At 40.7% G+C, this 265,967-nt stretch overlaps 2 protein-coding genes and 4 long non-coding RNA genes across 12 annotated transcripts; 2 read left to right on the forward strand and 4 right to left on the reverse strand.

The window, feature by feature from the left end:
* Positions 1-29,959: 29,959 nt before the first annotated feature.
* LOC127535708 (uncharacterized) lies at positions 29,960-32,880 on the reverse strand. The gene is made up of 3 exons (XR_007944569.1): positions 30,910-32,880; positions 30,723-30,826; positions 29,960-30,608 (listed from the first exon to the last, which is right to left on the reverse strand). It is a non-coding gene; the product is annotated as an uncharacterized LOC127535708 (long non-coding RNA).
* A 4,662-nt stretch (positions 32,881-37,542) lies between these two features.
* Positions 37,543-191,579, reverse strand: mid2 (midline 2). 5 transcript variants are annotated; one of them, XM_051954265.1, is made up of 12 exons: positions 191,105-191,578; positions 161,531-161,619; positions 117,173-118,068; positions 90,348-90,413; positions 88,408-88,503; positions 74,141-74,248; positions 67,845-67,993; positions 64,910-65,037; positions 64,447-64,590; positions 58,303-58,464; positions 42,398-42,605; positions 37,543-42,005 (listed from the first exon to the last, which is right to left on the reverse strand). In XM_051954265.1, the coding sequence occupies exons 3-12, from the start codon at positions 118,010-118,012 to the stop codon at positions 41,582-41,584; spliced, it is 2,325 nt and encodes a 774-aa protein (XP_051810225.1). In that variant the 5' UTR covers positions 118,013-118,068; positions 161,531-161,619; positions 191,105-191,578; the 3' UTR covers positions 37,543-41,581. The 5 variants fall into 5 exon arrangements, with proteins under 5 accessions (XP_051810225.1, XP_022044665.1, XP_022044677.1 ...); XM_022188973.2 differs by having other exon boundaries at positions 161,525-161,619; XM_022188985.2 differs by lacking the exon at positions 90,348-90,413 and having other exon boundaries at positions 161,525-161,619; positions 191,105-191,579.
* A 6,108-nt stretch (positions 191,580-197,687) lies between these two features.
* LOC110947651 (uncharacterized) lies at positions 197,688-211,255 on the reverse strand. The gene is made up of 3 exons (XR_002595460.2): positions 210,167-211,255; positions 203,130-203,308; positions 197,688-198,235 (listed from the first exon to the last, which is right to left on the reverse strand). It is a non-coding gene; the product is annotated as an uncharacterized LOC110947651 (long non-coding RNA).
* Positions 211,256-218,071: 6,816 nt separating this feature from the next.
* On the forward strand, positions 218,072-255,062 carry tsc22d3 (TSC22 domain family, member 3). 3 transcript variants are annotated; one of them, XM_022189001.2, is made up of 4 exons: positions 218,072-218,437; positions 218,532-218,887; positions 252,674-252,725; positions 253,370-255,062. In XM_022189001.2, exons 2-4 carry the CDS (start codon positions 218,541-218,543, stop codon positions 253,643-253,645), a joined length of 675 nt encoding a protein of 224 aa, XP_022044693.1. In that variant the 5' UTR covers positions 218,072-218,437; positions 218,532-218,540; the 3' UTR covers positions 253,646-255,062. The 3 variants fall into 3 exon arrangements, with proteins under 3 accessions (XP_022044693.1, XP_051810526.1, XP_022044698.1); XM_051954566.1 differs by lacking the exons at positions 218,072-218,437; positions 218,532-218,887 and adding an exon at positions 247,327-247,614; XM_022189006.2 differs by lacking the exons at positions 218,072-218,437; positions 218,532-218,887 and adding an exon at positions 251,848-252,187.
* Positions 255,063-258,798: 3,736 nt separating this feature from the next.
* On the forward strand, positions 258,799-260,046 carry LOC127535784 (uncharacterized). The gene is made up of 2 exons (XR_007944626.1): positions 258,799-259,147; positions 259,379-260,046. It is a non-coding gene; the product is annotated as an uncharacterized LOC127535784 (long non-coding RNA).
* LOC127535783 (uncharacterized) lies at positions 259,084-262,938 on the reverse strand. The gene is made up of 5 exons (XR_007944625.1): positions 262,657-262,938; positions 260,758-260,843; positions 260,429-260,496; positions 259,676-259,902; positions 259,084-259,557 (listed from the first exon to the last, which is right to left on the reverse strand). It is a non-coding gene; the product is annotated as an uncharacterized LOC127535783 (long non-coding RNA).
* Between the last annotated feature and the right edge of the window lie 3,029 nt (positions 262,939-265,967).

The raw sequence follows: 265,967 nt of genomic DNA on the forward strand, positions 1-265,967 counted from the left end.
GCATTCAATAATTTTTTGCCACATAACGTACAACAGTTTTTCAGAATAAAAGAAACAGTTCATAATTTAAGAGGATTTGGAAACTTTATCATACCAAATGCTAAAAACACTCGTAAACGGTTTTGTGTGTCTGTATGTGGAGTGAAGCTGTGGAATAGCCTGGAAATTCAGCACAAGCAATGCCAAGGTATTCATAGTTTCAAACGACAATTTAAACATAGAGTCTGGTCACAGTATATTGAAAAAGGGTCTTGATTCTTTACCTGTATTATCAAGTGTGTCTTGTTGTTTCCTTACTGTCGTTGGTATATTGTCCATTGTTGACATACATGTGTGTATATATGGATATGTAGATGTATGCATGTATGTATGCTTATGTATGCATTATTCATACAATTACAACTCTAAATCCTGTGCCATACCTTTTGGTATGTATAATTCCTTACCATCGTTGGTATGAAACTGTTGTCGCTATTTAACTGTTGTTGCTATTATCTATGGTTAATCTCACTAAGTTTTAATACTTGTCATGCATTGCCTATTTAATGAATAACTTATGTTTATAGATAACTAGTTTATTTTGAATTCCTTGTCTTTATTTATAGGAAGTGAAAAATTTGAATTTAAGTAAAGGGGACGGGGGTGGGATTAAATAAGTTTTCTTCCTCCCACTCCCTTTCAGGCATCAGATCCTACTGTATGTAACACCTACTGTAGCTTTGTAGCTGCTGTATGGAAATAATTATATCTGTATGCATAAAATGTGATTCTACTGTATATACTTGCCTGAAATGAAATAATAAATACAATACAATACAATACAATACAGTTTTTGGAGTGATCCGGCCCACCAAAAATGTCATAGTTTAGTATGTCATCCAAAAATGGACAAAAAATTTCAAAATATAGAGTGCTGTATGAAAAGGGACAACAAACATCATAGTTTAGTGTGTCGACTGAAAATGGACAAAAAACGTCATAGTTTAGTATGTCGTCTGAAAATGGTAAAAAAGTCATACTTTAGTATGTCGTCCGCAATGGGTAAAAAAGTCATAGTTTAGTATGTCGTCTGAAAATGGACAAAAAAAGTCATAGTTTAGTATGTCGTCTGAAAATGGACAAAAAAAGTCATAGTTTAGTATGTCGTCCGAAAATGGACAAAAACTGTCAGTTTATTATGTCGTCCAAAAATGGACAACAAAGTCATTTTTTTGTCAGAAACTGAGCAAAAACATCATAGTTCAGTTTGTCATCCTAAAATCGACAACAAACGTCATAGTTTAGTATGTCGTCCAAAAATGTTTTCCTCATCTCCAGTCCGGTCCACTTTTGGTCTGATCCAGTACATGTTTTCCTCAACTGAAGTCCGGTCCACTTTTTTGAAGCGATCTGGTACACGTTTTCCTCAACTCCAGTCCTGTCCACTTTTTGGAGAGATCAGGTACACGTTTTCCTCAACTCCAGTCCAGTCCAGTTTTTGGAGTGATCCGGTCCATGATTTCCTCAATTCCAGTCCGGTCCACATTTTGGAGCGATCCGGTCCACGTTTTAATCAACCCCGGTTAGGTCCACATTTTGTGGCGATCCGGTCCACGTTTTCCTCAACTCCAGTCCACTTTTTGGAGCGATCCTGTCCACGTTTTCCTCAATTCCAGTCCACTTTTTCCTCAGCTCCAGTCCAGTCCACTTTTTGGAGCAATCCAGTCAAAGTTTTCCTCAACTTCAGTCGGGTCCACTTTTTGGAGCGATCCGGTCCACATTTTCATAAACTCAAGTCCGGTCCACTTTTTGGAGCGATCCGGTCTGGAAAAAGTCAAAGTTTAGTATGTCGTCCGAAAATGGACCAAAAAAGTCATTTTTTGTCTGAAAATGGACAAAGACATCATAGTTTAGTATGTCGTCCGAAAATGGACAAAAAATGTCAGTTTATTATGTCGTCTGAAAATGGACAAAAAAGTCATTTTTTTGTCAGAAACTGAGCGAAAACATTGTAGTTCAGTATGTCATCCTAAAATGGACAACAAACGTCATAGTTTAGTATGTCGTCCAAAAATGTTTTCCTCAACTCCAGACCGGTTCACTTTTTTTGAGCAATCTGGTCCACGTTTTCAACATTTTGTTTTCTTTCCCAGTGTTGCCAACTTCAAAAGAGAAATTTGGTTGTTTTTGCAAGATTAGCTTTGTCCTGCTCCAAGGACTGAATTTTACCCTGCAGTGTCTTAAGTACAGGCAATTTCCGCCCGAAATTTCTACTGAAGATGTACAAAAAGTAAATTGAATGCTGTTCTTGAACTGTTTGGAGTACATGCATGGTTGGGGTCTCATTTGAAAGCAGACAACCTGAATTTTCACCCAGTGCAGTCAGAATTACTCTAGGTGCTACTGGCACAGAGTATTTCATGTTGGCACACACTGAATTTTTCCCTAATAAAACACCTGAAAATCAGTGTGGCAGCACTGTGAGAGCTTGAAAACACAATATTGCAAAAGCCTGGGGTCTTACATAGTTCAGGTCAAAATTTCAGAGCAGTACTACAAGAAATGAGTGTTTCACACATGTATTTGTACTGCTATGCCCCGGCACTGTCAATTTTGGACACCCTCTGTATACCCTCTGCACAATGGTATATGTTCGTTTTCAGCCCGTTTTCACATTATTTTCACTCCAAAAACTCATAAAGAACTCAAAAAATCACTTCAGATAGGCTTCAGTGCCGATCAGACACACAGATTGAGAGGAACAGAGAGAAGCTGCAGGTGGAGCCCGGAGCAGACGTCTGGGAAGTGACATAACCCCGCTAGCAGAGGCGGGATTTATATTCAAGCCATTCAGCAAGCTCATTGGCTACCAGGCCTGTCAATCTAACATTTCCTCCGACGTGATTTGCTGAGAAGTAAGTCAGTCAGTGATGTAGTCCAAATCTGTCAGTCTCGGCCACGGTTGGCTGTTTCCCCGTGGAAGGCGGACCAGAGTCACTTGATTAGTTGAAGTTCGGTTTGAAGCGGAAGAGAAGCCTTCAGTATCCATTTTGAATGCCGAACGAAGGAAATATAAGCATGTTTGATAAACTTATTTACAAAAATGCTGTGAATATGAAACGCACAGCGCCACCACGCACCGCATGGCCGCGTGGCCGCGCACGGAGCCGATCGATTTCTGGATTTTTTACTTATTTCGAGACATGTTTTGGACAAAGTATTATACTGGATTGTTTTCTCTGGATGGCTAAGCTTGGGTTCTGGCCGGTTTTTGTGGATTATCTTCATTTTTGACCAGGAACGAGCGTCCAAAGAGCGTCCAACGGTGAGCTGTACACCTTTACATGATTTGTTGTTTGTTGGACAAATGTGTTTATATTACCCGCTGTGGTAATCACATCTGAAAGTGGTTTATACTGGCAGATTCATGAGAATCTCAGCTTTCTATGAGTGTATAGTGTTTGTATAATTGCGTTTGCAGTGTCGTTCTATTTTGAAAAATGCTTATGCAGATATCAAAACGGCCCGCCTGTTGGCCGCTGTACGGCAACGGGTTAACTGAGGCACTTTCCCCACGCAGCACAGTTGGCTGACTCTTCAGGTTTTCCACCTGCTGGTCCTTTTCTGAGATTAAGGCACTGTTTTTATGTAGGGCAGCCTTGTCCTTGTCCAACTGCACGGAGGAGGGGGGAAAGGACTGGCTCTGGATGCCGCAACAGAAGAGGAAATGCACAGAGGGTTTCGTGAATCAAAAGATTAGTTATTTAACAAAGAAACATAATAATGGGGTGTGGTAGTAGGGATCAGTAGTGTATGTGGGTGTGTGGTGTTAGTGTAAAATGTGTGGTGCGTGTTGTCAGTGCAAAACAAAACCAAGTTCTACCCAGGGCCGCATGTCTAGCTGGAGGTGTGGATTGGCGCAGCAAGGATAGGCAGAGAGCAGGGGGCCGGGGAAGGCGAAGGCGAGGCGAGGCGAGGCGAGGCGAGGCGAGGAAAGGCAGAGCCGAACGCAGGGGTGCTGCAGAGTGGCAGAGTGGCAGCCATCTCTGGCTCAGTCTCAGGCGAAGGCAAAGGCAAAGGCAAAGGCAAAGGCGAAGGCGAAGGTGAAAGCGCAGGGGAAGGCGAAGGCGCAGGCGAAGCATTATCAGACATTCTCTTACAAGGTTGTGTAAAAAGCAGTCTGTCCTCTGAGCTACTGAGAAATCTTCCTGAGCAAAGTAAATCAGCTCAACAAAAACTAAAGCCTCAGTCAGAAATAACGGGTATCGCAAATTATAAACAACTTTCTTTGTTAACTCAGTCTTTCTGCTTCAACCTCACATAAGAAGGGGAGTTTAACTCATCAGGTGACTGAAAATGAATGGCTTGTGCAGTTCGAGATCCAAAAGTAGGATGTTCCAACTCATGTTTTGCTAAGAATACCAAAAAAACGAAAATCTGGTGCTGTTGTTTTTGCTTGTTTAAGTGCTATGTTAATTCTGGCAACACAAAATCTTTATCAAATGTCATAAACACATCTACCAAACATTTGAAACAAGTATTGGTACCTTAGTGTACACATAGGTGAATTCAGAGTGAGAAATGTAGCTAATTTCTTGAAGGAAACGCTTCAACTTAAGTGATTTGCACCCAGCACAATGAAATATATAATACATTTAACTAAAAGCTCATGTGTCATATAGTACAGTTAGCCCAAGGCACAATGACTTTGGTGTCTGCTTTCGACCTTTAGATGCAAGGTAAACAATGTCTTGACAAACAGATAGAACTTTTAGCCTAACATCATCTGTCAACATAACCCACTCCTGTTGCCTCTTCTGATGCCCCTATAATCCATGCAAGTAGATTATATAGTTCTTCTGGCACAACAGATTGAGCATCAGACACATTTAAATTGTCAGCGGTGGGAGGCCAGGGGCATGTCATACCAGGAGAGTCACTGAGAACCCTCTTTAAGATCAAGCCTGCACTGTACAGTGTCCTTGTGACGTCAGTAGTATTCTGTCCAGATGTTGTGCTAGCCATGTGTTCACTGTCACTTTCAGTTTGGCTTTCATCTTGGCTTACCTCAGTGGACTCAGTAGATGTACCTGACTGTGGAGGTATCTTTTGTAATAGTCTATCAGCTGACAGTGCCTCAACAAAAACAAGTTCACTGATGTTTCTCTTGGCAAGGCAGTGGAAAGTAAGCTACGGGAAGTCACGCGTCAGCCGCCTCTTCAGTAGATCCTGCCTGAAACACAAAAAAATATGGGGAAACCATGTGTAAACTGTTGCAGCCATGTCATATTTACATAATCATCCAATCAAGATTATCTAAGCTTGTCTATTCTGCCAATTTTTCCTGAATAAAATTATCAAATAGGTTTTTGGAACTACAGTTAAACAAACTAAAGACTATGTTGTTTGTCAATGCCTCATTTTGAAATGTACAATGTGTAATAAAATGTTAATGCACTGTAATAACTCATCTGGGGTTGCAGTACTTGTTTCCATAGGCCTTGACAAAACCTTTGTGTACTGTGCGTAACAGGTCCTGTGGTACCGCACCTGGGCCACACGGTCTTTTTCTTTAATGTGCAAAAGCACGCTGCCTTCTGCAACCGGAGAAAGCCACTGTCTAATGCAGGTTCTGTAAGTTTCCCACCGTTTCGGTGTAAAGTCCTGCACGTGTTCTCCCTGGACATCTGTGATATGTATATAGCATCGTTTCAATCATTTTTTAGTAACTTTTGAAGGCGGTTTCCTTGTCTTTCTTTTCTTTTCATCATCTTCGCTGCAAGATACAGTCGACGCCATGTTGTTTTGATCTGATACCAGGGCAACAGGGCTCGGCTGCTATTGGTCCACGTGACCAAAAACCGCTGCACGCACTGCAAATCCTAATCCGCCCATCTAAATATCACTACGCCACAGTAAAAAAAAGACAGACACAAAAACGCTAATTATTAAAAAATGACTGGAAACGGTGAGTAGAAACTTTTTTTGGGTACTAATTAGCAATAGATATATCTTATAAAGCAGAGTTCATGTAGATCCACGTGAGTGGAACAAAATTCACTTTCTAGGCACTTTTTCCATGGTCCCAATACAGCCTACATCTGTCAAGGACAAATAGAGACTCAAAGAGGCTGTCAATATCCTCATAGGCTTTCAGAGGAATTGCTTCTCAGTGAAGAGCAGTGATAAATCATGACAGCCTGTAGAATTTACTTTGAGACACTGTTTTCTGAAAAATGAATCATGTTTAGGTTATTTGTACACTTACTTTTAACATTTTATGTTGATCGTGGAGCACGATGGGAGCTAACAAAGCAGACATTGCTTTTGGTTCTGTGTCTCCACCCACATTGGAAGTGATTTCTTTTGTAATGGACACCAGGAAACAACATGGAGAACATTGCAAAGAATCGTGGCTCTGGGGAAACATGATGGCAGGTGCAGTGAAATAACTGGACTCAACTTGGAAACACGTTTTATCTCAAAACAGGGCAATAGGGCTTCCATGTTACAGCTGCTACTGCTGTTCAGAGGAGTTACATCTGGAGTGATAATCAGAAAGTTTATTCACAGACAGGAAAGGAATTTGACTCTTTTCTCTGTAAACACTTGCAAAACAATTAGCGTTTAGTCTTACAAAGAGGTCATAAACCTTGCCTGTGAAAGAACCACGAACTTAGTATTGATTCTGTTTGTGATCTTTGTGTCCTCATTTGCCTTCATCAGGTCAGTTTCATGTGAGAAAACAGTGCTGGTGTTGTAAACATAGCCTGGGAAAAATCCACTTACCAGAAAGGCCAACAGCGTTTCGGAGCATTCACACAAATCTAGGTCAGCAAGCTCTTCTAATTCAGCAACAAAACCCTACTGAGCTATTACAGTGTGACGGCTTTTTAGTTCATTTAACAGCAAGGATCATTCAAATCCATGTGTTTGCATGTGAATGCATGACAGATGCATGCTCAGATTAAACTGATTTCAAACAGAGTCCTGTGCTTGACCTGAAATGTGAGTCAGCGGCAGGATAATGGGGCAAAAAAAAAAAACTGTCTAAAAAGTCTTAGAATCTAGCTATTTCCTCTGCCGGCATTGGGTTAATGGGAAGGCTCTGATTTTCAGAAACACAAGTTACTGCTGCTCAGCAAGGAAGCCCTGTGTGCTGGAACACAAAGAGAAAATATTGCACCGAAAGGAAGATTCCTTTGTAAAATTCACACTTAATTGACTGTCTCACACTGCTGAGACCATTAGTTGCAGCTGAACTTCAGAAAGCACTTTTGCACAGAACAAAGACTGTGGATTTTGTCCTTCATCTCTAACACTAAGTCACGCTAGACAAGATCAATAACTCTTTCAACATACATAAGGGTGTGTGCAGCTAGAAAGACTGAAGAAATTGGTTTCCCCTTTGTGTGCAACTTTTTTCTATGTGGTTGTGCCAGCGACATCTAAAATATGAATGCTGTGAGGGCGTCTCAAAGGTCCCGTCAGAGTGCGAAGTCTGGAAGGAATTGCAGTGACAGGAGGCGTGAGTTTCCCAGCTGAATAAACTGACAGGGCTGTGTAACATCCCCCAGGAGGCCAACATGCTTTCTGAGCGTGATTTGATACATGGAATAAGTCTACCTGTTGTGGCAAATCCTCACCTGATTAATCCCTCGCTGAGGGACTTAAACCACTGACAGTGTGCGGCCATGACTGGAACATTGTTTGGAAAAGTGAGGAGACATGGAGAGAAACAGCGAACATGTAATGCTTATTCATCCATCAACAACAAAACTGTCAAGGACCCCTTGAAAAAAATTCCACAATCCAGGATCTATTAATATGTGAATATTTTTCATTTCAGAACCAGCTGCTGGATTCAGGAGATCTGTTTAACCAACAAACCCATTCTCTGTTGACTGGGGATTGCAGGTGTCCACATTTACACACTTGTATAAATTGCTTATCTGTCCATGACTGGGCCTTGAGCAAGTTATGTATTCTCAAAATCAGGCTTGGGGTTCTTAACCCTCTGAATCCCAAGCAGTTTTTCTGTGTTTGTTGCTCCTGTCACATTTTTACTCTCTGCTGGCTCATTGATTAACTGCAATATAAAATTCTACACCTCTTACAAGCAGCACAGCCATGGCTAGAAGTAGAGTCAACTCAAAATTGTTGTTTGTGCGGTATAGCAAATTTAAAGTGCTATAAATCATAGAAAAGAAAGTTCAATTTCTGTGCTTATTTGTTTCACAAACTTTGACAACCCTATAGTGAATAAACATGTATGATATATATTTTTAAGTGTCCTAAAATAACCATAACCCAAATCCTACTCACATTTTAAATTTGCATCCATATTTGTCTCCTAATTGCTCTGCATAAACACTGTCTGCAGTTCAATTCAAAAATTCCCAGAATTTTTGTCATGAGACTGTTGGTCACAGCTGAGCTACTAATAGCTTCATGGTTGTGTCATGAAGCTCCAAAGTTTATATTTTTAATAGATTTCAGTTAATGTGTGCATGCTTTTGGCAAGTATGTAAATAAGACATGTATAACAAAGTGGTTCTGATGAAATACCTACATTTTTAGCTTAAATTTGGTTGTAACACATCATTAGTTCTGTCTGAAAGTTGAATATCTGCTGATTCTTTCTGTTTTTATGGTGTAATATTTAAAATCCACTTTTGGGATTCAGATTGTTAAACTGTTCTTTTAGATTCATACAGAGACACTTTACTTCAGCACATGAATGTCAAAACAAGATTTTAGCATCAGACTTTTCACACGTGGAGCTGCATGTTGTATTTGAGCCCGACACTGGGTCTTTGGGTTTCACTGTAAACTTACATATTGAATCACCATTATTCAATCGCCCATGCAGTGTTATTATTATTGGCAAAATGCAGAGTGCAGTTTTGGTTATAAATTATAAACATTTATTTTTTAAAATGTGTCCAAATGGTGTCAGAAAATGCTGCCAGAATCTACAAACTTATTCATTCAGTGTGAAGCTGAATATTATTTGAATACCAATTCAGCTGAAACCCATAAAAAGCATGCACATTCCAGTGCAGTAGGTGGCAGTATGCACCTTAAACTTGCAGTTACATGCAAACTGTGTGCAGAGTAGGGCAACAGCTGCTTTATTACACATGGTGTCTAATTGCAGTGTTTTTTTTTTGTTTTTTTTTTTGCTTCAGATCAATCAATTTCCAACCATGATGGTATAAACCTGTTTGATGCTGGTAGTTTCTCTCTTTCTCATTTCTGTGTGCAGGTGTGATCGTGCTGCCAATACCACCTGCTCGCTCTGAAGAGACCACAGCATCAATTTTTTATTTACACCTCTCAAACAAGGTTCACCTCTGCTTTGACTGGGGAATTTCACAATGAAATTAAATTCCTGTTGTTGTGGATTGTAGATGTGGGGTTTCATGCATCACTAGGAGAACCAGAGGTCTAAATTCACAAGAGAGGCTGAGCATGTAATTAACTATAGCCAAAAACACAGACTCTTAACATGTGAGGCATATAAATAAATCAACACACTATAACTGCGATACCGAGGATACAGTTTTCCTACTCACTCAGCTGAAGTCCTGGTAGTCCAGTCAGTGGAGGAATGATCATTAATCTGCTCTGTAATTACAGCTGAACACTAATTAAAAAGAATCTGACCTGTTGGATATTAGTTTTCTCACAACTAAATACAAAAATATTACACCATAGCTCAAGTATTAGTAGTTCGTTAGAATTCTTCTCCTTGTCAGTCCTTGACTTCTCTCCCTTTTCAGTGCGTCGTTTCTGCAGGTTAGAACAAAACCTCATATTTTTGGCTCAAAGTGCCTGAAGGCCAAATGTGCCTGAAGGAAGAATAAACGAGCAGATTAACAAATTAGAAAAGACTGTGTTATTCAAGCACGTCAGGTCAGATTTAAACCACCGGCCCCCATAGTGTCCAACACCTCGTTGATGGCATATTTATAGGCCGAGTTTATCACTTTGTCAATGCTCAGCAGTTTATTTTCTTTAGCAGAGCGTGGTGTTTAGCATGAACTCAAAGCTTCAGGGAGCAAAAGTCCCTCGAGGAAACAAAGATGACCTTTGCCTGCTGGCTCTCTATAGAACAAATGAGATTGAGCACAGGGGGGGTCACAGTGTGTGTCCAGGCTACAGTCTGACAAGCCACAGTCTCCTTCCAACTTTCTTTTAATCTTCTCCTGCAGCCCTTAACACTGCAGACCTCCCATTTACCTCTACACTCGCTCAGGTTCAAGCTGAACTTACGTATATATTGAAGCACATCGTAAATGCCAGTAGCATCCAAACATGCACAAACACTAAAAATTCTAGATTGGTAATAACCAGTTTTAGGATTTGGAAATGTGTTGCAGGCCAGGGCCACCAGGGCAAAAGTAATTACACAATCTGTTTAGGTGTCATCAGCACATAATTTCTGTGGTCGCTCAAACATGAAGGAGACCTTGGGGTGTGTGTGTGTATTTATGTGTGTGTGTGTGCGCGCGCACACCTAATCAGGCCTTTGTAGGCTGCTGTCAAGGTGTGGAAATGTAATAAGTAATAAGAGATGCTACTCTTACTGTTATTGATTTCAGATGCCCTTGCAAACAATCAGAGTCAACAACAATCTGATCTGCTGGAAGTAGTGATGGTGGAGAGGAGAGAGGAGATTTATTTTAAACCAGGATTTGTTGTCTAAGGAAAGATACATTTCTAAGATCAGAAAAACACACCAGCAGATATGGACAGCTGTGGATCAGCTGTATAGCAAACACAGGATCCACCATGGCAAGTACTAATACAGACAATCATAATAATGAAAGATGAGATCAGCCAAACTAACGTCATATGCTGTCTTTTGCAGTGTTTGCTATTTATAAATCTGCTGTCAGTTGTTTTTATTATTAAAACAAAGATGTAAAAGATTAATTGAGGAAATATCAAAAAATGCGCCTCTTGGTCTGTGTCATTTTGAAGTGTAATGGCAGCAAACAGCCACTTGAAAATGGACCAAAATAAAGATTATAGGTGCGTTTACATGCTGTCTAATGTGCTGTAGATGGACACACTGCAATATTGGACTTTTTTTATGTGAATGTTTGTTCTGTGTCTTGTTTAATAACCCAAGCGGAAGGATAATAGATATACTCATGACGCCTGTTCACGTTCAGATGTACGTGCACATACACTGACAGCGAGGAAATCTAAGGTTTCCAATGAAGCCTTGTGTTATTAACCATAAAAAAGAGAGCATTGACCTAAACCTTTTTATTATTCCTTGATAAATATAAAACATGTACGAAATTTTACAGCAGCAATAACCTCAACAGTAAAGCTCAAACCAAGTGCCAAGAGCATTTGGCTAGAAAATTACTCAAGATGGATCTGTCTGCCTAAAGGTGGTATAAATGTACAGGTCTGCTTTAATGCGAATATTAATAATAATATGTCTTGTAACTGCCGCGCCACTTTAAGGCTTTTGGGGGATAAATCTAATATGAAACATGTGATTTCGCTGCCGGAATGATGAATTTCACTCACAGTTGAAAATTAGCCATGCCAATTTAAAAGTACTACATAAATTTTACCAAGTCCAAGCACAAAGTTGTATTACAGGGAAAAAAAGCTGTAGTGCTCAAAAATGTAGTGGTGAAGGATTTGATTGATTCCTCTCCTTTGGACCAGCAGTGGACCACAAGCAATCTCTTGTTTTATGTGAAAATCAATTTTTAGAGTGAGAGCACAAAATCTTTCAGGATTTATTAGACTGCAATTTTTTAATCACATTTTCTCGCATCAGCTTTATGAATTACTGGCTTTTATGACAATATGTAGTAGAGCTATTCAGAAACTTGTGTCCCAACAAAGACAAGGTGCTGCAGACTAACTCAGTGTTCTCATTGATCTATGACTTTATCTCAAAATGCACATTCACGCTATTTAATAGTTACTAGCTTTGTTTTAATGGAAACAGACATTGGTTAGTGTTTAGAGGTAAAAGTGCATCATGGAATCACTGGACTGAAATTTAATTTGGGACCAAGATCCTCCTTAATTTTAGCTAGCAGGATAACAAAAAACCCCCCAAATGTCTTGATATTCACACCATCGGTCTGCAGTGCCTCATTAAGTCTGGCCCAAAGGGGTCAAACTGAATCTACATGCATCTTACTGCTAAAATGAGCAAGGAATTACAGTCTTACTGTAAGAAAAGAGCCTATAAAGAATGTCTGTGCTCCGTTGGTTCAGCAGTTTTGAACTCTGTGATATTTCTACGTAACCTTTTTATGATTCATTTTGAATTAAGAGGGAAAGCATATGGCGTGGAGGTCTGACATTTAAAAGCTGCTGCAGGTTTCCAGGGCCTGGAAGGCAGCGACCCTTCTTGCTTCTTCCCTCTAACAGCACTGTGCTTTTCCTCATGCTTAAACTGACACCTGCAGACTTAGGCTGAGGGATAACGGTGCAGTGAATCAGACGGCGAAGCACTGTAAAGGCACTGCTCCAAGCCTGCATGACAGCATAAATCAGAAACTCCAGGTAATTATTTCCCCCCCCGCCTCCCCCCTCCATCAGCTCAGGGATCAGTACCCTTGAGGTGGATTCCTGTCTGCCACCCCTCCACCTCCAACATCCTTAACATTTAGCATCCTTCTAGCCCTGACAATTCAAACATCTAATCCCATCGAGGACCCCTCAAGGTTGGTGGAGATGACAGTTTTCTGTAAATCAGAGAGGGGCGTTCTGTGAATATATGGAGAGAGAGAAAAATGAGATTGGGAGAGCGGGAGAGAGACAGACAGAAATAAAAAAAATGGCAAATGAGGAAGAGAGGAGGAGAGGAGGAAAAAAAACTTGTCAAAACAAATCAGGGAAAAGCCTCTACAAGGATCAAACTTCTTTCGGCACTAAGGTCAATAAGTAGGCTTAAGCAGGATTTGAGCTGGAGCCCTAGGTGATCTTAGAGCATCTTAGAAAGTTTAGGAGAACAGCTGCACCATGCTCTGTGCGCCTTTGTGAGTGTGTGTAGCTGTACTTTTGTGTACCTGCATGTGGTGTCTTTTTTTCTTTCCTAAAGCAGGTACAGTATACTTTTCTAGAGGGACACACATCCTTCACATTTTTTCCAGGTCATTTGACAAAACCTGAAAGAAACAGGATGAGGAGATAAATCAGTATGAAATCTGTTCAGTCTAACAGGGATGTTCCCTTTGGCTCAGGGCAGCATCTCTATGAGCATTTCAGTAAACAAGAAGGATAGGAGGACATTCTGTGGTCTGTGGAAAAGTTGTTTCACAGCATCTATGGCTGCTGCCCAGGTGATAACTTTCCTCCTCAGCTCTTCCTCCACTTTGTCTATAGCCAAAACTTGAGGTCCTTTAGAGCTTTGGGCACAGTGTAGCAATATTTCTGCTCACTCTGTGACTCAGTTTAGCCTCCTTTAAAACCATAATTGGACTTCACCATAAAAAACATTTATCATCGCTTTGCCACTAGCACAACATTGCATCTAAATTACTGCTGATAACGATAAGGCCATTTTCTTTTTAGCAACAAATATGTTTTTATATTCCTACATCTGAACCTCTGCTACCCTGTTAAGCTCTTCTGTATTATTAAACAAGAGGATAATTTAACAGTCTTTTCTTATTCGGCCTTCGTGTCATGTCCGTAATCAAAGATAAAAAGAATTGAACTGCAGTTTGTCAAATGTGAAGTGTGGAACAGACAAATAAAACATGATGGTTTTCCTTGAACATTTTTCATGAATGCCGTTTTGGCAGAAAGTCTGTTGACCTTCATGATGATGGTTGATGGTAACACAGCAAGTCGCCCACATTCTGAACCATCACAGATGAACAAAAATCTGAAAATTGTTTTGTTGCTGTCACAAAGTTGTCACTTGTGACTTATAGACGAGGACATAGGGCATTTTATTTGATGGAGAAGCAAAGCCAATTTTTGAGATGTTTTTAAAAATGTTTTTTCAATGTCAGGCTGATTGAGTTTCTTCTTTTCTATTGGTTTGGATGACAAATGCCTGGAAATGTACTTTCAGTATAATAATCAATAGGCACACTGAGACTTTTTTCATCTGAAGTATGTTCATGATAAAATATTCTCTCAGAAGTTTGCTCTCTTCCTGTGAGTTTATCTATGATAGTGTTAATGAACTTGAGTATCTTGGTTATTTGGTTTTCCGCTTAATGCTAGTTAGAGCATTTCAAAAGAAACTGAGATATTGTTGTAGATATACGTACATCCTATTACATTGTCTGACCTACACAGACATGGCTTCAACCAACTGATGTACACACGTGGACAAAATTGTTGGTACCCCTCAGTTAAAGAAGGAAAAACCCACAATTCTCACTGAAATCACTTGAAACTCACAAAAGTAACAATAAATAAAAATTTATTGAAAATTAAATAATCAAAATCAGCCATCACTTTTGAATTGTTGATTAACATAATTATTTAAAAAAACAAACTAATGAAACAGGCCTGGACAAAAATGATGGTACCTCTATAAAAGATTGAAAACTATTTGACCAGAGTGACATGATTAACTCAGGTGTGTCATTTAATTGACATCACAGGTGTTTCCAAACTCATAATCAGTCAGTCTGCCTATTTAAAGGGAGACAAGTAGTCACCCTGCTGTTTGGTGAAAAGGTGTGTACCACACTGAACATGGACAACAGAAAGCGAAGGAGAGAATTGTCCCAGGACATCCGAAAAAAATTATAGACAAACATCTTAAAGGTAAAGGCTATAAGACCATCTCTAAACAGCTTGAAGTTCCTGTGACAACAGTGGCTCATATTATTCAGAAGTTCAAGACCCACGGGACAGTAGCCAACCTCCCTGGACGTGGCCGCAAGAGGAAAATTGATGACAAATTGAAGAGACGGATCGTTCGAATTGTATCCAAAGAGCCCAGAGCAACCTCCAAAGAAATTAAAGGTGAACTCCAAGGCCAAGGTACATCAGTGTCAGATCGCACCATTCGTCGTTGTTTGAGCCAAAGTGGACTTCATGGGAGACGACCAAGGAGGACACCACTGCTGAAAAAAACTCATAAAAAACCCAGACTGGAATTTGCAAAAATGCATGTTGACAAGCCACAAAGCTTCTGGGAGAATGTCCTTTGGACAGATGAGACCAAACTGGAGCTTTTTGGTAAGGCACATCAACTCTATGTTCATAGACTCAAAAACCAAGCATACGAAGAAAAGAACACTGTCCCTACGGTGAAACATGGAGGAGGCTCAGTAATGTTTTGGGGCTGCTTTGCTGCATCTGGCACAGGGTGTCTTGAAAGTGTGCAAGGTACGATGAAATCTGAAGACTATCAAGGCATTCTGGAGAGAAATGTGCTGCCTAGTGTCAGAAAGCTTGGTCTCAGTCGCAGGTCATGGGTCTTCCAACAGGACAGCGATCCAAAACACACAGCCAAAAACACCCAAGAATGACTGAGAGAAAAGCGTTGGACTATTCTAAAGTGGCCTTCTATGAGCCCAGATCTGAATCCCATTGAACATATGTGGAAGGAGCTGAAACATGCCATTTGGAGAAGACACCCATCAAACCTGAGACAACTGGAGCTGTTTGCTCATGAGGAGTGGGCCAAAATACCTGTTGACAGCTGCAGAACGCTCATTGACAAATACAGAAATCGTTTAATTGCAGTGATTGCCTCAAAAGGTTGTGCAACTAAATATTAAGTTATGGGTACCATCATTTTTGTCCAGCCCTATTTCATTAGTTTGTTTTTTTAAATAATTATGTTAATCAACAATTCAAAAGTGATGGCTGATTTTGATTATTTAATTTTCAATAAATTTTTATTTATTGTTACTTTTGTGAGTTTCAAGTGATTTCAGTGAGAATTGTGGGTTTTTCCTTCTTTAACTGAGGGGTACCAACAATTTTGTCCACGTGTGTAATTGGTACTCAAACTGTTGTTTTCTCTAGTCTCACTCTGGTTGTAAGCCTTCAGCACAGGGCAATTGGACTTCTTGTTTTGGTTATTTAAGACGTATCACCTCTTATCCAAGAGTCTTTGTCAGTTCTCAGAGTGGCAAAACACCTTCAAGAACCAGAGAGTGAAGGCCCCTTACCTTCTACGTAACCTTTTAGGATAACATAACTTGTATAATTGAGAATCTAAACCAACAGGCACATTTTATCTCCACTTAAACTCATTGAACTCCGCCATAATGACACCGTCCACTGGTCACAGTGGTATATCGTCATCCACAGCAGGACACCAGTCAAAGCAGAGGACATGTTGAATATTTCCTGTTGTTATTGTTCCTACTGCTGGCAAGACTGTGGACGAGTCAAATCCAGAACTTGACATTGACTGTTAATCAACCTTCATAGCCAAAATCCCTCATTTCAACAGCCATAGTCAAGTTCATTTAAGTTTAGGTTAATAGTTAAAGCAATGTAAGACTAAATTGTTGGTTTGTGCAAACTATAATAGCATTGATCGTGTATATGGGGGCATGCATAACCAGATTTCGTAATTTCTCTGTGCTCAATGTAAATGCAATATGCAGAATACAATCAAAACCACAATACTGGCACAGATCCAAACAGAATCCATGTGAAGTGTTAATCTTGGGGAGATTTCATCATCCAGACAGTCGCATTATGCAAAAGAAAAGTGAAGCAAACAACGTGACCTTTAAAGCCGTCATCTGTGCATATTGTCTGTCCATGACACGGAGTAAACAACTCAATTAGCTTAATATGGGAGCGTGCAGTTACAAATGATGATGAAGACCTGCAGCATCAAAACAAAGTGTAGAATATAAACTGCCGCCGCAGTCTGAGAAAATCACCCCAATTTTTCAACCTCCACCGGGTGTTTTCCTTGTCATGTGTGAAGCACTTGGAGAATGACAGCAGTGCCGGCTGTACGTAAATGGAGGTCGGGTATAGGCCAGTGGAGGAATTATGTTTTTGTACTTGATTGTAAAAACAAAAGCAAGACCAAAAAAGTATCTACATGCCTATTTCCTTCAGGTCGAATATACCTTCAAGGAACTATATTTCATGGTTTAAATAATTTTGTATTTTTAGTCACATTGCCTTCCAGTTAAGGTTTGAATATAACCGTATTTTTTGTTGTGTACCTCCTCTCCCAACCCCATCATCTGGAAGTTACATTTATATGCTACTTTGCTTGTTTTGGAGGAAATGAATGCCTACATATAGCTCTTGCTGATGTAACAACAAGACTAGATGGTCTTTTCATTTCATTCCTATAATCTTTATGAAGCACAACATAATAATATAGGGACTGCAGAGATAACAATAATGTTGCCTTGGGAGACTAAGCCATAAGGATTTGTGTGTCAGTCTATCCGTATTTTTCTGCCTTTAAGCCTTGGAAACGAAGCGATTATTTATATTAATCTCAGTATTTCATTGCTCTTCGCCTACACATTCTAGACTGCTGTTGCACGGCATTTCTAACCATCATCTTCTTTGTAGCCTCTTTTAGTAACACACTTTTTGATATTGTACTGTAAAATATCCTGAATTGCATTAATCGACAGCTCATTGGCGATGCTGTCCGCATCTTCTGGCCTGAGGCAGAATCCATGGTCCAACATTTATGGCTAGAAACAGGCTCTTCCAAGCTGATATGTGCTGGTCAGAAGCAAACAAGAGCAAAGATAGACCAGAGGCAGGGATACACAACATATCCACACACACACACACACACACACACACACACACACACACACACACACACACACACACACACACACACACACACACACACACACACACACACACACACACACACACACACACACGAATACACAAGCTATTACATAGTTTGTGGAGAGAATACTTTGGAAATTGTCTCATAAATTACCCAAATAACACCAGTGAATGCTCAGAACAACGTGAAGTATTTGTATCTTGTAACAAGGCACGGTGGCTGCTTGACTGCATCACAAAGAGTTATTATTAAAATGAGAGCAAACGATTTCTTCTGCATCAAACAAAAGAATAGCTGCTATCGTGAATCTTCAGCCATGCTTGCAGACATCTACAGAGCGCTTCAATAAATCATTATTTGAGGCTTCTGGAGCAAAGTAAACAGTTATGCTCTGAGCAAATGTTGTGCGGTGTCTGTGTTTTCCAGACTCATTTATCAGTTGCATCATTTTTTAAATGTATTTTTTTCTTTTGCCAACACTTGGGTCAAAGCCAAAGATCTTGGACTTTATTGGCAGTTTCTAGCAAAAAACATGCATACAGAGTTGTGTTTACTTTGACTTGCTTTTATTTTATCTGGACGGACCCTAACCATAATCACTACTTGCCTAAATATAACACTAACCCTAATCTTAACCCAAGTCTTCACCCTGTAGGATTTTAAAATTGAAGGATTTACTTTTTCTTCCCAAAAATTAATATAAACATGCAATAAATTTATACATCTATTCTCCTGACTAACCTCAGTGGCTGGAGAATAGATCCTTCCTTATTTTACATAATCATAACTTTTTAATTTTTATAATTTTTTCACAGTGAATAAACATTTTGGAGAATTCTCTCTTTTCCAGAATAAAGGTCATTAATCATCTGAGTGTTTCAGCTGACAAAACAGGTGATTAAACCTGAGAACCTCACACCTCATTCAATATGAAAACGGAAACAGAGGCTATGGGATAAAGCACCAGCTGTGTTGTTATCGATTGTTTATGATGTAAGCACTTAAATCTGCAAAACAGTAAAACACCAGATACAACAGTAGCCTAAATTTTTTTTATTGCACACCTTCAAATTAAAAAACTGCCTTGTATTTCTCTGTGTTGTTGATTTACTCCAGATTTATAACATTTAATTGGAAGATTATTTTCCAAAAGAAGAAGAAGGTTTGAATCAAAATTTTTAGTACTATGTTGTTTAGTCCTAAAATCTGATTATGATTTTCAAAACTATTAGCTAGCAGTAGTAGCTTTTATTCCGCAATTACATTGAAGCAGTTCTTCTTCTCAGAGAATATCATCTTTCTTTCTCCTCCTTCAGTGAAAACTCTACATTTCTCAACTTGTGGATATCAACTCAGAATTCAGGGTCATAATAAGCACACTGCCTTCTGGAATTGGCCGCCTCAGTCGTTGTGTATTTCTCTTAAGTTCATGACATTCTGCAGAAGTCAAAACCAAAACAATCTGCCAACAGATATAAAAATTTGCGCTTGAAATTGCAGTGCAGTAACAGAAAACAAACAGCATTTTGTAAGGCAAGAGAATGCCTCAATATTTGACTTAGTGCACTGAAAAATGTAAGATAAAGAGGTGATGGCATTTTTTCTTGCACATGAATGATGGATTTTGACAGAATCCAGTATAAGAAGCTTTCCTGACTGCAGGTGACAGTTGTTTCACCTTTCAGCTAAATGCCTCCAGGGAACAAGCAGATAAATCCAAAGTACCAGCTGAGTGCCTTTCTTGAGCGACGCATCCAGGATCGGACCATGACCTTGAGGCATTTAGCTGCGAATCCTTTTACAAATGTAAATGTCTGCAGTTGCATTTTAAATGCGATGAATGCAGGCTGTTGTGTGTTGCTGTCTGAGAAACACCTTTCAAATCTGCAGTCTTTCAGATCTGACAGCATCTGAACCTGTTGGTTCAACGTCTGAACGAGCATCTTGGATACTTTTCCACACAGCTGCAACGTCTTACTTTGTCTGACCAACTGACATTTCTGTTTCACTTTCAGCCGGCACAAGTTTGGTCTATATGTTCTCACACTATGAATAGGCATGCACAATGTCACAACAAACTTTGAGATACATACAGTGAGGTGTTTGGGGAAGACTTTTTCCACATTTGAGCGCCACGTTTAGTCCGAAAACTACACATAGACACAGTTCGGTGCCAAAATTGCAAAACACCTCTACTGTTGACTTTGCTTTACAATTTCACATCTACTGCAAAGTGAAACATCCATAAAAATAGAACTTCACTGGTTGAAAAACAGACAGCAACCCATCAATGAGATTCATAAATAATGTCCAAACATTAACTAGAGCTGATGTTAAGTCTGTTGTTTCTATATATTACCCCTGACATGAACACAGTAACTGACACTGTGCACTTTCTTTACCTCTGATAGGCGGTCTGTCACAGAGTCACAGTTTATAAACTCCATTAAATCATTTGTTGCATTGTGGCCAGTATCAAGTTGAATCAAGATGTATATAATTTAATGTTTGTTAAGTAGTAGTATATCAGTACACCAATTTAGTGTTTAGGAAATTAGAAATAAACTAAGTTGTAATGTGAATAATTTGATGAGTTTGCTTTTACTTTGGATTTATTATTGTGGTGGGTACGTCTGCATGACAGGCTGAATCACATCCCATGTCTGAAAGGGGCTTTAAGGAAATGTATAGCTCTGCAGAGACTGAAGCGGTGAATGTGTTACCTGATTGGTACCTGGCTTAGCTAGTAACAGCCAATTATATTTATTCAGTTGTGTTGCACGGAGCTGTTAGTCATCCCTTTGACAACTATGCTCATGCCATGGAGAGCTGACAGACTGTACTTCTCAATTGGAACAACTTGATTAAAGCATAAAATGTGTGTTGCACATCTCTGTTGGTTCGGTGTCACTTAGCTTTAGATAAATCTTCAGCAAAACCAGGACTGTCGATTTCCTGTCAAACTGCGACTGCTCTGTCAGGAGCCTTCAAGCGCTTCGGTAGTGCAGTGCAGGTTACATGTCCTTAACTGTGCCAGTAATAGCTGCACTGGTGGATATTTCTTGGTAATCAACATGGCATTTGTATTAGTGTTGGTAATTATGGTTTCAGCATGCTCAGTATAATGCTGATGTATGTTATTCTGTGCATTTTAAATATATGTGTCCATTTGCAATCTTTTCATTGATTTGCAATGTATCCATTCATCCATTCATTATCTATACATCGCTTCATCCTCATTAGGGTCACGGAGGGGGGGCTGGAGTCTATCCCAGCTGACTGAGGGTGGACAGGTCACCAATCTATCACAAGGCTACACATAGAGACAAACAATCATACTCACACTGACACCTATGGACAATTTAGAATTACCAATTAACCTCAGCATGTTTCTGGACTGTGGGAGGAAGCCGACAACCAGGAGAAACCAGGGAGAACATGCTACCTCTATGCAGAAAGGTCCTGGGAAGGTCGGGACATGAACAAGGGATTTTCTAGCTGCAAGACCAAAGTGCTAACCGCCAAGCCACTGTGCAGCCCTGAATATTTCATATACAAAAAATATCTTGAGTTTAATTTCCCAGTGGGAATTCAGGAAAGTTCTGTTAGCTTATGCAGGGTATTCTGCAGATTACTACAGAGTATTTTATTGAAGCTTGCTTTATGATGCCATTGGCTTGCATAAAAATTGTAGCTCAGTAGAGCTCCTTTATTCTGCAGAACTGTTTCTGACAAATCTAATTGTTTCACAGTTTTCTGCTCACTAAAATCTTGACCCAAGTGTCTCTGACTGAATCTACAATCAGTAAATGATTTGTTATTTTTTGACAGGGAGATGCTTGTTTCCATTCCTCTAACAAACACCCTTAGAGGGGGTGGCAGGTTTACAGGTTGTATTTTGGTGCTTCTGATAACTGGGGTAGAACACCACACTCCTAATCCACCCTTAAGTCACCTACAGACCACAATAATTCAAAATAGGGCATTGTCCCTGGCCACAGACTCATCTCGTTAGATCAGATTTTTGGATCGTTATGTAAACAGGTACGCACATGAATACATGCAATAATAAAGCTGACCTATCTTAGGATAGCCCTGGGAATAGTGCATCAAAAATGACCTCATCCCAAGATAATTTCTCTGTACTGCTAGCAGCACATGACACTCTCATGAATGCAGTACAGTTAATTTTACCTGACTGGTCAGGGATTAGATTGTGTCACATTAATGTGAATTGTTGTCTGCAAAGAGGATTTATTGAAACCAGCATTTTTATACCAAACACACTGACGCTGCTGTTAAGCTGCATGAATGACAGTCTCTTCTGTTACCAGCTTGAATGCTATAATTTGTTTGCAGCTAATTAAAAAAAGAAGGATCATGTAATATATTTCCAATCGTTGTCCTGCCTCTGGATTAGGAAGAATTTTCAAACATGAGTGTAAAGCATGCTGACAAGTTACAGGAGAAAAGTCAAAATGGGGTTAAAGAGTTTGGAGGCAACTGATAGTTTCACACTCATAGATTGTTACCTAAGGAAAATGAAAAATGAAGAACTGGCGAGGAGATGATGGTTTGGCTATGCCTCAGGTGACAGAGCGTGTTATCCACTAATCGGGTTTTGGCGGTTCAGTCCTTGAGTCCACATGTTAAAATGTCCTTGGGCAAAATCTGAACCCCAGATTTTACCCTGCAACCATCTGCATGTGAATGAGAGGTACATTGTAAAGCATTTCGTGTTTAGGTAGAAAAGACCCGTAGAGAGGTGTATGAAAACTAAATTGGACAGCAGTCTTTTCGTCACCATAGAGGAACAATTATTTCCTCCAAACTCAGTTGTAGACATTGCCTCTCTCTTCAGCTTTCATATATGCGTGATCTTCATGCGTCCATACATGAAATTTGTATCCTTGGGGAATCGCCTTTAACCTGATTATTCTTGAAATAGCCTTTGCATTCTGTGGAGACTGACTGATGTGCGTGCCCTCCAGAAGGCTGTGTGGAAATTATGTTTTGCTCAGCTGTGTGGAAAATTTTGCAGTTTGCATTATGTATTGTGTAAATCAGGATAATGAAGGCTATTTTACTGAAGCAATGGCCCCTGTATTGTGTTACTGTCACTTTTCCTTAGGGAATGCATATGTGAAAATGGTCCTTGAATGACAGATGGACATAAACATGAGGCATACTGACCAGCTTAGTCACTCACTCATCATACACTGACTCACTCAGTGGTTAATTTGCTGGAGTGAAAGGACTGAAAATTAATGTTGTTTTGCCTTCCACTTTAGACCAAACACTTATTTTCTTTCCTATATATTCAAAGATTATGGATTAGTTTAGAAGAAAACAAAAGATTAAGGCAGTTTCTAAACTGGAATTCCCTCAGTTATAGTAAAAATTTGACCTCTACAACTGGTTTCCCTACAATACGTTGAGCCAGTAAAAAAATGTAGTTGTCACGCTATGAAAGTCATTAGATCCAACAATAGGTGGATCCCATTAGATGTGGCAATGTCAGCATCTGTGATAGAGACAAACATAACCTACAAGTCTTACAATTTATACACATAAAGAGAAGGGTATTGTTTTGTTAGCTGTTGGCTGATTAGGGGTCTTATTGTCTTGCCCCCCTCACACCTGCCTGTATGCATTTATCTGTACAGCTTTGATTTCACAAAAAATGTAAAACCAAGCACATACCAGTCCTATTTTAGACACAACAGTCCAGGTTTCGTTTTGTTAGTTTTGCTCCAGTGTTTTATTGATTTGTCAGTCAAAGCTCAGATCATCTTGCAGAAATGCTGAAAAGTAAGGCAGAGAAACAGTATATTGCACAGTCCCAGTGAAATAGTTGTATATAATTATGTAGCAATAAAAGTTCAACATAAAATTATGTGCACAAAATACAGCTATAGACTTAATGTGCCCATAGCGCTTGCTCAAACTTCGAATAAGTATTTGATGTGCTGTAATTGGTTCTTTAGTTCATTTGGCATCTACAATGTGGCCAACGGTGTCCACTGTGATGGAGACACTATTAGGCTTCTCTAGCTGACACTTTTCTTACAATGCCATGTGGAGGTCGAGGATTGTGCCTGGGGAGCGACGCACTGGGGTGGTGGTTCCTATTTTCAAAAGGGGGACCGTAGGGTGTGCTCCAATTATTGGTGTATCACACTGTCTAGTCTCCCTTTGAAAATGTATCCCACAGTGTTGGAAAGTAGGCTCCAAACCTTGAATTTAGGATGAACACTGTGGCTTCTGTCCTTGCCATGGAACAACAAACCAGCTCCTTATTCTTGCAAAGTGTCTGAAGAGGTCATGGGAGTTTGACCATCGAGTTCACTTGTGATTTGTGGACTTGCACATCCAGAGGGAGCTTGTAGAAGAGTCACTGGTCCTTTGCATCAAAAGGAGCCAGCTGAGGTGGTACAGGCATCTGATTAGGATGCCTCCCGTGTGCCCTCCTTTGGAGGTTCTCTGGGCATGTCCAACTGGGAAGAGACCCCAGAACTCGCTGGAGGGATTACATATCTTATGTGGCCTTTGAACGCCTCAGGATCCCCCAGAAGGAGCTGAAATATTCCTGGGCAGAGGGACATCAAGAATGACCTGCTTAGCCTGCTGTCACAATGACCCAACTTTGGTTGAGATGAATAGATGGACTGATGGATTTTCAGTGTGTATATTTAGCGTGTCCAGATTAAAGGAAAGCGAGTCTTGCGATGCTGCATGCTATGAGTGTTCCTATTATTTCTGCAGTGTCATACTTTGTCTTGCACCTCCTTCCGCCAGCTGCCGGGGACAATCAGACAAAATTGTCTGCAGAATTCTCAATCAACCATCTGCAATAATAGCTGGAACAAAAGATGATATAAGACCTCCAGAGAGCTGAGCAAAGAGGGCGATGCTCTGACAAAGTGAAGCACACAGTGTAGCAAACTGATGGGATGGAGCTGCTCTTAACAGCCCGACACTGACAGAACAAAACTGAAAAACCTGGGTGAGTGAGAATTAGATAGAGCGTTACCTAAGCCATGTGGGAAACTAGAATAAATTTTACAATGTTTGACTAGTGATGAGGTAGCACTGGGAGTTCTCTTCATGTCAAGATAGATAAAGAGTACACATGGTCAAAACCCATATCTATCACTGCTTACATCCCAGTGCTTACTGTAGATATCAATTCATCTGTCTATATTGACACATATTCATTACGTAATAAGATGCATCAAGATAATTTTGCTGTCAGTCCAAGACATTCCCCCCTATTTTGTCAGAAACATGTGCTGTAGATGACTAATCTAACACGTACAGTTCTGCCAGACCATGAGCTATATTAGATACATGACACAGTTGTATGCCTCACATGGCGACATTTATACTCTGGCTGTGGTGAAATGTCAGCTTACTGAGGAAGGAAGCCAGTTCTCCACCCTGTGGATGTGTTTGCAAGCGGAAAGGACAGCAGATTTAGAACGGATTCAAAGCCAGATTAACCATATGTGACCCACTGACCCTTTCTCCACATTCAGCATGCATTACCCTGTGACATTATATCATGGCAGTGGTACTTTGCATGAAGCTGTCCACAGGCTCTACTCTACATTAATGAGAAATATCTAGTTCTGTTTAACTCAGTCAACAGTCAGAAATGCACCGGGCCGGAAGCATCTTCAAGACCAGGTTCATTATGATTCAGATGGAGAAGTTTAGCTATTTATAGAACATCAAAGGTGGATGGGAGATATTGATGTGAGGCTGTGTGGGGTGCTGCAGCCGGAGGGTAACAAATCATCTCCTCTCTCAGGGATCCTGCTGTTCATGTCTTGGAAGAGAAAAAGAGGATAAAAAGAGCGAGGGCATCCTAGTATCTTAGTCCTAAGAAGGATTATGGTTTTATGAAAATGTTACTCCATTCATCTGCTCTTTGATTCACATCCTGCTGTAATGTGAATAATGCTGGTAGACTTTATATAATATTGTATGTGTATGTATGAATGCTTCTCTTTGCGTATCTTGAGTTTAAATGCAGCCAAGCCTGGAAGAACTCCATATAGTGTATGGAGGAGGCAGATGTCAAACATTTCTGAAGAATACAGCAATAAAATGTCAATTCTTTAATGTTGTCAAAAAAAAAAACTCTGTTAAAACCTTACAGCGACAGAACAAATAGATGAATCTCCATTTAGGAGTTTCAAGTAGAAATACTCCAGTCTCTTATAAAAGCTAGACTGTATCTAGTCAATTTCAAACACAGGTCAAGTATGGTACTATGATAGCAGCAAAAACAGACCTTTGATGTAGACTTTGCAGTGGCAGGAGATAGTAAAAGGTCATTCTAGAACCTGCTTTAAATTGCTTTTATACACTTGGGGAGTCTGAGGCAACATTAACAGACTCTGATGTCAAGTTTCTGTCTACCTCGCGACGTCACGGTTTAGCAGGCTGGACCCGAGCAGAGAGCCACACTACCAAGGCTGGGTGGAAAGAGAATGTGCTTTATTGTTGGGGAGGTGGGTTATGGCAGAGGGTGAGAGGAGTCAGGATGCAGGAGCGGGAAAGCGACTGGTGGAGTGGTGTTTTGGCCGGATGGTTCCTGGAGTCGGGGATTGGAGGAGGCAGGACGTCGGCCTCTGACGATCCGGGGGGCCGAGGTGTCCGTTTGGCTGGCAGAGGCTGACGTCTTTGCCAGTGGTGGTTCAGGAGGCTCCGGGAGGTGACGAGCAGCAGGCTTGCTGCTGTGGGTCTCTGGGTGGTTGGGAGGAAGCCGTCAGGGTTCAGGAAGGGTTCCAGGAGAAAATGGGGTCCAGAAGGGGGGTACCGGTGCCGAAGGGTGCGGGACGGACAGATAAGGTTCTGGACGGAGGGGTGTCCCGGACAGCTGGGTCTAGGTAAAGGCAGGAGAGAAATAGTGTAAAAGTGTCAAAATAAACAGACTTCAAGATGCTAGAGCGAGAACTGACTGTGGAGTCTTGTTCAACAATCTGCAGGGAGTGCAAAGATGAGCCGGTTCTATGCAGTGGAGAGTAATCAGGTCGATGTCCTTCAGCTGTCCGGGACCCGCGGTGAAGGCTGATTACCTGAGTGGAGGCAGGTGTGAGCCTGCACTCCACTCAGGTGTCACACTGGGGAGGAGCAGAGGCAGTGGAGAGGATGGGAGGACCGGGAGGAGACAGAGGGAGAGCCAGGGCAGAGGAACAGATGGGAGACAGAGGGAGGGACAGACAGAGAAACCGAGGGGACAGAGAGAGAGAGGGGAGCATGAGTGGGAGTGGAGCAGGAGTGGGAGAGAGGAGCATGAGAGGGAGAGGAAGAGAGGAGCCAGATGGGAAAGGGGGCTATTGGGATGTCAGGTGGGAAGGACGGGGGTGAGGAGGGAGCCCTGACAAGCGAATGTAACGAATCTTAGACTTAGCAATTGGTCTTCACTAACTCTTGAAGTAAATAATCTGGCCTTTAGCCATTTAAAGTTCTATTATGTCCTACAGTCTAACAAATGGCAAGTTTCTTATTTTTTTAATTTTAATTTGGCCGATACCATGTACATGTTATCGTAGTACTGAAAAAGGAAAATGAAGGAATAAATTTATCAACATTCCTGCAAAATTTGCACAAACTATTATGACACCACTTCACTCCGCACCGCCGTCTCCTCGGCTGTGATATGTACTCTGCTACATGTCTGCAGACAGCGCGAGAGTGGCAACAATGGAGTTGGAGCAGCTCTGGTGGGCAAACTGTGTGATGATTGCCGTTTCTAAAACATCCCAAGTATCTGTCCTGTATTGTGTTCTGTATGACAACAACAGCAACAAACAACAACAGATAAAATAGGTCAACATATTAGTCAGACACTCTTATGTTCAGATGCTACATTGTAATAAATAATCTCATTAAAGTCTGGCTGCAATGGTGCCAGAAAAAATGCTAAAAATATGCTTAAAATGTTTTTTGCAATATCTGTAAAATAATAATATTTTAGTAGTTTCAAATACAGTAAAAACTGTAATTTTAAGGTGACACATTGACCACTTACAACTTACCATTTTGAAAGAACAATTTACTTTTTGTAATTATTCAGATATTGATGTGGACATTGTGAGTAGTTTAAGTTTGGTTTTGTTTTGTTTTAGTCAAAGAAATTACAACCATTTTTGTTCTATGATTTTATTAGATATTTATCTAATTCTTTCAATAGCCTAACATCATATGTTTGAAAATATTTTCATGGTGAAATGTTATCAACAAATGAATCACCATTTGTCAAAACTCTGATTTTGATGTGGATGTTATTTAAAGTTTGATTTTTTTTTTACAGTTAACATGTAAATACTACTTTACTTTAATGTGATTTTACTAGTTCTTTCTGTAACTTATCAAACATATGGAAATTCTGTAAAATACTAGTAAGATGTTAAATGAAACTATTAAAAAGCTTTTACTGCATACTATTTACACATACATATATATTTTGCTATATTATACAGTCATTTTTCAGCGAAACACGATCAGGGGAAAATGCTTTGTACATAGCCAGAATAAATTTCTCTATCTCTGCTGAAGTCTTCCTCCTGCTGTTGCTGCTGTCGGCATCATCTGTTCCATCATAAATAAAGATCAGTGATCCCAGCTCCAGAAGCAGCCGTACATGTCAGGCCATGACACAACCTCCTGCATGATTCATTGATTTAAAACCAGTGTTGCATTGCCTTACATGAAATATATATCACCATTTTACGAAATCTTGCAGATCTGTCATTAGAAAAATCTTACTTTATTGGCCCTGCTATCTGTCCATAGTGTTTATTTTTCATTCCTTACAGCACACCCCTACCAGAGAGCATCTCTAACCCTGACAAGAGAAGACATGGGGTCAAGGACAGTTATTTATATCATGAGCTGTATCCAATTAAGTCAGCATGTCAACCTGAAAGCATCTGCGGCTAATGGGCTTCCATCAGCATGAAAGATGGCTTGATAAATATCAAAGATGAGGGAAGACAAGAGAGGAGACAGCTTGATATTAATGATAATGCAGAGCATCATTTAAATAGTAGTGGCTGCTGGTGCATGAATCAGATATGCATGGATCAAAGAGTCATCATGGTTCACTACACAAAATTATCAAGCTGCTTTTGCTCTTGGTTGGGATCTCTCCACAGAGAAAGAGTTATGTTGTGGGATTTAGATAATCAATCACTCACTTAAACTGCGTTAATGTGCCTAAAGCCTTACAGTTCCAGAAAAGGGCCTTCTTTGTATTGCTTGTAATTGCTTGCTGCAAAAGATGCGCTAACAAAGCTAACTTCTCAGCACTTAACCTCTAAATCAGTCCACATTTGCTCTCCATACCATGGTCACTCAATGGAAATTTATTCTGCAGAAAGAGGTTGTTAACAACTGACTGTGGAGGTCTAACGTTTTCATTTGCTGCTCTGTATAAGCTACTTGAACAAAGGTTATTCCAAAGATCCTCACTATCCTTCTGCAATAATGTACTGGAGCGTATGCACAAATACTGACTTTGCCAATGTTTTTATCTCCAGTCATCCATTTTAAAATATACTGTAAACTGCAACCTCCAGATCCTCTGTAAGACCGACCTGAGTGTATTTTCTTGAATCATTAACCTGTGAAAGTGGCTGTAGGGGATGATGAAGAGCTCCTCTGAGACTCTCTCCTCTCTAGCTTAACCAAAACCTCTTCTTGATTGTTTCATCCAAATAGAAGCACTCAATCTTGAGGACAGCTTGGTCAAAACATTGCACTCGGACTGCAAGTGAGGCTCACCAGTAGGTGTTTCAGATCCACTTTTATGGAACACAGCTGACAAAATAATGGGTAATTGATAGTTGAATCATTTTATACTTCCCAGACACCTCATATAAACCAGTAGAGGCCATTAAACGTAACAGTTAGGTGTATGAAGTCTGGAAAAATGTAATGTTTTGATATTAAGATTTTAAAAAAACGCAGAGAGAGAAGATAAAATATTGACTGTCAAGCCCACTTCGTTAACTGTCATGCTTTTCATTTTTGCACAGCATTCATAACCATAACAGTGCAGGATTAATGTCACATTTTTCACTAAACAATGACTTCTTCATTACAGGCTGCTTTAGATAAAAGAGAGCTATTCATTTAGCCAGCAAGCACTGATTTGTCAGTAATTTTGTCACTTGTTATTCATGATATTTAGACTGTGCTCATAAAAATCTAATTTTAAATTGGACAACATGCAGACCACAGTTGTCTCCTTGGGTCGAAACTTTTAACACTCCCTGCAAACCCCAAAGCCTGCCAAGCCTCATCTGTGACAAGCAAAGTGTCAAAATGGCAACCCTTAAACTTGAATTTAAATTTAGGGAACAGGAAGAAGTCACAGGGAGCCACATCTGGCAAATAAGGTGAGTGAAGAGCAACAGTTGTGTTGTTATGACCAAAAACACATGCATGAGCATCATACTGCAACTGGATGCACAGTGGACAGAGCACCCACATGCCATTGCACCGCTGTTCAGATTGTCTTAACTGTTACCCCATCAGACTTCACATTGAATTTCTGATGCAAAACCATGTGATTGTTGAAGAAACCAAAGAAAATGCTCTTGACTCCTGACTTGAAGCAGTTTGACCGATCTTGGCAACTCTGAGCGCCTCCATTGTAAAACCTGCTCTTTCCTCTCTAAATGGTAGCTGCAGACCCCTCCTCTCATCAGCAATAATGTGGTCTGGCTTACCGGATGTAGATTGTGAGTAGAAGTTTGCCATTGGCTTCACATCTCAGGAGGCTTTCTTCCAGCCCTTCTGCTATGTACCACCTCAATTCTTTTTCTTGATTCCTCTCCTCCTGTCTTGGTCCCTCCTACAAGAGATGTGAGCAAAGGACGCAAGGATGACACGAGGAGTCGAGTTAAAGGTCATTTAACAAAATGAGACATCCTTGTTTTGTTTTAATTTAAAGTCAATTAAATATTACGTGTGGGACTTTGTCACAGCCCTGCGACAGACTGGCAACCTGTCCATGATGTCCCCTGCCTTCGCCCGAGTCAGCTGGGATAGGCTCCAGCACCCCCTGTGACCCTAGTGAGGATAAAGCGGTGTATAGAGAATGGATGGATGGATGGGACTTTGTCACAGTTGTGGAAAGACTTCATCAATCATACATTGGAAATTTACTGTGCATCCTTGCTCATAGCTCCTCCGGCAAGCCTCCTTGATCCTGGATAATCACTTCTGGTCATACAGTTTTAGGAACTGAGACGCCCTTTGTCTCCAGCTGGAGGAGATGAGGAGGCTGAAAGTAGCAAAATAAGAGGAGATTTCTGTGTTATCACTTTCAAAATTCCCTTCACTATGAGACAGAAAAACAATATGTGGGTGATCAACTTACCACAATGAAAATTTAGAATTTTGCAGAAGATCTGCAGTGAGGCAGCACTGCTAGGTTTTAGGGTGAGTTAGACGTTTTACTGACAGTGCTCACCTCCCTGTGTGCAAATGTTCCATCACAAGAATCCCTCCATGAATGTTTTGAGGGGAATGTTGCTGAATCTTGAGGTTTGCTACATCCAAGTAAACTGTGATTGGTTTAAAAAAATACTAACAAGCCAAAGCTTGTGACAGCAAAAGAGAACAGTCTGCCTATGTCAGACTAAGACTTGATAATCCTTAACATAAAAGTCGACTCATCACAGACTGCTGACTGGCACGACGATGTTTTCTTCTCCTCGCCTGGTCGCCGCCTATGAAGAAGTTGCAAATGTGCATCGACCAACTGACACAAAACGTGTGCGACATGTTGATAATGCAGTGTCACATAGTTTCCTTGTGACTCTGCACATGTGTGGCTGTGACACACTCCATGTACGTACACCACAGCACTTTAGATCACTCCTGAATGAAGCTCATGTTATATTGCTGGCTTTTAAAAATACTCCCAGATGACTTGTTGAATTTTGCAAAAGGTGTCTTATATATTCTCTTGATGCTAATGTTGCTTGTAGTATGATCATTAAAAGCAAAAGCACTGTCTCACAGGCAAAAGTAAACATTTAGAAATAAATAATAGTGCAGTTGGGCCCATTATAGTGATAGTATAAGAAGGAAAATTACATATCAGCCTGTTATTTTGTTGTGCTATGAGCCAATTTGATGGCTTACAATGTAGGGCTGCAAGAGTGTTAACCGCAAAAAAGGATAAAAAAAAAAGAAAGAAAGAAAATTAGAACTAATGGTCAAGAAGAGAGAAAATGAACCCATTAACTCCCATCCCACCCACATTTTCTCCACAGATCGTTCATCAGTGTGTCAGTGAGTAACAATATCTCTATGAAACACCCTGTCATCTTCATGTGGAAAGATGGAGGGGAAGAGATTTCTGCTGAGATCTCTCTAAAGCACCTGGACATATCACTCTCTTTCAGCAGGACCATCAAGCCTCCAGGGCTCTCTGAGATGCCACCGGGTCTGTTGATTGATTCCACCCTCAGAGATTAATCTAGATATTGACTATGTGCGGTGGGAGTGCTAGAGTGTGCCTGGGTGTTTGAGTCTGAGCGAGGGAGAGGCTGTGTCTGATAGAGACAGAGCCAGTGGGCTCAGTGATCTACAGCCTGTTTAGACCCTCATTTCCCAGAGTTCATAGCTCTCTTCCATCAACCCACAGGCAGGGAGCCAAGCTTTGCTCTCTCCTCCATGGTGGTCTAATTCATCCTCACTTAGTAAAGGTAAAGGCAGCCTCCGTCTGCCTCAACAGGTCCAGAGGCAACTCATTTTTATCACTTCACTTTGATCTTTGTTCTCTGTTTTTCTCATCTTTGATTTATTGCGTGATGTTGCTTTTTTCTGTTTTTAACGCTTCATGCACTCTGAGGAAAAGGAAAAGGATCATCAGTCTCTAAAGAATTTTCTCAAGCAAAGGTTAAGTGGTTGAAAATGAAGCCAAGAAAAGAAAACAACCTTAGTACGAGACACGTGCAACCACCCACATACAAGCAGGCACGAGTACACACAGAAAACACACTCAGGATTGGGCACACTTGCACTTCTACACACACTGTCAAAGTCTCCCGTTTGAAAGCAGTTCAGTCTCTAATTCAGCCATATTTAAATAAAGTGTCTGCTTTTCTCCTAAGCAGATGGTAATGAAATTAGTCTTTTTTTTTTTGGGGGGGGGGGGGGGGGGTAGTGCTATACTCTGGGCAGGTAATTTAGGTGCAGCTGGAGCAGGTGTGTGATGGTGAAACAGTGCCAGGGGCTTGATGCAGATTTGTAGTTCATTATATCCAGCTGTGCATTTGTAGCTCTGACAGACCCGGACTGCACTGACACATCGCTGACACACACAGATGGCCCTTCACAGCTGACGACAAATCTGGCTGGATTTTGTCAAGGGGGCTAGAATTAAGTGAATGGTAATAGCACATTTTAATACTGGAGAGAAAACGCTGGCTTGCTGGAAAGACAAACGCTGCAGTGATTGGCCCCCCTTGCATTTAGTCTCACCTCTTTTCTACATCGGGCGTTGTGTATCGAAAAGCTGAGGAAGGGATAAAATATGCTAATAGCCTAGTGATTGTGGGTGTGCACTGCTCTGCTAACGACTGTTTGCACAATTTATTAGGTTATTGATGAGTTTGGAGGAAACACTATTAAGCTTAATAATGTGGCAATGGGACACTGTGGGGCAGCAGTGTGTGTGTGCATTTTCTGATTAATGCGCTCTGTTTTCAGTTTGTCTTTAAATATATATATATGTCCCTTTCAAATAAAATATGAATAAATGAATTAATAAAATCTCCACTGTTTATCGAGCTGTCATATTTGCTGTCTTGAATGAGCAATCAAGAGTATATAATTTCATACCAACTATGCCAGAGAAGCTGCAGCAGCAACAAAACCGACATCTGCAACATTAATTTCATACAACTGACTGAGCTTTACAATGAAATAAACTCCAAAAATCACACAGCATAAAGTCCTGTTTAACCACAGGACGGCAGAGAGATACATTTTTTGCATCAAGAAGCAGGCAGTGCTTTGGCCTGTTTGCTGTCATGGCAGGAGCTTAACAGAGAGCTAAAGTCAGTTTCATCTGTGCAGATACTGTGGTCTGTCACAAGGGCTCGAGGGGACTGTAGCTCTACCAAAAGAAGAAAAATGTGGCAGCAAAAGTTGTCTTGTTTGTGTTTTGTTCCTGTCATTCAAGGAATGCATCCGCAGTCCTCCTGCTGCACGTTACTGTGGAGCAGTTCATAAAGGCAGGGCAGTTACTTAAAAAGGAGTCATGTGACAGCTAATGGGGCAAAGAAAATTTAAAGAAGTGTTTCGCTAAAACTCACAACAGAACTCTGAGTTGTAGAGGTATAAACCTGACCTACTGTCTTCTGTTTATTTATTTATTTATTTATTTGGCAGACTAGATGGGAGAACATTACTTTAATCTATTGCCTGCTGGTAATAAAAGTACACATTAGACTTTCACTGTTCTCTAGAGGGAGACAAAACTTGAACTTGCTGTATTTCAAAAGGTGAAAGAAGGCCACATCTCTAATGCTGCGGAAATTTAAGCTCACATGTTGTGAGCAGAAGTTCATAATCAGAATTTCTCTGCTTTCTCTATTGGCATCCCCAGTGGACAAAGCACACAAGCATAGTAGCTTACAATATCAATAATGGTGATAATGATAATAGTTATGATGATAATCAGGCGGTGAATTGATGACATATGTATCAGACAAAACTTGGTCCACAAGTTGTAAAATGTTCCCACCATGAAGTTTTTCAGTCTTTGTAATTAGGGAGTTGTTGTACGCCACATTAGAGGCTTTGGTGACAAATGACTTAACGAGCTACACAGGGAGTCGTAATTATTCTGCAATTAGAAATGTAATTACAGGTTGCTCCAATGGCTTGCTTGCTTGCTAGCTGGCTAGCATTGTGAGGGAGCCCAGGCAGAATGAGCATCGCATTTACCTGCTGGCTAATCTGTCACACATGGAAAGGTAGACGGAGCTCCAATCAAAGGCTCAGCACTTAAACCTGTGGACTGAACTGGATGCTGTTAAGTCACTGAGGCTTGTAATCCATCACCACAAACCCAAACTGGGTTAGAACAGCACAAAAGGCTAACCTAATGTAATATAATGTTCCAAAAGCAGGTCTAAATACTGTGTGTGTACATGTAATACGATTTATGTAAACTTTTAAGGTGGAGTTGGAAGGTCATGATGTTGAGTGCTAATAGGTAGAAAGATGTATTTACTATATGAACTATATAATTATTAGACCTTTAACTAATATTAACAAGTGAGAACATTTTGAAACTTGCAATGAATGAAATTACTACTAACGAACTTATTTTAGTTTTGCTGGATGAACTCTGTCAGTCTGTAGACAATCTTTACATTTCCTCAGGGATATAAGCCACCTTTTAAGAAGGAGTAGCAGTTCAGAATTTGCTGAACAACATTCTCTGGTTTCAGGACTGTGTATTAGGAGATTTGTCATACAGCAGGGTTTATACTCCCCATTCCTGATATTTGTAAAGTCATCAAATGCATACAAAAGCTGAAGGAAAGCAGCTATTCTCATCAATATGAAAGATTAAACCAACTCCAAAACAGGCTGATGCTTAATGTTGGTGTTCATGAACACAGCAGCTGTGTGCAACTTGCAAGTGAAGTTTTTGATCATTTTGAATTCGCTACGTGCCCTAAAGTAATACGAGTTTGGAAATAGAATACAGGTTAAAAGTTACACAGCTGCTGCAGGCAAGGTCAGGAATTAAAATTGGCAAGAAATGCCAACTGTGTGAATGCAGAGGTTAATGGCTTGTAATATCACTGCTCTATCATGAAAAACCTAAGTAGATCTGACTATGAATGTCAATTATATATTACTTTAAATTCGTGTGTTGCTTAGATGTATCCTTTTGGAGTGTAAGACAATTGATTTATGTTTTGGCAACCCTGGTGGTGTTAAATCTTTGCAGCAATGAAGAACAAAATAATAATTCAAACTTCTAAGTAAGCACATGTATTTATCTGATAAGGTAAATAACGACAAGGGTTTAGTGCTTTAATGTGTCTGTTTAGGGAAAATATCCATATGTAAAAGACTGATGTGTCCACTGTGACATAACCCGATGGTTTGTAGAGTATGATTCTGAAGACTCAAATTTGAAATTTGGTGGTCTTCTTGTTTTTTTAAAATTGAATATGATGTGTGAAAGATGAATCTGACTGAGAACTTGAGGACACTATGGCAACCATATGACAGTGACTTGTCAATCACAAGATAGCGATGCAGTAAAGCACACCTTGCTTTATCATTGATTTTACTCTAAAATGACACCATCATTTACAAAATGAGTTGCATACTGTACTGAATTTGACTTAAAAATAGTGACTGAGGTCAGAAACTCTTTTGGAAGATATTTATTGAGGTAACAAATCAAGAAAGGTGTAGGAACACTTTCTCATTGACTTCAATAGTCTTGCTTTTTTTTTGCAACCAGAAGAGTTGCCCCCTGCTGGTCATTAGAAAGAATGCAGGCTTAAATCACTTCTGCATTGGCTTCACTTGTCAGAATTTGATGCTATGTCTATATTTTATGTATCGTGGAAGTTTAAATTGTTAGACAGTGCAATAAAGAGTAATGAAATGTTGACTATTTCAATTTGCTTGTAGCACAAAATACTCTCCAAAGAGACTTTCACTCTATCTGCAGACTGAAACAGTTTTGGTGTGCAGTAGAAGTTACCACGGCAGTAAGTTGGGAGCTAGTATTGTTGGCTGAAAACTGGAGTTAAATCTAAAGACCCCTCGCTAAACATAAATCCTGCTTCATTACATTGGCCTCTGGCTAATTCTGGGTAGTCAAAACAACAACATAAGGGTGTCTTGTGTGTATTCTGTGTCTCTAGAAGCTTGGCACTGACAACAGTACATGCTTCTTTCGTTTCATTTTTGGTCAACCCTATGTCGGAAGATTTTTTTGCTATTGGCAGAAACGAGGATCCCAGGCCCAAAACCCATGCGTGACACCATCATATTATTTTTTGTTTCTACATTTACATTTTTATTTATCATCTTATATGCTAATGAGTATAACCTTTTAAATGTTTCAAGCAATTGAGATTCTCTGGTTCCCTCATGACATTGTTAGAACAGTCCGACTGCGTCATCGGAAAAAAAAAGAAAAATAAGTGAGCATATTGTGCATCGTTTCAGGGTCAGTGCATGAGTGTGCCATGCTTGCAGGCAGTGTTGAGACCCATGCTTTGTAGTGCTATGTAGTAATGAGGAACTTGTGCCAGTGATGACAGATGAGGGCGAAGAGGGTACAACCCCAGTAAATTCACCCTGAGCTCTGGACGACCTGCCAGCCTGGAAACCTTAATGTACAATCATACGATCCAGGGCTCGGCCCCTTTTAAAGCTTTGGGTTGTGTTTTAAATTGGTATACAAAATACACAGCAGAGTTTGGAGTCCTCTGTGAGCTGTCCAAGCACTGTTTGTGTATGATGTACCTCTTTATGCCCTCATAAACCAGATTAACAAGTGCTGGGACATTAAAACACCAGTATATTAAAGAAGTAAGCGCGTTGCCTTTCTTCCTGGGAATTAGATGAGAAAATCAATATCCCTCGCATTTGCATGATAAATATAAAGCCACGGGAGCTATTTCGATCCCTCTTATGGATTCTGTTTTCAACGCCAAGTACAGTTGATTTCCCAACTGTGTCTTCTGCGAGTTGGTGGCAACACAACTGAGGAAGAATCTTGACTCGAGTAGTTTTGGGATCAGACTTTTAATTGGACTTAAATTCACATAAATAACATTGGATCATATATATTTTGTATATTATACAACTTTATATAATATATATTTCCCCCTATGATTTACATTCCTCTCTGGCTAAAATTATCTCAGTTATATCTATGGAAACAGAAAGCATTGCATGAAGGCAAAACTGCTCTTTTTGTGCTGTTCATCAAGGTCCAAATGCCAAAGGAGAGGAGCGCATTTTCTCTTGAGTTGTAAAAAAACAAACAAAAAAAGGAAACAATTTCCCAAGTTACACAAACAGAAAAGCAAAAGGAGAATCTATTGCATTGTCTCTAGGGTATTACACTGCACTACAAGGAGTGGGGTAGCTATTGAAAATCATTCACCGTATATATTTTACTGTATTGACTTGTGACACAAAAAAAAGAGCACTGCAAACGATCTGATATGCGTGGCAATGAAAATGTTGTGTGACTTTTTCTGTCATGTTTTTTTTTCCATTGTAGAAAAAAAAAGAAAAAAAAAGAAGAGAGAATATGTTTGACTCGATAAAAAACCCCATCATGAAGATAAGGAAAGAGTTACGAACCTGTAGCAAGGTCACGTAATCATGCAGTGACCCAGCCAAGCACACTTGCACAGATGAGTTGAGCTTGTCGTTCCAGATCACAAATCAACACTTGGTCGTTCTGAGACTGGGTGGATATGGATGGACATCCGGAAATCAGGTAACATTCAGTAATCTCCCTGACGGAAACCCCCCCCCACAAAAACCAACAAAAAAACATCCTCCTCTTCCTCATTCTGGAGCTCCCACTGTTACCTCTGACCAGTGCATTATCACTGTAATGGATATCTTCATCAAATAATCAAGACTGATGCATCATTCAGTCTCCATAAATGAACACTGCAGGTTGAAAGGTGCACAGATATTGTCAGCCATTGCATGTCAGATCCTCACTGCTTTCCCTCTGCAGAGAGTTTACTTTTTAAAGCTACGAGAAAATGATTGAAATAAGTATGAGTTTGCAGGGGCTTTCCTGCTTTTTTAAGACAATGAAATCGCAGCCTGTCAGAATAGAAATGTTAGATGACAGTTAACATCAAGCACAAACCTGGTGATGAGTTCAGGGAGTGAAAATAGCCACGAGGTGTAAGGATTTCCATGTCAAGACTATGATAATAATCTTTTCTCCCAAACACAGCTTCCAGTGTCACAATCTCTCTGCACTTTTCCTGTGCAACAACTCTTAAATCATCCCAACCTATCACACACGTATTTGATTGTCTGAATCAGTGCCGCTACCTGAATATCAAACCACCGATGCCCACACGAGGCCTTCAAATCCAAACAAAAAGCAAGCAATGGCTCCAGCAACTGCTATTATTTAAATAGTTATGGAGGACAAAATGAGTTTGAGGTCAAGCCTGTTGTAAGAAACTGAAGACAAGATTTGTTAAACAAACTTGAAAGAGTTACTTAAACTACCCAGTGAATGGTGGGATCCTACAATGTATCATGCATTTACCACGACAAGGCCAACCTAAACGGAACATGTGTGGGTGTGTATGTGCATGTGTGTGTGTTAACAAATCACAGAGGAAAACACAATCATGCCATGACGTCGCGACAGACAGCAAAGTTAAGTGTTAACTCCCTCCTTCCTGAAAAAGTCAACAACAGAGTGAACGTCTTAAAACAGTTATTAGTTCATCATCATATCATTGTGATGAAAAATCCCATAAACATCATCATAATCACATCCCTTTTCTAAACAAGATACTTTCGTTATATGCTTTTGAAAAGAGCAATGAGGAGGGAAAGTTGCTGGTTGTGTTCAAAGCACAGAAAAAAAAACCCCCGTTGACTATACAGCAGGGAAGTATTTTTTTTATTGCAAAGATCTTTGAGTGACCAGATAAGACGACTGCAAAGTTTTAACGGTGTTTTATTGCAAGAAACTTTATGTGTTTAATATGATCATCATAATTAGTTTCTGATCATAAATTCATTTGTAAAGATGTGCAGGAAAAAAAGGTGAGCTAACACAACCAGCAGCAGTGGTAATTGTCACTTTCCCTCCCCAGTACAAACCTGCCACTCAGCTCCATCTATTTTAATACTCATAGAGGGGAAATAGTGTTAATTAAAAAGTGCATCATGAATATGTTGCGATTAACAATAAAAGTAAACCATCTTCTTTGTCATAAATAACACCTTTTTTCCTTTAAAATTCAATAAACCTCTTATTATACAAGTCGAGTAGTCACATGATGCAAATCTACCCCTATGATCTTGTTAATACAGCATCTGGGAGCAACGTTAACACTTCCTGACACTCGGAAGCTGTGACCCACCAATGCAAACAGGACCGATGGGTCAACTCTAGGAGGAAGATCAAGGAAAAGGCTTCAGCAACAACCACAGTGACAGCCACTAAGGATACAACACATGAACAGTGGCAGCAGAATATTTGGAATCCACTTTACTGTAATGACCCACAGAAAGTTCACACTGAGCATTCATCTGAATTAGCAAAATGGCAACATCTGGCAAAGCAGACTCAAAGAAGATACATCTAAATTTAAAGAATTAAATCTTACTTTCCTGGCCTGAGGCATAAAAGAGAATCGATACCACTCTTGTGTCTGGACACTGGTTCATTGAGTGTTGCATTGCGTCAGTACACCAGGACCTAGAACTCTAAATACATCAAGTATTTGCAGTTTTGAGGGTGAATGTCACACTAGCATGGCATGTACGCATTATATCGAAGCAATATGCATCATTTTGCTCCCAAAGGTTATGCGGTCAGCTGCATAACTTGTGAAATATAAATTACTTTCACTTAAACTTTCAGTGACACTTGTGTTTCATGCATTGTTTACAGTAAATACACCACACCCTGAGTGGAAAATGTATCAGTCAGTCACAACCTTGCTGCATGAAGCAAAACCAAATCTCTGTCTCAAAGTGTTGAAGTGAGTGTTGGAGGTTGTAAACTTCTTTCATACATGCCTGACAATTCATTTTGTATTACACAAAAGCAGAAAAAATGTTGTTTTTTTTTTTGTTCGTTTGTACAACTCTGAGTGCAAGTATATGGCTAACTTCTGGAGGCTGCATGTTCTAGTGTACACCTGGTACACAAAAGTAGAAAAGATTTATTTGTTCATTTCAGGCCATCACTAGCCTATCCTGGCTCTTGCAGCATCTCAGAATCTTACCAATTTTACTTGTTTGGTCAGTCCATGACAAAAGAGAAATGACGATTTGACACTTTGTGGTCTTATAGGAGGTTTACGTGATGGAGCTGGGAGGTTAAAGTTTTCAGTCTTAATGCATTAAGCTTATGTGGCTGCTGGAGCTAGCTTCATATGCAGTGCACAGACATGAGAATGGTATCGATCTTCTCATTTAACTCGAGATCATTTAAAATGTGTCAGATCTTATTACTTCTCATATCAGTTAAGCTCAATGAAACAGAAATGTGGAAAATTAAAATCAATTTAAACTGTCTGGAGTTGCTGAATTCCAGTTATTTTAATGTCGCAATTCCTCTACATAATGTCGTGTATTTTCTTTTTTTAAAATCGCTTCAAAAATCCATCTCACTGCTCATATGTTGCATTTTGACACTTTATATGGCTGAGATGAGGATTTCCACCTTGCTCTTCTGCCTAGAGTCAAATCAAGAGGACAATAAATGAAAACGGAAGACCTTAAATGGTCCTGAAAACCAGGAGTCCAGCCCTGCCTAATGACTGATCAAAGCTCTCCGTCACTGACTCCGGGGCATCGCATGAATTTTACTGATGTTTGCAGTCAAGAGACCTTGTTCCCATTCACTGATGGACTTGCAAAAAACATTGGATGGCCATAAACTAACAGGACTGACATTTTTCCAGACTGGTATGCATATTTTCAACACTTTCTAAATCCATAAGAAAGTAACCAGTTCACTCGCAATGACTGGAGAAGAGCTCAGTCACGCCGTCGTCACCTTTCAGCTCACCATCGACCTGTCAGTCACCGCACCAGTCAGTGGCAGGTCTTCATCCCGGTCAAGTATGGCGATTCTTGTCGGCACAGGCCCATTTGCTGTTGTTGTTGCTCTTGAAGATCTGAAGCCACACCGTCGACAAAATCGGGGACAGGTAGCCCTGAGAGTATCATGACTGACTTGTTCCAGATCATGAAAGTGGGTACAACTGGCAGAAGGAAGGAGATTTCAAAGGTGTGAATGTGCTGGGAATTCATGGCATCATAAAAGGACAGTGAGTTGTTGTCGTAGTCCAGCAGGACGCCCAGCCGCCTCAGCTGCAGGCTCGCCTCCACCAGCATCTCCTTCCCATCGTGGCGCACCATAAAGTTGTTGTTGCAGCGCGAGAACACCCATGAGGATGAGTTCTTGCCGCTCCATTCGTTTTTGGGGGCTGATTTGTAAGCCACGCCGATGGCATACCTGCAGGGAAGGAACATTTTAGAGCACATTAGTGATCTGAAACCAGTGTCCTCCTTAATGACTTTACTTGCATAGTCAAGCTACCTCATGCTGAGGACACACAAGATAGGCACAGGCCCTTTGGGTCTTTCCTGCACGGAGAGGTCTACTTCACAGCCAATTAGTGAAAAGAATATAATTAGGATAAGAGTATACACTGTGTGTGGTGTGCGTCTGTTGTGTGTGTGTGTGTGTGTGTGTGTGTGTGTGTGTGTGTGTGTGTGTGTGTGTGTGTATGTGTGTGAGGGGAGGTTTGCATAACAGCCTAGATTTAAACTCCCAAAAGAAAGATATTTCAGTTTACCAAGCCTCCTTGCAGGCTTATATAATGCACTCGTGTGCGTGTTTCTTACCATGTGGATGCTCCCAGTAGCACCTCCCAGTAGTGGCACCCGCTGTCAATAAAGACATTACCGGCAGCTCCATAGGAGCCTGTGCCGCTGAAACGCTCGGGGGTGTGGCTCTTCTTCAGCGAGCTCTCGTCCTTCTCCATGGTCAGACAGTCATTGGACAGACGGAGCTTCTTGTGGGCTGTTTTCGGGTCCAACTTGAAGGGTTGACCTGGAGAAATTCATAGTTGTGTACTTTAAAGGATTTATGACTGTTTTTTGTGATCCACAGCAAACCAGCACATTTTCCTGAAAAAAAAGCACTGTAACATGATGCAACATATGTACAAAAGAATTAAGCGTTATTAAAATAGGGGTTTTTGTTATTAGTCAGCACAACCAATGACACTGATGCATTTCTAATTTTTTAAACCAGTTACACTACTTTTATTTTTTTTTTCGAAACTGCTCCGCTTCATTATAACAAATGTGTCTCGCTTCCAATACTACATGACTACTGCATCATGATGTTCAGCCTTTAGTCAATGGTTAGTTGCACTCAGGGCAACATTATTTGAAAATGGCAGCTGCAGTAGGGTCTAACTTGGTTTAGAGTAAAAGCTTCTAAAGACAAAAGGCTCTGTGGTAATGACGTACAAAGTTTTGGCAGAACTAGTGCAATGTATGACCAGCTGAAGAGAAAACACACAGACACACACACACGTGTTATTGTTGATAATGCATCACAAGAAAAGGCAAAACCGGACTAAATGCTTTCTGTTCAGTTGTAGTAAGCTTTTTAAGACAAAAGATTAATCGAAAAGACTGCCAAATAGTAGATAAGATTCACTGATAGAAATATTGTCTTTATCGGCAACCTCAGGATAAAAGTAGAAATGAAGATAAATCACAAAAAACCAAAACAAGTAAAATTGCCTGCATGCTCTTTATAATAATTGCACATCACAACTTTTTTCCCTATTATTTTTCTGCTGTACTATGAGATATTTGCTTCTTTCCTTATTAATGTGTAGGCATTCTGAGAGTCTCCCACTACAGAGAATGGCAGAGTGTAGTCTCTGTGTAAACTTTCAAATTAAAGTTCTGTTTATTTTACTTACTATAGCTGTTGAAATTATGCTCTGTTCTTGCACTTCCTAAATGTTCTCTGTGTAGATGATCTTATTGAACCAAAATATTTATTAGCTGCAGAGCCGCAGGCATTATTGGAAATGTATTCTAAATTTTGAAGAAGCAATAACTGTTTTTGTCAGACTTTTTGGGGCAACAACATAATCTGTAAACACAATTAAAAATACGTTTCCATGATCATTTTAATCTACATTTCCCTGTTCCCACTCCCATTTTTTTTTTTTACAGCCCAGCGTTAGCATCCATGTGCAGTCACCTGACCTGAGATCTGTTTCAGCTGCCGCCAATTTCTGAGGGAATATGTGGCTCGTTTAGCAACTGAATGCTCCACTATGTTCACCAGCAAGTCAGCTATTTAGGGTTCATGGTCATTCAGGGTTGTCAAGTGTAAAAAGGCAGGAGATACAAGATCAAAGGGGTGAAAGAGCTGAGGATAAGAATAAAAATAAGAGCAAGATTTTAACTCGGAGCAGCAGCCGCAAAAGAAGAAAATAAATAGAAAGTGGGGTGAGGAGTGCTCGCAGAGAACTCACAGGCAGAGACAGAAGAGGAGAATGTTTGAAATACAAGGGCGAGAGTCTCAACTTCAAAGCCGCTCACCGCCTTTGGTGAAAACATTTCTTAACAGTGGAGGAAGCCACCCGGCATTTTCCTCTGTGCCTCCAATCACACAGACTTGGAAATTAGCTGAAGGAAATAGCCTTCACTTCCACCGCAGTAGGTAGCGGTTGGGGCTATTCAGTGGAAATGCTGCTATCCGGCTGCAACAATTCAGTTCGCAATGACACCAGTAATTTGGGTGTAATGGGTGGAAAATTGAGAGGGCAAAACTAGGTGAGTGGCAGAGAGAGAGAGGAGCTAAAGAGTGAGGTGGAGAGGAGAAGTTGAGGGGATAATATGAGACTGAAGATTCGGTGAAGGATCCCCTCTCTACCTCCGTTGTGTGTGAGTGCATGTGTGTAGGCTTCACCGAAGTCAGCCACATCCCTTCCAGACCTGACATTTAACTCTGACACCTCTCATCTCATCTCTCAGCCTCCCTGAGCCTCCCATGGCTTAATGAGCGACACAATGAGGACCCTGACTCCTCCTCCCCTCTCTCTATCTGCCCTTCCCTTCATCTCTCTCTTCCCCCATTCTTTCATTCTCATCCCCTCTATCCTCTCTCCACTCTCGCACACTCCCCTCCAATAATCTGCGTGGTGAGTGTGTGTTACCGCGTGCGGATATGAGACGACGAGGCCAATGTGCTGCTGGCAGCCAATTACATTAATGCGCTCTCTTCTTTGAACTGCTTATCGCTGCCAGCGCAGCCATTTCCAAACACTGGGGCTCTGTCATGCCTTTCCAGGGGATGACTCCTGAGAGCCTCGGCCTGGGCCTGAGGTTGGGGAAGGGGAGACACACGTGATGGTAGAGGACAAGCAGACACACACTCAGAGTATCGAATACAGCCTACACAAAAGCAGACATACAGTACAGTAAATTGCCAAGTGGAAATGTTTTGAACCAGCGCCAGGAGGATTCTTGTAAATGGAGAAAGTCAAGCATAGTGAATTTGCATTTGAACTGTGAATCCTTGGTATGTGAGTATAAATGTGCACGTACTGTAACAGAAGCCTGGCAGGCCACTGTCAGTGAAACTGGCAAAATGGCAGGTGTAGGACTAGAAAAACTGCTGTTACAAATTTCCACACATTGTCTGTAGATTATGGTTTACAAATGGTTAACAATGTGTTCATTTTTACTTCTGTCTTAAGGAACCAGAACGAGTCACAAGCTCAAATTTAGTGCAGTTCTACAAGCATTGTGTTTCAATTTTAAGGTACTTTCATTCTACCATAGCGTTTTGATTTTATGGGCTCATTCTTTACTTTTGATATTTTTACCTGCATCTGAATGCAACGAAGTGCGTCTTTACTTTGTGGTGTTTCTACTTTTATTTAAGCAAAAGATCTGAGTCTATCACTGAAGCTCCTTCGTGTTGCAGAGTTGCCATGAAATGAACAGACCTAAAGTCACAGCGAGTGTATTTGCTTGCAGCACTCGGAGAACATGCCAAATTTGATTTCTTCTGGAATGCTACACTGCCAGCCTAAAGGCGTAGAGAAGGGATGTGTGGAGTTATATATTAGGAAGAAGACCAATTCAAAAAAGTGGATGTTTACATCTAAGAAAGTTCAGAAGCCTTTTCAAACAAGCTGTCTCAAGAAACAACACACACATTCAATCTATTCTTGACCAGAAAAACTGTGTTCCCAGATACAGAGCATCTTGTTACAGACATACAGATTGCTGTCAGATTTTATAACACAAACAATAAAAAGCAGGACAGGATACTGGAACAGGATCTCCCATAGGATTTCCTAGCAGTGCCGGTGATTAGTCTTCCTCCACTTTGCAGTAATACATAGAGATATTTCTAACTCACTGCAGAGATAATAAATGTTCTCCATTATACTGCCTCAGAGCTGTGCATTGTTATGGACTTGGAAGTCTTTAATGGAAACTTGTAAAACACAGAAAAGAAAACGTATCAAGGAAAGAAAATGAGAGAAGAGAAACAAAAGAGGCTACTGTTGGGGGAGCATTTATAAAACGTAATTTCATTCCAGCTTCACTCTGTTGGGTCCTTGTTGAAATACGTGCACTGGGACAGCATCTGGGTAATTGACTTTATTTCAATTCAGTCAATTTCACTCAAGCCTCTTTTTTCCTTGCTCACAATTTTTTTTTTTTTTGCTGAGGGATAGATTGAGCTGCCTCTGTAATGAGGGAGATGGAAAAAAGATCCATTCTAGTGCATAACTAAACAATTACTGCAGTAGAAACAGCAGCATTAGAGGCACAGGGCGCTCTCTTGACACAGTAGCTGTCTGAAACAATCTGATATCTTTTCACAGGTTTCTGCACCCCTGTTGAACTTGAAAACATTCCTCTTGATTAAGACGAATACCAGCATTCCACATGGCTTCCAATTGTCTGATTCATATGTAATAGGATTTGTAATCCAGCAGTGATGACTACTTTCATCTGCTGATATACAACTTGGCTGGGGACGCCCAACAGCACGACTCAAGTATGTAAGAGTTCCCCTCATCACATCTCATCTTCCCACCTCTTACGGGGCAATTTTTGGCTCTTTTCACTGAACTTATGCAAAAACTAAAAAAAAAAAAAACATTTCAGAGTACTGAAAGCAAAGACAAACAGTAGTCCTTGATCTTCTCCAGCTTCACCCTTTAATGAACTAGGCAGAGTCTTCAGAGACCAGTGCTAGAAAAATTATTTTCAGTGAGGCTTCTAGGTCTGCTTAGAATTTCACTGTGATTAAGAAGCCATTTTTGGAAAGGAAGTTTCTGTGATGGTTCGTTAGAGTAACAGCATGTGAAAGATTTTTCTTTTTTCCACCCAGAGTAAGTTGGCGCTCTTGGTCTTGTGTGTAAAATGTAATCATTCATTAACTCAACCACACTCTCAGTTCTACAGGTCTTCTCTTCTGTTGTGTCAGTGCACACAAATGCACTGCTTTGCACAAATTGTATAAAAAGAGACTTGAAAGTGTTGATGATCAAATCGAGCCTTTCTTGCTGAGCTTTCTGGTTTTCACATTCAGTCTGTTATCTGTCTTAGCATTTTAACACCCACTTCACTTTCGTAAAAATCCCCCGTCGCCTGCTGGCATTTTCACCTGCTGACTGAATGGGGGTTGGTGCTTTAAGCGAGCAAACATAAAACTAAATTCTTTGTTGTCAAGCCCCAACAACAAAGGACAAAAGTGACACTACTGAGACTGATATTATCGCTCTCTAACTGGCTTACTAGCTGCGGTTTTTCAATGGAAGGCCACCTATCAGATAAAATGTCTAATTAAGAAAATAAAATAACCCTCCTATATGATAACACTACAGAATTGGACATAGCTTTGTCTTGACCGACATCCGCTTTTGATTTTAAAACATATGTCAATAAATCGTGAAATGCGGCAGAACTTTTCTGTTTCTCTACTCGGTTTGCTGGCAAATCCAATCCCACTGTTTTCTAAAGAAAGCTAAAATAATGTACAAATTTGTAGTTTAAATTAAACAGCTGGGCACTCAAGTTTTTTTTAATCAAATGTCATGTAGGAATAAATATTCGTTGGTGTGCGATTTTAAAACTTGGGTTGAAACACATTTTTTGGTCTATTGAGCCAGTGTTTCCATCAGCAAGAAGGTGTAAGTCGGTTTAACTCAACAAAAGTGTGGAATCATAATCATAATAAAGCAACATGCTGCAGAGTTTGACTGTGTGGCTTTTTACAATAATGGAGCTCTATGGCACAGAGGAATCATATACATCATGTTTTGGCAACATGAATATATATTAGCAAAATTGCATTATTGTTGGTTCTGGTAATGCCATGGGATTTCTTAATGCCTGCCTCCAAAGAAGAATAAAAAAAATATATCACCGACCTTCTAAAATTATGTTCATCTTACTCCAATTTAAATTGCTGATAAACAGTGCCGTTCAGGGATTTAGCAACTTAAAGTAAAGTGAAGCTACTTCAAAAATAATGCCACAAATAGTTCGTTTAGCATAATTTCTTACAGGCATTGTGGCTGCTATTTGCTTTCAAACAGAACCAAATCTTCAAGGCACTCACAGATAGTATTTTCAGGCTCTTGGCAGGTAGACTGTTAGTAACGCTGTGGATGTAAGCTGCCACAGTGTCCTCTGTCTCTTCATGTTATCTCAGACTGACTCAACGATGAGATCAGAACACTGTGGGGGGGGCCGAGCATCTGTTACAGGACTATTGTTCCTCTAGCTGCGGAAAACTGTTCTTAGGATTTTGGCTTGATTTTCTGTCGTCTCCTGCTGCAAAATGACTTTGGAACCAATCCTGTGCCTCCCAGAGAGCATTGCATAGTGGATACAAATATGAAGTTCTGAAAACTTCTGCGCTAACTGCAGAGAAATTTCCAATAGATCACTTATTGAGTCTTATTTTGATACCTACAAGAAGTGCTGCTCTACCTATTATTCACATTGATCTCTTTAAAAGCAGGGTTGTCGCTGACATGGAAACATGTCAGAACTACTTTGCTTCTCATGCTTCTTTCCGCTTTTTAAAATATTTCTTTTCGCATTTTTTGCCTTTACTTGACAGGACATGTGGGGAAAGCGCAAAGGCACAGAGATACAAGAAAGGTTGCCACTTGGATTGAACCGAAGACATTTTAAATGCACAGCAAGCACCATATACAGTGATGTCCTCCTGTCCTTCATCGCCTCCTCCCTTGTCTCCTCCCCACCTCTGACTGCTTACTTTAGGGGCTGCATGGTAGCTCGAGGCCTGTCATCAGAGAAGCATGCTAGATAAAGATTATTGCAGGTCCTTTAACGGGAAAAGGGGACATGCAATGTTTTCACTCTGGATTGTAGCTGCTCACTTCATACAGCGACTGAGCAAAAACACACATATATGCACATACACACAAACTCTCTAGAATGTTTGCCCACTTCCTGCTTCATTCATACAATATGGATACCCAGAATAGTTTACCAACAGAATGACGAAGGCTGTGAAGTCAAAGCCCACCAGTTTTTGACTGTCAGCAAAGCAGCTGCCGAAAGGAAGGCCACAAGCATTCAGATTAGCGTTTGTTTGGCCACAAACAATATGCTCACTCAAAATAGAGCCCAGTCTTTACTTTGGAAACAATAGAGCTGTTACATGAAGACGCATTTAAGCCTGGATTTATGTTGTTGATACTCCTCCTTCACACTATCCTGCAGCTTTGTACTACAAAAGGACAAAAGTGGATGCTGATGTTTGAAGGATTTACAACATGGGACAGGTGCAAATGTCAAGCCAGGGTGCTGGAATTGTAAAGGTGCTGGTCATTGTGGAAGCACACGATCACACCTCAGTCCGAGCAGATTATCACCTGTCAGACTGCGTGGAAAATATGTGAATCTGCAAAGGTTTAAACAGCCCTACTGAAATCTACTCTCAGAGCACATGGAGAAAGTGAAAGAATATTTTACATCAAAAGCCTTCACAGAGAGTTTCGACTTAGAAAAAAGGTTGTTCATGGTCTGGGCACAAGTGCTGAATTTGTAGCCGAGGAAATCACTTCTTGTAGTTGACTTCCACCTGCACCGGCAATCAAATCAGACACTCAGAACAGTGCAGCCTGCTTTCTGTGATCAGACCTGACAGTCTGTGGCCTGCAGTGTGGAATACTACTAAGCTCAGAGCGGAGACACTACAGAATCATAAAGACACTGTATGATAACACAGTAAGACCAATCTGCTCAGCCTGGAGGTAGCACTCACTCTAAATCTGAATCTGCTTCTCTGCCCCAAATTAACAGTTTCCTACTTCATCTGCAGCTTTGTTTATTGTTGCTACGAATTCATTATGGAGACAGACATCCAATTAAAAAGCATCAACAGGCCATAGTCTCATAAAGGCTGTCTGAATTAATGTGGGTTCTTGTTCTGTCAGCCACCACTCTAATAAGTTGTGACCGAACTCAGATGCAAGCCTAATTCAATTTCATGCTTACGAATGAATAAAATATAGCGATTTAAACACAAACGTAATGCTAAATATGTGGTCAACCAGCATTTTCAGTGATAAAACCACTGGAGAATTTAATAATATTTTTGTTTTTGCAGAAAACAAATGCATTTAGTTTGCCTTTGATTTTTAAAAATTATCATTACTCGTTGCTTGTTTTAGGACCACTTCTGCACGTTGCGGAAATCTGAATTGTAACCGGACTAGCACAATGGAATTTTGTGCATGTGTGTGGACTGCTGCTAACCCTGGGCTGTACTAATGGCTAAAAAGCAGTGGACTGAGGGCGTTCACGTCTGCAGACACTCAACCCTGCAAAGAGCTATTTGGTGTCCTTTATTCGCTCGACACTCCCCCTTTCTCACTCTCAATCCATCACTTCTCATCCACTTTCATACTCTGTAGGTTGCTCCCTTCGTTTCTGAAGATAGCCGTGTAGAGACCTGGTCACAGTTGGCTTCGAGGTAAATGCAGAAGTGTTGTCATAGCAATAAAAGGGCACACATATGCACACATGCATGTGTGCACACACTCTCTCTCTTCTTAACCGCTTTCTTCTTTGTCATTCTTAATTCATATGTTTTTCAGGAAGCTGCGAGTTACTTCACATGTTGGATATGAGCGTCTAACAGCACAGTGATACCTCCATCCACTACAGCATTAGTGCCACCGTTCACTTTCAGCCACTCAAGAGTTCAACGAGTGGTTTCACTTGGGCGACCTAAAAAGCCTGTGAAAGCTCTAAGACATGATTTTAAATGTTGTCTCAATCAACCCGACTGAATCGCACGAGACACGAACACTCCACCAACTTAACATTGCACTTACAACGGACTGCTTGAAACAAAAAGGATCCAAATCTCTACAGCAACTCCACTGCAAACCTCCAGATATTTTTCAGATCACTCTAATGTTTAAAGTTGGTGAAGTTCTTCCTAAATGTGCCCCTGTACCATGACAAATCTTCATCATACACTTTCATTTTTCATAACTTCTTCAATACCGTGTGTTGTCTGGGCACCGCTTTGATAAGGAGAATGCCTTTAAACTAATTTTCAAGGTCTTGTGGGCTAATATGGCTGTCTCTGCTGAGACCAAAAGGTGCACTATCTCTGGGATGAATTGACAGATGGCATAAAGACTGAAAAAAGGGCACCAGACGAGGAGATCATATGCCATAGCCAGGGGTAACACAGGACAGTGTGCCAAGAGAGGGGTTAGAGAAGGACATAAAGGAGGAACATGGAGGGTTTGAGGCCATGATAAGACATTTCATAAAAGAAAAGACTTAAACTACGCCTCAAGTCCTGGAGAAAACATCAAGCTTGTGTCAAAATCCTTTATTGCACTTGAATTCAAGCAGGTCCCATAAAGCATCTTTTAGTACTGATGATGATACTTGATGTAATATATTACTTCAGACACTTGAATGAACTTGAGCGCATTCAGTGCATTGCATTAGATTGCAAATTTTGTCCTCTGAAGAATTATATTCTGATGAAAGTTATTCTGTTAAAACTCTGAAGACTTACTTAGTTTTAGTTGCATGTTTAGAATTTCCAGTGCAGTAATTTACATTATCAATCCATTTGGCCGTCCATTAGCAGCTTTATTTTAGAGGGTCATGGAGAGCTGGAGACTATCCCAGCGGACATTTTTTAAACCCAGGACAGGTTTCCAGTCCACAACAGGGCTAACACAAAGAGATGATAAACATGCACCGTCAACTCATACCTATGGCCAATCTAGAGTTACTAACTAAACTTCTATGCATGTATTTAGACAATGAGTGGAAGCCTGATCAGGTTCAAAGCCAGAACCTTCCTGCTGTGAAGCAACAGTGCAAAACATTGCACCACTGTGCCACCCTAATTTACTCTATACAGCTGAAAAATCCCCCCCAATACTTTCATGATGCCATGCTGACACAGTTAGCTGCAGTCACATGTATCTTCCACACAGATAGTGCATTATTTTGGATGTACTTAAGAGTTACTCTCTATGAAAAGACAGGATTGTGACGCATGGCTTTCCAGTATCTAGCAGTGCTACATGTCACAGCGTTCTTTGCTTTGCTGCTCTCTGCCTAAAATATGATGAGCTTAGGCTAAAAGCCCGCACAGCCTCTCATCTTTAAAAAAATGAGACAGCTAAACCTTCCAATCGAGTCACAGACAGAAAGAACGAGTTAAAGTGCAAGGCAAGAAACTTGTAGTTCTCAGTTCAAAAGCTTGCTACTAGAGCTGATAGAGCAGCAGAGTCAAGAGGAAGAACCTAATGAGCCTGCCAAAGTGAGATATTTGCGATCACTTTTGTTGTGACCCATTTTTAATACAAAACACTACTCGCCCTCACCAGAATAGACGAGCGAAGCGCTTTAATCTGAATACCAATTCTTTTGACAAAAAAGAGGGAGGAAAACAGTGGGAAGAGAAGAGATGAGGGAATGAATGAGAGACAAAGACACAAGAAGAGTCTGACAAACACACAAGGTACAGGTGCCATAATGAAAACCACAAAACCTCAATTGGGGATAAAAATATTGAGCGTTTTTTTTCGTGTGTTTTGTGTTATTTTGATGGCTTGTCTAAGCCATTACAGCAGAGAGAAATGCCGGTTGCCAATCACAGGCAAAACCTTCCATTGTTGGCTGTGGGTGGACAAGTTTTCCCCCCTGATAGCTCAGGCTGCCAGAGGAGTGATGACAGAGTGGGAGTGGAGGGGAGAGGGACAGGGAGCATTCCCTTTAAGCTTGGCACACACTGGTGCTGCATATATATATATATATATATATATGTATATATACATATATATATATATATATGTATATACACACACACATATGCATTCAACATCGTGCAAAAATATTTATGTAAAAATGCATCTTGAAAAAGCATTTCCTAAGTGACAGAAATGAATACTGTTTAAGGAGGTCATCTGTCACACTGTGATTTCATTGGCCACCCAGATTCTTCCTTGTCTGACCCACAGAAGACCTACCTGGTAAACAACAAAAACAAAAAAAAAGAAAACAAAAAAAACTAACGAAAACAAAAGTTTATAGCATCGATTTATTGGCATATCGGACGGGATTAACATTTGAAAGGATAAAATTCACAAGCTATGCCTTCTTTAACGTCTACTGTACATACATTCACCACATTTCCTTTGCGATGCTTTTGGTGTAACATGAAAGAAAAGCATCCTTGATAAAACAGAAATGTAGCAAAACTTTCAGAATAAGTCAGACCATGTGCTTGTCAGATGTGCTTCTGCATATTATGTGTTGTAAGTAACTAGTTTTGTGCTTGCTTGTCTACATCACTGCTACTTTTATGCATTCATTGTATTTAAAGTGTAAAATAAAAAAAGAAATATAATTTCTTTTAACTGTCTACAATCATTTATGGCAGCATGAGTATTGTTTATGTCCTGCCAATAAAGCTCCATTACACTGTATTGAATGCAGAGATAAACCCAGCAAAAGCGGGTCTTGGCAAAAGTTAAAGGATGAAGGGTTCACTTCAAAGTACCAGATGGCAGCATCACGTACAGTGGAAGAACAGGTGTACTGCTGGAGAGGGGTAGCACTTTCTACAACCCCCTTATCAGCACTAACTATAAAAATACATTAAACGGACGAACAAAAAAGGAACAAAATGTGAAGTATGCCTGTGTGTCCTCTAAGCTTACAGCTACATTCTACTTTAACGTATTTCAGAGGATCACTGCAGATTTCTTGCTTTACTAAACTGATCCGTAACCAGATGAACATCAACTGTGTGACACCAGCGGATTCTAATGTTTAATCAAATTTGAACAAATATAGCATAAAGCACATGAAGCTTGTCCTTTAAACCTGCAATCACTGACTTTTTGTCCACATGATGGGAGCAGTCAAGCTTTGAACAGAACATGAACGTCACATTTTTAACCGATACGTCAAACTTGTTACCACACATGCTGAAAAATGACACATCCATCGGTTACAGGGCAACAATGTCATTCACGAGGAGTTATAAGTGTTATGTCTGGTGATTGTATGTTCAATATTTAGCTCCGTTTCTGTTCTCCAGCAGCTCATGGGAATGAGCGAGTACAGGCGTCACTAACTGGAAAGGAGCTGCAGATTTCACTGATATTTGAGTGATAATTCTCACGATGAGTAACTCCTATCACGCTGTTACATTATTTCCACATGAGCATTTGATACATTTTTGTAATAATTACAGAAAATAGACTGTAGATGATACACCACCACAGTGTTGCTTTTTTCGTCTCACACTGAAAAAAAGCACTGTTAAAAAAAATACTGTTTTTTACTCATCTGTATCCAGACAATGTTTTCTTTTTAAAATGTAGGATAAATTATTGCACTAGCTCTATAGCAGTTATTATACAGGCAACAGCAGTTTAGTTTGTTACATCCAGCTGTATTTCTTTTTTTGTAGGCTTTATCTTATGACTTGAAGCCAAAAATTACAGATCTGATTTTTGTAGATGATGATGGCTTCATATTTAAAAAGAGCAATACAAAAGTTTAAAACTATAAAGATAAAATGTATGCTAAACTATTTGGGCCCCTTGTTGGTAGAACGCCCCACCTGGTCTCTAGTCTTGTCCCTTATATGATGTTCTAACAAGTGGTGAGTGAGGACCAGGGTGGGAGTGATCCCTTGACTGTGACAGTTTCCCACATACCTATTTTAACTGCTGAGTCCATCCAGATTACAGTTAATCCTAAATGCCACACTGAGACTCCTGACAGAAGCTAAGAGGAGTCGGCATATCAAGTCCATTTTAGCTCCACTGCACTACTGCAGCAATTTAAGACTGATTTTAAAATTTTATTGAGCCCCCTCAGGGCACATCCTAAATTAGCTATATCGCTGAGGTTTTAACTCATGATGTGCCACAGCTGAGCCCAGGCAATGTTTTCACAAAGCAGACCGTGGATGATGTGTACAGTCATATCGTCTCCCTTGTACTCTTTTAAAATGTATATCTAAACGCATCATCTTTTTTTAATCATATGTTAGGCGGTGGATTTGTTTAGCATTTTAAGAGCATGTTTTTTTTGAGTTGTGTCTGAACTGAACATGCACCGGCCAGCATCACTCGTTTTATGCAGTTAATTTGTTTATTTGCTCACATCTTGTTCACCTTTACTTACTGTAGCTTATTTCTTTTATTATTTACTGTGAACTGCGGAAAAAGGGAAGCATATCAGAGAAAACTCAGAGTTCAAGACTAGGACAAGATTGTGCAGCAGAAAATCCAACTTGAGGGAGAAACTGGGAGGAAAGAAACCAAAAAAAGAACAGGAAGGTAGAGAGGGTGATGATTAAACATAATCTTTTCAAAGCGAAAAAAAATAACTTAATTGACGTGCACCGCAAAGCAACTTATTTGTTTGTGCTAGGAACCTTAAACGTAGAAATAAGAAGAGAAGATACCAAAAAGACAGCTTCCCCAGTGTGTAGAAATTCACTGAGAAAAAAGAAGTAGGGGTGTGTTCACAGGGGGAAAAAAGCAAAACCAAAACAAAGAGCAAAAAAACAGCAACCGATGAAAGGGGGCAAACAGCCTGCAGTTCTCCAAAAGACGAGTGACAGAGGTGCGGGTGTTTGGTGTGCTGCAGGTTTAATCCCTGCAACATCTGCAGGGGTACAAATGAAAGTGGAGCCGCTGCTGAACTCACTGTAAGCTGACAGGTGTGTAAGAGAGTAAAATACGTAATGACAAGCTCTCTTACGCACTGTGGACTGAATTTTGCTACTAGCACATTTTAAATGAACCATGTGACGCAGACAACTGATAACTTTGGCTATGCTACCAGCCTTTGCTGCTAGCAGAAGGAAGACAGAGGACATCAGTTGTATATGCAAAACGACTTAAATAAAAAGCTCATTTAACATGAGGCCTTATACATACTCACAGAGGGGGTTAAAGCAGGTGTTATCATCAAGCTCAATGTACTGTGGCTTAGAAGCTAGTTAGGTTATTCTCCATAATTAATAACACATAGGGTTTCAGCCTTAATACTGTATGTACTACAGGCTGATGAAGTAGGATTTAATATAATTTATGTAGGGTTTTAATCCCTATCATATAAATGAATCAGGTAAAATAACACTATAAAAACACAATAGGGTCTCATGACCAATATTGACACTTGCTATGGTACTTTTGTAATGTCAATCATAATCTTTTTTAGTGAAAGGTTCTTGACACTTGTCTTAAATGTATCGTGCAAAAAAATGTGCACTTGACATTACTATTTATTCTTGTTCATATTGCATATTTTGGCTCTCCATTCTTTAATTATGCAATCTGTATAATTTGTAACAATTATTAATATTTTTTTAAAATTCTATACAAGTACATCCATCCATCCATCCATCCTCTATAGACCGCTTTATCCTCATTAGGGTTGCGGGGGGCACTGGAGCCCTATACAAGTACAGATATTATTATTATTTTAAAAAAGTGACATGATGAAACAAGATCGAAATAGGCATTCTGCTTGTATCTATGGTGTACGAACATAAGCCCTGTGATACTTAAAGTCCATATAGGCAAGTCTTGTCACTCAGCACCTGCCCCCAGACAATTATTTTAGGCTAATAAGACATTGACATGTGAATGAAAAGGCAGAGAGTCAAAATTGAAATTTAAATCATCACTCTAACATTAACCCATAAGAACCCAGACCCTCCATCCATCCATCTATCAATTCTCTATACACCGCTTTAGCCTCACTAGGGTCACAGGGGGTGCTGGAGCCTATTCCAGCTGACTTGGGCGAAGGCAGGGGACACCCTGGACAGGTCGCCAGTCTGTCACAGGGCTACATTTTCAGACAAACAATCACACTCACATTCACACCTACGGACAATTTAGAGTAACCAATTAACCTCAGCATATTTTTGGACTGTGGGAGGAAGCTGGAGTACCCGGACAAAACCCACGCATGCACAGGGAGAATATGCAAACTCCATACAGAAAAATCCCAGGCCCACGCCGGGATTTGAACCAGGGATCTTCTTGCTACAAGGCGAAAGTGCTAACCAGTACTCCACTGAGCAGCCCAAACCCAGACCCATTTTTCCTTAAAGGACTTAATGAGTTAAGGTCAGACATAAAGCTTTACAAGAACAGACTGGGGCACTCAAAATGCTTGTTGCACTGGTGTCACCGTGGGTTCTTGTGGGTTAAAACCGCATGCATAGAATAACCAGCAGCAACTCGATTGATTTGATTTTTTGCACTTCAACTGTTTTAAAGCCACTTTTTTTAATGGAGAAAGGTGAGACACGTCATAGAGTCGCCATCTTAAGTATTACAAAATTCTTTTAGTCTTCCTTTTAGCATCTCTAATGCGACACTGCAACATTTGTGCCTTCCTAAATTTTAATCCACTATACTTATCTCCCAGTACCCTGTTGATTTCACTAATGCAATATGCATGTGGGGTACACAAAAGGCATTTCCAGACACTGTAACTATAGCTAGGTTATTCAAATTTATTCATACTCAACATATATCTTAACTAGTAACTTTATTCACAGCGGCATTTTGGCAGCTTTTAGTTATTTAGTATCTTGCTTATATATGCCTTTAACTGGAAACTGTTTTTATATCCAATTTATGTTTTTGTCATTTAAGATGCGGCTGTGAAATCAGCAGCTTCTCGATTCTATACATCAGAGGAGGACGACAACCACCTTCCAAGAACATACCTGAAAAGAAATGGTGCAATATGATTCACTTTCATTAACTGCTCATAATCTTAGACTAAAAATATTCAGTGAAGCTCTTATGAAACAGGGAATGAAATGTTTTTGAAGATTTGTGACAGAAATATTTCAAGGACTGCAGGCACTGTCACAGGTTCCTCCTTTGACATACATCTTCTGGACAGAAAATGTAACAAACTGGAAACCCAAAGTAACGTATAAATGTTATTACTGCGAATCAGAATTTAATCTAAATGAGTTCTAAATCTGCTCCATAGCGCTCATTAATAAATCAAAGACAACCCTCTAGGAAAAGCTCTGAGCACTCAGCCTGTAAGTTACGTTGTAAAGCTGCCACAGACAGAAGAAAACTTCGTATTGTATTAAATATCAAAAACAAAATTAACAAGGCTTGTAAATATTCATAGAAAAGCCGGCAGATGTCACATGTGCTTTCACTTACTGTTGGTTTTGAGGCGGGCTGGCTCACTGTTGCGGCTTCCTGCCTGGTTGATAGCCTTGACAAAGAAGATATAACGGGTGCCACTCTGCAAGCCGTGCACCGTGTAGTGGTTCTGCTTGATGTTAGGTACGATCATCCAGCTGTCTGCAGAGTTGTACAAACCTGGCAGAGCCACACAAACAAACACACACATAGCATGAGTAACAAGGTTCTGTGGAGGCTTTCGGGGTAAGCAGAGCTACAGTGCGTCCTGCTGAGAGTCTTTTTTTAGTGATGTTCAAAAGAGGAAAATAAAATCCCCACCACCACCAAATCCAACCAGAGCAGAGCGTTATTTTTCCTTGCAACCTCAAGTGAGTCATCACACAATAAGAAGCTCGGAGACCACACAGCTCTTGATGTTATGCAACATTTATGTGTACATACTGATCCATCCCATTACCTTCCCATCAGGTTTATCATGACAGGCTCCCCTGAGGCAATGCTGTGTGTTCACTAAACTGAAACTGTAAGCCATTACCAACAAGAAACTCTCTGAAGTGAGCGCCTCGGGGCAAAAGAATGTGATCGCCTTCAATGTTCAAATGTATGGAAACATGGGCAATACCAACATGACCCCAGTTAGTGGGGGATTTGAGTCCAAGCAGCTTGCAGTGGAGGGTTAGTAATGCTTGCTCTGCAGTCACCTGCTTCTTAACACAGTCTTTTCAGTCTGTGAAATGCAGCTGACTGTGAAGGATAAAAAGGAAATCCCAGCTCAGGGCCAAGGCCTCTTTGGCCTCTATTGTGTGAAATAATGGGAATGAATTTACACATTTACAACATGGCTGTTTGCACTTTACCTGACCCACTACTCCATCACCACGAGCCTTTTGAGAAGCAAAGTTTTCTGACTTCTAAATCTGAAATACATGTCATTCAACACAGGGTGAGAGGATTGCAATAAAGACGGCAGGGTTATTGTGGAAGGTTGTGGGGAGGACTATTGTTTAGTTGAAACAGATGCTGCAAGACGAGCTAAGTTTGGTTCTACTGCTCTTTTGCTTGATGCGTGAAATAAACACAGTGTGAAATCTTCCACTGCAAGTGCCATGCTGGCTTTTGGACAGAATTTATTCACATTAGGACAGCTGAGGAAATTGATCAATAACTCTTAGCAGCAGATTACAGAGCATCTCCAACCAAAAAAAAGCGCAATAATTTGTTTAAGAGCACAGATGAATATTAATGAGTCATTCCTAACACTTATAGTTAAGCCTTGAGCTTCACTAACGGTATGAGTAGCAGCGCCATGATGCGTCAGCTGGAAACCAGACAGAAACTGTGTTTTATAAGCAAATATTTTAGAGCCAGCTCTGAAAGAGCCACTGATGGCTACACTAGAAAAAAATTCAGAACGCATTCAAATGAAACTTTGCCAAAACAAACAAAGCATCTTGTTTAGTAGGACTACAGCTGAGGTTAATGTTTGCAGACTTGAAAGTAGAATAACAATGCCGAACGTCGTCTCATCGCTCCGCTCCCCTGCAGAATTGCAGGGAAATGAAAACCCTGAAAGGGAGAGAGAGCTCTCAGGGCCATGCTTACCTTGTCCCTTCTAGTGAGGGTGCGTTGTGAATTATTGAGTGAGATGGTAACAGCATGCATAAGTAATAGCAGAGAGTCTGCTTGTAAATATAAATACTTCACGGGACGCAAACAAGGCCTTTAAAAGTGAGGCGGCTTTAAGAATGAATGAGGGGAGGCGACTTAAAGTTGGAGTGAGGGCTACATTTTTACACAAGAAAAACACATGAAGGGGAGTTTCAACACCTTTTAAGATAAGATAGGAAGGGAAAGTGAGTACCGTAAGTGTGACAGAAGCGTCTTTCCACCTTGCATACATGATCCACTTCGTATGCAAATGGACTTTATCTCAGCCTGGACTTACAAATACACAGGCTCTGTCAACAATAAAATCCTATCACCATATTCCTTCACAAAAAAGAAGCAAGACTGTTGTTCTACTGTGACAGCTGTCCCTTGCTGTTTGAAATTTATGCCACCCACCTGTCGTTTTAGCAGCATCCTGTAGAAATTACGGAGGCTACAATGTTACGTGGGCTTTGGAAAAAAAGAGATACAGGGAAAAGATGAAGGAGAAGGACTTCACGCTGCTTTCCACTTTTAAAGCTTTTGATCTTCGTAGCACCTCTCCATTTTTGTTCAATCAAATTAGGTCAGCACACAGCAATATGCTATTCCTACTTTTGCCACTGAAAAGGGGCTTTCTGACACAAGCTGTGCTGCTTTGGAGAGCATTGTGACTTCAAAGTGCGGTGGAGGAGTAAGTGAACGTGCCACTGAGAAAGAGAAAGAAAAGGCAAACAGAGAGGAAATAGATCAGCTTGTGTTATGCATCCAGACATCAAGTGTGTGTTTGTGTGTGTATGCATATGTACCGTAAGTGTGTATTGCTACGACTCAGAAGCAGACAGATGAGAAAGGAACAGCAACACAAAGTATCCTGGGAATGGAAGAGGGTTTGTCTTTGATGATGCAATACAGCGTTAATGGTGACAGCGTCTGTGTGCATGTGTGTAAAAATCTATTCATTTCTGATGGTAAGCAGAGTGTGCGTGCCTCTGTGTGTGTGTGTGTGTGTGTGTGAACATTTCTTAGTACCTCTTGTCTGACTGGTCGTCTGCAGTGCCTGAAACCTAATCATCATTTTATCCCGCATCACCTCTAAGATGGATCCTGCTAATGCTGTAATAAACTCTCTGTCGAGATGCACACAGAGAGATTTTTACCAACCTCTGGGGCTAACTTAACGCTCGCTGTGATCCCGCTCCACACCTGTGATAATCGTATTAATTTTTCACCACAGGCCAGTGTTTAGGAGTACACATTGAAGGCAGGTGGCAGGAGGAGACAGCAGGCAAATATTGCCCGTTTAGCAAAAGGAACCGAAAAATAAAGGTTTGCATGTGGCGGTGGAAGCAGCGGTACAGAGTTTTATTAGTCCACATAGAGATACGCTACAATTATTTGAGCTGAACAGTGCAGAAATACTGATATGTATGGAACCAGTGAGACTGTTTGACAAAGTGGAGGATGCATTTCTTGTTTTCCAAATTCAAATTGTCACATAATTTTGATGTAATTTAAGTTTTTTTTAAAAAAAAAAATTAGCTTTACATTTTGGTGTATATGGTTTCTTTTTACAGTTTTCTTACTAAATAACTATAATGGTTATGTCCAAAGGTATGAAATCCACATACACCTCTTAAAGCTGATTTAATTTGGACCACTGTAAGTGTGGAAACAACACGATAATGGGGGTCCAGGTTAGTCTCACTGGGTCACAACTCCTTGGCATCACATTTAAATGCACTGGATACTCATTCAGTCTCATTTTTCAACATGAAGGGTAGACAAATAGACTGTCAGAGACCTCTCCAGTGTCTGACAAAGACGCTATGAGACGGATGGCAGATGTTCTCTTCCTTGTTCCAGATGGGAGACGTTTTCCAACATATCTTTAATTAATGTTAATGCTCTGAATGATGTTTATTTATGCATTTATTTAGCAAAAAGTGGCTTACAACATGCAACACATTATTACCTCTTTGTGTTACTGCTGAAGTGATTTGTAAGTGTGATTATTGAACAAGAATATATTCTAAAAAATGTTTAAGTCAATGTTAACAACCTCGAAAGAGTGTTAACAAACTCTTTTGAGGCTGTGAACAGCAACAAGAAGGTGTTACAAGCGTCAGTATCATAAACCAACAGTTACCTTGAAGAACAGAATTTGTGAAGTATAACATTTGGTTAGCTAGTAAAATGAGAAACAAATATTTATGAGCATATAACTGGATAATCCAGGATTTTACCTGACAGGTAACAAATGGGTCAATAACATCATTTATCTACAACTTTCAAAGGGCCACAGATACAGTACAAGGCATCTTTACTTGCTCCCAATTTTGGCTTTGTGACAAACCTCACAATTCTTCATGGCATTTGGTTTCACTTGCTGATTCTATTTTTCTGTCGTTTTGCTCAGATGATCCTGCAAAGGCTGGGTTCATGAGACCCCATCGCCTCACTTCTATTCCCCGGGAGAGGGCCGAGGCTGAGGATGTGGCCAGGCGAGAAAAGAAGAGAGAGAAAGGACGGCACTCAAGTGGGAGCATTTAGCCACTTGGAAAGTTAGAGAAAAATACTATGGCAAAAACTCAAGTGGCATGGCAGGCTAAATGGGTTTCTCTCTTTCTCAGTTTCTCCTAGGAATCTCTGAGGACTCTGTGGCAGCACACTGCTGAATATCTGAGTCACTCAGTCTATCATAGCTGTAATGTATCCTGATGTTTCAAATGGCTCGGGCACTTGAGTTGCATGGTTAGATGGAGAAATGTCAGGCTACACAGAGAAGATGAGATGATGAAAGGATCAAAGAGGGGGACGAAAAGAGCAGAGTCACAGGTGTCTGTGTGTGTCTGTGTGTGCGTATACAAACTTAAATGGTGACGATTATGTACATTAATCACATCCTCCTCATATTGGTAAGTGGCAATTTTCACCTCCCCTTTGTCCCCATTATCCACTCTGATTTTCACCTTTTCCCCTGTTTGTCTCCTCCTTCACAGTGGTCTTTTTCCCCCTTTCATTTATACAGTAATAGCCAATCAGCTGTGGTGCTGATTAGAAAAGCCAGAGAGCTGGCAAATACACACAATTCTACTCAAGAATATTGTGCATGTATGTTGTTTTTTTATAACTGTATTGTGAGTTTGTCAATCAGCTATCCAAAACAACATAGTTCTTTCTTAGAAGTTGATGTAATTTACAATCTTTTCAAAAACAAAAGCACAAAAATCCATTTAGCCTCTTTGGCAGCATGTATAAATAAGGAATTTGGAATAAGAAGTTCTGTTCTTAACCTGATGGTGTAGATTTACTAGTCTGCATATACAGCAACATCTAAGTTATGTTAAATCTGAAATCTGCTCTGAAATGTAACCGTTTGCTCCTAGAAACGACTCCAATTTGACAGCTGCTCTGTATGGCACACCTCTGCTAATTACATATGTGACAAGAACAGCACTGAGCGAAACACTTTTATCGTGGTCTCGTTTAGCCAGATTAAGTCTGTCAGATTTTGACAGACTTTGATCTGCTTGTAAATAAAATATCAAACCACAGTGTTTTAACAGCCATAGAATAAAAATTAAATAGCCATAGTTGAAGGACAAATGGGATGGTTTAGATGGCAGCTGTCATTTAAAATTTTTATTTTTTGCATGAATCCGTAGAGTTTTCACAGCATTTATACAAAAATCCGCTCCAAAACCGTAAATCCATCTGAAGCATCCCCTGTGTTACAATATGTACTGTCTGTCCTATTTTTATAATGAGCAGTCTTGATAACTCAGCTCCGTTTCTCTATAAATACGAGCGCCGAGGACAACAAAGAATAAAGCTGGACAAAAAAATCTAGGTTATGCAACACTGTTTGTATAAAATATTGATGATAAGAAGATAAGACTGCGGAATATTAAAAGTATTGTGGTACTTTTTTTCTTTGTCACCGCAGAGAGGTCAGAGAGGATGGTGTGTTTCTTTGTGCTTCTTTTTGGCTTGTGCATGAGTGTGTGGGAATTTGCATTTTGGCGAATACTACAGATAAAACCAACTTCTACCAGGTTCGTGCACATGCGTGTATTGTGTAAAAAAAAAAATCTTTGAAATGACTTAAAGGGTTGTTCAGTTTACATTTGCCAAAGCGTGTTAAAAGCCTAAATGCTGGTAGCTTTGTAGAAGTTTTAGTTATATATCATGGGTGTCAATAAGGTGTGTGCTTTGAAAGTGAGGATCTAAGTCCTTTGTACATTTAAAAACAAACATTTGAGCCAGGTTCCAGTTTCACCACAAACCTAAATCTAGATTAACAGAGCATTTGATCCCCTTTGGCCACACCTTGAATAAATAAGTTGTAGAACTGCTCCTGGCTATTGCTTAAATGCATCCCAAATTGTGTGAACATAAACTTCCTCCTGGCCTCTGCTAACTGCTTGTGATGTACAGTACAGATAATATATTCTGTTTTACCATACCTGTGGATGTGTGTGTAGGTGTGTGTGTTTGCACTTGACTCACTGATGAAATTAGTCTGGCCAGTGTAGATCGTGTACTGCAGCTCATAGGAGGTGACGCTGAACTCGTCCTCTGACGTCCAGTGAACAGTGATGGTGTCATGGGAGGCGGTGCACAGCTCGTCTCTTATGGATGGCGGGTTGGGAGCTACGTGTTTAAGAAGAACAAAAGAACAACGTGAAATAAAATAAGTAAAAATGTAATCTGTAGATAGATAATAGGTCATGTTAAATTTCCCGAAAGTAAATCTTTACAAGTGTTCCAAAAAGCTCCTTACAACTTAGACTATCATTAGACTGGTTGGCTGGTACCAGAACTATTAATTTTCTCTAGTATATTACAACTAAATGGAAGATCTTGTATAGTATTTACATGTCAGCACATACGAAAAAAGATTTACTCTTTCCAAGACAGAACTGTTTTGTTCTGTACATAATTAACTGAACAGACAGTATGCATCACTTACCTGTTAGGTAATCTAGTCCTTCCAGAATCTTCTTCTCTCGCGAGAAGTCAAGAGCAAAGTTGTCGAACGCCTCATTCAAGTTGACATCAGGGATGAGTACCTGGGAGGAGGCCGTCGCCATGGCAACCCTTTTAGAGTGGTCAGGACATTGTGGGGAAGGAAGAAGGAGGGTAGAGATGCATGGTATCGAGGAGGGGCAAAAGGTCACATGAGGTGTTGAATGGAAAAGTGGGGAGAAGCAAGAAAAGGTGCCGAAGAGGTGGATAAAGGTGAGAAGTGGAGGAAGTGAGGTGACAAGAGGGGAGAGGTGGTAGAAGTAATCAGTGACCCAAGAAAAAGTATGCGACAGAAAATATAGAAGAGTAGTAGTGAAAGAACACAAAAAGAAAATGCACAGTTTCCAATAAGGTGTCTGTGCCCCACCCAGTACAGAATGTCTACCTCGGTGTTGTCAAAGCACAGACAAACCAGACACACAGTGACACACTTATTCCATCATCTACAGCTTAGTGGAAACTTGTGCCTACTCCTGCTTTGAGCATCAGTAAGCTGGCAGGGTTACGCTGCAGTGCACAGCGGAGTACAGAGCAGCACGAGTCCTCAAGACGTCTGTTCCTCAGTTAAGAGAAACTAGTCGTCAAAAAAGTGCTCGGCCAGGTGCAGGGACAAAAAAAAGGAAAAAAAAAAGTGGACCCAGGGCCAAATAAAAGATGCTACGCTAGCTGCAGATTTCTGCAAAGGTCTTTGTCTGTAAAAGAGACAGCGCAAAAGCTAGTGGCCTGAAGCAGAGGAATGAATGAGGTAGAAGAAAAACTGCAATGCCGACCCTTTAGTGATAGATGATTTTTCAACCGAGGCCTGACATTGATTGCAGGAGCTACAGACGTTTGATATAACTCTTATTTCACCAACAGCCCCTCAACTGGATTTCACAGAGGCAAAAATCTAATAGAAGGAATCTAATGTAGGGCTGAAGTTTTGATTTCAAAAGTCAAACAAAGTCGAATACATAAAAAATAAGTTCTATTTTGTAGACTGCAGTAAGATGACACAGCTGAATTTAGTGGACACAGAGAGAAAAGCCAGAATAATTTGATTATTAATTGATAAACTGAAGTGTTAAGTAATGTAAATGCTATGTTGCTCTTAATACAACAAATTACGATAGCAAGAGGACGTGGAGACGCATTAAAGCTAGGGTAGGCAGTATTTTGAGGTGTCATTGGACAAAAATTTCACATTAATCTTTCAGTACATTGTAATTCAAATGATCTGAGAGGAACATGGGAGACTTCTGGGGTCATAGCCTGTCATGGCACAATGGAACAAATAGAGGATTTTCTTTCAAAGGAGTAGTCTCTGAAGCCACAAGGATAGGTGTAGTTTAAGCTTAACTACTTTTGTGCAAATGAAACTGTATTTTCAAATTCTCATTTTTTAAAAAATGCTTTAATGCCTTTTTGAAATGCATTCACAATGCAGTATTAAACCTGCATACAGAAAAACAGAAAACAAAAGCTATTATGAGTGGTTTCAAAAATACAACTATGCGCTTTGTTTGACTGAATTCTCATTAAACGTGGATAGCAGTGTTGGGCAAGCTACTTGAAAAGTGTAGTTTAATTCACTAAACTACATCAAATGAAGCATCACTACACTGACAAATGTAGCAAGTTAGGCTACACAACTGGTCAAAAGTAGTTTACCACATCATAAGCTAATTTATTTAACTGTGAAAAACACAGCTAACTAATAATCACCTGCTGACAAGTTGCTAGCTGGTGTGTGGAGACTGCATGATTGGTGTGTGATGCCACTATCATATGAAAGTACCTTCGTTGTTTATTCATTTATGTCCATGCATGGTGGGGGCATCATGTACTGATTTTTAGCTTTATTCCAAACCACAGTCCTGCCTCAGAAATGCTTTCAAAAAATGTAGCTTGTGTGGATGCTACTGTGCTGCATGATCAATAAAACAGCTTTCTTACTGACAAGTTGTTTGACTCAGAAAGCAGCTCTGCTACCATGATGCCTCCAAGAAATGCCGCGAAACTATCAACACCGCTACTGCCAACAGTGGTGGAGGAACATGGACAGGAGTGTGTGTGATCAAAAAGATCTGCAATGGTGCAGTTTCACCATGAACCACAACCTGGAGCGGACAATAAAACATTACATTGTGCGTCAGTCAGCTGTCTGGGATGAGTTAATCTGCACATTAAGTATTATCACTGGTGACAAGATGTTGGTCTGTGGCTACCAAAACAGCACTGTTACTGAAAGCCCACAATCTCCAAGATGGGGGAATGTGTATTAGGACAGCAGTGTACTAGTAGCAAGCTTTTCTCTTTTAACATTCATGTGCCTGATAGCTGAGAATTTGTTTGTCGAGGTCCAGGTGCCAAAGCAAAATTCTACAGTAGAATCCTGGAATGTCAGAGTGACAACATTCAATGCAAATAACCTAAGCTGAGGGGCAATGGCATGCGTGTGCTCTAACTGCACTGTAAGTCTGGTCATAGTGCAACGTTTACGCAGCAGTTACGCAACATCACATCGTCGCACTCGGTCCTCCCTGCTCTCTAGAGTTGGCTCCCTATGACTTCTTCCTCTTCCCTAAAATGAAATTCAAGTTGAAGGATCCCCGTTTTGACACAGTTTAGGAGATTCGGCAGCCATTGCAGATGGTGCTTGACATGCTTACATAACGGGTCTTCCAGGGAATGTTACAGGCATTGCAGAAGCGCTGGGAGTGCTGTATTGTTGCACAAGGAGAATGCTTGGACGGTGATGGCAGCCAAATTGCAATCAGGTATGGTTTTTGATTTTGACAGGCGCTGCCTCAGAACCTTTTGATGACACCTATACCACATTTTCTACCTTAATGTGTGCGTGTGCCGAGGTGCGGATGTCTATACATTACATCACCCACCTTTCTGCTACATTTCTGGCAGTCTGGAGGAAGCGGGCGTGGTCGTTCTCCTTCAAGCTCTGCTCGGCCTGTGTGATGAGGGCACTGGAGCGCTCCAGACATTGGCGACAGTTTGCAATCTGCTGAGCCAACTTCCGCAGTTTCATCACCTTTAAGAAACACAAAGAAAGTACATGCTGCTAAGCAGGACATGAGACACACTTAATTTCCATTCAAATGCTTCGATATGTTTGGATAACTTGTTAAATTTTTCATTTAGTGGTGAGAACACAGACAACAATACCAGCTTAATATTATTTGGTCTAGTAAAAGTTTCACAAATGCAACCAGCACATTCTCCGATTATGCAGGAATTTTTTGCCCAACACTGCCTTTCATTCCAACTTGCAAAACTCAGACAAAAGTAGTTCTCTGGTGTTATTGCTCTTTTGTGTTCATCTTTTGTGGATGAAAATAACCCTCTCTCTGCACAGGGCAACTCAAGTTCTCTCTGCACTGCACAAATTCAGAAAAAAAAAGAACTCCCTCTAAATCCAAATGCATCCTAACTGCAGTCCAATGATTTGAGTATGAGGTGATAATCGTGATGACAGTTGCTAATGTTCAAACATATCCACATTTCCAGAAAATACAATTAAGCTTTGCCAAATTGCTGAAAAACATTCAGTCTGTTTTAGTGACATGATTCCTCCAAGATGAAACCAAAAAGTTGTCATATTATATTGGCAATGGAGGCTTAAGCTTTAATTACTACTGAAGAGCAACACATAAACAGGCAAAAATCCTCCGTGGGAATCTTGGACAGATACTGAATACGCTGGACGCCGATCAATTATTCTAAATTTGCAGACAGCGAGCAGGAGGACGCTACAGTGTGTGTGTGTTTGTGTGTGTGTGTGTGCGGAGTTGTTTAAAGGAAGAACTCTGCATATGGATGTTATTTCATACACAGCCTAGCCAAAAACGCATCCCTTTCTCTCAGTAAATATCCCACATATGCAAGTACTTTACAAATTGTGTCTGACGGTTGAAAACACTCAACAATAAATCTGTACATTCCATCTAGAGACAAAAATCACAGACACGGCGATGTGGATGCGTGAGCAGACAGGAAAACAGAGAGACAGGAAGACTCAAAGAATGCAGCGGAGAGGAGAGAGTGCTGGTCATGAGGCCAGAGTTGAAGGGAGCCCATGGCCTCTTCATTCCCACACTGACCTTATTATCATGTTGCATAACAGAAGGGCAGACATTAATAGCACGGTGCATTATTGTCTAATACAATAACAGTCAGAGCATGAAGTACAGCATTCTGTATGAGTCTGCGTTTGTCTATTCAAGAGCAAAATCTTGACAAAAAGATTCCTGACACTTGGTGTGCATGTTTTAGATGTTTCAGCACAGACAGCTGGAACAAAACTGAAATCCAAGCAGGAAACAGATGATTTAGGACTACAAATGCTCATATTAATTAGCTTCATCTTCATCGCAAATAATAATGCGACTCAAAAGCAAGGACGGTCCGCCAGGTCAGGGTTCAAACATAAGGACAACCACGTTTTTGCAGTGCAGTCCCTTTTCACTGTAATCTGTCAGTGGGTGTGCTGTAATATCATTTCCGAGTGAGCATAAGGAAGCCATTCAGTGCTAATTCGAAACTAATCTATTTATCTTCACTGCGGCTCATATCCTGATTCTGGGAATGAATTTAGTTTGGTGAAACTCATCACAGAACATAACGCAGGCTGCTTGTGAGCCCTGAGACAGTCAACAAAAGGTAAGCTGTAGGAAAAAATACCAGCTTTAGTGTGGAGCGCGTTTCTGCAACAACAATCAAATGAAGCCTGCAAAATTTAAAAAGCAAACGTAAAGTTAGGTCACTTCAGTGTTTGAAAACACCATCATTTCAGTAGCAGATAATGATTAGAGTCTGTACACACATTTCAAATTATCTGTGTACTTGGAGGATTACTCATTTGTATTTTCAGCAGCACATTTTTGGCTCGCAGGGCTTGAAATATGCATAGAATAAGAAAAAAAAACACTGGGTGGCAGTTGGTTGAGAGCTTGCCATGAAAAGCTCTCAAAGAATCAAAACAGTATCTAATGTCCACTCGCTTTCTACTGGTGGAAAAGCTGCGTCGCTTAGAAGCCTCTCTAAGCGGGAGACTTAATGGAGTTTTCAATTGACGTCTCAGCCGCTCTTCCACTAAGTCCACCATAATCTGTTGTTGCTATAAACGACATTTGAGCAGGTTGTTGACGGCAAAGAGAGGAGAGGCGAGATGTGTTTAATGGATAGGCTATTATTTGGCAACATATGCCGCAAACAGCAATTTTAGAGATGATTACTCCTCTCCCTCAGAATAATGGACAATATGGCACGGTCTGTGTGTGTGTGTGTGTGTGTGTGTGTGTGTGTGTGTGTGTGTGTGTGTGTGTGTGTGTGTGTGTGTGTGTGTGTGTGTGTGTGTGTGTGTGTGAGAGAGAGAGAGAATCCCACCTTGTGTGAAGTCTGCCTCATCTAAAGCTGAAATGAAACAGTGTTTAATCATAGCTTAAATATTGTAGAGCCAGCCAATCAGTATTATAATTTGTTCTGTGGCCCTCCTTGGAGCTCAACAGGTTTATGAACTGAGGCTGAAATCTGTCTTCTCTGACCACATTACCTCACACACCTCGTACACAAAGGCGGATGTGAGCACAAAACAATAATTTGGAAGCAAACAAATTACATTATGTAGGAAGTAACTATTATTTATGTTGAGCAAACTAAAATCTCTTGCGTGCTCAGATTTGCTTGTGTGTGCTGTTCCACGTGGCTGCGCAAAATAATCACTTACACTCAGATATACTCGTTTGTTCTCTCTGAACATTTTCACTCATTTGTCTCCATTCCTCCTTTTTGTGTCCGTAAAACACACTCTCTTCATAATTTGCTCGCTAACATCTAGCAGTGGACCAATGGGTGAATAAATGAAAATAAGTTTCTTCAGTTTATGTGGACACTTGCTACTCATACTTTTGCTGTCCTATCTAACCAGCAATCTTCATAGCTGGTTTAACTGGTTTGGCTCTAGAATTGGGCAGGAAAAATTTACTGAAGGAACCTGTGAGGACAACTCGGTTGTGTCAAAAAAAAATATATCCAAAGTTCTAGTTGGTGAAGGTTAGGGAAATGTCATGGAGATGGTTCTATTCAGTTCAGTTCAATTGTGTTTATATAGAGCATATTCACAATGTATGTCATCTTACAGTGCTCAGCGTAGTACAGACCTTATGAAGAACAAAGAGAACAGAAAAATTCACAATGAAAAGTTGCCTTGGGATAACCTATGAGCGACGGTGGGAAGGAACGAAAAAACCCTAGAATAGGGAGGGGGTGGAAAAAAACCTTAGACAGAACCACGCTGAGGGAACACTGTTGGGGTGAAAGTGGGGATGAGGCGGGTAGAGATAGCTGGTTAACGGTTCTCACATCTAACTTATTTTGATTCAGGTAAAAAGAACTCTCGTCCATGTGTGCAGTTTGTAGGAACAATGTTGTGTACGAGAAGTGAACTGAAACAAAATTTTTACTCTTGGTCAGGATCAAAGTTTAGTCTTGAATGGTTTGTTTTTTGATCTGAAAGCAAATGGAACAAAGACATATCCCAATATTAAGCAAGAGTCGATATGTAGATTTGACTTAAACTGAAAAGCTAAGCTAGGCTACTAATAAATCTAGCTGCCTTTGTATGAACTGTTACCTATAAATTATTTGCAAGCATGGAAGCATCTGAGCATGTGAGTTCAGGGATTTTACCCAGATCAGTCAGTCAAAAGCACTTCAAACTGCAGTCTGTTGTCTTTGTATCTTTAGAGAACAAAAATAAAACAATTCCATAGTAATATTCCCAGAATATTTCTTCACAGGCAACTTCCTGTCTCTGTGCAATGGATTTGCAGTCTTTCTTTGTGAGACCAGGTAAATACTGTATACATATACAGGAAGCATAAAGGATTAAGATGGAAAATTACCTGCCGTCAGTCACCACAGTCTGGACATGACTCCTCCAGCACTGAATTCATCTGCATCAGCGCAACCAGTGAGTTACTGTTTGACTGTAAGATTTATTGTTTTGCAGATTTGTTTCTTTCTCCCTCATCCTGGATTAAATTAACCAAATTACAAGTCTGAAATGCCCAAAGTCAAATGCTTTGTATGCCTAACCATCTGTCTTTAATTACACCTTAAGTCAGTCAGAGTATATCAGGTGCAACGTATAAATCGCATCATTACAAGAGACATTTGTTAGGTAAATGTAAAAGACAGGTTGATTTCAGCATTCAAACAAACATCTAATTCAGTAGTTTTTCCTGTGAAAAATAACGTAGCCGTAAGTTTGTAAAACCAAGGTAAAAAAGTCATTTGAGTTTTTAATCCTGAATCCTCTAAAGAAGTTGAAGATGTTTTCCGAATGAGAATGAACGGCAGCCATCAGAGACGTGGAAAACAGGCAGTCATATGATAACACACAAACACGCATCAGGCTGTGGGAATAATGTGTGTTTTGTTTGGGCAGGGACAGATTAAGCGTGACTGCTGAGTCCTCTTCTCCAGATACGCAGCTCGTTAAGAGGAGGTAAAAGCAGAGAGAGAGGGAGGGAGAATGGGAGCGTCTTTCACAGCTCTGCTCTCCAACATTCAGTCTGTATAATCCTGTTATTCTGTTGCAGAGTCACTTCTGAACACTTTCCTCTCTTCAGCAGGAGAGCACATCACGACTTTGTTCAAATGTACAAAATGACTTTTCCTGACAACCTGGCTGCATGAAACATCCCTAACAATCTATCTCTCTATTCTGTCACTCAAACCTCAGTTTTAGCACATCTGTATTTATCTGACTTCCACAAGCTGCATTTCATTCCTCTTTCTTGACCTCTCAAGTGGTCCTCTGGCACTTTCTTTTTACTCCTTTATTTCACTGCAGCTAGACGGCCTTTTACAGAGCCAGACTCTCAGGAGAACAAGCCTTGCTCTTTGTCTCCAATCACTGAGGACACACACTGACACACTTTCTCTGTCTCGCAAACACACCGGCACACGCACCTACTTCGGCCCTCGTGCTCAGAGTTTGGAAATCTTTCATGTTTCGACAAAGCTCTTTCGCTCCACACAAGCACTTAAAACTTCACCTCTGGGAGGACCTTGATGCTCTCGGTGTTCAAGAGGGGACAACCGCCCATATACACACATCATCACGTGTACACACTTCCACACACACAGCTGTCTGTACAGTAAGTCCTCCCGAACTCTCTTTGAAACAGAAACAGGAGGCTCCGAACAGTCTTTTCCAACCATCTCAGATTCTTTCCACACACATTCAGATTGGCAGTCTGCACGCAGGAGAGGCTGTTGCTGCTCTTTCTCCCTCTTTTCCCTCATTTTTGTTATGTTTTCCATCTCTCCTAAAGCCTCCATGTGATGTGTGTTTGGGTAAACAAGTGCACCACTAACTAAGTAGCCCTGCAAATATATTCTGTCCACGACTGCTCTCATACTTATTCTGTTGTGGAAAAACCCTGCAGGACTGTGCAATTTGGGCATTTTGGCTGTTTCAAATGACAATGTGAGTGGTTGAAATACAAGCTGGTGCAAAATGAATCCCAAAATTGACCAGGAATTCAACAATTTCCTTTCTGTTAGAAGCTGCGTTAATAACATTTTTTAATAGAATCGTAGAACAAAATGCTTATGTCTGACATCACATTGACTGTTTGTAATTGACGAAAACACAGAGGATCTATGGAGCTGTTTAGCCATTTTCAGCTTGTTGTTTTGATTTTAGAGTTGATGCTCTGCCGGTTTCTCCTTCATTGCTTTTATCAACACCATTTCTGGCAAAAAATGAGATTTTTTCAGAGAACAGAAATACTGAAAAACCTAAAGCTAACTTCCTCAGCAGACTGACAAAGTTGGCAAGTAGCTGGTATCTAGTAGATCATTTACTCAGGGGTTTAAGACAAAATCTGACTATCTGACTAACATTCATCCGGTGACTATAAACATTACTACACAAGAAGATAATGTTGCTCCATGTCTTCTGGATGTGCAAACAGGCAACTAGTTTTTAAGACTAGCTGCTACTCATTTTCTATTAACTTTTATTTGAGAGTTCTTCAGTCCCTCAATGGCCAAAAATCTGTAATTTTAATTCACTGAAGCATCCGTCTTCTTAATTTCATTAAATATTCTAGACAGTGCTTAAAGGAGACTGAAAAAAGAGTTTAAAGGCATCCTGGGAATACTTTACCTTGGACTCTTTGATCTTCACAGCGATGACCTGCTTTCTCTGGCGGATGATCTCCACCAGCTCATCACACTCTTCCACCAGCTTAGCTTCATGCATGGCTGTGTTCACCTAAAGAGAGAAGCATTAACATGTGCACAGTTAAATTAAAACCCCTCAAAGGCTCCCTTTCAAACCCAAGTGTATGCACACTCACGTACAAATTTGCAAATTTGTCAAAACACATTTAATTACAATAACTGTATTTTACACTTTGTTTTGTCTTAGTGGAAACAATACATCTGCCACACATGTTTTTCCTCCCTTCCTCTATCTGTGAGGAGCTTCGTCAGCCTTTTGGATTTGACAGCAAAGATGATTCATATCATCACATGCAGAGCACGGCATTTATTTTTCCATTTCATTATGCATTCTGCACACGAGGTGGAGATGCCTCTAGCAACATCTGCACCTGGGTTTGGAAAAAAAAAACAGAGATAAGTGATTTCCAACTCATTAATTGTGTCACTGGAAAGACCATAAATCATTAAGCTGCAAAGCACACTGATCCGTGTGGGGAAAAAAACGTTCACATATGCATACAGTTGGTAAACTGCTTGGGCCCCCAGTTAGTGAGCATTGCAGGTAGAGAGAATAGGACAACACATTGTTGAATGTTGGCTGAATTTCATTATTCATTTGTCAAAAATGTTCTGTTCCTTGCTGGAGGGAAAGCCTATCATAGCTCATAAAAATTTGTATGACGGTGCTGGGTTCAAGCCACCGCTAGTTCTTGTATGTAACATGAATGTGTTATTATTCAGGAAAACCCATTATGTGCCAAGAAAATTCTGCATGGCATTCACAGAGTTACGCTTATTTACAAAACATGTTTATTTCACTCCGAGTGAAAAATAGGCTGAGTATTGTTTGAATTCTCAGAGCTTCATTAAAAAGGAACTCAGAAAGAGCCTGTGTAGACAGTCATTAATTCACTGATAGAATATGCTTACACCATGCCAATTTAATAGATTCTGTGATTATTTTAGGACCAAAGTTGCCAAGGCAACTCATCACCCGCTTACCATTTCAGGCTAACACTAAATAAACAGCCAAACTTCAAATATGTGTGGGTGGGGGGGTGTTGCTGTAACACTAAGGGTGTTTGCTGAATTGCAACAATAAACCCTTACTACAAGGTCTGCCAGTTGCAAAAGGCACTTAAAATAACAGCAAAAGTTTTTTTTTTACATTTACAGCAGGGATTCAAATTATTATTTTTTTCGTTTTCATATTGGTCCAACTTCACTGCTGAGCCAGTGAACAGACCAGAAAACCTGAACTGCAATGTGTGCCATCTCGCTAATTTGACCACACTTAGGTTTCATCCTGGGACTGATGGTTTACCTCTGAGTTAGCTGTGTTTACTGTTTCACTACAAAATTTATTTTAAAGGTCCGCAAACACTAAATCAATGCACATTGCACAAGAGAAACCTTATCACTGTTATCTCTGCTTCAAGTGTTGTGCTTTAATTAATATTTCAACGAACAATCCACACTGGTTTGCTGAGCGCTGGTGTACAAATGTAAACAGCCCCAATGTCCCATCCAAGCTGTACTCATACTGTAGCACTGTAAGCATGACTCTTTTGTCTCTGGCAGCCAATTCAGACCATCAGAGAAATTATAGATGCACTCTAGGATACTCTGAAATAAAACATCCCGGCGCAGTCACTGTGGGAAGCTTTCACTCAAACCGGCAACTGTAGAGCTATCCGGAAAAAAAAGCACACAAGAGGCGAGAACTTTCACTAGCACTTCAAACAGAGGCCTACCATGAAGGATGTTCTTAAAGGCCACAAGGATTTTTTTACGGTTTAACTGCTTCCTTGTGTTTGTTGTCATAAAAAAAAAGAAAAGCGGCGGGTGAGTGTTTTCTGCAGTGTGCCGACTGTAGCATGAGCACTCCTCAGCTGGCAACCATTATACAGAAGCACACCAGAGAAAGCGCTGTGAGGAGACATCCTTCACTGTTCTGACTGAGCGCGGAAATCTAAAAGTGATGCAAAGATGACATTTAAATCAAAGCTCACAGCAGAGTTATGGCAATAAAGTGACATCGGTGCAAAGACGCTTGCCTGTGCACGCCGTTTGACACTGAAACTCTTCAAATAGTCATATCTGCCCAACACTGACAGGTAATGCAAAATTTATTTTTGATGATAAAAGAAAGTCTACTTATTTTGGAACTGCAGGAACTTCAGATCATGCTTAATATTAACCATTGTTTCATCATCTGTTAAATCTTAACAGAATTCATTGGGCTTCGTGTATTTAAATATCACATGTGGATTTTGTTTCTACACTGTTAATAAAACGATGCATATATCACTGGAAATACTGCAGCAAAGTGCATTCTCATACAGGCCATAGCTTGGCACTGGTTTTGACTTTCATGCCCAGTGAGTCATCGCTTTTTGATTAATTCCCTGTGCTTAAGTTTTACAGGGTTGTTACTTCTTGACATGCTGGAGACTATGAAACTACTTACACTAACAACCAAGTTCCACTCATCACTCCACAAAGCTCATTACAACATGACAGTCCACTTAAGCCTCATTATTCATATTCGCTCACTCACTCATGTTCACACAAACACACATTTAGCATTCCTATCTCTGCGAGGACACTCATTGCCATAACGCATTCCCAAGCCCCTCACTCTAACCTTGATCACCACAGTTGAAGTCCTCACCCCGGCCTGAACCGAACCTGAACCCTCAACTCAAGCCATAATCTTTAAATAGCACTTTGAAGATGTGTCAGAAACTCACCTTCTAAAAAAAAACGCTGAAGAGCTCCGAAGATCTAAACTCAAATAGTCCTCACAAACACACACACAGACACAACACACAATTCATTCTGCAAAGAGCCATCTTATGACTGCGGGTTAGTAATTAAGCAGGATAAATGCAGCCGTCCAGGATCACTGTGAATCACAGCCGGGCTACTTGGCAGCTTCGAGTTACGGAAACAATCTTCTCCTCTGCTCGCCCCCCACCATCATCCTTCTCTTTTACCTCACTCAAATCATCTACCTGCTCCTGACACTATTATCCACTTCCTGCTACACAAACACTGTCGCCTACTGCACATCTCCCTATTCATTAGACTCCTCTGCAGGTGCACTGATATCACGTTGCCGACTGCACGTAAAAGTATAGATCTATTTCTGGAGTGTGTGAAGCATAACCACAACAAAAAAGGAAACGCTTTCAGTGTCAAAGACCTACCAGCTGCTTCTGCTATAAAGACCGGTTCTTAAAATTAGTGAAAACATTGCCGCCAGAAAGTGCAATAAAGGGATCTTACTTAATAAGTATGATGAACACATTAAGCATACAAACTGGCATCACTTCTGAGATCATAATGAATGAGGTTACAACTAAAACAATCCTATGTATTGTGTTCATCTATTCTAACTTGGTTGGCATTCACCTTACGATAATGCAGCCGATATTTCAACCCATCTTATTCAGCACTTTCTCTCTATTATAAAAAAGATCTCAAGCCCATGTTGGTATCAGCAGTAACTTTACTGCAGATGTAATTAGCAACTGAACAATTTCACAACTTGGTACAATTAATAGCACATAATTCCCTTTTTAACTGTTCAGACAATTCTCTTTCTGACCAAAAAGCTCTCATCGTCTTCACATTGTAAGCCCTCTATTACAAAACACTTGGGAAAGAACCTAATCTGTATGCCTGATCCATCGCTGGCAATCTTCTGCAGACATGTCAGGACATCCAGCAATCATTGCATCCAAGAGGAAAAGATTTTATTACCTATGGCGTCGAGAAATGTAGAGTATGATAAAAGAAAAAAACAACCCCTACCTGTTGTGCTGAAAGACATCGTCTCACACTATTACTAAATGTTCTGGATTCTGCCTCATTTGCCTCCTTTCCTCACATGCCACAAGTCTTTGGCCATCAAAGAACAAAAAAAGGGACAGAGTGTTTCACGTCCCAATTAGAGTTGATGCATTTTTGTTTTTTTCTTTCTTTTTTTTTTGCATGGAGCTAAACTTTGCAACTTGAAGTGAAATTTTCAGTAATTTTGTGTTATGTGTGAAGTAAATTAAGCACCAAGAGATGGAACTCTGCATTTGTAAAATCCATCTACACCATTAAGATCTAAATGTAGCCTAAATATATCAGTCAGACAGCAGAACATAACATCAAAAACATTGCGACAAATTCACATTTGCTTCACCACATCATCTACTTCAGGTTCTGGGATCCCCTGAGCACACATGCTCCCATATATCATTAGTTCAGCTGAGGCAAAATGCCAAGGTTAAATTTATTCAGCCATATTTTTATACTGTAGAAATGAGCACTGCATTACTTACAGGCTAAAATAAAATAAAATAAAATGAATAGCTATGGCATACAGGTATTTTTTCTAGCTTCAAGTGACTTGACAGTCACCTTTAACCATCTGCTCTGTGCTGTTTCAGCAAATAATTACGTGACTGATGTGTGTGGCTGAGCAGAGTGTCAGTCATTCAGATGCTGTCAATCATGCAGAGGTGAGCTATGCTCAGAATGAGTCTTTGCTTTCTAAATTAACCGGATATTGTTATTCAATGTAGTAATTTCTCACTATGCTGTGATTCTGAGAAAATCTGTTGACTCCAGAGAAATGAGCTGTGGGTGTGAGTCTTAATGATGGTGCGACGCTCATTCATTCCTGAAAATGCTATGTGCATTTGTCACAAAGAAAAAACTCTCAGAGCTGCATCACCATAATAGTATCACAAATGCTGGCAAATGCTGCTAAATTACCCGCCCACCCTACCATAACAAATCCTGAGTTATTTTCTTGAACTGCAAATCCTTACAAACTCCTGCCATGTTAACAAGCATTGTTCACACTGAGACGACAACTTCACTTTTAATCTTAGTACAAAAGTTCACCACTTACTAACTGGGGCAGGTGTAGAAATTGATGTACAAGGTGTAAAAAGACATCTTATAGACATACATTTAATCGTAGACCAAAAACACTCTTATTTTGGAGTGTTTATTGGTGAATGCATCATAAAGACTCAAAGTTTTGAAATGTGTGTGTGTATACATATATATATATATATATATATATATATATATATATATATATATATATATATATATACAGTGGGTACGGAAAGTATTCAGACCCATTGAAATTTTTCACTCTCTATGTCATTGCAGCAATTTGCCAAAATCAAAAAGGTTCATTTTATTTCATTTTATTACATTAATGTACACTCAGCACCCCATCTTGACAGAAAAAAACAGAAATGTGGAAATTTTTGCAAATGTATTAAAAAAGAAAAACTGAAATATCACATGGTCAGAAGTATTCAGACCCTGTGCTCAGTATTGAGTAGAAGCACCCTCTTCAGCTAGTACAGCCATGAGTCTTCTTGGAAATGACGCAACAAGTTTTTCACACCTGGATTTGGGGATCCTCTGCCATTCTTCCTTGCAGATCCTCTCCAGTTCTGTCAAGTTGGATGGTGAACGTTGGTGGACAGCCATTGTGAGGTCTCTCCAGAGATGCTCAATTGGGTTTAGGTCAGGGCTCTGGCTGGGCCAGTCAAGAACGGTCACAGAGTTCTGAGTTCTGAAGCCACTCCTTTGTTATTTTAGCTGTGCGCTTAGGGTCATTGTCCTGTTGAAAGGTGAACCTTCGGCCCAGTCTGAGGTCCTGAGCACTCTGGAAGAGGTTTTCCTCCAGGATATCTCTGTACTTGGCCGCATTCATCCTTCCTTCAATTGCAACCAGTCGTCCTGTCCCTGCAGCTGAAAAACACCCCCACAACATGATGCTCCCACCACCATGTTTCACTGTAGGGATTGTATTGGGCAGGTGATGAGCAGTGCCTGGTTTTCTCCACAAATACCGCTCAGAATTAACACCAAAAAGTTCAATCTTGGTCTCATCAGACCAGAGAATCTCATTTCTCATAGTCTGGGAGTCCTTCATGTGTTTTTTGGCAAACTCTATGCGGCCTTTCATGTGTCGGGCCACTCTGCCGTAAAGCCCCGACTGATGGAGGGCTGCAGTGATAGTTGACTTTGTGGAACTTTCTCCTATCTCCCAACTGCATCTCTGGAGTTCAGCCACAGTGATCTTTGCGTTCTTCTTTACCTCTCTCACCAAGGCTCTTCTCACCACCATTGCTCAGTTAGGCTGGACGGCCAGGTCTAGGAAGAGTTGTGGTCGTCCCAAACTTCTTCCATTTGAGGATTATGGAAGCCACTGTGCTCTTAGGAACCTTGAGTGCTGCAGAAATTCTTTTGTAACCTTGGCCAGATCTGTGCCTTGCCACAATTCTGTCTCTGAGCTCTTTGGGCAGTTCCTTCCACCTCATGATTCTCATTTGCTCTGACATGCACTGTGAGCTGTAAGGTCTTATATAGACAGGTGTGTGCCTCTCCTAATCAAGTCCAATCAGTTTAATTAAACACAGCTGGACTCCAGTAAAGAAGCAGAACCATCTCGAGGAGGATCAGAAGAAATGGACAGCATGTGAGTTAAATATGAATGTCGCTGCAAAGGGCCTGAATACTTCTGACCATGTGATATTTTAGTGTTTCTTTTTTAATAAATTTGCAAAAAAATTTCTATATTTCTGTTTTTTTCTATCAAGATGGAGTGTTGAGTGTACATTAATGAGAAATAAAATGTACTTTTTTGATTTTGGCAAATGGCTGCAATGACACAGAGTGAAACATTTCAAGGGGTCTGAATACTTTCCGAACCCACTGTGTGTATATATATATATATATATATATATATATATATACACACATATATATATAAAAGCAAGATGTGACATCTTTTCAGTTGTGCTCTGCCCTCTCTTGGTTCCAAATACAGAGCTTTGCTATCTGAGATAACAGACAACAAAACTGAATGTGACATTTTTTGCATTTTCATTTTTTTATATCAGACCAAATGCTGAACACATCTTTCCTTAAAAGCGAGTCACTCGACTGAGTTTCTGCGTCATGATGACACGATCCCACTGTATAGTGTTTGTCTGGACAAAATTCTGTTTTGTTTTAAGCAAAATCTAACTAAAAGTAACAAAAACTGTCAAGGCAGAGGAAACATAATTACCATATTGGCCCAAATATTAGACCATAAATTACTTTTGACAATTTTTTTGCGATACTGTATTCAGGGACTAGACATCTCTGACTGCACAAGTCAGTTTTTTGTTGAGAAAGTACCAGTATAACACCAGCTTCTACAGAAATAATTAGTGGCATGACTCATGAGGAGCCGTAATTAGGAGTAAGAAAGTCTACAAAGTGTGAGTGTCTGACTTACACATAGGCTACATTAATGTGAGACATACAGCACATTCTGTACTAACTGAGCTAACAGTATGCCATGTTTTACTTGAACAAGAGTACAAGAGTCTGAACACTATGTTAGTATCTCTGTTGACCTTTTAACCAGGATTATTCTGCAATGTGTTGAATCTTTAGAGAATCTTACTCTACAAAGGCTGTTGGAAAAAGGAGGATTGTCTTATACTTGTGTCGCTGTCATCATTGAATTTAAAATTGATTTTAGCATTTTAGCAATTAGCATGAATAAATTATATGATCTGTACAGGATCGTGAAGGCAATCATTCACTAACTGCTTCCTATCAAGTGATTTACATTTATATTAGTAAGACTGTTTATCCCAATTTACAGTGAAATACTGCATTTAACTAAGCAGCTGGACTGAAAATGAGGATATCTGAGGTAAAAGCAGCAGAACAAGCTAAGACAGAACAATGTATGGCTCCAAAAGTGAACTACTCCAGCTGACATGGCTCCTGTTCCAGTGAGGTCTGGTCCAGGTTCAGAGCAGCTGTTAACCTCTTACTGACACCAAACCTCTTACATCTTGAATCAATTCTGTGCTCATTCTACTCCCATCAGCCTCTGTTGCCTCCCATTTCTCTTCACTCCTTTCCTCTTTCTTCTATTCCGTCTCTCTTAAACTGGCCTTGATTCCAGCTGCTTCTCACTGACCACTTTAATTTCTCTCTCACTGTCGCCCGTTTGCTTCATTCCCTCAGACATGATGCCCTGAAAACAGATGCAAGGATTCAGTCTGACAGCTTTATCTCAGAGATTCTGGGATACTTCCCAGAGATTTATGACACCCGAGTGGCACCTGGCTCTAATATAAGGGAGAATGGCTTTATGTACGCACTAGAGTAAAAAGAAAATGCAACTGTGAGACGTATATCACGGATTATGTGTCAAAAAGAGGTGATAATTGGACACGCTTCACTGGCAATGAATTTGAAGACTGTCTTTATAAGCCGACAAAGTGCTTTGAGCTTTTTATGTGCTAACCAGATTTACTTTCTTTAATTCAGGGTACACTTAATATCTGCTAAAATTCTCCTTCTTTCCCTTTTCAAAGGAGTTATATGACAAATAACATCTATCACTATTAATTAAATTATTACTCATATTGTTAACGATGATGACATGAATCATCAAATTTAAGTGTGCACTCACAGTGTGTGTTTGTAGATGCACCTACACAGTTCTGTTGAGGAGGCAACTTAACTCTGTTTAAGTCTACTTTTCAGTGATGCTAGTTGCTCCTTTGGTCTTTTCTTTCAAAGGTTTGATCCAGACAGCTAAATCTCAACAAATATTGGCAGGATTATCATGGATTGTTGTACGGACATTCAAGCTCCCGGATGAGCTGCCCTAATGACTTTAGTAATCCTCCTTGGCGTTAGTGCCAACAGTAAGCTGATGTGTTGGTTGTCACTGATATAGATCTATAAATATTAGATGAACAACACTGAAATTTGGAATTCTAATAACTTTAGTAATCCTGTGACTTTCATCTCGGGGGAAAACTGAATATGTCCAATCCGGAATGACTCATGTCAGCATGAGAAAATGCTAAAAATAAGACGGTGAACATGAAAATATCAACAATATTGTCAAAAATCATCCTGTCCTCCTGGATGTCTTTTTTCATTTGTAATGAATGAGTCAGCAGTGTTGTGAAGGAGCAGCTTGTGTCACTTTCGAACCAACTGAACCCGATTTTATCTCACAAGGACACGGGAACTGTTATCCATGCATTGCTAATGGTCCCACCAATCTGTCCACTGTTTATGTCGTCTGTTTTAGTTGTCTGTTTGTCTCTGCTATATTTTTCTCTCTCCTTTACACCTTCATACCAGATGGCAGATGGCTAGTCACCCTGAACCTGGTTCTGCTGTCGTCCTCTTAGTGTATAAAGGAGGTTCTTCCACTACTGCCATTATGCTTGCTCATCTGTGTTTTCGGGTTTATCGGATCTCACTGTGCGCCATTGTATAGAGTCTCAACTGTAACATTTAAATCACAAGATAAATTCACACAATAAATAATACTGCAGAGTCTTAACCTTATTATTCAAACTTGTGAGGTAAATTCACAATGCCAACGTCTTATTTCTCTACTGAAAATGCAGCTGTTTTAGGTGCGCTTGTGAAAGTAAAATCAACCATGAGCGCTTAGTTTATCATTTATTATCTGATTGTTAATTTATGTACATGTAGCTTTGTAGTTGGGAACAATTTTCATGGCTGGAGAGTAACTTTTGAGTCGCATAATTATGGAAGCTTGTTTACACCCCTAAAAGTTTTCCGTCTTCGGATAACATGGTATGGGCAATTATTTAACGAAGCAGTGTGCTTGTTAGGTAAAATTCAGTTAAAATCCAGGTGCATAAATGACAGTGACTAGACTTTCACCACAACACTGGAAAATTAATGTTAGCATGATAAAATGGAAAACAAAGACAGTAAATATAGAAAATGTGATAAACACAAGCATGAACACAACGTCTCAGTAAAGCCTCGAAGAGCTGCTGTAGTGAGGTGTTTGATTGTTGATATATCATGTGCCCTCTGACTAAATGGTAAATACTGTGTGCTTTTAGTGCCTTTTAACCTTGGCTTGGTTCTACAAAACACTTTACAATGTGTTGCTTATTCACCCATTCACACATATTCACACATTGAAGGTGGCAGAGCTGCTATGCAGGGCGCTCGCCCGCCATCGGGTGCAAATAAGGGTTCGGTGTTTTGCTCGAGGTCATGAGGACAATCCACTCTACCAACCTTGAACCACGGCCGTCCCACAAAATGTTGGCGCCAAAATGTAATAAATGTAAAGACTGGACTTGACAGAAGGATGGATAAACACCGACATAAAAAAAGAGAAATATATGGATTACATAACACGCTATTGGCATCTGTTAAAAGCATACACATTTAGCACTGACTGCATAAAGGCAAGAAATTAATTTAATTATAAGCCATGATCCAACTGCATTGATGTTTCCATCTTCAGCTGAAAGGGGAGCAAATGGCTTTAGAAACACAGCAAAGACAAAAAACACCAGGAGACTCTTCGATCTCCCTGACACTCCAGCAGAAAAGGTAAAGAGAGGCGAGATGAGACCTGAAACAAAGGATTAGGCAGCATTACAGCCATCACACACAGCTGATTCATATTCCAAATGCAGTGGGATCAGCTTTAGCGTACACACACCTCGACAGGTCCCGGCTAATAACTTATGGCTCATTGTTTAATCAGTAGACATACATGTCTGAGCATTTAAACCCACCAGGCTTCTGTCTGATGTGATTCTTTCATTTTTTCATACAACTTTAAACAGAAATCCTAGGGGTTTGGAAACGCTGGCTGCTACTTTGACTGCTTCCTCAGATAATGCTTACTTTACATTAGCTGCGTCTGGACGAAGCTTCCCTACCATGAGCCAGACATCCTACGCCTTATTAGGGAGTTTATCTCTTTATAAAGCTGCCGGTGAAGGCGCCCTGTGACAACACAATTTCTGTCCTATGAGGGGTAACTGAACCATGATCTGAGTGAGGATAAATATAGGGAGTTGGATAAATTAGGGCGGAGAGACAGAAAAGCTGTTCGACTGTCAAGTTGCGAGCTGAATTTAGAGGAGGGGGGATGTTAAAGGCAGGAACTTCACTACACTGACAAAGTTCCCAGTCGCAAGGGCATAGGCCTTTGAGGAGGTATTATGCAAGTCTGAAAGAGGAGGGCTCCTTGGGAATTAAATGGAAATATGCAACGGTTTCAGTGCATCCTTTCAGATGTCTGTTTGAAGAGGCGGGTGAAAAACTTTTACAATATAAAATTGGTAGCTGTCTTAGGTTTTACTGTTAAACTTTACAAAAAATAAATAAATCAGAAAACGAATGAAATATCTTGATTGAATACTGAAATGTTCAGATCAAGTGATCAAATGTCAAATGTGTGCAGATAAAAGGTAACATATGAGCATGATGTCGCTCTGGAAATTTTGTTTCACTTGTCACTGTATCAGTGTCTATTCTATTCAGGGTGTTTTTAGGGAAATACTCTTCACCAAACAGCCTCACTGAGTGTCTCCTCTCAGCTGACTATTAATATCCAAGCACTGAGTGAATAACAGTGATGTGTGTGAGCTCAACAAAAATCATTTCAAATGCTCAAGATTCACAGCATTTGCTCAATATTCTTAAGAACGCTGAACCTTATTCCAAGTGACATTAAACACAAAAACCCTACAGCAAATATTTTAGAAAGGATAGAGGCCTCCCAAGACAGAAGTATCCTACACATCATCAAGTCAGTGCATCTTTTCCAAGACTGAAAAAAGATAATTCCCAGAAGAGACACCCGGGAGAACGGGGCTGCATCGCTGCTGTGTGTGCTGACACACTGAAAGCTGATTCACACTGTTTGATCATATCTTCGGCACCAATACAGTATGATGCAAACGAGGAGGAGAGGAATCCAGGTCACGCTCAAAGCCGTTCAGAGAATTCATATTTTGCACACACTTTTCTCACTCCATTAAAACTCTCACTTTTTTTATTCCCTTTTTGTGTTGTGTTGCATTATTGCTGAGCGTTTTCTTCTCGCACGCTGCCTGTATCCGTTTCGGTCAAAAAGATCATTGGTAGTCACGCTAACGCTCGTGTCCTTTTTACCCCTTCCTCCGTTTGCCCTCTCAAAGCCTGCTCTCTCTCTTTCTTTAATCTCCGCTTTGCGGCTCTTCTTCCTCTCCTGTCCTTATATTTCTACCATTTTCCATCTTCTTCTCTCCATTTATCCTCCCCCTCTTCCTCTTGTCACTTGTAAAGAGCCACTGTGCATTAATGTGAACTCACCTGAAACAATTTCAGTCCCTCACCCCTTATGTAAATAATTAAACTAGCCTTTTGACATTGAGATCACATAGAAGAATAGCTCTGAGTGAGTGCAAACATAGTGGAAAAACATATAGTTTCTTTTGATAATTTGCTTAAGAGCCAGTGGAGCATGTTCACCTCCCCAACGCGATCACTCCTCATTACTTTTTGATGAATAACTGATGAGACTGTGCTGTCGTTGGCGGTGGCACAACATTGGTATGCAGACAGAGACAAAAGAAGACAGTTTTTTTCTCCTTCCAAAGCACTGTTGACGAACTGTTTGTCTGCACTTAATGAATCACGCAGCAATCATTTAATTTTGATTGGGTGTGCGGCTGTACGGGCTGCTGTTCGTGGACCTCAGAGTGACTCAGAGAAAATGGAGTCATGCCCAGCTAATAAGAAATGAACTACACTCAGAGTGATGGCAGCACTGAAATGCATTTGTCCTCTGCTGCTATTAATGTCAAATTTCACAGAAAAATGATGGTGTTTATTAGAAGTGCTAAGACAGACGTACGCGCTTGTGTGTGTGTGTGTGTGTGTGTGTGTGTGTGTGTGTGTGTGTGCGTGTGTGTGTTTGTGCATGCATGTGTCAGTGATTCCTAGCCGTCGAGAAAACACTCGATGGCATTAGTACTCCCCGGCTGACTTCACACGTTACCTTCATTAAATCACAGCATGAGCCCAAACTTAAGAGGTCAACAGTGACAGGGCTGGTGAAGGTATAATTTTCTGCAGACATCTACAGGTTCACACTGGGACACCGGAGTGCAAACACTCCTCTAAGATTGTCAGTAAATCGAAGCGGTTGAGCTGTGACACATTATTCGCTAGTGACAAGTCAAATAAAGCTCCCAGTTCCAAGATATATGCCATTTGACAGATAATCTTATCTGATTTGACTGAGGAGAATAAATTTCTTGTATGGGTGGTGCCAGTGGGAATTAAACTGTTGAGTGTTGCAACAATAATTCATCCTAAAAATCATATTCACCACAGTGAGATTAATTCAAAACTGGAGTTAAAGGAACAACCTGAGTTGAGACAACGACCTTGAAGAGGCACAAAATCAGAATTTATGACTCAGGTAAAAGCATTGCATTAAGCTGTTTGCACCTTGAAAATAAGAGGGGGTACTACACATGACCTTTAGTTGTGGCTTTGCCCACAGTAAAGTGGTCATTTCAATGTTTGGAGGAGTTGTCTGAATTACATAACTACTCTTTAAAAGGTCTAAAAGTGGATGGTTGCTGAGAGCTACTCCAACTCATCCTTTGTTCTTGAGTCACGTTTTGAGTCAGATTGTCTCGAGTGCTACCATCTGCAAAGGAAGAGGTCACTGGGATCCTGACTGGTATCAAGTATTTTCATTTACAAGGCACTGCATTACATGAGTTGCTGGACTGAAGGTCAAATGACATAACAATCTCATTCAGACACATTTGTGTCATTATTACTGTCCTACTGTCGTCTTTTCATGTTTTTTGGCTTATAAATTGTAAGTAAATGCTGAGCTTTTATCATGATAAGAAATTGAAATTCACTTCTAGTGTAGAGACTACTCAATATTTGATGTGTAGCTGGGGAAGGAACTGAAAGAATTGAGTCCTATTTTACTGGAGTCACAGTTGTGGTCATGATCCAGTAGGAGGGAGTGAAATTTCATTTAAAAAAAAGAAGGCTGCAACTAAAATCTAGGGTAGCTTCAGTCATCTGGAAAGAGAGCTAAATTCAAGCAACTTACTGGGGTTTTAGTCTCATGCATATTTCCACCCAGCTCAAGTTTTCCTCATTAAGAATCCATAGTGGCTCTGAGGCGGATGTCTTGTAATCGACCCTCGCCTCTGACTACCACGATACCAGACGACAAACAAGACTACTTTCCAGACAATCTAACAGAATTTTGTAACTTCCAAAGTCACAGTTAAGGAAGACGACTTTATTGCTACTTAAATGAACACGATGGCATTGGAATGTGTTGCATACCTCAACCTGCTGACAGATCTGGATGAGCTTGGCCATTTGGTTCTCCAGTTCACTGTTCCTCTTAACCAGGTTGGTCAGGTTGTTCTCAAGAGTTTGCTGTTTGGAGGGAGCAGAAGGAAGGAGGAGGAACAAAGGGGCAGAGGAGGAAGACCAGGAACAAGGTGAAAAAGATTAGAATACACAAGAATATACATTGAGAGAACAGGTTCTGATACATAAACACCAATATCGTAACACTAATAGGTACTAAAATTTAGAAAGATTTATTATTACAACTTCTTGAAATGCAATTAAGTTTTTGTTCACTCAATTATATGAATTTTGCAAAGACATTGTTTCTGACATAAGTGATGTTACATGATGATTTTGGCACATCTTTGCTGAGGTTTGCGACATCAGTGCCTCATCATCAACCTAAAAGCCACTAGCTCATGTGCATGTTGTGTACAGATGGTAGGCCTTACTAATGGAGGTTTCATTATTATCTTACATGCATCTTTTTGAGTGGTACACAAAACATGATAGGTATGATACTGAATAAATGAAAACTACAAAGGTGAGCCTTCTGTGACATTAACAGAGAGTATTACAGTACTGCTTTGCCCTCGTCTCCATAGTGACGCTCTACATTCAATCGTGAACTTGAGGGTTGCTTTATAACATGAAATCCATGCAAACAAACTTCTTCACACATTTTTAACCACTGACTTTTGGCAACCTGCCATTTAAAGTAGCTCATTAAATGCTTGAGAAAAGTTGCAAAATTCCAGGTAAAAGTAATGGGTGAAGAAGAGAGAATATCTACCACAGTAGTCAGACACAATGTGCTAAAAACTGACCCACACCATCCTCCTGATATGAAAGCATGTTGAACAATGAAGAATGAATTCTGCAGTAGTCAAAGAGGAAGGATAAGTCTACAGGAGTATTAGCTCAAATCAAAGTGTTTTTTTTTTTAATGAAAAGGTTGCATCTCTTGAAAAGCTCATATTTTTTAATAGTAATTTTGCCCACAATTTTAAAATTGCTTTCATAGTCAAGTAAAGGTGAATGTTATAGTTAGGATTATACCTGTAGTGACATATCAATATCTTAAAATCAGCATTTGAAAGAAAGTATGCATAATGCTGCCCGTATAACGGATATTAAATTCAATCCCATACTTTTAACTTCTTTTTTCAGCTACAAATGTTTAAATTCCAGGTTTATTTGCGAACAAACTGTATGATATGCCAGGATTTCAGTGCCTAGCCTTATTCTTTACTTTAAAGACATGAAAACAAGCATATGATCCCCAACAAATTAAACCAATCAACCTCCACTGGCAATTCTAATGATCAAACATTCAATTATTATCCCTTGACTGTGACCGTTTGTCGGGTGCAAAACAAAAGACACACGCGCACGTAAATAAACTCACTCAAACGCACATACAGTGCAAAACATGAAAATGGAAACAAGCAAATGGGAAGCCAGAAATAGAAGTACCATTCAAAGGAAGCAAATCAACGATGGTGGCATCAAAACAACAACATTCGCAGCTGCAAAGTGAACAGCAGAACAAAGCAGCAGACAAGCGGCGGGTGTTTGAAGCATCTCTGCTCATGCAAGTGATGGGGAGGTGGGCTGGACGAGCACCTGGCCGCGAGTCTGGCTGTCTGGCTGTGCTTCTGTCTGTCTGTCCTGTCTATCAGGCATCCCAGTATCTCCCCTACCTGTCGCTCAGCCTGATTTACTCTGTCTCCCGGTTGGCTGTTTGACTTTGCACCCACTTAATTATTTATCTGCTTGCTTATCTGTTTTCCTGCATCCCTTCCTTATCCGTCCAGGTGTCTACCTGTGTGCGTGTCTGTCCCTCTGCATCCCAGCAGCAGGAACAGAGGAGGGAAGGGAGGGAGGGAGGGGTGGGGAGGTTGGTAAAAGGCAGCCAGGGAACTCACCGCAGCGCTTGTCTTTGAAGCCTCCATTACCGCATCTGACACTCTGCCCGGGCTCACCTGATAAGCCTACGAACACACACACATACACCTACATAAGTGCACACAGAAACACACACACAGACAAGCCTGGTCGCACAATGGCTGCCACCTAATCGCGCAGCAACTGAAGAGGGGGAGCTCCTTCCGGAAAAAAGTTGCCGCAAACACTTTTCTTATGGTTTTAATACATGCTCTTGAATGCAGATGAGTCGGTACGGATCACAGCAGCGGCTGATATTTACTTTCCTGAAACTAGTGCTGGAGTTGCGTCACTGGAAAAAGCACTTGGTTGTTGTGTCGCAGCCCTCTGCGTGTGTGTATGTGTGTGTTTGGGTGTGTTTGTGTGAGTGTGTTTGTATATTAGGGGAGTTTGAAGTGGAACATCAGTGAGTGGGGACAGATGGGTCATTAATTAGCAAGCTGGAGACGAAGATGATTAATACATCAGAATACAGCTGCCCCCACTGAGACTGCAGGGAAACAAACTCCTCTGTCCTCGACATACATGCATGCGTGTGTGTGTCTGTGTGTCATTAGTAACACATTTGAGCATCCATACTGTCAGAGATATGTTGATGTCCGTGCGTATGCAGATGATGTTACTACTTCGCGGGGTAAATAAACCATCATGTGTGTTTGTTCACGTGTAGAAGTGACCACACAAAATCTGTTGTCTGTGTGTGTAGATGTGGTTCTGCCTGACTTGTGTTGGCACTCCAGAGGCCTCGGCCTCGGAGGCAGGGCGGGTGGCAGAGAGAGAGAGAGAAGGAGAGGGAGGGAGGGAGGCAGAGCAACTGTCAACAACAAACTCATTAAAACACACAACAGACATCAAAGATAGCTTGAACCACTCAGAGAAGTCGAGCTGGAGCAGAGAAAAACATAAATGGAAAGAGGGAAAACATGGATAAAGGGAGGGGTGGAGGCGTAAAAGGCTGGGATGGGTGGAAGAGGCTGTCAGCGAGGGTTAGATGGATGGTGATACGCAGGAAGTGGCAAAAAGAAAGGTCAATCCAAGCCTGGCTAACATTTGTATATTAAATGATGGCTTAATAAGGCAAAATCCGAGTGACTTAGCATCCTCCCTGCTTTTATCGTTTTCACACCATAACTGTCAAGTCAGATATGACGACTTTACTCTATTGTAGAAAAATGCAAACATTGCATCTTTCATGCTCAGTATAAACAGGTTGTGGGTAACCCCTCTGAACTTCTGAAGAATTTTCTCTCTCGTGTCACAATTTCACGCACTGTGATTTCTCTTTTCACTGCAATAAAAAGTCCTGCATCTCTATGGAGAGAGCACAACAATGGCTAGAAATTATAGAGAACTCACAAATGTGATTTTATTGTCATAAATCCTAAAAACAGAAAAAATGAGACTTGGATTTCTTCTATTTATTTTACAAAAATTGAAACACAGTGCAGCTTACCAATACAGGAAAACAACGGTGGTTCTACATACCATAGATATTTCACTACTTTTCAACTTTTACGTTAAACTTGATTTGTATCATACTTGTCTCTCTCTACTCTGTGTAAACATAGCCTGCAGTTCAGTCTAGTTTATCTGAAAAGTCTTGTGTCGTCACACCGCCTGCACTTTATTTTTTTCAAATTTTCAAAAGAGAAATATTATGATGTAAAGTTTAAATTTAATTATATTTCCAGGTGCACGTCACAGATGATTACTTAAAGGACAATTGGAAAGTTAAAACTCCAATGATTTTATTTTTTGGGTTTACAGTGTCAGTGTCCGATAAATGGTGTCATTTTGGCGTTTAATTATTTTTAAGATGTACTGCCTTTCAAAGCCCCTGTCGAGCTGTGGAGTACAGAGCGTTAAAAAGCTAACAAGCTGTATTTGTTAACTATGCAGTAACTACACTGATCTACCAAAAAACGTGTGTAAATACTGAATACACAACTAATCTCAATGCTCTCTGTGGTCCAGCCTGTTCTCATCAAGTGACGAGGATTACCAGGAAAGTTCAATCAGACGTGGAGCTAATTTCTACAGCAAACCAAGAGCACAACTTTAACTTTTATTTTAGTGCCATATCTTTGTGGACTTAAATTGATGCTGTAGGCTGAAATCTATCAACTCTACCAACTGCTGTGTACATTTACTGGCACGCAAAGTAGGAAATTCAAGGATATAAAAAGAAAAATTACAGAGACAGAGAGCTAGAAGAAAGCGAATGGAGGAATAATAAGAGTGGAGGGAAAATATAAAGCAAGCTGAGAGAGATGAGTGACAAACTGCATTCCACTTGCTTGAAGTCTGTGAAGGGGCTTACTGGGGTAGGCAGGATTATTAGCATGAGGTAATATTCACTTCTGATTCAGATTTAGCCATGGCACGTCAGGAGAGTGAAGAGAGAGAGTGCGACAGAGATGGAGGGGGTTGACGGGATGGAAATAGGCTGGAGAAGGAAGGCTTGGCAGGGTGTAGTTCCAGTCTGGCCAGCCCTCAAATTCAGTCGTCATTCAGTCTCTTCTGCTTCTCCACTTTGCTTTATTATCTGTCTTTCTGTCATTCACGAGCTCTCCCTCTCTTCCACTGTGTGTCTCTTCTCTCTTCAACCTGGCTTTCCGTCTCCTCCCTCACTCTGTGTCTTACTTCTTCAGTCCTTATTCTGTCCGTCTCGGCTCAGTTACAAGTGCAACTCCTGACAGCCCATCGTCTTGGGTTAGATCAACACCCCCTCATATGTCATTACTGTGTTGAGGGGCTCCTGGGTCTTGTTCTTTTACAGATGATCCCCTTCTCAGATCCCTATTTATATTACAGAGGCTAGAGAGACCGGAGAGATGGATTGTGGGAGAAAAAAAAAAAGACACCTCTTTCTTTCTTGCAGGAGACTTGCGTGTGATTGAAGGGTTTATTGAACACACATTTAACTCAGACTGCTATCACAGTTAAATCTCTAGTCATCACTGCTCACAGAATCTACAGTTCCTTCATGGCGCTGCTAAAAAATGAAATTACACAGAATTACATCACAAAGTACAAAAAAAGAAATAGAGGCATTTGTGTCTACAAGGTGACAATCCGAACATTGTGCAAAAACTGTCGGTGTTGTGCTTCAGTTGTAACCCAGACAGTAACTATGACAAATTAGCAACTAGCAATTTCTGAAATTATCTACGGCTAATCCAATTACAGGGTTATGTATTACTCTTCAACCTGCAGCAAGGGCTGAACTCACTGGTACTCTGTTAGAGAGACATTAAAAGACTTTTATCTGAGGCGAAATTCAAGTTCAATAATGTAATCGCATAAAGAAGTAACAGACATCAAGAGAAGAGGAGAAGCATTCTGAAATTATACCTATCAGACATGATTCGAAAACAAGAGTGTGCCTTTGGGGGAACAATTTAAACAGCACATTATGCTAAAGTGCATCTCTTGCCTGATAAGACGACATTGTCCAGTAGCTGAATTTGTGGGTCGTTACAACAACCTAACAACAAAAATGCAACTGCCACCACAACAAAAATGGAACAGAATGCCCCGAGGCCAAGTATCCAACTTCAAAGTCTTTTCTTTTAATTAATTCGGGATCGTCCCCCAACGTACAAGAGAAAGAAGACACTAGGAGAGACAGAAATGAAAGCCAGAGAAAGAGAGAGAGATTAAACTTGAGAAAGAACTGCACAAGCTCACTTTACAGCTGTTGTTAACAAGAGGCTTTTCAGAGTCTGGATGTGTCAGTAACACAAGCCTTCTGGGAAACGGGGTTTTTGACTGAGGATAATATTCCATAGGGAAAAACTCTTGAGACCGTCGAATTGTAGCCGGGTATAACAAACGGGAAGTAGAGCTTGTTTCATAACCCGCTGGCTGGAGTCCAATTAATGAGACCAGTAGGGACGCTTAAAACTATCTAAAATGTTAATGCTTTTTGTTTGGATCTCCCTGATTGTTGTGGACTGAGCTGACATGACATAAAGACATGAATATGCAGCAAAAATGCTATGTTCTACAGCGGAGGTAAGCTATTAGATTTAGAGTGTTGCAGTGCCAGAATTGGATGCCAGAGATGTTTGAACTCCAAATAAACTCATGTGACCTTCAAGCTGCAAGCAACTGCATGTTCATTGCAGGGATCTCAAAACAGTAGGGGTGCAGTGATGAATGGGAGCAGAAAGCTAGAAGATGCTTACTTTTATTTATAACGCTTATCGGGGAATTTAAATAAATGAAAAGAAACTAGGGAAGAGTATGGAAGGACAAATCTACTGCCACAGTCAACCTCTTACAGGCCTTTGCTATACAAATCCCATTTGCTTTTTCCCCCTTAAGGCTTATTATAAGAAAAAGTCATCCTAAATGAACACAAATCCAATAGTAATTCGAGTTTTTAGCCACATGAGAGGATTAGGATCAAGAAAATATCTCTGTAGGTTTGAAAGGGAATAATGAATCGTCATGACTACTGAACAGCAGCAAGGAGGCCAGACACAAGCTGGCATTTGATTTTGTGTATAAGACTCTTTGATATCCCATGGGGCTGCGCATGCTTTTAGCTTCCCAATTATTTGTTTGGTTCTGTAACAGAGTGACCCAGGACTGCTGAAGACAAGTAGAACGCACGGAGAGAATGAAAGCCATAAAGCAAAAACAGAAATAGACGTTATATAAAGCAATGCTTTATCCCTGATCATTTTTCAACCTTCTGTCTCTTTGTTAGACAATTTCATATCAGATTACAGGCTGATGATACTGTGATATTTGAATGTAAATAGATGGGAATGTAATGCTGTGGATTAGGGGTGCCTGGGTTGAGATAAAGCGGGGTTAGTAGAAAACAGTGATATGGCTGAATGGGCTTAAAGGATCTTTCTGTTCATTTCAATCGGCCTACACCGGATTGTTGGCGGTGCAGTGCAACAACGTTTCATGGATTAATTCACAGGGACAAAAACAACACATATAACAGCAGCTCTGCTTTTGCTCAATAAGATCAGTATTTTTGTTTCAGAGAGAGGGAGAGAGCAGCTGGGTTTTGACCTATAACAGAAATACACTAATTGCGTTTCGTGTTAATTAAGTAGAACTTAGAAATGTGCACAGAGATTCAGCAGACAAATAAAGCAAATGTCTGAAAAATTAAAAGAAGAAAGAAGTTCCGCAAGACAAATGAAGCAATTTATTTTACTTTAAGCAACACCTTTACTGCAAATGTCACTTTCGTTAGCATTAATGTGTTGCACCATAATCATCAGTATTGAGCTTACAGCATTATTAAAAGTTTTGGAATTCGAGAACTTTCTTTTTAATTTCTTACAAATCCACATTTAAGCAATCCAACAAGACGCAACAGATGTTTCCCTGCAGCAGGGAAACCACTTAATTAGCTGTCAATCAGCTGATACCATCAAAAGATATGCACATTTATGCAATACCGAACGCCATGGCAACTGACAAACAAATCAAACGGCATGTGCCAAACTTTCCAGCGTTGCTCTGCAGTTACTCCAAGATTGTTGACTTTATGCCACAGTACTTCCTATCTGACACACCAAGCGGATGAAGAAGTCGTTACCAGAGTGTATAAGGGGCTCACAAAGAGGATTCTAACTCACTGGAATCCTTAAGGAAAATTTGCTTCTGCCAGAAATGCATGGTGGTGACTTCCTTTGTATGACGTCTTTACATGCTTTCAGGACAAGTGCAAGTTTTTCAGCCATATAGTTATTACAAAAAGGAAGAATGCAGATAAATTTATCTAACACTGAATTTAGAATTAAAGGCTATTAACTCTTACAGAATGTCATCGGGGTGACATAGCTCAGTGGGTATAGTGGCTGTCTCGCAACCGGAGGGTTGCGGTTGCGGTTCGATCCCCCGGCCCGTCGAGCTCATGTCGAGGTGTCCCTGAGCAAGACACCTAACCCCTAATTGCTCCTGGTGGGTTGTGGTTAGCGCCTTGCATGGCAGCTTCTGCCACCAGTGTGTGAATGGGTGAATGTGACGTATCATGTAAAGCGCTTTGGATAAAAGCGCTATATAAATACAACCATTTACCATGTAAAATGCTTTTTCTCAGGTATTTATAATAGTGGTGTCACATTGCCTAGCCGCACTAGACAACCCACGGCAACAAATTTAATTATCTGCCAGGGTGGGTCTAGTTACCCTCCATAAGGCTCGAGGCTGGATTCTCCTAAAACTGGCCAGACGAATCACCATGAAGTGTAGAGTCAGAAGGCGGGCGTAACTAAGTGACGACAGAGGCGTGACGATTCTGACAGAAACAACCAGCGCACAATAAACAGTTATCTTTCGACTCGGCTTTGGCCACAGCCCTTAAAGATTTGAAGCTAAAATTCAACTTGAAAGATAAACAAAGGACGGCACTGAAGTGTTTCATTGAGAAGAAAGACGTATTTGGACTTATGCCGATGGGATATGGCAAATCCTTAATATACCAGTTGACTCCGCTGGTTGGGAAGCTAATGGGACTTAGCCACAATCCGCCGGTGCTCTAGGAACTATGTCAGCCTATTCGTTGCGCTGATTGGTTGTATACCTACCCAATTGCTGCAGAGTGATTTGATAGACAACCTTTTAGCCCGCCTCCTTCCCTGTCGAGCTTCCCTAGACCCTTGTGCCTTCAGAACATGGGTCCAGCACGGCTATTCTAGGTGTCACATAGATTTTGTCCAGATATAAAAAAAAAATACATTTAGCATAATATATTTGGGCTCTTTTGTGTCATATTTCACTTTGATTACTCCTGTCAGGTACTGTGTATTTCCACAGAGCTAAATGGAACTAACAGCAAGAGACAACACTGATGGATTGGACCTATACCTATTACAGTTTAGATGCTCAAGCCCAAATTGAAGTCTGACTGAAGCTGTTTCAACTCTTTGAGCTCAGTATGTGTGCAGTCTCGTCTGTTCACTCTTCTCATTCATTTCTGAACTGCTCCCATGCCACACACACACATACTCCCCTATGGTATATTAAAAATCAGCAGGTATGAGTGGATCTCTAAAATTGTTTCATCAGCTGAATCGTATGCTGTGCAGCTCACAGCAAATCCCTGTCATCCACATCCAGCCTTATCCACAGCAGATGATATCATTAGGTTGGTGGCGCTACAAACAGTGAGCCCGATAAGGAATATTCCTGTCCTCAAGACTTGAGCTGTAGCCAAACACTGTGACTCCTCGCTAAAGACCTTATCGTCATCAGCTTGGCTGCTTTGTGGAGATAGCAGAGTTTTGATAGAGTGGCAAAAGTGTACTGAATAAAACAACAACATTTATGGTAATTTATAGTCTGTGTCCAACACTGTCAGTAGTAAGAAATGGATCATGATCATGATAGTTATGAAAAATAGCTCTGCCTATCTGTGACAGACATCTGAGGTGCATGTCTGGGTCTGTTGTGTTGCCCTGAATATGCACTGACCACAGATACCTGACCAGACAACGACAATGCTGAATTGAATCAAGATATATTCAGTGAAGGTAATATGTGGCTGCTTAGAGCAGACAATACTCGTACATCTGTATCCATATTCAAACGGCTGATAATGTCTGGGCTAGTAACACATCAATGTTGGTCTTGCTGTGCCATGTTATAAGAAAAACACAGGAAAGGAAAAACACGTAGACAAAAAGCTTCCAGCAGAAGCCTGTGACTCAATTGGTTCTTTTCACTGTGGTGAGCTCGGCTTAATAAGTCACAGTGCTACCTCTATTGAATGCACAGATATTAAATTGATATTGATCTACTCTCCTGACTCTATGGCAAACATTCCCAAAATGTTTCAGAATTCTTTCTCATAAGAAAGGCCAAAAGTGTTTACTCCGATGTGTTTCACATCTTAAACTATAGGTCTTGACTGACAGTAGAATAACCTAGTCAACAGGGAAGCTCCCCTTTAACCAGATAATCCAGGTTCAGTCTCTCAGGCCAATGAGCATGAGCTCCAATGAACTGTATTTCAGCAATGCAGTGAAAATACCTGCTGCCTCCAAAGATACTGTGTTGCAGCTGACCTTTACCTCTGACCTCGGTATGACCCTGGAATAGCAAAACTGAGATTCTTTCTTTCTTGCTGGCTTTCTTTCTTTTGTGCTTGGAACCATTTGCACAGAGAAAAACAATTTGGTTCCTGAGGCATTATCTACAAAAAGCTGGCTTGTTATTCTTGCAGGCTTTTGTCAGGCTAACTGGTTCTACAATATACAACAGAATCTTGCTATTCTTTTGACAATCTCAAAGAAGCCATATGTCTCTGACATTTCTTAAGCGTTACTTATCATTACATTTTAGCCTGTTTATAGAACATCTGACTAGGGATTACATAAAAACAAACCTTTTGTCAAACGTTTGCACATTAATGAACCAATCTTCATTTTCTTTCCTTATTTTTTTTGTAGAAATACAGTATTGGGCTTGGAAGAAAAAATGCTCCATGTGACATTAAGGACCCAGACCAGCTTGCTAGGCAGGAATTCCATGGCTTGTTACTCAGCACCTGTCATCTACATTCACCTGCCACAACTTCGGCTCCAAGTAGCAGCCGGCAGCATGACGGGCTTCACTTTCCTATTTACCCTCGTGATTGATTTTCATTGCAAATGGATTTTATAGCCACATATAAATATGGCCAAAACGCTTGCTTACCTCCTGCTCGAAAAACCAGACAAGGTAGAGAAAGAGACAATGAGACTGAGAAAGAGAGAAAGAGCCCAACAGCGAGGGAGACATACTGGCAGACAAGCAGCATGCAGGCACATTTCATTGGCTGTAATACAATTATCTAGCTGCTGGCTCATTGGTATATTCATATGACACGGTTATTCGTTTTGTCTTATTTTCTAAAATGCAATAACAGAGAGAGAGCGGTGTGTTGGGTCTGAGTCATTCTGACTGATGGAAACCCAGAGGCTGTTGCTTTGCTGTGTGTATTTAAAACTCTCTGAGTCACTGCTACAATGAAAAATACCAGCAAAGTACTGCTGAGTTTCCACCAGTTATGTCCCAACAAGAGTGGATGTAACAGACCGACTTCCATAGTTTAATTTAGTCCAGGAATGTTTTTCAAACATTTGCTAAGTGTTTCTTAAGTACATGCTGAACTCTGCAAACAGGGACATAACTAGTATCAATGATGGACAGAACAGAGGATGCTCATTAGCAGACAGTAAATATTAGCAAACAGAAAACTGTGTGCAATTAAGTGACTGGAAGGGGGGAAAAAAAATGTTTTCCGACATTAACCTAGATTAATGTGAGCTGTCAAGAAGAAAAATCCAAAGTGCACAGCCAGGTACGCAGCACCACAGGGAGCCACGCAGACGTGCTGTGTGCACCCTCATAAATATTAGCAGCATCACGAGAAGCAGCTGAAACAAGTGGCTGCTTCAGAAGAAGTGTGCCAAGAAAAATACAGACACCCTGATTGCTTAGCTGGGTAACCTGTGAAGATTTTTGTACGTTTTGCAAATGATGTGGATGCGTGCACAAGCATAAAACTACCTCATGTTGTTTTTCCCCTCAATGGAGCCGCTGATTTCAGAGGCAATTTTATACCAGTTGTGCAATTCTACACTTGCTGAATGAATCTCATAGCGACATCTTTTTGCTTTAATAAATACAATCAGGATGTGCTTCTGATTAAGTTCTATAATCCTATTTCATCTCGAGCACTGTGCAAAAAGAAAAAAAAAAGGAAAAAGTTACGCCAGAAGTGAGATAACCACAGCCATCAGCGCTGCCTGGTTAGCTGATCCAAAAGAATGCTGCACTGAAACCAAGGTGTTGTTCTCACTAAATCTCCCCTTAAGCCTTTAAGCACCAAAGCACCCACCCAAGGTGAGGAGGAGAGAAAGAGTTGCGGGAACGTCAAAGAAGCCACATTTACATGCGGGTGACAAATATCGGCTGGGAACTTATCTAGTTAAAAAGCTGATTAGATTCTGTGGCAAAAAAACAAACTCTGTGACCTAATAGAGGCATAATGTTGATTTTTTTTTGCTCAGATTTGACTTCAAGATAATAAGTTTTTCTATGACAAACAAGCTAATTGTCACACTCTCTCAGCCCACAGTTTGACACTGGAGTGAAATAAGAAACTAAATATACAAAAGCTGTAAATAAACAAGGGCTCCAAACATTTTTCACACGACGTGAGCATTTTTTGTCACATTAGGTTAACATCTAACTTGGCCCTCTCTGTCTCGTCACCTCTACATTATGCTTGCTGTCTCTGTTTCGATTTTTATCTCAAAGGAAAACAAAGTTATTGAAAGCCATTGGGAAAGACTGACACGGAACAAATGTCTTTTTATTCCCTTTAGATACTGAGATTGAGTGCTGTGTACAGTTGGCCTGTGAAAACACCATGAATAACTGACATGACAGTTGTGAAGTTTTCATTGTAGCCCCGCAGCTTTGAGAGTCCTTGGCGGTATCACTCATGGCAAAGTGACACACCAGATAATCTCACTTCCGACACACGGAGCACGGCACGTTAACACTAGGGGAAAATTCGTGTGCACTTCTCAAATGCTGCATGTGCAAGGTTTTCTGGTTGAGCTGGTACATGCAACTCAAACCCATTTCCCCCCTGTGAGACGAGGCCGGCTGGAAGAGGCAACAGATTCAGGCTGGAGGCAGATGTGGTTTTCTAGGAATGACCTCACTGCCATCACCATCATCACTGCATCACTCATCACTTTACCCTTGAAACCTGTCTTTCAGTAAATACGACTGCATGCGTCAACATACTGTCAGAATGTCAGCTTCCTTTCCCAGTAGGCACACTGCGCTTTTATTAGAGCAAACTTTTCTTTGTGTCACTTAGTTTTAATCCATAATCTTCCAACACACTTGATGCTGATAATTGAAATCAGCATCACCAAAAACCTGCCTAAAGTGTAGCAGAAGACAGATCTCAGACAGGCACAAAGAGTGATATTTAGAAGCTTAAATATGAGACCTTTTGCATTCTTGCCAAGAGTTAGATAGGGAAATCGATACCACTTTCACATCTACACTGTAAATATATCGCTGAAGCCAGAGGCCGATTATCTCAACCAAGAATAAGAATCTTCATAAAGAAATACATAAAATTTCAGTTACCAAGTTTTAAATTTGCTCGTGCACAGAGTTGGTCAATATAAGTCTATCGAGCTTTACTTCACTTGATATAATTGCTGCTTATCTTTTACTGACATGTTTTCAATATGTCAGTAAAAAAGGAAAAAAAGACAGGGGAAAAGGCATTATATTCTGAAATTAACCACCTTTCCTTGAATTTAATCTTATTGGCCTATTTATCAAGACAAAATACAATAACTTCAATGCTAATACAACAATGAAAAGACAGACAGATATAACATGTACAAGTATGTACAAGAAAGCAAGTAAACCTTGAGGTGCACTGAGGGCAATCAAAGGGGTTGCACAGTAGGGAGGATAAGGTTCAGAATGGCTGGCCTGGAACAAATATCACAGGAAGACCTGGCACTAGTGTTCCTCTGCATCCTGATATAAAGTCCACCCAAGCCCTTGAAGCAAGTCACTGTGAGTATGTTGCTAATGTGAAGGTGGTTATTTAAGTCCATCTTGCAAGGGAAAACCCCACCACCTGCTGGGCCATAGCCTCCACCAGTGGAGGGCTGTGCAGGTCTCCTTCGGTATGGTAGTCTGTGACCACCAGGGCCTTTCGCCACCCCAGTCTGAACCTGCAGACCACCACGCCTAAGGAGACCTGCAGAGCAGCCATAAGGCAAAGGTGAAGGGACTGCGTTGTCAAGATATGATGAGCATCCTCGGGGCTTGTTCATGAAAGTGAACATTTTGTTATACTTTTCATGCCAGTTTGCATCCAACATCATATTGATGAAGTGTATATCGCTGCTACAATAGTCGTCCGTTTTTGGTCTACTGGTATGTGAATTTTGCTATCAGAGTCAGGCTAGCTGTTTACGGTGTTTGTGAGAAACCAGGATAAGTGGCTGAGACCTACATACAGCTATGGCCATAAGTTTGGACACAGCATGACTTACTATGTCTGTTTTGATGTCTATTACAGAACATAACTAGTATTTTTTGACAGCACCAGTTTAATTAGTCAATAAATTAACAAGGGATATAATATTATCAATAAATTCCAACAATTGGAACAACTTTGTTCCCAAAACATAATATTAGAAGAAAATAACAAAAAAAATGCAGTACTTTCACAACCGAATTTGGTAAGAATAACAAAATGACACCAAACTCTTTTGATGTTTTTTTTTTAATATGAAACTTAATATAGTTCTCAGGAGTTGTGTACTGTATTGTAAGTGACAATTTTGTGGTATTTTCTAAGATTCACAAGCGTCATGGTACTTGTGTCCAAACTTATGGCCATGGCTGTATTTACTTGGCTTATGGGAAAATGGTGTACATCTTCATTCATTTAACTCTTGAAAAAAGCCCATATCTAAACTCCAGTTAAACAATTCTATCCAATTTTAAACACAATTTTTCTAAGCATCACCTTGCATCATCTTCTCCTAACTGAACTGTGTCACCTGTCTTTGCAGTCACAGATCCTTCTGATCTTTGCTTTTCTTTCTCACTATTGATTGCTTGGCCTCATTGGTATTCTAGATGGAAGTGTCAAGTGAATACCTGAAATCTAGAGCATATACAATTATTTCTCTCAGTACCTTGCATCCACTAAAATGGTAGAGAAAACAAACAAACAAAAAATACACGGGCTGTGTTGACAGCTGAATCCTAACCTGTGGGTTTGCTGGAGGCTTGTTGGGTAGACGCAGGGCTTGTCATTTAAATTTTGAGCAGCGATGTGTGAATCCTAGTAAATGTTGACACTGTAGAATCCCTATAGCTTATCATTCGACTTCCTGCCGCCACTCCACGCTTTTTCTTCTGTCCCACTTCTGATCTCTTATTCCTGTTCTTCTACAATGTCAGCTGTCGCCCCGTCTCTAACCCTGACCTTCATCTCCATGTCCTTCACTTCTTCATGCTGCCTTTTGTAACTGTAAAAACTAAATAGCAGTGACAACAAGAGCCCTATCTCCAAGACTTAGTGATATCTCTGCTTCTCAGTTTAAATTTAACAGGTTTTATTGTGGTAGTTGCCTAAAGACACAGAGCAGACATGACAGAACAGCCACTGCAAACAGCAGACCCATTCGAAATGACATATTTTATCTGATCTTAAATAATTGAAGGCCTACAAATTAATCTACTATCTCTTTGGACTCGGTCTGTCATCTCTGAGCCTGGTGCTGCTGTGCACGTCATATTTTTAAACCTTCGAGCGCCACAACAGGAACAATAATCTGGTGTGATTGACATTTACTGAGCTAAAAGCTTTACATTTGTAAGCTTCTAGAAAACCTTCAAAGGAGTTCATCTGAGCCCATGGACAACAGAAATGAGGATTGGTTCTGTGAGAGTGTGATAAGGTTATGAGCAACTCAGTTGATTTCTTTTTAGGTGAGAGGGTTCAGAGGCAGTAAATGGTGAATTTCTGCAAGCAGACAACACTGGTGCCAGCAGCAAGAGGGTAAAATGCACAGATCCACACAGGTCAAGGTGTGTGCTGGAATTTAACTTGAGGTGCTGCTGCCTACTGATGAGCATCTTAATGCAAAATAATGTCTCATTTTCTGAGTCATCATTTGTGGGAAAAATGAGGCACAGAAGGCTCAGGCATAAAGCATCTGTGACTTGAAGATCCATTTACTGCTGTCTAAAATTTAAATTCCAACCTCCTCTAACACTTTTGCTTATCTCAACAGATCCCAGGGAGGCTTTAACTCAATCTGCCACAAATATACTTCTTCATTTCATTGCCTTTCAGATTGAAAATGTAGCTTTTGCACAAACCTCATTTTTTTGTGCAGTAGTTAATAGTGTGATTTTACAGCCATGTAACTTATTGAATGGGTTTCCCGAGCTTTGGACTTCAGGGAATGAATGTTCAAAATTCACTAGCGCTACATAACGAGCAAATTGGGGGGGGGGAGCAGAAATGGAGTTATAAAGAGAAACAGCAGCTTTATGTTTGCTGCTGTTTCAGCGGTATTGAATGTGATCGTAGATAATGCCATCCAGAGACCCGTTTCAGATGGTGAGATTTCCACCCTGTGCGTTTTATCTTGGCCACCATACTGTGACCCCCTACTGGGCCCTGCAGGCATTCAGATGTAGAACAGAAAAAAGACCCCGACTCTCATCTGGCCAGGCTGCAGTCAGCAACATGTACGCAACAAATCAGACAAATGGACACACACCTGCACGCAAAATGCGCAATGACAAGAAAACACACTCCCCTCCTGTTTTGCAGACACAGTGGCAGTGGTCAGTGACAAGACAGATTGTCTCTATTAGTATCAAAGCAGCTCTGTCCACCATGACAGATGAGCTGGCTTCCTTCAAGGTGGGTGAAGTGATTTACTCCATCTCCACTGTACTTTGGCTTATCTAATTGGTCTGGCCCTGCCCTGGAAGCAGGCCAGTAAATCATGTCACTATCATGTATTTATAGATGAGGTCATGTAACTCTGGTGCTGATGGCAGCTACATAACATCTATATATGACACTTGTTACCATGCCAGCTGCTGGCTAGATGCCCAAAAAATTCGATGGATACTGCAGCAAAAGCAACGTGAGGAGGAAAGGGGGAGGGCGAGCAAATCTAAGAGGCAGAGGCGATGCTAACAAGAAGAAAAACTGTGATTATCACTGTTCACATAAAGATTCTGACATCCTACGACATATCGCTTTGACTCTCACTGTGACAAGTTACAATACTGCGGACTCACATGCTGGAAATCCAAGCTCCAGCAGACTTAAAGAAATAAAAAAATCTGAAGGGCTGAGAGCCCGAGTGCAAAATCACATAACCCTAGCTGTGGCTCAGCTTCACTGCTATGCATTGCTGATTTGGCCAGACACCAGAGTTATAGAGCTGCGAACCACTCTGGACAGTGTCTGCAATGGGCTCGCGACGAATACGAGAGACACATTCCCTGCGTTCCTGCATTTCTGTGCGGTTGGCTTTCTGCCGTTAATATCTGGAACAGACATTCCTTTCTGTATGACTCCCCGGGGAGCTGCACTTCCTTTCCGTAACCTTAGCTAACCAGAAACTTTCAGGGATCGTCTTGCAGATCAGTGACGCCAAAACTGGGTGGATGGAGGTTACTGTATGGAAAGCAAATTAGAAGTCAATGACTGTTGTACTAAAACACATCTACATTCGACAGTAATTACATTATTGTTGAAATTCTGAAATCATGCCTGAGCAACATTTAGCTGTCACCTACAGAACTGAGGAAATAAAGCCACACAACAGATGTTTTGTTCCCCTGACATCCTCTCTGTGAGGTTGAGCCATAGGACAATGAAGGTCTCAGTAATGAAAAAAAGTAATTGCATCGAGTTAATGGCTTTTATGAGCACTGACAACTTTAATATTCCAAAGGGAAATCTCGAAATAATACATACAGAGCTGCCTGGAAAACACCCAGCACTATAAAATACAAACAAAGCTGCATGGATATAATGTGTATATGCATATCAAAGGGCTTTACAACATTTTTCTTCTTCTTTTTTATCAAACATGTCAATTAGGAATATATATATGCCACTTACAATAAGAGAAAAATGACATTTTTGAGCAAGAGTCTCAACTGTGTCTCTGGTATAAAGTGTGCATGAAAAAGCAATCTTTATATCATAGAATCTACATGAATATATGGATGCAGCCTCCATGTTTGTACCGTATGCATGACCTCAGACACACTTGTGGCTGCGTCTCAGTGGAGCTCTTGCAGACAGGGTGCTAGCTGCTGCTGTCACCACCATAGTGGCCAGAGAGGAGAGGTGATGTGTCCCTTTTTAGAATCCATAAAAGAAGCCCTGCATGCTATTAAGCATGCATCAGCGCTCGCTATTCTCATCGGCTTTAAGAGCAGGAAATCGGAGCACAGTGCTGTTAACCTGTGTTCTCAATCTCCTTGTCACGTGAAACGAACAAGCTCAGAGATAACTCAAGATTGGAGTCAGTTCATGGTCCTATTGTGCTTATTGTGCAGAATCCAGTCCTACACTGTATGAGCCTGAATAAGTTGTACATCTTTCACGAACCCTCCAACTCTGACTGACTGCTGGAAGTCTGGTTCCCCTCACAGGAGACCACGGTTCAGCACTGAGCTAGTGTTCATGATGTGGAGAAATAAATCCATACTGAACACAGAGAGGCACAGGCATTTTTTTTTTCCAGTTTCATTTCCAAAAACAACAGCTTTATTTTTTAGAGAGACTGTTTTTTATTTATTTTCTGCTGTAGCTCTGATTTGAATATTTCTGGAGAGTAATAATTACGGTAAAAACATAACCGACCTGTACTGTGAAGAAAATAAACAAATTTCAAGTTCAATAGTACAATGTTGTATCATTTACAGATTTCATACAGCACTTCTTTGGTTCCCATTTATTACATATGTCCTTGTGTTAGATATTGGTGCTCATGATAAAGTATCTGTACACACTTGAAATTCATGTGTATGTTTTAGGAAGGAAAAGATTCATAGGAATGGAATTCAAAAATGAACATTTTGTGTCCGAGCTGCAGGATGATGTTTTTATTCATTTTTTTTTATACGTTGGTGTGGCTGCAGGCACTGAGGGCTTCTGCTTACACATGAGCAATAGTCTTGTCAAGGCTGGAGCACTCATTCACTTCAACTGTTGAATCACAGAAGAAAACAAATTCCATCCAACAGCTCATCTTGTGACTTAATCTAAATGTCTTTTTTTCAACAACACAAACCTTGAATTTGGTCTGGATAAGTGTCTCCTGTGAGGCAACTGTAGCACGGCTAGGCTGAATGAAGTCAGAGCTCAAAGTCCATCTTATATTGATAGAATTAGGCCTAAATTGCTAGTTTATTTTGTAAAAGAGTAAACAAGGGTGGCTTGGAGTCATTCGTCTAACAATCGTGATAAATACAGAGAAATACTGCTTCCCTTGTGGGAGCAAAAGTGGAGCAGGAGGAACCAGTGTAAATGCATACACTGCATTATTTCATCTCGAGGAATATTAAAAGCTTAAATGATTACATTTGGTTCCATGCAAAACTTTGAATAAACCCCATTTAGGAGTGTGATGTTTTATAACAGGGCTGCACAGTGGACTAGTGGTTAGCACTTTTGCTTTGCAGCAAGAAGATCCCCGGTTCAAATCCCGGCCTGGGCCTGGGATCTTTCTGCATGGAGTTAGCATGTTCTCCCTGTGCATGCGTGGGTTTTCTCTGGGCACTCCAGCTTCCTCCCACAGTCCAAAAATATGCTGAGGTTAATTGACTATTCTAAATTGCCCGTAGGTGTGAATGTGAGTGTGATTGTTTGTCTGTATATGTAGCCCTGCGACAGACTGGCGACCTGTCCAGGGTGTCCCCTGCCTTCGTCCCAGTCAGCTGAGATAGGCTACAGCTCCCCCGTGACCCTAGTGAGGATAAAGCGGTGTATAGAGAATGGATGGATGGATGGATGTTTTATAACATGCACCTGATGAGAATATCATCATTAAAGAGGCAGGGCAAGGCAAAATTAAAGATATGTATACTCAAAATGCAAACACATTTTAAACATTTCAGCTTCAACTTTATTATTTTTTTCCTTAAAGGGTGATTTGTTATGCAGCAGTTACACAAGTGTTCACAATACACAAACAATAAAAACACAATAAAACGTCACATAATGCATAAAATAGACAGAGACACCAGCAGCAAGAATTCTTGTTCCATGCTTAGGTTTCCCATGTGTCTTTATCCGTGTGTTCATTTGACATTCCTGCAGCCAATGCTACAAATCAGTAGCTCAACAGCTGTATATCCCTGTGCTCAACTTTTCAAACTAGAAAATCTTTGATGAGCACCTCCTGCATTATTTCTCTCTTTTCAAATTTTCAATAATTCACTGGGCGAGAGTCAAATCTTGAAATAATGGCTGGCTAGAGGGAGAAGATTTGGGGCTTTTTCAAAAGAGCTCATCACAATACCTGCCAATATTTCCTTTTTTTTTTAATCAGTGCTTTACTGCTTTTTTTACTTGCTCTTCTCTCCTACGTTTCGTGATTTTGTACCAAGCCAACTGATTCTTGACAGACTGGCCTTCACAGAGAAACTATTTTTCTCTGTCACAGTAATGGGATTGCTTTAGTCGGCAGCAATGTGTAGCCTTGTGGTGGAGGGATAAGAAACGCTGCTTCAGTGACTTGAAAGTGAGAAAAAAATAGAAAACAAAATGCATGAGATGCTGTTAAACCAAGTGTGATTGTAAAGCAGATAGGCAAGACTGGTATCTCACTAAGTTAAGCAGCCTTGAGTATTATGGCCTTCATCCAGTTTTGGTCATTTGCTGCTCTAAACACCCAGTGTTGTTGAACTCTTCAGCTCTGCGATGAAAGAGAAATGATGTGTTTTACATTTCAAGCAGTTGCAGCAGTGAAGCTGCTAAAAAGGAAACCAGCGCTATCGGAGCCAAAAGTGAAGTAGACAGAGCCGCTGTCTTCCAAAAAAGAAAAAGCACTCCATATGAGAATGCGGGACTAAAAATGACTATCAACAAGATGCTGTATGGATGAGTTAAAAATGAGGAGGAATAACGCAAATGAGACTCAGTTTGCTTCCAGTAATCAGCTGTACTCTACATTGTTTGGTTAGCAGCTACATTAAAACGCTATATAAAAAAACTATGAAATGCAAAAAAATCTCAGTTTATTACCTACCTTAATTTAATGCCACAGTGTGGAGTTTGCATCAATAGATGAATAAGGTAACGAAGTAAAAAGAGTTTCAATCAATCAGGCTCAGACACTGAATGAAGCAGCTTTCTTTTGCTAATGTAAGTTCAATACTAAATCTCCCATTACCTTAGTTTTGGTCTACACTAATGCCCAAGGGATATATTTGCTCTTTAGCTGCGTAATGCTCCAGTATGTACACCAGCTAGATGCTAACCCTGCATGTCTGCAGTTTTTGTGCCGTCTCGTGGATTTATCAGGGCCTTTTTTTTCTGCTGAAAACAGCTACCACAACAATGAGCAGTAAAATGCAGGGCAAGCTGAGGGCAACTGCAAAGTCATGTGATAAAGAGGCTGCATGCTGGTTTCCCAGTATGAGTGACCCCTTTGTCACTACACATAGTAATTCCCTCTATTGCTAGCATTAAATCATTAATTAAAGTAGTTCTATGAAATTAAATAATTGAATATCTAATACTACAAGAAGAAAAAGAAAGCACAAAATAAAACCTAAAGTAATTATCTGAGTACTTATAGGCAAAGCATCCAGTGAAATTGCATGAAATTCCCTCTCCAACATTCAGATAATAGAGCTGATTCAATGCTGTAAATTATTATTAACCTAGAATGATTGTTCCCTGGGTGCACCTCAGAGAATACTAACCACTGGGCTATTTTAAGTTTTAGGGATGAATTAGAGGTCCCCGTTGTCCTCGGGTCAGTGAAGACGTGCTGTTCATCTCACACTGGTGTCATTAGTTCAAACTAAGTATCTTCCCAGTGGCGACACACTGTTCCTGCCTGGCAGCCTCACAACAACACGCAGAATTCATCACGCAGACAGCACACACAAAAGGGAAGTGTCTGCACAGGCACTAAAACCTACGACAAAAGAGAAGACAGACAGTGACTCAATGTGCCTTTGTGTGAGTGCATGTACATACACAAATACCTCACTTGGGTGGATGTGTGTTTGGGGTAAACAAATTCAGAAGATGGATGCTGACATTCCAGATTCTGTATAAATATTCCTGTTATGCTACTTTGTCTCGTCCATTGTCCCTGAGCCAAAAAAAAAAGAAGCTTCAGGACGACGCAGGCACATGTCATTGAACAATTTAACTGAGAGCTCTTGTATTATCTTGATTAAAATCAGTCAGAGCCATCAAGCTTTCACAATTTTACAAACCACCCAGAGACACTAAAAGGTAATTTCTAAATCAGGCCTCATAATAATGTTCATAGACTCTGTGTGTCATCAGTTTCCTCAAACAGCGCCCCTCCCTTTCCCCTCATATAAATGTGATCTGTGCCAAGGATTGTTGCAGATTAATACCAGCAAATGCTTGCTCATCAGATATTGCAGGCAAATAATGTGGAAGGTTGGAATCAAAATGCTTGAAAGTCTGCGGAAAGAAAGCATCAGCATAATCAGATGACTTTCTACTGTTGATTAAAGAGTAAATCCTCTTATGTTGAGGTCTACTGCTGCCAGTGGTCTGACTAAAATACATAAATATTAATGCGTTTATGATCTGGCATGCATTAAACAATGTTATACATAAATAATGCTATATGTCAACATTCATACAGTTACTGTAGCAAAATGAGGTCATGTGTTTTAAGAAAAAAAACACAACAAAGTACAAAAGTCATTCTCACAGGGACGAATGCATTCTAAGCATGCATATATATGCTCCAGAAGTTGTGTTTATGAGCTGCTTAGTTAAAATGATTTTCCTTGAGTGTCAAAAGTGTCACAGGCTCAGCTAAGCTTTGCAATGCTGTCAGCTTCTCACGGCTTTACTCGGAAATACACTCAAGCCTTCAACTGCCCGAATTCCAGTTTTAAGCCTTGTAACAGGCAAGAAAAAAATAAGAAGAGGTGGCAAAAAAAAGATGAAAATTAAGCATGGTAAGGCCTTAAATATTTACTGCTGATATTCAGTGTTTTAGAAGTTGACTATTTTAATATCTAAACTTAAAAGAAGCAATAACCCTAGAATTTTCTCCTGGCAAGTATGAATGAATATAATCAAATGGGAGACAAAACTCTTAAGACAAAGACATTCTTTAAGGCTTGCAGACCAATTAACTGTGGAGCATATTTTCTATTAGGAAAAAAGTCGAGGTAATTTAAGAAATTACTCAAAATAAATGTCACTGAATAAATAAAGTGTCGTGAACAAGTCACAGAAAAAAACAGAACATTTCTATGTAGCTGTACTGAAGAGTGAACCTCAGTTTTATACACGATGAACAACTTGAATTGATCATTAACGCTGGCCGGTATAAGCAGAAAAAAAACTGGAGTGATCTATACTAGATCAAGTTTAGTAAATCATGAGGATCCTTCATTTATCGATGAATAAGACACTACAGCTGTCAGAACTGAGAATAACAAGGACCGAGCTGTAGCAGTGAACCCTGTCCTCATTTTATAGCAAAAAAGTGAGAAGAGTCTTCCATTTATGATGTATAAATTGAATGTATAAATTTGTACAAGGCTCTCAAATGTAAACACAAAACCCAGAGATGAGTAATGTCGGTCATTTACCTCGGTCTGAAATACATTTTATCACCGCTGACACTAAAGCTCTTAAAAGCAGCCCATATTCTCCCTGCATAAGTTGTGCATATGCATGATGCAGCCGTTGAAAGTCATTTGATAAGCTCCTTTTTTAAAACCACTAAATTTTTATGATGAGCTGGCGTGACATACTTTCACAACACATCCATGATGCATTGATGGAGCGTGCATCGCGAAGTACGGGTTCCGGCTCGCACACAAAGACACACATTGATGCATACTTCCTGATAACCACGTAGGCAGGAGCGGCGCACAGAGACACTAAAAGCTTTCTACTAGATTCTTGGTGATTCTGTCAGCATGACTAAGTGTGGTCCATCTCTCACTGTTCTTCAGATAGAGCCTTGATTTCTAATGGCATCATACACTCAGCTCCCAATCACTCCTCACATGTTCGACCTTATAGCGCCTGCTTTTGACACGCATGCACACCCACACATGTGCTTGCAGGCACACAGAAACCTGTATTTGAAGGCAATCATATACCCTCATGTACACAAACACACTGCAGGGCTGCGAGTCTCCCTCTTACCGGCAATATGCTGCTGCAGTACATGTGGCTTTGTGGGCGATTGAGGGCGGACAGGAGTGGTGTTACTTAAAACAAGACAGACTGGCCAGGGGGCAAATGAGGGAGAGGGATGTGAAAGAAAGACAGAGTTACAGACAGCAGGTGGGAAGGATAATGTTCGTCTGTATGCTAAACTGACAAAATGAGAGAAACATAGCGACAATGTGAGAGGAGAGTGATGGAAACAGTAGGGGATCTGTATATGAGGGCAAGATGATAAGAAATTTGTGAGTGTATGAAAAATAAAGAGTTAGGAGTGGAGAACTTGACACTTCAGCTTTTTCATTTCCTCTAAAAATCCTTGCTGTCAGTGCTTGGCATACAATCAGATTAGGTGAGCTATGCTTTATTTTGTGTATTTGCCCGTGTCTGTCTCTATGATAGGAGAGTCATAAAGCACTGGCATGTTTACGGGTGTGGATGTGATTAAATGCGCATCAATGTGTATCTCGTGCACATGCACAAGCTCGCCTCTGGATTTAGCAAAGCAAAAAGGGTGTAAATACAGCAGGAGTGGAGTCAGCAGCAGGAGCAGACATGATGCACAGAAAAAAAGTTAGACAGTGCCTTAAGGAGCTTAGATGGGGGAGCAGAAGATGTGTGGGGAAGGAGGGTGAATAAAGAAAACAGTGAGGATAAAGGAAAAGAAGCAGGACTGGAGGGACTGAAGGGAATGAAGAGAGTGGAGCATTAGAGGGCAAAAGGGTGGGGTTGGGGTGGAGTCACTCTGCTATGACTTGCCTCTTCATAAACAGGAATTAATCCAATAATCGTCTGGAAATGTTATGCATATGTGTGAGACCACGAGACCTGTCAAGACCTCAGAGACACGCACAAGTTACAACAAAATCCCACAGCTGCGCTGCACATTTGACGGTCCCAAAAGTTGAAGATCCAGACTCTTTAAGTTTATCTGCTGCTTATTGCAGGGTGTCACAAATGTCAGCTCTGTTGTAGGCTTTGCAACCATGTCAGCTCATTAGCACTTGATGCTAAAGTGCACAAACTTCAAACCCTCAAGAGCATGAGAGTCAGCACTGACAGAAATGCAGCAAAGAAGAAGAAGGCAACTTATCCTTGTAATGTGATCCGTTTATCATTATTTCTCCATTTCCTTCTGTCTTTGTCTTGCTTCTTCTTCATCTGCTCCTCGCCGTCTCTTTCTTCATTTCAAAGGGCAGCATCACTGAGGCATGTTATATACAGTATAATCTACAATGCTACTGCTCTTGATGAATGCTTCTAGTTGGATGTAAAAGCCTCCAGGTTGAACAGAATTTCACTCTGTGACTTGACTCTTGAAAACTGGGTTGATTTATGACTAAACTGTGAGACTGTGAAGTAACCAGGTTATCACTGTTCAGCTGGTCCAAACACATGGACACTCGTGGCTGTTAATTTGCAGCTGGTTAGCCTAGCTTAGCATGAAAATTGAGAGACAAAATTTGCCTTCCAGTATCTCTAAACTCTGCAACTCACTAATTAATGTGCCGTACCTTGTAGACCTGCAGAAAAAATGTGTTAACTGTAAAAACAACAATGTGACTACTTGATGGGTACCAGGCTGGACTGTTTCTTGTTAGGGACCAGTAATTTTTCAGGGCCACTGATGGTTGCATGACTGCTCCGGGCCAAGAATCCATATTGAAAGTAGACTAGTCTGACTCACTGATGCCTCCAGCTACATGCTTACTATACAGATGCGCAAGTAACCTCCTCATCTAATACTTGGCAAGAAAAATAACATATTCCAAAGCTATTTCAACACATAAAATGCTGATTTGAATGGGAATAGAAATTCTTGCAAATTTATAACATTTGCAATCATAAACAAAAATGAGCCTGAATGTTCCACTCTTAAACTGTGACCAGTCATGATGGATAGAGTGAACTTTTCACCTTCAGTGTTGCAGTTTTAAACCTTTTCACTTCCACTGTTTGATCACACATGCAGGACTAAATTCCTGTGCTGAGTGTACACTTCAGCTTCTTGATTCTGTGTACCCAGCTTCTGAAAAGTGGTTGGGGAAGAGGCTGCCACAAAATTGATCTAAATTACATTCTAATGAGCCTGCAACAGACACTTCCAAAGTAGCAGCTGATGAGATATTCACTGCTACAACAGAATGTATCTTAGCCAGGAGTGGTTCCAGTAAATCTGATTGTGTTGCAAACAAAAATCTAAAGACTGGTACCTCTTAAGGGCAGTCTTTTATGTATATCAAAGTAAAAATACTATTACTGAGGTCTGCCAATTATAATACACCAATTTGTATGCTTCTGAGCAAAGAACTGTGCTTAACAGCTGCCTTGGGAATTAACTTACTTCCCTGCAGTTTCAGCTGCACCACATTTTGTCTATAACAGTGCTGGAACTTGTTGGCATTTTCGCTCCTGAAATATCCACCTGTCTTGCCCAAGGGAAGCTTACCTTTCCTGTTAATGTGAGAGAAATCATTTTGTGACAGTGCAGCTCTCAGGGTACACAGCAGACAGAGGAAATAATGTGAAAGGTATTCCGGAAGTCAAAATCAAAGAGAGTGAGACAAGGGTCAAACAGGCACCTGAGTGACTTTACTTAGTGGTACTAATGGCCAGTAGGAAAGCTGACCGGGCATTGCAATGACCAATCAATGACAATATTAGTTACAGGTGATTAAGGATGGAATCAATAAAGTTATGCTAAGTTTTAGTCATGGACATGATGGGAAAAAAGCAGAAAAAGGAAAAGCAGTGGAAGACACACGCCACTTTCTGACCCACATCCCATGATTAGCTATGCACAAATAAGACTTCCTCTCCTCTGCTTGCCATAAGTGAGAAGGAGATTATAAGTTAGCCGCTACTGCCATTGGTGAGCTGAGCTGCAGCTTGGAATGGGGTTGGCCTGCTCCTAGATTTGGGGTAGATTGGGGATTTCAAAGTCAAGAAAGTTCAAAGCTTTGGCTGGGGAACGTTCAAAAGAACCACAGCCAGCCATGAAGTGGAGAGGAAAGGAGGGGGACAGCAAACTACTTACAGTAAACTCTCCCACAGCTGAAGAGAATAAGGTGGCTAACACTAGTGAAAACAAACCCCGCGCTCATGTGGTTTAAGTCAGCCAGAGGTGCTGAGAAGGACTTTTTGCTGATGTGCTGGTGCAAAACTGAAGGCGGCAGCCAAAGTTTTGGTAGCGCAAATCATCAATAATACAGAATGTGGCCTTGCATTTTCACTGTATTAAAATGGATGTCCTGAGCCATTGAGAACACAGCGTCTGTTGCTGCTCACCTCAGAGACCCAATGAGATGGATTTTTGTTGCACATGGAACATTAACAATGTCTCTTGAAACGTTGCTAACATATTCTCACACCCACAGTTTGTACTGCGGAGTGGCACAAAGACCAAATGTGAGACCATTAAAATACATCCCTGGTATTCTTTGTGAAACAAAACATCCACCTACAAAAGTACATGTACAAGTCTCATGTCTGGTGGGGTATTCATTTCTTTGTGTGTGCTACACAATGCCATTCATCCGACAACATCAAACCCTGGCAACACCCATCCATGCAAACATGTGACTAAAAGCATCAATGGAATTCTCTTATTGTACGTGACTGCAGAGATTTAAATGTATGCACAAAGAATATCATGTTAAAATAATTTCCTTTATAAAAACAAGTCAAGCTCTCTCTAGCAGACTACAAGAAAAGTACCTCAGCCTGAATCTTTAGTTAAGAACTTATATTAACATGCACACAGACACTGTGGCTTCCTCTTCTTTATGTTTTGTGTTGTTTTCTGTACTGCAACATATTTACACAGCATTACAGAAGTCAATGATAGTCCCAATGTATTAACGGTGTCACAGTATTTCTTCAGTACATTCATTTGGAATCACTGAGTGCAAATCCACCTGCTGGCTTGTCCCCACATACCACAGCAACATTCTCCTCAATGCTGTATGACTGTATACTCGTTGTTTGATGTATTGTGTCTAAGTTGTATTGTGTTCTAGCTTCTTTATGCTATTGTCTTGGCCAGGAGTTTAATCTCAATGAGATTCTGGGTCAAATAAAAGAATCAAATGGTTTTGCTTTTGAAAAGGATGCTTCCAGATGTCTAAATACACAAAAGACAAACACATATATGTACATATGCTCAACACACAATCATGATAAAAGTTTTCAGGCCAGCTGATACCGGCTGACTGCTTTAGGCCTTTAGTGGTGGAATTAGCTCCAGCTAGTGCCTTTCTCTGTTGTTTTTCACCCTGATTCAGCAGTACTGGTCTTTACGCAGAGCCTCTGAAAGCTCAGTGGCCACAGGGAATGCCAGCTCATCGACTATTATAATGACGGCCCTCCCTATTGGTCTCCATCTTTCTCTGCTCCTCTCACCAGCTCACCATGCCAATTGTCTCCCTCTCTTTCTCTCTCTTTGCGTTTGTGATCTGTCTTTCTGCCCTTCTTGCTGAACAAAGGCTGGTGTCTATGATGCAATTTTTGGTAGTGCTGAAAGTTCACTGTCAACAGAAATGCACATTCCCAAGGCAGGAATGGATGGATTAAAGATTCTGCAGTTTAGCAAACTGCGCACAAATACTAGAATGAATGTTGCAGGCTATGCATGGGAACCGCTTTGCTAAGATGGGAATAGTTTTGACGCTTAGCAGTAAATCTAAATTATTTTCCATCAAATTGGTCGCAAGCTGTGACTTACCGTACTCCACAACACAGAAGTAGAACAACATAAACTATGGACAGCACACAGAGGTTGTTGCTGAACACCTTATCGCATGCGTTGTAAACTAAACGACATGGAGGACTAACCTTGAGTTTGTCGAAGCGCTCCGTGAGTGAGGACACCTGGTGCTCTCTGTGGCGTCCCACCAGCTTGCAGAGGGCGCAAATGAGCTGGTCATCCACCAAGCAGTACATGTTGACCTTCTCATTCTCGTGCTCCAGGCAGGTCAGGCCACGGATGTGAGTGTCTGGGACTGGCTCCACGAGACGGTGGCTGGTGAAGGGCTTCTTGTTGGGGTGTGTTGCACGCAGGCAGCGGTCACAGTACGACACCTCGCATGTGACACATGTCTTGACAGCTTCACGTGGCGGATCCTGCTCGCAGAACTGGCAGCTGATACGTGGATCCATCTTAGCAACAACAGCTGGGCTGTGGTTTGCGTTGGTGTGGTTGGTGTGATTGGCGTGGTTGGTGTGGTTGGCGTGGTTGGCGTGCGAGTGGGAGTGGCTGGAGGTGGCTGGGCTGCCACGGGCACTGCCTCCACTTGTGCCACCACCACCGCCAATCGTTCCAGCTATTGTACCGCTAATGGTGGCGGTGTAGGGCCGCTGCGGCTGCAGACGCCGGCTCTCGGTGGGGGAATTGGGGCCGCTAAGGGAGGCCTTTTGAAAGCGGTCAATGATGTTCTGCAGCGTCACATTGCGCTTAAGGCCCTCCAGGCCGCGGTGATTCAGCGTGATGACGTAACGACAAGTGGGGCACTGAAAGGCCGAGATGGATTCGAGGGGTTTGCTGGTGGAGCAGTGAGACACCAGGATGCGGTGGGCACAATTAAAGCACAGGCTGTGGGCACAGGGCAAGAGCAGGGGGTCTTCAAACAACTCCAGGCAGATCGGGCAGGTCAGCTCAGACTCCAGTGTTTCCATCTTCAGTTGAACCAATCTAAAGGTGACATCAAATCCCACAGAAGCTGGCCAATTACCTGTGTGAAGAAAGAAAGAAATATATTCAAATAGGCCTTTAATTAGATGGTACTTCATGGGCTACGTTTTACTGAACAAATCAGCATGAAAAACACATAACTCATCAGTTTGCATGTTCACCCATTTCTGATTTTAACTGAATCAGCTCCGAGATGCTGGCTTCAGGTAAGACGGACTGGCCTGTGCAGATTAAGTAGATCCACCACTAACACACTCATTTTCTTGTACTATTATTGAAAAACTGCTCAGTTTGCACAACTGTAGAGTCAGCTCCCTTGTTCGAGCTTTTAAAACAGGATTTCTCTTGAAGAGTCTTATGAGAAGCGAAATGACTGAAGGAACACTGAGGAACAAGACAGAGGTTGGCTGAATGGTAGGGAAGAAGTAAAAACCAGTGGAGTGAAGAGACCAGCAGAGAAAAGAAGAAACAGATATGCACCAGAGCAGCAAAGAAGGACAGAGAAAAGGATCTTTGCATTTCCTTGACTTGTAACTTCACAGTTTTTTTTCGTAAGCTCACCTTGACGTATCAATAAATGCTTAACTCCAGGAAAATTTTTAAACTTTCAACTTTTAAAATGTGATCCCAACAGCAATTTTATGCAGGGCAGTGAAAACAGGGGCAGAGCCAAGCAAGAAAATTGATTTAGGATCCTCCCCCTTGTTTTGCAGGCCCTCCAAATCTCAGCACCTGGCAGCCTGCATATCAAGCTGTTTCTCTGCGGTGGCCTTAAAATCACTGACATGAGAAATCACTAATAACCCCCACCCCCTACTCCTCCACCCTGCTGATTCAGTGGCATAGGTGCACAGCTTGCAGTGGCCATCTATCCTTTAAAGGAAACAAACCAGGGACCATGAAACTGCAGTATTAAACGAGACAACCCCAGATAGACGACAGTGACAATTTCATTAAGCGAGGTTGTTCCCGAACGACTGCCCTTGTCTCCCTGCGTGCCAGTCATGCAGGATTTACCGATGACTCAATTTTAGTGGTTACAGCGAATTAAGATAGAGCAAAACCAGGTAAGCAAATACAAGAGACATTAACGTGATTGAAACGTTTTCTACATCCATCTAAAGACATTTCTCAGAGATTCAAAAGCAAAAAGAGAGAAAGTGCTGGGATGAAATGCATGAGCACTTTCTCACAATGAGTGGCTGAAAGTCCGTTCATCCAGTCATGGAGCATTCAGTCTCCTGTTTTTCCATTTGAATTCGAGGCTTCACACCTACCACTTGACGAAAAGTAACTACAAAACACAGCCAGACATCGCATTAATGTGGCATTGTTGGCTCTTTGTCACTACAGACAGTGTTACATCAGACATAGGGAAAGATTTTTTAAAACCTCAAAGATAGTTCAGTGCATTGTAACTGGCCTCATTTTTTCCCCTCAATCTATCTTTTAGTGACTATAATATAAAAAATTGAATTTTTTCTTAGCCCAAAATGATATCTTTAGTTTGCTTGTTCTGTCCAAAAGATAAAAACAATTACTGTCATACGTGATAGACTGCACACAATTCTTACACAATTCATGCTAAAGCCACAAAGAGTTTAGAGTTTTTTTCCCCCCACAACAACTATTTAAAAATAGTTGAGGTGGTTTAGCTGACTCAATATCGTAGTTATGCAACAACATGCATTGTTCATTGTGCAGCTGGGTTGATGCTATTACCTTAATCAGTTCAGCCTGACACCAGATGGATAATAAAACTCACAGCTTATTGCCAAAACACCTTGCTGAAGAGTGACATCGTCCTCATTAAATCTGATTCTCATATGGAGGAGCAATAAATTATCTGTGACCTCCACAGCTCATAAGTTTATTGTTCTGTGACACTATCCCAACTTGGCAGTACACATTCAGGAGAAGTATTTAAGAACTTAAAAACAACGATCCGCAATCTGTGGAACCATCAAAGGACCGGCTGAAGACAGGCGTATATAAAGACGGAAACAAAGCAGAACAGCTTAAACTCATTTGTACTAACTAAAATCTCCTCCCTTCTGCTGCGCCAGACACAATGCCTCGACACCGAGCTGTGTTCACAGCAAACATGATTTGAGCAGCACTTTTAGCGCTTGAGAAAGGCACTTAACTGAAGAAAGTAGTTACACACATGCAGTGGCTTTGTTACGAAATTCATTATCTGGAAAGGAAATAAATAACTTCCCACAGCCAATCATGCACATATTACGCTGATAAAAGGCAAAGGGCATTGTGTTTGTGTGCAAATAACTGTGTGTTGGAGTATATGTTGTAGGTGCATGTCTGTGAGAAAGCTGTGCGTACGTGTGCACGCACACATATCCTCCTCCAATGGCCACCTTGGCTGCAGTTTCTCATATGCTTTATGTGGTTGTTATCACACAGCCTGGCCGTGTTTGAATAAAGAGAGATTTCAGCCGCAAGTTACCACTGAGAAAGTCAGCATAAAGTTCTGCTTCATCAGGCCAACAATAGGTCTAATTTATCTCCATCGTATCACATGGTTGATAACCCAAGGCAGACAAATGGGAATAACAAGAGAAATGGGATATGGGAGGAGGTGATGTGGAGAGGCAAGGACAACTTTTAGGACTTGTTGATGACAACCAAGGTCAATGGCTCTTTAGTGTGCAGACTGAAGGTACAAATGAGACATAATTCCCAATGTCTAGCCTTTACACTATACATAAGCATTAGCCTGATACTTCTACTGTGCCATTAGTTCGCTTGTCAGTAAGATTATGAAAACACTACCCATCAGACTTTCCTCAGACTTGATGGAGGGAGTATTTTTTATGTTAATTCTAGTGCAGATCTGAATTTCTTTCCTCAGTGTTTCAAACTTTCAAGGCAGAGCACAGGTGGAACACTGCACTCTCCAAATGCTTTTTTAGGCTTCTATTTCAATACATTTTACACTGGAAAGAAAATGAACAAATGTATTCATTCAGCAAGCCAGATGTGGGTAAGAAACACATTTGTTTCACATTTTAAAATATGCAAAATCGACTACTTCCTACTAGATCAACTTTCACACAAAATTCTACCAAAAATCTGTGTTTTATAAGCAATGAAGTTCATGTGACCAAGAAGAGATTTAGGGTGAGCAGGAGTTCAGCTGCACGACACTGACGACACTTCGGTGGTATATTTCAACAAGAAACAAGGCACGCATTCATTAAGCTTCTCTGGACAGATGCTGATTCAGATTACTGCACAATCATGTGAACTTTAATGTAAAGTTACGCGCAGACAGCAACAAACATGATTACCAAAAAGGAAATTCAAGTCAGTGAATAATTTACTGTTAGACTTCGTTTTCTACAAACCATGCCTGTTAAATGAAACTAAGTCACACAAATCTCACAGTTCCTCTCTTGTACCCAGAAATAAACCGTATGTCAATTTGCCAGACTGTAAATCTGTCAAGGAAGCTGCGTCAAAAGAGAACAAACCCTCGATTATCAAGTCCGTTGGGTCATAAGACAGTGTTTGGTCAACAGGTTGTTTTTTCATAATTGTCCAATTCAAGTGTTGCCTGAATCAGCAGTCTCACTTTATTCCTGAGGACAGAGCTCAACAGCACAGCTTATGCTGATGTTAATGTGACTGTGTTTAACAGAGCATGGTGTTATAATTAACACTGAGCTTTAACACACCATCAGCAGGCCCATTAAGCTTTAGCTATGTCACTCTGGGGAGACAATGCCGACTATGATGGGAGCCACTTAGGGACTGTATCGCCAACGTCATGGCAAAGGCGTTCTGTTGTGCAGACAGGCTGGCACGGACGTACAAACACACAGACATCCGCAAAACCATGAGCGCACACAGCCAGAGCAGCACATTTGCAAGCACGACGTCTTTCTGCCTCGTTGTCTCTCTTCATCTGCCATTCTTGTTAAGGTGAAGTGTCCCATCTGGAAGGAGAACAGCTTGAGGTGGTGCTAGAAGAGAAACAGACACGGCACCACACAAACCCAAGCAGACACACACACACACATAGGCAGCCATAAAGCAATAACTCTGATCTATTGTTTTGCGCTGATTATTGTAATAAGATTTTGGTCTTACTCAGAGCTTTTAGCGAAGCAGATAAAAAAGGAGGACATGACTGATGATTCATTAGTCTGTAAAGAAGCTTGATACACACACTCAGACTGTAATTTTTTTTATCTGCTTATACTCCACACCTTTACCCAGCAGTTGTCTTTTGTGTGACTTTATGGAGGCTTATGCTTCAATTAGATCCAATAAATGTGGCACTAGTAATGAATTCCACTAACAGATCGCATGACATGACCTTGGGGAATGTCCCAAAACAGAAAAAAGTGAAGTCATGCTTTCTGTCAGTTCATTACCTTGCAAACACTGAAAACAATAAAAGAGGCAATTTATTTATTAAAAGCACAGTCCCGCTCCCCTGGGCGTATGCTCGCATGTGTATGCATTCAGTTTGCTGACGCATGCATCAGTCTACAGAAACGACATTCGCGGAACAAAGATGATTATCCTTGTATAAACAATCTCCTTGTAAAAGGCAAATTGCTCCCGTCTGAATTGTAGTCGCACAGCTGCAGAGCCAGAGCGGGAGCTTAAAGGACACTTGATGATGGTGGGATGAAAGGGGAACAGTCGAAACAAATCACCACACCTAGACCTCTGGGCCAAAGATACAAGTGTGGTCTCACTGCAGCAGTTCTATTTATTTTCCAAAAGAGTATTGTCAAAAGCACAAAAGCTCAAATTGTTGCCTTCCTTGTTAATAATGTCAGTGACTTTTATTTGCAATAAAGTTTTTCGCTTATAAATCACATGCTTGGCTGTTGCATTCTCTGTGAATTTTGTATATTTATTTATTAGGGCTGCTTCATTACTTGAATATTCTAAACTCCCAAAAGCAAAATCACTTTTTATTTAAAGCCTTTTATCTAGACAAACTGTATTTCATTGGATAATGCAGCACGGTGCGGAATTTAAACAAAGGTTTATGTTACAAGTGCAAAACTGCAGGTTTAAAGTGGCAACTGCAACAACCTAAAAATAAATATAAAATAGGGCTTTCTTTCTATCAAACATCTGACAGCGAAAAAGTTTGGTCCATATAATAAACAAAGTGAAACATGGACATAGTGGATATTTAACAAGCACAAACTGACCGAAGCAGCTTCTTTTCTCCTTATTGTGCAACTGTTGTCTGACGCTGCTCTGATTTCTTAAAAACAAATCACAAATTCATAACACAGCTATTATTTTAAACTATATAGTAGGTTTGCTGTGGCTATATTAGCTTAGCACTGACTGCTGATTATCGTGTTCAGTCGTCTCTGATGACAGAAACAGAAAAATATGTGAAAAAGAACAACTTTAAAAAGAGTTCAGCTCTATCGAAATATAGAAGCCTTTATGTGAGAACAGAGAGCAAGAGAAAAGTGAAAAGATACAGAAACTTTGTGCTGAATAGTGCCTGTGTGTTTTCTCCTTTGTGCTAATCAGAATGTCACAGACATTTTGCACAGTGCTCAAATTTTCAATTTGCTTCGTGATCATTTGATGTACTCCTATACTGTCAAGACCTTGGGCCTTTAGAAATGTTTACAGTCTGATGCAGCTGCCATTGTCTTACATAGGAACAGTGACTGCAGCTGAAGAAAACATTGAAGAAAAATAATGTAATAATAGACAAAGTAAGAAAAACATAGATACAGATTTTTATCATTGAAGTCATTGATTATGCCAACTAAATGCAGCAGATTTACTTTTAAAATGGTTTATATATATTAACAATACAGTTCCTAAAAAAACTCATCTTCCCATTGGGATTAGAAACTACTAATCTAATCTAATCTAATCTAGACAAAAACACACCGTATATTTATTGTTTTTCCTTTCAAACCTTGGAAAGTAGAAAATACAAGTAATGTTGGTATACCAATTTGACACAAGCGATGAATTTTACTTTCTTTATTCAAAGTATTTCACTTTGAAAGGGGCACAGGGAGGCGCGACCAGAGACAGATGTTAGACATCTATCAACCAGACTTGCTCCCCTCAGAGGGGAGCAGAATGAAAGATTACTTCCAGGAAAGGTGATGCTTCAGTGCAAGGTAGATTACATGGCTATTAACAAAGAGTTGTTAACGCATCTACATCCATACGTGTCTCTCTAACAAACACATGCTAATGACAGATGCACCTAGACACGCAAACGAAGCAACACACTGAGAGGTTCTTTGAGAACTCGGTCACTTCTCCAGTTCCAGCTGCCTTCATTAGTGACAGTTGGCTCGGACTCAATTCTGTGACAATCTGTAGTGAATCACCAATTTTTATAGTCAGACTGACAGTGTATACCTCCCCTCAACCCACAGACCATCACGCAATCTGCACTCCCTGCACTCTCTGCTGTAAGTGTACCTTGGATCTATCAATCACACCAGAGTGTGTCAATCACAGGGTTTATCAGAGTGAAGGAAGAGGAGCCCAAAATCACATGGTTGAGGTTGGAAGGCTCCAGAGAGGAGCAAGATGACAGTAAACAAAAGTATCACAGTTTTGAGTCCTTTTGATGGGGTTCTGGAAAAAAAAGTTTATCCCTGTGGGATGCTAACTCCGAGGAAAAAAGACAGTATTCCCATTTGTAGCACTTTTCTTGTATAAATAAGTGGGTTTTAAAAAAGCTGACACAATACTTTTCAACAAATGCTTTAAAGAAACTGTTAATTGAAGCCACAGGCAGAGAGGTAATTTACCACATTTACTGCCCTCTAATTTACTGTAAGGGATGGAAAAAGTCAAACGAGGGTAAAACTTTCCGAAAGGTTCCAAACACTTCTCCTGTTTTGGAGTAAATACTTGTTTACTGTATGTCACAGCACACAAATGTATTTGAAATGTCATAGTTCACAAACAGGCAGATGGAACAATTTGTAAAAAAAAAAAAAAAAAGTCTGGAAATCTTGGATACTATGCTGATTTACTTTCTTGCTGAGTTAGAGAAGAGGATCCATATCATTTTCGTCTTTGTACACCAAATAGCTTAGCAAAAAGAGTAACGATTTTATTTTCATGTGGATAAACCAAAGTTTAAACAACAAAAAAAGTCACTTTTCCCCAGTTTCCTCTGACTGCCTGGCAATGTTTGTTAGCACACACTAACAAGCGTCTGTCACTTGTTTCCAGATTGCCAATGTTCACATTTCACACGATGCACATATTTTTTTGTTCCATTTATTCCTATTTTTTGGTTGTGTATGGACTAAACAAATGAGACATAATGTGTTAATCTACAGACAGCTTTATAGAGTCCAAATTAATTTTCCTCACAGGAACAATAAAGTATGCATCCGTCACACCACACACCAGCTTAATTCGGGATACAGAAAACGTTCCGGACAAACAGTTGCTTTAATACTTTCACCCTAATGTGCATAAGTACAATATTTGTTTGCTGTCAGGGTAATTCTCCACACTGGCCCGGCGCTAAATGAAGACATATGCTGTTTAACTGACAAGCCCAGCCTGCAGTCTGTGACCTCAATCTGCTGTGGACCTGTTGTTATGCAGAGCGCATTTCATAAATATCTCCAACCAAGGAAGAGGTTAAAGATGCTAATAACAAATGAAAGGCTTTCTCTGCTTGCTTGTTCAACAGTAACACATTACTAATTAAAAAAAAAATGCCTGGCAGAAAACAGAAAAATGAGGCTTGAAATTTTTATGCGGCAGGGAAATTGTTGAAACACGGCACAACAAGATGGTGGTCTGATTTCTCTCTCTGGCTTTCACACTGCGTTTCCCACTGAAACAAGGAGCTTTCATTCATTACTTTATGGGGTAAGCAAATGTTACGCCCTGAGCCAACACGTGCATTTCTACAGAGAATGACTGGCCTGTTTGTGAGATGTTGAATCACAAACTTTTGCACATTTTCAGGGAGGTACGGGTACTAATTAAGGGTGCACACCTTTAACTGACCAATAAAAACACCCGAACATAGCACTGCTGTATGAATCCTTTCATTAGTGGCAGTGTTAGCAAACATAACTCCCAAGCCCTTCCCGTGGCATTTACCCTAATCACCTTAGCTGGGCATTAAAACCAAAAAGAAACAGGACATTGTTTGGGTGGAATAAGAGGAATTCAGTAGCATTAGTGGACTGAAATGCTGGCAACTTTGAAGGCAATTAATTTTTAGCGACTGGGGTTAAAAATACCTCAAAGCATGAGACACATGTCAGGACCAGGCCCTGCTGAGTTTTGCCAGACACCAAGAGACTACATTTATTCACCACTATGGTTTTGGAAAGAGGAAACTGGGCAGCTCCAAAAATAAGAGCCCTCCAGCTGACCAGAACACACCAGGAACTGTGCATGTGATTATATGAGAGGAATCAAGTAGCACATCAAGACTGCCATTGCAGCTGGGGAAAAAAAAGAAATGTTTAGCACATGAGAAATTTGCCAATGTTCTTTTGGTCACACTTGTATTCTTAGTCTTCCTTCATATTTTCCTCTTTTCGTCCTCTACTCTCACTCTTCCTCCCACCTCCACTTGCCCAATCTTTCCTCCCTCTCCTTTTCCTGCCCCCCCCCTCCCCCTCCCCCCCTCTCTCTCTCTCTGCAGCAGACCTCAGAGCAGGCTGGTTTCATCAAACATGCGATTCCTATTCATAGAATGTAAACAGTAATGCAGCCAAGCTGGTGTTTCCATTTCACAGGCAGCGTAGTCGAGCAGTCAGGCTTACGTTTAACCCTCTCACTGCTACACGGGGGGCAGCTGCAAATCCAAAATCAATTCCAAAATAAATCCAGTTCATATCTCAAAGTATTATCCTGTCTCCATCTTATATCACATTTATCTTCAGATTCAATCTTCAGGATTGGTGTTTTTTTAGAGGATCTATTCATTACAGTTCGATTCCAAGCTGCTTCCACAATTAATTTCTGTCCAATATTTGCTTCAAATGATCTTGTCTCAGATAACCGGGCAGAGCAAAGGAAAAAAAAGGCCTGGTAACATTTATTTATTATTTTTTTTGCAATTGCCTGACAAGCATGTGACAGGCATCAAGGTCAGCCTGCACTCTTCCACCACTTTAACACAGTATTAAAAAGGCAGCAGGCAGAGCTGTACCAGTTAGCTTTCCCATTCCCTGGTTACCAATGTTAGTGCTTGATGGGCAAAACATGGCTCAGGACTCCGGGGAAAAGTTATCTCAGTTCACCTGGCTATGCCTCAGTCGATCTCACGGAAACCCCAGTCATTACGTAAGAGTGCCAGAATTTCTGCAAAAGCAGTACAGTAAAGAATTGGTGTGTTAGTCCAAAGTAAGTTGAGGGCATTGACATAATGTGTGATAAGTAAATCTAATTATGCGTGTGTGTATGACTGATGACATAATTGTCTACTTTAATTAGTTTTTTCCTGTACAAAGCATACTGGCAGTACAGGTTTTGTGTCCTGTACTGAATAAAAGATAGAGTTGAAGGACTGAAAGCTATAAAACACAGAGATCAAAAGCAAATTAAATGTTTCAGGACAGTGTCAGGAATAAACGTAGCAATTTTATTTTTCAAATATATCTTACATTTTATTATTTTAAAAACAAATACGAAAATAATTCATGACATTTTAGTATATTTTTAATTCTTTTACCCAGCTCTAAAGCAAGGGGAAGAGTGTGTATATTGACATCCCACCTTCGTTTTGTGTACAGGTATTTAAATTGGACGTTGAGTGCTGCTACTCTGCTGTAACGCTACATAAAATTAGCTATGCTGGTGCATTTGGGATAATGTATTTTTTTTATTCTGCCTCTCTGAGTTACTTATGCATACAGTCTCTAGTGGATATAAAACAGCAAGTTGTTTGGTCTATATGTTCAAACGCGACTGTGACTCACAGTAACACTGACTTCCCTGGCATGTCATGTGTGTATGTGTCAACATCCAGCACTACTTCACTTTTAGAGCTGCGTTGGTTTCTTAAATTCTCTGTGCTGCCTGACAGCAGTGCTGATGGAGGCTCCATTGTGTGAAGGACATTTGCTGATGCAAGACACTGAAAATGAAATAAACAATCAATTCTTGTCAAGCGCAAGGCCAAGCCAGACTTGCTAATTGGTTTAATACATTTATACTTGAAAGCAGACCGAAATGAGATTTGCACAGAGTTGTGACAGTGAATAGAACACACCTCCTCTCCTTTAGCCTCTACTTAATACCTCTGCCTGTTACTGCTTGGCAGCCTGTGGGTAATAAAGTTAATACTGTCAGACGTCGTCTCATCAGCTCTCTGAGGCTCCTTTGCTGTGCTGGAGAGCCTTATCAGGCCTCAACACAACACTGTAGCAACCATGCCCCTGCTTCACTTCATACTGCTTCCATTATTCATGTGCATTTGCCCAGGTGAGAACAAACCCGGGATCAGAAGTTGGCAGAAGAGCTTATTAGATATTTAGACGAGGCTGAGCATGCTGGAGGGAGCACAGGAGGAGGAAAGGGGGAGAACAGAAGTGCCACTAACAGTCAACAAAAGTAAAAACATTATTAGTAAGAAGGCTTCGGACCCACTGGCAAGAGTTTAGGTTGTAACCTGCTGACCCTGGCAATCAGTCTGGTCACACAGACTGCAGGCAAGAGGACTGCTCCGTGTAGTTCCCCTCCTTAAAATCTGTTCGTCCTTGTAGTGAGCTTACACAACTTTGATACACTTGGATTCTTAAGCGTCCTTGGGAAAGATGATGAGCCTCAAGTCGCTTCCAATGGGATGCTGGCACCTTGTATGGCAGCTCTGCCACAACTTATGGGTGAGTGTGTGTGAATAGGTAAGCAAAGAACACAGTTTAAAGCACTTTGGAATTTAAAGTTGAAAGACTATGCTATGCAAGCTTGAAAAAAAACATCATATGTATGTAAGTGTGGATTGTCTTAATTTATATTACTAGTTCAAAACTGACTAAGAGATGGATCCAGAGCTGTTCTTAGAAACAAATATAAATTTCTGTCTTTAGGTAATTCAGTCTTATTATCTTGGTCTGTCTGTCTCCGCTATTTAAAAAGATTGAAATTATGAACTATACTTTCTTCTTGATCCTCAGGCTGCTAAAAATCCCTCTAACTACTCAGCTGGCTTTCATACACAAACAATATTGACTAGCACTTTGAAAACCAGCTCACCTTGAACACTGTGCAAGAGACATATCATTATTCAGCTTCAAAAACTCCACCAAACTCCATCAAAACTAATATTTCGGAGCAAAGCAACTCTCCTACATGCATTCCTGAAGCTAAAACGACATAAAATAAGACGACAGAGTGAAAAAGCACAAACTTCAGAACTTGAGAAATCTATTGTCTTGCCTTTCAGAAAACAAACTTGCATCTACTGACACTTGACACCAACTCAGCTTAAATTTTTCTATGTTTTTATCTGACTGTGTGCGGATATATGTGCACAAAAGCATGGTACCAAGTTAATGGCTTACCTTTTACTGGAATTTTCTATAAATATGCAAATTTACTCCGTGTCGTGTGAAAAAGCAATCTACGCACCACATAAACAGCACTCTCAGCTTCCGAAAAGAGGATGTTTTCAGCGGGAAATTGCATTCTTGGTTCCTCTGCACCTATAGAAGACTGGAAAGACTGTCAAGAAAACAATAGCCCTCTGAATGAAGATTGACGACATATTCTTGCAAAGTTTTCCAATTGTGAAAAACAGCTGACAACTATAAATGCAGCATATTTGTACTCTAAATGAGCAGGCTAACTGATCCATGAGATGCCAGCCACTTCATCAATAGCTTGCCAAACTGTATTAATGAATGATGTCATCCATGCTTGCGCTATTGATTCTGGAGGAGTCAGATCCCCAGGTCAATACTGAGGTCTGAAGAGCATGAAAAATTCTGACTGTCCATACGACAGTAATCCTTATTAAGAAGCACGTCTCGCAAAAAAACAAAATAAAAAAACATCGGCTGTGCTAGTAGACTACAATGCATTTGATGACTTGACATAGTAGAGTTTGGGGCTGTTTGTCTCTCTACTGCAGCAGTTTTGCAAAATAAAAGCCAAAATATTTCAGGAAGAGAAGAAACTGCACTCTTGCTGCTACAGATTCTGGTAGTCAGCGATGATAAGATTGAGACAACGGTAACAAAGAGCCAAACGGAGAATGCATCGGTGGTGAATGAATGTGCGAGTCCTCGTGTGTACGTGCTACCTAATGTGCATGCTGCTTCCTAAATCTGCCTCCACCGGCAGCTGAGGTTCAATCTTCCAAACTGTCTGTGCAGCCTGCCAGGCGAGGGAAATAAATTTATACGCCTGATACAAAAGATAGTACAGATGAAAGACTTGTTGGAGTTGTCTCGGCTGAATCATCCATAACCCCATTACATAGAGATGGAGCAACTAACCTTGTTTTGGGGATGACTCTGTCTTCGTCTCTCTCGTTCTCAGTGGGGGTGGAGGCAGAAAAAAAACAGTGTGAAATGACAAAATGAAATCGATGATTTAATATTTTAAAACCCCAGATGGTTTTTTACTCTGATATGTGTGGCCTCGGTGTAAAAGACCTGACTGCCTCATCTCAGGCTGCACGTTGTAGGACCACGTGTGCCCAAATGTACATTACATGTTCTGCATTTATCCAGATGCAAAGGTAGTTAACTGGACTGAACTGAGCTGTCAGTGGTGAGAATAGGCTGCTTGACTAAAAGCTAATAAACACCAGCCTTCTTGCTCTAAGTACAGCATTCACCTTGGGCCAAAGTCCATACATTTCCCACAACATAATACATCCAGGAGGGCCATTTGCCACTTCAACAGTAGTAGATGGCACCATTAATAAAGCAGGAGGCATTTGTGAAGTGTTACTAGGCTGTTCAGTTATTCATGGTGACCGGGTGTCAGGGAGAAAGAGACGGAGAGATAAAAAAAATACACAAGCAAACCAAAGGGGAAAAAAATAAAATCTCAGAGAGGTCAAAAATAGATCACACACTCAGAGAGAAAAATAAAAAGAGCAATAAAGACAGAAACGGTGGAGAGGGGGAGGAGAGGTGGGAGACCTTGCCATCAGCGTGACCCCAGGGAGGGGGTTCCTGTCCTCTATCTGGCTCTACAAAGTCAGAGCCTTCTATTTATACAGCACTGTAATGTTTGGCATTTCCTTCAAGGGGGGAGAGTTGGAGCCATTGTTTTGCTTGGCTGCTGTTCGATTGGCTCAGCACGTTCCATGCGCCGAAATGTCAGCGGCTTGCAGCTTTATTTGTTCGATTAGCTTTATTTATCACTGATAAACAATCATTTCTTCCTTCTCGAGATGGGAAACCAGCGGTGGATGGAGGAGCTCAGACAGCCATTTGATGGATTACATTTTTTCCACCTTTAGTGAAGCACTGATATGAGACTTATTGTGTGTATAATACAACATAACTGTCAAAAGGCAAATCTGAGCTTGCTGATTGCCGCTCTATTATCAATCACACTGCGATGATATGAAACATATAATCATTGCAAACACATTTGCACTCTAAACTTAAGCAGCGGACAGCTTCCCTGACAATATGATTCTTTTCGGAAGTCACACAAAATGAGCAACTAGTAATGAGTTACGTATGAAAAACACACAAGACGCTAGCCAACTATTTGTCCTCAAAGGCCTTCTTTCTTGACTTTTTAGTGCCGCTCATATATAGTGACATTCATATCATATGTAATGTACAATCTGTAAAAACAACAACTTAACTGGTCCTTAAAAAAAATAAAAAAATAATACATTTGAGGAAAGCAGATCGATATGTGCCAGAATCCCAAAAAGTCTAATGTGAAAGTCCACAATTAAAAGGCAGCATTTACCTGGGCTATAATGGAACTAGTTGTCACCCGCTCTCTAAAATATTCTAAATAATGTGTTTGTGAAAACAAAAACACACTCTGTCCTCGGCACAGCCCCACAACTGAAGCTGACACGAATCAATAGGTTGTTAGTTAAACAATAGCTGCCCAACGTTGCCGGCTTTTTAAAAATAGCCAGTCCCCGGGGCACTGCAAAACCAAAGAGAATAATTGTCAAGGTTAACAATGCCTACTGCTATATCAATATTGAACTGAACCAATGGCCTGGAGACTGAGAAAAGAACTCAGTCTAAGGGCTTTTTGCTAGCGGCAAGTTCACAAGAACTCCTACTCACAGTTTTGATAGGTCTGGATAAAATGGCCAGCGTCAGTGGAGCAACATTATATTTTAAGTAACTGTGTTAAAATATAACCTGCTGCAGGCACGGACAGCTGATCTAAGCGTAGTAGAGGGTCTTAAGAGAATATCAGACAGTCCTAAAGATCACTGTAACTCACCTATCAACAAGAAAGAGAGGAAAAGAGCTGCTTAAAGACGGAAGGTGTTTCTTAAAAATGCCTGCCGGGTGGATGAGTGCGCATGATGAAAGCCTGTATGTGTCTATATGGGAGTGCATGAGTCAGTCATGGATTTTTTTCTCCTTCTCTAACCCTCTGACTTTTGTCTTTGCTCTCTGATCCGTGTAGCTATTAACCCTCCCCAGAATCCTCCAAACGCCCTTGAAGCTCAAAAATCGTTTTTCACGCCTCCTCCTGTGTACACCTACCTTCTCGATCTGTCTCTTTATAGTTAATTCTCTTCCTCTGCCTGCATTTTCCGTGCCCAATCCCTCTATTTTTATCACAACTGCATCCTGGCTTGTGCTGGGGAGAGGGGATGCTCATTATAGCAAGCAACACACATCTGTTAAATGACCAAGAAATAAAGAGAGTCAGACTTAGTGTTACAGTTTTCCATTATAGTGGGAAACGCTTGCGAAAACAATTTTTTAAAGCAGTGATGTGTGAAGCAAGGTGGAAGTCCGTTTTAAAGACATGTAAATCAAAGAATTTTTGATATTATATCAAGATAATCCTTTAAAAAAATCAACAAAAACAACCCAAACCTAAAAACCTCACAACACTACACATACATGCGACATTTAACGATCCCCAGGTCACACCACTTAGAGAGAGGTGTGGTACAATCTACCCAACAGCGAGGCTTCTGGTGTGGACACCATGATGTCAGAACTGGGCCTGAACCCCGGCTACTGGTGCCAGCAGGTGAGATCATGGGAAACATGTGTATTGCTGTTGGATTCACAGGCAGCTGGCTTTTAACTAGTGTGGCTGAAGATTGGCCGCCTCCTCAGCTGCTGCTGTTAGATCCCACAGTTTGTAACGACACAAGATAAGGCCATGACAGTTCGTTTAGTTCAGCTCAGACCACCACACAAATATTTCAAGTAATCAGGTCTTCATGCACGCAAATCATAATGGAATTAGGGGAAATTCGAAAAGGTTTGCACCTCTGTACAATGACTTACAGCAGAAGAAAAGATGATCTAGGACACTGCCTGCCATCAGAGGTAGAACAGACAGAATGAGGCACTCTAAGTTGCAGAAGACAGCATGTAGAATTTGGCATGACAATGTTTATATTTTAAGCAACCTAAGATATTAGTCTGCAAAACATCTGTTCAGGATCTATTGAGAGAAGCAGTTGGCAGCAGGACTGATCAGCAACCTATGGGCACAACCTTTGGATTGCAGCTCCAACGTGTTAAATACTGACCAAATAGAATGTAATTTAACTCTAGGACGCCTCCAGCAAAGCAAATATCCATTGATCCTTTCCAGAGCACAGTAAGCAGAATGAAGACAGCGGAGTGGAGCGCCGAAGCTCAGCATTAACAAACAGGATCGCCTGAGGAGCACATATTTCAGCAAAACTGTTCCCAACTCTGGTGGGGTAGACACAATAATTTCCTATACTGTCTTTTTTGTTTCAAAAGCACTGCATCTGTGCAGCATTCTAGATAACAATAGCTTTCCCTGGCACTAGTGTTCTCACCTGCTTAAGATATAACAACAACACAGTGGAGCACTCACCAGACAGAATTCTAACACCCAACCAGCATAAGCATAAAATCACATAAACAGTGTTTTTGGCCAGAGGGATAAAGTTTAGCAGTGGGGTGCCACGCATGAGTAGTCTTTGCTGATCTACATGCAGTGCAAATGTATCTGGGAGACAGGCTATGCTTCTCTTGGCAGGGACCTTCATTGCACTCAGCGCAATGAAGAGATCAAAGGAGTCTGGAGACAAAAACAGGAGGCAATCTGTCACAGCATACATCCATCCATGCAACGTCTGCGTCAACTCCCACATTCGTCCCCTTGATCAATGCTATATCACATAGAAACCATTTCCTCTAATGAATGATCCCCAGTCAGACTTAGCAATCTGTTAGTTTCATTCGATCGCTCCACTTTTCAGAACTCACCACCGCAGCCTTCACATGTGCATTAATGTATATGAATAATGTGAAGAAAGAAGTAGGTGGTCGTAAATTCTTCCTCATGCAAATCAGTTTGTTCTTAGAAGTAAGTTTAGTGTTGGTAGAGGAGGGGAGGAGTTTTTTTATTCTTAATACACAACTACCAACAGGATGCGTCTCTTCCAAAACAGTGTCTGGATAGGGCCCTGCTGTTTTGACACTTCCCATTTAACATAGCTGCTTGTTAGAGAACCCTGTGGTTTTGTTGCACTATTTTTATACATTAATGTGCAGATGTATTTTGCAAAAAGAGCTTTTGTCAGTGCGTGTGCATTGGCATTTGCTGAATACACCTCACGGCACCCTGAAGAGCATTCAATACTGTGATTACGCTTACTTCAGTGCTCCCAAACCATCCCTTCTGCACTCATCATAAAAACATGTCCTCTTGGGAATTACTACAAATACAAAACAGAGAAGGAAAAAAGATGGTATTTCACTCTACCTCAGCAACACATACAATATAACATAACAGCACATTAAAACCAAAGCCTGATTTAGGCCAAACATTTGCCAATGCAGAACAGTTTTTTAGTTTGTGTGTGTGTGTGTGTGTGTGTGTGTGTGTGTGTGTGTGTGTGTGTGTGTGTGTGTGTGTGTGTGTGTGTTTTTTAGCGCATTTACTAACCGTATGTTGCAAAAACAGGCTAAAACTCAGGAACACATAGTTCATTAAAGGATGTCTGCTTGCTGGGATGATTTATTTGAACTGTTGAGAAGAATTAGTGGAATTGCTGTGTTCTACATTTGTTGCGGAAAGCTGGAACACCGAGACGAATGGCGAGGCGTGGAGCAGAGGGCAGGGGTTTTAAAACGTCAGGGGTTCAGATACGTGGCTTCTCTTGGTATGTGCCTCGACTACATGAAACTGACCACCTCAGTGCAAACACATTCTCACACTATGGTATTTAGGTGCCAGTTGCTGCTGTCATGAGGCTTATATATATATATATATATATATATATATATATATATACATATATATATTGCTGGCAGCTGTAATAACTTCAGACTGACAGCTTGAAGGTATCAAAGTTTCTTCAAGGTAAATGGAAGACTCCTCAAGACATTTTAATGTCACTTGGAAGTAAATACAGGACTCATGCCACCTCTGAAATCTAGATGAAAAGAAAGTTCTCTCGGGGTGCATGTGGACTTATTTCTAAGCTGATATTTCATTTTAAATCCAGTATTCAAGGATTTTTGACGACTTCTATATATATGAAAAAGATAATAAAATTTAAAATCGATCTCACCAACATATGGTTATGTTCAGAAATAACTGACTAAAAACATAACCAGAGGGCAATCCTATTTATAGTTGAAGCAATCAGCCTGTAACAAGTAAAGACTTGTCTACTGCCGTTTTCCTCAGTTCAGTGAACTGCTGTATATTGCCATCAACACCCTCTTATGGTGTGATTGTTGCATTTACTGTACAAAAAGTCGAGAAAAGTGTATTATTGGTGGAATATTTCAGCTCTGTTTTGCATTTCTTCATAACAAGGAAAGTCTCTGGTAGCAACATTTTTACGATGTCAGACTTTCTGCTATCCAAACCATGACTGTTACAAGGCATCCTGGATTAAAACCTTGTCTTAATGAGTAATGGTAAATGTACCTCCTTTGATCCGTTAAATTCAGTCTTACAGCCTTCATCATTGGATGACAATGTTTTGTTTTTTTTTAACTACTACTTACTTTTAATCCCTTTGCTTTGCTCAATGAATAGACAAGTATTCATGCACAATAGGTCAAGCAACACAGGTTACTCGCAGGTAAACAGTCAGACACAAAAGGGAGCTTTGTGATTTGCCTCAGGGCACCGACAGGGAACAACACCCACTTTTTCACAGAGGTAAAGAGAGAGAGTTGGATGGAAAGAGAAGGGAGAGGGGAGAACAATGAGAGAGAATGAGAGGGATAGAGGGAAGGAGGATGAGGAAGAGGGTGAGGTCACAGTAAAGTAAAGATAGGAAAGCGAATGTGTGGCATGTGAAGGTAAAAGCAGCAGCTCAGAGCGATGACTCTGCCTATTTGAATCGGAAACAAAGATGAGCATGCTGATGTGTAATCAGCCTCATGAGCCATGTTGTGTAATGGTATGAGACAGTCAGCTCCAAGGCTTTAAAAGAGAACTGGGTAAACTACTACTACTTTACTACAACTACTACTGCAGAGCACTTATGCACATTGCTGATTGGATTTGTGCTTTTATTCCACCTTATCGCGATTTTGCGACATTCAAACAGTTGGCACTGGGATGGAGAGAAAAAGAGAGAGAGAGAGAGAAAGAGAGGCAGACTATCAATCTGGAAACAGGACTTAAGATTCAGCAAAGAGGTGCTGATTTAGGTAAAAGGTTACAGGAGAACAAAAAAGCCGCAAACTACTGCAGACATCCAACCTGCCAGACAGTCATCTCATAACAACAATGGTGACCTTCCTTGTTAATGCTGGCCAACACAACCGGCATACAGAGGCTTTCAAAGCAGCCCAACAACAAGCCTGTTTCCTCTTAATGTCAGCTGAGCTCAGCAGGATTATCAGAACTCAGCCGACTTCAATGTTTGGCATTCGGCACCGCACGGGATGAATTATGTGTAGTGACACTTCAACACTCTGCCGATGACTTTGTGCATCTCATCACTATTTGACAGGATATCAATTCTTGGGCAGCGGCTCAGTCTAACGCTACCCAGTGGCAGAAATCAGCTGGATTCTTAAGTCAGTACACTGATTTAAGATGGAATAAAAAAAGGAAAGGATTCACTCGTATAAAAAAAGAATATACATTAGACTGTTGTGCCTTCAGGAATTCTAAAAATGTGCAGAGGGATTAAAGTCATAATAACACAGGAAGTTTAGAGATATTCTTAAAGAAAAATAATTACCTAGTCCTGTCAACTTCACTAGTGAGCATCAAAGTCTCAAGTTCAGCAAAAAATTGACAGCAAATCCTCCTTTTCTGTAGGAAGCCCGCTGATCTGGAGAAAATGAGGATGCCTTAAAGACCCTTATGAATATATTATTCTAAACACAACCGAAATAAGCTGTAAACGTCCTAAGTGTGTGTGTTTCATGGCCAGTTTGCTGCTCTCCAGCTGAGCCTATGAACCTCCTTAAACAAGCAATGTGACAGCAACACATGATTCTCTCAGCTTAATCATTCTAACAACAGTCTGATGCGCAGCAGAGACCCAAACTGGAGCTGCCGTATGCTCTCACAGGAGTTCAATGAGGTTCACTGTCATGACATGTCACTGGATAACATTCCGACAACAACAACAACAACAAAAAAAAAACTATATAAAAGCAATGTTTCGCCACCAAAACGTGTATCAGTTGGAGAACCTCTTGTTTGGAGCGCTGTCCCTACATGATCATATCAGCTGTAGGTCCGCGTGTCCGCGTGTCTTCAGTGTTTTCCCACACACGCGAGAAAATCTGCACAAGCGCAAGTTTGATATCCTACCTCAGACATGCTCATGCGTGTTACACTCGGCTCCATGTCCGAAATTCAAGGCAACACACGTCAAGAGAAATCCCAGTGGACGGTGGGAATAAAAACCATTTCTGATCCCGGGCGCTTCTTTCACCCCCACGGCGCGTCTGCCACAAACCATGAACCCCCCCCAAACACAGCCAGACACCTCAGAGCGCGGAGGGAAGGGGAGGGGTTTCAGACACCTACCAGCTTTACATGCCCAACACTCTTTTCTTCTGTCATCTTGAAAGTAGCCCCGGAATGAAAACACAGGAGGGTTGGACAGAAAAGAGGCTGAACAGAGCCGGGACTCCTTCTCTCTCCGCGTCTGATCCAAAAGGCGCAGCGGCAGCACAGGCAGCAGCAGCAGCACAAAAGAGGGGGAAAAAAGATAATACACCAGCCTGGTGCCTTCAGTGTGAGTCGGGCTGTACCGCTCTGCTGGCGACAGCTCCCAGGCAAGCGGAATATTCAACTTTGGAAAAATGAGAAAGGGAAAGAGAGCGAGAGAGAGCGAGAGAGAGAGGGGAGGGAGGGAGGCAGACAATCACAGGAAAGCGGCTCCTCCTACCCATACAATACAAAAAGCAAAAGCCAGCAGATAGAAGCTTCACTGCGTTGAACTGAGCAGCTCTGGACACAAGTGTCATCAGTGAAACCCAATTATTAGTGCATGTGTGTGTGTATTCATTTGCAAACCACTAGCAACTCTGTTTTTTTTTCTTTACACTTTGTTGGGCAATCATATCTCTAGCTAAGGTGATAACTGTTTACTTAATGAAACAAAATCAACTTCGTTACCTAGCAACCAACACTACTGAAATGCTCAGGGGTCACAGAGAGAGGTCACAAGATTCACCTCTACAGAAGCAGTTATAGATTAGTTTTTTTCCAGCCTGGGTGACGAATGAATTAATCGCTCTTCATTTCTTATTCTGGAAAAATGATGCAACGGCGGGTAATAAAAGCAGGCCTCAGATATATTCAATATCCCGCGTTGCTCATTGTTATCAGTAAGTAAAACAGCTAAGTGGTACCACGTTCAACTGCAAAGAAAAAAAAAAGGGCCCAAAGGCAGCAATTAGAATATTCATAGATTTAAACTAGAGCAAAATTGGTTTATATTAATGGAGATATCACACTTTAATGTCCTGGATTAATTACGTGATCCTGTGTGCGTGTGTTCCAAGCAAAACCTGTGCATTTTACTCTTTTATGACACCTTTTTTCTTACTTGGCAGTAGGTTATTTGTCCCCCCCGAAAACATTCCTATCACATTCCTACAGGTTATCTCACATACTGGACACATGTGGAACAAAATATGCCAGAGAATCAATCGCTTTAACTTTGTTCTGGAGAGCTGAGTGAGCTGCCCGTGTCTGCAGGTGTGTGTTCTGCTGCTTTGGTGGTAGTCTGTGTGTGCGGAAACAATGCAAAGGTTAAGTGGTTTTACAGAGTTTTCCAGCAGACTACTCCAGCATGGTGTTGCTGCTCTCTGCCAGCCCTGCCCTGCCCCCGTCCGACCTCACACTCCTTTTATTAACATTTCACCCTCGTGCACTGCTCCCCACATGCACTGAGGTTGCCCTGTATTAAAAGAAACAGTGCAAGAATAGTCAGAATAATGTATTTTTGATGACTTGCCATGGTGGCTAATTTCTGTTTACCTTTGGTCAAACTGAAAACACACATTTAAAAGGATTCATGCGAATTCTGCGGTTTTGGAGGGCCGCAGGGAGCTCACGCAACTCGCTGTTCACACGCTGTCTTGCCCGTTTTGTGCACCTCCTTGATTCTCTACAGTGGAGATGAAGAGTGCAAAGTCAGCCCATAGAGCCGCAGCAGCGTCATTAATGCAAACGCACAGTAGGAAGGCTGCTGTGGGTAAACAGCGCCAGACAAGGTGTGGCCTCACAAGCAGGTGTGTTCTCCGTCTGTCAACAAAAGACATCACAAAGCATCTGAGCATCTGTCTGTTCCTTTAAGCTCACTGCTTACTGTATGTACATGCTTCCCTATGTTGGATATATCTACAAACACAGCTGCCAGGTCTGTTCTTGTCTTGATAACTGTTTGTGCCTTACCTCTTTGCCAAACCCTGACTTCCTGACTGCAGCAGTGCTGACCTACCAGAGTGTAAATCGTTCTGCTGATCTGCTCTGCGCCCTTAGATACAGTCTATCTGTCATCTGTCTCTCTGCTTGGCCTATTTTTCATCAAGATACTGGAAACGCACCGCAGTGTCAAGGTGGTATTACCTGACAAACAGGTCAAATGGTATTTCAGTTTGATTACAGAACCAACAAACATCACATTTTGTTTGCTTGGTCAAAGAGGCCAACCTAAATTGCACCTTTGAAAACAGTATCCATCACGCCAAGAAGTAAAGACGCTTATAATTTACTCAGAAAAATCTGCAAATATATATAGTTTGACTTGTTTGCAAATGATTATCATGTGCTTAATGTCATAAGTGTGATGTAGATTACCGTATAATTATTTTTTTCATGACTGCCATATATGTGAAGTTATTAAAAGCACACTCTTTCTTGAGCATGTGGTTAGAGAAGCTACATGTGAATATTGCTTTAATTCTCAGCGGGAGTATTTTGGAAGTTAATAGGTCTTTTACCCTTTGAGCCTGGCAGAACGGTTGGCTGATTGACTGCACAGACTAAGCCTGGATTCAGCCTCAGGCATCCATCAGTGCTGTCTTCACTCACTGACCACACTGAACATCTGAATTTCGTGTGACTGACTGTCATCTGCAGCTTCAACGCTGAGCACTCGAAATGAACTCAGCAATTTGTGGGTTGGACGGTACTAATGTATATTTACTCAGAGTGTGTATAAAGCAGCTCTTTTCTCCGGTGCCGCGATTGGCTGAAGGATGGCTATTGACATTTTGTTAGAAGCCTGTTTCTTTATTTTTCTCTGAGTCACTTGCATTATATCATACTGCTTTGTGATTACGGCAACTATATCAGCAAATATACAGCTGATAAAAATGGATTACAGTCTTAGGATTTCAGTCATAAAGTGAAGCCTTTAACTTACTGCAGATAGTGAACTTGAGCCTGCCATTACATTCACATGACATACTCTCACTCAGCATTACACTGCACTCTTTTGAATGTGACTTAAGCCACTGGTCAGCCATCAGATAGCACACTTCTTGCCTGAAAGCTACATGTGTGTCCTCACATGCTGCTCTCACCACTGGAGAGTCTCTTCATACTGTATCTCATAAACCACCTTGCACCTGTAGCTTCTAACTTGAACTTCCCCTAAGAAGGAAATTATCCCCAATCCCTGCAGTGCTGGGTTTGCTTTTTCATTGTGGGAAATGATGAGGTCAGGACCTAAATGTCAGTGACATCCAGGATCTACATATACATAATACTGAATTCACCACAAGTTGGCTGATGTATTATTTTACAGTTTGAAAGAACCCAATGTCAGGCTTAAGTTACCAATTTATATATTACTTTTATGTGCAGCTGCTTCATTCATCACAGAACATCAAACTATCCTTAACATAACTAAAATATTGTTTGCAGATGTAATCATCAGATGGCACAAACACCGACAGGAACATTAAAAATCAGAGTGTTTCATTTCAACTGATACCTATATTCACTGATCTTTTAAAACATATGTTTCAAATCGAGACCAGCAGATTCGGCCACCTGTGTTTCAGTGTAATTGCTTTATATAAATCATTAAACACAGGTATTAATTTTAATGTTAACACAATAATGAAAAACAGTGATTTTTAGTCACTGGGGCACAGAGGGTGACCAGGGTGAAGTCGCTGCACCATGTTGAGGTAAAAGTTCCAAGTGGCTGACCAGGATCAGGTCTCACTGGACAGAGATCCTGGACGCAGTTTGACAAGTGAATCAGTCCTTGGAGGGTATTAGTTGTGCACGGACAGGGGCAACAAGAGGCTCAGGAAACTGCAGACTGGCACACCTCATGGAAATCAATGGGGATAGCAACGGATGGCAAAGAGGCTCCACTATCACAGTATGTTAAACTATTCAGAACCATGGTGGTAGCACAACTGGGGTTTGTTCATGTCACCAAACTTTGCCTTTTCATTTTGTGCCCATGGTAGTTTGCATCCGACGCATTTAAGCGAAACTATCAAACATTCTATTGGATTATTTTTTTATTGTTACTGATGAAGTGTCTAATTGGCCCGATAAGCTTTCCTGTTTCTGTTGTGTGCCAGGATCAGAAAGTCTCGACTTTGACATCAACGTTGCGTGTCAAAACAATTACAAACAGCAGCTAATGAATACTACAGCAATTCTATGAGCTGTTCTTTATGTTGTTCGTGACAATGTTAGACTGCCACTAGATGAGGACATCAAGAGGGAAGACAACAATGGTGCTTGTTGTCCTCTCCAAATGTAGCCAATCAGCATCGTCTTCTCACAGTTGAACCAATCAGCCTCAAGCCCCTTGCAGCAGTTTTTCAGAGCCCAGGGCTTTTTTTCTTTTCTTTTCTTTTTACCCCAGAGTAGGCACTCTTTTCTATGCCCCAAAACAGCCCTGAGGTCCACGGTTGTTAGTGGGCAGTTCCTGAGATCAGAACACAAAAGTTTGGCCAGAAAGCTTTTTGCATTCGAAAATGGCTGATTTGCTTTGTTGTTTTATTAATACATGTGTACAAGAAAAATTAATTGAAACCACTTTTATATGACTGTATATAAACAAAGGGGATTCTAAGAAAACAAAGACATGATAGAAACAGTGATGAATCCATATGAAAGGCAAAGGGCCAGTGACAGAATTAGGACAAGCTGGAGGACTGAGGCTGCTGTTGACAGTAAACACACTAGCCACTGGAGACTTGGCCTCACTATTGTGCTGCTGTGGCCCAGGCAAGGGGCATATTACATATCAAATTACCATCAGCAGTAGCACTTAACAATGCTTGTGCGTGCGCCTGTTGAACACACACACACACACACACACACACACACAAACTCATACACTTCGAAGTGCACACTTGCATGACAAATCACCAATACCACTGAACAGTGTGTGTCCAGAGGATGTGCATCAGCTCCTCTCTTCCTCTTTCCTCTCCCAGCCCACAGCTCATCAGGGACTTATTGTACAGAACTGGTCTGTCTGTGTACTGCAGTAACACGAAGTGATCAGGAAAAACACTCACTCACAGACATAAGAAAAACCTTTGTTCCCTTCAGAACATAGGAATCTTTGGCCGAGTGCAGAAACCTCAAGAGAGGGAGATGTGGTATAGTTAGTATTCTGTGCCCGCATGCGCTTCAAACCATTGTGGTGTGTGAATATATGAACTGTTCAGTAGCAGTCCTTTTATTTTTATTTTAATGAACTGTAACCATTATTTCTTTGATTACAATCGCCCATTATTAACCTACCGACATCTAATACATGACTGTGAATTCTTTCAGCCATTTCTCTTTCATTTGGCAACAAACGTATCATTAACACAACAGTACTACTGCAACGATAGTTTTGTTGCGTAGTTATGTTAAAAGTGGTATCTTCCAGCTATCTAATTCCAATTTTTACAAAAGAAGTACACATAAACAGAACAATAAACACACAGAGGGCATAAACAAACAAGTTGCTGGGTGTGGCATCGCACCATCAGTTTTCCATTAGTCTCGCCACCTCATATCTGATATTTTTCACCAACGGAGTCAGGCTGCAAATATTCAGCTTTCAATGCCACCTACGCAGAGAAAAAAATACAATTCATAAGCGCCACAAGTAAAAGAATGCTGTTTCTTTGCATTTGGAAAAAAAGCGACTATTTTGAATCTTTAAAACCTCTTCAAGTAAAGGACTGAAGTTTATACAGTCATACTGGCAGATGTACTACCCCAAGTAGAATTATTGACTTGATAAATTCCTAATTTGTTGTGGACACTCATATTTAGATGGTAAAGAAGTCAAATTAGTGTCACATTGGTGAGAGCAGCAGAGGAGACCAGATGTGAGCTGGCAGTGTAAACCAAACCGGACATAGTGACCAGCGTTTGATAAAATACTGCTGTGTCCTTTGAATGACTGTGTGTGTGTGTGTGTGTGTGTGTGTGTGTGTGTGTGTGTGTGTGTGTGTGTGTGTGTGTGTGTGTGTGTGTGTGTGTGTGTGTGTGTGTGTGTGTGCGCACGCTGAGCAAAGAGAACGCTCAGACTTTCTTATCATGGTCACATTGCCTTCTTCACCCTCTGGCTGCACACCAAGACAGGCTGGAGCCGAACATGGGCTGTTTGTGGACATAGAGCAAACTCTGAGGAGCAACTACGTACCACTGTGTTTGTTGCTACCAAAAGTAAGAGAGAGAGAGAGAGAGAGAGAGAGAGAGAAAAGAAAACCGACACATTTCCTACAAGGTCATTTGAATGGACACAGCAGTGATCCATGTGCTGCAAGGTTAAAAATGTGTTTGTCATCCATGGCACAAAAAACATGTTAGATAGAAGAGGCCCCACTGTTCAAAAACTGCACAACACGAGGAATGAGCACAATTTCAATTAAAAGGACTGAAAGATATCCATTGATCATATTCACTGTTTTCGACCTTTGCAATGTCATGTTAAGTGTGAAATTTATAGGACAATTTGATAGGTATAAATACAGTTTTTAAAAGATTTCTTAACCCCTTAATTAGGGCTGAACAATTAGGGGAAAATATCCATTTGCTATTACTCTAAAGTCAAGCCTCAGTTCTATTCACTATCGAACAGATTCAAAACATTTGGTGAAGCATTACCACATGAGATACCACCAAAAGCGTGATTGTCACATGAGAATGGCATGAATTTATAAAACCACTGACACAATAGTCGAACTGTTTCCTGCTATGTCCTAAGTTACAACCTTTGCGATTTGCTAACTGCATTGTTTCAAGTCACGATTTAAAATCAAGTGGTTTTTCAGCTTTACCCTCAACACTGTCATAATCACACTGCTTATCTAGCCAGTAATGTGTATGCATCATAATTTATATTGGATAATATGGAACATTACAGAATGTAGGAGCTTTGGGACACCTCAAGAGAATCATTATGCATAACCAGTTGATCAAAAAGAGCTGACGAGAGAAAGAGCTTGAAACATAAAGTCAGTCCACACATTTTTTACATTTATTTTATGCTAAACTGCTGAAATATGATGTAATCTGTCAGTGAAACTTAATACACTTGATGCATCAAAACATCATTATGGCCACAGTGCATATATATGTATGTATATAAAAAGAATGACAAAGACAGCCATTAAAGATGAGCAAAACATTGAAAATGGAAAAAAGGAGACAGACAAGTTTTTTTCTAAAAAGAAGGAATCAGCTTTACAAAGCAGCACATCACAGCAACAACCAACAACACCCATTCTCTTTGTGAACCAAACCAATGTTTCACGACAACACTGTTAACATTTATGTAACGTCATCTGACAAGCTTTCATATTAACAGGCCTGTCTGAAACCTTTAAAAGCAATCCAGAGTCAAATCCAGCTCTAAAAACATGTTTCCATAATGTCACATTTGTGTTCTCCGCTTGAGTAGCTGCCCGGCTCTGGAACATCCAGCTCGATGTCAGCTGTCACAAGCTGTAGGATCAAGGAAGGCTGTGTTTCATGCAACAAGTTGAGTTTTGGTTTACCACAATACTGGTGGCCTGGTAGCACTAGACTATACGATATTGAGCAGAGTGCCATGTTTCCACAGGCCTGAGGATTATTTGTTTGTGTGTGTTGTTGTGAATGTAAAATACAGCACAGCTGAGATGCAAAGGCATTAGTTCTCTCCAGTTTGTGGCTCCCACACTGCTCTTACATTACTTGGGTGCTGATATCTTCACAAAGCCATTAATGTTATGCATTCTATTTATTTGTGGGCCACACGGCAATGGAGGAAGATTTAAATGGGCTCACTCACCAGTTGGAAGTAGGAGCTGTACAGAAAACAGCCCATTTGTGTTTTATAAATGAGTAAATTTATCTCACGGCAGCCTTCAAGCATCACCATCATTAGCTGTATTCAATCCAAAAAATGTCATCAAATTTCAAAACTGATTTGTAATCTGCGGAATTTGATTTGTAATTTTTTAACATTTAACTGATTACAGATTGTAGCTCGACAACATATATTTTTAAGTACATGTGTTTAGATGTGATAAAAGTCCAATCAATACAAAACAGATGACAGGTTTCAGTGTTTTGATTCGTATTTATTCCTGTAATAAAAGGCCTTTGAAAGACATTCCAAATTGGAGAGCTGCTTAGTATTGCTCAGTTACAGATACGGTGAGTCATGTAAAATCAGTATCTGACATCTCTTATGCACCACTGCTGTTGTTTAGGATTATAGACATTTGGAATTGGCTCACTCACCTCCTTTCTGTTCCACTGGATCAATAGGGCCCTCCTGCTAAGCACTTAGAATATCATTCCTCCTATGGCAAGGATCGTATATGCTTCCTCTGGAAGGTTTGCAGCTAAAACCTGTGATTCAATACATTGCATTAGCTTTGGTCTCAATAATATTTTTTCTCTGTTTGGAGAGCTCCACTGTGTAAAAACTGAGTGGTTTGCTGGTACTCAGGCTGAGAGGTAATATTAAAGGCAAGTGCAGTGAGGACACTTTAGTGACAGATGACTGACAGGTGATCAGTCTCTGTATATAGATCAGACTGCAGTGCGGGAATTAAAATCTCCCTGGTACAGAGCAGATAATAATACTGACTACTGTGAACAAAGCATCTACGCCACTACTGCTGCAAAAGGCAAGTAGCTGAAGTGGGGAAAATATAGAGAGTGAGAGGAAGACTAGAGACATAAAAAGCAAAAACACGGAGGAGGGATATGGAGAAATATGGGTCAGACAGAGAAACACAGGGAAAGCTCAATGTAAACCAGAATGTATAAACATGTACAGGCCTAATCTCATTATCCCTCATCCTCCTGGGCCTGTGATCAGATGCTTGATTAAAGCAGGAGATGAAAGAGGAGAGGTAGAGGACAGGGATGAAGGTAGGAAGGAAAGAAAGGAGATATACGATGCCCAAGACAGACTGGATATCTGATGGAAAAGAAATAAATGGCGAGTAAGAGAAAATACGGAGAGCCGACAGCAGAGGATAATTCAGTAAAGGTTCTACAGTGTACTGTCTGTTACAGAAGCTGTGCAGCATTCATTAACATAAACAGAGACAAAGAAATGTGAATATCTAGCAGTTTATTAAAACACGAGGATAATATCATACTTCAATTATGTGTTCATATGTGACATTATTGAGGATTGTGTACATACGGACTAAACAGATGTGCATGTGTAGAATGTAATAATTTCTTCCTGAAGGAAAAGACTATCAATAGAAATCACATAAGCATAATGAAATGTACTGATATCGTCTCTTATTTGCTACCTTTTTTGTCCTTCTCTCACTTCAGGACTATCGACTAAATGTTTTAACGTCTAAGATCAAACTGATGCTAGTCAGCACAAATGAAGAGATTTCTTTTTACCTGTAAATTCAATAAAATTACATAAGTGCTAATAAGACCATAACAACTGTAAACCACAGTTGTTGGAGTAAATGGATGAGAAACTAACCCCCCCCCCCCCTCCTCCCGCCGAATGTTTCCCTCAATTTATTATTCATTTTCTGCACTGATTACATGTTAGACTTGCTTTCTTTATATTGCATAATCCTTGGTTCAGCACAAATGATCTCATGATTTTTTGAAGCGATGTCAGGCAACTAAGGGTTTGAGGGATTGTTGTATTGACATGCACATAGTTCTTTGTGTGCGGTGTGGTGGTGCATGTTGGCTTACGAGTCTGAAAGTCTGAATTTTTGATGATCCCAGTTTGGGATGTGACACTAACTAGTCAATAGAGTTTAAGAAGGTTTGAAAGGAAGACATGCTGAAATGACTGCAGGCTTCTTGGAACATAGAACTATCCAGACTGTGAGTATTTAGACAGTTTTACACAATGTGTTGTTCTATAAGCCTTGAACTTCAGCACATTCAATTCGAAATAAAAAGGATCACAGATTAAAATTGACAAATCACAGTTTCAATTCAGTAGGTAAATTAATATAGAAAGAACTGTAGAGCATATATGACTTCTGCCACATTGCTCAGAGTTTAGAAGTCTAAAAGTGATTGGACGCAAATCAAGTCAAATCCAATCATTAGATTTAATATAGTTTATAGAAAATACTTAGTTGTTGCATGTTTACTCCACCTGAATGTAATGCAGTGTCTAAACTAATATGTTTTATTTTTAAATGAATAACTTTCAAAACAGTTACGCCTAGGTTAGTGCAGTACCAGGGTTGCATTTTAGTCCGGCCATGTAGAAATGGAGACATTTCGGAAATGGTGATGTTGGAAAAAAGACAAAGGCCTATGCCTAACTACAAAGCTCAACCCCAGCTCAAGAAATAAAGTCTTTCTTTGTTTACTGATTAAACCTAAAAAAAAACTCTCCATGTATAAATTTCTTTTCCATGACAACAATCATTTAGTCTAAAAAAGGACCTGGGTATCAGCCCATGTCTCCTTCTCTACCCTCACCTCTCCACTATTTGCTGCAGCTCGAGCACAGAAGCTCACATGCAACTCCTTTCAGACACTGTAAAACTCGGTTACATAATGGCGAGTTGTAATACTGGAGTTTCTTAGCGATATGTGTTTGAACCAGGACCTGATTCTGGTGACAGATAATGATGCAGAAAACCCACCTGCAAAGTAAACTGGATTACACCAATCAGGCACAACATTATGACCACTGACAGGTGAAGCGAATGACATCGATCATGTTGATATAATGCAATGTTCTGTTGGGAAACCTCGAATTGTGACATTCATGTACAACCCAGCTAAACAGCAGTCCTTGATGCCAGTTGCCACCCTCTGCAGGACAATGCACCCCAAAAAACTGCACAGAAGTGGCCTGCGGAGCACAACAGAGCTAAGCTGTTTACCCAGATTCCACACGCCCCAGATCAAAATCTTATTGAGGATGTGCCAGGATAAGTCTGATCTAGGTAGGTCCCACCCTGCAACCCACAAAACCCACAGAACTCACTGCCACCATCCCAGTGCCACAAGACATCCCCAGAGGTCCTGTGTCCATGCCCCACTTGGTCAGAGGAGTTTTAGCAGCATAAAGGAGACCAACACAAAATTAGGCAGGTGGTCAAAACATTATGTCTGATCAGTGCACTTTGTTTAGTTTGGTATGTGTGAAATCCGTGCTGTCTAAATCCAGGTTTTTCAAACTGTCATCAGTATGCAGTAATTTCGGGGAAGAACTGTTCTGACAATGACATCGAGTAATTATTGTACTCACGATGTGTCTTCTAGCACATAAACACCATATGGACATGATGATAAGTTAAGAAAATTCAAATTTCATTGCAGCAATTCTTTAAAGAAATCTCTGGTCTTGCTTTTAACCATTGCTGTTCTTCCATGATAGTATTTCACACAACTAAGCAACCACCACGTTCACACCAACACTAACCACATCCATTGCACTTGAATGCTTTTAGGTGCGATTACCTCTGAAATGATGCTAAATGCTTGTATGTACACGTGTGTAATCAAATACTCAATTTATATGACAGTCAGAAACAACAGTTCTTCAAATCAACGGCTAATCAGAGTACCTCAGCAAGTACAGTATCTTCTCTCAAAAACCAATGGTCCCATGACTGTAAAGCTTACAAAGGTCCTGTTCTGATGTTTATTTTCCTCCATTTGCCCACGGTTGCAATTATATTTCATTAAGCAGAAAAGCCACTGAGATACAAGCACCACAGTGTGTTCTGTGTTTCATAAAACCCTCTAAACTGCTGAAACAGTTGTCAAGAGAGGATACTAGCATCAGTTGGATCTATCTTCATTTGCAGACATGGTGGTTACAACAAAAAGACTGCAAATGCAGGTGTAAGCTGTTGCTGTCCATTTGTCTAACACGTACACCTTAAAGTAGCTAATAAAGTAGCAAATAAATAAATAAATGCCTTGTGATTCCAGTTATTTTTCTGTAAATGCATTAGAAACTGTTGGAGCAGCAGAGGCTGTTGTAAACCAATCCCATTGGACTTCAGTGCTCTTTGAAATATGCATTTACTGTAGAACCAAGATTTTAAGCCTGAGCAAAAAAATTCACCTTGATGTATGCATTTTTTTTTAAAGTAGAAGGAGATTGACAAAAAAAAATTAAATCAAGTGCTCCGAGTTATTGAGTGTGAGCCAATAATGCAGTGGCATTTCACACTTGAAATACTTCCTCATATCGTTAGAGCAGACACCATGAAATAGCCTATAAAGGTGTTGTCAAAACACAGACCACAAACCTGCTCTAAAAAGTGCATGCAGCGTGTTAAAGTGCTGTAACAGTAACTGGAGCCACATCAAATGACAGCCTGACGAAAATGTCTTTAGCGCTGCTCTCCAGGCCTGACCTTGCTTAGCTTTACTTCCCCTGATCTCTTCATCTTCTTTTCTTCCTCTGGACACTAAAATGCTGACATCTCCCTTTACTTTTGGTCAAATATCCATTCATTAACATATACAGTACCTGCGCCCTTTTGCTTTTTTCGTGTCGGTTCTCTGATCCATTGCCGTCATCACACCTTATCGTCCAACTCATCCCGAGTCCCCCATGCTGTCCCCCATTTCCCTTTCCCTCCTTTTTTCCCAGCTCAGAGGAACAGCAGAGCTCTTCATCAAGCAGATGTCAGGCATCTGTCACAGTCCAGGCCAGTGTTGGCGTGATTGATTTTTGGCCCACCTGCGTCTTTCGTAATGACCAACTGTCAGTTGTTTTACTGGCTGCACTGCCTCCCCTTAGTATCTCCTGTCACTGCAGCATCCAAAGGCTAAATCTCTGAGTGCAGACCTACAGTGCATTATCTAGTCTGTCTTCAGATCAGATTTATGTAGGTTTACCACAGAATCAGTCTGTCTTTCCTGCAATCACAGAGGAGACTGGCTTCAAGGATGGTTATTTTAAAGTAAACAAATCGTTTGCTTTCTGACAGCAGCTGCAATATCTTTACACTTAAAGTTTTCAATTATTTCAAGGCAATGAGTTCTCTGACAGAAGCTGTATCTGTTTGGATTTCCGGGTGATGTGTTTTGATTTGGTTTCGTAATTGCTTGTAAAGCAGTTTAGAAGATGAGGCCTCAGACTATATCGAGCATAACGGAGCACTGACAAGATATATTTCCTGTGTTTTAAGCCAAATTTCTTTTTTAACTGGGTGTTAAACTTTAACTGTGGACTCTGACTTCATCCCAAGACAAGATGCTTTCACAAGTGAATGAGGGCCCTGATGACAGAAAGCTGGGTCTACCAATACCAAGCTTTTCTGTGCTGAAAGTGGGATGGTGAGGTAGTTCTCTTGCTTTTCCACAACCTTATCAATGTAAACATCCCTTAAATAGAAAAAGAACACAAAGTAATATAGTTCTAGGGTGGTGTTAATCCCTGCATTAACAGATATATCGGATATTTGATATAAGGTTCCAACTGTATGTTTTGAATTTAGTTGGATTATGCCTTCTCCTTTTACTCTTTAAAATAAATTCATCAACAACCTGTGATCTTTATCTTTAAATGTTTAATCCGTTGTGCTTTCTTTGCTTTCTCCATTTCACCGCTGTAGCAGTGTGAGTTTCTTCTCATCCCACTCATTTACACTATAAATTTTTAAGAAGCCTTTGTATTTTAAGCCTCTGTGTTAGTCTTACAGTAGTTGTGGTTAAACAATACTTCAGAATCTGAGAAGTGGACACACAGGGTTTATGTGTGTTCAGACTGCAGCACACTTGTAAAACAAATCCAGACTAAACATATGATGAGATCAATCCTGTCATGACTGGGCACTGAAGTTAAACAGGAAATTCAAATTTCACCTTGAGGGATGAAGTTCAGTGGATTTTGTCGAGGGCACACGATGTTACTTCTTCAGCTCAACTCAGACCTCAGTGTGATTCCAAGACATCAGATGATGAAAACATGTCAGGATCGCGTTCAAAAACTCCTTCATGTCCCACGGCGGCCTCCAGACTCAGTAAGGATGTATAAGAGCAGCTTCAAACTGGAGCAGAGTGAAAGAAAGGGCACATCACTTCCCTTAGCTCTCTCACCCGGATGTCAAGCTTCTTTGATGCCATACAGAGAGAAGGTACAGCTTCCACATCTGGAGAAAGGGCAAGTCTGGAGATCTCACGGTCTCTTTACTTTCAGTTGCTGCTTGTCTCTGGTAACCTTATCTTCGCTCTTTTTTCCACTTCCATCCTTCCTTCCCTCCTCTCCTTCCCTTGCCCTCTTTCTTTCCATCTGCCTGGCAGGGACAACTGAGTGCCCATGGAGAGCAGGGATGCAGCAGAAGGCATCTTTGAAAGAGAGCTCTGGCTACAAACCTTTCATCTACTGCTATACCTGGCCAAGGCAGGCTGCAGGGTACCTCGGCTGTCAGAAGGCATACGCAGGAGAAGGGAGGAGGGATGAGACAAGAGGAGAGGAAGGGACATGAGTGGGAAAGAGAAAGCGCCCCCCCCCCCCCCCCCCCCCCCAAAAAAAAAGAGCTTGCTTCTCTCATATTAATAATCTATTTATGCTATTTCCAGGCCTGAAAATGAGGAAGTGAATGAAGATGAGTGAGGAACAGACATCAGAGGGAAGAGGGAGAGCAGAGAAGGACGAAGCAAAAGCGAACATGATAAGATAAAATAAGAGACAGAGGACTCTTGTGGCTCATAGAAAAGAGCCAATTTACAAAGACCCTGCTAGTGCAGTTACTTGAACAGCTCCTTCTTTCACCTAAAATATTGCTGTCCAAGACCAAATAATTAAAATTTACTGAAAGTGCTTGAGTCTGCTTTTTGCCTTGTTGATTAGTATGCACAGAGAAACGACATGGTGAGGAAGGAGACGGGATAACATGGCACATACATGCTAGGCTACTTATTCAACTTCGGAATTTTTAAAGTTGAAAGGACTGCGATGATTGCTGTTCATTCAGAGCTTTAAACGCAGTGCTGCATTGAGCATCACAACTTTGGCAGCTTCACTGTCTACATTATCTCAGCATGTCACTTCTTGGCCTCTTGCATCTGCCACAGAGTATGCCTCCTTGACAGGCAAAGACTGAGCACTTGGAAAGTATGTAACCACGACAGGAGGTGAGGGGCAGAAGGGGAAGTTAGAGTGTCCATGTGTGCAAAATCCTTGTGAAACCTCCCTCTAAAAACAGGCTGCATGTTTCATTTGGTAGGGCACATCATAACTCAAAAGCCTCCCATTGACAGCAGCTGTCTATAGCCGTGAAGGACTGTGGGTTTGACAAATGGATTCTCTCATACCTGTCTACCTCGTTCTGCATGGGGAAATCAGGCAGGAATGCTGCGAGGCAGGTCTGTCCTTAGTCCTAAATGCCATGTCTGGGAACACAGACGAGGATCATTACCGAGTCAGAACGTGTGGTTAAGGCTGACAAAGTGTTGTTTACTTCAGACACAGCCAGCCACTCTCAATTGTCTGTATTACACAGGGGAAAATGGAAATTTGTCTTTTAAGTCAGCAGGTATTTAGAGTGTAATCTGTTCTTGAGAGGCCATCATTAAAAGCAAACAATGCTTGCCAATAGACAAAAGCCGGGCTTCACTGACTTTTAAATGAGCCTCAATCTCTCCTTTTTCATACTCTTTTCCTCTCCATGTCCCTCTTCCCTTTTGTATCAAAGACAACCTTGACCAAGTTCATATTAAATGTAAATGCTTCACATCAAAAGACAAACAGTGTAACCATGGGAACAAATGTCCTAATTGACAGAAAAACACAGATTTTGAATTTATTTTGTCCTCCATTAAGATTCACAAGCTCAAAGGTGGCAATAAATAAAACTACATAATTGAGAATGGATGTTGCATTACTCAGCCATCAATATGTCTCTTACAGGATCCCAGGTGATGGGATAAATCACAAAACCGGTGTCTCCTTGAAATGTACAGAGCTGAATCTGTAAACTGCATAATCATAAAATGGCATTTTGCTTGTAATGGTAGTGAAGAGATCATCTGTAATATCGAGCATCTGACCTATTTTTCAAAATAAATAAATAAATAAATAAATTCAGTACAAAAGCTTGTAACAATAAGCAGGACTACACTCTCAGTTCAATCTATTTAATGCTATTCTTTACCAGCAGCACCAGCTCGCCTGTGAGAACTGCACGCCCACTCAAACTGTACATAATAGAGTCAACATGCCTCTCCTGCCTAAACAGAGAATCTGCAGAGTGGAGTAACCTTCCACTGGTGGAGGTTCTGTGCCGTTAGCTCTTGTCGTGAGAATATGCGCTGGGAAAGCAGTCGACGGGCATTAAAAGACCCGCGGCTGTGTGAGGAGGGGGCTGATCGGGCCCCGGACTACAGTCCAACAAGTGCATTATGTTTACACTTGGTGGAGGTGCTGAGATGCTTCCAAGCTGCGAGGAAAGGTGGCAGCTTTACAAGGCAAACCATTTAAGACATAAATGAATATATTTTCTGAAAACACATGGCTCTCAGCAGGTTTTGCTGCATTTGCAATTGTAATGTTACCGGTTTGTTTGCTATTTATGACCTTGGTGTCTCCTCCCTCTCTCATGTCCTGCTTCATGTCCTCCACCTCAACTCACTGCGCTGATGAACTCACATCTATAAAATGATGTGATAAAAGACAAGAGGATAGCAACAGTACAAGAGCATCTGATGTTGTTACGGGGGAAAAAAAGTGCATGCAGCACCACTCACTTCCCACAGATCAAAATGTTGAGACAGCACCTCTTCAATGAAAAAAAAAAAAACAGACAAGCAGCGATGGGCATCAATTAATAAACAGGTATTGGCCGACAGTCTCCTATCATTTGGCAAGAATGTTAGAGAGGTGCTGACAGTGATGTGAGTTGGGGTTGTAGAGTGAGAATCATGGGGAAAGATCTTGGAGAGTGGAGTTAAAAATAGAGCATGAAGTGGAGGAGGGAGCAGAGGAGGGGGGAGGCGTACCTGTGTGCTTGGAGGCAGCCTAGTTAGCAATGAGCTGCACCGCCGTGGACGTCGACGGGCTGGAGACACGGACGGGGGAGGAGAGTGAGAGAGAGAAACTCGGAGACCAAGGGAGGTCATGAGAAACAGGGAGGAACAGCGACAAATGAGAGAAAAGGATGAGGATAAAGTGAGGTGAGCATCATACGACAGACAACAAGCAGCAGGAGGAGAGGAGGGGTGAGGATGGGGGAAGTAATGAGAAAACAAGTCAGACTAGCATGAAACCGCATGTTTGAGTGAAAAACAGACAATAATTTCACAGTAGGCTGCGGATGGAGGCAATGACTAGTAATAGTCCACAGCAGATGCACAGGCTGAGTTTACACACACACACACACCCACATACTGTGTTTTTCTATCATTGTGGGGACATACCATTGACTCCCATTCATATCTAACCCCTAACCCTTACCCTAAGCCAGACCAAAACAATGCCTAACCCTAAAAAAACGTTTTTGCACTTTTACTTTTTTCAGTAACAACAACATGGCCAAGAAAACACTGTTTAAACTTGTGGGGACCGAAATGAGGTCCCCACAAGTGACATTGTTTTCGGTTTTCCTACAGTTGTGGGGACATTTGGTCCCCACAAGTATAGCCAGCACCTGAACACACACACACACACACACACACACACACACACACACACACACACACACACACACACACACACACACACACACACACACACACACACACACACACACACACACACACACACACACACACACACACACACACACACACACACACACACACACACACACAGGGTGTTAGACTGTAGGTGCTCGTGGTGGGGATTCCATAAATAATCCTTCTAACAGCTACGGTTTTACAGAGACAATACAGCCATATGGAGTAATGCATTATGTCATGGCATGTTGCCTACTATCTAAGAAATAGTCAGTCATAAATAACGCAGCCCTCCCACTTTCTGGCTCTGCTCTAATTTAATTTAAGATGAACGAATGACCGTGAAAAATGCATTCTCACTGACAGTCACTTCACTTCCATGCCCATACATATTTTTTCACTTGCAGTCTAAGGCTTTGTTTGAAATCACCTCTTTGTTGGTAATATTGAGCAAGAAACTGAAATTTAGTACACATACTAATCATTGCCATTTTGCTGTAGGGCCATATTCAGCCCAAACAAAACATAGCATAACGCTCCAGCATATTGAACACCATGTTGTGTTTTTTGCAACTGTAGTTGGATCTACTGTGCACACTGCCTTTTAAACCGAGATTATATACATGCTGCTGCTGAGTGAGGAACACGTCTAACATATCCGCCAAATGTACCATACAGCCTGTCACATCATTTCACACTGTATCGCGTGTCATTTAACAGGGAAACCGTAGCAAAATGGTGCGCACAGTTTTCAGGTATTTTTGGCATCTGTAAAATGCGGCACATTGCACACTGCATTTTGGGAATGTTACTGGAAAGTAGTGTACATGTCATTTACCCCACTTTTCTCCACTGAAGAATTTTTGAGTGCACTAGTGGACACATTTACGCCCTGATTCAGACACTTCAATAAACTGGCAGATGGTTGGGTAAATGTAGTGCATTAGAGTGTATAGTGAATAATGAAGATTTTCAGACTCAGCTCTATATTCCTGATCCCTGTTATTTAGCTAAACATAGACAGATAGACAGACAGAGAGATAGACAGACAGACAGACATATAGATTGATAGATACATTTAGATTACCTCGACGAACTTGTCAGCTGCTTCATACATCAGACACATTAAGTCAAGTGCAGCAGCTGAAAACTAAGGTAATTTAAAACACCTTCCAAAAAATAGGTGAAAATGAATGATTTGCTCACAGCTTCTGGCAAGCTGCACTTCGAAAAATGTTTCAGATGTTACATTACAACAATCCAACAGAGACATGGCCTTACAGAGGCTCCAGTTAAATACTGACACCAGATGGCAGCCAGAAAGACAACAGGAGACAGTCAACAGACGAATTCCCACCATCGACAGTCACTGTTTACTTCTGGGCCAGCCAGGTCCAATGTTACTTTTTTGTCAGTGTGAAATAATCAGAAAAAACAGAACACATGGCTCATCATTTGGTTCCTAATATGCTATTGTTCCTAGCTGGTTCAGGAGGGATTCCAGTGAGTCACCCACAACTGACGGAGAGGAGAACTTGGCAAGGATGAGCTGAGCAGCTGCTCTGAAAATACTTCCAGATTCCAAAGCCTAACACCTGGACATAAGATTTTAAAACATTGACTAAAGATGTCTATATGTTGCTACTCCTTATCTTATTGATTTTCATGCACATCACTTTGACAACGCTTGGATCGTGTTGAATATTTATTGGAATAAAAACCAAGAACAGCAGCTCCAGTTTAATAAAATAAGTAAACTCTGATAAAATATGTACATCTATACCTACATATCTATAATTTTTAGGACTTTAAATGGGAACTTCGTTTTTTTCAACCTGGGGTCTGTTTCCATATGTAATTTCATACATGTGAGTGAAGGAGAAATGAATTTTCGACATAGCTCCAGTATTTAGCCAGGCAGGCAGCTTAGCAGCTCAGCTAGCAGCTCAGCTAGCGAAAAGTCTGGGGCAGCTGCCCCCCCCCCCGCGTCAAAGTCCGCCCTAACGTGCTTTTGCCCCACACTGACCAGCTCAGATAGTCTCAACGAGTGTCCCACAACATACTAGAGATGAGAAGTGAACGAAAACCTCCACATTACCTGGCGATCGCTCTTTGTTGTGGTCTGTATCCAAATCTCAGGACGCTAGAACGCAAATCTCGTTCCGAAATCGCGCGGTGTTTTGGCGCGAGCTCTCATGCGATTTCGGAACGAGATTTGCGTTCTAGCGTCCTGAGATTTGGATACAGACCACAACAAAGAGCGATCGCCAGGTAATGTGGAGGTTTTCGTTCACTTCTCATCTCTAGTATGTTGTGGGACACTCGTTGAGACTATCTGAGCTGGTCAGTGTGGGGCAAAAGCACGTTAGGGCGGACTTTGACGCGGGGGGGGGGGGGGGGGGCAGCTGCCCCATACTTTTCGCTAGCCGAGCTGCTAGCTGAGCTGCTAAGCCGCCTGCCTGGCTAAATACTGGAGCTATGTCGAAAATTAATTTCTCCATCACTCACATGTATGAAATGACATATGAAAACAGACCCCAGGTTGAAAAAAACGGTTCCCCTTTAATGGCTTGTTTTGATATAATTTCATGGTCTTTGTGGCACTAACAGAATGAGAATCAGAGCTCCAAACTATTCCTACAATAAACTAGTTACATTTGTATCCACTTACTTGTCAATTACGTTTATTTGCTGCAGACTGAATAATGAATTATGATTAAAAATCACTCTGAAAGCACTCATTAATTTTCAATACAGCTCATTATTTAGCATAACAAATTAACACGTGGCGTGCTAATAAAACCATGGATAATTACGGACAAAGTGGCTGCTTGCTGCCAATCTCGTCTCCCTCTGTTGTCCACCATCATTCTCTCTTGATGTGCATCAGCGTGCCATTATTCACCTTATTGTTTGCCTAATAAGAGACAATTAGAAAAGAACAGGCTTGTCAATTGTTTTATAAAGTGGTGCTACAAGCTTTCATCTCCTCTGAATGCCAAATAAGTAGCCGCCTCAAAAACAGAAGAGAGAAACAGAAAGCGCTAAAACCTTTTTATGAACAACTTGTAGTTGACAAAACATGTTTTATACTGCACAGCCCTCACAAATACTATACGTTCAAATGCACAGTATGCAGAAAAAAATGCCTGTTTTTTCAATAGCTGAAGCTTTCCTATAAGTAGATTAAAAACATTCAAACTGCACACAGTTAATTGCTGCTCATACATTTTGTTATTCCGATTTTTGTGTTTCAGATGAACCTCATTCTCTCTCTCAATCGTTTTCACTCGTTCCAGATGTGTGTCGATGTTGGTTCATGTCTAATATCTAATTGTAAATGTGAGCTTAGTGTCTATACATATTAACCATCCGCAACAACTCCATAATGACAGCTGAGAATGGTTTGTTGGAGCTGTCATATCAATTCGCAGCTATAAACAGAAAGTGCGATCACTGTGTAATGCAAAACAAATCTAATGTTGTTGTCTAAAAGAGACGACATGGATTAGAAGAATACATTATTCTGCTACCATGTCAACAGTTCAGTACGCAGTAGTTGGTGCATGAAATAGCAGGCAGAGAGTTTTGCCTTGTCCAATGTACTTTCAAACAACCTAATGAGATGTTGTTTTGTCTCTAATGAGAAACCCAACAAAGAAAGAATTAGTATTCAGAGCTTTTAAAGTATAAAACAAAAATCAAAACCCTTGACTCTCTCATAAACAGATCCTGACAATTCAACTTGAATTTTTAGACACACTGTTTTGGTTAGTAACACATTTTTTATGCTCCTTAGCCAATGGTAGACAATGCAGTGTTTTGCTGCATGTGACTTAGTTAGGAAAGCTTTTCAACTACACCTCAAACTTAAGTTTCAAGGCCTTTGCAGAACTGCCAATTAGCGCTTTTTTTTGTTGATGTTACAAAATACGATCCGCATGTGCCACAGCACCAGAATAAAAACCAGTTGTGAGACGTGTGTATGGGGGGAATGCCTGTGATCACTAATATGCCAGAATGTTCACACTGTTGTAATACGTGTGGCTGAAGAGTTATATTTAGACCTTTCAGCATGTTCACACACCCACCACCGATCAAAGTAACAAGTTCACAGTCATTCTCTAAAAGCTGTAGAAATACATTTTCGGTGATGTAGACACTAAATGAAACGAATGTAAGTGGGTTGACAAGAAGTGAGCTGAAAAAAAAAACATGTAAGCTACTTTACACACCAGCCTGCCCCACTTTTATCAAACATGCCCTTCACAGCAACCTCAGAACTCATCCCAGGTTAAATGAGATGGTTTTGTGACAGGATAAAAAATTATTTATGAAGAACTCTCTCGCCTGTACAATCTATATGGTAATTTATATCATCACAGAGTAACTTCAGGAATGCATTACTGACTGATGACATCCATCCATACATTTCCCTGTGCTTATCCATGGCTGGGTGGTGATGGCAGTAGGCTGAGCAAAAGTTAGTCCAGCTGCTCCTCCTTCCTGTAAAATGTTCCAATTTCTTCTGGGGGTTCCTGAAGCATCTCAATGTCATATGAGATCTATATTTCCTCCCGGGTGTTTTGGGTCTACCCTACCAGTTGGATGTGTGGGTGAAACCTTTAAAGGCCACTCAGGAGGTACCCTTATCACAGGTCCAAACAACCTTAACTGACCCTTTACAACGTGAAATAGCAGAATCTCCATATAGATTTCTCAGCTTCTTCCTTGACTTCAAAAGGTAATTCCAGCAAACCTACAGAGGAAACTCATTTTATTGGAGTATTGTATACCATACTCCCACAGCACTACCCACTATGAGCTTTACAGTTGGAAATCTTCTCTAAGTCCATAAAACACACGACATCTATCTAGAAATGTAAATGTTTCTTTCATTCAATGCCATGTTTTGTGTTGATTGTGAGTGGGAAAGTTAGTTTCTCAGAACAGAAACAGGTGCAGCAATGAAAACAAGAAGTTAGCACATGTGCAAGGAGATGTTCTGCTTGGAAACCTTGGGTCCTGGCATTCATGTGGATTTAACTTTGACACAAGTGTTTGCCACTAACGTGTCCATGTCCCCCACCGCAGACAAGGATTTGACAGTCAAAGTCAACAAACGCTCGGTGTGACCTTGAAAATTATGTGAAGGTCACCCAAATTGACTGGTGTCAGGGGATCATCCTAATACATGTTGACATCAAGTTTGACGAAGATCCGACAATTCCTTCATGAGATATCACGCAGACAAGGATGCGGGACGTACAGACGGACGGACGGACGGACGTACAGATGGACGGACGGACGGACGGAGGCGAATACTAGGTCCTCCTCTTCGCGCGGCGGGGGACAATAAACCATCTTGTAACACTGTTGCAGATTAAGCACATCTCCTCATGGCAATGTCACGACAATGCCAGGATTGAAAGTGTACCCCGATGCTGCAAAAACTGCTAAGGAACACGACAAACGCCCCACGGTGTTGACCCTGTCTCCAAACTCCCAAGTTTCTCAACTGATTGAGGATCCACAGGATGTTCTGCAACAAGCCCAAGCTCTAGATTCCCCACCCAAAGGATCTCCTGTCAATAATCTCAATGCCCCTCTATGTCAGAACTGTGATGGCGGCATACGTGGAATCTAAACAATATCAGAATTTATTGTGGTTGATTGGCGTACAGCTATGGGGCTTGTGACGGCAAAGAGGCGCCTCTCAAAGGGAAAACATGGAAAAGTTGGAATCGTGTTGGTCATCAGCATGCAAGCAGCAGACCAGCATAGCTTCCTCACTCACTCACCTCTACCTTTTTCCACTTGCTTTCCTCTTCCTCTTTCACTTGAATTTTCAACTGCTGCTGACAGAAATTACGGTATCAGCCCACCGTTCCTCTTCCTGTGGGAATAGGAAAAGGAAGATAATCAGGAGGACACCCAGAGAATAAAAACCAACCCATGAATAAAAATAACTCAGGAATTCTGTCCATCCCTTGCAGGTCCAAAATATGCTCTGGTAAGAGACAGACAGTGATTTTGCATGGATGAGAGTAGCCTCGTAGGACTGAGATGTCATAGCTCATGTAGTCACTGTCACTGCTGAGAAAAACCTATCAGACAAAAGTGGAAGATTCAGATAATTAGAAGAATGACAAAAAGTGAAGAGACTCATGTAGTTAACAGATCAGACATAATAAGACATACAATGCAAAACTGAGCCAATGAAAACACTGTGCTTTTGTCACCTTGTTTGTTGTTTTCTGTGATTTGCCCACAGGTTATACTTGGAATTCTCAATCTTCAATTGCAGTCTGGTAGAGGCACTGCTTCAAAAGTAAAACTCTAAATTGGTGTCAGAAAATGGGTGATGTTTTTTTCACATTTGATGGTGATTATTGTGAGAGAATAAAGCAAACCCTGTGTGAGGAACATGTGCTGAGCAGCAACAAGCCTTTGATGTGAAGGACAGGCCTTTCTGACCACAAACAAGTTTGGCAAAAAGATGCCATCATTAAATTTCAGGAGTGTATTTTCATGCCAACATTTTCAAGTTCAAGTTAGGAATATTTGTAAAGTCCTTTATGAAAGCACTAAAAGTCCAAACACAGATGAGCTTAGCTCATTTCTCAGTGATTAGTCAATAAACACAGATAATTAGCATTATTAACAGTTATATTTATTTATTTATTATGCTCGGTGTTTGATAGACATTCATTATTAGCTTATTACTCATTTCTTTTCCAGTACTGTCAATCACATATTTCTGAAGATGGCCACTGGGTGACACCTAGTCCAAACAGTCTTCTACTGTGGTAGCAAAAATTGGACAAATGCACCTTGACATTAGCTGTCTGTTACTATGCCAGTGGCCATATTCTTTTTTTCTGGTCTGTGGCTGGAGGTGACCGCTTTGTGGTCACAAACCTACTTAACACTTGACAAATATCATTAAACATTCAGCAGACACCCAATCTATCTTGATCAAATTAAATGACTCCCTTTTCTCGGCCATAACAAATCAACTATTAATATGCCAAAAGGGAGTATCAGGCACAGATAAATGCCACTGGTGCAATGTACACAGGCTAATGAGTTTTGAACACCGCTGACACAGTTTGGCTCAAATAAAACAGAAAGGACAAAAGTGATGACTAGTTCACTATATTCAATTATCCTGCCTGTGCAAAGGCCATTGCTGATGCTACGGTGGGGCATCTTGCATTTTTCAAATAAAGAGAGTAAATTAACTGCCAAGACTTTGATGGAAAAGAGCAGAGCAAGAGCCAATGATAGTGTCAATATTGCTCCAGATAAGCGCTTGAATTACTTTCTTTCGTCGACAATCAACTTAAATAATGGTTGACATTAAGTTGGTGTCACCCAAATCACAAGAAACTAATTTGGAGCATCTGTGTTTTCGGTGACACTACGTCAAAACAGCACAGCTAGAAATGGTTTGGGATGAGCAAAACTTCAAGTCGTGGGGGTAACTACTTCCTGATAAAGGACATTGGTTGTCTCTTCCAGTATTAACGTAGTGCAAAAATAAGCTGTAGATGCATGGTTACTATCAGCCCCATCACAACAAACATTATCCCCACATCCCCACCACTTTCCTAGTATGACCTCATTCGCAGTGGGCCGCAAACAGTGTATGTTCACCATCAGCATTTTCCCCTGCATGAGGCAATCAGTAGCAGGTCTATAAACTATGCTTGTGTTCCAGTGTTCCTGTAATGTGCGTTGCTTTCGAAAGATATGATCCGTACTTCAGGCATTTTGAGTAATATGTTTTCATTAATCCACGGGGGACAGTTTCATGTGAGGTCATTTCCTGCATTCTTTTACTGTTTTACAACACTAGTTTCACCACCTTTTCTTAATCTTGGGTTACAGAGTATAACACATAATTTACAGACAATACTAATACCTACAGTGAGAATCTGGAATCAACCTGTGCAGTTCAGCTGGATTAACACGAAAACTGGTTAGGTGATAAATGACAGAATGTTAAGTGAGAGACAAAAGCTGAAACCTAAGAAGCACAATAAAGTTAAGATACATGACTTTCCCTCCTGTCTTGTCTATATACTAACAATGGTCTCCAATAAATAATTAATATGAGCAATGGTGACTGAATTTATCAGCCTGTTTACATGATGCAATGTTGTGAAATTTGACTGTTGGCTACTCATTCAGCATTGATGAATGACCTTCACAGAGTAAATTACAAGCCTACGGAGCATTATTTTCTTGGGAAATTCATATATGTAAATGAGAGGTTTGAAAAAAAGCATTCTGGACATACTTAAAGCAGCAGCAGCACTTTAACAACCACTGCTGATGGTGAGCATCAAATCTTGCAGCAATCACACACCAGACACCCTCAGTTTGACATCTGTATTGTATTACATTAAGTTTAGCTTTGTGAAAGAGAGACTCAGGGATTTAATAAACCTGGACCACAAGTGTGCACTTGTGGCTTATAACCAGCCTTCTCTCTATTGGGGTGCCATCTCTGGCCAGGTCTCAGTCCCTCTGCAGAGTGCTCAACAAGGCTGAACCTCTCACATTAATGACTGTCGACTTTTTCCTCAGTAGGATGCACATTTAATTATCAGCTCGAAGGCTCTCTGTAGCATCTGTACTGCAGAGGACAGGTCTTGCCTTTTAACTAAGAACCTCCAACTTTACAGAGTTGGCTCAAAGTCAATCAGCCAGTCACAATGTGTTAGCGTTACTGAACGCACCTACACTGCAACCGCTGCATTAGCCCTTTCATGGCCGTGTCCTCTTTAGCCTGGCTCCTACACTAATAGTCTCTTCTGCTGCGGAGCTGGTTTTCATCTTGTGAGCAGCAGAGTGCCCTGACAAAGCCAACAACTACAACATATGATTTCTGACATGGAATGACAGCCTCCATGTACATTTTGCGGAGAACTATTCCCAGTTTAGTTTTGGGTAAACACATTTCAAATACTTATGAGAAAATCCTCTGCTGTGTTCGTTATACCGTGTAAGAGCAGCATGACCTTGAGAAGTCAGTTGGGAGAGCAACTTTAATGCTAAATCGACTTTAAAAAAAATCATGAATCATTCCAGCGCACACAGATCACAGGGTCTGTTGGAATACTTCACGTAACCGCACGGGCACTCGTAACACATCCTGAAAGCGTAAAGCTCCTCTGTCTAGTCGACATTTTGGCTTTCCCGTTGAAACTCTCACTGGGGCATCATTATTGCAGGACACATTTTCATTCATCAGCTTCTGAATGAAAGTCTAATTTAACTGATACTGCTTAATGCCCAAGATATCTTGTCGAAATACCAATGTAAACGAGTCATAATTCATTTTGTCAGTCTTTAGGATTGCCATACATTGTTTGATTGATTATTTACGTTCTGTAAAAGCACCTTTAATGTTAAATTGACTGTAAAAATCCCAAATCATTCTAGCAAGAGCCTCTTTGCTGGAACACTACACATTACTGCATGAGCACATGTAAGCATAAAGCTGCTCTGTCCTATTACACTTCTTATGACCATGATGTATTAATACACGCAACAGATCTTATCAGAATGTGTCAGTCACAGTGAGGACTTCCTCAGAACAGACAGAAGCATAATCAGGCTGCGAAAACACTGCTGTGTTTGTCTCACTACAGAATGTGCATATTTTGACTATTTCTGTACTTCACACAGACAAGACAGCAACAATGGCTGTCTACCACGCAGATGTTTCTCTCTCCCTGCTGAAACTCTCACAGGAACATCATTACTGCGAAGCACATTCTCATTCATCACCGATCCTTCATCATTGAATGAAGGATCAGTTTACAGAAAAACTTAACAAATGAGTCTAATCTTAACTGTGATACTGCCTAATGCACAACAATATCTCTTTGAAACACTACAGCATAAATTTCTATTGCTAATTCTTTGAGATCGTTATATTCAGACGTATTATTTGGTATTTCTTTTCCGAGCAACAGCTGTTTAATGTACTCATGTTTTGTAAATGCTATGTTGTGTGTCGTTTCACACTGCCTGTGGTGCATCCTGAGACTCCAGAGATAATTTGCCATTTATACAAGCACCTTAATATGACCATAGTTATGTTCAGCTGTGACAATATACTCCAGTAAAAATATTATTTGTAACAGAAAAGCAAAGAAAGAACTGAGAAGATAGAGATCTACCAAGTGAGGAGCTTTGGGTAGATGGATGGGTGGACAACGCTTTGGATTTTAACACCAGAGGCTGCTGTTTGTTTCTTATTTGAACCTGTCAGTATTGTTTTGTACCATGTTTGTCCCCTAAACTTGACCCTGTGTTTATTATTTTAGCTGTGATAAAGAATTTTCTGGTCATTTTCTGTTTTAAACTGAAAGCTAATGCTTTTTGTACCCATTGGCCATTAGACAACTTTAACTGTTTATTATCACAATTTTCCTAAACCCCTATCTTTAGCTAACAAAGCTATTTTTGAGGCTAAGCTAGAACTCAAAAGAGGAGCAAAATACCTGAGTCGGACCACATTGAGATGGTTAATGACCAATATGTTTTGCTCAGGTTAGAAAACTTGTCAATAGCTAGTATACAGGGCTGTATCTGGTTAGCAGTGGTTGATTATGTATTTTTGCATAAATATGTCTGACGATTCTTATTACAACCACAACTTCTGATGCTGTGATGGGAAAAAAATTCTTCTTCTCATCTCCGTTGCCCCATTCTGTCTTTCAAGCATGTAAGACGTAATTTGAAATGGCATAAGTAGTAGTAGTAGTAGTGTTACAACCTGGTATCTGAATCAGTTTTTGGCAGATGATCTTGCTGGGTTCGTTGATGTTTTATTTAGCAGGTAACCCAGCTGAATACGCATCTTTGTGCCTCTGGCAGTTCTTTCTCTACAGCTGTGTCAGATCACCATTAAGTTGAAACTGAGCAACAGCCTTCTGAGCTGATTTTTAAAAATAGGATCTTCCTCAAAAGATGTGCCAGTGGCTGATTTTAAACTCCTGCTTGCCTGGCCCTGTTCATGGTTTACCTACACTGGTTTGTTCAGAGTAGAAGCTAAGTTTCTGCTCTTCTAAAGAAGCTCAAGTATATATTACAAAAAATAGCATGTCCCTATATCAACCAAAACAGATAATATTCAGGGTTATGACTTTGAAGTAATTATTTTTTACAATGTAAATGAATTTAATATAAATACAGCGCAGGCTTTGAAATTATTTATTGTTTATTTCCTAAGCATAAAAGTAAACAGTACTGGTGAACAGTGTCTCATAACAGATAAAAGCATAGCCTGAATGCAACATACTAACACTGGCTCAGTTCTACTACATTATTAATAAGCTTCTTATTTGCAAAGACCATCTAAAAGCTTTTCTTTTTTTGATATGCAAATCAGACTTTGTGCAGCAAAATAAATTAACAGTTTGTCATTTTCTAAAAAATCTCAAATGTGAGTGTGCTATTTAAAAAAAAAAGCTCAGGACGAGATTTAAAAGAAAAAAAAAGGAAAAAGCACTTGGACTAGCGAGCTGTCATGCCAGACGCTGAGCATGAGAGTCGTATTTGGGCCAAGCAGACTGACGTGGATGGTCAGATGTCTAACAGCGGTGAGAGTTCAGGAAGAGTACTAGAAGATGGGAACATGCTCAAAAGCAACAGGGGGAAAAACAGACAGGAAAAGAAACCTATTTCAGCAGCCTATACAAGTCCACATCAGTTGCTGAGTGGGAGTCATCTTGTTCCTCTCCCTCACTGCTCTTCCTGCAGTGCTTCCTGCAGCTCCCGCTTTTGCTCTGTTCTAGCTCTACTGTCTTCCTCTGCACCATCTAAATATTTTATATGCAGACTGATGTTGTTTCAGGCATGTGTCCCACTCTTTGATCAGGCAAACTGTCATTGATTTGTTGCCGTGCAGAGTTATGCATCGACTGTTTCATCACAGGGAAGAGGCAATGAAGACAGGCTCATCGAATGGAGACACATCAGTAAATAATGCACCATCAGCTCATCCTCAGCCATTGTATCAATCTTTAAAGACCAAGTACAGTGAATTTCCACTATTAAAATGAACATTGCTCTAATCTGCATGTACATGTATCTGTAAACGTGCATGCATATTTATGCGGATGTGTGATACGTTGTGGCACGACTAAACCAAAACCTCTGTCACTGTACCTTTGATGTTCAAACTGCGGTCCAGCATAACCATGGAATTTTTTTAAATTTTTTTTTTAAAAGCAGGTCCTAAAATCTGCGAGTGAGAGGAAATGTTGCTGCTGCTGCCATAATCCTTTGGGTAATCGTTTACATTTGATAACCATGCATGAATATGAATGCTGTTCTGTGTGTCCTTGAAAAATCCCTCAACTTACAGTCAGCTGCTGGAGCAGAGGCACCGATGTGAACATTTTCTGCACGTCTTCTGGAACATGACAGGTATTCAAAAGACTTATTTCAACCTCCAGCGAAACGGGTAAGTGTGAAACAGAGTCACAAGTGGCATTCATTTACACTACTCAGCGTAAAAAACAACATGAGAGAAGCAAGCGCAGAAAAAAGCAGAGATGAAGATGAGAGGGTGCCATACTGCCAAGTAATGCCAAGTAGAGGAGCATGCATGACTTGCTTTTTGGAGCCGTGCTTTTATAGACTCTTTCTGAGTAATTTTTTTCCATTTTTCCATGGACACGCAGCCTGCGATGGGTCAGAGGGAGGCCTGGAACCTTGTGGCACATGGAGACAGGAAGGCCAAGTAATGTGAACATGTAGGCAGAAAAGGAGGTGTGATGGGATTCTGAAAAGGGTACAGCTAATACCTGGCACAGAAAGAGAAACCAGGAACATGTTTGCTGAAGCATGCATGCATGCATAGACACTGACACATTCCACAAAGCTTTGGGTTATTTGATATAAATTGTGAATGATACCTCAACTTTTCTGTGAAGCCTAGTAATTCACCGCAATGAGTCGTGATTTTAGGATTCAATAAATGAATTCAGAAAAAAACCTGAATTTCAGTTCCACCATGGCACAGATATAGATTATTTGGATGTTCTGGATTCCAAAGACTATATTAAAATTCATTTTAAAGAAATGGGGGAAAACGGCGAATGGACTGAGAAATGAGAAATGGTTGCATAAAAGTATCTTTATAATGGGCAGAAATTGTAAGGACATGATATTTTCAAGGTAATTCCATTTCTTTAAATGTGTCAACAGAAGTGCCGTTGAAAGCGGCTCAGGAAAGGTAAGACTGCAACAGAGTGGAATGAAATTATGTAGAATTTTAGGGATCAAATGTGACTCAAACACAATTCATCATTTCACTACAAATTCATTGTTCATGAAGACTTATTTATATTATATTCGGAGATCAGATCATTATTAAATCTCTCAAGAGGCAACAAGCAGCATCTGACCTCTAATTTTAGAGCTAGTTGCTCCAAACAACAGTCAACTTTTAGCATAACGGGATGGAAGTGAGGTTTGTCTGATAACGCTCAGACTAAAGATGCCCTCAGTGCAAGAATTGATTTTCAGTCCAGCATAGGATTTCATAAGCTGATGATCATACATTTCATTTAATGTTTAAAATTTGTCAGTCCCAATTACACACTCCAAATATGTCATCATATTCTTTTTATTTACTTTTTGATGTAAAACTATGAGAAAAAAGTTTGTCTCATCTACGTAGCTAACAAAAAGATGCCTTCAGTCATTGGATCACTAATAGCTGAGGAAACTGTATTTCTTTTACTCAATTTGTGCCTTCATCAGTCGCAGTGGGCCTGCAGTAGAATGGAGATCACTAAATTATGCTGCCTTCCCTAATCAACGAGCCTTGGAGGACAGAAAGCCAAGTGACCAATAAAAAAAATCATGCACTTCCAACATCTTTTGAGGCCAAATTTTGAAAAGGTACATGCCAGTGCAGATAAAAGTGAAGCTACACAGTTGAAAGACCGTGTATTAAGCATTTCATTTAACTTGATATAAAAAAAGATTACAGCATTTGCAATGACTTCAGTCAAGGTAGGACTCTCACTTTACCACCCACCTCACAATAGTCTTAAAAGGAAGAAAATTACAGCAATAGGAATGTTCTTGAAAACCTTTTAATATACAGTATTTAGTAAAACATGCATTCCTCTTGCTTCTGTATTGAGAGGTTAATCTTCTTCGGACTGCTTTAACACTTAAGGTAGTTTAAAAAAAATGTAAAAAATATTCAAAGTGGCCTTAGAGCATGCCAGAACATCTACTCACTGGGATGAGACTAACTGCAGTTTCAGCTGAACCATCAGGACTGAGGTGCAAATGAAATCTTCCCTTTGGGACACGCAGCAGTCAAAAGTGATAGTAAAATGACCTGCAATGACTTCACACACATGTTATCTGCTCATAATGAGGGAATTAACACTATGATATGACTGAAACCAGAAACATGAAACTCACAAGTCACAACAGTACCTAGTTCCCATGAGTCAAACCAAGGACAAAAAGCCCCAAGCGAATCTGTCACAATGCAAACCGCTACCCACCCAGTCATATTTTTGATGTACAAGCTTCTAAAGAGCCGAGCATGAAACAGGTCCTTTGTGAACAGCAGCATTTTACAGAGAACAGTGTGGCATAATATCTGGTGGGCATTCCCCTCAGTCAGGGGATGTCACATATGTTCACGACAGACAGACAGACAGACACAAGGGCTATTCATCTAGCTGCATGCACAAAGATTCCCTACACTTGAAGTTTAATGTACCCTCACACACACCCTTTCTCTCTCCCCTCCACTCTCTTGTGACAGAATATGGCCTTTGTTCCATGTTCTTTGAGGGAGTGTTGGGGCGCTGGGCTGCTGGGGCTCAGGGAACGGACATGAATAAATGGACTGTCCTTCATAGCAACATGAGGAGAGTAGCCAAACACCCCAAGCAGGGGATCGTACATCCATTATCAAAGGACCTTTTCTAAAAGGCTAAAGCTACAACTACGGCATATTTGAAGTGGTAGTCACTCACATTCCAAGTCTGCATGTATTTGCACAAGCATGTCGTGAATGCATGCACAGAAATGCACAGTCCAGTACTATATACAGACAGTCATATTCTTCTCTGTTTCACATCCAATGAAAGTATCTTCGTTGCATTTAAATTACAGCAATAAATGACAAATAAAAATGGACAGTACCAAAGATGTAGGGTGTAGCCGTGTCTGAATTATAGTTACAGCTACATGGATGTGTTTTTTTTTTCTTTTTTGACTGTTTACCAGGATGTGATCCAAGACAGTCAGGCATTCAAGTGTATGATGCATTAAAGTTTTGAGTACGTCACATATTCATGTTCCTCAACAGCTCTTCAATCTATTTGTTTTTGATGAGCTCCTTAAAGCATTTAAATCATCATTTAGACACTCAAAAATGTTCAGTTGTTTAATATATGGTATTAACAACACTCTCAACACAGTCTCTGCAGAGGACCAGTTCAGCTTGGAAGTCTCCATTTTTGGTAAGTAGAAAAACAATTATCCCTAAGCACTGACATCGAGACACATGCATGTACAGAACTAACACAGCCAGAAAGAGTCATGTTAGATTGTTCACATGATACAATTATTTGTTTGACCAGTTTTTGAAATAGGTTACAATTACCTTTGCAACCTGTTTAATTGGTTTGGGGCTGTTTATTCTGACTGAGATGCTTTAAGTCTGGTTTGGCTTTTGAATAGACTCTCTAATCCTGTATCCAAAGAAAAATGTTTTGAGTAAAGGATGTGGTCAGGATCTAAATCCCAGGGAGGCTTCCATCTTGTCTCTAGAAACAAGGCCCAGGGTAGCTGTGTCTCCACACCTGGGGATAGGTTCTCAAGCCTATTCAGGCCTGCAGATGGCTTCCTTGGGACCATCTCCACTTCTATGACCCCAAATAAACCAGGCCCAGTCTATGTCCAACCTGTATCTGTAGAAAGCTACCTTCACAAAAGCACTGGGCAGTGTCTCATTCCACGCAGACCTCTGTGGGATCCCACTGAACCAGGACTGGGTCAAAGTGAATCTTCATGCATCCCATTCCTAAGGACACATTCCATCTAACATTATGGGGTCAGCAAACCATCAAGATGAACCTAAACAAAGATGAGTTTGCAAGCATTTCTGTGCTTGTAAAGCCTTATTAGCTGGAGAAATCCTGAGGTTTCAGGTGACATTGTCACTCAAAGTCACAGCTCTTTCCAAACAGCTAGCCTTCAAACTATGCCACATGAATGAGATGAGAGTAATTCTGTTATTGTAGTCAAGAGTGCAAAAATGACTCAGGCGAGCACAAACTAACTTTGCAAAAAGAATGCACTCAAGCACATATTTTTAATCAAAAACAAACCTGAGAATGTTATGCAAGCACAAAGTTTGAAAATAGACATCATTGCCACATTTCCTTTTGCTTAAATTTGCAAAATAATAGGTCACATGATTATGAATACAATGATACTAGTTTGGGCTAGCTAAGAAGGAGATTAATCCATTTCCCTCCCTCCTAGAAGGGCGTAATTGCTATTTGCGACCATGACCAGCTCTATTTCGGAGACAGAATGATTGGATCACACAGCCTAATCTGCTCTAGCATCTGAATTTGGGAGAGATTTGTTCATGATCACAAGTATCGATCTGTCCTAGACCAGCAAAGGAATGATGTGAATTCGAAAGCAGAGTCTGGTAACACAGTACCTTGTGAGTGATGCAGTAAACGTGAACTATTTGAAATTTGGAGGGCTTGACTGTCTGTAAATTTTGGATTAAAATGTCAATTAACATCAAATAATCTATTTTAATTTTGCATTTTCATTGCAATCGGCCCTACTGATGCTTTCCAGCTGTTACTACCTTGATTCCTTGTTAGAGGTGGAGTAATTGCCATGTCAATTTTTTTCCTCTAAGGCTGCTCCCAATTCTCTCATCTTCAAAATGTCGCTGGGCTGGCAACTTAACTCCACGACACCTTGAAGAGTGCAAGTGCCTAAAGCAGTCTTCTAACAGCCATCTTTATAAACCACTTAACCATCACACCTCTCTGTTACTACATTCAGTGTAAAGTTTCTTATTGTGAGCTACCAGTGACAGAGTTTCTTGTTTCTGGAGAGAGTGGATAAGCTGTGCTTGTGTTGTTGTGTCACTTCTAGTGGCCGTGTTGTGGGATTGCACACATATGCAGAAGCAGACATACACACACTGCCAGACAACTCTCTTGACAATGAAGTGTTCTAATTAGTGTGGATAAACATCGCAGTTGAACAGTGTGCTTGTTTAAAGCTACTAGAGCTTCTTCTGTCATTGATCTGTTATCTCTGCTTGAGAAAAGGTCATTGACAAGCAAATCCCAAGCTTTTTGGCAAGTGCAGGATGAATATCCAGCAGAAAAACAGCAGGTCAATCACAAATTTAAAAAAACACACGTGATATAATTTAGTAACCAAGTCATGGAGGATGAGGACAATGTTGGCATTCTACTATTAAACGCCACAGCACTACAGCATTTCACTGATAGGTTCCTTTCCCTTTGTCCACAAATCAGAAACATCACATAATCTAAAGAACTCCTTCATTCACTGTAAACACAATTCTATATAGACTCAACTGTATATTGTCAGTTTTGTACAGCTGCAACAATTAGAAAACATACAAATGCTTCGCTCAGAGCTTTGCCATTGTTTTTCGTCTGCACAGTGACTCGGTGATGAGCACTGCAGCCTCACAGCTCGAAGATCCCTGGTTTGGATTTCGGCCTATGTGGAGTTTGCATGTTGTCCCTGTGCAGTGTGGGTTTTCACCACGTTCTCCAGCTTCCTCCAACTGTCCAAAATTAATTTATTAGTTAATTAGTTAATAGGTGATTCTGTATTGTCCGTAGGAGTGAATATGAGTGCGCTTGTTTGTCTCTATGTGAAGCCCTGTGATAGATTGGCAACTTGTCCAGGGTGTCCACTGCCTTCGCCTTAAGTCAGCTGGGATAGGCTCCAGCCCCCCATGCCCTAATGAGTATTAGGCAGTATATAGATAATGGATGGATGATTGCATAAGTATTCACTCCCCTTAAAATGACTTGCCTGATTCCACACAGGTGAAACCAAGTGGTGCTAGAAGTCATAGAATTAGTGAAATGGAGATCACTTGAGTGCAGTGAATGTGTCTCAAGTGACTGTAGTATGAAGACACCTCTATCTGTAAGGTCAAGTCACTGTTGAATGAGTACTCCTGGGTATAATTACACCAAAAAGACAAGAAGAACACCCCAAGCAATTCTACGAAAATGGTTGTTGAAAAGTACAAGCCAGCAGATAAGCCAAGAAAATTTCCAAGTTCTGAAATACACAGTTAAATTCATCATTAAGAAATGGTAAGAGTATGGCACATGTGTAAATCTGCCCAAAGGAGGATGTCCTCAGAAACTGAGCAACAGTGCAAAGAAAACAAACAAGTGAGTGAGGCCACCAAGACATATGATTCCTCTGAAGGAATGACAAGATTCAACAGCTGAAATGGGAGCGACTGCAGACTGTTGCTTGTTCTTCGCAGTCAAAGCTTTACGAAAGTGGCAGAGAGAAATCCTTTGCTAAAATAAACTTATAATAAATCTTGACTGGGGTTCAACAGAAGCCAGATGAAAGACTGAGGTCAACTAAAAGAGGTTCTTTGATCTGACAAGAACAAAATTGTGCTTTCTGGCCTTCAGACTGGACACTGAGTTCATCACAAACACACCATCCTGACCGTGAAGCATGGTGGTGGCAGCACCATCCATGAGGATGCTCAAGATTCTCAGCAGTCCTGAAAGACAACCTGATGTAGTCTGCAACAGAACCATGACTTGGGAGAAGGTTTGTTTTTTCAGTAGGACAATGACCCGAAGCATACAGCCAAAACTACATAGAAATGGTTCAAAGAAGAATGATTTAATTACTATGGTAAAATTATTATTTACATTACTATTTATTAAGCTAAAAGTACAGCCAGACATATTGGCAACTCAATGCTGGCTGGCAGCGGCTTTATTTGCTCGTAGTTCATATCTGATAAGTGATACAATATCTGGTCTTGGGATGATCAGACTGGAATATCTCTATAGGTTACAGGCACTGTATTGATCTCTTGGGGTGAAAAACAAACCGAAAAAAGAACATGCCAAAATAACACTAGTGAAATTGCTACAGATTATACTATAGTGCGCACACCTCATCAACTATAACTACTATAACTGCTCTACAAGAGTGCATGTGAGATTTGACTTCACATGTGAAAACATACAAGGAACGTGATTGTTTTCCGTTTCTCTCACAGAAAGTTGTCACTACATGTATTTTCTGAGTCTGAACAGACAAGAATGTAAACTTCAACTCGAATAGTTAGTGGAGGCACGCAATCACAACGCAGCATGTTGTATTCCAGCACAACTGTTCATCAAACACACTTGCCATAGCATTTAACAATTTGTGCAGGCACCACTTTTTGACATACTGCTGCTTTGGACACTTGCAGCTGCATCAAAGCAGGGCCTGCTTGACTGCATCGATTCTCACTGAGGGAGAATCACATGGGAAAGGGAAGAATAGAGGAAGAAGGGGAGCAATGAATGAGGAGAGCACCAAGAATGAAAATGAGATTTATATGCATAAGAAGAGGGGAAAACAGGAGAGACGGAAGGCAGATGCATGGAGAGCAAATAAGGTGTGATGTGGAAAGGAAAAGAGAGAGAAACCCCTCTGTGGATGGGAAGGCTAATCCCAAACAGGGAACAGATTAAGAGCATGACACAAAATACACGTTTATGAGACAGAGCCCTTAGCTTAGGAACAGTCTGTTAAAGGGATTGGGAGTGTATACACACGAACACCACACACACACACACACACACTGATTTTTGTCACTGTGATGTTATGAACACATAGCACAGCTTCACACAAACATACACACAACCCTCCCTGTGGTAATCCCATGCAGAATGTATAAACGGGGCACAGAAACGTATTTATAAAATTGCCTCAGCTCTTTTTGGCATAGCTGCAGTCAAACACTGAAAAATTGCTTAAATTTTCCATAGTGCATGTATTAGTACCTGATAAAAACTAAACAAGAACTGAGCAAGCAGAACCAAACAAGCAACACTGTACTGCATTTCAGGATTCAGGATAAAAGGCAAGCAGAGATCAGGTGCAGAATTCAAAACAAAACCATGTGCATGTTCCCACATGATTACACACCAAAACACACACATAGTTAAAGAATCAAATTCCCTTCTACAAAGCATTTGAAAAGGTTTTCTAATTGCACTGTTTGTATGACAGAACAAAATCATGTTTGTAATTTTTTTTTTTTTTGCTTATGAGAGCAAGACAGTGGGTGAGGGAAGCAATAAGATTTCTCAGGGATTATATATCCATAGTGCCATCTAGTGTCTCCTGGAAAAACACACACTAACACACAGGAGATTCCAGCTGTGATTATGAACATTACAGAAGCAGACATTAAACAAAGTCATCTTTGTGGCAGCTTGCTAAGGTATTCTTTCTTATTTGCCTAATAATGCATAAAAGACAGGTGACAGATTACAGGAAAAACCTGAACCTTTGACCCCAACAGTGACAGGTGCTTTGCTGCCATGATCCGGGTCCACCAGTATCTTTAGAGGGAAGGGTGCAAATCAACACATCAACACTCCGCTTAAAGTATATACCCAAAAATAAATTTCAAATCAGAAGACCAGGGAACCACTTGAGAGTGAATATAGAGAACAGCAGTACTGACATTATAGCGGCAGGGCCATCAGCAGTTTTCATTCGACAGTAACTAAGTAACATATTAAGATAAATAATTCACAAAGACGTATGGCTAAAATGATCAATTATGTAATACATTATGAACCTCATCACAAACGCATTACATCTGTAATTATGTATTTCTATTTGATCTGTGTGTAGTAATGATGATTAAAAAGATCATTTATTATGATTTGCTATGGGTATTGTTTAAATATTTCAGCGCCGTCTGCTTTAAGTGTAATCTTAGAAAAAGAACGCTGATTTTGAGATGCCCTGACAGAAGCTGCAAATGTTAAAGCTTTAATTAACCTGCGCTCACTTCCATGATAGCATTAATCAGTCAAAGCACAAAAAAGGCACTTAGTTGTGAGATTCTATAGCTTTGACCAACCACAAAGTGAGTGTCTGACCTGTAATTTGTCTCCTGTATGGTGGTTACTGAATTAGCTTATCACATATGTACAGAAATATATTTGAATTCCTCACTGCTACAGCCTAATTAATACCTCATGAGACTGTGGAAAGATTTTTTATCTACACCAGAGACCATGAAAAATTTATTTTCAATTACATTTAGACATGGGACTGTCAGATATTCCTAATCGCTTAAATATTTTTCTCACCGTGACAGGACTGTTCCTGACAACCTACATTTTGGAAGCACTTATCAACGTAGAGCACCGAGGCAGCTCTCCCAACCAAGCACACACACACACACACACATATATATTTTGTATAAGCTGGTTTACTGGCTCCAGTATGCTCTAAACAGAAGTGCAACATAAACATGCCATCTATAGTGGTGAAACAAAATGCATAGTCCTGATGGAGCACAGAAACCAATAAAAATGGGCCACGTTCTGCTCTATTCCACTGCAGTATTGAATAATAGTGCTATAGGAGCTGTTGTTGCTGTTGCCGCTGAAATTCAATATACACCGGCTGGAAGGAGCCATGCCCTGCGAAATCTATTATGAAGCAGGCCTTGTCTTTAGCGAACAAAGGCCACAGCTTTGCATGTCGATGTGTGTGTGTACGCTGTAACTGCAGCAAAGGGCACTGGGATTATGGGGGCACCTACTGAGTACCAAACTGCCCCTTACTTCTCAGCCTCCCATCTGTCTTCCTATCAGTGTTGCTCCTGTTCATCTGCGTCTCCCTCCATCTGTTTCATCTCTCCTCTGTCCTCCAGGCTGTATCACTCTCCAGTGCCTACCTGATTGTACTTCATCACACCCTCCAGGATTTAAATGACTTTAATAGCTGGACCGTTTTCGGCGAAATTAAAAGCTTGCTGCACTTACCATCCAGGGCCTTTATAAATTTAACGTTAGAAAAGAGTATTAGGCATTGAATTTATATAGGGAATGACATATATTGAGGAACGTCAAGTAAAGGTAACAGTTTAATGGAAATGTATAGCAAATAAAGCATGTAAGGTATCTGGCATTAACAATAATGGTTTTAGCTCTAACATTACTACTTGTGATTCAGTGATTCCTGGTTTTCTCCTGTAAAGAAGTGCATTTGTCTGTTGTTGTTTCAATCTTTAAACTAGATTTAGACTTAATCTCCTTATTACGACCTTTCTTTTTTAAATTTAAAGCTCTTCCTGCTGGTGTCTCTGTATGAGCTGGAACCCAAAATGGGTCAAAGAGATGTTTTTTGGAGGGTCTCAGAGAGAAAAGAGAGAAAACATTACCATCCGATTCTCCTGCTAAAAAACTCCCCATTTGATTCTCTGGCAGAATTTTTTTCCCCGCATGCTCCAAGCCATTTTATTTTCTTGCTTTTTCTCCCTGTGCAGTTTCCTAGAGCATCTTGAAAGAGATTTCAAAAATGTCATTAATTATTAGCATCTCCCTTGTCAGTGGAGTTCAGTGTGAGAGATGGAGAATCGGGCCTACATCTTTGCAAACATAAAAACACAACCCTAATTCAAGAATAAAAGTATCGCAACACACTAGAGGATATTTCCAACTGTCACTGCAAGGAACTGAGGCAATAGCACACTTCAAAAAGAGGCCAGTGAGGAAATGCATGAAAACATTATCTGAATACTACATCCAAATTTCATATGCCGAGGGAGGCTGTGAACAACTTCAAGCTATTACAGAAGAAGCACATACTGGGTGGGGAATCGGTTTAGATCCTTCCAGGTTGATTCACCTTGATAAGTATTAAAACCTCAAACTTTTAATTCTTTGGAATGAGAGACTCATTTCACAGTTTGGTTCCCAAGAAAGACACATATACACAAATCCACCACACGAAGACACACAAAATGAGGTATAAGATTAATAGAGCAAATCTAATTTGGGCTACATATTTTACCTCGGAATGGGTTGCTCGTTATCTACCTCAAGAGTCCCACAAAAGTCAGCTGCTAATTCTCACCAGCTCATTTTTATTTTCAGTTCCATCCCAACGTTACCTCGGCTTGGATAGCTAAAGCCTTTGGTTAGCTGCTTATCAAAAGAAATTACCACTTAGTGCACTCTTTGAGGTTCTGGTTTGTTTAATGATAGCCGTTTTAGTTATTAAATTTTTAAAATTAATTAATATGGGCAAATAAACTTCTAGTGCCCGCCATGGTCTGGAACAAAATCCTCAGTCGCTGATTAATTTAATGTTAAATTCACACTCTAATCATTGATTAAACCCATAAAAACTGAGTTAGTGCTAAAAAAAAAAAAAAAAAACAGGCATATATAGACATTTTTTCATAAAGATAATGTTCCCCTTCCTTCATTAAAATGGCTTTGATGTAACTCTGCACTGTTGACTCCTTTACAATGTGCAAATCTACGAAGTTCCAGCATCGCGTTGCAGCTCAAGCACACCAGCTCCTCTATAACTCTGCTCAAACACTGGACAACTACTCTTAAGCTACACGATGGCAAGTAGTAATATTGGAGTAATTCAGCCATGCATGCTCAACGCAGACTTTATTTGTGAAATACGAAACCCTTTTGTGTTCTGAATCTATGACTCATTGGCACACTGCAGTTTCAAAGTGGATTTGCTCAGCCATGGCACTGATTGGAAATTTCACTAATGAAAGAACACCATGTGTTTACGAGGCAAAAAAAAAAAACCCAACCAAACAAACAAACAAAAAAAAAAAAACAGAGGGGGACTCTACGATCAAAATCTAAAAATATTTCCGATGAGTGAAAAAAGATTCAGCATAGAAAAGGAATCAACTTAAAGCAACAGTTTGACATTTTGAGATAGACATGTATTTGCTTCATTGCATTAGATAAGTTGGACATCTGTTTGCTTCTCTTTGAAAAAAAAAACTGATAGAACTATAAGGTCAGAGCCAAACGACGGCTACAGCAGAGCATAGCACAAAAACGGCAACAGGGAATACAACTTGCAATTTCTATCCAAAACTAGAAACTTTTATGCGAATTAAAACAGGTTATAATTTGCAGAAAAAATATTACAACATTTATAATTTAATTTTCTGTCATCTTTACCCTACAGTTGTGGACACAAAAATGCAAAGTTTCTTCGTGCAGATTAAAATAACACAGCAGTTCAAAAACTACCAGATCTGTTCGACAAAGAAAATACTCGTTAAAATCTTCAGTGTGAATTTTAAGTGGCTGATTGATTGACCTGACTGACACTAGGTCAGATGGCATTGCTTGTTTGCTGCTCTCTCACTGGTCTGCACATGGGATGGGACAGCAGCTTCAGTAGAAGAAATAAATATAAAACCAAAAAGCTATTCATTTGCTCCAAGAAAGCAGACGTGAGCAAACTGCAGCCGCACATCCGTAGTCTGACCGGTGGGAACATGTCTTTGAAGACCGAGTCTCGCAAGTGGGGCTTCCTGATCCTGTGGCAAATGCAGCACCAACAGTCAGTGAGAGGGCAGAGAGATCACAGCGCCTCTGGACCGTAGTTCACATGCAAAGCAGTGAGGATCTAATTACAAGGCAGAGCGGGTCCAGATACTGTATGCTGGGCTCCATATGGAGGCACAGACAAGATCCCTTGGGAGAGAAGAAAAACTCAGGCTTGATACTGCTGTTCGTTTCTCTTTCAAACGCTGTCATTGTGAAAAGATCCCTTGATGGCTTGATACAATATTGAACTGCGTGCAAACTGACTGATGCAATTCTGTTTAAATTTTGTGCAGAGCTTACACTGGCTGTATGGGAATTCTGGCTTAGTATGATACAAGTCTGCACAGCTCACTGCAATGCTGAAGTAAACAAAGAGTCAAGCAGTTCTGTCTGACTAATCCAAGATTTTATGATTATTATTATTACTATTATTACATAATTACACAATGATTTCATTACAGTTTCAACTCGTCCAATGGGAAATAAATGCAAGGTTAAAGCTGATATTGCAGCTGGCAATATCAATATTAGCATCAAGTACCAAAGTAATGTGTCAATCAAAAAAGTGCAAATGTTGCTGATGCAATGTGTGTCAGCGAAGTAAAAAGTGTCTTAGATCCACTATGATGAAATGGAAAAGAAAAAACAACTTGGTTCATGCTAGTTTGAGCAGTGTTTGAAGGGAAAAAAGAACCTTTTTCTGAACATTGCCTGCAGAAGATGAGAATCCGCAAAATCTATAGGCATATCAAAGAATATCACAAAGAAAATAGCCTTTAACCAATCCACTTGGGTCTATAGCTCCAAAGTGAATGTGTAAAGGGTGAGATTATGTATCACAGAAGCAGGGGTGCTGTGATAAAATCTTTACATAAAGGCTCCACTTCATTATCTCAACCCATTCAAACACAGCCTTCATCGCAATAGTTTCGTATCTCAGCACGTATGAAAGACAGACAACACCCAGCCACATTCAGTGCGGTGTAGGGCATTTTTCAGATAACCAAACACACAAAAACATGGGCAGAAATAACGCTTTTTGTTTTTTTTCCTTTTGAATCTTAGATCACATCCTAAACAGCTGCAGAATGGTGGTGGTGGTGGTGATGTGTTGGGGGCAGTGGGCTGCCGGCCTTTTCCCAGGATGCTTAGGCTGCGAGGGGTTATGCGAGTTTGTTTTTGTTGGGGTTTTCTAAGGATAGGTTTCCTCTCTCATCGGTTGAGGAATTTAACCATGGGATCTGAAAAAAGCCACGTGCAACAGTAAGTCTTTATTTTCTGTGTGAAAAACCTCAGCGGTGGGCGAGGAGGGCCAGAACGCTGGAGCTTGTCCAGCCTCTGAGAGCAGTAGGAGGAGGGCTAGTTCAGGATCATTCTCGAGTCCTGCCTCTATGATCACAGCTGACCAGGCCAATTTCAGGGGATGGTGAGACCACGGCGAGACCACAAGATCCTCCAGAGTCTTTCTTCATGAAGTACCTTCATCTATAATTCAGTTCAATCAGAGTTGGAAAGTTTTTAAACACGGATCAAAGTTTTATATCCAGAACTGTGCAAGAAACCCTACTTTTCCATCTACGCTTTTCACCTGCCTTAGTGCAGCTTATTTTTGATCACGAGGTCACCTCCCAAATTTCAGGGTCATAGCATTCTTAAAATAAAAGTGATAAGCTGACTAGTGCAGCTCTTATTTACTCAAGAGTTTTATGGAGTTACTGTAGCTGACTTGATCATCTGATCCCAGAGCTCAGCATTAAAGCCTCCAGCATTCTCAGATTTTGCCTGGCAAACACTCTGAAAGATGTCCCACCAGTTTAGGGAGGGAGACCGTCTCGCCCTGTATTTTAAGGTAAAAGTTTTGTTTTTGTCTGCGAGTCACGCCATTTCAAATCACTAGTCTAAGTTAGGTAATATCCCATTAAAACCCAATAATTAGGCACAAAATGACTGTCTGTGCTTGATCCTGCAAATAAATGCACGAGAAAAAGAACTAAGTGACTGATTTATGATGCTGGTGACTTGACAACACCAACCGAGCATCTTTATATCTCAGAACGAGGAGGTGAAATTACACTGTGGTGAACGTGGAATGTGAAATTAGCCTCCCTCTAAAGATATTTATGCAACTATAATTATGTGAGTATATCTAGTTGAGTATGTAGTATACAGATTACACAGAGAGAACTTGTATATCAGGTCACAATTATGTGGCACATAACAGTCAAGTTTATCACTATGTTTATGCCTCAAACCTCTATGAAACCATTTAACAAATGCATTAATGTAAATTTACAGGTCGATTAGAGACGTCACTGTCAGTGAATCTGGTCGGTCAATTTGCTTTTCTGTCAGGTAAACTGGCTGACGATGAGGTTAAGCAATTAGCAGGGGTCACCAAAAAAGTGACCTTCCAGTTTAACACCATATGCTAGCAACTAATCACTTCTTTTCTCTATAAACCTAATAATTACAATCCCCATGAACACAGCAGAGGACACATAACAGATAATCTGGCTGGAAACTGCCAGCGCTGCGTGGCGAACGAATAGGGCCTGCTCGGGAGATGATTAGAAACTACAAAGAGAAGATTTAGATCATGTTTGTAGGCGGGGTGAGTGTATGTGTGTCGAACAAATCTGATTGCGAGAGAGAGAGAGAGAGAGAGAGAGAGAGAGAGAGAGAGAGAGAGAGAGAGAGAGAGAGAGAGAAAGAGGAGCAGGAAGAGGAACTGCAGTATGCTCATGCAAGCATGTATATGGAAATCCTTACATTGCAGTTTGGCAGCAGAGGTCAGCAAGATAGTGGGAGGTTAGGAGCAATTTACCACGGTGAATTAAGTAAAGAAGATGCCGATCCCTACCCTCTACCCACCGTCCCCCTGCTGTGTTTCTAAGTAGAACAAGTGGTGACAGAGGACGGGCAGAGGTCGCTGTCTTCTTTAATTCAGCTCCCACTCAACTACTGTAGCCGGTACAGAAAGCCATTAATACAGCATGTGATCATCTTGTGCAAATATAATGAATGCTGTCAATGAAACGCAAAGAGAAAGGAGAACTCTGATCAAGAACAGCTTTTTTTTTTTTTTTTTTTAAAAACAAAAAACCAAGCAGCCTTTCATGCATCTTCAGCTATGATATTTGTGGGTGATTATGCCACAAACACATTTCGCCTGCACTGAAGACAGGCAGAGTGTAAAAATGGGATTAAGGTTTTGCACAACCTGGCTATATTGGAGGCTTGTTCCAAATCTGTGTGAGAAGAAAAATGTCTTGTACATAATACATTTCAAGCTACAGCTATAAAAGGACACTTGGCCACAAAGCCCGGGTGTTTCTCAGGAAAGGATAAGCTGTGTTACTGTGGAGGTAAGCAAAGTAAGCAGCTGAGACCAAAACCTTTCCATTCCTTAATACGCAGCTAAACGCCTCACCAGGAATGACTGGTGAGTGAACACAATACGGACAGTTAAGGGGTATTTTAAGCAGAGCTCCACTGAGAATCCCAACATCAGGGCACATCTCTGGTGCTTCATTGGATCACTCAGTTATGTGCAGCTTCACCCTCCCTGCTCTAAATGCAGGACATGTCAACGCGGTCATGCGATCTTTCTCTGATGAAAACACTTCAGGGCAGTTGGATAATAACATCACAGAGACTGGCTGTCAGGCATTCAGCTCGGTGAATACTGAGACAATAGTAATCAACATGATACAAAAGGTACGCTTATTAAATTTCGTAGACAGGGATATACTGAAAGTGACAGCTTTACATGCTAAAACATATATATTTTGCATTCAGGAAATGTCAGTCAAATTTAGGCAAATTTGTGGCATCAACCACGCTAACTCCTTTGCACAAAAGGTGTGAGCTGTTTGCATCTCTTCCAGGTGGATTTGATCGACTCATCACGCTTGTTTAAGTCATTTAAAGCCACTGTTAACCTCTTATAAATAGAACTGTGGCTCCAGTTTCCAGAAGAATGTTGCTTAGCAAGCAGCACTGTGACAGTGGCATCAGAGCTGAGTGAAAGTGTCAGATGTCAAATTGTGATTCTGAGCAAAGAGGGGCTTTCTCAGCATCAAATCACTTCAAAACTGAAGGTTTCTAAGAGGGCAACGCACGGCACTCTATAATACTTTGTGGAAACTGGATCAGTCGCATCCAAAGCACGATCAGGCAGAACCAAAAGTGACCACACCATCGGAAGATCAATGCATCGAGCTTTGTTCGCCGAGAACGAGAGAATAAGCTTCATCACAGACAACGGTGTCAAACGAGACCAAACACTTACTCTAAGACAAAACAGCATTTCACAGTGGATGAGAGGAACAAGGACCCTTTTACTATTGAATCCGGGTTTGAGATGTATGACAGTAACAGAAGGTGCACAGTGTGTCTTCTCTGGAGTTGGACACCTGCGCCACATTGACTCCACCTGGACCATTATTCAGAGATATGCTGTACCCTCTGGGTTGACACGTCTGTGGAGAAGGATTCGTACTAAAGCAGCATAATGAGATCAAGCACAAATCAAAGGTTTGAAAGAACTCTTTGAAGACCAAAGAAGACCAAAATGTCTCTATAGTCTACAATCATCTGACCTCAGCTCTATTAAATATGTATGGAGGCACAAGCCAAAAAATCCTGACATCACAGGAAGGTCTTTGGAGCATTGTGAGATCATGCTGGGATAACACGGGCTGTCAGGTTTGAACAAACTCATAGAGACTGTGCCAGCTCTAGTACTGCTGTCACTGAAGCAAAAGGAGAGCAGACAAAATACTAGATTTTCTAAAATTCACCTATTTGTCAGCTATTCAATTTTTAACCATACTGTGGAGGCAATACTGTCATTTGACATATTAATTTTTACTTAAAAAATGTAAATTCATTGCCAAATACAAGTATCTCCAGCAGTAGACTCAGATTCCTGTAACCCCACTGCTTGGCACTGTACAAATGTGGAAAACACAAAGAATGGGGTGACACTTTTAGGTTTCAAGTTTCAATAAATAAATATTGTCGAAGTAACTTTTAAAGTAAAAACATTAAACTCTAGATGATTTCAAGTCCTCAAATGCAAAAAGAACAAGAAAGTCACCCATGGCTCTTGGGAATTGTGACTGTGATAAAACCAGAAAATATTTACACAATACATTTTTTTCCCAGAGAAAATTGAAGCTCTTTCCCTTCTGTTTAGACAAAACAATAAATCTGATCATCTTCTCTTGATCTACTGGAAATTTTTATTATGATTAACTGAGGAACGTAATCAGCAGATTAATCAAGCATGGAAATAATCATCATTTGCTTTTGTAAAGTTTGGTGCTCGGGCTGGCGATTGCTCCTATAGATATAAAATATTCCAATAACTTTAACAGCTCCCATTGCACTTCAATGTATTTCCCTACAGAGGCAATAACATATTACTACTGGAAACTACAGTAAATACAGTAAGACGGAATCAGTGGCCTGTAAACACTGGACAGTTAACCATGTGTCAGTGGTTTTGCTGTCTGCATTTGCAGCGGGGGGGCAGGATGTGTATGTGCATTTGTGTTTTAGGGTAAATGCATGAACATGTGCATGAAGGGCATGGAGGACGCAGCAGTCTCCCGAAGGAGGAGTTTATTTGAAAAGAGCCTCCCATGACCCGGCTTGATCTCGTCCCTTCATTCTTTGGTGGGGGTTGTGCTGCGTGCCAGTGTGTGTGTGTGTGTGCTCATGCTCAGTGTTGGGGATTTGCAGATCTTCCAAACGGCTGTCCCCTCCTGAGGATAGGACTGCACTCCCACCAATGGCTCATAGCGCTAATCTGACTGACAGCTTGGTCCAGCTTTCAGCCAAGAACCTGCCCACCAGCAAGGTCCAAGTACCTGACTGACCGCTGAAGAATCTTATCTGCCACGAGATGACAGAGGAGACGCTGCTCTTCCCACGGTGTGCCCGAGCAAACGCCGAACCGCCTGCCTCGCTCTGTATCTGACTGCTTGTTGTTTGTCAGCACAACACTGAGAAGGGCACTTCTTCGGACTCAGCTGGATGTGACAGTTTGACAGACCGTCTCAAATATAAACTGAAAGGCACTGGGACGCTGTCATAATACACCTCTGCAAGCATTTTGAAAGGACAACCTTTGACCCCTCAGTGCTTAATTTGTGCACATTTAAATGGATGCATTTTTCTTTGCTTCACTTCGACAGTGCTGCATGTTTGTTTGTTCAAAGAAAAAGCATTTAAAGGGAAGCAATGTCACGATTTGACTTAATTTCAATCTGATTGAATATTGACTCACTCCTGTGCACTCTTGTGTTATTATTTAAGCCCACTAATAAAGAAACACTGCAAGAACTCCTGCCACGTCAGTAAAAACACCCCCACAAGCCATCTGTCTTCTTTCTTCTTCCTTCAGGGTCAAACTGTGAGCTTATTGAGCTAAGGTGCCCACTCATCTATCAGTGGGGCTTTTCCACAAGCCATCCAACACAGCTTGAACTAGAGGACCCTCATAATTGAATATTAAACCCCCGATGAGTGGGAAGGCAAACTACTGCGCTGTCAACTGGAGGCTGGAATATGTTGCTTGCCGTTGTGCTGGCAGAGATAGCGTGGTGGTGCTCTGTGCAGTGTCAGTTGCATCCTGCCTACCCGAGGTTATTCTGTCACACAGTCGCAATTTCAATCTTTTGGACAAGAATCTACAGACACTCATCCACATCCACACAGGAGTCCACAGATGCAAGCGGGCATGAATGTCCTTGGCACGCAAACATGTAAACACAGCTGGCATTAAATCAATGGTGGCACTTTAAGAAGGCTGTAGAAATGCTCTTTTGTTCAGTTACGTCAAGAAATAGATTTGGCTTCAGCGCTTTTATTTTGGTCCGTGTTTATTGCAGCGTGCTGAGGAAAAAAAAACACGGAGGGTGGAATCAGTACACAACAACAGATCAGAGGAAAGATTAAGCAGCAACCCGTGACTCTGCAATACAAATTTAATAGCATCTCTCACGGGCCCGAAAGCAAAATAGGAGTGAGTTAAATCACAAGGAAACTGCATTTTTCTGCTATCCTGCCTACATAATCTGACGTATGAAATGGATGATGAGGTGAAACATGATCAGAGGGGGCACTCTTAAAAAGATCAAAGGATGCTTTGTGTACCGTTACAAATTTGGCCTCTTCAAAAGTAAAAAAAATATTCTCGGCAACGGAGATGCAACTGCAGGAGGAAGCAGAATTGGGTTTTTAGATCTGTGTGTGTTGATATGGTGGAATGCAAGATTTTGGAGCGAGTCATGACTTAAAAACCACACAGTATCGCTAAAGGACAGCTAATGCAACCATTTAAAGTTATCAGTAAATGCTGAAATATCCAGTGAAATCTGTGACAAGAATATGTTTTTGAAAAAGCTGTCAGACCACCAAATCCATCCATTTTTTTTTTCTTCTTGAGTTATTCTAACCTTTGGTCAGATAACAATAAACACTTGTAAATTACATTGCACTTAATTGGGAATATAATGAGTTTTGCTATTTGAGAAAACAATCATTAGTTGCAGATTAAGTCCTGCATTTTGCATATTTTGATGTTGAGGTTGAAGATTGATCTGTAAGACATGAAGTATTTCAAAATCTTTAACATTTCACCCATTATCTTTAGACCTGATGCATTTCTTTTACAGAGGCAGTAAACACAATGGATACTACACACATGAAAATTGCAGTTAACATCCGTGAGCGACCAAAAAAAAAAAAAAAAAAAGTCTTACAACAAAGTTTTCCTTATTTTTAAAAAAAACAGATAAAGCATCAGTTCTTTCCATCAACCACCAGCTTCTACCAAACCAACATGCCAGCTCTCCTGCTGTTTTAAGAGGCTCACTGTGAAGGCACGGCCAAGAAGAGGACTTGAAGAGAAATGTGTCATTCAGACTGGTATCTGCTATTGACAGAAAGACCTGAACTTTAAAAAATCCCACGTTGAATGTCTACTTTGCCTCGCAGATCTGTGAGGATAAAAGCATTTGATATGTGCAGAGAACCTCCATGAGCAAAGAAAGAGTGTGGCCAAGAACGTCTCAAGATTAACTACTGCAACAGACAGGCACAAAAAATGGGATTAAGATATTTTCTGTCTTCGTTGGAGATTAAATGGACTTTGCAGTGTTTAGAAACTCTCCTAATCATCTGTGTTTAATAGAGTAAAAAGATTGAATGCGATACTGTAATATTATGACCTTGCTAATGAAGCTTCATCAAGAGTGCACTAATTATGAAGAATGCTAAGTTTCACTGCACAGTATGTGGGCCAGTTATACATCAAACACTATAAAATTGCATGACAGCTTTGCTAGAGCAGTAGTGGGAATTAAATACCAGGCACAAACTCACCAGGATTATTGCTTCTGGTAAAATACGTCAAACTTTGAGGAAGATCAAGTATCTGTCTGTTCTGTTGTGACTTGATTTGATGGTTAGAACAACAAATGGGCAGCAAGTTAAAGTAAAAACCAACAAAATCCAACCAGAACAAGGCTGTTTACATTGACACTACAACTTTGCTAGAGGGAAAGGTCACCATTTTTCTGAAACGCACACCCTCATTTGGTGTTTTAATGATGGTGGTGGACATGCCGGTCCAAAGTCTCCCATAAGTTTCCAATTGGGTTTAGATCTGCTGACTGCAAAACAGTACATGTAGCATTCATATTCATCAAAACATTCAGTGACCCCTCATTCCCTAGAAATGGAGGCATTACAACTGTGGAGGAGCCCACTGCCATCAGGATAGAAAGGTGTCCTCACAGGATTGGTCATCCTTCAGAATCACTCGAATTGATTTGCAGTCACCTTTCCCTCATCAGGGATAAGTGGACCCATTATTTAACCCTCTGATCCCCTCACTGTAGGGGTCTGGGGGGTTCAGGTTTTGCTTTAAATTTGTCACCCATCTGTATGTTTTAAAAAACAGCAAAATATAAATGCATCTGAACACAAATCCCCTTCCTCTTAAGTCCTTATTTCTTGAACAAATAACACTTTGCAGGCCAATTTCTGGTTTTCCAAGACAGGGACATCCACAATCTGCTGGCAGTGACATAAAATTGGCTTCAAGCTGTGGAGTCAAACAGGTACACTACTGTACAGTTGGTGTTTACATCTATTCTTAGAAATCACCGTAGCTGCAGCATCAACACAGGATGCCAACCTTCTGTCACGGCTATAATCATCCCAGCACATAGAAGCTGACGCCCTGTCTTTCGTACAGAAAAGAGGCAGCGCTCTTGTCATCATTATAATGTCTTAATAATTATCATCTGAGGGTGCGACCGGAGAGCGAGAGTGACAGAGGGAGAGAGAGGGAGGTATGGATAGACTGAGAGAGCGGGCAGCACCCTGTAGATGCATGATGAATGAGGGTGTCAGCTGTATTCACCCAACTAGCAGTGCTGTCTCTCACAGTGCCGGGCCCCACTCGCTGAGACCCGTCTCATTAACCACTGTGATCATGCATTAACAAGAGATCGACAGAGACGGGGAAATAAATCATTTTTTATAAGATGGCAAACCACCAGTTTTTTAAACTACAATAGCTGAGACTCCATAGGTTTCACTACTGATCAACACGGCTCTGACAGAACATCACGGTCTGGGTCACATCACGTATTGTCATAGGTGTTGGTATTATAGGATTAGAATTACTTGCAATCCCTTAATGTAAATATTAACAATTTGTCATTTAATACAATAAATGCAGCTTGGGCCGACACTTCCTTACACAGGACCCCACATTGTTTTTAGCATCCTGCATTATTGATGAGGAGCTGACATTTTACACTCTGCTTTTCAGAAGCCAAAGCAACAGAGCCTCCTCTGTCACTTGCAGTACAGTCTCCACAACAACCATTCTGACAGACTGCAAGAGTCAAAATGATGAAATAACCCTGAGGGGAGTGTGTACAATTCCTATTGTACTCATTAGTGAGTTTTGGTGACTGGGACTTCCACTGTACTACTGTAACATTCATATTCTACTTCTCTAATATGCTATAGTTCATACACAGAATAGGAAAGGGCATGCATTTAGACTTTTGACAATACTGGTGATGTGTGTGATGGAAGTTGAGAAAATTACATGATATATTTAGTTCTGACAGATAAAGAAAATGCTTTTCTACAGCATCAGGGGTGTGGTTGCAGCTCAGGTAAGTCCCTGGAGACTTAAAACACCACAATGATGGAACTGATGAGTGCTTGAGACTAAAACACCACCAGCAAGACTCAAAAATAGTAGTAGTAAAACCTAATACAGTCAAATCAACAGCAACATCACCCAGAGTGATAGTAGTAGTAGTTTCGTCACTCTTTAACACACATCTGCCTTTGAGATACACATAAACAAACACAACTGCATGGATATTTAGTGTGGGATGACCACCAGATTACAGACTGACTTTCTCGCCTCGTTTTCCGAATGACAACATCAGTCACACACGTTGTTTTTATGTTGCAGGTTTCTTGGCACATGCAGCCTTTCAATGCACTGATCAGCTGATACGCTTCATTATACTACTGCAAGCCTGAATCCATACCACAACACTGTGCAGCCCTGCACAAACGGGTTATTTTAGCCAGCATGTGTCCTCCCCGTGCAAGTTACTCTCTCTGTTCCACTAAAAAAGAAGCTCAGCCTACCTCGGTTTCGCCGTGACAGCTCCGTGTGTCGACTTGTAGCAGTAGCAGGGGCTGGCAACAATGTGACGCTCGCAGTAAAGATCACAGTTCGTAAGCGAAGAAGTTTTTGACGAGTAAGTGAGTCAGGGATCACGGTGTCACCGGATCTGTGTGATCACACGCCGCCGTGGAGTGTGCACGACAACGCCCCAAAACAAAATTGATCTGCTTTATCCGCCCGCCGGATCATTAACGCTTGTTAAAGATGTTGCTCTCCAACTCGGCTGTGCGCAACGGCGCGCTCCTTCTCCCTCCCGACGTGCTTTCCAGAACCAAAACGCTCCCCAAGGACACGTGACCAATCCACGGGGGACGGGAATAGAGCTCGTTTCCCCCCACGGCAGCAGCTGGGATCGGTTACACCGCTGCTCCAGTGCCCGCGCAACAAACCCGAGCTGTGCGCAACCATACTCCTCCTCCAGCCGCCCTCCATCCCCTGTGGCCTCACGGTGTCGCTGTCATTTGTCTTTACCTTGAAATGCTCCATTTGGAACATCTTTGGATGAAAGTACACCTGCTTTATTTGTTGATTGGTTGTTAGGAACTGAAATTGCCATCAGACTTAATTTGCCCTCACAGTTACCATAGAAGTCAATTTAAAATAGGCACCATGCAAAATGTATATTTGTGGGTATATGATATGCATTTAGTAAAAATTACAAAAATGATCATTAAAAACAATACTTTGAGTCACACACAATCACACCTATAGAACATGATTATTGCTGGAGGCAGAGGAAAAGCTATTTTCTCAACCTGATCCTTACAATAAGTGATTCAGGTCAACATGCACAAATATTCCACTAAACATAGCCTGGTTTTGTGTCTTTGTCTTTATTTTTCACTGGAAAAAAGAGAACTGAACATTTCAGTCATAATGTGATGACATTTATATGATTATCAGGCCGCTGTCTACATATCCGTGACCAAATCACACCACGTTGTCACAGTCCTGAGGAGGGAGATTAAGTGGAAAGTTAAGGGATGCTATCACATTCCTGATGTTTTGAATATTCCACATTTAGTGATGAATGGAGATGTACAAGCAAAACTTAGATAACTGCTTCTGATTTTTAACTAATTCGAATTTTGGGACCCTGAATTTTCCACAGTTGAGTCGATGTTAATTCATAAGTTTGGCCACTTGAATGTGACTCTGCTGCTCCATTTCTGCAGGACAGATGGAAGATTTATTTCACATATTTCTTCCTCTATGATGGAAAACATTAGTCACTCCTGTTAAACTGGACTTACAAGATGTATACTTAACCTTAACAGACATACTTAAGGTCAGAAAAGAGTCAGTTACTGACTAAGCAATGTTTACTCTTTAAACAACCCATAATACAGTTCTCTTAACGTAACAGTGTGTAAAACAGCTTTTCAAAACAGCTTTTCAAAATGTTGTATTTGTCATTTAGTGTCACATTGGGCTTGTTATTCCCATCTTGTAGTTGTATTTTATCATATATACGGTAAATTTATTAAAGCATATATATGCATGTGCTGCTGTATGTTCAAGGTTCAAGGTTCAAGGAATCTTTATTATCCCCGTGGGGCCAATCACTATACAGCCAGCAGAGCAAGTCAACAACAATCGCATCGCAGAGTACCAAGCACAGACAATAATAACAACAATGGATAGCACAAACGGGTTCAGCTCACACACCCTGTCTCCGGAGAGATACTAGGAAGATTCATAATGCGGTAATGAGCCTCTTTAGAAGCTTGAGTGGACTTGTAGCAGCACATTCATTCATGTCATTTTATCGAGTAAAAACATAGAGCTCAGAAGAACATGTGTTTGTAAGCTAAAAAGTGGAAAAAAAAATTTGAAAGTTACTAGTTAGTTGAAACAACTTGATTTATTAGCTTAAGGCCCGGTCACACCGCCCGAACTTTGCTGGAGCGTTCCTGGAGCGGTGAAAAAATTCATCACCGCTTGTAACCGTTCACCACCGTTTAACAGAAGTTGGCCCCCGTTAAAGCAACGCCGTATACGCTCGGCCACCGCTGATGTTTCTGGAGGGGCCCTCCTACCGCTCCGAAAGTTTTGAGCTGCACAAAATATTGCGAGCGGTGAGGAGGGGGCAATTTTCCGCCCCGGCAAAGTTCACCCCCACTCCACCAACGCCCAGTCAAAGTTTGGCACCGCTAGACGCAAGTTCGTGGACGCTCGGGTCCGCTAGGCCAACGCAGAAATCTTGAACGCTGGACCACCGCTGCTTCGTCAGCGTTGCCCGGGCGGCGATTAAACGTTGCGCAAACTTCGGTGGAGCGGTTGTAAGCGTTTTACGAGCGGACACGGGGTTGCTGGAACGGTGTCGGGCGTTGAAGCAGCGATCCATGGCGGCGATGAACTTTGGTTTGGCGTTGGTATAGAGGTGTCGGAGCGGGACCAGAATTTGGCTATAAATACGGGGAGAAATGGACCAGGAGCTCATTTATCGAGCTGCCGTTGAGTTCAGACCTCATCTATATCGATTTTGCTCAAAAAACCGTATCACCATGGATGCTGAGAGACTTGCTATGATTGGTGCACTAGTCCAGCAGCAGAATCAGAACCTCCTCAGATTGCAACAAGCTGTTGACGGAAGGAGAAGAGAGAGAAGGAGAGACAGAGTTGTGTGGGTCAGAAAGTGGATACTGAGAAGGCCTGAACATGGACTGTATGACAAGCTGATGGTGGAGCTGAGGAATGAGGATCCACGAGCCTTCCAGCACTTCATGAGGATGCCACCAGCCATGTTTGACGAACGATCCGTTTAGCTCCGTAGTCACAAGCGGTATGCCGCTAAACCAACTTTATACCCCTGTCGAGCCAACGCCCACATGCGCAGAACGCCGCTATACCAACGCTCGCGTCACCGCTAAACCAACGCTAAAGCAACGCCGGCTTCAACGGTGCACCGCTAATCCAACGCCTGTGTTTTCGATTTTTTTTCCCCATTTTGTGCGCGGTGACGAGCGTTGTCGACATTCGCCCCCCCCCCTCCCTACCGTTCAAGGAACGCTCCAGCAAAGTTCGGGCGGTGTGACCGGGCCTTTACATATTTATGTTGAATTAAGGAGAAAATATTAGTTAGATTCAAGTAGATGTTTGCATGATGTTTCACAGTTCAACAAGAGACTGCTCAGCACAAAGACCTCCATGTTCCAGTTGATACATTTTGACAGAGCAATTCACCATATTCCTGTTTTATGTAAAGATTCAGGCCAGAAATTTGCAGCAATTTTTTTCTGCCATAAATTCCAATTTCTACATCTATGAGAAGGAAGACTTGATGTATTCATCTCTAATGTGAAGCTTCTTTACACCCACCTGCTGGCAAAACAGGTTCAACTAAATAAAATTCACCACCAGACTGATGTATATTAATTAACGTGTGTGATTATTTGCTACATTATTATGTCACTGTGTTGCTCAGATTCTGTCTGTCCTTTATATTGGACATCATACACAAAATTTTCACACTCAGAAAAATCAAACAAAGTTAGTGCAAATGCAGAAGCAACAGCTTGAACCCTTTTTAGGCTGAGTTCACCTCCTCGGCTGCATGTGGTTATAATCTGAAAGTGGGCAAATGGGAACAACATTACCATTCATTCGCCTGCTGTGCACATGTAGGCGGAGGAATGTCGCGTCATTGCTGCTGTTTGTCTGCTCTACATGCACAGTTTGAACATCTTGTAACTGCACTGGAAACCTCAGATATATGGTGTAATAGGACAATAATTGTCAGATCCACTAAAACTTGAAGGTTGAAGGCCCAGAACAGATGCTTGAAATTTTAGCGTTTACTTCCAGAGTGAGATGATGCTTGCACGGGGATTAAGAGATTCATTTTTGAGACCGCAATGACCAGATAGATAAATGCTTAAGTGCCAAGTGAAGAAATTAAAGAAGGCTGGAAAATATGTGCATCTTAAATTCCTCTGTCACCTGACTCAGTTCCAGTGAAAATGCTACGGAAACGAGGTTATGGGCCTGGAAATGAAGATGAGAGGAGCTGTTTTTTTTTTTTTTTTCCAGGCCCGTAGGTGAGCTAACGTGGGTGTGCTGATGAGAAACAAGGATTTGTCTGCTGAATTACTGCCTTCAAACAGCTCTCAAATGCAAATGGGACAGATGCTGAATTGTGGCAGAACTGTGGTGTCGTACAAGTTGCCATCTTAATTAGTTCCTCTGTGACAAGCTGCCCGTTCAGTGGAGACAAGAAGGACAACTTAATGCTGAAGGGAAACTGATAGGTGGTCTTTGTCTCTCTGTCTGTGCCTCTCTCAAATCCGCCCACTGCCCTCCCACACATACTGCCACTCACCAGCTTCCTAGCACACATCATTATTGATTACATTGTGTTGTACAGCGAATGTGCCATGTTCGGTGCACATCAGTGTTTTTTTCAACGCGCATTTTCGACTCAACCTATTCAATAATCAATCTCATTTGGACTGGGAATATCCACTGTGTAAGAAAGATGGATTAAATCCTCAGTGGAGAGATCCACGCTGGAAAATTGCACTGAAAATGGGCTACGGGGAAACCTAGCAATCTTCTTGCTGTAGTATGTGTGTGGTGTGGTAAGACAGGTAATGACTGCACAGGGATGCTGTTCCTTTCCACCTTACTGGCAGATTCATATACGTCCTCCACATGTTTATGCAGGAAGCAGATAAACTGGAACCTCGGGGTTTAGCCTGTACACAGGGCTGAATATTAAAGGTGGGAGGTGGTTCTTTATGCTGGTTGGTCCCTGGTGGACATGTGCTTGCTCGCTAAGCAGATTTCATCTCATGTTATGAAGCACATGCATAAAAAGCCAGTGTGATTTAGAAATATGCGTTAAAGAATAAGCGTTTCTGAACCCACTCTGACTTTCGGTGTCACTCAACTCATTCAATTGCAAACTAACATCCCACAGTTTCAGTCAAAACACTCTCAGTATATTCATCCTTTCAAGCAACTCATCAGATGTCCTTGTCCTTCTTCATCTATATTGGTCGTATTTGAAAGAGACAACATTTGATCTCGTCTTTTTGAATTCAGTGGCATCGAGGACTAAAAAATAATTGAGCTAGTTTATCAACAACAACCACGCACAATATATGAACTCGCATAGCTGACATCATGATAATTCTCTCCACTGGTTCACTCACTTTGACAAAAAAGCTTCAAGTTGGACCTCAGGAATGATAGACCTCTTATATTTGATTACAGGAAATTTGGGCAACAGTGAAGTAATCTTTCCATACATGGTTTGCATCATCGTACAACGTGTTGGTTGCAATGATGGAAAATTCAGTGCTCCTAATTTTCTCATGGCGGCAAAGATATAGCGCAGCTGTCTCCTGTCTCCCTTCTGCTTCTCATGCAAGATCAGTCATCTACTGCAGCGAACGGTTTTAAAAGGATTTGACAGCCTTATCCGACATAAAAGCCAAACTGACAATGCTCAAAATTCCAAAGCCACCGTGTCCTTCTTGATATCACTGCTGAGTGTGCCAAGATCAGAAATGTTGCAAACCTGCACCAATTTGCACATAAAATAGACTTTAAAGCTATCTTGTGGAATATTTGTTCATTAGTAGCACTATGGAGTGATGTTTTTCTGAGTGGGTCCCTGTTTTGTTTGTCTTCCACCGGGAGATGAGTTGATGGACAGTTGCTGTGCGAGGGAGCATAGCAACAAGTCTGCAACAGCAGTGAAGACTCAAGAACACACTCAGTGTGTTTTGGTGAGAAACACTGAATGTAAACATAACTCTGTTTGGGCTGTGTAAACTCCAGAGGGCATCTTTAAGCATTGAGGCTTTGCTCCAGCAACTATTTCCCTTTTCAGAACATACTGTTGGTTACACAAACTCAAATACAAGCAAAGACAACTGCAACCACGAATAAGCGTCTCCAAATTTGCACTTGCAGCAGGAGAAATGTCGAAACCTTCACGCGCTCATCTACTTTTCTAGCTCTCAGGCTAACTTTATTTTTGTCAACATTGACTTTACTTCTTGACCAAATTCCTGTTAGCTATACAGCAGGATACATTACAAAATAGTGGCAAAAAGAAAGCTAGGGAATTAGCTTTCCACCTTTTAATGAAGAGAAGACCAGATATGCTCTAAATAAAACATTAACCCTCATCAACCCTGAATGCTTGGAGGTCGATGAAAAGTATTTTGTAATGTGTGCAGACAAGCGGTATGCTGTATTATCTCTTACAAACCTCCCTTCATTTACATAGAGATTAGCCCAAAACATATTGTTAATCATTACAGGGCTTATGAATTCTTAATTGAAGAGGGATAACTGAGGCTGGGGAAAAGTAATAATTAATGAGGCTGGGTGCAGATGGGACAGTATGGGATACTTAATTACATTTTGGCAGAGGCAAATGACCCATTTTTGAAGTTGGCTGGAGTACACATAAGTTTGAAGTCAACTCAGAGAAATCCCACTTGCATAAAAATGAAATTCTGCTCATTGTAAACCAACAAAAGCTTATTTTGTGTAAACAAAACAAACGTATTTTCATGATGGGTTTTATTTAGGAAGTTGCTAACACATTTATAATAAAAATGATAACAGTTTCAAAAAGTACCAGCAGTGAAACAATGACACACAAATCTCTCAGAACTTAATCAGTGCTGTCTGCCTGCAGGCTGTAGCAACAATATCATGCACAGTGGAGACTTCCAAGGACTGCATAATACCGTATATTATACATTATGTAACTATCTCCGTGACTAAATCTCTGGTCTCCAACTGTGCATGTATTAACATCTGAAGTTTTAAAAACGTTCCTTTGTTGAGCGGCTCGGAGGATTTGACTGTCTGCTGTCTGGCTGTCTGTACGTCTGGGGTTTCTAAGGATCAGTGTTGATGTAAGTAGCTGCCAGCTGCCGTCTTCCAGTTCACTGTCCAGTCGGCTCTGTCAGACCGTGAGCCAGCCACAAATATAATCCTGCAATCACACTGGCTCATAAATGTCTAAGCAGGAAGACGTCGGCTTGCAGGTGGTTGTCTGCTGAGCTGCTGCACTGCAGGAACTGTTTTATCTGTTTTGATGCCTCAGCTGGGAAACTGCCGGTCAGCTAAAGCAGCGGGGAAAAAAAATCCACATTACAATGGGTGATCAGGAGGTCTCTGTAAATTGTTGATGAAATCTGCATGCAGTCAAATGCATTATTCAAATCTTAACACCATTTCAGCCTGCAATTTTCTTTTTTTAAAAATATGATTTAATTACATGTTTAAAAATTGTGCCCTCTGTTCAAGTTTGGTCAACCTAACCTCCCACCACTCTTTCAATGTGTTCTCAGATTTTGGTACATGATAAAACTAATTTTGTAAAACTGGCTCAATACCCATGCAAAACACATAATAACCGTGAATACAAATATGCCACAAAAGCCCAAGGCCACTGAGGAAAGCATTTCCGACTGAAGTTCAAAAGAGTATTTCATGATTATAAAAAAAAAACACCACAGAGACTAATGGAGCCACAGAGCTGCAGTTTGTGTCAGCTTTCTTTGTCCTAATTAGATTAAAATCTAAAGTGGATTTTTATATGATAGAAGGCTTACAAGTACAAACTTTAGCCTTTAAAATAAAAAGCTAAGTTCAATTATGCCACTATTAATTTCACATCAAAGAATTGTATATTCAAAGTATCATGACTTTCTGATTGAAAATCTGAGTTATATATTTGACTTTTCTCTACTTTGAAGTACTTTAAGAATTTTACTGAAGCTCTGGTCTGGAATTATTTCCCCTGCCACATTATTTATAAACTCTCTTCAATTGCTGCAGATTTGTATCAGATTGCATGTCAGTGCCTCATCATGTGCATTACTAGAGGCGATTCTTAATCGCACAGGTATGAAAAACAGTGACGTTACAAAAGTGGTTGTACTGGTAACAGATTGCAATTGGATTAGCCCGAGGATTTGTCAGCTAGGAAAAGGTTATCTTGCTTTTCAACACCTGCTGTTTACTGATACAGTTCTGATAAGGCGCTGACAGGAATTTGGATGTGTCTGACAATTTAGAAGGAGATATGAGGTAGATAAAGGCAATGCTCAGCAGGTTGCACTGAGCTCGAAAACTATGGATGTCACAGCATAGTTAGCACAGCAAATGAAAATGGTCTGTTAACTTTCCTCTGGAAAGCTTTTAAAAAAAGTGAAAAAAAAAAAGACTAGACTAAGCAGCACTGGTAAAATTTGTTCGGCATGTGAGTTAGGATGGAACAAGCTACCGACACAGTTGATTAACCCTCAGTGAAATAATGAACTTATATGACCAAATACAAGTTTGAAATAGTTGTCTTTGATTAATAGAGTCAATGAGTTTTTCATTTTTGAACACTTTTTTTTTTAAAAATGTTGAAGCATTTTAAAATCTTGAAGATGTTTCTTTGACTCACCAAATGCAATGAAAGATTTAAATTTCCTTACAATTTGTCACATTCTGTATTCTGTCTTTGTGTGGGTGCTGGTTTATTCCAGAGTTTTTAGGAAATGAATCTCTCTTTATCAGCTTACACAAGTAAGCAGTGAGAGTTTACATCTGAAGAATAAAAGCGAGCTGAGCAAAGCTGTAGGTGTAGGCTAACACGGCCTCATATAATTCTCAGACTGATTAAATATCTCAGTCCGTCGTTCTTTAAGGGCGCCTGACTGCAGCCATATATGTGCAGGATAAAATTTTGTCCAGCTGCGGAGCCCTGAGGCAGGGGTCTCATGTCACTGCAGAGTTGAACAGAATATCTCAGCATCTGCTGTTGCCAGCCCAGGAAGCATCGCTAGATTAGAAAACCTGAGGGCCTCTGATTATCTTGAGGCCCTGGCCATGACAGAGTCCTGGCTGGCAGCGTCGCCATCCTGAAATTGAATTGGGAAGGATTTGATGGGTTTAAAGGCTTTGGCTCTCACTGTGATAGAATCAGATAGCAGTGAAAACTCCAGGACGTTGTGACAGACGGAAGGTTTGATGGTTGAGCACAGAGTGAGAGAGAAACCTGGACATAGAGGAGGCAAGCTGCTGGAAATAAAGCATCTTACCTCGTCATGTGAAGGTCATTTTAAACTTGTGTCTTTATGTCATAAGTTCATGTTTATCTGACATACCTCACATAAACTGATTTTTGCCTTAAGGATGACAGCAGATAGAAGAGTCTTAACCTATCCACACTGCTTTATCATTGAACGTGAGACATGAAGCTCTAGTGACTCTACTGTAAACACAAAAGTTAAAATAAAAATTGTTATCATATGTATGAAAGTACATGTGCATGCTGAATTTTATTGTGTGATGATGTATTCTTTTGTCCAATAAAACTCATGACTAGTTTCTACCACTAAATAAGACTTTTTGGCTTTTTTGTCACATCTCTGACCAAGTAAAATTTCACGTGCACCTCACAGAACGTAGATGTTACATCAAGTTCAGTGAAGTGCCTATTTTTTATATAACACATTTAAAACAACAGCTGTTGAACAAATGTACCAAACACATTTAAATATTAAAGTGAAGACTTTACGGCGTTGTTTCTGATGTGAATTTACAGTCGAAAGTCTTCAAAATGATTTCAGTGGCTGACGAATTTTAGAATTCACAAAACGTGGAAAAATCCAGCAAATCCAAACATTCTCTATGATCAGACATATTTGCAACAACGAAGAGGCAGAAATTCCCTTTAACAGAAAGAGAGCTCCAGCAGAGCCAGGTTCAGGGAGGGCAGCTTGAAGTGAAGGTAAAGTGGGGAGAGAGAAAATGATAGCTGAGACAAGCAAGAGGACAAGAACACCGGAGCAGTTGGTGGGACCAGTAGCTGCTGATCAGACCAGTGCAGCTCCAGAGTCAGAAATACCTGCAGAGAGGTTCAGGCAGAGGGAGGACAGAGAGGACAAACATGCAGTAGTTATATAAATACACCAAAGAAATAACAAGAATGAACTGGGGATAGCTAAGCTAAAGCATATTGGCTAGACTAAAAAAAGAGTTTAAAGAAAAAAATGAATAAAATCAATCAATACAAAAGAACAGGGCAATAAAAAAGAAACTAAAATTTCACAAGAAACTTTAGGAAGAACTAAATGCAATGGGATTTGTATTTGAGATCATCAGTGGTGGATTTAATGTCACACAGGAGGATGTTGTAGAATGTGGGTGCAAAAATTAAAAAAAAAGTCTTCTCCCCTTTTGGTTTTCAGACATGAGTGAAGAACTGAGGGGAGTGACTGAAGATGACCTAAGTGTTCATACTGGCAGTATTCACAGAACTAAAACATCTAAGACTGCATGAACAAACAGTAAAATGTTTATGTCAGTGTTGTATTTCACCAGTATCTGATGCAAACGAACCAAAAACTGTCGTGATTTGTTGTCTTTTCGTTGCACCAGCTCAGTCTGGATGCATCATATCATTCTTATCTAACTGTGGAAATACTTTCAAGGATGAAAAGCAGTCTTCAAATTAAGAAAAAAAAAATATTGACAGCCTTAGCTACTGTACATAATTCATCAATTCTAATGAGATAGAGGGACACAAGCTTTACAGCAAGCAAGAGAACTGTGTTTTTGTTCCTCTGTGATGCTCTTAAACACCGACCAGACAAGCACGTCAAGTTCCATGTGACTCGATAGGATTGACTGTTTTGTATGCTTCACTTGCTGCATCCTTCAAAGAATAGTGGTGTGGTGGTGTCTTGCTGCTTGATTCATGATCAAACTTTGATGTCGACTACATGTCTTTTTATGATTTTTTTCTGTTCTCAAACAAACCCACTGCCTTCCTCAAAAATACTATATGTGTTACAAAAAGCTGAAAATCAAAGCTTTTTAATGGAAAAAAATGTCACTTCAGAGAACTCAGTGAATGGCTCCTCTATATAGGCAGTGCACAACTGAGTGGCTGTCAGGAAAGACAAAACTTTGGCCACTGTGCTGTTTGTGCTTCTTTCTGTCCTGCTATTGACTGTGTGGTGTGAAGAAAGGAAATGCAAGCAAGAAAGTGTACACAGTTGTGCAGCACACTTATTGCCAGTGAAGCATAGAGCTTATAGGATATCAATAAATCCAGCCAGTGTTGCCAGCGATAAGGAGGCTTGTGAAAAGACAGCGTGTACAACAGAAATATTGAGGTGTTTGTCTCAGCGCATGACACCTTCTAGAGGCCAGCAGAGTCATGGCTGATCATTGTCACGGCTCCCAAACTGTCAGTCCTCTGGGAGCAACTGTCTGCCTTTAGCCGGCCACAGAATCATCCGGCCTCGGGCGACACTGGAAGACATGGCTCAGAGGGAAAGATGGAGGGAAGAGGACAGAGAGAGGCAGGAAACACATCTTTCTTTAGGCACCCCTCATAAAAAGTAATAAGGAGAGAAACTCACTGTAAAATGCATGAGGAAATAACAGAATTTCGCAAGTAGATATCATAAACTTTTGAAAACATTCCTCTTTAGTGCTTCATGGAGGGATGAACCCATTTAAATTTTTGAAAGCTCCCTGAGCTTTCAAGAGCAAAGAGAAAAGAGAAAAACAGGGGCATATTTAGGTAGATCAGCTTCTGTAGGTTTCTTATCAATTAACAGTAACTGAAGGGTGATTGAAATGATTTTTTTTTTCCCCCCTGTGGAGTTACATAAACAAAAAAGAGCAGAAATCTGTTGTGAGCTTCAGTTGGGAATCGATGGGAAACGGGAGTGCTGCACAGAAATGTTGTTTGTCACGAAACCATCAGCAACCCAACAGCTCACAGAAGAAGATCATGCTGGGTTGTTGGACAAACATCAAAGGCAGAGGCCTCAAATAGTTTCTCTGTCACACTGGGTGACCCAGCGGCACTTCGCTTCCTCCATATGTACACAGACAAGTTGATATCCATAAACCCCACTGGCACACACACAGCCATGCATACTACGTGCACATTACTCCTGTGTGTTTATACAGTAATCAGGTTCCCACATTCGCTCACAAAACTACCTGTTCTTGTTCTGCTTTCTGAGAAGTCCCTTTTTACTCGGGTACAAAGTCAGTTGAAGCAGCATCCACACACAGTTGGAGACAGGAATCTGTCACAGTTGTCTTGACCTTTGATCTCCATGTCTTTGAAACCTGGTCGCTCTCCGCCATCAACATCACCAACCGCATGCATGTGGCATCTGCGGAAAAGAACACCAGTGTGTTTGTTACTAAAGTTAGCTTAAAGTAGAAGTCAGGCCACACAGGGAGGGAAGTGAGGATGTTACTATCACTGGTATGTTTAACTCATAGCATATGGAAATCACAAAAGAAATCCTAACAAGATACCTGAATAGAAAAGGTTGTTCCATAACTGTCCTACTGATAATTACATTGCTGAAAATGTCAGTTGTCTTTATGTCAACCCACAAGAATCTGAAATCTGTCAATTGTAAAAAGTATCATGCATTAGGTGCATTTAAAGTCAAACCCAATGCCAGATAAGTTTAGCTTTTTTTTCTCTGACACTTATCAGGATTCATATTGTGCTCTGATATGATGCCTGACCAAAAAAAAAAAAAAAAAAAAAAAAAGAATAGAACTGCTAACGGTTTTGATTACAAGCTTTGATGAATAAACTTCTAGCCGCTATAGAAACAAGATTTCCCCTGAGAGCATATTAAGACACGTCGTTCAATATCTTGCTTCAAATATACTTACTGATGATGAGAATGATGTTCAGTCGGTATTTTGTAATGGGAGTCCTTACAGTAATTGACAATCTACTTATAAGTTTTAATGTCTTGTTTCCTAAAACATGAAGCATTAAGACAGTATATAATAAAGGAGTATCGCATCATTATATTGCCTTTTTCCTTTGTCACTAGGATTTAACAAGATATTCTTACTGCAGATGAACTGCCTGGTAGGAACTCAATCTCACACAAAATGTATGCGACACACACACACACAAGCATGGAGAATATTAAAGTACACTGCAATTAATGTTGTTCTCCCAATGCAGTTTAAAATACCAGGAAATTATACGAAACATTGTCTTTGTGGAAAAAAAGAAGACACGAACGGGCTGCTTCTCCTCTTGAATGACCTGACTATTCATCAGAGACAACAAAGCACTTGAGAACACAAAAAAGGAGGAATATTTTCACTGTGAAGATTCTCTTTGGAAATGCGTGACTGTGCAAGTAGATGGACTTCAGGCCACCTGCTGCTGCCTGTGTGCTTGTCTAATGGTGTTTGTCCAAGAAAGATAAGGACCTCTCCATGGGCCAACCGATGGGATTTAATTAACAGAGAGTAACAGAGCCCGGTAGCTGGGATGTTGTCATCTCCAGAATTTAAAAAAATAAAAATAAAAAATTGTCACACAAGAGACAACCCTGCTACAGAAGGTTTTTCTAGTTGTGGACTTGTGGGAATTACTTGAGGCAGCTTTTCTAAGTATGGAAATGAAAACATAGCCTAGTATCAAGTATTAATATGCCAGACAGCGTGACCAAGTAGACACAGTTGCTAACCCTGGATTAGTGCCTCCACTGTGGGGGGGACTTAGTCAGTGACACCAAACACTTTGTAGTTTAATTACTCTTAAATGTTGATGCGTCACAGTCTTACTGACCAAAAAAGTCAGAGTTGACTTCTCTGCCGAGGACAAACATCCTCTCTGAGCGGCCAAACAGATGCTGAGTGCTGCAAGTAGCCTGAGGAACAAACAAGCACGCATTCAGAGGCAATGTCAATCAGTCACTCAGCCATCCACAAACAGCCTTTCCACTCGAGCCCAGATTGTTTTTGAATCAAATTTTAACCCTCATCTCCGTCATCACCCCTGCAGGAAACAAGTGAAACTGGAAAGTTGTAAATAAACATATCCATTGTTCTACTGTGCTAGTGAGGTCTGTGCTATAATTAACCAAGAGGAGGTGGATTTTAAAAGTCAGGCAAGGCCAATCAATGCTGATCCACAGGACAGTGAGAATCAGAGGTCTGCTGTTAAACTCTGCCCACTGAGGCTGGATAATCAAGGAGAGTGCTGCTGCCATTTCAAGTGGAAATGTGGTCCAACATAAAAGGATGGGAAAGGGCATTTGTCGCTTCATCATAATGTGTTTTTTTCTGCAAGTTGGTGTTTTTTTCTTATTGAACCATGATCAAAACGAGCTCTTTTTTACTTTGGTAAACCTCACCTTGTTCACTTGCTAGTCCGATCATGCTAAGTAGGTGCATTTTTTTCTGTATCACAAGATAATGAAAGATTAGATGTCAGGTCTGAAACACCTTGGCCTTGATTTGGAGATGAACTCACTAAACTGTGTGCGATTAGACAAATTTAAAAGGCGGCACATCTTTCATTGCATGCTTTTATCTACAGCCGTTTCATTTATTTTGCCTCCATTAAAGGTAATCAATACTTTATTGATCGGCATTACCATTTTGCTCCATTTCGTGAGATGATCCCGCAGCACAGCCGCGGCTCAGTGATTATGAGAATATGTCCATATGAATGTGGTTAAACTGTTTTCACATGACTTAACGCCTCAGATTCTATTTTCAGAAATGCCTACAGCCCCAATGATCACGGTCTGCCTGTCTGTGTTTTCTTGCGTGTTAATAAATCTTCCATAATTGCAACTACATGCAGTTTCAAGCAACGGGGAAGCTATTAAGGTGATGCTTGGGGTGTGTTGAGCAGCAACCAGAATAGTCTTTACTAATTTCTTTCTTCCCACACATGTTGCAATTTGTGGAATGCTTCGGTGCGCTTTTCCACTTTTGAAAAAGACACGTCTCGCTAGAGTTAAAAACTAGCACATTACCAATTACCATTATGTAGGCTGCAACCCAAATTCCTATTTAGTTGTAATCTTTCCCAGAAGATAGCAAGACCATAATGAAAAAAAAATGCTTTCACAGAGAGATAGTTAGAAGTGATATTTAAATGCTGCTATTGGAAATACATTGCCTGCTAAGCACGAATCTGTTTGAACTTCAAAAAAGCTGGAGACAAACGTAGTGAGGAGATCACGCCTAGAAATCAAAGCAACAGCACTTCAAACGCTGACTGCAGGGACAAGTGAATCAGGAATGGGAACACTTATATACTTATGTGCTTTTTATAACTTCTACCAATGTTCTGCTTTTTTTATTGGGTACTTATCTTTCTGGCTCCCACATATCACAGTTGCCTTTTCTCATGTTGAGGTTGGAATGTAAAGCATATTTAACATTTACATTATGGATTGATAGGGATCATGGCTCATTGATGGAAATCAGTCAATCACCTTAGCAATTCTCTGGATGTCCTCTTAAATAACCCTCTTACATATTTGGTCCAAATGCTAGACCTATTGTCAAGTATTTCTCCAGGCAAATCTGTGAGTGAGATGACAAATGGAGAGTTTGTCTAACAGTATCATCCTAGGATGTGCAGTTATTTGTGTGATTTAAATCAACTCGGGATAATAAGTCGTCTTACAACAAAGCAAACCAAATCCTTTTTAGTCAGTTTCTCTTATTTTTTATGGAAATTCAAGGGACAGAAGAATGCTTTTGGGGTTGTACCACAGACAGCAAGAGTAGGTGATGAGCAAAGCCCTGGTTTCAGATAGAAAGTTGGAGAAAACAAAGCTGAGGGCAAACAATGTTAGGTACTGACAATGAGTCACTACAGATTTCCTTTGCCAGGAAAACAAGCTGAGACAGAGCAGAAAATACGCTAAAGAAAAATGGGGAAAAAGTGAAAACATAGAATTAAAGTTGAACAGTTAGAGAGAAGGTTGGGTAGTGCACTGGAGTGCATGAAGCCGAGTTTTGACAGTCTGGAGGAACAGAGTTCAGACCTCAGCTTCCTGACAACGGTAATTACTTCCCTGGCTTAACTCATGGCCTGAATCTCCTTCACAGCCAACTAATGCTCACCACTTAGGTTTGGTGCTGCATGTTCCTGTGATGAGAGAAGAGTTTGTGGTTTACTTTTCCACAATCCAAGCCTAACCAGTGGGACACATTTCTTAAAGATGACTGGACAGCAAATTTAATCCTCAGAGGGTGAGAGAAGCTTAGGATTATGTGCCATATCTCACCAGCCAATGAGAGGATTTGAGCCTGTTGGGTTCTGATGTCCTGGCCAATCACAGCCTGAAGCAGAGGATCAAATGCACATGGGGAGAAGCAGTGGTAAAGAAATGATGCACGGTGATAACTATGGTGTCAAACAGTGACTCTGTATGGACCTGTAAAACACAGAATTATATAATATATGATAGATTATGGGGCTGCACAGTGGAGTAGTGGTTAGCACTTTCGCCTTGCAGCAAGAAGATCCCGGTTCAAATCCTTGGGTGGGCCTGGGATCTTTCTGTATGGAGTTTGCATGTTCTCCCTGTGCATGCGTGGGTTTTCTCCAGGTACTCCGGCTTCCTCCCACGGTCCAAAAATATGCTGAGGTTAATTGGTTACTCTAAATTGCCCGTAGGTGTGAATGTGTGTGTGATTGTTTGTCTGTATATGTAGCCCTGTGACAGACTGGCGACCTGTCCAGGGTGTCCCCTGCCTTCGCCCGAGTCAGCTGGGATAGGCTCCAGCACCCCCAGTGACCCTGGTGAGGATAAAGCGGTGTATAGAGAATGGATGGATGGATGATAGATTATGTAAATTTAGTCGATTATTTATCAGCCACTTTTACAGTCTCATCTGAAATGTTAGGTTTAATTTGTCATATTGAAAGAGTCAGATTTTAATGGATTTAAATGATTCATTTTGGGAACAAACAAAAAAAAACACCTTTTAGTGGGAAAATTTTGCACTTGTTCGGATTTACTTGGCCAGCATGTCAAAAATCTAACTGATCAAAGAAGGGCATGATGGATTATATTTCAGCGAGGCTTATTGCAACATCTATTCAATAAATCATGCATTTCAATATGCTCTGAAGACCACAACAATATAGTTCTTTTCTTTCCTTTTCTTTGTCCATTGCATAGTCATTATCTGTGATCTCTGCTCATCCTTGGCTGTTGTACAAATTGCCGTGCACCGAAACAACCTGAAGTTGTAAAGAGAAACGCTAAGGTTTGAAGAGCAATAATATCCTGCAACGACAATGGAACGTGCAGAAAAACAAGACACTTTCAGTTTTCTAGAAGCAGCAGTCATAAAGCTGCAGCAACATCTTTTCTGAACATTGCAAAGGGAAGGACCCTCGCTGGCTTAGAGAAGTTGTCTTTTGTTTGCTTTCACTGCCCTCTAGTGTCACTTACCTGGTGACATTCGTGTCTGGCCGCTATATAAAGTTGCTACGGGTGGCATATGGAGACTTAGCAAAAGATTAATCTATGAATATTAGGATATTGTGCACACATATACAGAAACCTTTCTGTGTCAGTTTATACATAGTGTAATTATAATGCTGATTGGCCTTGTAAAGTGTCTTTGCAAAGTGTAGAAATAATACTAGTGAGAAATCGTACTTACTGTGAAAGTATTTCAGCAGCTTCAGTACAAAAGTACTTCATGTACTGAGGCAACTTTTATGTATTTTTTATGTATAAATTTTCTATATTTACAAGACAGAGGGACAACTGAACCTTCTTCTGTAAGAGTGTGTCAGTTCAGGAGGTCAGGATTACTATACGGATGTGGAAATGAATGTTAATTTAAATATTTTTTACATCTTGACAAGCTGTTTCCATCATGAAGTAAAATACAATATTGTTCGGTTCCAAAATACTTGGGACTAAATGTTTGGTGCCTTTGTAGATACATTAAGATCTTTAAGTTCTAGTGCAAAATGATAAACTAAGGCAGGAGTGTCAAACTCATTTTGATCCAGGGGCTGCATACGGCCTAATTTGATCTCAAAGGGGCCGGACCAGTAAACTTATAGCATAATTACCGAGAAGTAACAACACGTTTAAGTTTTTCCGATGTTTTAGTGCAAAGGAGAAGAAATATATTTTAAAAATCTTTATATGTAATGAACTGTCCTTTTAAAAAATATATTAGAAACAACCAGAGATTAAAGTAAATGCAATTTCAACAACACTATGACTCAGTTTAACATTTATTTGTGTGCATTACAACTGATCACAGTGATTGTGCAATGGCACAACATATTTAATCACAGGTATGTGTAACTTAAAAACATAGTCCTGGAATTTAAAAAAAAAACTTATCAAGATACAGAAATTTTTTTGAAGTCCGTTTTCCACATTTGGAAAGTCATTGTGAACACCTAAATTATGCACACATCTTAAGTAGCAATTTCACAGTATTTACTACAGCAAGTTTTCATTTTGCAACTGTTTTTTTGTCCTAGGGCAACAATGTTTAAAGCAGCATTTTATGGGATTTATTCTTGCTTCGTATTTGCTCCTGAAACTTGACATCTTTTAGCCAGCACAAGTGCATCAGTATCAGACATCATGTCAGCAGCCAACTTCAGCATGTCAGTTCAGTGCTGATGTGTGAGCTTTGTGCGCTGTTTTGTTTTAATAATGTTCATTACTGAGAAAACTTGCTCACAAAGATAGGTCGTCCCAAACGTGCACAACATTTTTGCAGCCAGTGCTGTTAATTTAGGGTAGCCTGGAAGGAGATGCTGATCAAATGTTTCAAAGCCCACAGAGGCAAATCTGTCCTTCAGTTCTACATCACACTACAAATCCATTATTTCAAGTTGCATGTCAAAGGGCACATCAGAAACTTCGACTGTGAATGATGAGCAAACAACTGCAAATTCTGTCTGGAGTTCGCTAAAGACCTGAAATCGTTTCTCAAACTCCCACAGCAATCCCGTAATCTTGTCTTTGTCCTGGCTCACGTCAGCATCGACGCTGGCTGCGCATACATCTCTTGCAAGCTGCGTCTCTCACAATGCGAGCTTCAACTTGAATGCACGTATGCTGTCATAACACTGGGTGATCATTTTTTGCGCCTTTTTAACATTTTGTTCAGATTATTCAAGTGCTCTGTAACATCAAATATAAATGCAAGGTCCCGCAGCCATTGTGGGCTTTGTAATTCCACAACAGGTTTACCTTTTTTCCTCCGTGATCTGTCCGATGTCCCACGAAGTTTGAGGAAGCGCTTTAGCACAGCACCTCGGCTTAGCCACCTTACCTCAGTGTGGTACGGCAGGCCATGGGTGATGTTACTGTCACTGAGAAGGCAGTCAAACTGACGACGGTTCGGACCTCTGGCACAGACGAAGTTAACAGTTCAGACAACCACCTCCACGACGTGATCCATTTTTAACGACTTACAGCACAACGCCTCCTGATGCAAAATAGAGTGGAATGTCCAAAAACAACTCCCTCCATTTGCGGCTTTGACTTTGTCTTTAAACTTTGCCACAACACCCGCCTTTTTCCCGACGATGGTGCACCATCTGTAGCCAGGCTGACAGCGCGGGACCAGTCCATTCTGACCCTGTCCAGCACCAACGACAGCGCGGAAAATGTCCTGGCTGTTACAGTGTCTGACATGGGCACCGACTCAAGAAACTCCTCTGTGACATTCAAAGTCTCGTCAACTCCACGAATGAATGCAAGACCAGCTGAGCGACGTCAGTAATATCAGCGCTATCATCTGTTGCAACAGAAAATGACAGAAATGACTCCACTTTGCCTTACGATTTCTGCAGCCTTCAGCCTGCAAGTTTTAAAAACTCCCCCTCAGAGTACGGCTTTGATGCTAATGCTGTTTTGCTAGCAGTTAGGTAGCTGGCTTTCACTGCAGCATCGCTGACCTCACGGCTCCGGGTGAAAACAGATTGCCGTTTCCTCGAACCCGCCAACAGTTCATTTATGTTCTGTCTTCTCAGTTGTCCTTGCAAGCTGTTGTATTTTTTCGCCATGCCGAGTCTCATAGTGGCGCCGAAGATTAAAGTCCTTGCTTGCATACACACAGGTTTGTCATTCACCTCAGTGAGCGAACAGGAAGTGGTCCATTTATTTTGGAAAATCCTACAGCAGAAAAGCAGGTAAAACTCCAATAGACAAAAAGCCACCTGGAGACCCGGATTATTGCCGCCACCTGCTGCCAGCGCCGAGTCACGCCGTCCGCCCCGAGACGGAGCGCCCCGAGCAGACGGTGTGGGAGCCGTAGTCTGACCAAACAAAGGCAGTGGTGATGTAGGTCATAATTTTTTGAATATTTTTTTGGATATTGCGGTGTACTCCACGGGCCGGGTCGGACCTTCCGGCGGTCTGGTACCGGTCCGCGGACCGTAAGTGTGTCCCCTCCGCACACAGGTTGACAGTATTACAAGTACTCTGTAAAATGATCTCAGGGGCCATGAGTTTGACACACGTGAACTAAGGCATAGTATTGTTCAAGGTGCGCTTCTTTTTCCTGAAAAAATAGGGTAAAAGATGGTTCATTGAATGTGAACATTTTCAGAATGTACTTTTTTGCACTAAATGAATATTTTTTTGGAGTTGTGGTTTGTAGGTTGTCATGCTGTGATTTTACTGGTTTGGCCTACTTAAGATCAAATTGTGCTGTATGTCGCCCTTGAATTAAAATGAGTTTGACATCCCTGGTCTAGAGGATTCACGTTCAATCACAGATACCCTAAAACTGAAATAATGAAGGAAATTAAATCAGTTTGTAACCTCGGTGAAGATTAAGCTAATGTCACATATAGTTTTTAGATACTCTGCTCTGTACACCAAGTGGACTTTGCCCTTACCTATTAAATGGATCACCTCTATGGATTACAGTCACACATACTCTAACTAAATCTTTTTTTTGTAATTACCACATTTGCCATGTTAACAGGACGTTTTCCCTTGGAAATACTTGTTTTTAATATGAGTCTTGCATATAGATATATGGATTGTGCTCAGACAACTAAAACATCTTAAATCTGTGAAAATTAAAAATTCTTCCAATATGACTTACAGAAAAAAGATCCAGCTGAAGAAAAAAATGTTTAAAAACCTGTTTATTTATTTGTAGGAGTCTCCGTAGAAAGCTGTTAGTTTAGTTGTTGAAGATGTTTCACCTTTTGAGAATCAAAGACATTCAGTAGTTTTATACTGAAACTCCACGGACAACCATGACCTGGATGATTGAGAATCTACACAGACATACTCTGTATGTTTTTGCTTTGGCTGGTAAGTGAATGACCCAGTCAAGGATACACTTCTGGGTTTTAAAATGAACTCTGTGCCACCATTTAAGAAAGATAACCGAGGTAACACTGACCTCATGATCTCATGTTCGCCATCCACCAAAATATATTTGACATCTACCATGTCAGTGTATAGAAATCATTGTTCATTCACAGACATCAGCCACGATTAGCAGTTCCTTGGATGTCTTTCTCAATAACCTTTTCACCTAATATATTTGGTCCAAATGCTAGATTGACCTTGACGTCAAAAGTTTCTTCAGCCATCCGTCACTAAGATTTTTCCAGATTTAGAACTCGTCAAAAAGCATCATCCAAGCTGTGCAGTTATTTGTCTGGCTTAGATCTCTCCAGGTCTATTTGGTCAGCTGCAGACAGAGCAGCAAACAGGACAGACAAATACAACTTTAACCTGAACATGTTCCCACCTGTTACTACTCGAATCACTTCTCCATCAGCATTTCTTTTAGTAGCAGATGGATGCGACTAGTTCACACAGCCATGCTGAGGATGTGCCTCACAACAACTTGTGAGAATTTCAATCCTTATGCAGCACCATTGCAAAATAAATCAGCTGCTCAGTCCACTCAAATTATGCAAAGGCGTTGGATTTTCTAAATTCTGCAATTCTATGTAATATTTCATTACATGCCTGAACTTGGCAGAAGCAATTGCTGCAAATGTGCTTTGCATGTGTCACTTTTAACCCACTGTGTGTTATTCAGTTGTGTAATAAGGCATTCAAGCCATCCTCATCAGTTTGTAAAGTCACAGTCAGTACTCTGTCATGATCATATTTTGCAGTTATTTGGCCTGCTAATGTCATAGAAAAGCTGAAATAGAGTATATCAAGATACCGCAACAAATCAAATAGCAGCAGCAGGTGCAAACTATGCCCTAGTTGTCTATAACTAGAGGGAGACATTTTGACCTATTTACACTAGCGGTACTCTGTCAGCTCTTTGAGGGTAACTATATGTTGATAAACTAGGACATGTTGGACATGAAGTTGGGGATCAGTATCACAATGTGCTATATAGGTTTTTTTTGTACTAAAGAGCTGGTTCAGTCTGATGTTTGTGTTGTCTAATAGACTTTGCATCATTCAAACTAGGACACAGTTTGCCCTCTATAGAAATGCTATTGCGGGTTTCAACTGTCTTTTCCCCAGACTGGTTTTCTTGAAAGATAGCAGTTTGAATGCCAGGAACATCTTGCATCATGAAAAATGGAGTCCATATTGCATTATTTCTTAAAATGTTTCTACAAGACATGTACTGACACAAGCAGAAAGAATAAATTAAAGCCTGCAGTGAAATCCATCATAATATGTGCATCTATACAGTAGATGGACAAAAATGAGATTTACTATGACTCACTCTGTGCCAGACCTGGATACTGGCAGCCTTTAAAAAATCATTCCAATAAACAAGCCATCAGTAATTCCACTTCTCATAACTTATTGGGAACTGGGAAATTAACCAAATACTACCTTTTCCCAGTGCTGCAGAGTGTGTATACTACTTTAATGCCAAACATTACACACTCAAAATATCCACACTGGCAAAGCTCCATTGGTTTCCTGTAACGACTTCAAGCAGAAGAACATCCTGAGGTTTGGCATGGCTGTGTCAGAAGACTTAAATATTATAAATATAGACTTAAAGTAGCATATTCAAAGACATCCTTAGAAATAAATGTCATTTATTTTATATAGCTATTTCAATAAAACCAAATATCTTCTTTTACACAAATACTGCTGTGTTCCTGGAGAGTACCAAAGTCAATTATAACCATGGGATCATAGGTATACTATTAATATACTAATAATGTAATGAATAAATGAAGATTAATAGAGAGTTTTATTAACATAATTGCAACTCTTATCGCTTGTCTTACTGCAAACTGCACATGAGAACAGAATGTGGTCATGTACCTCGTGACCTGGCTGGAGTTATCAGCAGTATTTGGAAAGATTTCAGGTATGTAGCGCTGATAGCAAAAAGCTTCCACTATCCTAGTTTCACTGACCTAGTTTAGACAGCTGTGGGAGTGTGTCTGTAAAAGGCAATTCTCCTCAAATTAATATTTTATACAAACTGTCCACATTATTTAGCTCAGAGCAGTCTATATTTCAAGAGATACAATTTTCACCCGAAACAAGCTGGCAGAGAATCCAAACCCAATAAGTAATACACACTTGCTGCTGCCAGAAGGACTGAATTTGACAATGCATTCATGAAATCAGATCAGCTTATCTTTTGTGCCCCTTTAAAAACCGAAACAAAAACGTCCGCCAAGAGCAAAGAGAACAAAAAAAAAAAAAAAGAAAAAGAAAAGAGTGAGAATTAAATTATGTGGCTACACAGATCCCTGTGGTATTAAACTTTTTGTCTCTCTTGTTACACCTCAGTCAGTGATGTTGGTGTTTTGGTAACTCTTAATTTCCCATGGGTGTAAATAGTCTGTCATTTGTTTTTGGGTGCAACCGCTTGCCCAGTAATCGGTGGGATATTCTTAAGCTTTACCTGGTCCTTAAGGATTAGCACATACAGCTGATGGATGGACAGAAGTATCTCTTTTCTATTGTTTTCTGCAAATGCCTAATTCAGTTTTTTGCGAGGTAAACTTTGAAATGCACCAAAGATGTGCAGTTCCACAGACACTGAGGGACACTGACCTTTGTTTTTAGTGTCAAAGTTGTGTAAATAATATGTGTAGTTTGCTGGGTTCAGGTGAGTAATTTAAATAGTCCATATTTACACTACCAGTCAAAGGTTTGGACACACCTTCTCATTCAGTGGTTTTTATTTAACTATTCTATACATTGTAGATTAATACTGAAGACATCAAAACTGCAAAACAATACATATGGATTTATGTTGTAAACAAAAAAGTGTTAATCTTCAGTACTAATCAACGATGTAGAAAACAACACAAATAAATAAAAAAGCATTGAATGAGAAGGTGTGTCCAAACTTTTGACTGGTAGTGTATATAGTCATTTTTAGCCTTAGCTAGGTTCTACAAAGTGCCTTCCAGTGTGTTTTGTCACCCACACTGACGCATGCAAGGTGCTAATTTGCCATTGCTAGCCACTTGGGGATACGTGTTTTGTCCAGGGACACTTAAACGTGTGAGGAGTTGGGAATTGAGCTGCCCACCTTTCCAATAGCAGACAACCCACACTGCCACCTGAGACTAGCTACTACTGGAACAAAGAAGCTGCAGGTTAATGGATATATTTGCATCCAGCTTTTAATCCAGGATCTTAACTCCACTTCCAAGAAACCCTTGTTCAACCATTATCTGCAGGTACTCTGCTCTAATCACTGATTTAGTGGAATTAGCTTTCCTGCTACAGTGTTGCTGATGCAATACTCTACGTCACTGTTCATGTTTGTTTCTCTAACTGACGTGCTCTTTTTTTAAAAAAACAAAAAACTTTATGAATACTTTACAGATGCTTAAAAAACATTTATTTCCCTCTGGACAGAAGCAGGCTCACTTTTAACCCCATGTCTTGTTATGCTATGCTAAGCTAAGCTAACTAAAAATTGCTTTAGATGTATCAGTGGGAACTATCTTCTCAACTAACTTTTATCAAGGAAGTAATATGCATATTTCCCCAATGACATTTTTCTAATGAAATTTAGATTTTTCACTGGTAGTACAATGTAATGAAATTTAGTTGCCTTGTTTCTGTATTAATTTAATTTGTATATTCAACAAATTTGTATTAACTCTTGTTTATTATCTCCATTTTTCCCAATTTCTACTCTGTGCCATTCATTTTGGCATTTAAAATAGCCTTTTCTTGTTTATTATGTCTGCTCTTTATAATTTCCAATCTATACATTTGAGTTTGGGCATTTCAAACTGTTTTAATAGTTTGACATCGCCTTCAGCCATTCATGGATGTGTGCTTATCCTGCTGGGTAGATGTGAACCCCCACACACAAACGCACAAGATTAACTTTGAGAGAAAATGATTGATCAATTACAACTAAGCCAACAATATTCAAGACCCAAGCTCATTGTTTAAATGCTAAAATGCTATATTAGACCAGTGTCAGTTAAGATACCAAAAAATATTTCAATTGTAGTGTTTTTGGTGGAATAATGCTTCTTCTTTTTTTGATTAGCCTTATTATTCTGAGATCATTTTTGCTGTATAATGCTCTCAGGAGCATCTCCATCCCTAACTCGAATAATAGTTGCCCACTAGATGGCAGCCTTTACTCAAACTAGTCCGCAATCCCCGTCCTTTCACCAGCCCAACTGTAGCAACCCTGCTGCCCGAGGACATCATTACACACTCAATAAAGCAATAGTCAGTCATTTTCTCTGCTTAATTGATCCCTCTGCTACTCAACAATAGGTGGTGTGACATATTTTACTGCAGCAGCATGCCTCAGAGTGAGACATGCTATTTGTAATTATCTTGTTGTCGTGTTCCTGCCTGACCTGCCATCTGCGGACAGCATGCAGTGCACTTGTTGGTCAGCGGCTGAGGTCAGAGGCTCAGCAGGGCCATCCTCCCAGAGCGTCTGTAGGGCTCTAATGACATTGTCCTGGTATTTACCAGAGCTTGTGAAACACGCTTCTGGAGGACAAGAGCACAGCAGTCCATTGCTCAATCTGAAATTATTTGGGAACAGATATAGAAAATGTCAACATCGTAATCAAACTCAGAGGCCTGATAAGATAGTATTTATGTTTACTATGCAAGTTGAAAGCGTACAATCAGACACACAAACACAGTCGCACACATGCACAGCAACATTAATATGCATTATGGATGTTATGAGATTTATTATAGCTTTACTTGCTCAACTTGCTGCTTATCTGAAAGTGCTTGGGGCTGAAATTCATGCAAGTTCATGTGGGGCGAGAAGTGAGGTAGAGCCAGGACAAGTTGTTAGTTTATTACAGGGCTAAAAACTGCAGACAGCCATTTGTATACTCATACTGTTATTGAACAATCTGGAGCCTCTAATTCACTGTACCAGCCAGCTCGGACATGAATTAAGCCTATAGTCCCAACCTTAGAGGAAAAATTTAATGAAGATTTCTATCGGAAAACAGTTTTATTTAGTCTTAATCCAAGCCTTGCAAACAGAGTCCAAGCATTTTGCCTGTGTGATTACAGAAACACACCTACTTAAAACATTTATATTAAGCATAATCTTGTGAAAATAATCGGTATGATGCTTTAGGCCTGTTCATTGTGTTCTAAACAATGAAATCTTGTTTTATTGTAAAAGGAAAACGCATACTTTTGGATATATTAGACCAATTTAATAGAGACAAAATGGATAAAAGCCCTCCAGACTCAGCAAAATAACATTTATAGAAAAATCACACATAAAATGCAGTACAAACACATTTACTGGATTTTTTTAGATCAGTTATTTATTTCTTTTCATTTTGTCACTTCTTTTCACACATTAGCACAGGACGTGTTATCATTGCTTTGTGTGTGTTCCTGCAGCCTCCCTCACACAGCCACTCCTTGTGCTGTCAGCATAGCAGGGTGGAGCTGACCAAACTGCACATGTTTCAAGCATGCTCTGAAGCGTCCCTCCCTCTCTGTCTATTTCCCTTTCCTACCCTCAGTGCGCGCATGGGTAAGCCAAAAAAGAAAAGAGGAGGGCCTAGTGCTTGTAACCAGCGATGCTTTTTACCAATCACAAGGGTTTCCCCACCCTCTCCGTCTCCCTCTCTCCCTCCCTTCCTCCTCTTTTTGGTCCCTCCTTCTGTCTCTAGGCACGCCAACCTCAGGAAAAAAAAAAAAAAAAAAGTCCAGGGAGAAAAGTGATAAGCAGCAAGCAGCTTCTGGGTTTTGCTTTCAAGCGGACTCCTGCTGAATCGGCGCGAGTGAGTGTGTATATGTGTGTGTGTGGTGCGTTCACTCTTTCTCCTGCCACAGTAGCAACACACTGCAGCAGCGTCGGCCCTGAACAAAAGGCTAAACGCAGCAGAGCCACAGGAGGGGAAACTCAGGGATAGAAGCAGAGTGGCCCAGCGTGACTGCACTTCTCAGGGAGGAACTCAACCTGCCATTTAGCCCTCCTGGCCCTGGGGTGGAGACAGAACGGTGCACTAGACGGCCCCAAGCTGCCTGTCTGTGTCTCTGTCAGGGCTGAGGAACACACCCGGGTACTGACAGGTGTGTCTTTCACTTTGTCTACCATTTACACACCCAAGATCCTCTGCTGACATTCCTACACCTGCCCTGGGCGTCTTCCCTCTTCATCCACCAGCCCTTCAAGATGTCAGATGATGACTGCCGCTCGCCCATCGGCCTGGACTGCTGCAGCTGCTGCCTGGACCTGGCCAACGGCTGTGATGACTCCATGTCCACAAGTCCAGCTCAGGGCCTCGGCAGTACAGGGGGGCTGCCGGGAAGCCCCACCAGCCCCAGTGTAAATCACTTCCGCCAGCTCCGCAACCAGCTGATGTACCAGAACCTCAACACAGACAAGCTGAACAACATCATGAGACAGGACTCCCTGGAGTCAGTGGTGAGGGACCCCTGCTTCCTGCTCAACGAGGGGATCTGCAACAGCAACAGCAACATCGACCAGACCATGCTGTCTATACTGCTCTTCTTTCACAGGTATGTCTGCTATCCACTTATCAGATAGGTGCCCGCTTATCTGATAAGCTGACGACCAAAACTATGGGCTTTCATAAAAATACGAAATTTGAACTTGAACTGAAAGCTATTTTTTTATCCTCTTTGAAGACGCCTTCAGTACAAAGTTCACCTTTTCACAGATGGATCTGCATGTCAGATCTAGTCAGAGCATGGGAAACATATTTTGTTCAAATGAGCCAGATGGTAAATGGATACTAATCAGGTTTACTGGATCTTCAAAAAGGCTGACATATGTGTTTACAGCCATGGATTAAGTATAGGCGAGGAGGGGCGCATTCATTTAGTTGAAATGACAGTTTCAAAGCACCTTTTGAGCTTCACAAGAGGGAATGACAACATATTGGGATTTATTGGCAGATTGTCAAGTTTAAATCGTTTGCCTGCTGATAAATGAAGCACTGGGCTTTTTATGTTAGTTCACATTCAAAAATAATTGGAATGTAGATGTAAAACATAAAACAATAAACATGTAGTTATTCATCTCTTAGTGCCCATTTCCATCCATATATCCATGTTTTTCATGCAGCATATTTTACATAACTCGCCTCTGATAATGATATGTGTATGTGCAGTACAGCATTAGACCTAATGTGTTTTCCTTTAGCGAAAATATCCAGCTGAAGGGCAATTGTTGCGATTTGTAAGACATGCAATTTGTTTATAGATTCACCATGCAGAAAGGAGCTTATCTTCCAAACAGCTAAACGATATGTGGAGAAAATAAAGCCAGAGAACAGAGGTAAACAAAGTCTAACGTAGAAAGAATGCGTTACAGAAACACAAGGTTATTCTACAACAACAGTTTGTTGTCATATTGATTCAATTAAAAGGATCTTTTATAGCTAGAGGTCAATTAAACCTGGCTTGACTCCTTCTCTTGTCTCTGCCAAACAGTATTAATAAAACAGTGTTTGGCAGATCACCGCCCAGTGTTTGTGAGGAGGAGAATGTCCTGCTACAGACTTATTGCCAGTTGGACAGTTTGTTTGGCAACTACTGTCAAATGACTTCAGCCTCAAATCAACAGTTACCATCTTTCCAGTCAGCTACAGTTTTGCTGAACTACTGAACCTGAGCCAGCCGTATGTAATTACATATGGTCTGTCTGGTGACGATCTATGGCAAAATACCTGTGAAAACTCAAATAGCATGTCTTATCAATGTGAAAGCTGCCTTTGAATGTCATAAATTGAAAAGTTGCTGTGATTTGTGTCAGTGAAACAGAGATATGGGTTAAAGATCATGGCATATATATCAGAAACACGTTAAATGTGATAAGAGGGGTTTTCTTTTTTAGTTTGTGGTGGTGTACAGATTGAACCCTGATATCAGAACTGACCTTTGGTTCCACTCTCAGTTCAGGTACTGATTTTCAGCAGACTCTTGATAATGCTGCTCTCTATTTATTTTGTCAGCTCTGATTATGAAATACCTAAACAAACAATGTTTTGGTTTCAATGAGCATTTTAAAGTAAATAAAAATAAGTCAGCATGCAATTATGATTACAGATTACCACTGTATCTTCTTATTTTTTTTATTATATCTACAGCAGAGTGCATATTCAACTTTTAACCATAAATCATCCTCTGGAATGTGAATCCTCATATAAAAATGCAATTTGAGTTACATGGAAGCGTATCAGGGGAACCCATATTTTCTCCCTATCTAGTCAGATAAAGTATCTGTCCAAATGTCTGTCCTGATAAAGTTTACCTGGAATGAATGCGGCAAAGGTAATTATCATTGATCCAGTTTTTTGCAGGTGTTATCATATCAGTAATGTTTTCTGGCCAAGACGTGCTATCTGTATTTTATCAACTTCTCCAGAAGCTGGACTGCCTCAGAATATCCAGATCAGTTAAATTTTAACCTGCCTTTATTTTCCTATAGGCTTTAAGACCGTTCTTATCTTCTGCTGTGATAATTTAACTGTGTGAGTACAGACTGTACCACAGGTACAGTAAAATTGTTTATTGTACACTGCAGCTGATGGAGCTGATGACAGCGATGACCAGATCTTTACAAGATTTGATTTTGTAGTTCTTGACTGTAAAAACATATCAGGGCCATAGTCTCAGACTCTTAGTTTTTAAATGAATTCTTTATATCTGATAAACAATAAAGCAAGGCAAACTCCTGCTTAGTAAGACACCAGATATAAGGTATGTGGAGGACCTACACAATACTGTATTTTTTCCATCTGTTGAGTTATGTAACAGGTGCTTAAAAGCTCATTAATTTAACACCTTTTAAAGCAGTTTTGTTCTTGGTCTGTATATAGTGGTTGCTGTGGAGCTGCATATTTCAGTGAACAGTCTTTTCTTGATTTATTTATGATAGCGAGGGTGTGTTTTTATGATACTGTCGCATGAAGAACAACAGTCGAAGAAACTTTGGTTTAAGTACTGCAGCTGCAAACTGTGCTTCAGTTCTGTTTAATACTTTGAACGTGCCTTTAGACTATGTGGATAGGCTCAGATGAGTTATTATCCACTACATTCACTGTTTACACTGTCACACCTTGAATAATGCCTGGTGCAGGACTTTGTTCAAAGTGTAAGAGGCTTCTCTTTTCAGACTAAGTTATTCAGACTTAGTCATATATATATTTCTTACGTAAGTACCAATATTTTTGACATTTCTGGCTTCGAGGCAGCAATTTTTACCTGTGCCATTGGCCACTGTGGCCGTCCACCCGTCTGCGCCAGCTTGACTGTTTGCCTGACAAACAGAGTCTTTAGCCAGAACACTTTGTTCCTGAACCTTCTCTCCTCAAGAGGGAATCAACAGACATGAATCATGTGGCTTTCATGGACAGGCTTTCTCACAGGATTAAAACACTAATTTCAAATGTGTAACCTTGCAGTTTCTCATGCAGAAACACAAACACTCATTCATTCGCACATGTACTCACAGTATAATCCTGTCAAGAAAGCCACCTTGCTGAGCTTAAGTTTGCAGAACTTTATGCATTTTTCAAGCATTCACTTTCAGAAGGCCTGGTGTCTGATGAAAGCCTGGCTGAGGCTGACAGGCTGACCTCACCCTGGGTGGTCAATCTGCCCAGCAGCTATCATTCTAATTTGCCACTTGTTAACAGAGTAAAATGTCCAGCATAGCCTGAGGAAGCATGCCAGGACATCTTTTGGACTTGTTGAATATCAGTGAGAGCCAGTGGCAGCGGCCAGAAAACTTGTTATGTAAATGATTCAAGGGTCAGAGAAATGTGCTGAGAGGAGAATTTCAAGTCATAAGTCCTATTTGGTGTTTGAGGCAGAGCCAGAAACCCCCCGAGGGGTGCTGGATCTGTGATTTCCACAGGATAAAACCAGAGGAAATGTGTTGATTTTCTTTGAGGCTTAGAGGGATACAGTTGGTGGGAATGAGAAAGGTACTTCCGCACACCTTCACCACAGGCAGCCAGTCAGTACTTAGCAGCCACTAAACACCATCACATGCCAGGGGTGAAGAGAGGTGAAGAGCCTGCAGCGATGACACAGACATTTATCACACAACTTCAGGTCTGTGACCCGCCAGTCAAAACACGAGAACTTCAAAACCAGCGACAGCACGAGAGATGACAAAGTGTGTCAGACACCTCATAAAAGAACTTTCTCTGCAGAAACCATAAATGTGACTGTAGGAAATGACTGAGGAGGGGAGTTTTATCCTTGACGGAAGATTTATAGGCCAGAAAACAACAGTCTGTCTATAAAATCTATGCATTAGGTATGCAAAGGTATGCAGACCGTCATGTTCCTCTCTGTAACCCATAACTGTAAAAAGTTCAAATAAAACTGAGCATTGTTGCTGCTAAAGTGTTTAAAATAAACTGCCATATCAGTGTAGGAAAGAAGCTGCATGATGTGTAAAGATGGAATACCTGTCATCTCCTGATTCTAGTCTACAGACTGAAAAAGAAGAAATGATTTTCTAGCCGTGTTGGGAAAGACTGTAATTTCTTTGTCAGACTGATATGACTGTCAGTCTGTGAGATAGGATTTGTGCTTTTGTACAATAAACCGCACAACAAAAGTCAGCAAAAGGATTCTGACAGGAGAAGCACAAACTCTGTCAGATTTTCTACAGCGATTTATCCTTCTGACATTTTGTGGCCTAGATAAACCGACCTCATAAAAGTGGTAGAAGGTTTCTCAATCTGGCCTGAGATCACTGGCCGTTGGCTTTGGTCCAGTGGCCAACTGAACATAACCCAGCACTCCCACAATGGAGTGGAGGCAGAATCCAGCTGTGTCAGACACCCTGCTGAGGATTAAAGCACCACTCTGTGATCCAAATATAAACCACAAAGTAGCTTTGCTACAAGAAACCCAGGTTTTTGGAGTGAAGGCCTATATTTTGTGATCCACTGTGGTGGTTATGGAAAGTGTCTTGGTCACGTGTAATCCATCCAGGAATCCATACAAAAGTACATTTAAGAATCCTGAACATCTTCAAAATTAAGGTGTATCTCTGAAGTTACGGGAGAAGCTTTTGTAACCAGAGACAGGATTTCATCTCTGCAAATATTGCATAATGAGTTGGATTTCTTTTTAGCTTTATAGCATAACGGTGAATCAGTAGAATAATATCTACTTAATCCTGGGTGTGCCTTGAGAGTGACCTGTTTAGGTAATTCGCCTGCATGTCACACTTGAAAAAAGTCTCCTATCATTTGGGATGAACACAGGGCAGTTCTGCCTGCACAGTCTTTGAGGCTAATGATTTGCATGGAAGACGATACACATTTTGGGTGAACTCCCACAGAGAACATACTGCACCCTGTTTCACCCCAGACTGTGGGTGTTTGAATTATGAATAACTACCTTACAGGCTTGATGAGTTACTTTTTATAAATTAATTTAGAATTTTTGTCTGCATGTGTGATCACATGACACACAAATGCACGAGAGAGAGGAGAAACAAAGCAAGGTTCAGATTCAAGTTTAAAAAGAAAGTAGAATTTTATTATTAGTATGTCCCAGATTGCAAATCACCGATTTTTACATTGCTTTACAAAAGCAAACAACTTGTGACATGGTCATTAACTGCCACCTACTTACTGTCCCCCTGTATGTTTAGGTTTGTTCAGCCGATAACAGGAACGTAAAGATGAGGGATGAAGTAAACAAGATGTTTGCTCTTTATTATATATTGTTTTACATTTAGACAAATTTGCTAGATCAGTAAAAGACACTACTAGAGAATAAAGCACACTCATCACAAAAAACAGTATTGTCTATAAATTTACATAAGCTGTTACAAGCTGTAACAAGCATAGAGATGAGGCTGATCAGAGTGAAACAAACTACTGCAAATTTCACATCTCCTCCACTCCTACAAAGAAATTCCTGGGAGAGATCAGTGTAATCGAAAGTCATGCAAAGATACCACACAATACAGTATGAGGGAGGAGAAATGCTCTTCTTGTTGCTGTTATTACCTTTTCCCATGCTGCCCACATAAAAGGCCTAATAACGTCAAACACATTGTTGCTGATGACAGAACCTGTATCCAGTTACATTTTTTTTTGTTTCATGCCCTGTTTGCAATAAAAATGCACAGCAAATTACTGTCTCCTGGTAAACATGCCCTACAGAAGTCTGAAGAAAGCTATGACTTCATGAAGTGTAGGTGCCAGAGATGTAAACAAAATTATTGGCAAGACAGCAAAGGGAAGGATGTTAGGGTGGGAGAAGAGATTTCATGCCCGGCAAGTTTTAGGAACCAACACAGACAAACAAAGACCATGGAGGTCTGAGTAGCGTCAGGGGAGAGAGAGGAGTCAGAGGTAGGCCGTCAGACAGGAGGCCGAAGCTAAGACAAAACATAGCCAGAACTTACTAAAAATAGCAGGCTGTTGACGTTTAGTGGAACTAAGATATAGGCAGACTGCAGATGTCTGTGGTAAAAGTCACAACATTTTTCTTTAGCTACAGGAAGTCATTCCTTCGTAACGGAAGGAAGTGGAACATTTTTTTTAAAGGTGTTTGTTTTACCGCTGTTTTTATAAGTTTCCTCAATAACATTAGGTTTGACCACTTCTGTGTTGAAAAGGCACACTCTGGGAGGAAAGGATGATTGACAATATTAGAAACAACTAGCACATATCGGTATATATTTGGCACATTTGCACCTTGATTTTATTACTGAGGGACCAGGTACAGACGGATAAACAGTAATAGCTTTTTAATGGACCTGTTGGCTTACAGCCTGGTTGTTGGGTGATTGTGTGAACAGGCCGCCCCTGGTGCTCTGCCAGAAGATGTCTGGAATCACAGCTGAATGCTTTCGGGAAAGTGTCTTTAAAGGGGTGATCTAGTTGCTGATCCTTTTAAATACACAGATACAGACAATAACTGCCATTATTACCATCCTCTTCAGCAGACAGATTCAGAAATCTACAGACACACCCTGTACCACAGGTTGATGCAACCTCCTGTGGACAGCCTTTTTCTTACAAATACTGCCGTTGTTCCATGTTCATTTGCCCCTAGCAACACTGCAAACACAACATGTGCTTTAGATTGTTGTTATGGTATCCCGACTTTCTGTGCATTTAGTTTCAGTGACTGCAAAAGTTCCTCTCCATGCAAGAAACCTTCAATATAGTTTGTATAACTCAGAAAATCTTCTCTTTCCCCTTATTGGCATACAGGTACTTTGTTGTCATAGCACAACAGACCTACTGGATTAAAGACAACTTACATAAACTGTGCTACAAAATAATAACTGCATAAAAAAATCAGCATTTACTAGATTTAGGTCAGCCCAGTCACACGCACACAAATAAAGTTTAACAGCTACATTGGTCCACAAAATGTAGGATTTTCACAGAAAAAGGCTCTAAAATTATGAGATGGTTGCATTTTTTAGAAGCTTTTCTTGTGGCGGGTCTCATCACCCTAGCAACCTAGAAAACAAACAGAGCACAGTGGTTAGCATTTAGACGGGTGTATTTTGACTCAAACCACCTAACCAAGTAGTTTCAGTGCCTAAACTTAACCAAGTAGTTGTGCAGCAAAAACACAAGCAAACAGCAACTGAAAATTATTGAAAAGAGAGCCGGAAAACAACCACAACTGAAAACCAAACAGAGTGTTAAAATATTGGAAAAAGACCTGGTAAAAGTCCTGCGGTCTCTATGTACTTGCAACTTCCTAATGGGAACTTTGTGTTCTTTTTATGGCCAAAGCAAGAAACTCATGAGTCATGTCACATGGATGCAGACCAATAGAAAACAATAGGCCAAAAAACGTGACCTAAATCTCACCATTTTTATGAACACACATTGAAACCAGTGAAACCAACATGTCTAGGGCTATGGACCAATGTTTCTCTTGTGCATTTTGGTGTGAGTCTGCATTGTGTGGATAATCTTTTTTAACTTAAAGGTCTGACTACATTTAACATTTTTCTTATTGTCAAAATCCCACAGAAACGCCAAAATCAAGGAACTCATCGTACTGCCAAGTATTAACTGTGTTGCTGAACCTAATGTAGCTCAACCACTGTGCCACAGAACCCTGTGTTGCCAAAAAACAATTAAAGCACACAGTAAACCACACAGTTGCACGAAGTGACATTTTCCCTCATTACGACAAACACAGCTGTGGTGATTTATTTTGATGTGCCACTCTAGTGCTATAAATATTTCCAAGACTATAAATTCAAAATTGCCTCCAAAATACTCTATTTAATCTTGTTTGAGCAACTTTTGCTCCAAAAATCTTGAATGATTTATTTTAAGAAGTCATTTCTGAAAAATGAATCTCTATAGTCATGGCAGTTTTTTATAAATGTATATCTACAGCAGTGACTTCTGCTCAATTATATGGAGAGGAACGACAACTTTTAAGAAAATAAATATAGACTGTGTGAAGACATATACTTTCTTTGAGAGGAGTTCTGGCAAATGAGTGTCAACTTTTGGCAAGCAGATGATCTGAGGCTGCTTACTAATTGGTTGCTTCAGATTTTCCAGGGACAGAAGACATAGCAAACTCCAACAACACAAACACACACACACACACACACACACACACACACACACACACACACATGAACACATTTGCAGAAGACAGTACACAAAGGTGACCCATTGCATTATGCTGCCATTGACCCATCACCACAGCAAAATCCAGCTAAGCTCTTTTGTCCTGACTGACTGAGTCCAGACACAGTCTGTACCAGAGGTGGATTAGAAATCTATAAGTGACGCACATTGTCATCCAGGTCAAAGCCTCAAGATCGAAGTGTGCTGTGAAACTCTTTAAGAATTATGGGAAGGAGCTGATGACCCCTGTTTTATAACTTAGAAGATTAAATCCATGAAAAAGAAACAACTTTAAAATTACTGCTTGTTTTCTCCAAAAGACCAGTCTGCTCTCATTCACCATTTCCATACATTAGGGACAAACTGAATGTTGGATTATAAGTGCAATTTTTGGACATTAATTTGGCAAATTTTAAATTTTCACTATGTCAAATCTACTGTGCCATTCCTGGAGGTTTGGGTTGTGTTTCCAATTGTCTGTATTGTATGTGGAGATTCACCAAGATATTGGAGGTCATCACCTAATAAAGGTGTTAAATTATTTGCACCAGTCGGGCTTAAATTGTACAGTTGTATTGGAATATGTTGCATAGAAATAATTCGTAAATAGTACTTTCCCCAGTGAATGTGCGCATTTGACAAAGCATTGTATTCTGTATTTGTATCTGCCAGACCATGACAATAGAGGTAGGCATAACAATACATTAGTACAAAAGAAAGCTGGCATGTCAGATTTCAGCAGCAACTCAATATTGTACATCCCCAATTGTAGTGTATTAAAAGTGCAGGATTCCTGTGCAGCCCAAAAAAGTATTTTCACTATAGATCACCACTAGAAACAAATTTATGTAAAACTTCTGATAGAACACTTCCGAGTGCAAAGAAAGTTTTTTTTTAGTAATCCACAAAAAATTACTGCAGCTTTCAGAGCCCAGGGGAGTTTGCTTTATTTGCGTGATGTTATCCCAATGTAAAGTCTATGGGCAGAAGAAGAACATGTGGGCGAGGCAGTGGTGAGAATAGTAATGTGTATGTGCAGTGGGATGCACTAATCAGAAGCTGGAAAACTTTGGTTTGTCTGAGGTTTCTAAATTTCATTAAGGCCAATAAAACAGAATTAATGCATTTTTATAGCCTCCCAGTCCTTACGCGGCATGTGCCATGTCAAGTTGAATGTCACAACATCTCTGCCTATGACATATCTTTGGGTCTTCTGCATCTGATCTGCCAGCATCCAAACTACGTCTAAACAACAACATTCACAACCACACTAGCGGGAGTCTGGGGGAGTCAGGCACGACATCTGCAACATGTTTCCATGAATAATTCCACTGGTAAATATGTTTTCATCTTTCTGTTACATAATGTCAAAGTTAGTATTGATGCACGAACTCTCCAAACCATGAATTTCACATTTGTCGCTTATTGTTATAAAGCAGCGACTTGCATGGAATAGATTATACGGTGAAACACTTCAACATGCGTGAAGGTGGAATTACTCAGCTAACAAATAAACTTGCTTTGGAACTAAATTCCTGGCAAAAACACGTATTGTGATTAACACAAACCCTGGTAAATAGATGGGAGGGATCTAAAAGCCTGGTTCGTTTTACATCCTGGCTTGGAAAATGTAAAGAAAAAAGGTGCTTTCATAGAATGAGAGGAATAGATCACAATTACAGAACAAAGTCTACATCTGTATTTGAAAAGTGATCTGACATGTTTGCTTTAGTAGCATTGTTTTCAAATCTGAAGTACTTCATCATTCTTTTTTTTAGTAAACCGACGCATTCCCTGTTTCTTTGGCAAAATCTGATTATTTTTTTCACCTTGGATGATCTTTATGTTTACGGTTGAGCTCTGGGAGTCCTTAGTTGCGATGCTCTGCTTCTCCACATGTGGAGTCAAGTAGCACAGTGACTCAGCATTGTCTCCTAAAAATCACACTCCTGTACAGCTAAACTGCATTTTCAGTTATGCTTTCACATTTTCTCCTCCTTGGATTATGTTTGTTAGATATGCTAACAACATATGTTTGCTATTTAGTTTACTGGGTTTCTCTTACTTCTTTTCAGCCGACCAACCTTATATTAGATGGGGTGGGACTTGTGACTATGGTAACCCAGAAAATGGCGGGAAAGCTTCACACATTTTGTGAAAAGGTTTTATTTTAACCCAAACCCTGATATTTTCTTAAACTTAACAAACTAGTCCTGATACCTAAGCCTAAGAAAGCAGTGAAAATGAAACAAAAGGCTAAGGCTCCCAATGTACGGAGTGAGAGTCTTGTTTTCCTGCCTGTACCTGACCCAGACTTTGCGGCTCTTTCAATCGTAGCATTTCTTATTATGTCACGGTCTTACATTTCAGGGTGAAACATATTCAAAATGTAAATGAGAAAGCAGCTTTGTTGGATAAGAATAGCTATTTGCATAAGATCTGATATTTCTGGCTGCTTAACCATTTGTCCAGTTTGTGTGTTGCTCCGTGTTGATGTTGATGATCCACCTACAGGTAGTTCTGATTGGACAGATTCTGCTCCATGAAGAAAACCACATTTCTGACCAAAACATTCTCGCTACGCTGTCCACATCATGCAAGCAATACTTCATCAACAAACAACACCAAAAGCATTCTGCTGTACTCAGCTTTGGCATGTGCGACAACTAAACCACCAACTTCTGTTCGTTCAAGAGTCCAGTAATCTGATTGCTCTGATAATGAAGCAGCAGTGTCCACAAACTGCTCCTGCACTACAGCCACTTCATAGAGACCATAATTGCCCTCTCCATCATCATATTGGCTTCCTCATGCTTTATTTTTATGCTAACTGCTGTTTATTTACTGACTAGTGTGCAGACTTTCCTGCTTTAATCATCTGTAATGAGAGCAGACATCGTGAGGTTGACATAGAGGAATGGAGCATTTATGCGCCTGTGTGTATATTTCATTATGATGAATTAGCTTCGTTGAGCAGGTTTCAAGTCTCTGGGACTTGAATTTGATGGTGTTCTGATAGAACGCCCATGGAAGGAAGGAAAAAGTCATTTAAAAAAAAAACAGCTCAGCTTGCATTAGTTATGAAATGGCTGGCAGTAATATTAAGTTAAGCGCACAGTTTACTGAACTGATTGTGCAAAACCACTGGAATTCTCCTGTAATAATGCCTAGGTCATGGTTGTTGGCATGCTGCAGTTATATAATACCATATCCAAGCAAAATTTGTTGTGACAATTTATGGAGAAACCTGTGGTTTCTTTTGAAATCTCTTTGTTCTGAAGGCCACGGGGCTTAGCTCGGCCGCACAAACATGACTTCAAATAAATGGGGAAGAATTTCTCCAGGAAGTCCATTGAAAATAAATGTGAAGTGAAAAGAATGACAGGGAACTCTCCCCTTACACAGCAGCTGTGTGAAGGCACCCGTTTAGGGAAAAAGTACAAACTGTGAAATATTTTAACAATGTTCTCAAAAAGAATGATTCCACAAATACTTCAAAAGAGAGAAGCAGTACCACCCTTCCATTGAAATCCTTTCTTTGATTGTACTTCGTGTTTACATAGCTGTCTTTGTCTTTCCTCTTGTCTTTATCCTTGTTTTTTTTCCTCCCTGGGTTTTTCCTCCATTTTCTTATTCCCCATTTCTCTATCTTACTTGTCCTAGTTGGCAGCTGTTGGAATTATATAAGTGTGTGGAAAGGGGAGGTGGGGGGGTGGGGGATTGGGGTGGAGTGGCCACGACTTGTGCTCACTGCCTTATCTGTTTGGACCATGTCTATGGCGCCTAATTAGATAATAAAGAATCCTTCAGCGCTTGCCACCACACACACTTCCCCATACACAGTCCTGCACTTGAGATTGACTAATAGCATCACAAACAGTCAATATAATAATTCAGCTTACTTTAAATAGACATTCCATAGTACAACAGCCTGTATATTACTTGATACTGAGGATGATGAACTGTGGTTTGCTTTTTTAAATTTTCTGCATGATGTGTGAAGCAACATAAAGTATCGGTTTAACAGAGTAGAGTTCATACTGTAGATGAGGGAAGCTGAAAAGAGTTGATAGACTTGCGCTCTTCATACCACCCAGGCTGAGCAGTACGAGCTTCTGGCTAAAGGGCAATAAAATTTTCATTCTGTACTGTTTTCATTAGCATGGGAAACTCACTCTTTTTCTAACTCCACATGAGAAGTGAGAATGTGGTAACCCACCCTGCTACTGAGGGCCAAGTTAAAGTTTGGCTGAAGCACAGATCAGTAGATCTGCAGTGGAAACAAATGCTTTTCATGAGCATAGTGTGCCCTTCACCAGGGGGAACCAGTGATTATTCTGCCTGCATATATGTATGTTTGTAAAAGCCTGAGAGACTGTTTATGTAACTAAATTGTAATCATTTGTATAAAAAAAACTTGCTTTGGCACAGTTTCACTTTCATGCCTGGAAGTGCCCCCTAAATGGACTGGCACTGACAGATCTTAATCTAATTAATTTTGACGCTTGTTCCATCTGTTTCTGTGTGGATGTGTGCTTCATAATCCCAAGTGTTGCTATCCCACAGTGCATCAGTTTTTTTTCTTACCATAATAGTCGGTCACACAATGCAGCCAGACAGTGCTTTTGTGGAACGGGTCTGAGGCAGGCCTATCTTTCTCTCCCTGGGCTCTTTTCACACACAGGTCAGGTACATTTTGTACCCTCAGCGTATGCACACACACACACACACACACACACACACACACACACACACACACACAGATGCACAGGGTAGAAAAAATAAGGATGCACATCAGAACTCACCTTTCTTCAGCTCAAAGCACAAGTAAACGTGTACAGCCGTATCAGAATGCACACACTTATACAAACTCCTACAATGTCTTTGAGATTGCAAGGCGTGAGGTTGTTTCTAAACATATTTAAGCAAGGGTGTTGCCACAATCTTTTACTGAGAAGTGCTTCTAGAGTCCCGGGGAAAGAAAACAATCATTTCTCTGAACTTCAGCAGCAGGTCGTGAAGCCATCTCCTTCCAGGACGCAGCAAAGGTTACAGCAGCTGGACCGATCACATGATCTATTTTTAAAGTTACTGGACATCTGCAACTTGGCAACACCCGTGTTTTTCTTTTCTGACTGAACTTCTGTGTTCTCCAGTAAACAATTTTGAGTTCTTAGGCTGGAGGTGTAATTTCTGAGCCACGAGTTTCCCAAACACGACTCTGCTGTCATGCAAAGGGAAAAATTGTAATGAGTTTGGTATTAAGAAGCATCAAAGAGCATAATTGTGGTCATGTCAAATTGAATTAAATGCTACTCAATTAAATAAGTATGATGTTGTTTTGCCACATTAAACAATTATGCAATGTGGGTGTTTTAAAGTAAATGTACATTTAATTTAAATTATAGGGTGTCTGACGTGTGCTTTCCATCACATCATACCCTTAATTTAATCTACAGCACCTTTAACATTTAGTTCAATTATAACTTTCTGAAGTGTTTACTTAATTTTGAAAAATGTGTCACCCCAACAACACCCATCTCACATCTGGGAACTCCTGTGTTACTCTCGCTGTTAATTGCATCATTAAATGGAGCTTTTGCACAACCTTGACGCTTTACACAGCTGCTAAGATGGGAAACTGAGTGAAGAACATGTTTGGCAACATGCTTGGTGTAATGTGTTTGTTTCAACAGATGCATCCAACTTGCCAATAAACTTTTTTATAAACCAGGGAAGGTTTTTTTTTTCCTGTGGCGAAAAACACAACTTGGCAGATGCTGAATATAATATAACTGACGCTCTGAATTAAGTTTGCAGTTCACATGCAGCAAAAAAAACAATCCATCAAACTCTGACTTCAGTGTAATGAATATGGTTTCCTGTTTGTTCCTGTTTGTGCTTACAAATTTCCAAAATCTCTGGCTTCAAGAGTTACTGCACAACTGAAAGGGGGCCTTGTGAGGAGAAAAAAAAAAAAAATGGCAGAAAGATCGAAATTGGAAGGATAAGAAAAGGAAAAATAAACAGAAAAGAATAGATTTAAGCAAACCGAAACAGAAAACAAAGAATGCAGCAGGAGCCTTGTAATGTGCCATTTTTTCTATGATGACAAAGCAGTTATTCCAAGGACTCAGACAACATGAAAACAGAAAGATGATTAAATCAGCACTTTCTTGCACACTGCTGTCGCTTTTGAAATCAAGTTAGCTCACTTCACTGCAACTCTGACTGAAGCAAGGCGACGTATGCCGGACTGAGGACCGGTTTTCGGCCCACTGGCAGAGAGCAGTGGTGGAATGAAAAGGTGGACCTGTTCTGCCAAGCTCTTTCTCTCTGTCTGCATGCCTTTCTGGCAGACAAGAGGCTGTGCGAGAGCGAGGAGAAAAATGAACGTATGCGCCAAGTTTCAGTGCGTCTGTGATTGTTTCTGGCTGTTCCCCAGCAGAGAGAGCGAGAGAGAGAGAGCTAGAGAGTGAAAATAACAAGATGCATCCTGTCCAAGCCCTCACTTCTGTCTTTGTGTCACTGCCTTTAAAACAGACAGTTGTACCACGGAGCAGTGCGGGGCAGTTGTGTCCCTCCACTGCCATCTTGTAGCACCATCATAAGCAGCAATTAGCGCCGGTGACATTAAATGGCCTCCTTCTGCATTCCTTCCAGTATGGTGTCATGGAGACGAGTGAGTCACAGATTCATCATTATGTTTGCAAGCTGCGCTGTTTACTCAGCCTGGGATTAGGCTAAACAGCAGTTCTCTGAAAACATGTAGATGCTTAAGGAGCAAAGTCATGGAGCTCTGATGCAGGACTTAACAACCAGTGAGGCCAGTGCCAAAACAGTGCTGGAGTGAGATGAACGCTGATGAAAACTCTCTTCCCTTGCCTCTCTTCATCTGTTCCTCCCAATATTTTCTCTCTTGCATCTACTAGTGCACGCAGATTCCATCCAGGCTGCCATCCACATCCTTGACACAAGTCTTTCAGGGGCCGGAGATGCACACAAAGGCCTATTTATTACCAGGCTCAATGCAAGGTGTCATATAAGGGGAAGTGAAGCCTGCATCGGTCTGGCAGAGAGAACAGAGAGAATTTATGTAACACTGGAGGTCGTAACCTTTCAGTACTTGTGAGCCGCCAGTGTGGAAGTTGGTTGGGGTCAGGAGGATTTTCTTGCGTCAGTGGAGGCGTCTTTCGCTGTATAAGAGTCGAAGCCACACAGGAAGACTGACAGTTGTCCCCTAGTTCACCTATAACGTCACAGCTCTCTGTTGAGCGAAGGGCGCCTAAAAAGTGTCAAGTGAAATAAGTTTCTGGCAGTACAGATTAAATGGATTCCAAAAGAAGAAGGAAAAAAAAAGACTATATATACAGTGTATAATGTAAGCAACAAAGTAGTTATGTTTTTTTTTTTTTAAAGAGGCTTGTTTTTAGTTTTGAGTGCTTTTTAAATAGCTGTTTTTCACGCTGCTAAAGTCACTCACATCTACAGGAATCCAACAGGAAAACATCTGAGTGGTGCATGACTCTTTCTCTCTTTCTCCTACACATTTCCATGTGTCAGTTCCACACACTTGCTCTGCCTGACCTTAATGTTTTTACTGATCCATCACCCTCGGGCTTGTTTAACATAATTTAAGCACTGCTTTGCTGCGGGCTGCTCTCCTATGCCAGGTCATGGTGTGGGAGGGAAACGGTGCACATACAGAAGAAAGTGTTACAAAACTAAGCATTTTGTGTTAAATGCTGATGAGATATGAGCATTCTTCGGCCAGAATGTAAAGTAAAAAACACATGCGCAGCTTATTTAACACAGAGTAACTGTGAGGTTAAGTGTAGGTGTTTAAAAATAAATTTGCCATCTTCACACAAGACATCTGTGCAGGTAAAGCAACTTAAAGGTTGGCATTCAGGCTTGCTTGTGGACTTAACAGACTTAACTGTATACATAAAGCAAAACAGCAGCTTAGACAGTCCTGTCAAATTAAATGCACATGATGCATTGATCAAAAGGCCCATGATGTAGCATTTTGACAAATAAATGTTAGGTACTTGGAAAATGAAAGGAATTTCAAGAAGACTGTTTTCCACTGTAGTGTCTCCGAAGTGCCATGAAATGAAAGCTAAAAAAATAAAACTCAAAAATCACACTGCCATCTTTAAATCCAAATTACCCTCCCTACATGGGGGATAAAGGTTGTCTTGGATTAGAGCCTGGAAGTCTATAGTTGAAAGCTCTGACCCCTCAACCATGCATAATCTGTAGGTGCACTATAACGGCAAGACAGTGTCCTGTTCTCACCAGAGGTTACATAACAAACAGAAAGGCACAACAGTCCGAGAAGTTTGCCAAAACCGAGACAATCATTCCTTTTTTCCGTGATTTTGTCAGCAGAATCTTCCGTTTGAATGAATGTGCTGTTATCTGATCCATTTAGTGGTTTGACTGAGTAGTTTGGTGTATTTCTAATGCTCTTTTTGTTCATGGCCCCACTTCCTAGGCCTCTAGAGGGAAAAGGATGCTATTGTTGCTCATATCAGTGGGAAATTCAGAGAAACACCCTGATTCAAAACAAAGTCTTATACTGTTATTCTATGACATCCAGCAAGGCGAGGATATAAAAGAAAAAAAACCAACAAAAACACGACTGAAAGACAAGCAAGATACTTCCGCCTTTTCATATTCAAATATACTTTCTAGAAGAAGATATCAGATTCAGACTAGGCAGTGTCTTGTCCCGTGAGTGCTTTGTTTTTTTCTTGCAATATTAAGTGGCAATGATATCTAGGCCACGCCATTGAAAACAGCATCACTAAGCACCTCTTCGGGGGCATATCTTTTTGGGAGAGTCTTTCATTTCCCTGTCATGTGGCATCTTAGCTGGCATTTGCATTTCATTGAAACGGATGGAAACAAATGCACTGGTTCAAATTGGCTGGTCAACAGGGAGTGAGCATTTTGAATTCCTCTATGCATCTTGGGGATCCTCATTTTAAGATTTGTTTATTAAAATAACAAACCCCACCCTGCTACTGCACATATCTTGTCATTTTCAGTGCAAAAGCAATCTCATTGTTATTTATGCCAGAGCCTTAAAATGTCAGTTACATCACTTGTTTGCGTCTTTCAACAGCTGGTAAAACCTGACGTGCATTTTAAACGAGCCTCCACATTGTCTAAGGCCATAGCGGTAATAACAATAGAGCACAGTAACTCTAACAACTGTTGGCCTGCAGGGAGAGTCTAAACATCTATGGCACCTGTTTTCACGAACACAATGAGACGTGCTGTAGGACCGATTATAGACTTAAATTCTTCTTATCATCTTGATCCCTTGATAAGAGGCTAACACGTTTTGCGGATGTCTGCACTGTTGCTCCTGCACAACATCCTACTGACGGAGCTCAAGGACGCGGCGTTATAGCAACACAGATGAGGTTCTGAGGTGGCGTACCCATGCCTTATTTTAAGGCGAAATCATTCTTAGTGCCCTTGAATATGTATTTACAAAAGTTACGATCAAATAAAACTTTGCACCTTCAAAATTTGCAGCAGTCTGTTGGCTTTTCGGTTGGAAATCACATTCATGTGAGGTATCATTCTCCTAACCCACTAGAAGAAAATATCAATTGAGTACATTTTTTTTTTTGTCTTTGTCATTTTAAATCTTTATCTCGCTGGCTTTTTTTTCCAAACACACCAGCATGCCCTCTCATATCTCAAGGTAACCATGTTTTTTTTAACAGTTTACCTTAAGAACTGGGAGTACAGCCAAAGCCTCCTATCAGAGGAAACACTGCTTGACAACAGCTGTGAAAGCCCTCTCCTCCCTCCCTTACTCCCTCCCTCCCTCTTTCTCCTCCTCTCATTTTTTTCTTCCTCATTTTTACATTTTCCTGTTTTGGTGTTTGGTGGCTCTCTTCTCAGTCTTTGATACAAAGCAAAGGGGGCTGTCCTCAGGCGCCACAGTACAGACAAACAGTATCTGGTGAGCTGTGCTCTGGTGAAAGGTGATACTGTGGGTTCTTGTTATTCCACCAATTTGTGCTTCTGCCTTGCTCCACAGTCGTGCATCTTTCACCTGAGCTGAGACATACGGGGAATTAAAGAAGCAAGGAAAAAGTACAAAGACGATTCTATAGCTCCACAGTTACACAATGTCATTTAAAGCAGGAAATGTTGCATCAAAATGTGGTGCGATGTGCCTCCATGTATCTGTAGGAAATATATGTGTCTATGTGTCTTGCAACACTTCCCACACATCCATGGGTGTGTGCAAAAAGTGTTTATACAGCCTTTAGATAAGGTTGTGTATGCAATATATGTTGGTTTTGATATATGTTCATCCACACACATCTATTTATATGTGTTAATACAAGTGTGCAGTTTTGTCTATCCAATCTAAATGAGAAAACATCTACAAGTCGCTACATGGTGTTTTGCTTTTAGCAATAAGACAGATGTGGTGTTTTAACTTTTATGCTTTATGTTTTTAACAAGTTGCAAAGACATGACCAGGCAGCATCACTGTGGGAATTCACCCTCACACAGGAACACAGCTCCGTTATGCTACATTGGCAGAGGAAACACAGATATCTATATGCACAAGGCTGATGCTTTTCCGCCATCACTCTATATGATGTTTCACAGTTACATAAACATGGCGCTGTCTCACACTCTCTCGACCTCTCGTGGCGCAACAGCAACCCCGTTGCCAAAAAAAGTGGGTGAGTTCATACCAGACAAGAGCTAGGACTACGACAAGACAGGTCAGAGACAGGATAATTATCTCGAGACTGAGTCAGGGTGAGGCTGTCCTGTAGCATGCCAGTCAGATCGGATTTACTGCAACGAGACGGTGTGAAAGGACAGGAATAACAATAGCTGCTTGAGGAGGAGGTGTGCAGGGCAGACAGAGAGGAGGAAGAGAGGAGGAGCGAGATGAACTCAACAGAACATCCAGATGATACAGACAGCAGGACAAACGACCGTGCACAAGGTGGCAGACAAGACACACAAAGTTCCAAAGCTAAATCAACCAGACACTTGGGAGACACTTTCAAGTGTATGCCTTTCTAATGAACAATATTTAAAAATACATCTAGTCGTGTTACTATTTTGATTTGCTGAAGGGTGTTTGCAGTGTAAAGGCTGGCAGATACCTTGCAGGCACCACACTGGGCTCCCCCCTTGGCGGTTGGGGCTGTAATTACAGTCTTTACCAAGAAAGAACACCACAGTCATTAAACCAGTGTGAAGAAGACAATCAGTCTCAATAGGGTGCAAAACAAAGATAATGACTTGTGGATGTGTGTGTCAGGAGTTATCACGGGAGCCTGTGAAATGCACAATTTTGTTTCAGTTCTGCAAATCCTAAAATAGTTCCTCAAAGTAGAGCTTGTGTAACTTAACTGACATTAGTTTCCTTTATGATGCATAGGTTTGTTTACTGTAATGAGAAAGAATGGCCAGATGCTAAAAAAGAGAAAGATTCCTAACTTCTTTGGAACTTATCCAGATGTCAAGAAATCTAACGCTGAACAAATTCATCGAAAAACAAGAAGAGCAAAATTGCATTTGCAGTACAAGAATCACTGTTGATCACAAAACTAGGACATGTTTACTGTTTGACTAGTGTTAGAGGTAACTCTAGCCGTCTGCCATAAAACGTGCTGGCACACACCTTCGTTTCTGTGAAATGATTCTGCAACAACAACTCCTGGCATGATTCTCCCTCAGCGTGCTCTTGTGTTATTGCGGGGTTGAAGCCAAGGACAACCCTCGATCAGTACACTTTTCTTTAGTGCAGCGCCTGAGTGTTTGACCTTGTCGACTTCTCCCAGTCTCCTGCTTTCTTGAACATCCTCTCTAGATTGCTTTGATTGCTGCCCATATCCGAGTCCTCAGTGCTGTACAGTGCACAGTAAAGACCTCCCTTATCACCAAGACACTGCATTTTATACTCCACTGTTTTCACGCGTTTCTTCCTCACCTTGCTGTGTCGGCATAAAGCTGAGATGCTGCCATGCTGGCGAGAACCTCGTACATCACTTGTTGATTTGAGCGTGAAGATAATGTGACAACTCGCTGGCTATCAGACACTGCTTACGAGGGCAAATCTGTCCATCTTCAAAACAATAAAGGACTCTTACGCACTTCTTCTTGTTGATAGGCCAGATCTGATTAGAGATTTTACGTCAGCCTCGGCTTTCATCGCAACAGATTCTCATCTGCTTGCTCTATTATGCACAAAAGGGTTTGATTGATGACAGAGAATGACGTTTTGAGTCTGAAAGCTTTCCTCGACCTCAGCTTCTTTCATTCTTAATCCTTATAACCCCAACAGCATTTCTTTCTAAGGTGTATTTAATCCACTTTTTAAAAAAATCTCAGCCTTCCAAAAGGTGCCAAGCTGGTTAGGATTTTTCTTTTTCAATGTCTTAAGAATGCAAGAGGTTGCCTGCCAAAGGACGTAAATGTGCGTGTCCAGACAGAGACAGCAACAAAGTGTATGGCACACCGACATGCTTGTTTGTCTGCACGCACGTGTCTGAGCTTTGTGTACAATACATCAGTGACCTCAAATTTGTATGCAAGTTTGTCTCCGTGTATGAGCGAGTACGTGTCTTGATGCACATTTGTCCTTTCTGCTTGTATACATAGGTAGGAATCTCTCAGTGTTGTTGCTTTCTAAGCTCGAATGCACACCATTACTTGCATCAGAGTGTGACCAATGAGTGTACCTGTGTGTGCGTGCAGAACAGATACAAGAGTGTTCGGTGGTTTCATAAGTGAACTTTGGACCTCTTGGGTACACGCTGGAGGCAGGCCAATTTAGCCTACATTGTTTACCTGAGCCTCCGCACAATGACTGGGATGGCAAAATCGTGTTTACTCGCTCTTCTGTGCTGCTTCGAAACCAGGAAACTGACAGCTCAAAAAGACAATTTGTCTTGTGTATGCTGACCGAATCCAAGTTCAAGAGTCACTTCAAGTGGACGTATTTCCTGTTTGGTTCTAGGAAGAAGAAATGGAAACTGTCAGACAGTCATTCGTTGTGTAGTCTTCATACTGAAAAAGGCAGGTTTCGTCAGTGAAAATGAAAGTAATATGAAATTGAACCTGGATTTAGGCTGATACTCAGTGGCAAAAACTACACATTTTGTGTGCTTGTATTTAAAAGCAGTTAATAAAATAAAACAATCCGACTTTTATTTTTTAAAATTATTCAACATTGTTTTTGCAAATTGGAAAGTAGAACAACATATTGGCTCAAAAAATGGCATTCATCGAAAAGCTGTGTGCTGTTGCTGAGAGGCCAGACCAGCTCTCCTCTTTGCTCTGTCATAGTAACAGCTGAATAGGTCAAAGGAAAATGAAAATCATACTGATGGAAGTGGAATCCATAAAGAAAGCAAAAGCCATTACTTGCAATGGTGTACATGCTTTTATAATGATCATATTCTTAACATTTTATGCTACAATACTTTTTTTTAAAGTGAGGATTGGTGCCTGAACCTGAAGTCAGTTTGTTTTTCCAACTTCTACAAATGAGCTGTGACCAAAATAAAATAAAATTTAAAAAAAAAGAACTTCAAGGACCAGTCAGTGGGGCTTACAGGATTTGCGTCTGTGTTGGAGGGGCAGGTCTTTTGGCTCTTTGAGGGCAGGATAGGCTGGGGTTCCTGTAAACTCCCAAACAACATTTCAGCTTGCTGCTCCACAGTGCTGGATATCATCATGTTCCCAGTTTATTTGGATCGCATAACAGAGTTGATGCAGATCCTTCCCCTGACTGAGTCACATCCTGAAATGCTGCTCTTGTGTTACAATATAAATCCTGATGAATTGATATCAGACATAAGAGAAAACAGGAGCTGAATATCTGAGCTTGTTGGAGACTTTGACCTGCCTGCAAATGTAGGGACAGCTCAAACCTCTTATTATTTCACAGGCTGACATGTAACTGTAACCTTGGTTTAAAGGGCTAAAGAGAAATGGTGTCTACATGCAGTGTGGCATTGGACAGACTTGAACTGTGTTTTTAAGCATTCAGGCTGAGCTCAGTTTGACTACCTGCTTTTCCAGTGGCTTGTAAGAGACATTAAACACTACACAGTTCATCAGCACAGCAGAGGGAGAACAAGTAAATGATTCTTAGTTAATCAGTAACCATGTAGGCATCTCCACAGTCTGCACAGTGGCAGTTAATACACTGTTGCAAATTACTGGTATGGGGCCATATAGTCAGTTGTATAGCAATCTAATTTTGAATGATGATGGTATGCAAGTCTGGAGATCGGGGGCAGATGTTGAAATAAACCATGACAAACTGTACATGACGCAAATGAGGAATGGACAGCATGTGCAAATTCTAGATAAATGCACAGTAATGTAGCATGTCGAAGGCATAGATAATTACATGCAGACACCATTAATTACAAAACTCATGAAAACCTTACAACTGTTACATCATCAAACATCAGTGAAGTTCTGCAATGTAATACTATTATTTTGTCCATTTTCACGAGACAGGTAAATTATCCTCATGACTGAAATTACTGCAATTACGTACTTTTTTAAGTGTATTGAACTTAACACTAATGTGTCCCCATTACTTTTCTAGAACTGTGCGAATGATGGTGTAATACGTATCTTTTTAGCCTTGGCTGTATGTCGTCTGCACAATAGTAGACGACACCTGGACATACATTTCAGGTTTTTTTCCTGAAACAGAAACGTCAGCCTTCAGCTTTCTTCTCTTCAACAGCAACATGCTTCCTTTTCAGACTTGGTACTAGAGGGCCCTGCACATCTGGCCTAGTCTCCATCTGTCAGGCTGTCCTCTGTCAGTAGGGGATTCTCACCACGCAGACAGCCTGAGGAAATATTGTGTACACCATGTTCTCTCTGGGTTCAGCTCGCCTCTCTGGTTGCATGTGATCTACACTGTACCTTTGTGGGACGGCGCTGACCTATTGCCCCTGTGGTTTTTCACACTCCAGAGTTGAATGGCTTTAATCCGTGATGCTATTTGAAAGGGAAAGTTATATGAGGTTCTGAATATACATGAGTTCCCCCTTACACAGCTGCACTTTGAGTTATATCAGGTTCCCCTTTGAGAGAAAGCAAAAGTGGCGTTTTTTTTCTTCGTTGAATGGTTTTAATACAACTGTACGGCTAGGCTAAATTTATGGATATATTTACATATGAACGCGGCGTAGCTTGATGCCCTGCTGCACGGATTGTGTGTCTGCAGCAATCAATCAAGAGTTTTCAATTGTGTTGCCTCAAGTTGAAACACAAACGAGGGGGGCAACATCCCCGGAGTGAACGTTAAAGATCTGCAGGGTACATTCAATACAAATGAGAAGTGGTTCTTATCCTGTTTCTGTTTATATTCCAAATACTGCTTGGGACACTTAGACTAGTGTTAGCTTAAAGGTGTGTATATATATGTTCCATTTATGTGTAGGCCTTTCCCCAGTCTATATAAGATATCATACTGTTGCTACCTTCTAAAAGCATTTGTGCGTTTGAAGGTGCTACATATTCTTGCCTCTTCCCTATAAATCTCAGCCTGGTTCTAAAAATGGAATTTGTATAAATATACCACTGCAGCAATAACATGTTATTCTACCGTCTTTGTCTTGATTTACAGCTCAGAGCATTTTATGATACGACTCATTCCTGTGGTCTTGTTGAAGGAAATTAATAGACTTTGTTTGGCTTGTAAGATGAGGGAAAAACAGGGTGATGAAACTTCCTCAGGCTAATATGAGCAACATAGAAGAAGCGCAGTCCTGGTCATTGCTATTGCTGTCTTAGAGGCCATGACATACAGTACTGAAGCTAAAAGTAAGCTCACAAGGAAATGAGACATACAGTATATCTGATGTTTTGGTTTCAGATGACAAGTACGACAGGTTTTTGTAGGTGATAACATCATAAAACTTGCAGAGTATCATGAAGCCTTATAGATGCCAAACACCAAGTTTTAGAAAACATACTACGTAGTCAGTTCTCAGGTGTTATCATACAACAGCTATTGCATATATGGCTTATAATTCCACTGGCAGAGGTTAGTGCAACTGTTTTTTAATGTGTCATTACAAGAAGGCGTGTTTGATGCTCACTTGTGTGGCCGTTGTAGCTGTTGTTGTGCTTTCCTCCGCAATGACCGCCAATGACTCGTCTCAAATTATCCATGGGAACTTAGTCATTGCTCCATCGTCATCTCGCAGGTGACAAAGGATTAGCTTTAATGCTCAGCGGAGAAGCCTGCTGGAGTCTGTGGGAACGATTCGGTGTTTGGACGACACTGACAGTGAGAGTTAGCAGGGTGCTTATCAACCAGTTAAATCCAGATCACGCTGACGAGGCCAGACGCGCATGAGCCTGCACGTATGCAAGCGTGTGACCAACTGTACGCATCGACATACACACGGGCGAGCGAAAACACAAGAAAGCACAATAACACGCATCAGGGGATGGCTCATCGAGGGCCCAGTTTCCTCCAGTGTTGTCCCAGTTGTTGGTGACTTGGGTCACACAGCTGCAAGCTCAGCCAGATACACGGCTGGAAAAAAACGTGGAGGAAAGTGGAAAAAAATGAGAAGATGGAGAGGTGGATGTGTGCACTATGAGAAGAAAGTGGTCGCATCAGAATGAGGGATGATTTTGACAATAAGAAAATTGTAGAAAAAGAGAGGAGATATTATATTATATGTGCATAAAATCATCTTAGAAAGAAGGCTATCCTGTTTCTTTCTTGTTTAACTTGAACCAGAGATCGCACTTGGAGATTTCAAACCTATTTTTCTATCAATAAACAAGTTAGAAAACCTATTTATTTGCATGCCATTTGTCATGAGGATAGCGTTACTTCTTGTCTATTGTTTTTTTTATCTGAATTATATTTTCAAAGTCACATTTTAACACGTTTCTGATTTTGTTCGTTCTTAGGCCTCTTGAAAGATTTATAGACTGTTCATGCTTTGGGTGATTAAGTGGCCTAAAGATTCAATTATTTAGCTAATTTGTTTACTTACAGTGTTGCTGTTGGCAACCACTTCAGTTACAGCCTTTCTTATGATAAACATGCAATGCCACAACTGTTTTGTAATGACTTACTGATGCTCCAACAGATTAGAGTGAGCAAAATAAGCTATCAACTTAGAGGTGATAGCGTGATGTACCCCATCGGATTTCCTCAGAATGATCCTGTGTGTATCAATCAGCTTCACAGTATATCAAGTAGTCTTGTGATGAATTTCGGTGCAGTATGTACCCATTAAAGGTCTAATGTCAGCATACCATAGTTGAAGTCAGCTTAGATTAGACATAGATACTTACATCCACACCAACTCAGACTGAGCAGCTGAGGTATACAGTACACTAAAGTACCCATAGGCAGATGAATAGGGACAGATGGCACTGAACTCTGCAACCTTTTTGTTCTGGGACGTGATCCAGCCATGCAAAGTGTCAGCCATTGAAGCTCAGTGTGTTTTGGATCTTGCCTTTGAGCATAGCCATGCATGCTTTCTATTAAGTAAACACAGAATGCTTTATGAGGTATGAGTCTTGCTTTGCACTCCTTTTTTCTAATAGCTGTTTGGGAGAAAGAGTGGAGAGGGACAGGAAATACAGGAAAAGGGGAATCAAGGAGCAGAAGGTTCTAACGACCAGGATTCAGTCTGGGAACTCTCTGCTCAGTCCATCAGCGCTCTAATCACTCAGCTACTGGGCTGTCCACCCACATTTTTCTTTTTTTTAATGTCAGAAATATACACACATGCCTATTTTTGATTAAAAATTGCTTCTAAGTGCTACAGCAGAACAAAAAAAAGCAATCCAACAGCTCTGCCATAAACCTCTGTAAACTAGGTGAACCATAACAAGTCAAAAGGCTCAGACATGGCTAATAACAGAGTTCACTGCTATTTTACACTACACGGACCACTGAGTCCACAACCTTTAACCTTTTGTAGAGCATCCATGCAGCAATTAGCACCTAAACTACTCTGAAAGGCAAACCCCTTATCTTTAAGAGTCAACACTGTGTGCATGTGTGTATGTGTTCTCATGTGTACATATGTTTGCAGTAAAACACAGATGGGAGTCCTATGGGCTATGACCTAGAACATGCTGTTATTTCTTTTTTGGAGTAGGGGGGCAGATGTGGAGTTGGGATATGAATGTTGCATGACAAAGGGTTTACCATACTGTGATGCTCGCTCAACACATACCTCTGGGCCTCAGCGCCACTTCGGTATTTTCACAGTAAATTTAGCCAGTTCTCTGCCCATTAGAACACAAGGTAAATCTTTACATTGTGGCCTAAAGCTGTCTGACTCTCGCTGAATCGCAGCCTAGTGCCAGATGCTGTGAAGTCCCCAAGCTTGTTAACTGCAATATACTGCACACAGCACTTTGCTGTTGCTTGTCCTGCTATTAGTTCCAGCAAAAACTACTGCAAATGAACCGTATATCTTTTTATACATCAGCAGAAATGAAATGTGGTAATTTCAGGTGAGCAAAGCATTAAAGTGGGCCGTTGTGCTGTCTTGAGAAGCCGATTCAAGGCATGCGCAGCGGTTATTGCCTTGTCTTCTTTGTGGTTTATGAACAAAGGTTAACATGTCACCTGGGCAGCTGTTACATGCCGGAGGGGATTCTATATCAAGGGCCTGATCGGATAAATACAGCTCCTCTCAGATGGTGGTATTCACACATGCCTGCTTGTGGTGTCTTCGTAATAGCTGGGTTTAGGAAAAAAGGAAGAAATAATCCTACGTTTCCTACCCTCCAATTCTTAATGAAAACTTTTGGTTGCTAAGTATATCCGATTACAAGTGTTGTTTGGTTCCTGTGACTGTATATTTAGTACAGCCGAGGGAACATTTTGTCAGCAGACTGACAACCTATCCCTAGCTGGAGGCATGAAACAATAAAAATTGGCACACTTCTATCTATAACAATGAGTATTACATATTAATTAAGAGGACTAAGCAATGTAAATGTAACAGAACTATTGTCCTGACGTCTTTTCATGAATCAGAGCACAAATGTAGATGATGCTAAATACAAAATAATTAAGTATTGTCTAGTTGAAATTAATTGCTCCTGCTGTGATGGGTGTAAACACGCCCATGCTGATGTTGTGCAAGCCCAATCAGAGCCATGCTGTCCCAGGAAAATAATGATTGTGATTAATGATTGTTAGAACTTGAACTGAGTGAACCTGAAATTCCACTGTGACGAGGAAATACAACTTGCTGACTTCATTGCTTTATGATAAGTCGACTGGAGCAAATTATCCATATTTTCTAAATGTCTATTGGTTTTAATCTGAATTTTGTCAGTTAGTCGTCATATTTTCCTTAGAGTTTGTTATAGACTCACAATTCTAAACGATGTCAAATAAATCTTTCTGTTTGGTGGCTTGAAGCTCCAATCTCGATGCAGAAGCTGGTTTTGCATGGCTGTCTGTCTTGTAAAACCACACTTGACTGTGCATCACTATCTGTATACATTATCAAATTTCCAAACCCTCCAATTGCCGACAGCCTGGATTAAACGGAGACAGAGATGGGAGACGTTTATGCGGAGCTGTCAAACTAGAAAGGAGCGTACAGTTAGTCACGGCAAGAGCGGCTTACTTTTCTTGTTACACCTTTAGCGCAGCAAAAGCTCTTCAAACAATTACACCCCTGATGACAAAAGAGGCTCACTGCAATTGACAAACCCAAAATTAAAAAGTGTTAAAGGATTTTAGAACACCACACGCATAACAACAAATGTTATATAAGATGCAACTGAGTTAATTCATCAGTCTCAGCTTGGTTTCTGTACAAATCATGAGCAGTTGTATAACAAAAGTCTCCAAAACATCTCTTTGCAAGTGACTCTCACAGTGAATTTGCTCTTCTTTGGCTGCCTTTCGTGTATTAGAAAGTATGTTGCGGAATAAGTTCATTATGTTCATTACGTGCGTTAAGTTCCTTTCACATAATGCAACAATGACTCAAGTTTTATTACACATGCCAGTGATTAAATGAGCTATGTAGACAGGCATGATGATTATTCCCTACAGGTACAGTTAGAGGAAGATCTTTTGCTTTGTCTGCGTGAAACAGAAACTCCAGCCGTGTAGAGGTGAAACAACTGGCGCCATTTCAGAAAACTGTCATTTTCATTGTGACTCCCAGGCCATTGTGTTCCACTGGATTGGAGACACATCATTTAAGTGCCAGTCTGAGCATGGTACTCATAGTTATGGCTGCATAACCAGGGGTATCGCCAGAGCTCAATTGTCTCTTTGTGCTTTGAGGACACAGTCGTTGAGAACAAACAACAGCACTGCAGTGAGCAAACAGGCAAAGGGCTCCTGCCTCTTGAGCAGCCCCTTCATTCGGAAGCCAAGATGGGACAGTCTCAGACGCGGCCCGCTGAAGTTGCCCCTCTCGGGGCTCAGCCGCCCTCACCCAGGACGGTGTGCGCCCTCCGCCTGGCTGAACCGTCTCAGAGATACTGCTGTCACTACCAGCACTTCACCTATCCTCAGAGAGCTATGAGCTACTCACCCCCTTACTCACCGAGTCTGTTCAAGAGGCCAGATCGGCGGTAAGTGGGGGCAGCAGAGGCTAGTAAAGGAATTTATCTTGTGTGTGAGAGAAGATGTGACATGTGGCAGTGACGGATGTGCACGTTAAGGACAGTTAAGGAGAAGACGGGTGGGGAAGGCTGGCAGTGCGTCACCATCTAAATGATTGAGTTGTGCTATTTTTCATGTAATGGTATGAATTATAAATCCTTTAAAATAGAACAAATACTGCTGTCACAGTTTTCATAATGTTCAGTCTGGTCGAATAGGGAGCTCTGAAAGCAGGCAGAGAGGGATATCTCTACCAGTCCTTGGATGACAATGTCAGTCCTGTCATCATCTTCTGCATGCACTGCATGTTTGATGCAATATATCACATTCACTAATATTACATGCAATTTCAGGGCAGAAATTGATGGCCTGTTAAATCTATTGAAACATCTCATGAGAAAGACCAAGGCCGTGTACCTTGTTGCTATTCATGGCTCAGGAGTGCGGAGGTGATGTGATAATAATGACTGCCTCTGTCCCAGACTATGCAGAGAGTTCAGTATTCATTGGTTGTAACCAGTCCTGTTGCCCACACTGACAGCTTCCTCTGAGATCGCCTCTGGCTGCAACCTATGGCAGCCATGTGTATTCTCAGGCCATCCTCTCACACTGGCCATGCATTCCTAATTTTGAGAGTCCACATGGCACATAAACGGTAAAAAAAAAAAGAATAAAGCAACATTTTGACCGAGAAGTGAACACAAAACAATATAGTTGCCTTTTTTTCTCCTCCTTGTTTACTGTGTTGATTTATGTGCATCTTGAATTTAAAATGTCAGAACCCCAGAGTGCTGCTCATAACTAAAGCTGGAGGGTTAGCGGTATGTCTCAGTCTCATTCTCCTTCAGCCATTGGTGCAGATGAATCACAGTATTATATAATGCGGGCTGGCTCTTGCGCAGTGGACATCTGATGGAAACTGTGGCCCATCGCCTAGCTTCAGAGTGACTCACTGGATTTGGCACATGCCAAACATGGTCAGGCACTTAGTGTTCCACACAAATATGAGCGGTTCTATTTTTTGAAAAGGCAATATGTGTGACGCTTAAGTTGTTTAGAGGCAGATACGATTTGTTTGTGTGTCGTGCAAACGTCTTGCGTTAGAGGTTTGTACTGGAACAGCTTTGGAACCGTGAATAAAGCAGGAAACGTATCTAACCCAGTCATCATCTCACTTCATGTGGCTCATTTTGGTAGATTTGACTAGCCCAGTGCAGGAAGGCTCTCCAGTGTCGGCAGCTTCTATCTGAGCATCTCTGCTTAGCCAAAGGCAATCGGTGTGACTCCCGCCTCCAAAATGGGACTATCACAGCAGGGCAAGGTAATTCAGCTGCCTCTCATTGCTCGAACAGGGCTTGATATTAAACCTGGCAGCTGTACTGTCACAGCACGAAATCTGAGACGACAGGCACTATGGGCCCTAATACCCAGTCAATGTGCTTTCTGCTTAGCCGCGTTAGGCCTACCAAAAGTCATCCCTTCCACTCTAATTGTTTTGTTACATAACAGAACTCCCTTTTCTCTCCCCCCTCCCCCCAAAAAAAGCGTTGATCTTGAGGAATTCGGTTTATCTTGCAGAGATAAGAGGGTCCTGGGTCATTTATCACTTTAAATTTCACTTTTACAGTCCAGTATCATCTTTCTGGAGATTTGTCACTATGGTGGGTGCAAACATTATGAGTACAAATTCATATTCAGTGCTATTTTTCTCATTAAAATAGAGCTAAAATCTGTTCAAAGATATGACTGAAAACATGATTTTTATGGAGCTGAATGGCTCCTAGAGTTGGATGTAAAAACACACTCAGCAGATAATTTCTATAGTTCCAACTTATTGACAAGCTGGTGTTCTCCGAGAAGGGGCTTTGGAGGACAAATTATTATTCAGAGGCTCTCTAGTGAAATGTAATTGGCTTATTATCAGTATTGAGTCAGCTAATTGCAACAGCAAAATGAAACATAATGCAACAGCTGAGACGCTGTGGGCAATTACATAAAAGCCATTAAAACCTGCATGGACGCAGCAGCAAAAACAAGGTCTATTGCTCAATAGCAGCTTCAGTTGTTGAGTGGAAAATCCTGTGGAGAAACAAGAAGACAACAGGTGTGCTTTCTCTGTGTGTGCTGCAGCCGGCGTCTACCTCAAATTGTTTATTGTACTTCGAAGGTGATGGCACAGTTGTACCACACGTGGTTACATGCAAGTTCAAAAGGCTTTGTGGAGTGCAAGAGGTCATAGACAGGAGGACAGTGCCTCCATTGTAGAGCCAGGTGGATGCAGTCTAGAGGGTGGATATTAATACTTAATGTTCCTGTGACCCATGGGAATATAGGCTACACAACGTAAAGCTGTACTACCCTACAAAATCCTATTGTTTGGTTTGAGAAAAATTTAAGTAGGCTACTAAGGCAAGTCAACAGTATGCAATAAATCAATAAATGTATAATACAGAATGTTCTTGAAGAATTTTTGTTTCTAAGCAAGGAAAATAACCTGGAATTTCCGGAAAGATTGTACGGAAAATTCCTTAGTAAACACAGTGCCCATGAACAGAGCCTCTGTTTCGAATATTGTCCTTTATGGATATTGCAGCCTGCTTCTGCACCACTAGAGAGCAGTAGTGTTCAGACAGAGACTGTTGGGAAATTTACTGGGTCTGTGCATGGAAAAGTACCTGTTCAGTGTATTCTTATGTACAGATAGTGCTGGACATTGTGTTATGGCATATAATCTTCCCAGACAAACAACAACTCCAACAAGTCACATGGACAAACTGTTCTTGTTTTTATTACTACTCAAAGACATGTGCAGAGTGGAAAAGTTTAGAGAACTCAAGAGCTGAATACTTGCATAGCGTTCAAATCACAAATATCTACAAATCATGGTTTTAAATCATGCAGGTCTAATGAATAATTCCCTTTAAAATCAGAGGAGACAAAACATTGCGGAATATTGCGTCAAATAGACAGATTGAATTTTGTTATTATTTGCAACACCAGCGACTTATTTATGCGCCGTGGTTAAAAAATATATGTTCAGGTTGTTGTTTTATAGCAATTAGTGCAGATTTCGGTCTGTGGCTTAACTGCAGAGGCAAGTGGCGGAGTAGAAGTTCAGAGGCAGGGCATATGAAATGCTGCATTCAGGTGCTCTAGTCAAGATTGGGAGTTACAATTTTGTTTACCAGTAGTGGGAGCTGAAATCCTTTGTTTTCGTGTTGTTCCGTGTCACAGATTAAATTAGGGAGAGTTGAATTTTACACAGTTGTTTTTATTAATTTTTTAAAATCTTTGATTAGTTGTTGATGTGATTTGACAAACATGAACCAAAAATTAAATCTATCATACTTTTAGACACAGTGGTGGATATCTCATCCATCCATCCATCCTCTATACACCGCTTTATCCTCATTGGGGTCGCGGGGGGTGCTGGAGCCTATCCCAGCTGACTCGGGCGAAGGCAGGGGACACCCTGGACAGGTCGCCAGTCTGTCACGGGGCTACATACACAGACAAACACTCACACTCGCATTCACACCTACGGACAATTTAGAGTAACCAATTAACCTCAGCATATTTTTGGACTGTGGGAGGAAGCCGGAGTACCCGGAGAAAACCCACGCATGCTCAGGGAGAACATGCAAACTCCATGCAGAAAGATCCCAGGCCCACCCCGGGAGTCGAACCAGGGATCTTCTTGCTGCAAGGCGAAAGTGCTAACCACTAGTCCACTGAGCAGCCCGTGGATATCTCAGTATCAGCATGATTTGATTCAATAATTGGCAGCAGGTTCTGAATAAAAATGTAAATAAAATAGAATTCAGTTGCCACGTTGTGAATTTGCTCAGCAACTGCAAATTTGTGTGAAATGATGCATGGACCTAGTGCATTATGTGTTATAATTTAATTTCTACTCTGTTTCACAAAACTGCAACAAACGACCTGAAACAGCCCCGTGGATCGGTCACTGGAGCACAATAATGTACGTGACGGAGTCTTGTTTTGGTTGATTATGTAAAAAAGGAAAAAAAAGTGAAGGCGGTGGATGTTTATCAGAATCTGACACGGTTCACTTGCAGTTTTTCTTACGGCGCCTGAAGGCACCACAAACCCCGCCCCCTTGTGTCGCTCGACTCATTTGACTAATATATGCGCGCGTCAGGTGACGTCAGGCGGCCAGTCATTCAAATAGAGGCCTGTGGCAGAAATAGCATCAGACAGTCGCTCGTAAAAATCAGCGAAGCTCACGCAAAACCGACACAGCACCGACTCAGCCAGCAGCGAGTTAGTGCATCGCTATCAGAGACATAACAAAAGAAAGAAGGAAAGAAATTCCCGGATCTTCTTCTCTTTTGGGGAGAAACAATCAGTCGCAAACGTGGCGAGAAATATAATCCACACGAGTCTGGTACTCAATATGAGCACGGAGATGTTCGCTAAAACCCCAATGGAAGTGGCCGTCTACCAGTTGCATAACTTCTCCATCTCCTTCTTCTCCTCGCTACTCGGAGGAGACGTTGTATCGGTCAAACTTGACAACAGGTAAATATTTTTTAATAATGCGATCTGGTCATCATATACTTGAATTCAGTATTTTCTTCTTATTGGATTTGTTCGAATCAGTCAGGAGCCTTTTGTCATTCTGCTGCGGGCCTCTCGGTGCTTATTATAGCCGTTCAAAACAAACAGGACCGTCTGATATTGTTTGTACTTATCAAATGCCTCCATACGGCTCGATTTGGACTTTGCTGTTTGCTCTGTGACTTGGCCATTGCCTCATATACTCTGTTACATTGTAACCTAAATTAAACTCTGATCTGACTCTCAAAGCAATCAACAGCACTGCAGTTTATGCTGTACAGAAATACACTAGATAACAGGAGAGTAAACAGTTTTCCTTTCTGTTTCTGCAAGCTTTCTGTTTCACTGCTGGAGACTTCTTTTCGTTAATAATTTGTGAAGTGAGGTGACTTTGAGTGAAGTTATGAACTGTTTCATTTATGGCTTCTTTCTTCTTCCCTTCTGCAGTGCCTCTGGTGCTAGCGTTGTGGCCATCGACAACAAGATTGAGCAGGCGATGGTAAGCAGAGATAACACACACCAGGCATAGACATGAACAAAGGCTGCACTACACAGTATATACGTGTGTTTTGACACACAAATTGTCCTAAAATCCTAACTGACTGAGTTCTACAATGCCAAGTCATGCATTGCAGTGAGTGGATGGTTTTGTAAATTTAAAAAAACAACAACTTAAATTTAAATTGACTTCTGGTAGATCACAGCAGGCACATTCATTATCCCAGCAAAGGACCTGTGACCTTTCTTTTGTTAGATTTATTTACTAGATTTGGTCCCTAATGCATCCTGCACAAAACCAGCCCTCTATGAATGTACTGGGAAGTCCCTGTTACGTAAAAGCAGCACAGGCCAGCAGCACATGGCAAAGTAGAAGAGTGCAGAAGATGATGGCAGTAGATAAATAAAAAAATCGAATTTTTTGCACAGTTTTTGCAAACAGTGTGGAATTTAGCCTGTAACATGTACATTACACATATTCCATTGGGTAAACCCAGTTGCAGATATCCTCTGATGAAGCACCTGACTGTCAAACCCAGTGATTTTTTTAGCACATGCATCAGCTGTGCTACCACATCAGCCTTGCACGTCTGAACATGGCTCTGCTTTTATTTCTAAACTGATCTCTCCTTTTTGTCATGCCAGGATCTTGTAAAGAACCACCTGATGTACGCAGTGCGTGAAGAGGTGGAGATCCTCAAAGAGCAGATCAAGGAGTTGGCAGAGAAGAACAACCAGCTCGAAAGAGAGAACTACCTGCTGAAGAACCTGGCCAGTCCAGAGCAACTGGAGAAGTTCCAGTCCCGCATCCCAACTGATGTGTTATTACCTCTGGACAATCAGAGCGTCCAGATGACCCCAGACCACCAGCACCAGCAGCAGCAGCAGAGCTGCAACCACATCACTGGCTCTGCTGTATAAGTGGCTCTGCCTTGGGGCGGGCAGAGCCACTGTCTCTTTCCAGTAATGGACCTCCATTTAAACGTAAGCGTTACTAAATCGCCGCCGCCGAGAACCCTTCGACAAAACGAAGGTGAAGAATCGGGGCTGTAAATGATCGATGGGACATAAATGAACTGCTGACACTGATAAGCACAAAACAGAACTTGAGACGCTCTGACTGGTGCCATGTCAGGCCCGTCCTCTGATACCGTCCAACTCTTTGTCATAGTCTCTCTTTTGTAGACAGAAGTGTTAAGAATAGAGAGAGGGCTGACTAGACACAGACGAGTGCTTGCTTTCAGACAGAGGGGGGCTTTCCCTGCCTAGCCAAACCCTTCCAACAAACACCCTTTGCTCTAGAGAGGAGGGTGAGGAAGTGTTGACCGGGCTGGCCCTGCAGGTGCTAACTTGGAAAGTGTAGGGTCTTTGCTCCCTCACGACCCAGAGGAGACCTATCTGAGACGGTCCCCCAAGTCTCAACGAGAAGAGCCCCATCGTGTGGATTTGTCCAACATCAAAATACAAGTTTCAAGGACTTCCAGCCTCACATTTCAACCACATAACAAGGACTTTTCCTCTGCCTACAATGTATTGCTCATGTGTTCATGTACATTTTAGCATAACAAGAATAATCAACAGAATAAGCTATGGCATCCGAGGTGGAGGTTAATACAGTATAGCCTGTTAGAGCTGGTGAACTGCTGCAGTAGACTGATCAGTATACTGAAATGATTCATAAAATGTAATCTTGTATTGTCTGCAGTTGGGGCTTGCTGCTTTTGGGGGAAATTAATCCTGCTATATCTTCTGCTTTTGTTTGTAATTCAGAACAAAAATCAGTTGGTTGTAAAATAGGAGCATAATCTAAAGAGGCGTACCTGTCCATGTTGCTTGCCTAACTCTTGACAGGAAAGCTAGAGTGTATATAAAGGTTGAAATGCCCCGAGGTAAACACCGTGGAGACGGTTATCGAGCAGACACCTGCATTTCTTGCTGCAAATGCACTCCTGATTTTAGCAGCGTCGTCCAGTATCTGGTCTGTTTTCTTGCTCAGATGCCAACTTGAGAACAATGGCATGACAACAGTGCCTGTAAGTAAAGAGAGGAATGCATTTCCACACTGAGCTCAGTTGTTGCTGTTGTTTTCTAGCTACCAAAGACTTTTGCCTTTTTTTTTTTTATTTTCCCCTTAACAACAACAACAACAGAGGCTGAGCAAACCAGGACCATGTGTAAAACTTCACAGGGAGAAATCTTGTTTGTAGCTAGTGCTAAAGTTTATATGTGTTTTGTAAAGATAACGGTATTGTTGCTGTAAAGTATCCTGAAAACAGTTGCTCTGTATGGTGTTTGGATACAACTGCACATTTGCAATAAACCTTATGTTTACATAATACCATACGCTGACATATTGTCTTTTGTTCATTAAGTGCACCTGTATAACTTAACACAAATATACATTAGGAGCCACTAAAAAGGAAAATGTATGATTTGGTATGACTCCTGGCAAAAAAAAAAAAAGAAATTCATGCTATACATTATCTTTTTAAAATCTTTAACAACAAACAGATTCAAGTGGATGCAATAGAAAGCATTGTGAAATAGTAAAACAACATATTTTACTTGCTGAATTTTACACAGCACGAATACACTGGAATAACGGGCATGTCACGACATCAGACCGCAATTTTTACCTTTCTAGTTGTGCTTTGGAAGTTACTTTCTCTGTACTATAGAGAGATTTATTCATGAGAAACCCAGCCAGGGAAGACACATGAGACAGCTGTAATAACAGCAACACCTGACATGATTTCATTTTCTGGCGCCGGAATAAGAGGACCACTGTGCAATCCGTCTCATTTGAATTTCAGAGTAAACAACCCCATTGTCTGTTCTCACAAGTAATGTTTCGTTCTTGCATGTTCCAGCCACTCCGCCACAATATCTCCCGATGTGCGTCGATGTCTACCGAGTCTTGTGACCCTTGTTTGTGTTTACAAGGTCAGCCTGAGAAGCAGCATGTGATTCGTAAAACGCAGCACAAAGTTGCAGTGCAGCCACAAGTCTCCTGCTGCACACAAAGGAACTTTTAACTTATGATTAACTTTTAACTTTGAAACACCAATCTTGTAGCTATTGAGACTTCGTAAAAGAAAATGTTCTGTATTAGTAAGCATGTAGTATTCTTCTTCCAAAGTCAAAAACAGCACGACCACTAATGATAGAGAGGTAATAAGAGCTAGGTTGCGTGACGACTGGAATCTGCAAGAGTGAAAAAACAGTTTGTCCTCGTAGCATTTTCCCTCAGACGGATTGGCAGCCAGTCATTGCAGCCTGTGTGTAACTAGATATGTTGTGGCTTTCCCGGTCCAGCAGACCAGACTCCCATCCCTCCATCGCTGAGAACAAGAAGACTCAGCTCTGGCTTGGAAACATTATCACAGATCAAACAGCACTCGAAAACACAACATTATTCTCGTTGCTGCCTTTTGCATATGAAACTGTGGCCTTTCCAGGTTCTTCGTGTCAAAACAACTAATTCAGTGTGAGGCTGATCGTCTTGATCAATATACCTGCTCTGAAATGCATTCTGCATTTAATTAGTGGCAGCAGGGATGTGCTGCTTATTGTCTGGGGAGGGGAATCATTTAAGAGGACAGACGCAGGTTTTAATTGATTATTTCTCACGAGGTAGCCGTAGTCAGCCTTTCTAGTTCATGCCCAGATACCTGAGCACCTCAGGCTTGCCAATAAAAACAGACTGCAGGGTCAACTATAGCAGAAACTGCTAGTGCAGATTAATCACACTTGTGCTAAAGGCTAATGCAACATCAACAACAGAGGAAAATTACTCTGGCAGCAGAGCGAGCATGCCAAAGAATCTGGAAGCACACAACAAGCCTCAAGACAATTAGGACTTTAGCTTCATTTACCACTTTGCTCGTAATGTCGTTCTATTTTGGGATCGGTTTCGGAAACTCTATGTTCTGGTATCACATTAGTGGCTTTTTTATTTGAAGCTGCTTCATGGTGAATTTACAGCCATTGTCCACATCTGAAGGATTCCAATGAAATAATACCGAGAACATAGTTGTCTCTTAGGCAATGCTATGCTTTCTGTTTTTATTATTATTATTATTGGCTTTTCTGTTTATTATACTATCCCAGTTCATATAAAAAAATGACATATTGTAGCCATTTTGTTGTGTGCATAATTTGGTTTTGCTATTGTTACTTCACTGTAGCAAATCCTTGTATATGTACAGGATTCTATGCAGGGCTGGCGTGGGACTCATTTTCAGCCCTGGACTTTCATGTCTCAGACTGACCCACTTTAGATCATGACCTATTACTATTAAAATCAAGTAATTCTTGCCCTGTCTTGTAATTCAGTGTGTTTTTCTAAAATACTTTCAATTCAGTGTAAGTAAGGGTTGCTTCACAATGAAGATTTATTCCAATGTTAGTGCACATCTCCAACATTATTCTTTACAACAATATCAGAATCTATATTCTGTTCAAATAAGTGTTCAAGGATATCCAAACCTTAAAAATGAAATGAAAAAGAAATAAAAATATTAAAAATAAATAAATAAATAAAATAAAATAAAAGGTGTTGTACTTTCTAATAGCACTATCATCTATTTTTCCTCTGCAAGGAAACAGTTCCATCACAACTTAAATTTCACAAATATGAGAACATCAGTTAAAGGGATAATCTCCAACACTATTCTTTACAACATCACAATGTCCTTTTTTGCAATATCAAATATCAAGCAAAGTAGTGTTTACATATATCTAATCCTCATGAATAAAGAATAATTATTGCACTGTTGTCTGCAAGTTTGTTATTCACAGTATAATATAACATAACTTTCTAATGAAATTTTAAAAATGCTTTGATTTTCATTTTATATTTACAACAACAAGAAAATAAAATCATTAAAAGACAGAAACGAAAAAAGATCCGTTTTTCCATCTTCTGAGACCGGAAGTGGTCATCAGCATGTGTGGAGCCAAACAGAGCACGGTGCATAGACTGTATATATATTTTTTGTTAATTTTCATGGTCAAAATGAGAGATCAGGTGGCCAATCTTAAAGTAAACTAATATTGATTTTTTTATAGAGCGTTAAAGTTTTGCGAACCCAGGGGGCGGGGTTACTTGATTGACAGTCCGGTCTGGTATATTTGACAGCATAGACAAAATAAAGAGTAGACGCCGCTCGGGGTACTGTGCAGCGAGAAATACGGCCGCCATCTTGGTCCGGTCACCCACTCCACTCAGCGCTGTTTGACAGCGCATTTAATCCATCTTAACTCTGAATATTAAACTGTTGTTCACGCGTTTTTTATTTTTATTTTTTGCTGCAAATGTCATACATGGCGATTGTTTTCGCGGTCCTGCTTTTAATGCACTTTATGTGCAGCTGTAGTGTCAGATATAATGTGTGTCATGCACTCCAGATGTTGTTGGAGTTTATTTCAGTGTGTGTTGACCAGAGAAGAAAGTTAGCATCCAGTAAATATTAGTTTTAATGTTAGCGGTGCTAACCGAGCTAGCTGCTCAGTCGTAGCCCGATTAAAGCTAACGTAGCATTAAGCTAACGATGTTTGCGTTGTGTTTCATGTAAACAGTGCAAGTGTGTTGTGTCAGTGTAATGTGGTGCATTTAGATAATAAAACTGTCAGTGGAGACGCTGGATCACATTAATGTAAGGTTTAGAAAACCTGGATGTGATTAAAGCAGTGAGGTTAAGGTTCTGTGTTGTCAGTAGTCCTGAATATTTGCTGAGTCTCTGAAGTTGAAGTGGAGAAAACAGTAAATCTACTCTCTAGTCGTCAACATTGTTTAATGACTGATTCACATGTTGTAGTATGTATTCCTGCAGTGTAGATTGGAGAAATAACCTCCCAGAATGAGTCCAAAGTAATGATGAACGCTACAGTTATTACATTTAAATTGTACCACAGATAAACTGGATAATAAAATCCTCTCCTTTAAAGCTAAACTGACTACAGGCCCTTCTGTCTTTCAGTGCTTGGAAAATAAATATGGTAGAGGAAATCTTTCCAGGGATACTTTGAAATGAACCTCTGCTGTTGATGTTGATACTGTGCTGTCTGTCTTCATCTCATGTGTCTCATGTTCACTGTGAGGATCTTCTAAATGAAGCCAACAGAAGGAAAACCTCATCTGGTGTGAAGAAGGAGAGTGAATGGACGACATCGTCAGTGAACCACTTCCTGTTTAACTTTCACTTACAGAAGGACAGACCAACTGCTTCAGGAGTTTATTATTCTCTGTTCAGCAGACAGGTGCTCTGCTTTGAAGTGTGACGATGTCGTCGGTGATGTGGAGACTGACGTTCCCGTTTCACCCACAGCATGCTTTAGGACACCCGGCTCGGACTTGATTAGGGCTGCAGCTAACAAAGCCTCGAGTAATCGTCTGAGCACGATACGTCATCAAAAGCGGAAGTGAGTGCGCAATGCAACAGCAATCACCGTCCGACCAGAGCGCGGAACACGGACGTGCACGATGCAGCGCTGATGTCCGTCCTTGTTCTGTGCTCCGGTCGGACGGTGATGTTTGAAATACTGACCAACAGCTCAGATTTAACTGTCTGTAGTTCTGTTTTGATGGATGTTAAATTTTCACTCAAAGCTGCCAGGAGCTGGGTCTTTAAAATAACCGCCGTCTCGTTACAGAGTGAAAGTAGGAGTTCCTCCTTAAGGTCAGAGATTGCAGCATCTGAGGGCCTCTTCAAAAGAAGATGTAGTTGATGAAGGCGTTCTGGAGCAGGACCAGAAAGACCACGACCAAGCAGCCTTGAGATCTTAGGCAGCGTCTCCCTAAAGGTGGGTGTCAACGGTGTTCACGGTCAGGTCTGTGGTAATCCCGTCAAAACACAAAACAGAAAAAAATGTAGATTATAAATCAATTGAAAATATTAGTTTTTGTCTTTTTTATTGACCAAACTTTTCAGAAAGTAGATGAAGACTTACTAAAGCTCTCATATAAAAGTCCAGCTTATTTTGGATCCCTATGGAGATTTTAGTCTTCATGCTTAATAGCAACATTTACTAAACCTAAAGCTTCCCTGTTGGCTCATTGGTGGAGTTTGTTCCCGAGCATCTGAACCTTAAATCCAGTGAGAGGACCATCTCCAGTCAGAGAACTTCAAGACCTTCCATCGGCTGGACCAGATGTGACGTCAGCTCCCTCTGAACATCTGGATGACAGGAGGAAAGACAGAAATCAAACACAGATCACAGAAATACAATTTATTCACTTTCATCATTTCATAAAAGTAGCATGAACTTTATTAAAACTGGACATCATCAGTAATGAGAATAAATGTTTTTATCTCATCCTATTCCCTTTCAGTTGTGGGCTTTGTATATTTACTATCTTTTAATGATAAAAAATAAAATGGGTCACTGCTATCGTTTGGGCATAGTAAGTATTGGAACTAATGCTTGCTTGTTCACTCTGTTCCAACAGCTCACCTGTTCCTTCAATACTGACAGCAGTAATCCCCTCATCACTACTGGCTCTGCCTCTGACACTAAATCACATTTTTAAAATGGTCAAAATGCTCAGCACAAATCTCCACTTTTTACAAAGCCATCAGGTCAGTTTCATTAATGTAGAGCTGAATCATCTCGCATCTCAGGGCACTTCTCATACAGAGCAGGTCTACACCAGACTCTTCATTATATTCATTCTAATAATATTCACTCAATGAACAGTCCTACCTCCCACTCTGGACTTGTGAGTTCTTGGTTGCTGCTTGGTGCTGGATCTTTCTTCTGACTCTGAGGGGCTACAGGACAAAGTTTCCCAGTTATGTGGTGGCATCATACTATTATTTAAATTATATAACATTATGTTTCACGCCACAATGACACACAATTAATTGATTTGATAATTAACTTGAACAGTGGTTTGCAAAGTTCAACAAAGTCTGTATCCGTTTCCTCGGACTCATTTGTCGTTTCAAACCGCGAGCTTTAGTGAAAAAGTTTCTAATTTCTGCATATTCGGCTGCGTCTGTTTCCAGAGCTTTCCTCTTTTTAATTCTTACCTTCTCTGCACCACCTTTGCTCTTTCTGTTTATCATCTTTCAAACACCTCTGACCATGTGCACGGACATGTTACATCACGGTGAGTCTGCAAAAAAAAAAAAAAAGTGCCAGTGGAGGCGGCCCAGGAACAGCGGCAGCAGCAGAATGATCAACCCAGTGCCATGACTGAACACCGGCTCTCACGGCCCAAGCATCAGACCGGCCCACCGGGAATTTTTCCGGTTCTCCAGATTAGCCATCCCGGGCCTGATTATATGCAGAAAGCACTTAACACTTCTGACCAAGATGTTCAATAGACATGATGTACAGAACCTATTTAAACCTGTTCTTTTTAAAATCATATACCAAAGGTTGACCTCACCCTGGTGAACTTGTCACTAGCTTACGTATAGAGCGTGCACTTATTCATTCATTTGATAATGACTCAAAACTCCTTATTTGGCTTAAACTGGAACTTCTCAAAATTGCAGAAACAGAAAATCTGCGTCAAACCATCACTGATTCCACATCACTTCCTATAAAGTACAGTTAAATCATAAAAGCCTGGGAAGAACCTCATGTGTGGATTCAACTTTTAGACTGCTTGAAACAAGGCAGCCAAGAGAAGACTTTGTGTTGGATTACTTGTGTTATGCAATACAAAAAAAAAAAAAAAGAACATCTGCTTCAGATTGAAATCGGGGGTGGCGCTGGATAAGTAAGCTCTGCCTCAGTGTGGTTGGGTTTGCATGCAGTGGAATAATTTGGCCTTACTGCTTTTCATGCGGATATATACAACTTGTGTATCTTCTCAGCGTCTGCATAGTCACACAGTAAACATCAGAGCCGGAGTTGAATCAAACAAATGTCAGATTTTGGATTTATGTGATGCTGTTATGCAGCATCACGCACGACACATTTCCTCTAATGTGAACAAGACGTAGCTTTGCTTTTTCCTAAAAAGGCTACAAATTGCCAATGACAGATGGTTATGTAATATATTTTAAAAAATGCTGTTGTCCTTTCGCATAAGAAAACTCTTGGAGGTTTGCACAGCCGAAAATCACCTACTTCACTGATATCTTTCTTCATGCTATGTATTTTATCTGTTGACCAGGTACTGTGACCTATTTCAAGTGGCTATCACCGTTGACCCCTGAATGACAGTCACAAAAACAAAATCTTTTCACATGTTCATACAGGGGTCTGTTTCCTACTTAGTCCAGTTAATAATGAGCACAAAACGGATTTTATTCGTGCAAGTGCTCACAAAGACAGATGTATTTACTTTTTGCTTCGTGCAAGTGCTATGCATGAGTCTATGCGTGAGTAAATGCTTCCTCATACAAGGTCAAGTGGACACAGTTCTTTCCACAGTTTCAGCCTCCTCAATTTTACAAAGTCTGACCACGCAGACAAAGAGGGTGTTTCATCAGAGACAGACAGGCTAGCTGGTTGGTCCAGCCTTGAATCATGTTTAATCGAATTAACCTTTGGCAAAGGCTTTGTAGTGTAGCTATGTTTGTCCTCTTACGCGCTGCATTCTATATGTGACATGTAGGCCAAACAATGATCCCCCAAGTTGTCAACAGTAGAAATGAGGTCAGAGGGCTGAGTGGGCTTTTGGCTAGAAGACAGACGTGCTGAAAGCGTTGACTGTGGTCGTTTTCTTTTATTTTTTAACCAACAGTCATGACCATCTTTCTCACACTTCTTTAAAAAAATGGAAGATTGGCAGCACAAGCCATCAATACATTTTTTTCTGGAATATATACTTTTTTTTTTTTTACAAGATTCTCAAATGTATGCCAATATATATGTATTTTATGTTTATACAAATACAGTTTGGTTTGAAAGGTCACAAGCTATAAATATTTAGACATATCCTCTGGATGATCCCACAAGAATTTTAAACTTACACAAGGGAGTATGTGGGTCAGTCGTCTGGATTTGTCGTCTTTCTGGAGAGCTCGGCTTGGTTAAATGAAATTGTGCATGTACAGCATGCCAGTGTACTTCACATGTTATCATAATGCAGTGTCATTTTACACCATGTGGTCTTGATGGATAACACCCTCCCTGTGACCTCAACCTTAACCATTTTATGTGTCATTTTCAACACTGTAAAATGACACTCAAGGGAGCCTGACATTTATCCAAGCATTGAATTTTATGTATTATATTCAATAAATTTAGCTAGGCCCCATCTGTCTCAGGTAAAAATAAAACATGAACAAGTCATTCCTAAAGCTGTGTCTTGATTGTGAAATAAAATATTTGATTTTATAATATTTAACTGAAGTATTTCAACTCAGAATGTATTCTGGTGGAATCTTGCCTTGTGCATCAAAAAGCACACCTTGTGTGATTGAATTGTTTTTCAGATTTTTTGAAAAGTTTAACCTAAAACACAGCTGAATTAATACAACACACTCGACATTGCAGTAGATTAAAACTTGACTGTTGTACGTGATCACCTGAGAAGCCCCTTGTTTTTCTTCACAGTGTGGTCAGCTGTGTTTTGTATCCCAGCTGATCAAAGCCATTTTAGGAATGTAGCCAGGCCAGAACATTTTATTCATACAGACAAAAGGTCGGGAGCCACTGGTTTCAGATTTATGGTGATATACCTGGTTCATGGCACCACAACACAGCAAGAGCCTGCAGAAAAGTAAAAGCCCCACAGACCCCCACTTTTTTCAACATGTGACACATGCAGGGCCATAAGAGACAGGGTTGCATATTCTGAACAATACAGAAAATGTACTGTGGAAGATTTCCCAAGAGATTTCATCTCCATAACAGTGGCCACTTAGCCTAGCCGCGCTAGACCCATGCTCTGAAGACACAAGGGTCTAGGCACGCTCGACAGGGAGGGAGGCGGGCTAAAAGGTTGTCTATCAAATCACTCTGCAGCAATCGGGTAGGTATACAACCAATCAGCGCAACGAATAGGCTCCTAGAGCGCCGGAAATCAGAGGATGCGGTAGTTCGGTGAAGCCTTATTTATACAGTCAATGGGTGAAGCTCAAGTATATTACGGACATGTTAACAGAAAGATTATTCAGAGTCGGTGCTAATGGAGCTCAACAACAGTTGTCGTTTTTGTTGTCGACCCTGGCAGAGAATTAAATTCGTTGCCGTGGGTTGTCTAGCGCGGCTAGGTTAGTTGTTTCCGGTTGTTTCTGTCAGAATCGTCGTGCCTCTGTCGTCACTTAGTTACGCCCGCCTTCTGACTCTACACTTCATGGTGATTCGTCCGGCCAGTTTTAGGAGCATCCAACCTCGAGGCTTATGGAGGGTAACTAGACCCACCCTGGCAGAGAATTAAATTCGTTGCCATGGGTTGTCTAGCGCGGCTAGGCTAGTGGCCACTGATCACGAGGATGCCATTATGATTGCTTAACATATTAATACACTACTGAAAAGGGAACTAATGAATGATATACATATATAATTATCAAATGAAATGAAACGGACCAGAATTTTCTGCATGTCACATTAAATATTTGGTTTGGATAGCTGAAAAAAAAAGACAACCATTAGGCCCTAGGTCAACTTTTTAATCTCTTGTGGGGGCCTCTGGGTGTAGCTCTGTGTACCAAGTTCCTTCATACGTTCTCGTAAATTGAAATCAGGCTTTGCAAAATGCACAGAGGAGCAATCTTGCAATTCTAAACACTACAATTTACAACTGTGTCATACAGCTATAAATGTGGAAAAGCCTGTCTTTGATCTATAATTAACTTCTTGTTCAGGCTATGTGACAGATACTATAAGAATACCAATGAACATTGTAACAAATGAGTTACTTTGTGGAAATCCTGAACAATCCGGGAGGTGAGTTCAGTTTGCAATGTTGAGTTTATGGAACAGTTTACTACAGCAAGTTTAGGGTCCTATTACTATCTAGCACAAATATGGGCGAACAGTTATTGGGTCGAGTTTTGTGAACCTTTACGGAACTCTCCCTCCCCCATTGTGCTTTCTGTGTGTATGTGACTGTTTCTTATGTGCAGTAAACATCCCTCATCCTCTGTTCTAGTTTAGGCCGATGTGAAGGGAGCTGTCCGTGGGCCGCAGGAAGTTTAAGATGTAAACAGAGGAAGAAATAAACGCCACACAACCTTGCAAATAGATTCGTCTTATACAAAGCTCGAAGAGAATTCACAGAAGAAACAGTGATACTTAATGATTTGTGATCAGACTTTGTATGTTGTCTGTTACTTGTGAAAAGACCAGCACAGATCTCAATCCTTGGGGAAGAGAGACTTTCGGATTGTAAAATATGACAGCATCAGAAATGTCAGACATGTTAATGTGCAGGTTGAAGAGGTATTGCCTCCTTCATTTGGGAGCCATTATACCTTCTTTATACAATGTTCCAAATCTGGGTTTAGTCTCTTTTATTATGTACTGGGTGGAGCTGGCTGGGTGGGCATGGCAGCAAGTCATGTCAGCAACAGGCAAACAGATGATGATAATAACCACTGTACAGCGACTGCTCTATTTATGATGGTATGTAAGGAGGGGGGAAAAAAGCCTCCTTTGTTGGGAAAACTTGTATGGCAGGAAAAAACACAATAGAAGTGAAAAAAATACAGCCAATCTGATGCAGAAAAGCTATTGTGGTTTGTTTGCTTAGACTTATTCTGGAGATGAATCTGTCTAGTCTGAACAGTATGTATTAGGCATTACAGTTTACTTCAAGATCACAGATTTCAGGACAGTTTGACTTGCAATAGTGGGACAATAATAATAACAATGATTACTTTATTTACATAGGACCTATTAAAAACAGAGTTTACAAAATGCTTTACAGATGGGGTAAGAAAGAAAAGAAGGATACTCAGAAAAAAGACTGAACAGCAGAAGGCCGGTCAGTCCAAACATGGTAAAAAAAAACTTGCAGGATAAATTAGTACGACAACACCAGATAAAAAAATAAAATAAAATGCCACATCCAAGTATGGGAAATAACAAGTGGAATAGAGGAAACAGAGGGTATAACAATAAACACAAGGGTAAAAATGATAGTAACAGTAAATGAGAAAAACAAATGTAAATCAGTTAAGGGTAAAGAGAATAAAATTAACAATAAAATAAATATTGTTAAAAAAATGAACTAGATGACCAAAACATAAGATAAAAATAGAAATAAAAAGTAGAAATGGAAATAGGGATAGAAATAAGTGACATGACATAAAAGCAAGCCAATAGAAAAGGGTTT

The sequence above is a fragment of the Acanthochromis polyacanthus genome, chromosome 10 (genome assembly GCF_021347895.1).
Source record: "Acanthochromis polyacanthus isolate Apoly-LR-REF ecotype Palm Island chromosome 10, KAUST_Apoly_ChrSc, whole genome shotgun sequence".
NCBI lineage: Eukaryota > Metazoa > Chordata > Actinopteri > Pomacentridae > Acanthochromis > Acanthochromis polyacanthus.

What these genes read in the sequence shown, in the direction of transcription:
- mid2 (XM_051954265.1), bottom strand. Translation starts at nt 118,012, where the DNA reads ATGGAAACACTGGAGTCTGAGCTGACCTGCCCGATCTGCCTGGAGTTG. An exon ending in TGAAGATCAAAGAGTCCAAG is followed by an intron (nt 67,994 to 74,140) that starts GTAAAGTATTCC and finishes TGTTTCTTAAAG; the next exon opens with GTGATGAAACTGCGGAAGTT. An exon ending in AGCCCGCCTCAAAACCAACA is followed by an intron (nt 42,606 to 58,302) that starts GTAAGTGAAAGC and finishes GAATTTCTCCAG; the next exon opens with GTCAACCCTTCAAGTTGGAC.
- tsc22d3 (XM_022189001.2), top strand. Translation starts at nt 218,541, where the DNA reads ATGTCAGATGATGACTGCCGCTCGCCCATCGGCCTGGACTGCTGCAGC. An exon ending in ATACTGCTCTTCTTTCACAG is followed by an intron (nt 218,888 to 252,673) that starts GTATGTCTGCTA and finishes TCCCTTCTGCAG; the next exon opens with TGCCTCTGGTGCTAGCGTTG. An exon ending in ACAAGATTGAGCAGGCGATG is followed by an intron (nt 252,726 to 253,369) that starts GTAAGCAGAGAT and finishes TTGTCATGCCAG; the next exon opens with GATCTTGTAAAGAACCACCT.